This window comes from Lepidochelys kempii, chromosome 8, assembly GCF_965140265.1.
Source record: "Lepidochelys kempii isolate rLepKem1 chromosome 8, rLepKem1.hap2, whole genome shotgun sequence".
In the NCBI taxonomy this organism is placed as follows: Eukaryota; Metazoa; Chordata; order Testudines; family Cheloniidae; genus Lepidochelys; species Lepidochelys kempii.
Window position 1 is genome coordinate 92729230 of NC_133263.1, and position 288358 is coordinate 93017587.

At 42.0% G+C, this 288358-nt stretch overlaps 2 protein-coding genes and 1 long non-coding RNA gene across 9 annotated transcripts; 2 read left to right on the forward strand and 1 right to left on the reverse strand.

Annotated features, from left to right (window-relative positions):
* The first annotated feature begins 5400 nt into the window (after positions 1-5400).
* Positions 5401-28292, forward strand: LOC140916591 (E3 ubiquitin-protein ligase RNF170-like). Of its 4 annotated transcripts, XM_073358254.1 has the most exons (8): positions 5401-5458; positions 7753-7832; positions 18331-18512; positions 18878-18953; positions 20715-20823; positions 24646-24719; positions 25241-25351; positions 26764-28292. In XM_073358254.1, the coding sequence occupies exons 4-8, from the start codon at positions 18903-18905 to the stop codon at positions 27067-27069; spliced, it is 651 nt and encodes a 216-aa protein (XP_073214355.1). In that variant the 5' UTR covers positions 5401-5458; positions 7753-7832; positions 18331-18512; positions 18878-18902; the 3' UTR covers positions 27070-28292. The 4 variants fall into 4 exon arrangements, with proteins under 4 accessions (XP_073214355.1, XP_073214354.1, XP_073214353.1 ...); XM_073358255.1 differs by lacking the exons at positions 5401-5458; positions 7753-7832 and adding an exon at positions 12012-12099; XM_073358253.1 differs by lacking the exons at positions 7753-7832; positions 18331-18512.
* Positions 28293-30539: 2247 nt separating this feature from the next.
* On the reverse strand, positions 30540-222487 carry FGGY (FGGY carbohydrate kinase domain containing). 4 transcript variants are annotated; one of them, XM_073357530.1, is made up of 18 exons: positions 222369-222487; positions 205220-205431; positions 202518-202629; positions 198600-198751; positions 181218-181306; positions 143918-144033; positions 123889-124017; positions 111609-111712; positions 88874-88981; positions 85027-85088; positions 80930-81077; positions 78418-78492; positions 72648-72768; positions 68918-69025; positions 68604-68698; positions 42940-43025; positions 32041-32102; positions 30566-30683 (listed from the first exon to the last, which is right to left on the reverse strand). In XM_073357530.1, exons 2-18 carry the CDS (start codon positions 205418-205420, stop codon positions 30652-30654), a joined length of 1800 nt encoding a protein of 599 aa, XP_073213631.1. In that variant the 5' UTR covers positions 205421-205431; positions 222369-222487; the 3' UTR covers positions 30566-30651. The 4 variants fall into 4 exon arrangements, with proteins under 4 accessions (XP_073213632.1, XP_073213634.1, XP_073213631.1 ...); XM_073357531.1 differs by lacking the exon at positions 42940-43025 and having other exon boundaries at positions 30540-30683; XM_073357532.1 differs by lacking the exon at positions 68918-69025.
* Positions 176551-193875, forward strand: LOC140916227 (uncharacterized). The gene is made up of 3 exons (XR_012160470.1): positions 176551-176728; positions 190232-190613; positions 193519-193875. It is a non-coding gene; the product is annotated as an uncharacterized lncRNA (long non-coding RNA).
* Positions 222488-288358: the final 65871 nt, after the last annotated feature.

The following is a 288358-nucleotide window of genomic DNA, read 5'->3' on the forward strand; positions in this document are numbered from 1 at the left end:
ATTTCAAAACAACCTGGGATAGATAGACAACACACTTTTTGTGCACACTTAGATATATAAAATTTAGGAGCTATTGATTTTTTGTTTCAATGAACAGGTATAAGGAGGATGTATTCACTCCCCATGACCTTAGCTACGATTTTTTTTCCATAGGAATATAGGCATTGCCATCTCTAACAGTCTCTTATACTGTTTGATTTTTACTATTTAATTATGTCAGTTGGTTCTAGTGTATTACACATAGGTTCTTATAGTGCCCTCGTCATCATAGTATCTGAGTGCCTTCCAATAGCGCATTAAGGGTAAAGCTACACTCCAACCTCCCACCCCATGGTAGCAAGTCTCAGAGCCCGGGTTAACTGACTGAGGCTCATGCTATGGGTTAGCAGCGTAGCCATTCCCGCGCAGGCTGGAGCCCGGGTTCTAAAACCCGGCAAGGGAGGAGAATCTCAGAGTCTGGGCTTCAACCCGAGTGGGAATGTCCACACCGTTATTTTTAGCCCAGTAGGGCAGCCCTGTGAGCCTGAGGCAATTGGCCTAGGCTCTGAGTCTCACTTTTTTTTATGCAGTTTAGACATACCCTAAGTCAGGGGTCTCAAACGCGTGGCCTACGGGTCACATGCGGCCCGCGGGGTTATTTCCTGCAGCCCGCCAAGCTCCCCTCCCCCCTGCTCTCCGTCCCCCCAGCGCGCCGCGTCCCCGCTCCTCTGCCTAACTCCAGGTGCTTAGCGCTTTCCAGGAGGGAGAGGGGAGGAGCGGGGAGCCACGTGTTCAGGGGAGGAGGTGGAGAAGAAAGGGATGGGGATTTGGGGAAGAGGTTGGAATAGGGGCAGGGAGGGGGCGGAGTTGGGGTGGGGACTTTGGGGAAGGGGTTGGAATGGGGGCGGGGAAGGAGTGGGAATAGGTGGGCAGGGGTGGGGCCTCATGGAAGGGGTAGAGTGGGGCAGAGCCGGGGGCAGAGAGGGTGGAGGGTGTCGGTGATGTGGCCCTCAGGCCAATGTACTAGTCCTCATGTGGCCCTCCTGGTGATTCAGGTTTGAGATCCCTGCCCTAAATGATGTGACTAAGAGCTGTCACATGTGGTTTGTTCTTTCTTTCATCTGCAGTCAGGGGAGAATTGTGTGTAGTGCAGTGTTTTGGTTTTGTAATTTTTTAAGATGTATAAGCGTCTATGTGTTTATATTAGAGAAGGCAAAGTTGAAGAAGAGTGCCTTGCACTTGTCGGTGATGTTTGTGATGGAAGTTCGTTGGGCAGTCTCTGCATGATCCCTGAGGTAGCTTTATCTCCTGCCCAGACAAGCTTTACACTTACGATAGAACGTTCCATTGTACCTATAGAGCAGAGGTGTCAACCACAGTCCTAATCTTAGAGCTTTAAGCTATCAATTAGATATGCTAGACCTGGTCCATTGAGCACCTGGAAGATAAGGACTGAGACCTTAAACTTTACTCAGTATTCTGTAGGAAGCCAATCTAAGGAGGGGAGGACAGATCTGTTGTGCTCACTGTAGCGTGTGTTGCTGAGGAGATGTGCCGCAGCATTCTGTACTCGTTGAAGTTTCCTAAGGGTTGATGGCTTCATGCCCAGCTATGTTGCATTGCTGTAGTCCAGATGGGAGGGTGATGAAAGCGTCTATAATCAAGGACAGGTCATTGTCTGCCAGGCTAAAACAGAGGGTATGCCTGTACTAGAACTGAAGGTGTAATTTCTAGTTCAGATAGACAAATCCACAGTAGGGCGGATCAAGCTAGTGTGCTAAAAATAGACATGTAGTAGAAGCATTAGGACAGGCTAGCTGCCCCAAGTATGAGTCTTCATGAAACATTAAATATGTACATGGGAGGCTAGCCTGTCCCACTGCTCGCACCACCATGGTGACATGTCTATTTTTGGCATGCTAACTTTAGCGGAGCTAGTGCAGGTATGTCTACCTGAGGTGGAAATTATTAGAGCCCTGCACGGCTACACTATTTATATCTGTGGATGTGGATATCCAGAGATATAAAGCGGATATCTGCGGATTTTCAGGGCTCTCGCAACAATGAGCAAGACCAGCTGGGCCATGGTCAGCGACCAGCACAGGAACCGCAGTGGCAAAAGCAGCAGCTTGTCAGGCTGCTTGCTCGCAGGAGCCAGCGTCCAAACTGAGCAGCTCCTCCAGCGTGGCTGTACTGCCCCAGCCCTGCACACTGGGGCAGACACCAGGCTCACCAGCAGCTATCCCTAGGGGGTCATCTGTATATTGCTCATTCTGTCTAGTTCACCTATTGGTTGCATGTGAATATTGAATAGGACTGGACAGAGAATAGATTCTTGTGGGACTCCCCACATAAGAGGTTTTGTGGTGGAGGTGCAGTTTCCCATCACTACTCTTTTGGCATTTCCCTCCAGGAAGGACTCAAACACTTCAGCGCATTCCCTGGGATCCCTGTCATCTCTCACTGCCAGGACAGCAGTAGCTCATGGTCAACAGTGGTGACTGCTGCAGAGAGGTCCAGGAGGATGAGCATGGATGTCTGCCTTCCTTGCACTGACAGCAGGAAATCACCCATCAGAACCACTAAAACTGTTTCTGTCCAATGTCTTGGCCTGACTCCAGATTGTGTTGGGTTTAGGATATTAATTTTTAATTAGATGACATGGTTCATAGTTGTGGAGTTCCCAGTAGTGTTTGGTACCTGGTAATTTCCCTTCTTGGGGCAAAAGAGGGGCATCAATGGTTGCTATTATTAATTATTACTTTATAGAACACAAAGGAATGTCAGGCACTTTATAAAAGAAGACATAGTCCTTGCCCCAAATAACTTACATTTTAAACTATCCTTGATGCAATAACTGAGGAGGCCAGACTGTAGGCAGAGAATGGGATAGGGAAGGAAGAGGGTTACCGCAATATAATTACAAGATTACTCAGTTTAAGGCACTTTGATAATTTAAAAAAGTATACAAATAAAAGTTAAAATAATTAACTCACTTAAGGGAAGCATTGCAAAAGAAGGGAGTTTTCAAGAGCTACTTTTCAATGAAGAAAAGGCAGTAGCTTGTCATATCAGAATAGGGAGAGCTTTCCATGCACAGTAAAGCAGCATGAAGAAAGGCACAGAAGGGCTTGCGGTAGAAGGAGAGGAATGGGGCCTTGCTGGTGGAACAGAGGAGAAGGGGGAATAATGTGATGAGACAAGATCAGTTATGTAGAAAGGAACCTAGTTATGTAGGGTTTTGAAGGTGAGGACAAGTTTAAATTTGATCTGATCAATCCTGGAAAGGGGGAAGAAGTACTAGAATGCAGTTCTCAAGCTGTGGATAAGGACCCCAAAGTGGGTCGCAACCCCATTTTAATGGGGTCGCCAGGGCTGGCTAAGACTTGCTGGGGTTCAGGAGCTGAAGCTGAAGCCCAAGCTCCACTGTCCAGGGCCAAAGCTGAAGCCCAGGGCCAAAGCCAAAACTCGGGGGGGGGGGGCTCAGGTTATAGGCCCACTGCCTGGGCTGAATCCCTAGGGCTTTGGTGCCCCCACCCAAGGCGGTGGGACTTGGGCAGGTTCAGGGTTTGGTCCCCCTTCCAGGGGTCGTGTAGTCATATTTGTTGTCAGAAGGGGGTCACAGTGCAATGAAGTTTGAGAACCCCTGTACTAGAGCATAGAGGGAAAGCTGGAAATTACACCTCTTAACATTGTACCCAACCAGAGTGTCATAGTGTGTATATCAAGAGAGGGGGAGTAAATATGGGAGGGGGGGTGGCTGTTAGGAGGCGGGAGAAGAGGAAATGTGCAAATCATGAGACACAGCACTTTAACTTTTAAATATACATAAAATGATTTTGCCTTTCATGAACTATATTGAAAATGATTAACAGTAAAAGTAATGTTTAAATATGTTGGAACAGCTTAATCTCTCTCTGATTTTGTTGTCTTTTTTTCCTCCTCTTCCATTTTATACATACATTTTTCTTCAGTATTTTTTCTAAAATGCTTAGCTTTTCAATGTCTTTGTTTATTTTTCTTTAGTTCCCATCTTCTCTTCTCTTACTGATTATAGATTTGTTCTGTCTGTGATTCTGTTTTTCCCTTGTATTTATTTTGTTCCTCATCCTCCTCTGTCAGTGTCCTTAAGTATTTTTCCTTTAGCTCTTTTAAGATTTGTTCTCCTTTATAATTCTGTTCAGTCTTTTAGCTAATTTCGCCTCGTCCCCCTTTCAATATGCTCACCACTCTTTTCTTCTCTGTCATTCTACCTCCATTCATTTTCCCTTGCAATAAGTATAACTTGCTGGTATCTGTGTTTTCTTAACCACTTTTGCTCTTACTCAAACTTTCCTTCTACCCATCTCTCTTGCCAGCTTCCAGATTTTACCTTCCACTTTGCCCAGGTTCAGCCCCTAGTACACCTGCTTTCTCCAGCCAGCCAGGCCTGATGCCTCTACTGCTTCCTTGTGTTGTTTTCTCCTTCCTTGGGACTGTGCTGTATATGGGTCTTTCTGCAGGTCAGCTGTTCCCATGAATACAAAAGGCAGCCCTGCAGAGAGCTGTGTGGCATAGCAGAGCATGTGAAGAAGGTTGGGGTTAATCAGAAACAGCTAAGCACCAATTCCCCTGCTAAAGTTGAGGCTGAGGAAATGTCTGAAAGTCGGGCAATTAGTTGATTGGCTGTGATAGGTGAGGGCTATGCTGGAAAGCTGTTAAGGACTGTACTTTCCATGGGGAGACTGCGGGAGGCGCGTGGGACTGGAACTGAGTCAAAACGCTGTATAGGAGACAGGGCTGTATAGGACTGTCAGTCCTGTACTCCTAACCCTCCATTAGCTCACAGTCTCTCCTTCAGGATTATTAGGCACTCTGCACATATGATGCGTGAACTCGGTGGGTAGAAACAAGAGACAAAATTACAAATTCAAATGAGTTCCCTCTGCCTGGCAAACTATGCAGCTATGTTTTATCTCCCCAGTGGCTGTTACCCATGTATGCATTCGGGAGACAACAGTACTAGCAGGCTGTAGCTCCTGAAGGAATAGGGCAGTGGGACAAAAGTGATGATGGTAAAGAAAGTACTCTAATCTCTAAGAGAGAAGATACATCCCATTTTTCCTTGGCCATAGACATTGCTAGTAACCTTGGGTGCAGCTCGTGTGATAGTATATCAGCAGATTACGTTTTTTGTGCCAATCACAATTATAGGCACCTTGACCTACTTTAACACTCCAGCTAGGGGGAAGAGCAGTTTGGCACTGTCAGCCATTGCTGTGATTTAACCTTGTAATGGCTCACTTCTCGTGATACCGCTTTTGAAGTCAGCTTTAAAACAAACTAGATATTTCTAGCTATATGCACTTACTTATTTTTAAAAATATTCTTTGCTAATAGATATTTGACTCCCTCAATCTGTATTTTTTCTTTCATTGTAGGGTTCAAGTCTGTTTTAACACCAGCAAGCATCACTGACTTCAATGGGATTCTTGTCTGGGTAAGGATGCAAGATCAAGCTCTTCATGGATGTTTCACTTTTATCTAGTGAAACAGCCTGCATTGTTGCTCTTGATATTAGATTTGACTACAACTGTGCATTTTTTAGTTCATATTTTACCTGTTGGTTGATTGCACACTGACAAAAAACCTACATATTCCGACAATGACAACTTGCCCCGAATCAGGGTGGTATACAAATACGTTTGTTTTTTTTAATTTGAAGAATGTGTTTATTCTGTTTAGGATAGCTAATGTAGCTATATACAGGACTGGAGATACAATAAATTCGTCTGTACATTTATGTAGAAACAGAAAATGTAAAAGCCAAACAGTGACACTTGGTGGCCAGTTATGTAATTTACAGCCTCCTCTTCCCCCACCCCCACCAGAATATATTTGAAAAGGTTTAAAGACTAGATGAAAAATTATCTATTTCCCAGCCTTGCTATCACATTTGGTAACTTGGTTGATGTTAATTACAATGCTATGCACTTCTCTGGCATTTTTCCAAAAACTGAAAGCCACACTACATATATAATTAAGTAAGCCTCACAACATCATGTGAGGTAGATGTCATGGATGCACATGCTAGAGATTAACGAGTTGATTTACCTAAATTCAAGTAGTGAATCATTGGTAGAGTTGTGAATAGGTTAAGAATCCTGATTCCCAATACCTGCTTTAACCACTAGACAACATTGTCCCTCCTGGTCTTCCATATGTTCTCTGAATTTGCCCTGGCAGATAAAATCCAACTTCCCTTTGAACCAAACTCTGCCTAAATTGGAAGCTTTGATATTGTCATCATTAAAAAGGCAATGTCTTGTTTTGGCCCCAAATTTGACCTACTTTGAAGTTCTTATAATCAGATGAAGACTGTTTTGCATAGCTGAATTCTTTCTGTCTTTATTTCTACAAACTTATTCCACCACTGAAGACAAATATGTAATTATTCTAGTGTGAAGGCATGTCATTTGACTGGGGCCAGGAACTAATTTCCAGTCTTTTACCAGACATCCTACAGGGATCTCTTTCTTAGCTGTTTGGTGTGGCAGCAAGGGATCCCAGAATCTGCAGTCCGTTTGTACTCAGCATTGCCTTGTGTGTGTGTTGGGTAGCATGAGGAGTGGTCTTGTGATTAGGACTCTGCTTACTTGACTAAGACCAGACTCAGTGAGAGAAGCACCAAACACATCCACAGCAGCTGCAGGAGTTGCATATGTTGTCTGCCACTTGTTGAGTATCACTGTTCTAAACAGCAGCTGGAGAGTGGTTCATTTTATTTTTGCTTTCAAGCCATAGCTTGGCACTTTTTTGCTATAATATAGCAGTTCCCAAACTCTGGGCTGCTGGAGGTTCATGAAACATTTGGTGGTGATCTGAAGATAGCAGTTGGTCATGTGGTACTGGGTCTCCTACTTGCTTCCAGCTGAGAAAACAGATGGGAAAGATGAAATACAAATCAAGAGAAGATGGCCTAGATATCTTCACTTATGTGAACCCCACCTCCCCTCAACATAGTATAGTACCATCTTTAATGTATGTAGCTACACAACACCCCTGTGAGGTAGGGAAGTACAGTTAATACCATTTTACAGATGGGGGAATGAGATAAGACTAAGTGACTTGCCTGAGACAACAAAGGAAGTCTATGGCAGAGCAGGGAATTGAACACAGGTCTCTCAAGTCCTGGGCTAGTAGGCAAACCTGGAGACCATCCTTTCCCTCCCATTAACAACATCACAAACTTCTTTTTTTCAAAAAGAACACAACACATATTGCATTAAAGACAAGAATAAATGCATGAAATTCTTTCCCAATATTTCTCTCCCTCAGGTAAGCACCCAAGGGTGTATGTGATTTTGAATGGGAGTAGAGGTAATTTGTGAAATTGGAATAGAAGGGATGGTAGATAAAGTTACCATTACCTTACATGGGCATTCCTTGCAGATTGGGAAGGATAAATGTAGCAGACGAAACAGTTATCCCTTGCCCTCCTCCCTGTCTAACTCCCACAGGCCACTCAGGAAGGGGCTTCTACAATGTTGGGGAAAGGAAGAGATAATGCCACAGAGCCAAAATTCCCCCCATCCCTCTAGACCCCTAAGACAGATGTGCCAAATTTGTGTTCCCTCCACGGAGAGAGGTAAAGGGGAACAATCTGTCTCACACATAGGAACCTTACTAAATAAAAGGCTGCTTCCACCCAGAATGTTCCGACTACATCTTTGTGCTTGTACCTTTTTGGCCTGTGGGAGGTACAGCAGCAAAATAAATTATTAACTTTTTCAGGAAATGATCAACATGGATCAGCTGAATGAAGCACGGCCTGATCCAAACAAGTGTTAAGAGATCCATCTGGGAGCACTGCAGTAACTTTACAATTATAAAATATTTACACCTGTACCATATTTCAACATGCTATTTCCCCTTCCCCCCTTCACCCCCCCAACCCCCGGCCTTCTGACTGTAGCCTTCCCTTCTGTTCCTTCCCCTCTTTTGGTCTGCTTGTTCCCCTCAAATGGCTTGTCAATGCTCATATCTACGCTTTTCTATTTCTGGCTTTTTATTTACTTTCTTGTTGATATCTCTGCTTCTATTTTGGTGCTCATTCCTTCCGTATCTTTTTTTCTGTGTCTGAGGTCACGAATGAAAAAGAATTTGATAGTTTCAGCCTTGTCCCTAGCTGATGTTAGTTGACTTCACAGAACTGCTTACATAACGTAGGACTACAGTCACTATTTTTAATCTTTCCTATGCACTAAAATTTGATCATTTGCGTCAGTGACAAAAACCCCATCCTCTGGGCACCAGCCTGATCTGTGCAAGTGCTGGTAAATTATTCTGCATGACACACAATGGTCTTTTAGTGAGATTCAAAGGGGGCATAGAGACAAACAAACAAATCTAAGTTCCCAATTTCAAATCGAGACATGTTTATGTACTGGCAACAACATTCAGCACTTTGTCCCTGATCCTGCAAAAGTTTATGCACATTGTTAACTTTATGCACTGTGTAGAACCAATTTCCATTTAAATCAATGGGACTACTCAGTGCATAAAGTTAAGTCCAAGAGGGTTGATTCCAGTCTTTGGTGGAACAGAATAGATTCCAGAGCAACACACATTTCATAAAAATGGTTTTTACTTTGGCTCTAGAAAGTTTGGAGATATTCCTATTGTTGTATACCACCTTCCTACTTACTGGAAAAGAATAACTCTAAAAGGACAGACACTTCCTTTCAGGAAATGAAGTTTTGCAATGTTACCTTTTAACAAACTCATAGCTCATACTAGATTGGGACATAGAAGATGGCATCATTTACATAATGAATACATAAAATTGGCATATTTCTGCCAATTTGGGTTCAAGATTTCATCACTCTTGCACACCAATGTCTTCATCTTTTATTCTTTTTAAATATTGTGTCATGAGTTTCCTCAAGCATTTTGACCATATTTTTATCAATGCTTGAAGGTTCCCTTGATATAGCCTATTCCAGGGAGTGAAATAGCTAACTTACCAGCTGCAAGAGAGGTCGCTGTGGGGATCTATTCTAGTTATTTATTCAAATCTATTGTATCAATATTTCTAACAAAAAATGTTTGTGGAAATGTATTATTTTCATGGCAAAGGCTCCAGTTGCTTAGATTTTACCAGCAGGCTGGTATGTTGCAAATTAAATGGATACTTTTCTTGCTTGCAACATCCACTTCCACTGACAGCTGGTACGTCATGTTTTGCTCTTGCATGAAAACCAGGTTAATAGCTGCCCTAATAGCTAAGATTTTGCTTTCAAGCAAAATACTGTAAGGCCTGCCTGTGTACATAGCAGTCAGCACTCTCCACTCTCATTTCCCAGAATGGAACTAGGTCACATCTTGGACACATGAGAGGCTCTTTAATACAAAACTCCATCTCCAACATAAAACCTGTTGGTTGCCATTGCGCTGACCTCGACCCAAAGAATTACCAGGACAAGTTATTCCACATTATTACACTTTTTGACCCTAGTTTTGTTACCTAGGATCTTATTTAAAAACCCTGATGTAGAAAAGTAGGAACTAAGGTCTTGATATTGCCTGTGAGTGACTTTACTCATGTGAGCAGTCCTGTTTGTTTCAAGTGCCTTGGTTTACTCAAGTGAGTAAAATAACTCAGGCACATAGGTTTCTGTAGGCTCAAACCATAAGGTAAAAAACAAGAAGTCCATCACTGTTATCACTAGTTTCTTTTGTTTGTATCTTGGTGGTGCTTAGAGGCCCTAATCAAGCATCATCAGGACCTTTTTGTGCTGGCTGCTGTACAAACCTGTAATGAAAAAGGTAGACTGTGCCCTAAAGAGCTCACCATCTAGATTTGTGCCAAGACACACCAGGTTAACAAAATAAATAGGAGGGCTGGGAAACTGGAGGATGAAGCAATAATAAAACAAGCATGTTTTTGCATAATGTCCCCGCTTGCTACCCACCTAGTGGTTATCAGCTGGCAGTCATGTTTTAACTGTTGATTTGGTTTTAATATACATACCACTTTACAGGGTTTTCCTGTCCCTAATCTATGTATTCAGAGTACATTCTGTAGTAATGAGAATGAAGGTTTGCTTGCCTCTAACTATACCCTAGTGGAAGGATGGTATTTTATTCTAAACCGGCAGCTAAGCAATGAAGTGAAAATGTAAGAGGGAAAATTGAAACCAGGAATTCCATTCTAATATTATCAATTCCAAGTGTCTGCTGGGATCAAAAAAGGGGGAAAAGCAAATCTTTCTGCCCAAAGAAATAATGAGGAATTTATCATTCCTGTTCCTAAGCCTGTGAGGTGTTAGCTATGGCATTAGCAGTTACAAACCACTCACTCAGCCCTTGCAACTTTCAATTAATGTCGCTCGCAGAAAAGTCTGTTTTTTCTCACATACTCTCTTTTAAGATTTTTATTTTATTTTATTTTACATTTTGTTTGTTTAACGAGAGGCAGCCTTTCTTCTTTACGTTCAAATTAGTTCAGATCCAGCTCAGGTTACTGGCAATCAAATGTGACCACAGTTTGTGACCCAACTAAAATGGCTTTGATCGTTTTTGTCCAGTTCCCATGTGGATAGGCATCCACATCTCAGAAACACGATCACAACCAGTAACAACTGACAGCCTTGCTGCCAATCTTAGCACAGAGCCCACTGCTTGAGCAGACATTTGAGGGGCTGGGAGCATGAACTACGGGTGATGGGTGAACTGGGAGCATGATTCCTACGGGTGAACTGGGAGCATGATTCCTACGGGTGATGGTATCTTTATGTCAGAGTTGAGGCATATTGGGAGAGGAGCAGGGGGGAAGCTTGCATAGCCATTGTCTGTGCAGTGTCTGTTCCATAGATAAACAGACTTCAGCCTCCACAGCTGTCAGTCTGGCACCTTTCAAAAATAATTAACTCACATTATATATCTTATACACACAGCTATGAATAACAAACTATAGATATATACATTATACACAGACTGACACAGGTATGTGTAGATGTGCACAGCCACACACAGGTATGTAATTTGTCATCATTATATTTATAATGTTCAAAGTGGAGGGCATTCCTAGAGATTAATAACTAACAAGGAGTGCTGCGTATTGCACTAATCCCATCTGGTCATAGGGAAGTGCTTTGTTTGCCACATCAAAATTGTTGTAAGGAATGTCACTCACAAGAACAATTCAAAATACCATTTTTTGCTGTGAGTGCCATTATACTGTTACATTGCTGACATTTTTCCCCATAAGTGTCAGGGGGGCTACTCAAGGGCTGAAAAATCAAGCATGTGTTTAAATGCTTTGCTGGATTAACGCCAGAGGGCTCAGCACTATGCAGGATTGAGCCCTTAATAGAGCTTCTTATTAATTTTTCTGCTTTGCTCATTAAATTGTAAAAGAACCTTACAGGAATTAAAATGTACTCTTAGACTAGCTAGACCTTTTCCTGAGGGGCATGTACAAGAAAAAGGGACAAATCCCCTATGAAGATTACAGGTCTATCAGTTAAAATTCTTCGGGGTAATTATTTCTTCTGCTGTAGACCAAAAAAACCCAAATCACATGATTAATTGGACTGTGTGCTGCACAATCCATTTAAATAGTTATGCAATATTAAGCTATCACAAGTGTCTGGCAAGTATTAAGCCTGTTTCACCGCAGTACTCTAGCTAATCTCATATCTACACACTAGATAGGCTACTACTGTATCATATGATCATAATACTAGTGCATGACCTTGATCAAGTTAATATTTGAAGATAGTAATGCAATATTGCAGTTACATTTGTGTATCTTTTTAATCATGTTAAAAAAAACCGTTAAAATTCTAGGGGACCCTTGGGGGATTGAAAAAAGAGCTAAGTTGCTTTATTTGAAAAGAGGTTTCTTTCCTTAGTGGAATTTAGACAACCTAACACAACCTTGACATTAGGCAACCCAGTTAATAATTTACTAAGCTGAAGCCTGCCTTAATGAATTGTGTGTGATGACCCCACATCATAACACTTCTCTGTCAGCTGGCAGAAGAGAGAAGACGACTGACTAGCTATTAAAGCCCTTCACACAACTATAAAAGTAGGAATGCTAAGCCATACTTTATGCAGACCTTCGGAACCAAGGTAAGAAGAGTGCATAAGAATGATTATTGTGGTCTTTTATAGTAGAGTAAATGTTCCAGGTAAAAAAGATCCGTAGCATTTTAACTATCGGAAACCCAAACTTAAATCTGTTTTTGAAAAGGGGGAACTTTGGAACCAACCACCTCCTCCTTCCTTGCAGGATGTCGAATACTTTAATTTGCTTGTGGCCAGGTGTAATATGTACTGTGAAATAGTGATTGTGTCCAATTGCTGAAACTTATGGTTCTGTTTGCAGCACAGTACAATCAGCTTTTGCAGTGTATTATTTATGTGCATCCCTAGCTGCTGGTTTAAAAGCACTGTACTTTAAACACAGCCACAGCTCATGTATCACAGGGGTTTAACCCTGAGATAATGTGGTACCATAAATTTGAGCAAGTTTAAACTTCAGAGGTCTAATGTTAATTCTGAATAATGTCAGATGCTCCTAACAAAAAGCACTAATAACAGTTAACACTTTTCATCTACACAGTGCTTGTCAAACTTTAATTAATGCCTTTAAACACCCCTGTGAGTTGAACAAGTATTGCATGCTTCAAATTAAATAAAAATTGCATATGTGAAACTCAGAGGTTAAGTGACCTTCCCGAGAGCACTGAGGCAGAGAAAGGATTAGCTTTTTGGGCTCCCCATTCAATGCTCTAACAACTAGTTCACACAATTCCTGTGTGCACTCTTCTTAACCATATGCAAGGCACAATAACAGCTAAACGCTATGGGTCAGATTTTCAGAAATAGTTCAGCACACACAGTTAAGGCTAGTTTTTTTCCCCAAAGAGCTCTGCTTGCATTTAGACCCCAAAATATGAGGCCAGATTGTAAAATAGCTCAGCTCTCTCGAAAATCTGACCCTAAGTGTCCTATTGGGAGCTGCTGGGGACTGAACACCTTTGAAAATCTGGTCCTTATTTAGGTGCTTAAATGGGAGCAGAATTCGTTTGAAAATCTGGCCTTTAAGGACATGACATTGGTCTCTGAGAAAAGTATATAAACATAAGGATCTGATTTCAGAAAGGGAGACCTTCCAAACAATTTTTGAAAAGGAACAACTAAACCAACCCATATACACCTGTAGCAAATGTAAGATTTGACATCAAGCACTATATATCAACATCCAGTACAATTTTTGTATTTTTAATATAATAGTCTTCAAAGGCTGTCACAAGCACATGTAGCATAAAGAAGGAGTTCTAGCTCTTCTCCAGTTGGGAAAAGTTTTACTTAGATAGTGAGACTATCATCTCTTTTTCCCATTAAAAGGGATATGGTCTGATTAAGAATCATGGCCCAAATTTTCTCACTTAGGTTTGTAAAGTTCAGCACTTAAGTCTGTAGGTAGGTACCTAAACAGCTGTGGTCTGATTTGCAGTAATGCTGAGCACTCGCAATTCCCAGTGAAGTCAAGGTGAATTGTAGAACAACACTGAAAAATCAGACCATGCTTTTTAGGACCTGAATGCACATTCTGATGCCAAACTTTAGGCACATAGATTTGAAATTTTTGGCTGATATTTTTAAAGAATCAGATTTCATGTCCAGGCTGTAAATAACACTTGAAGTTAATAAAACTAACATTTTAACCCTCTAATTTATTGTCACACTGGTTATCTTGTTTCTGGTCAGATTATAGTCAATTTCGCTTTTAAATTCTACCATAAACTTGAAATACTTGGGCTGCAAACACTGCAGTGTAGGACAATATTTTAATTTAGTTAAAATTAATCTCTGATATGAAACTATGCTACCACCAAGAGGTGCTAAGAGTGGCACATCTTATTCTCTCTTCAGCAATAAGGATAAATTCTGCTCTCGGATCTTGACTCTAATAATCTCCTCTTTTACCATCCCCCTTTACCCCGCCCCACTAACACAATGGAACTTCTGGAGTTATAAGGTGGGCAGAATATTTGAGTTACCACCTTTGAGTTACTATGTAGTCTTGAGAATAGAATGCTTTCAGCCCTAACCAGGTGGGGTAACATGAAACATGAGAGCACTTTAGAACTTGGTTTCCATGTGTGACAGTTTGATACATTTAACTAGTGACAAGTCTAAGCCTTGAATATCTACAACCAAGGCAAATCCACAACTTCCTTTGCAAGCTTGTTCTCTTGCCAGACTATTCTTATAAAATGATTCCTAACCAACCTAAATTTTCCCATTTGCAGCTGGAAAATATAGATAGGAACCACGATAGTGTGCAAACTCACTTTACATAGCATCTGGACTAAGTAGGCTATCATTATGTGGTCTAAAATATCTGTTTTAAAATGCAGATACCTGTAATAAAGAGAACATTTTAAACAGGACACAAATAACTGAGAACACTTCAAGCCATTTAAAAATAATGGTGCTGACTATGGGATGTGATTAACTCTTTCAGAAATATTTTTCATCATGTGATGAGTCTAATTCTGATCTCATACCAGCATTATATCTATTGACATCAGTGGGGTTATTCCTGATTTATGACAGCATAAACGAGATCAGAATCAGGCCCAATGTATTAAATAAATGCACATATCAGATACATTTTCCCCACAGAATAATAAACTCTAAGAAAATAGTTTACTGTAAGACAGATCCTCAGCTGGTACAAACTGTCAAAGCTCTACTGATGCCCACATGGAGCTCTCCTATTCACACCAACTGAGGCTCTGTCACTGTATATTTGCCACTAATGGTCACTAAACAATTTACTGCTCTGCATCTTGTTCTACTGTGGTAGTTCTTCACAGAAGGCCATACAAAATATCCTGGGCCTGATTCTGATCTCAGATACACCAGTATAAATTAGGGAGTAACCCCTGTGAAGTTAATGAAGTTACACCAGAGTCAGAGGAGGATCAGGCCCTGTGTTTTGGCAATTTCTGGGAGAAGACTTAGCATTCATCTGCAACCCATATGAGAGGCCTTGGATTGTCTTGTTCCGCCTCTAATGTTTACCCCCAAATGGGTGGCTGACTCTGGTTTCCTGGTAATTTTCAGCAATGAAAAGACAATCATTACCAGTTTTTCACATGTTAAAAATAAATTAATCTTAGATTAAGAATATAATTATCATTTCCCCCTGATTTTTTTTTAAATTAAACTTTCTAGTGGGATAGAAATAATTAAATAGAATAAACATTTCAAGACCAAATGGGCCAGCAGCAATATGGGGTTAGCAAATAGAAGAATTAACCTGCAAGGTTTGGGCATTAACTGTTAATGGGTATATTACGATTCAGTTTGTAGATTAGTTTGATAAACCTGGGGGACTGCAGTAACAAGGACATGCGCATCTCAGTGACAGACTATTTCCCTTGCGGCATTCCAACTCTTTTCCCTTTGCTGGGATCTATTTTAGATGTTGGATTTAGTTCAAGTTAAACAGATGGCAGCTGTGTTTCTTTTTTTAAACCAATGGTTTAAATTACAAATGGGAGACTCAGGTCAGAGATAAGGATGCCTCTTATCTCCACTCACTTTTTATGGGAGTAGTCTGGCCCCATTATCCACAGCCCTTTGCACTGCTGAAACCTACCCAATTCTGGGATCACATTTCCATTTTGAAGAGAGATCACTACAGCAATCCAACCAGCTTCTAGAAGATGCTTCTCTTTAACCTGCTAAAACACTTAGACTAGAATTAAACCTCCAAGCGCAGAGCTCTAGTTACAGTACAATAATGTATTATCTTTATGGTGCCCCAGGCACTTCCACCAGCACAGCAGCTTGCAGACTCCACCTTAGCCCATGGCTGGCATAATCGACCCCTTAGTGAGTGGTTTCAAATATCACCCTGCATAAAGCCAGCCCAGATCCTGCAAACACATATGAGGTGCTTTTCTCACGTGAGCAGAGCCACTTCAGTGGGACAACTCACCTGAGTAAGGCTATCCATGCCCGTCAGTGTTTCCAGGAGCAGAGTCCAAACATCTCACAGGACCACTGAGGTGAGCAATAATAATCAACGTAAATTGACGTTTTTAAAATGACTTTTCACCTGGTTGCAGTTAATACCTCTACGATAAGGAAGCTATTTGATATTCTTGTATTGAATACTAATATTGAACCTTGCCTCTGCATCAAACATATTTTGCATCATTCACGGGGGCATAGTGGATTTTTGTGACGTTAATGAAAAAGAGCACATCTTGAATACTAAATACTGACTAAAGTCATCTTTCCATGCACTGCACACAAGTGACTTATCAAGACTGTCCCTGGTTTCCTTTGGGCTACAAAAGCAGCAGAAAATTATCTATTGATTAAAAAGGGTTCATTCTTAACTATGACAATGAAAGGTAACAAAAGAGGAAGAGGAGCCACCGGAAGGGTGAGATGAGTTAAGTTACTGATTTCCTTTCCCAGTGATGACAGTTTAATTTCTATATTAATGGGTAGTGCACTGGGCACAGATTCCTCCGTTTGGAAAGGGTGTGCTTTTAGTTGCCCTTGCATAAAGGCGGCGTACCTGAATGCTGCTCACATACTACACCATACCTGGGATATGTTCCTCCTTCCACTGAAGTCAACTGGAGTTTTGCTGACATTGACTTCAATGGGAGCAAGAACAGGCCTACGCCTGTCTATTTTTCAAAAAGGAATTTTGTTTCCCATTGGGGCAGATCAGTGAGCAGCCCATTGCTCAATGACAACAAAAATAGTTCTTCCTCCTTTCTCACAGTGATAGATATCCCCTTTGGTTTCTAAGATCCATTCTAGAAACCCCAGTCCATTTTTATATAAATAGAACTAGACTGAACATTGGAAGTTTGTAGAAATATCACTGCGAAAGGAACTGTGAAACGGCAGCAATCAGCCTCTTTTCTTACCTAGAATGTATTGTCTGAGGATGATCACAAGATCACAACGCTTAGAGGTAGATAAGTCTTATTAGATCACAGACTCCACTATTTTGAAAGGGAAGTATATAGTCTTACAATATCTCATGTAGACATATACGAGAAAATTTATATAGGAAAAAGTGCTTTTATACCCATGTATTAAATAGATTATTTTTTTTAAAAACCCATCTTTTGACTATAAGTGGTACTTTTCAGTCTGTCCCTGTCAGTATCTAGTCATCTTGTGTAAATAATTACGCCATGTACAACTCTGGCAGTACAGAACCCCAGTGTGACAAGATAAAATTCATTACCTGCTTGGCAATCAGGCTGAGACCTTTTTTTCCCACCTGCCTTAGGGATATGGGATGTATAATTGTAATTAATTGTAATGGGAACGAAGTGTCTAAATCTCTTACCCGGCTTTGGAACTCACCACTTTATCACTCAAAAATTACAAAATCTATCCCTCCTGGAGCACTTGTGGTACCTTGGAGAAAGCTTAGGCTCAAATAAAGTGGTTAGTCTCTGAGGTGCCACAAGTCCTCCTTTTCTTTTCGCGGATACAGACCAACACGGCTACTACTCTGAAACCTATCCCTCCTGGCTGACCCAAACACTTCTCTTTGTAGCCACTGAATAGGAGATTTCTCTTGTTTCACTCTCTAGAAAGCCCCCAGCCTTCTTTCCCAGAATGTAGGTGCAAACGTTTCTGTGGAGGATCAGAAATGCACCCTTTGGGGATGGATTCTGACATCTTTACACCAGTATAAACCTGGAGACGTTCCACTGGCAGCTTCAGAACCTGGCCCTCAGTCTTTGACTCTGCCAGGAAAAAGTCAAAGCCGTTGTAGCTGTGGTCAGAGTGGTCCTCCTCTGGGTAATTTTGTACAATCTGAAGAATTCCAAAAGGCAGGGCAGGGCAGGGAAGCAATGAAAGCTCTTCAGATGTACTTTTAGTTTATTTAAAATGTGCTAATTTCTATGGACCTAGTCCCCAAGTCAAAAGAAAAAGACAATCTAGGGGGTTGAATAAGCCACTCTAATAAGGATTACTAAAAGCCTACACATACCCACTTTCACCCACCTCCCCAAAGGGCATGGCTGGCCTTTTCTAAGATGCATATCCATGGAAAGATATTAGATTTTGTTTCTACTGCAGGAAAGCTGTTTTTATAGCTAATGGAGATTATTACAATATACGGCTAAATCTTGCAAGCCCTCCGCATTCTGAGTAACCAGTAATTTCAATTAGGACTTTTATCTCAGTAAAGCTACTGCCATTCTAGTCTGGCCTTTTCTTTTGATGTGAAATTTGTCATACTGGATGAAATACACAATGAAACAAAATAAGATCTTAATCTTGCAATTGTCCCAGTGTGGGTAGGTGCCTGAACCGTATGGAGCCGCTTTGAAATCAAGAGGCCTGTATAGGTGCAGGGATGTGCCTGTGAAGAACAACTTGCAGGCTCAGGACCAAGAAAGTTAACACATTAATCTTATTGTGGCGAGATCAGATTGCAGGAGTTAGAGAATTTTCCATCTCACTTCATTCAATAGGTAAATATCACAAGAAGATAAATAACTGCTTGCTTGGTAGCACTATATTTAAATTCCTTTGCTTTATTTGCATATTCTTGGGGTGTCATAATGAGGGGATCATTATCAGATTGTCATCTGACTTTCTGATTTTTAAAAAAATGTGATTCCCATGATGACTTGAGTACAGTGGCTAGTATTTTCAGTGTCTAAACATGATATTACACTTAATGGCAGCTCCTACTAGAAAAAAGCTTATCACTTGATGAGTTTATGCACCCATTTGTGCAATGACTCAACTCAGGAATCAGGACTAATATTGCATGACAACACAGTAATATCAACGTCGACCATTTTCTCAATGGCATAAACTCTGTTTTTCACAGGTTTGCTAATTTAAGTCAGCAGAAGATGAGTCATCTGGGAAAAGACTATAAACATTTGTCCCAGAGGAATCCTATCGTAAGTTCATTATTTTAAAACATATTTCAATATAAAATACCAAAGCAGTTTATACTTGTTGAGGTTCCAGAGGTCAGGTGAGCTTTTCAGAATTTCCATCAGTTACGGTCTGGGAATGCTGGGTTTCCCTTGACTCCATAGCTCAGTTACATAATTATAAACACATTTACTCTCTGTTTTTGTATGAGACAAAGCTTAAAAAAGTGAGTGCCCTATTACTTTTCAAACTGAAGGCTGATACATAATCCAATTAGGTAAAATATGCAACATGTGTAAACAAAGGCTATGGTCTCTGGGGCAGATCCTCAGCTGTCATCGTTCCATCAATGGAGCTGTGACAATTTACGTCAGCTGAGGATCTGCCCCTTTATGTCTAACTTTGATGAGATAAGAACTTACAAATATCCCCCATGAACCACGTTGGGAGCTGGGATATGTTAATGTGCTGTGCCACGTGTTTTTTAAGTCACATTGAGTTAAAATCTGTTTACCATGAGGTCATTTTTTCAGGGCTGCTGCAGTTGTTTGTCGTTCCATTTCCCCTACCTTAGGCTTCTGTGTTGTCAGTATCTCAGCAGCTAAGCAGGGTGCAACCTGGTCAGTGCTTCGATAGGAGATCTTTAAGGGAAACCCAGATTGCTCCATGAAGTGGGGATGGATTTTCATCAGGTGATAGTCTTCCTTCTAGATACTGCTGAACTAGCATCATTCCAGAACGTTAAGGTGGTCTATACTTCTGGAGAGGTCTGCTCTGATGAGAGGTGAAACTGAGAGCCTCACCACTTAAAACACCCATAGTAATTTTTTCAAGAGAACAGTTGTTCCCAGTGACTTGGACAAATTCCAGTGGGGTAATCAACATTCTATCTTAAATTATTTTGTCACTTAAATGACTGTGGTACATGAGACTTCGTTATGTTGCTGTGTGCGGTTATCCCTCTCCAGAGGTGGCTGCATTTCAGTGGTGGGTGCAGCAATTCATATCTCACACAAAGCATGTACAAGAAAGATGCTGTGCACATTTACAACAGCATGACTACAGAAGGAAGAGAATTTTGTCAATAGTTTTGTTATTTTATTTTTTTTAAATGTATTCTTCTTAGTTACAGATCTTTGTCATGCAAAGAAAAGAGTTAATTTAGATGGTGCTGATTTCAAACATATTAACTCAATGAACTGATAATTTTAGACTGTACTGTGGCATGAATACCTGGATTCATGCTCAGTTGTTTTGCAGATATACATGTTGGGCCTGGCTCTTTTTTCTTGGAAGAGATAAATTAATAAAAATTAACCCTATGCCTGATTTTTAGGTATGCATACACCCTAATCAGTTCATTCCAATATATTTAGGGCATTGCTGAGGAAGATGGAGGAGAATAATAGTGGCAGTGGAGGGCCAAAGAAATATTTGGACTACTGAGGCAGAATTTAGGGCTTTGAGTTGGCGATAATGATGAGCTACCAGGAAAGAGGCATGATCTGCTGGTCTGATCACATGACTGGAGGCCAGGAACCCCTGATTTCTAATTCTACCTCTGACACTGATCCCATCTCTGGCAGTGGACAAGTCACTTAACTTCTGCGTGCCTCATTTTCCCCATCTGTTGTGTGGAGATGATTCCTCACATGGCTTCTTGTGTAGTGAATGTTTATGAAGCTGTTTGAAGATGAAATGTGCTATTAATAATTATTAATAAACTGAATATGTCAATGAAAATATGCATCTACTAGAAATGTTTGATTTTTTTTCTCCTTTAGGAAGCTCTCAGACATTGGCAACCTCCTTATCACAGTGATTTAAGCTGCCCAATCTGCCTCCATACAGCTACTTTCCCAGTAGAAACCAATTGTGGACATATGTTTTGTGGTAAGTTTTCCAGATTAGCATGCACAGTGCTTGTGTAAATGAGTATGTACACCACAAACATTACTGAAATCTCAGGATGTGTGTGTACTTGTGGGCCCAAGCGTGAGCCCACTGAATCCATGGCAGTTCTGCCACTGGGAGTAGGATCATGCCCATCTTTGTTAATTTGAAATCACTAGAAAAATCAGCAATAACATTTGCCCACTGCCTTTACATGTATGAGGCGGTGAAAAGGTTTGAAATACCCATAAAGTCTTGAGGCAATAAACAGGCAACAGATACCTCTGTAGCCAGTCTTATATTGATCAGTTCCAGTGGAGTCCATGGGATGCACAAAAGGGTAGTAAATACAGATTGTAATATTTATGCAAAAACAAAGAGTACAAATACCGCATTCCTATAATGTTAAGGTTATGACTTTAAACATGAAGAAGCTAAGAAATGTAAAGATCAACTGATAATGTTAATTTATAATGTCACATACATTGCACATATGGGGTCCAATTTTGATCTCAGATCCATCTATACAGCTCCCATGGAAGTCAGCTTGAATTACACCCATATATCTAAGAGAACAATTGGTCTCTCTATGGGTATACTTTTAAAATCCACAAATCTCAATGGGATTGTTCTGGTCACATTTACACTGGTATAAAATTGGAGTAAGAGAGATCAGAATCCGGCCTAATATGTGCCATGAGGCGAGTTAAGATTACTAGGAGAGCCTTAACTTCTGGATGTCTTGACTTAGGAGTGTGTAAAATGGTAACCTTAATGTTACATAACTACAAGCTTTTATATTTTCCTATTTTTTTTTAAAGTAGAGGGGGAAAAAAGTTTAAATACCAGGGTAATTCCTCGGTGCTTAACTGAATTTTTATGCTGATGTAAAAATTGACATCAAAGGAGTGATGCTGGTATAAACTGGAACCATCTATGAACTGATTTCATGATGTACTTCCACTTTTGCACAGGCAAAAAACATTGTGCAACTATTCTGCTCTGGCTGTGTAAAAGGGTCTTAAAGCAGATGCAAAGTACATTTAAATTACAAGATTTAAGCTCCTTTGACAGTACCAGAACAGTATAGAGAGACTTTAGTGTAAATGAGAATAAAAGCATCAGACACTAATGCTTTGGCAGGGGTTTGGGGGGAGGAAGGACACACCATAAGCATATGCTGAAGAGACTTGTGGGACCATCTTCTCCTAGGACATCATCACATCCACTACTATGTGCTTAGGAAAGAAAACAGATCTCAGCAGTAGATGTGGGTAGGTGCATGGAAATGTGCTGGAAGATTTATTTTCTATTTGGTTATGGAACGTATCATTGTTCTATAGATCACCCTGCACAGCTTGTTCAAGAACACTACCTCCATCTTCACAATAAAAAGCACAGTGCAAAAAAATAATTTATAAAAATCAGGGAGCACTTCCTAGGAACCAGCCACTATACAAGAGTCTGCATGGGAATACTTCAGGAGTCTCCTTTTGTGGGTTGGGCTGGTGTACATGCATTGCTTTATAAAACGCACATGCACACAGAAAAAGATCTTGAATTTAATCCAAGCCAGAATAAATGTGAAGAAAATATATGGCCCCAAACCATGTTTCAAATAGTATCAGACAAGCTGCATTATACAGATTTTTCAAACGAGGAGAAAGACATAGCAATGAAGAATAATATTATCGTCTTTTCCTCTTCCCCAGACTTATTTCCCTTTCTTTCCTTAGACTTTGTTTTCCTCCAACTGTATAATCGTTTATTCTTCAAAACCATGATCCCACCCCAGTGTCATGCACATATTGTAAAATACCTGTATTTCTATAGAATCGGCCCCTGCACAATGTCTGCTTTTCATGTCTTAAATGAATACAACTTTAGGGTGGGACTATCAAAAAAGTGCATCATAGGCCTAAATCTGCCCTGACTGAAGTCAATGGTGAAATGCCTCGTGGTTTCCATCAGAACAGGATTAGGTCAATGCTGAGCACCTTTGATGAATCCCACTCTTACACAAAGTTTTATTTTTTTTTAAATATGGCCATCCCCTAGTTTTTCAAGCAGATTAACTGGAGATTTACAGAAAAGTCTGAATTTATTAGTATTGGTAATTCATACAGTTCGTCCCCAAGTTTTCATTTTGAACCATATGTTCAGGAAGTCAGGAGGAAACCTGATCTTGAACCAATATTTTTTTTTCTAATTACCAATAACCACAGAGTATTTCAATGAAGCCCCATGAACTCCCTCAAAAACAAGTGTAGCAAACTTGATTAAAACAGGATTTGCTCTAATTTATGAAAACACACGGACACACAAATACCTGAACTTCAGAGGGGTCTTTCCCTTCCTGAGATCCTTTACAAAGGGTTCAACAGGTAACATTTTTAATTGCCATGGGTTGCTTTTTTAAAAGCCATTGGAAAGCTAAGGTTTGATCATGCATTGAGATCCGATTGTCTTCAGGGGGGCTTGGCATGAGTAAAGCCATCTGCCCACCTAGATCCTAGTGCAGGGTAAGGGCCAAAGCAGCTTCTGCATCCAACATGAAGTTTTTTCTATCTGAGCTTTGCACACATGAAAGCTTGGAGCTGGGTGCCAGGCTGCCTATATATGTACAACATGGGGATTTAGCTATAGATGCTGTCCATTTTCAAAACTGAGCGTTTGCACAGGCCAACAAGAAATAAGGGCTGTAAGAAAACAAACTGCACTCAAACAAAAACAAATGTTAAACATTGCAGCCATTGTTTCAGAAATTGGGGTGAGGCTCCCTTACAAAAAACAAACAAACAAACCCCTAACTTTTGGGCCAAATTTAATATCCCTAATAGCATTTCTGTTATATAACATCCCTAATAGCTATAGACTTGATTTCATATGCACCACTTAAAACATTATTTCTCAGATAGCCACCCTTCTGAAGCATGATCCTAAAAAAGAAAGTATGATTACTGATTTTTCCTAAATTATGGGCTCCCAAAGACTTGATATTATAGGGTTGCTCATGAGTGCCCACCGGCTGGTACAGGTTATTTTTAAGAATAAAGAGAATGAAAGTGCAGTTCAGCTCTATAAAATGAGAATCAAAAATGGCATTTTGGGGTTCCACAGTTATTTTCACTGCTGTTCATATCAAATCTGATCAGTTTACAAGTTAAAAGATTTTTTTCTTACGGTCAGGCTGGCAAGCAGAGCCTGGGATCTGAAAGTCAAGCTGGGCTCTTTCTGGGTTTCGGGCTGTTATATCAAATACTGCCCTCGGCAGCGCTTGTGCAATTGCTCTATCATCAAACTGTGGCCTGAGTTATACCTGTGCAACCCTTTGTCTTCAGTGAAGTTGTGTAGGTGAAACTGAGGATATAGTATAAGGACAGAAGAGTTGCCTCGATGGGCATGCAATTGGAACTTACCCATTCTGTTGACGAAGAGGACAGAGACGAATCCAGCAGTTCCACAGAGATGACAGCAATAAAGAGTAGTAAAAAAAATTTTAGTCACTAAGAGGCAGTTTCTCATCCCCTTATTCACGGTGATGAGCACCTTATTCCAAACGTGGCCCTGTGGAGGTCAATGGGGCTCCTTTTGGAGTCAGGTCCTATTCTACTTCAGAGTCTCACCTGAAAGAAGCAGATATGTCTCTGAATACACAGAAGGAGCAGTGCCATTTCTACACCATCACTTTTCAGAGTGGCGTCTAGGCAGATATAATGGGAGGAAAAGGGGCTATTAACTTAGATGGCCTCCCTGTAAATCTGCTTTACCTAAATATTCTCCAGATCATGCGTCTTAATATAACAATTTTGCTTTTTGTAGGTTCCTGTCTAATTACATACTGGAAACATGGCTCCTGGTTAGGAGCAATAAACTGTCCTCTCTGCAGACAAAAAGTAAGAGTAATTTCTATTCGATACATCTGCTTTTTGACAGTTAGTGAATTAAGAGCAGAGATATCAAGGGTAATATTTGTACAGCCTCTTATTTTCTAGCATCTCAAAACCCATTTAGGCTGGAATAGCACTACAGTCATTTGCCTCTGTCATCTGAAGCCTGTCCGATCAGAGTACGCTGTAAAATATGAAATGTGCCTGCCTCCCACCCCCACATAGTTGTTGAATCTCTGGCATAAATATTTCATAAACCCAAGACAGAACTTCTTATCCTCATCTGACCCTTGCCAGAGGCTGCACATTAAATTGAGAGAACATACCCTCCTTTCAGAAGGAGAGGATTTGCATGTAGGAAATGGAGCCACTGACATGAAACTTGGAGCCAGGCAAAGGTCATTGTGACAGAAATATTGACAGGCATAATAAATTGCAGAAGAGTATTTTTCTTACTGCTCCAAGACCCGCATTGCTTTGCATTCAGCTGTATAGTTCTAACGCTCATTTTTGTTTTCCCTGGGAAGGTGATTCTTCTGTATAATGCCTCTGGTGAAAACCAACAAGATAACCCAAGCAAGTGCATTGTACGTGACATCAGAGATTACAACAAGCGTTTCTCGGGACAACCTCGACCTGTAAGTGCGGATATTTCTACATATGCTTAATTAGCCCCATACCAAGCTGCAGTGGGTTGAAAGAGACTGAGCAATGTGAAAAGAGACTGAGCAAACTAATTTGTCAGTATAGGAGTTCCATCTTTGGGTTTTCACACTGTTTGTAGCTTTGTAAGGAAGTAGTGCCAGTTACAGCAAGGCTCAACGTTCCCATTAGCCAGGTGCCCCGCGGCAGGTGCTTTTGACCAGCGTGCTTAGGTCCCTGCTCAGTCATTCTGGAAGGGAGGGGAAAACAAGTGGGGAGATTAGGCAAGGGAGAAGAAACTGAACTAGAGATGTGCCAGACTGGAATATGTGGCTCAACTTTGAACCCCAAGATCTTAGCTTGCCTATAGGGGTTCATTTCTAAGTCAGATCTAAACCAGAAAGGAGTTATCATCTTTCTGTTTGGATGTGGCCAAACTCTCAGGGGTGAAGCCAGCATGGCTGTTCACATCGCCTAGGGTGTAAACTATCCACTGAGCCCAAAATCCCAGCAGGTCTGGAGGCTCAATGCGCAATGGGACAGCTGGATAAGATGAAGGCTAGATGTACATGTATTCCATAAGTCATGCTCATTTCTTGCTAGACAACATATGTTGCCTGCCCTAGGCAGCTCTTCCTTTCCTCCTGGTGGAGGGCCTGCTAAGGGCTACAGATCCTACTTTAGCCTCTGGGCTGGAGGTTATTTCTTCAGGTTAATAGTTTTCCTTACTTTGTTAAACCATTCCAATGACCAAGGGAAAATCCAGATATTATATTTCCTCTTGTATATTTATTCCAGGCATGGATCAGTACATAGTTTATCAATTTAATATATTAAAAGGGCAACAGAGTGGAGCAGGAGCTAGCGGTTGCCTGTACCGTATGGAAAAACTGGTTATCTTAAAGGGTCACTGGGTATCTTGGTATCATAGTACCTGCTATTGCCAGTAGGGTCTCAGTCCTATGGTCCCTCTTTATATTTACCTCCCCATGCCTGGAGTTTTGCCTGAGAAAAGACTGCTGGATTGGGCTGCCAGGACCAGATTTTCAAAACAGCATACAGTCACATGTTGAAGCACTTAGCACCCACATTTTCAAAAGAGATCAGCAGTCAATACAGCAGTTATGGTTGGATTTTCAAAGGGCACAATACCACACATAATGCATTGTTTTGAAAGTCTAGTCTTTTATTTTGGTATCTGAGTGGGAGCTGAGCTCTTTTGAGAAGATCTGTCTCTGAATCCTGGAAAATAAGTGAATAATGTAGCTGGACTTGGACATTAGAGGTAAATCTTGCAATTAAGAAATTTTAGACTAAAAACATTGATTAGAAGCTTATCTGGTAACCAAAAAAGCTCCATGTAGAGAAAATAATATCACTTCATAACCTAATGCAACTGAATATTTAGTTTGCAGATTACCTTTATGACATGCCGCTACTCCTAAATCTTGCCTTAAGAGGAATCTTCACCCTGGGCGGTCTCGTTTGGATCTTCTTCCTAAGAATTGTTGTTTGCTCCTTTGGGACCATCATGTGCTTAACTTCCCGATTTGACGTGATGCATGAACCTCTTTGTGGAATCCTTGCAGCAGCTGATGACCTAGTTGTCATTTTCCTCCTTTTAATTTGCATGTTTAACATTTGCCAGCAAATGGAATCAGAAGGTATAAATATGGCAAGTTCTACAACTCAGAGCATGCTGTCGGAATCCTGATAAACTCAAACTTCTACTTCTTTGTGAGTGTTCATCATACTGCGTCAGGCTTCTCCATGACTCTGGGGGCAGCATGGGATGGATTGATTTTTGAAGAACATTCTAATGTTGACCTATAGTGGAGTAAGACTCAGTACACTTGCCATGGCCAAGTGATAAATTTGTGCAAATGCTCACAAGGCTGTTTTTAATACAGCTACGTATTTACTAGGTTCCTGCAAGGTGAAGCAGCCTTTTATGTGACTTCCCTTAACATACAAGACCTGAAATGACAGAGTCCAGGAGCTATGTGTAACCCACACACCTCCTGGGTGTGGTGTTCTGTCCTATGTAGTGGCACCAAGACCACTTAGAGAGAGATTAATGAGTTTGCTCTACAGCCTTAGCTAAGAGGCATATGGCTTTTAGCTCATACACTAGTGGCTCATGCACTAAGCTCCAGAGGTCCCAGGTTCGAGCGAGCCCACTGACGACTGGGGTTTGTTGGCATTACATATGCACAAAGCCTAAAATTGCACAGCCGGTCACTTTATACCTAAACATTTTTTAGGAAACCACTTTACATCTAAGGAGTTACATCTCAGTTCTGATTTACCAAATTTTATCTTGAGAACAAGATAGTCTTATTACTATAGAACTTGCTAAGATACCACGAGTGTAGCACGGGGAATAAAATGTCAACTACGTGGTTACTCTAAGAGGTTGTCTGTAGGTGTTTTGTGCCACCAGAGTTTATTACAATGAGCTCATCCATCAGATTACGAACTTTCCCAGGTACCTGTTTAATTGTAATCTTGATGTTAAAACAGACAATGTGAATAAGTTCATAATATTAGCTTGAGTCAAAATACAAAATGAAATAAAAGTACTCTGAGGAGAGTGAAATAAAAAGGGATTGGAAGGCTTATGCAAGGAATCTGAATAAATCTTTATCCAACTCTCAAATATATGACCACAAGGTACAATTTTTAGCCGCTTCCTTAAGCTCTGTGCACCTGAGTTTTAACAAAGTCAGCATTGTTACTCGTTTCCTGTGAACTTTGTATGCTCCCTGGAGTTTCCTTGTAAATCCCTGTACTAGTTCAGCAAAAACTATCAAGGCCAAATTGATGATGATATAAATAGTAGGAAGCCCATGACAGACTTGTTGGGGGGTTTTTTTGTGCAAGTAGTTAAAATGATTGGGATACTGCAAGAAAACACTGCATTCTGTCCATATATAATCTGTGATATGTATTGAAAGTAACAAACTACACTTCACATGTTACTTGTAGATAAATGTATATATAAAAATAAATATATGAATATTTATTGTTTACAATATACTGGTCTCGAACAGTCATGTTTGTGGGATTTTTTTGGGTGACATATTTTCAATTGACATAACTTTTAACATCCTCTTGAAGTTCATGCTATGATATACCAATATTGAACCCCACTTTTCCCCGTTATTTACTGTGTTATGTTCCCACACTTTATACCCTTCAACTCTCATTGTTTTTAATTATGAACTCAGAAAGCATATATAGAGAAATCTTTCCTCAGACTAGGTACTATATGGAGGGCAGCAATTGCTTTTCCATGAGCGCCAAGGCAGGAAATATATTGTGTCTTTTCTTTAAAAAAAAGTGGCCAGATGTTTTTGAGTACGGATTACGAACATTAATTTTTGTAAAGAAACTGGGTTTTATTTTTAAAAGTACCCTGAGTATAATTTTGTCATCACGTAACTCCTGTTTGCACTTAGCGTGGAGTTACGGTGTATGCTATCACTAAAGAATGGAATTTCTGTTAAGCCAAGGGCATAAAGTTGTACTCTTGTTATTGCGGTTGTATAGTAAGGGCTCAGTGTGAGAGTGGCCAAACAATAAGCTGTGAGTTTAGGCGTTGAAAATGTTGTCACTGGTGATCTAGAATAGGGTCACAATTAGTTTGCATGGTCTGTTGTGTGCTTTTTAAGGCTGCTAAGATACCTCTCTCTATAACTCCACCTTTGTTCCCCTTTCATGGTGAATGCTGTCTCCTTTGCTTTTTAAACAGGGTTAAAGCCCTAACTTGCTGGGCACTGGTGTTCAAATAATAACAAATACACTAATCACGGATAAGTAACAGGAGGTTTCTCCTGTGAGACTCTTAGTGAAGCCATTGGGGGTGCTCAGATTCTTGCAGGATTGGGCCCTCATATCTCACAAGGGAGCCCTGTTTATCTTTGGTTTGCAATACACAGCATGGGAAGTTTTTTGTGCAGGCATAAATGCAGGACTGGGGGAAGCTGACCTGTGCCTCTCCTGCACTTACGCTATATTGGAGCTCCACGCTCAACACTCTCAGTTTCATGCCTCCTGTGTCATCTGACACAGGCCCTGTCTGTGATGTGGGGATGGACACAGATTCACCTGGACAGCTTCACTGGTGGCTATATGAGAAGCAGCCAGCAGGACGTTTTATTAGCATCCATGAGTCACAGAAAGGCACCTGCATTATATCTCACAGCCAAGTGTCTGACGTGGCAAGGAGGGGGAAATCACCCAAATAAAAACGAAGGCCAATCACACTTTTTCCCCTGAAATTACTTTTGAAATTTGTGGTGTGTCAGAGAAAAAAAACACAAATTCCAGGTCACAAGCATGTTTCCAAAATATCAGCACCCAGGCAGAAATGCTATCATCAAATTTTACCCCCCAGACAGTAGGAGTTGACCATGAAAATTCAATGTCAATCTTAACTGTACCAGGTGAGTGGTACTAAAATGAAACGGAGCAGTAGGCCTGCATTGCTAGTCATCTTATGAAACAGTACAGCAGAATCCATGTTAAAAATGCATGCATTTCTATCCTAGCCATTAGCGGTTTGCCTTAGTGAGTTAATTAATTGACGCCTTCTGCTTTTCCAGCTCACGATCATTACCTGATTGTTGGCACTGGCAGCATGTCTGTTTTTTTAACTGGAGTCCATGATCAACTAGAGCAGTGGTTCTCAACCAGGGGCCCAGGGGACCCTGGCGGGCCATGGGCAGGTTTCAGGGGGTCCGCCAAGCATAGCTGCTATTGGACTCGCTAGGGCCCAGGGCAGAAAGTCAAAGCCTCGCCATGCAGGATTGCAGCCCAGGGCCCCAGACCCCATCACCCGGGGCTGAAGCCAAAGATTGAACAACTTAGCTTCGCAGTACCCCTTGTAGTGTGGGGCCCTGAACAATTGCCCTGCTTGTACCCTTCAATGCTGGCTCTGGCTTTTATATGCAGAAAAACAGTTGTGGCCCAGCTGGGCCATGGAGTTTTTATAGCATGTTAGCGGGGCCTCAGAAAGAAAAAAGTTGAGAACCCCAATCTATAGTTCAAAGGCGAGCAGTGGCTTGAAAGATTACTCAGTGCAGCAGCATGCAGTGAAAGTACTAGATTTTTAAATTAAAATTAGAAAGAACATTTTTGTTTTAAATTGAATGACACACTGAGACAAAATTCGTATGAATTTTTAATTGTAAACCTCTGGGAAATCTGCGCTCCCTGTAGATCCCAGACTATATGACTGTTGGTTATATGCCTTGCATGATGGCTTTATACTCTCTCTGATGTTCAACAAGTTTCAAAAACACTTCATACTTCTTGTCATAAAATCTGTGTAAAAAAAATTAAACAAATTTAAAGTTCCGAGGCAATTTAAACACCCCACAATAGGCATGTTTACTCTAGCCAGGGAAGCACCAGAAGTGGTTTTGACTCAGTTATAAATGACAATTTTATTGGCAGTAGAGTGCTGTGTTTTGCCAGAGCTGACTTTTTACCCAGACAAGTGATTTCAAGTTATAATTATACCTTTTGCTTACCCTAAACCTAGCTTTGATTTTCAGCCACCCTCTCCTATGCAGAATTCTCTGCTGGTGTAAAAGAAGGCAAGTCCATTGACTTTAATGGCATATTGCCCATTTACACCCACCAACAGAGAGAACTTAACCCCAAGGGCCTAATCCTTTTCAAATATGACTAATGCCTCCCCTACATTTAGTCAAATCCTCCCTGCTCTTTGTGCTGTCTCATGCTAAGAGATACTGGTAACTCCTTGTTCCCCAGCTGCCAATGAAGGTGAGAGAAAGCAAGATTTTCACCCTACAAGCCTGGAGAAAATGAAAGCAGTGGCTGCATCACATACAATAATTTATAATTTCCCTCTAACTGAAAAATGTTTTGCTCTCTCTGACTGTTCTTAAAATCTTGATCTGTGCTGCATTTTACCACAAACCTTTTCCGTTTCCCCTCAGCAACAGAGGGACATACACTTATTTCACTTGCTAAGCTGTATGAAAAATCAAACTTTGGATAGTACATGGACCCGAGTAGCTCCAAAGTGGGACAGTCTATTAATTTATTTGTAGATGTTCTAATTGGCCAGCAGGTGGTGCTCACACACTTCTACTGCACATTCATCGACTGCTCTACAGAATCTGCTGTCCAGTTTAAGGCTACTGCTACCACGGTTCAGATTTAACCAGAACACAGTTTTAAGGGTTAGGCATTTTTACTCAATGGAATAGGTCAGAGCCTTCATGCTATGGTGAGGGATGCCTTAGAAATACATAGCTGGAATGGAGCTATTCCGGTATAACATATACAGCACCATAATGCAGGTCCTTAACTAATTCAGCATCTCCAAAATGTGAGTGTCCTTGTCTTTCACCTCAAGACGGTTGTAGTATATGGAGATTATAATGCTAGTTTGTTAATCATGGGTAAAATTTTCAAGGAGCCTACATCAGTTCTGAAAATGGGGCCTAGACTCCTGAATCATTTAGGCACTTTTGAAAATTTTACCCCACGCCTTTTTACGCTTCGTTTGTGACATTTCCCTGCTAACATACAATGTAAATAGGGACACAGATGTTACTGCACTCAAACAGGGCTAGAAGCAGACAGGCATTTACTTTGGTTGAAGTGATTGCTTCACTCTCATAAATGGATACTTAAAAATCAAGATTACCTTTTATCCCTGTGGTTTGGTAGCACGATTTTCCCGATTTTTCCCATTCTCTCCATGGCCTCCTGTTAAAAGATAAATACAAGCTGGAAATGCCTCCTTTAATTTAAAATACTTTTTGACAAGAACAAAGTTTTTCAAAAAACCTATCAGAACATTATTAATGTATTTTGTTTCAGGTTAACAGAACAGATGTCTTAAAATATGTTCAATCCCATTATAAAGTAGTCATGCGAACAAAGTACAGTACTATAGACTCTTCAATGAGGCAAAAATCGGTTCTTTTTTCTTACTAAGAGTCTGGGGAAGAGCGGACTATCTTCTATTATTTATGGTAACTGGAGGAAATGATACACACATCCCTGGGGAGCTGATTTCTCTAATAAAGTGGTATTTTAGAAGAGATCTCTTAATCCCTTTTCCGAAGTATCAATTCCCTGAAGCGAGGCAGGCCAAAGTGTGCTCCAGAAGCCAAATGTAACTCGTGAAGTTCTGCAATGTAGCTCACGGCTGCCCTCATCTTCTCATACTGAGCGGCAGCAGGCAGAGCTCCATCCTGATCTGGGTGAGGTCAAAGCAAAGCCAGGTTTGGAGACTCCTGAGTTCCTGAAAAGGGATCCTTGTGCGCAGTCATACTGCAGTCAATAGGACTCCCTGCAGGTGTCAGGGTATGCATGGAAGAATCCAGTCAGTATTTTAAAAAAATATGGGTTGCTCCTCTGGAAATGATCCAAGCTTTACCGATAAATATTTATGTAGACGGGTTTTAGTTTTAAGCTGTTATTCACCTAGTTATGGAGCTTTTCTGGTTTATTGGAGAGAACACCCACCCATCCACAGAAACCATCGTGAATTAACAGGGTTTTTTAAACTTTGTACTGAGCTGCATCACTGCCTGTCACCTTCCTTTACTGTGTGTTGTTTGTTTGGGCCTAGACCCTACATGAGCACCCTTTCGTGTGACCCTATTTTAAATGGGACTCAGCACTGGCGCCAGGATCATGCTTGCAGATCCCAACACAGGATAGAGCTTTAGACTGTAAGCACTTTGCAGCAGGCATGGGTTTTCCCACCTCTGTAAAGAGCCCACGCACACTTTGAGGCAACATGGGCTCATTCCAGCTCTCACTGAAGTCAGGGGGAGTCTTTCCATCGAGTTCACTATGAGCTGGATTGGGCCCTGTGTGAGAAAGTAACTCATACTAATGTGCAAATCTCAGACAGATTGGGATAAACACCCTAAAGTTACAATCCTTCTCCAAAGTTTGAGGTCTCCCTTTTTCCTCAGAATTGAGTTTCCCTCTTCCCTTCCCATGACTTCCCCTATTTTTAAATATGCCAGTTTCAGCCTGAGGAGCGCTGGAAGCTTCTCCAAAGGGGCTGGAACAATTTGTATAGGGGGGGTGCTGAGAGCCATTGAATTAAACTGTAAACCCGGCATATAATGGAAACCACTTCAAGCCAGGGGGTGCGGGAGCACCACCAGTTCCAGCACCTATGGGCATCTCTGCTGCTTTCTGAGCATAAGTAGCTTTAAATGGAGCGTGTGGCTGTATGATCCCTTTGGGCTTGGGTGGGGAGGGTACGATTATAATGGGAGTCAGAGAGCAGGATGGAGTCCTTATTGAAGAAACCTGAAAACAGGCTCTGGCTGCAGTTTAGTTTTCTGAACTGATTCACCCACCCTGACAATACATTTCTTATGTTTTGAAAAACACAAAGGAAGCTGGCACCCAAGCTATCTTTTGAGTCTATCGGGCAAATACTTTTGTATTTTTAAATACATCAGAGTCACATTAACCAATATTTAGGTCTGTTAGAGATTTATATATAGCGTGAACTGATCATGGTCATTGTGACAACATAGCAAAGAGAGTTAAAAATGGGTCAGCAATTTTCAAATAACAATTTACCCATTTTAGGGTGCTCAAAATATCCCAAGTGATTACTTACTATAATTTCTTTTTCTCTCTCTCTTTTTGTATTTCAATGATTTTTTTGTTTAAAGTCAGCTTGGCCATTGTTAATTTGACAAAAAACTTTACTCCCAGAAGAGATGTAATTCAGCAATTTTGGAAAAAAAGAAAAAAAGAAAAAAAAAACACTGAAAATATGAATTTATAATGAAAACAGAAACAAAGGAAGATTAGAATTGCCCTACTGAATTAATTAAATGGTCAATCTAGTCCAGTATCCTGTCTCCAACACAGCCTTAAATATAGTAAATTCATAGTACTGCTGTTCAGAAATAGTTTATTTGAGGTTTACATCCAAATCCATAATGCCAGTCACCAAGAATTGTGCGTTCTTAATTTGAATGATGATATAACTTCTTTGTTTGCCAGTCTAGACTGTACAATGAATACAGTGATTTAAACACAATGAATTCTCTCTTAAAACAAAATATTTTGTAAAATTGCTTTTTAATCATTTCTTTCTTTCCATAAAAGCTACACTATAAATAAACCATGAAAGTTCACATTTGATCATTATTTCTAAAGGCTGGGCAAGAGGCAAGTGAAGGGTTTTTGCAGAAAAAAATAGAGGCACTGTGGTGCATAAATAAAAGAATGCATTCATGATTACTAACCTTTTGTTATAGTGTCAAAGCTGAGACAGATACAAGCCAGTAAACACCCTGCTTACCAATGAGAAATGTAGCAGAATGGGAATACCCACTTCTGTATGTGGATAGGAGATAAACAGGGCTAGTGAACACAATTCTCTAAACTCCAGTAATGTTTCACAGGAGGACACGGAACTACAGTTCTCACAGAGAACTGTTATTCCAAAAACAGGTAGTTTTAGGCACTGACTAGACAGCTGCCACCTAGGGCCCAACATTTCAGAGGGGGCACCCATGACCCTGGGAGAAGTTCCACTTCAAGAAGAAGTCATCTAGCTCAAAGATCCCAAACTCTGGGAGCTCATCCTCAGAGTACAGGATGCACAAGGAGGCTGCTGGGTAGGAAGACAAGTTTCCCTGTCCTGATGAGGGGAAGGGGAAAACAAGTTCCCCTTGGGGGAGGGATAGCTCAGTGGTTTGAGCATTGGCCTGCTAAACACAGGGTTGTGAGTTCAATCCTTGAGGGGGCCATTTAGGGATCTGGGGCAAAAATTGGGGATTGGTCCTGCTTTGAGCAGGGGGTTGGACTAGATGGTCTCCTGAGGTCCCTTCCAACCCTGATATTCTATGATCTACAGTGTTGTGTTGAATAATACCAGTAATGCCCATTTGTATTCAGCGGTCTAAAAGTGTATCTAGCAATACTATTTCTAGAGCAAACTCATTCTGTAGTGACTAATGATTGAGCTGAATTTCTTCTCTAAGCATGGTCCATCAGCAGAGTTATACATTTAGGACTACATACTGCCCTCAATACACAGCAGATCACCCCATAATGTCAATGTGAGGTTTGCTGGGTGCATGAAACCAGCCTTCTTCCAAATTATCCATCACTGAAGTATCTAAATGATAAACCATTTGTAGAAGTGATTTACACAAACAAGGGCATATATTATTCAAACTGCTTATTTTGAACCTGGCCAAGGACTTGAAAACCTACAGGTGGAGCAGAATTGTCCATTGGTCCCATAACACCAATTTCCAGAGAAAACACTATTTTAATATAATAGATAAAACATGAAGCAAATTCCAACCTCTGCCCATTTAAAAATGGAAGGAAAGCGAAAAAAAAAATCTTTTCAAATCTAAGATGTAATAGGATGTAACTCAGCAAGGCTCTATACACGCTGGGTAACATTTTGAAAAACACCTAAGTGAGTGAGGAGCCTAAGTCTAAATTTTCAAAGCTGACTTAGGTTACATCTAGACTGCGATAAAAGACCTACTGGTTTGGACCAGCTAACTCAGGTCAGCCACGGGACTTTTGCTGGAGTGTAGACATACCCTTAGGCACTATGGGCTAGATCCACAGAGGGATTTAACTGCCACTTTAAATGCCTAAGTCCAAAATTTAAAATGCTTGCTCAGCTGCTGCCTCACCTGGTAGGCACCTAAATTCCCATGGCGTCTAACTTTTCACTAGTAAAGTCCCCTACGTTTCTGCTACTGGGCATGCACAAGGCCACCTAAGTCCTGATGCTGCCAACCTTCTCAAAGTCTAAGCACCAGCAGGATCCACAAAGGTGGATTTCCCCTGCCTCTCTTGCCTGCTGGACCAGATCTGTTAGGTGTTCTCAGGGTTGACCTAAGAGTATACCTATCAGATCAGACTCCACATAAAGCAAGAGTGGTGGGTCGGCCCCCTTACACCCTACAGTCCAGTGTTTAGAGCACTCAGCCAGGATGTGGGGATACATCAGAGCAGGGACTGGAACATGGGTCTCCCAGGGGAGTGCCCTAATTGTTGAGCCGGAGAGTCATACGAACACAGCCACAATGGGTCTCCAACAGTGGCCTGTACCAGAGCTTCAGGGAGAGTCTACAGAACAGAGCAGTTTGAGGTACCCACCCCTGTCTTCTGGCAATTGGAGGTTTAGGGTCACCTCGAGAATGGGGTTGCATCTGTGACTATGTCGGCATCTGTGACTATGTTGGCTAACAGCCATTGGTGGACCTATCCTCCATGAACTTATCTAGCTCTTTTTTTAACTCAGTTATAATTTTGGCCTTCACAGCATGCCACAGCAATGAGTTCCACAGGTTGCCTGTGCATTGTGTGAATAAATACTTCCTGTTGTTTGTAATAAACCTGCACCATAGTCTCTGCACACACTCCCTGAAGAAACATTTATTGAGGGGAAAGAGTAATTTTGTAATGCTGATGGTTAGGAACTACTTTAAAATTGTCCTTGTAAGAATTCTAAGCAACCTGCTTTTGTTTAGGGATCAGTTTGTTTGACAGATTAGTGATCCAGACTGTATTATCTGTGCTTATAGGACTCAAATAAACTTATTTATGTAACACTTCCTTATCCGAGCATTGCTTCCTGGTGGCATATGACTACATAAAGAAAGTATGTGATGGACTGTCCACTATATCAGCGCTAGTCTCCTTTTTTCTCAAAGTTGTTTGGGTTATAGGGGCAGATCTTGCAGAGTATATAAAGCCTAAAGTCCAGAACTCAATTCCCTGTGGCATTTGGATTGTAGCAAGCCAAGTTTCAAATCATGTTGTGTATAAATATTAGAGCTACACCAAAATTTCAAACTTAAGACCAAAGTGTGAAATTTGGCTTTTTATTGGTTTAGTGGAAAGCTGGAAATTTTCACACAGTCCCCTTGTTCTATTGTGTGTTTGTAACCCTAAGACCTCAGGAATCTTTGGTTGTGAACGTGTGTGCTTGCAAGTAAGAGTCAGAGGAGGCAATGGGTAGATAGGGGAATAGATCTAAAGGATGGGTAGTTAAGTGGTTAAGGAACTAGCCTTCAGAGACTTTTCATGTCTCTGCTCTGCCACAGATTTCCTGTGTGAACTTGGGCAAGTCACTTAGCCTCTTTGTGCCTTGGTTCCCCAACCCCCAATGTGGACAATAGCACTTCCTTACCTCAGAGGGATATTGGGAGGAGAAATGCATTGAAAACTGTGAGACAAGGTGGGTGAGGTAATATCTCTTATTGGACCAACTTCTGTTGGTGAGAAAGACAAGCTTTCGAGCTGCACACAGCTCTTCTTCAGGTCTGGGAAAGGTATTCAGGGTGTCATAGCTAAATACGAGGTCGAACAGATACTTTGGTACAAGTAGTTAGCATATATTCTAAGGGACCATTCAAAGTGAAGTCCGGGACCGACACAGCTACAACAACGCTGCATACATCAATTAAAGATTGTGACACACTGTGGTGATGGGGGCCATATAATAGGTTAGATAGAGGAGTAAAAGATTTTCTCAGCTGTTAGGAAAGAAGGAAACATGAGCCAAAAAGTATTATACCATTAAAAAAACCAACCAAGTTTGCTTGGGAAGGGTGATATTAGGAGTTAAGTGGGGCCTGGTTCATAGACCTCATATGGGCCTGCCATACCAAGGAAGGATGGTTTTGTGCTTAAGACACTGGACTGGGATACATGAGAACTGCCATGGACTGCTTGTGTGACCTTCGGTATGTAATTTAATCTTTCTGTGCCTTAGTTGCCCATCTGTAAAATAGACAGCCGGGGCACAGAACCTTTTCTTTCCCCCTAACCCTCGTTTGTCTTGTCTAGGGCAGTGGCTCTCAACCTTTCCAGACGACTGTACCCCTTTCAGGAGTCTGATTTGTCTTGCGTACCCCCAAGTTTTACCTCACTTAAAAACTACTTGCTTACAAATCAGACATCAAAGTGTAACAACACGCTCTTACTGAAAAATTGCTGACTTTCTCATTTTTACCTTATAATTATAAAATAAATCAACTGGAATATAAACAGTGTACTTACATTTCCTTGTGTAGTATTCAGAGCAGTATAAGCAAGCCATTATCTGTATAGAATTTTAGTTTGTACTGACTTCACTGGTGCTTTTTATGTAGCCTGTTGTAAAACTAGCCAAATATCTAGATCAGTTGATGTACCCCTTGGAAGCCTTCTGCATACCTCCAGGGGTATGTGTACCCCTGATTGAGAATCACTAGTCTAGTGTATGTCTACACTGCAATTAAAAACCTGCGGTTGGCCCTTGCCAGCTGACTCGGGCTAAGGGGCTTTAGTTGTGGTGCAGATATTTGGGCTTGGGCTGGAGCCCAAGCTCTAGTAACCTGCAGGGTGGGAGGGTCCCAGAGCTCAGGCTGCAACCCAAGATGGAATGTCTACACTGCAACTAAATGGCCCCATATCCATAGATACCAATTCCATGGGTGCTCCAGGGCACCCATCGGTAGCCCCCTTATCAGCTTCCTCCCACCCCCCGGTAGCTCCCGCCCACCAGCAGGCCCGCGGATCAGTATCTCCCGCCTGCCGCAATCAGCTGTTTTGTGGCATGCAGGAGGCTGGGAGGGAGGAGTGAGGACATGGCACGCTAGGGGGAGAGGGGCAGAACTGGGTAGGAAGAGGTGGAGTGGGGGTGGAGCAGGGGCGGGAAGAGGTGGGGGGTGGGGCCTTGGGGAAAGGAGTGGAATGGGGGTGGGGCCTGGGGCAGAGCTGGGGGTTGAGCACCCCTCAGCATATTGGAAAGTCGGCGCCTGGGCCCATATCCTGAGCAACCACAAGCCTGAGTCAGCTGGCATGGGCCAGCCGTGGATTTTTAATTGTGGTGTAGACGTACACTTAGCCTGTAAACTCTTCAGGGCAGGGACTGTCTCTCCCTATGTGTTTGTACCAGGCCTGGCCCAATGAGGCCTCGATCTTAGCTGGAGCCTCAAAGCATTACAATAATACAAATAAATATTACACTATACGTGGGTGAATTTCACCCTAAACAAGAAGAGGCAAGAACAGATGTACAAATGGTACCGGGTAGCAGCAAAGGCAAATGCAGAAATGGCCATCGTACTAATCAACTCCTCTTCCTAAGCACTTCGCTACCCCCTGACTCAATGACTAGCACCAATGCGACCTACCCACCGTTGCGCAGCCTCCCAAGGAACCTGCTCTTTCCCCAGACGGGGCGAGTAGATGGACAAAGCCAGAAGAGGAGCAGCCATGGCAGTGCAGCTGTCTGATTTCGTGCAGGCTCTGATGTTAATCACTTATTCAGGAGGTCAAATTTAGAATGGGATTGAGGGTCGACACTCATTGTCACATCATCTATCAGCTGGGAAATACGTTAGGGTCTAAGTACTGGCCACACTGTTACTAATTTTAGGTTGTTTTCTTGTTGATTCAACTCTGTGCATTTCTGTGACCCCTTAAGTTGCCTGTGACTAAGAAATCATTAAGCAGCTGGCTTTGTGGGAGCTTTATAGCTGGCACCTCACCATGCCCACAGCAGGTCAGATGCCAGTTTGACCGTTTAGGGGTGGTTTCAGTTTACACAGGCAGTGGGAGCAGCCCAACAGTCAAGCTCTTGTTTCAGTTTCAAGGATTGTTGGCATTGGGTGCAGTGACTCAGTTGTCTGTGAGCAGTGCATCAGCAGTCCTTACCCCTACGCTAGGGTTCAGCAGTCCTTGCCCTGGCATGAGTGTGTATAGCTATCCATATACACATGCGTATGGAGTAATTGTGTCACCCACCGCTGAAATGTAGCTGCTTCTGGGGTGGAACAAAGCAGCTATGTAACAGCACACAACAGCACTACCGGAATATTTTAGGGGAGAAAGTGAAGAATACTGTATTTAACCAAAACCGCAGAGGAATATATGCGAACGTGTCCCAGACTTGAATGTCTTGTGTTGTTTGGCAATATAGTCGAATGGCAAGGGCACCAGCCTCGAAGTCAAGCAACCAAGTGCTAGTCCAGGCTCTGCCACTAACCAGTTGTGTGACCTTGGTCAATTCACTTAATCTCTGGGCTTCTCTCACCCAAAAAAGGTAGGCCCTGTGGAGCAGGTGTGTCGGATTGGGACCTCTGGATTCTAGACTAACATTTTGTATATATAGGAGGAACGAAGCTAAGGAGAGAGCAGCAGGCATCTTCTGGGGAAGACAGAATATGGGGTGGGAGAAAGAGATTAAGAAATTGGCACCACCTCACGTGGCTATGGATTTGATACAGTATTTTGCCACTGCAGGGAAGGTGCAGGATGCAGGTTTATTCAATTGATTTCTTGTCATGTTCATGCTGCGCATACAGCTTTCCTCACCTTTAGTTCAAACTTTTATTTGCCACCTGGCAACTGTAGTTTTTAATTTTATTTTTGCATCTGTATGTGCTTTATGAGCAGGACAGGGTTTGGTCAATTCATTCCATATGTTCGTTTACTCTTATAACATTTTTTGGCTCTAGCCAATCTATAGACATGCCTCCCTTAACTCAATCCCCACACAGTGTCTTCCAACCACGGTCCTGGGGTATCCAGCTGGGATTTAGTCACGAGAACAATTTCTGAAGCCACTTTGCTTCACCATTATTGCATTAAGAAAACTGTCACATTCTCAATAGTTCCTAGTTCTCTGTGTAAATGCAACCAATTATTCATTCACATCTTTCCAACACCAGCTCAGTGGACTTGACTTTACCTCCTCCCATTTCAAGTACATTCTTCACTATACTCCAGCGGCTACATGGAGGTTAATGTGTGAAATCCCAGTTGTAAGTTTTGATTTGTGATTTTTTCTTTTCTAGTTACAGTTGCTTGAGAAATGCCAGAAAGCACGTGAGAGTATCCAAGGAACAAGATCACCATCTATACAGACTGGGTTGTATTAAGGGAAGTAAGCTGGATAGTTGCTCATATAAAAACTAGAGGCTTTTAAAATGTCTTCTGTTATTATAAATAAGGATAAGAGTGAGAGGTCAAAACTGAGAGAGTAGGCCTGCATGAAAGTATCAACAGATCTCTGTGTGGCAATCCTACCGACATCTTTGTAAATGAAAAAAGTCAAAGCTCACTTAATATCAACTTTAGCTAGCATAGCGTCATCAGGTGAAGTGCGCTGCTTTTTGAGGGTGCTAGAGGTAGAACCCCGAAGAGTTATAGTCTGGAAAATCAGTTAGTTTGGAACTTAGACCTGGGATGCAGGACTATCTTATCCTTGTGAAGCGCAGCAGAAGGAAGTCAACCACCCAGGTCTGTAGCTCACTCAATTTTCTTGCTGATGTTATAATCACGATAAAGACAGTTCTTTGGGGATAGAAGGAGTACTCCCCCACTTCTGTAAACACTGAATTCTGGTTCCCAGATGGAGCCTATTCTCAAAATGAGGAACATACACAAGTAAGATATTTTAGAAACCTTTTGACTGCTGAATGACTGATGAAGCTTCAGCTGGCAGATGGAAGGGTGATACTGCTGCCCAAATGCACTCTGATGGAGGCAACAGAGAATCCTGTCCTTTTAAAGGTAAGTACAGAGACCAGAACATTGTGATTCATGTTGACCAAGGTGACAAATAAGTAGCCAGAGAGCACACTGACCTCTTCCACACAGAGTAACACTGCCTCTTTGACACCATGCAAAACTGCTACAGCATGTCCTTTGGAGAAAGGCTGCTCTATGCCTCGTGACCAAATAAGCCAGTGAATGGAGCCCTTGTGCCTGTTCACAAACTAGGGTCAAATAGATTTTGATTTTTGACAAGTTTATTCATTATTTGTAATTATCCAAATATCTAATACAACTATATTCAGCATACGCCTGTTTCACAGACTATCTTGCTTTGACTGTTAGTGTTATTAGTTAGACTGCATTGGGCCCAAAATGTGCTAGGTTCTTTCCAAACACAGAAAAAAAAAGAGCATACCATCTAACCTTACATTTAAGCTCATGGGTAGCCCCATTGACATAAGCACAAACTTAAATGCTTTGCTAACTTGGGGACTCATCCCGCAAGTGCAAGGGAGAGACTGTCTTCTCCAGCCCATCTCATCTGAGTGTCGTTACAACGCTCCCTGCTGGCATGCCACTCCCTCCCTTGACATAAATAGGTAGCTCACTCAGTAATTAAACCAATAACTGAAGGCGAGATTGGGACTTAATGATCCGCCTGCAGTAGGGGGCAGAATACTGATGTGCTGCCTCTGAAGCAGTCTGGGAGGGAGACTGTGCCTTGCAGTTGCAATCTCCCTTCTGGTCTCCCTGCTGCTACAGGGAAGGAGTAGACACTACACTAGGTCTGTACCGGGCACCGTGTTTGCTGTGATGCACTAGCACAGCTGTGTTGCTGGAGGGTTAGGTTGAAGCAAAGGCTGGGTGTGTGCACCACCCACTTGCCCAGGAAGGGACCATAGTGGCTTCGTGGAGCCTGTTCTCCCTCCTGTGTTGCTATGTAAAGTGGGCAGATGGAGCAGAGGTGTCGGGGGCATCCCCTTATGTCCCTGCACCAGCTACGTCACAATTTGTTAGTTTCTTGTAGACTTACTGGAAGATCTGGGTCTTCAGGAGGGAGGACATTGTCATAGCCAAGTGGACCACCGCAGGAAGGAGATTCCACTGCAGTGGGGGAGTCTGGGAAAAAAGCACATAATGCTTAAGGGAGATGCAGCCACAAAGCACCTCAAAGCTGGTGGTGCAAAGGGGAGCAAGTATGACACAGTCAGAGTTATGTAGAGCCTCTTCTGACCTCCTTCTCAGGCTTTTCTACTAAGGAAGCAGGTGCTCCTCAGTGGGATACACCCTTATTCCTACTGTTAATTCTCTTGCCACCTCCTTCCTCTCACTGACAAGGGCTCCTCGGAATCTGGAAGGCTGCAGGTTTGTGATGTGCCTTTGGGCTGTGACAAGGCTGTTGTCTCTCTGTTTCTGCATGTCACTGATCTGCTTCCCTTTCATCTTTGCTCACCCTGATTGTCTATTGGACAAGTTCCCCCTTGCTCACAGGGCAGCCCGCCATGCTGACCCGTTTATGTTATTTACATGGGGAAAGGCTCGGCTTGTATTCAGAAATGCAGCACGAGGAGCTTTGCAGGTGCTGCTGGGGTAAGGAGAATACATCATGCACATTCCAAAGATTGTCGAACTGAATCCAGCCATTCTGAAATGAGAATAAAATTTAAGGAAACTCCTTATGGTCTACTGCTCTTTCAAGATGTGAACGTGTCCAGTTCTGCTCCCCTGACTATTATAAATGCTGGCTTGTATCTCTTAGAGAGAGCCTGCCAAAGGGAAATATAGCTCTCTCTGTTATTAAAACCTCTGTGTAGCTTACAGTGTCTTTTTGTATTTCAATAGTCTTTCATGCTGCAGAAAAAGAATGTGGCAAGTCAACTTTTTGGATCATATTTGGAAGAAGCTAGCCATCCTTCTCAAAAAATGTCAAAACCTCCCATGCCCTTTACCTTAGCTGTCAATCAGGCTTGACATTTTCTTATATATGAAACAAAACTGATGACTATTAATCTCCACCTGTCCTAGAGCCACAAAAGAGTCTTTGATTTTGGTAATATTACATAACCTGTCTTACTAGCAAACTTAAACGTGCCGCATGGTTTTGCCCGTCAGAATTTTAAAAGGTATGAGGTATCTCCTTCCTAACGAGACCTTTAAGGGTATGTCTATATTGCAATAAAACAGCTGACCGTAGTGTGGGCCTGGGTCAGCTGACTAAGACTCACAGGGCTCGGGTTGCAGAGCTATAAAACTGCAGTGTAGATATTTGGGCTCAGGCTGAAGTGTGGCTGTGGGAGCCTCCCCCTGCTTGTAGGGTCTCAGACCCAGGCTCCAGCCTGAGCCCAAATGTTTACACTGAAATTTTATAACCCCTCCAGCCTGAGCACCATGAGTCTGAGTCAGTCTAGCCGGGCCAGCCGTGGGTGTAGATATGCCCTGAGAGCGCATTAGTTTTAATTTGGTAAAGAGAGAAAGAGCAGATTTTGTAACGGACTGTGTCCAAAACAATACACAGTTCTGTCTGAAAACATACACGTCAGAATTAAAAGTGCAGTTAGCGTGTAAGTGAGTCATCAAGTGGTTGCAGGATTTGGCTGGTTTGCGGCTGAGATCTAATATAGCACCATCCTGGCTCAGGGGTTATCTTTAAAGTTTAAACCCTGCAGAAGGAAGATCAGTAGGCAGGACCCTTCAATTCGGGCTGGGTTTGTATTTTTTGAAGTTGTTCCCTTAACGCTGGGCAGAGGTGAACCATTTCCTATCTCTCCCCAACCCCCAGATCTGTCCATAGAGGTAATTTCCTTCACTGAAAATCCAGGCTACTCTCCTTTCCTCTTTTTATAGGGTCCTTTACTGTCCCAGCCACTTCCTGTTTTGCTAAGGGCACATAATTAGCCTGGTCTCCATGCTGGCAGCTAGAGTATTACTTATGGGCTGAAGCCTATTCCATTCTTTCAATCTAGTAAAAAGAAAAGGAGTACTTGTGGCACCTTAGAGACTAACCAATTTATTTGAGCATAAACTTTCGTGAGCTACAGCTCACTTCATCGGATGAATCTAGTAAGGCATTTTAACCCTGTTCTGTCAAATCACAAGTCAGGCATATAAAACTCTTCATAGAGCAGTTCTAGTGAACTAAGGATGGGAGTAGGTGACACCAACTCCTGAGTTCTAATCCTGCCTGTGCTAGTTACACCCTTTGTGGCCCTGGATAAATCATTTCAGCTGTCTGTGCCTCGGTTTCCCCTTGTGTAAAAGGGGAATTAAAACACTCACCTCACTTTGGTATTAAGGGAATTAATTCCTTGTAGGGAGATTTGATGCTCAGTGAGAGTCAGCACAAATACAGCATCAGGCACAAAGCTAGAGCGACTGAAGAAAAAACAGATCCTGCCTTAAACTTCAACTGATTCTAAGAGGGGAATTACACTGCAGCTGAGTATGTTGTTCCTGGTCTGTGGATAAACAGTGTAATTCAGGCCCCAATCCTGCAAAGACTTGCACACGTACTTAACCATATATGTTAATGGACCATTGAAACCAAAAGAACTGCTCATGGGAGTAAAGATAAACATATGTGTAGATGATAGCAGGATCATAGTTCTCCTCTGTATGGAATTCACCTTTAGAAATGATTGAAAATGAACATCATCATCTTGCTGAGATATAAGCAGAGATTGGTGTAAAAATCCATATTGCTTACAGCAGTCCAAAGCGAGTGTTACTCAAAATGAGTCTAACAGGTGCCAAAGGTATGTCAATGCTTAGCACTTCAAGTACTAACATATTTACAGTTTTCAATCTCCTCCTTAATGCTTATTTGTCATTTCAGGATTAATACTTTTTTTATAAGACTAGTCAATTGAACAAATACTGCACTGGCTCTAAATCCCAGATTTGTTTCGATTTCCCATTAGCAGCTATTTTGTACTGTAGAAATTGTTTAATGCAGTGAATCTAAAAAAATAGCTAGCTTTAATTCAAAGATATTTCTGAGGCTCTGCCAAGATTGGAATGCGGGAGGGAAATTTACACAGCCCTCTTTGAGGAAAGCTTTCCTGCTTGATAATTTTTCCAAAAATATGTTCCTCTTATTCTAACTTTGTTCTTTTTTCTTGGTCTTTGCGTTATTTTGAGCAGATTTATATAAAAATTTGGTTAGATTAATAATTATTGCAACTAAGCTGTTCAATCTTTTCCCTTGTATGTCAAAAACATGGTAGAACCGCCCCTTCTTCCCCCTCCAGACACACACACACCCTACAACTGGAACTACTAGGGGCATGTGAACGTGAAAATTGTCAGTCGTTTCTTTTTACAGGAGTAGAAGGAATGCAGGCCCTTCGACAGTCTAGTAATTTAATTTAAACACAAATACAACCCAGACATGCAAGAGGAAGGATACAGTGAGAACAAGGCATTCTGGTCATCCAGCTGTACGTTTTATGGTTCTTTCATCTAGTTGCTGGGATGTCATAAAACAGCTTCAGATACGAACCCAAAAGGCTCAGTGCTTCTAGGTATAACTGCTGCAGCAGTGCTGGTTGTTCTGACTGTGCCAAATACTGGACCCATTGTAGTCAGTGGGAGGTTCTGATCTGATTTTCAGAGGTCACTTCTCAATGATGTCCAATGGAATTCTGAGTGCTCAGCACTTTGGAAAAATGAGGCCTCTTATTTTAGTGCCTAAATGTGGCTTTAGGTGCCTAATCTTAGGTACCCAAGTTTGAAAATCTTGGCTTAGGCATGGCCTTTGGAGTTCTGGGGAATGGCCAGTGCAGCCATCAGCTGGACACTCTGCTTTAAAGCTAAGGTTTGATGTCTCTATACTCTCCCCTAATCAACAGGGACACTGCATATTGTGCAAATATTTCACTATTACACTGTAGTCCATTTCACTGTAAATACATTCTGAAGTGTTTAAAAATGTTGTAAATATAAACATTAAAATATGCATAAACATCTGAGCCATGCTTGCACTGTTGATGTATGTGAGCCATCTTTCAGAGCTGCTTATAATGGAATCAAAATCAGCATGCACAGTAGATTGTATACAGTTTTAAAATTTGCTTGTTTTCACATGTTGGAAAACTGAGACTGTTGATTTTCCAAATATGCATAACCAGACTGCCTGTGAGTTCAGCTTATTGCCCCTGACTTCACCAGACAAATGTAATAAATAATACCGTACAATTACATAGCCCCTTTCATTTAATTGCCTTTAATTGTTAGATCTGTTTTACAAATGAGTTGGGTGAGGAATAGAGCAGTTGAATGACTACTCAAAGCCACGAAGAGAGTCAGTAGTAGAGCCGGGAACAGATCCCGAGAGCTCTAATGCCCCAAGTCCCCCAGGTAGCATATATCTTCTCAATGGCAAAATCCTGCCCTGTTTTTCTGGAGTAAATTCAGAATAACCTCATGGCTCGCAGTGGATTTATGCTGGATGTATAGAAGTGCCTTGCCTACACTTATGAGAGTGAGTAGCGTACAAGCACTACACACGTAGCTACACGCCACAGTGAAAGGCAAGCTGTGTTCACACTTGTCGCTGCAGTGTGTGGCTTCATGTGGCAGTGAAAGGCTCCAGTAGCGGAGAAAGCAGGGAGCTGCAGAAGCCTTTCCCGCTGCCTCCCTGTTGCCAGAGCTTTTCCCTGGTGCTAGGTCTGTAGAGAGCCAAATAGGGTATATACTTCAGGGGTTCAGGCAGGTAGGGCACTCTACTCTGCTTGCCTAAGGCGTGCCTGCCTGTCTACACGGATATTTATATGTCTGTACTCAGCATGCTGCCGTAAGTGTACACATACTTTACAACAATTGGGAGTAGAACCTGGTCCAGTATGTATGCACTATCTCCTATTACTATTCTGCTATTCTCTATTAGTCAGAGGAACACAGGCAAATATACCCCTATGTATCCTATTCCAGTGAAAGCTACCAATCCTTTGAACCACTACATTACAGGAGAGATTTTGGTTTTTTGTTCCTTAAAGCCGAAGTGCAAATCTGATCTCAGGGACATCCATGCAGCCTGACTGAGCAGAGGGCCCTTTCCATTTCGGGTGTTCATTTTTGTTCATATTTGATGAGAAGTTACAGTGAGAATGGAGACATTTATAAGCAAAATAAAACTTTGCTTTCTTACTGCTAAGGCCTCAGTAGAAATCAACTACACAGTTACAAAATATATGCAATTGTCTCTCCCATACCTGAAGTCCTACTGCATTGTACTTATGTAATCTCATTACAAAAATAAGTATATTCCTTAACAACTTTTTCTGCTTGTTGAAACTATAATCAAAACGATGGCAAATATCACAGGTTTAGAAGAAACTGAAAAAATACTATTATGAATTTGGATAGGGAAAAACTAGGCAGAAATGTTCAAATGCAGCCACATAAAATGTGCAGGTGAAATATGCACCTTGGAATTAACCACAAGGGGAGGACTAGAGTCATGCTGCATAATTAAGGGGAGATTGCTTTTAGCAGTGAGCTCTAAGACACAATCACTCTCTAACAGCAGCATGGCTTAGTGGAGAGGGCACCAGCTTAGGATTCATGAGTTTAGGGTTCTAGTCTCACTCCTAGCCTGCTGGGTGGCCTTTGACAAATAACTGCACCACTCTGTACCTCAGTTTCCCCATCTGAAAAATGGGGATCATGAGGTTGACCTCCATTGTAAAGCACACCAAAATCTACCGAAGAAAAGCGCTACCTAATAATAATATTATTATTATTATTATTAATGGAGCTGAATGCTGGACCTTTTGCTCTGTATGCTTTCAAATGGGATACTTTTTCTGACCGTAGGCAGTCGCACTTTTGCTTCTCCAATTTTTATAGCCCGTGGCCACAAGTAGTTAATTGGATTTGCAAATTATGCCTTTGGGTTTCTCCATATAGATTTTCCACATGCATGTACCCAGTTAGACCTTTAGGTGCCTGGTGAAAATCTGACAACTTTGAGGTGGGTGGACAGTAAGGAAAGGAAAATATAAATAGGCAGAAATTGTCTTACCTGTCAACAGCCATACAGGTCTGGATTGTGTCAGCCCCTACCTACGGCACAGTGGAGTAAGGCCCTTCACTCTTACTCGGACCTGCTGCAATTACAACTCCAGCTCCATGGGGGATATAGAAGCTGCTAGCCTGATATTCCCCTCTGCAAGTAGGGTGGGTAGGGAGGGGATGGAGAGGACCAGGGAGTGGAAGGAGCCCTAGCCACACCCACAGTTACTGACCAAAGCAGCTGGCCGAGTGCTGCTGCCTGGAACAGGGTGAAGTAACTTCCTCCTCCCTTAGAGTAAGTGGGTAGGAATTGTGACTCCTTCTCTGCTCTGGAAAAATGCAGCTCTGTGCTGCCCCATATACAGAGCACTGCGTAAAGTTACAATTTAGCCCATGAGGAGCAGTTCTATCAACAAACGTGAAACTTCCCTCCTTCTCCTGCTCCCTCACTCCATTCGGTTTTATGTTCTCCTTTTTCAAGGTGGCTGATGCTGCCTCAGCTGCTCAGAGGAATAATGGGTGCATAAAGTAGAGGTCTCTCACAGACCGGTCTCTCTGCTACTCATGGAGCTACTTGATGGCACGGCTGCGACTGAGTCACACACAAACAGAATCCTTTCCATCATCATAAAAACAACAAATAAATAATAGCTACAGCCTGTAAACACAACTCTCAAATTAAAGGGAGGTTGTGAGTGGTACATTGTATAATCCACTCAAATTAACATCAACCAAGCTAAAGAGTATCAGATGTTCTTCTGGCCTTAGAAGTTCTGAGACATAAACTGTGCATGCAGGAGAAAGAAGTCAAATGACTCATGACAAAGTTTGTTTTAACATAAATTACTTTTCCTGGCTCCTTGCTTTAGCAGACTGGCCCTTTTTGGAGCTCTCACAGCCACCCCAGGCAGTTGGTCTTGCTAGCCAATGTCCTACATTTTGCTTACAAAATGTTGGCCTCTACAAGCTTGCATTCATTAGATTAAGGACAGCCAATTTATTTTAGCATTGTGATCAACGCAAACATAAATCGCTCCTCTTCTCTGTAATGAATCCAGCGTCCAGGCGCCCTGACAGTACCCAGGCAGCAGCACTGTGGTGTGAATGCTTCATAATAACAATGTCACATCTAAAAAGAAGTCTATATGAGCATTGACCAAAGTGCTACAGCCCAGGGACTAGACCTGGCCTGTTAACATGGGGCCTGTACAATGAAGGGGCCACAAACGGAACCTTCATCTCCCTCTCTGTTGAGCTAGAGTACCTGGGGAAGGACAAGAGATAGGGAGAGAACAGATACTGTTTTGGGTTATGGTTCGAGATCTTCCAGGACCCAGACAGCAAGAAACACCAATGATCCTGATTCAACCATGAAGACTCACGGATTCCAACAAAGTCCAAAGCCTGCTAAAGAACAGCAGCACTGCACCCACAGGATAAGGAGTAGAGGACCTGGTGAATCATTATAATTGTACGTCAGCCCCTTCCTTCCCATCATGCACACAGATCTCCATAGTTTTCTGACACCCTGTGATGCATGAATAGAGAGGAGTGGATACACAAGGGCGAACTGTGGAAAAAAGAGGCTGATACAGACAGGATGAAACATAATGAATTCCCCCAAGCCTGTGTATTCTGTGAATTCCCCCAGAGAGTGTATTACAGGCCAAGAGGCCGTTCCTGTCAGACTCCATTGAGGCTGTCAAATTCTCCCCATTTGCTAACCAGGGTAGTAAACAGCTTCATCAAGCCTGAAAGCCTAAACCAGCACCAGAGCAGAGCCCCAAACACTGAGAGGAACTATCATCCTATTTTGCATATTCAGGATGCCTTCTCGAACAGCATGGATCTACTCTACCTGCACCCACCAACCAACAACCCACCTGCATTCCCCGAGTTCAGTACATTCACTCACCAAGAAGCTCTGTACACCCTAAAGGAGTTCTGACCCAAGACATGTGACTCCAAACCTTGCCCTATCTGGCTGGTGAAAGAGAGTCATAAGCAACTGGTGCCAGTCCTGAATGAAACAGCCAAAGCCTCATTCAGAGAGGGAATCTTCTTTTATTACTTCAACACATAGGGGTCTCACCAGCCATGAAGAAACTCATGGTAGATACATCAGGTTTAGCCAAACTACCACAAAGTATCAAACCTCTTAATCCTGAGCAAGCTCACACAATAGATAGCCAAAGGTCAACTACAAACTCATCTAACTGAAGTGAACATTCAAGACCTGGCACAATTTGGATTCAGGCCAGGACACAGAACTGAAACAGCTTTAATGGCACTGATCTGTGATTTCATCCTGTTAATGCAAGGAGGGCAGACATCCATTTACATTCTTCTGGACCTCTCTGCAGCATTCAACACTGTTGATCATAAGATACTGTTGTCTCACCTAAGAGAGATGGCAAGGCTCCATGATAATGTGCTAGGATGTTTTGACTCTTTTCTGAATAGCTGCACCTAATAAGTAATGATGGGAAACTGCACCTGCATCACAAAATCTCTCACTTAGGGAGTCCCACAGGGATCAATTCTCTCTCCAGTCCTTTTCAACATCGACATGCAGCCGCGAGGTGAACTGATCAGAAGACATGGACTCAAGTGCCAGCACTATGCAGATGATATGCAGCTCTACCTAACCTCCACCACATATTACCACACCTCTGTCACCAACACGGTCCAATGCTTAGACCAGGTCAGCTCAAGAACAACTGGCTGAAGCTGAAGTTGAACTTGAGCAAGACGGAGGAGACGCTGATGGGCAAAGAAAAGCATTTTGAAACTTTGCAGCTGCATGGCAGCCTCCTTTGGCTGGAGGCACACACCCACAAGTGGCCAAGTTGCCGCACAGTTTAGGAATACTCTTGGGTTCCCCACTGACACTAAGTGCTCATGTAGCAGCATCTACAAGGAATGCTTTCTGTCATCTTCAGTTGTGCAGGAGACTTTATCCCACCCTGATGGTTGATGAGCTGGACTCAGTTAATCTCACCTCTGTCACTTCTCAGTTCTCAGCAATGTGATACACATGGGCATAAAGCCTTCAGTACTTAGGAAACGCCAGCTAACACAAAATGCTGCAGCGGGTCACCTCAGTAGCATAGGCTACCATGAGCACATCAGACCTGCCCTCCATTCTGTATACTGGTTTCCAATAGAATATCAAATCAAGTTCAGTGTCTCAGTCCTTATTTTCAAGGTGCTCCATGGCCCAGATACCTAGAGGACAGCCTAAAGCTCTAGGATGAAGATCTTGGTGGATAATTCTGTTCCTCTGGCACAATGAAACTTTCTGCAATAAGGGTAAAGCTTTTGTGGGAGACAGAACTTTGTCAGGAGCTGGTCTCAAACTGTGGAATGAACTCCTCCAAGAACGAAGAACCATCACAAACCTCACCTCTTTGACCTTGCCTTATCTAACAATAGGGTTGCCAACCATCCAGGATTGTCCTGGAGTCTCCAGGAATTAAAGGTTGACCTTTAATTAAAGATTATTGCATGCGATGAAACCTCCAGGAATATATCCAACCAAAATTGGCAACCCCATCTAACAAATACATAGCATCATAAAAACACCACCAACAACAAAAAGCAAAGCAAGACACTTCCCAGCACACAATTCTCCCTCTGCTGACAAGATGATAGAACAGATGTTAGTCACAGTGGTTAATGCACTACTGGGAAGCACTCAGGTATTGATGATGATGAGTGCAGTATGAGAACCTATATAGATCAGCCCAGGAAGAGAAGAAAAGAGGAAGAGAAGGATCAAAGGGAGGGAGACAGAAAGGATAAATGAGACAGAAGAAAGGTGAGAGGAGGGTGATAGACTTAATGACAGAAGAAAATTAAAAAGCAAAAGTATATTAGAGAAATAGCCAGATGACACGGGGAAGATATTAGTGTCTGGAGTGGCGTTTCATGAAAAAGAAAAAGGGGACATTCTGGACAGCCTCTGTCATCCCTTTCTTCTTCTGTCTCATGCCTCTTGTATGCTCTTTCCACCTCCTCTCTGTCTCTCTTCAGAGGGAAATAGGATATGACCCTCCCCCACCCCCAGGAAGCAAATCCAAAAAGCCAAAATTCTGACAATGTTTTGCCTCTTGTGGGAAAAGTCTTGGCTGCTCCAAAACCTCTGCCTCCAAGGACACACAGACAAAAAAAGGAAGCAGAGAACATGAACGCTAACTGAGAAGAGCTAGCTTAGCCTCCTCTTGTTCAGCGCAGTACAAGAAATACCCCCTAGGTGGGACTATTGCAAAATTAAACAGACTGTGTTACTGCCATTACCAGCACATAATGAGTAATGGGCTGCTTCTACATACAAAGCTTTTATACAAAATATTAAAAAAGTGAGAACAGCTCATCCCCCAAAGACCCCATTTATTACAAGAGCTTCAAACAACTTAGCATCTATAAGGCAATTATTCATCTCTTTCACCTAAGCTATGAACCAGCTCCCAAACCAGAGGCGAACACACAACTAATTTATCAGCTGTAAGATGTTCAAACACAGCTTCCCTCCAGTCCAAAGATACAGGGTTCAATGTCTAATCTATGCAAAATGAATAGAGATAACACAGTATTTCATGCCAACATAAAGGAAGTAACTTGTCAGGGAAAACAAGTCCTGAAAGGTTAAATAAGAGCAAAGTGAGTGAAATGAGTTGGCTGGACACAGCAGCCACATGTTATAAATATCCTAGGTGCTTAGCTATGCACTGGGGAGGGGGTAGAAAGGTGGCCTGGGCAGGACAGAGGAAATGGGCATCATCCCCCAACCCCACACACATCCCAGTCCGACAGAAATCCCCCAGAGGAGACAATATGGCTCAGAACTGTTTCATCTTTTCTGACCCGTGGGGGTCAATTGGCAACAGTCTCTGGTAGTGAAGCTCCAATGGACCCCCACTGCTAGGCAGATGGGGATTCACCACCCCGCTGCCTATTTGGTGGCGCGGAGGAGCGGATACCCTCCCCATATCCTAGATGGGATGATGTGGAATGGAGGCCACATATCACCTCACAGGATTGCTCAGCATCTCGCAGATGGGTCAGTATGTATTATATATTGAAGGCTAATAACTGCAATAAATGCAGCCCATAAGAGGATTACACATTATTAATTTCATACCATTCTCAACTGAAAACAGTGCTGGTGAAAGGTGCCAGGACAACTTGCATTCTCTATCTATCCACAAATCAGGAACTGCACAAGTTAAGGGCAGTCCAAGCTTCTCTACCAATAGTCTCCCAGTGTGTCTCAATCCTGATCTAGAGGAACAACCCCAGGAATAAGGTAGTAGCCAAGTCTCGATGCCCACTGTGTCACTGGCCTTTCTGCTGAGTCTCCCCACAACAGTACCAGTTACTGTAGTGCCAATCATCATAAGGTTACCTGTCCATGTGAAAATGAATTGAAACCATCAGCCAGTTTCACACAGGCTCTCTTTATCCGCCACTGCCCTGCTTCTGAAGCCAAACCATGCATCACAACGCCAGCTCATTACATAGGTAACAACTCATGCAAGAGCAGTAAGGGAGCCAAGGACTTGGAATTTTGCGCTCCTGGAATTTTGGGTGATGACGACATAGCTGTGTCTGACAATTAGATACCAAGGAGGTGAAATACAAGAGGTAGATCAACAGGTAGGAGAGAAGGAGAAATGCATTTGAAGTCTGAGGATGAAGAAAATCAATATGCAAAATAAAATCAACTTTTTTTAAATGGTGATAAAAGTGTTAACGATTTTGGACTCTCCCTCTGTTATTTATAAAAGGTAACAAAGAAGTCTCCATTCATATTTAGCCATGCAAGGGAATCTAAAAAATGCCCAGGCACCATGGTGAATGGAGCTGTGTTAATTAGCCAGATATGGCAGAATTATCCTTGTTCCCATAAAATTAAATTCTATAGTTACCTTCGGGACAAAAGCCAAAAGACGTACATGCGAGGTAGCAATACTTCTTAAGATCTAGGGTGATGAAAGCATGTCCTGGTGTTTCAAACCACTGGTGTCAAATCCCCAGACTAAGTAATCAGAATGTCCTTTGAGAAATGCATTTTAAAACCCCCAGGCATTTCAGACAGCTAGCACTGTGACTTCACATGCCTGTGCTTCCTCACAGAACAGTCTGATCCTCTGTACTGACACAGCAAGAGTTCAAATCCCAGATGGAAAATTAATCTCACAATGTGGCCTGATTGAGTTTCAGTTCTCTAGTGCATAGCTTGAAGGTTGTTCTGCTTGGCTATGGAAGAGGCGAGGGCAGGGAGACTTAATTTGTCTGACATCCTGTACATCATTAAGCAAGGCACACGCTGAAAAGGACACCACTGGCTATTACAGCTATAAAGAATCTATAGTTCTCCCACATATTCATCTTTCCCTAAAAATGTTATCATTACACTTTTTTCCTACATAGCCCAAAGAGTCGGTCCAAGGACCACATGACTTCAGTGGGGTTGCACCTGTGTATCTGTGTGTAGAATTAGGTCCCAAAGTAGGAGGGAGATAGATAGTTCTTAAAATGTATAGCTATCTCAAAGCTATAAAGGCACATTTACAGTTTCCTTACAAATATATCAAGAGAAAACACTGCCATGGGTTATAATAAGCATAAGGTAGCCCTATTATTGCACAATTTATTGTAAAAGCTGGTATTGAATCTTAACCTGCTTACAAAAAATCGATTTACTCCAGCATGGGATCTTCCTGACTGATTTAATATACTTTTCCGCATGTATCCATTTTTTTACCAGTTGGCTGTATATGTCCCATTTGAACTCTACACTGGACAGTCAGACCTTTGGTTTGTCATGAAAAGACCCAGCAGTGGAGACTAAACTCTTCTAACCAGTGTATTTCCTCCTGCTTCCCACCTCTCAGACTTGCTGACAGATGACATAAATAATCTCACTTGGTTGATCCAACACAAATTGTATTCTATGCCAAGGTGTCAGCTGATAGGAGGTTTCTAAAAGTTATTAGGTGGAAAATCACAGTTTCTTACTATAGATCACCAGGATCACAAACATAGATATCAAACCTACTGACAACAGAGTTGTTACATGTTTACCAAAGGTTCCTTCTGAGAGTATCTATCTATGAAAGGGCCTGCTCAAAAGACCACTAAAGGTAATGGGAATCTTTCCATTGCCTGCAATGAGCTTTGGATAAGGTCCATGAAGAGAATATTAAAGTTCTCAAAATACTGTGGGCCAAATCTTGAGTGAGTGTAAAATGGCAGAGCTCAATTGAAGTCAATTGATTTATACCAGCTAAGGATTTGGCCCTCTCTAACTGGCCACATCTTCTACATGAAGACACAATAAAAGAGTAGGTTTCTTGGATCATTTTAGTGTTCCTGAAGGAATTAACTGCCTTTTCAATTCGCTCTCATAAATGTAAGTGATAAGTAATAAAATCTTTATCACTGCTCTCAGACAGATAATAAACAGATAAGTCAAGCTGATTTCCCAACAAACGGTAACACATATCCTTTCACTGACATCTAAATAGAACATAATGTTTCATTTCATTTTATGAGTGTGGTATTTTATTAATCATTTACTTTGAAGAACATAGTATGGCCATATTTTTAAGTATGGCTAAGACAGTGGCCTCCAGCTGTGAGAATTCTGGGCCAGACACCCAGACATTGTATATCGGCATGACTCCATGGCAGTCAATGGTGTTACACCAATTTATACCATCTGAGGATCTGGCTTTCTTTGTCTATTACATAACTACAGAGAAATTACAAATTTGAATCCCAATCTCATGCTGGATGACATTTAAAACAGAGTGCACTTAATTTCTGGATAGCAACAATAATAAAGAAATGCTATACCTTTGTATCCTATCACCTATCATATCCCACCACAGCTTGTTGAATGGGTATTATTGTGAGCCAACAGCAGAAGCCATAATAATCCTCATCACTTCAAGATGTATCATCTACAAGTGAATTAGGGGCCAGATCTTCAGCTGAGCCCTGATCCAGCAAAGCACTAATTTAGCATGTGGGTAGTCCCACTGTCTTTAATGGGACTTTTGCACACTTAAAGTTAAGCATGTGCTTAAGTGTTTGGATAGATCAAGGCTCTGATGTAAACTGGTGTCACTCTAATGAAATCAATAGAGCTATGGTGATTTACACTCGTTGGAAATCTAGCCCTGTATTGCAGTCCAGGATCATCTGTCACTTTAATAGTTAGGAACAATCTCTGACATTCTCTAAAACAAGTTTTTACCTGTAACAATTTCTAGTGATATGAAATTACTACAAATCTTCTAACGTGACAATGAATGAAACATGACTGTTCAACATGTACTGATCTGATAATACATCAAACAGATGACAGCATATAACATGAGACACAGCATGGCTGGAAATATTTAAGAGTGGTGGGGTTCTTAGATAGTTTTCTTTCAATATTCAGCTCTAAAGTAAAGATGTGTAGGCCAGATGATGATGCCAAGCCTAGCAAACGATGAGTGCTCTGCTTGTTATATAATGATTGTGGGGACTCTGAGGGGATTTTTGTATCAGTGAATTTCCGCAGCATGGCAACGTGAAAATATTAAAGTGAGCAAAGCAAGCTCTCATCAAGCAAGAAGGTGTCAACCGGTATCACATATCAATAAACAGTAATAGCGTAGGAGGCTACTGATCTTCGGGCTTTCATGAAAACATGCCGGTTATTGTTGACTGCCACATCCCAAGTGTTTGGATCTTTAAATGGTGGGGGTGATGGTTCCCCTGGATTAAACTACCATCAGGGGATGCGATTCAACCATATGTAAACATACATGTCACTTAAAATAAAAAGAGAACGCTTCTGCAGACCTAGTGCGGTTTTAAAAAAGTGAATTCAATGCTCATGAAAAGTACCGGGCTGACGGAAAACTCAATCCCTCTATTAAGTGGTACAGCAAGCTCCCCACACCTGTGTGCCTCAGTCTTAATCTAGAGTGATCATCTTTAGGGGGGAGAGAGTAGTTGTGTCTCCATTCAGTCCTCGTCCTCCCTGCTGAGAGTGCTGATGGGGTGCCAATATATTCAATGTGAACCAACATCAGTCCACAAGGAACTGGACGGAGGCCATCAAATCTTTGCCTTTTAATTTTTCTCCCTCATCTTTATTTCTCTAAAGAAATTTGGTACGTACAAAGGCTGGAGCCATGGCCAGTCTTTTGGTGGTTTCATACACGCCAAAGGGAACACATACTACAGCTAACTTCTTTATGCGCAATGGATTTTCGCATAGGCAGAGATTCATTTTCATTTCAGAAATGGGGACTAAGAAACTGGTAACAGGATACAAACCCTTTCATCACTAAGTCATTGCTTTGGATCCGGTCCTGGCAAACGGTTACTACCATTTGTTACCATCTGATACTTTATTAGCCTAGGCTAAGAACCGATTCCTGCAGGACTCCACTGGAAACACACACCTCAATGACAAATTCCCCACGTGCAGTTACTTTTTGAGATCTAGCAGTTAGCCAGTTTTTAATCTATTTAATGTGTGCCATGTTAATTTTATACAATTCTAGCTTTTGAATCAAAATCTTGTGTGGTACCAAGTGGGTGGAAGAGTCCTCATCATAAACTATCCATGACTCTACATACTATCTTTGTTGGCAGTCAAAGCAGAGAGGTTAAAAATTGAATGCGTTATGGAAATTCAAGTGTTTTCTCCTCTAACACGGTACACCCAGTGAAGGGTACATAATTTGCATACTGAAACTTGAACTAATTTTTCCTATACGATATCGGTCCTGTGGATAAATGGATGACTTCCACTTGTGGGGAGGCATCTTTCACAAGAACTAAATTTACGTAAGTAATACAAATCAGAAGCAGACCCTTTAAGAAAAAGCAATCACCTGCCCCTGTCCAGGAACCACATCAGATGATCTTCACTGAACTGTGAACTCAAATTTCAAGCATAAGAATTTATCGCAAATCCTTTGGAGTTGTTGAAGAACAAAACCACAAGATCAGACCACCCAAGCCCATTTCCTCCTGTACTTCTTAGTGTCTCAGAATAGCCACCTGAGCCTTCTTTTGCCTATCAAAAATGCTTTGATTAAAGGAGTAGAGAATAAAAAACATCCCGACACCACAGGAAGACCCTTAGTAAAAGGTACATTAATAGGGTAAAAGCAAGCCAAAAAATGATTAATTTGCTTCTCTGTTTCCATACTCTGTTTACACAAGTTGATTAGAGCACTTAATTACTAATTTACCCTGCTTAAAAACAAGAGTGCTTTTCATTTTTAATGAGATGAGGAAAGGAGACTTGCCTGACAACAAGGAGAAGTAATTTTATTTCCTCTGATGATTTTGTCTACCCAGTTATTAACGTTTCTAAAGGAAAGAATGATTGCTCCCCAATTTTCCTCTGGTTTCTCTCATTAAAGACATAGTCGCAGATACAGATTTCTTCTCACATCAGTCCTTCACCTAACTGGCAATGGTTGGAAGAGAAATATAGGATCAGATCTTCAGCTGGTGTAAATCAGTGTAGCTATACTGAAAAAAACCAGAGCTATGCCAAATTATACCAGCTGAAGATCTGGTCCAAAAACTCAAACAACATGATCTGTAGCTATGGTCCTTTCTGGGTGAACCAGTATGAACCTCCCAAGTCCAGGTAATAATCACTGGTACTCTTACAATACATGTTACATGATTCCACTATATTTAGAAGATCCAAGCAGTGCATAAATAAAAGAATTTAAAGTTCTTGTAACTGGGAGTTGTAAACTAATCATTTCAAACATGTCATCATCATTTCAAACCCTAGCATGAAGCACATCCCTTTAATACTTATGGACTTTACTCACATGTCCATCATTTTTAAAGGAATGTCAGGATGCCCTATGTCCATATGGCTAATGGTGCTGCTTCAGGGGATGTTCAACTGACGTCAACAGGTAGTTCAGCTGCTCAATTACACTGGCTGTTTAAATGAGGCAACCAATCCATCTTAGTTAATTACACAGTGCCAGTCACTACAGTATCTAGTTGTCTTTCTCCTTAGCTCTCATAGGCAATAGAGGGGGGGAAATTCCCAATGATTTCAGACATTATTTTCATACCTGGAAAATCTCACATACATCCTAGTTAAAAATGAAATCTATTCACTTTTCATGTGTTGTTAATGGGTTGGGGTTTTTTTGGTTCCTTTCATACAAATCAAAGATTTCTGCCCATATCTGTCTCATAATTGAACTGCAGACATCACAGTCATTTCCATGGCAACACACAGATGTCAAATACTAAACTATGATCTCACTACTGGATCAAACAGAATGTGAGGTTGAGAAGTGGGGGGCAAATGATCTCTGTCAGGCACACACAAAAAATGGATTGCAGATGTAAGCATAACTATGAGGGGAAATGAGCAGGGGACTTTCTCCCTCAAATTTGAGTGTGCGGTGGAGGAGAGGTGAAGGGGGGAGGGAAGTGCAGGCCATTTCCAGATCCGAAAGTGCTGCTGTGGGGCAGCAGGCTCAATGCTTCCTCTTCTGTGGGGACGCCCAGTAGCTGATAAGTAGAGATGAGAGCTCGGAGCACCATCTACTGGACAGAGGCAACATCAGACTCAGTCTGCAGGAGGAGCTAGAAGCAAGAGTCCAGATTCACTCTAGTAGCCCAACTCAGAGGAAGCGGGAAGCACATTCCCCTCCCCACAGACTTGGAGCAGGTTCAGGACACCCAATGTCCTCTTTCCAAAGTGGGGAGCAATGTACTACTGGGAGGGGGGACACTTAACTTATTGGGGGAGTCTGGCTCCAAGGGGTTGAGGACACAGAGGAAGTGGGGCACACAGAATACTGGGTGGAGGAGAGACGGAGATACAAAGCAAGAGAGAAATACAGGGAGAGAGAGAGAGACACACACACACACACACACACGGTCATACACCCACATGTGTAGATGCACATGTAACCCACTGGTCAAACTTGCTGTGATATTTATATCTTATTATTTCTTTGCAGTCACTCTCACTATGTGCTAGATGCTTTCCAAGCACTCCTGAGAGTTACAATGGTATAAATGTTCAACATGGGTCTGTGGAGATCAAGCCCAAACCAAACCTTTATCGCCCCCTCAATATTTATGTCAAAATGACTCCACTGGTTACAGAAAATTACTGGTCAAACACATTGCATTGCTCTGTATAAAGTTTCTTTTCTTTAATCTTTTCCTCATGGAGAAGATCCCACTTTAATTTGCCAGGTCCAAACGAAAACTGGTAATTAAGTTTCCTAAAGGTAATTTTATTAATTGCTTTAATGTGCAATTAAGGAATGATCAGTGGGATTTCTGGTTTTTACAGGTCAATAATCCTGTTCCTGACTGTATGTGCTATGTCTGAATGAGTAGGCTATCCTGAAGAAATAACTGGACAATTGCCCAATCAAACAGCCCCCACACCCACTTCCAATTTTTACTTACATACAACTGAAGCTGAGTAACAATATATTTGAAACTTTGACATATATTTATTGAACACTTTTACCTAGGAGGAGTTGTTGATGTAAACTGGAAACGATCATAGAAACGATCACAAAGAAATGTGCATAGACAGTGAACCAGGATCCTGGTGCTCAATAGATAAAGACTCTAAATTGACCCATCTTGGTCAGCAATGCTAAGGCTACTTCCTTCACTGGCATCTACATTTCAAAAATCCTTCACATCATGCAATTTTATATGGCAACGAACCGCCACAGATTGTCTCCCGTATGTCAGTGCTGAGCCAGGTGGGCTGTTTTATAGCTTATAGCTACAGAAACATTAAAGAGACACAACTAACCAGCTAAAAGAAAACAGTGTATGGCCGGGGCAAATTAAAAGACAAAACTAAATAGCAAAAAGGAAAACAGAAGGTTTTTTCCCTCAGGAGATTCTGGAGACTAAATAATCAAGGATGAAATGGGAGATTATTCTGATCACCCTGAGCATTCTTTTATTGGGTAGACCAATTGTTTTAATTCCTCTTTACCACATAGGAGAAAAAACGCAGAGGGGACACATGAAGAGGAAAATAAGGAACTCAACTTTCTTTGATGGAACAACATATGGTGACCAGGCACCAGAGATGGATGTTATAAATCTTTTCTTGGTAGAATTATCTAAAGATGAAATTGTAGTTTTGAATAAAGGCTTGGGCTTTTAAACCCGCACTGGAATCTGGCAAATTAGATTGTAACATAGACTGTTACAAATTTTGCAGTAACCTTCATTTCAAACATTTCTTTGCAAGATGTGCAGGATACTGAGAACTCAGTTGTTAGTACAGATGTGGTCAATAAAGATAATGAATAAAAGGGGAATATGATACTTTAAAAGAAATCCCCTTTAATCCATGAGTCACTAATGCATGCCTTTTGACTTTCTCTTGACTGAAAGATAAGGATTTGGATACTTTATTTGGAATATTCTATCAAGAGCAAAAATCTGAAAGATTTAGAAGTTGGAATCTGACTGCTTCGGGAAAAAACTATGTATTATACTCCTTAAAGAGCAATTAGAGTATTGTTATATAAGAGAGAAGAAAGTAAGGCGATAAATTGATGCTTAGTGCCTTGTGAGAAGAAACATGCTTAGGGTTACAGTATGACTTCTTCAGGTAAGAAACCATTATTGTTGCAGTAAATATAAACAATGGGTCTGATCAAAACCCCAGGAAGGTCAACTGAGAGATTCCCATTCATTTAAACAGGCTTGTGGGTAAAATATATTGATATACAGATAATTCATCACCCAATACTACGAGTGGTGTTCATTAGAGACCTTTCTAAATCAGTGGTCACCAACCCGTCGATTGCAATTGACGGGTCAATTCCGAAGCCTCGGCTGGTCAATCGCGATCTCCGGAGCTAAAAGCTGCCTGCCTGCCATGGCCCCATGCTGTTCCCGGAAATGGCTGGCTGCTTGCACGTCTCTGCAGCCCCTGGGGGAAAGAAGAGGGGGGGTGAGGCGGCTTTGCATGCTGCCCTCTCCCCAAGTACTGTCCCCGTAGCTCACATTGGCTGGGAACGGGTCAATGGGTGCTGTGGGGGCGGCGCTTGCAGGCATGGGCAGCGCATGTAGCCCTGAGCCCGCTGTGCTGCCGACCAGGAGCCACCTGTGGTAAGTACCTCCCAGCCAGAGCCTGCACCTTGTACCCCCCACTGCACCCAAACCCCCAGCCCAAAGCTGAAGATTTTTACAACCATGTTGTTCATTCTATTTATCCATTCACATTCCTATGCATGTATCTTATTTTCATGGTCGGACATGTCCAGTATTTTTAATTAGAATTTAACATTGAGTATAAACATTATATTTTGTAAGAAAAAAGGCAGAGAAATAGGCAAAAAAAGCCACCCAAACAATAAAACCAGTAAGTACACAGCTTTCATCTAATCCTGAAAACTGCACCCACCCTGCCAGTTTAATCCACAAAGCTTGCAGCTCATATGGAATTGCAATTTTTGTCATCTTCTCAAAAGCTAAGGTCCTCCAAATTAGCTTAAATATGCAATAAATACATAACCTTTTAGACGATAATTTTAAATTGTGTTCCTTAGATTGCATTGTAGTCCGAGGTGTGAGACACCTGTCCAATGCGGGCTCTTTTGATCAGTCAAGAATAGTATTAGGAATACTAAGAGTAGTCATAGTAGTAACTTCAGCCTCGTGCATGGAGGCAATGAGTTGTTTGTGTAACACTGCTAATACCTCCAGTAAGCTCCTGCCACTGACAAAACCACCTTGAATCTGCTGATTCAGTGTTTAACTTTGTTCTCTGATCTCTGCTAGTCATCAGTGTACTACAACCCTACCCCTGTGGCTATTTAAGGCTCACCATGTGTCTGGAGATGGCAACTTTCAGCGGAATCCCAGCCCTCCCCTTTAAACGCATCTGAAGGACCTGCGCCAGAGCTCCCTCCCAGACCCTGCACCCCCTCCTGTGCCCCAATCCCCTGCACCAGACTTTTCCCCAGAGCCCACACCCTCACTTTCTCCTGCACCCCAACACTCTGCACCAGCCTGGAGCCACCTCTTGCACCCAAAATCCCTCCCAGGGCTTGCATCCCTCACTCCTGTACCCCAACCCCCTGCCCCAGGCTCAGCCAATGCACACCCCACAGTTGAGAATGTTACATCGATTTGTGACAATCCCTGAAAGATTTTGGATCTATAAACCACAAATGACACTAATAAAAAGTAAAAATGATGAAATGTCCAGTGGATTCTATAGATTAGGTGCAGTGTGACCATATGATGCCTGCACCCAAACTCCCTCCCAGAGCTTGCACCTCTCACTCCTGCACCCCAACCCCCTGCCTCAGGCTCAGCCCAGAGCCCCCTCCAACACTCCAAACCCCTCGGCCCCAGCCCAGAGCCTGCACCCCGTCCCACACCCCAATCCCCTGCCCTAGCGCGGTGAAAATGAGTGAGGGTGGGGAGAGTGAATGATGGAGGGAGGGAGGAATGGAGTGAGCAGGGCAGGGCCTTGGGGAAGGGGCGGGGTACTGGGTTGATCTTAAATTCAAGAAGTGATCTTGTGAGTAAAAAGGCTGGAGACCACAGTTCTAAATGATATCACTACTGTACTTCTTTGTTCCCCCTCCCCTGGATCAAGGATCTCTCCAAGGCTGCGAGGTCTGTCTCTGCAGCACCATCCTCATGGAACGTAAAGAAGGTATGCCACATGACTGGGGATCTACACAGAGCAAGTTGTGGGCAAGAGAGGATGGCAAAGAGTCAAGTTCCAATGCCTCTCCCAGTCATGAATACAAATAGGCAAAGTTCAACTGTAATTACTATTGCTTATTACTATTATTTTATTTTAACTTTCTGCATTGCAATTCACACCTTGGTTGGCAGAGCACTACAGATCGAGGCCAAGATTTTCAAAAGTGACTAGTGATTTTGGATGGCCCAGTTTGAGAGTGACTAACTGGAGAGGCCTAATCTTCAGAGGATTGTGAGCACCCAACCTCAGAAAGTCAGACCACTTTAAGGTACCTAATGGTGGGCATTCAGAAACCAAGGCACCCAAAAATCACTTTTAAAAATGTTGCCACACTTACTGGGACAAATCCAATCAAAACTCCCACTTAAATGAATGGGCGTTCTGACTAGGTAAGGGTTGAGTAAATATCAAGCAAAGGCCTTATAACATGTTCCCTTATTGTTATACTGGACAAACAAAGAGCTCTGAACGATGCTACACTATATCACTAATAGAGTACAGTCAATAATAACATCTCCTATTGGCAAACATTATAATGAAGCTAACCATAATTTATGGGAGCAGCGCTAAGAATGGTATTGGTTGGGAAGAGTTCCGCAAGACAGTGTGCTAGAGAAAGGAGATCAATATAATGAAAATGAGATTACAACACTATAAGCTTTGCATGACGGCTATATCAGTAGTGGATATAAGCTTTGCATGACGGCTTTAACAAAGAGTATGGGCTTTACATGGCTTCTTATTTCTAATTGTAGTACAGTCAGTAGATGGATTCCTTGTTAAAAATTACTTTTAATTATTTCAATTGTCTACGGTGCTGTGTAACTGGTACCACTGTATGTTGCCGGTAGCCTATTTTAACCAGTGGTGTGTTCTGAAAATGTATTCAGTGGAAACACTTATGGTGTGATTTTTCCAAAGCTGCAGGAATATAACTGTGTGCTGTGACAAGATTCAAGCGCATGACCTGCTCCCCAGTGAACAGGAAGCTCAGATACCATGGTAATGAGCACGATATAAATACCTAGAGAGACAGATCAGTTTCCCCCTCTCCCATGAACAGAGGCAATAAAGAATGGCTATGGTGTTGATCCAAAGCTCATTAACGTCAATGGAAACAGTGCCATTGACTTGAACAGGCTCTGAATCAGACCCTATATGAGTGGCTGCTTGGAGGGAGGCTGCCTTTGGGAAGGTCAGGCCCCACAGCCAGGGGTCATAAGACTGGGCTGAACTTCAGACCAGGGAGGTTTCCCTTCATTCTTTTTTCTGTTATGGTTACTTATTTTGATTTCTTATACTAAACTTTTTTATTTGAAGAGGGGTAAAAAGCATTGCTGAATGTGGTTGTCTTTGTTTTTTCTGCTAAATCCTGCCACCCGTTTATATGGGCCAAATCTGTGCATAGTTACTGTGATTATTCATTCAAATCACTTGTTTTTATACTCAGAATGCCAGATATGCGTCTAATTGGCCACTGGTGTGTGAAATTGCCACGTTGCACATGCAAATGCATTAACAGCACATGTAAATTAGCAACATAATTGTGCCTAAGTCGTTTTGAACATCATACCTTTAAAGTTTAAATGAGAGCCATGCATCTTTGACTTTATAAGCTAATTCTTTTTTGCATGTGTATTTTGATCATGACGAGGTCTCCAGCCAAAAAGCATAGTTTCCAACTGATTGCTGGCCATGTGCCATCATGCAATGTCTTTATCAAAGGATCAAATGTATTATTTTGAATGTTATGCGGCAGTGAGCCACTGACTGATTCAGGAATGCAACAGCTGACTCAGATAGGCTGTCAAAATATATTGCACCAAATACTACAATACGGCACCTTCAGAAACATTTCTGAACATTTGAGGTTAATGGGAAATGTAGGTGTTCAGCACATCAGAAAAATCAGATCATTTTTATTTAGGTGTCTAAGAATGGATTAAGGTACCAAATATTTAGGTAGTCAACAATTTTAATCTCAAATTCTACAGACACTGATGGGGACAGCCCAAAAGTGCTGGTGCCTTGCCTCAAAATGTACTGTTTGAATAGTACTACCTAGGTATTAGCTTGTATACAGTGCTTTTCATCAGTAGATCTCAAAGTGCTTTACAAAGAAGGCCAGTATCAGCATGTTATATTAAATGGGGAAACAGAGGCACAGAGAGGTTAAGTGACTTGTCCAAGGTCATCCATCAGGGACTAGTGGTTTCCTAATTTAAAAGTATGTACTTAAACTTCTAGAATGAGGTCCCACTGAATCACATCATCACAATCTTTTCCTTCAAGGAAGCAAATATAATAGTTCTGTGATGTAATTGGCTGAAAGGGTCCGGTTGCAGTTTACATGAGAAAACTTTTTGAAGGAATATGCTGCATTGTAGCGTGAGACAGGGTATTTAGTCTGACTTTCTTGGATGGATTATACTTTTGAAACATTTTGGGTATGCCAGAGTGAGGAGAGATATTTAAAATAAAAAACACATAAGAGAAAAGGCAGCTGAGTCTGAGCAACTTCACAGCGTACGATTTTACTAACATTCACAAAACCAAACATAGTACTGTGAGTTTTGAAATATTAATTTACCAAGTATCAGTGTGGACAACAACTTAAACTTTAAACTAAGCACCCATGTATTTGAGGCCAGGCGGTAATCTTCAGAAGATTAATGGAATAGCAAGAATTAAATATGAAGCCCTGTCACAAGAAGCTTTTACTGAAATCAGTTGCATTTTTCAGAATGATTGAGTTCTAGCTGTAAGCACCACAATGATACAATACAGATACACTACATAACAAGATACTTAATTTGCTGCAATGGGATTCACTATACAGAGAGAAGTCTCATGAAAGGAAACTGCTATTCCCAGGTAATGCATATAATTCAGCAGAACCTTCACTCTTCCATTTCACATTTGGAAAAATTTGAAACACCGCGCCAAAGGCTCAACTAGTGTAAATCTGCGTATTGACTTCAATGGAACGATGGCAATTTATACCAGCTGAGGATCTGCCCCACTATTCCAAGGGACTGCTAGCTCAGTTTCAGTTCAAAATTTCATGTAACAATTTCTGTGCTTGCTTTAAAAAATGCAGGCCAAGGCTGTCCTGGTAAGAGAGTACGTGCACATGCATTCTAATATACAGTCTAGTGCCTATGTGTGCAACTGCAACATGAAAGCAGGCAACCCCTATTTAAATGTTTGTGACTATGTCACTCTCCAACAGCCGATCTACAAAAGATCCAAGTTCTAATACTACATCTACTACAGTGAATGAAGTTAAGGAGCTAGAGTCTGCATTTTTTGGAGCAGACATTCCTAAATTCCACCCTTAATGGAGACCCTAGAGTCACTGTGGTGGATGACGGCAATACCTACGTGGGCACGGAAGTTTTACAGTGTCGCCCATGTTTAAGATTCCCCAGTGCCAGGAAGCGGAAGCGGGGCTAACCATGAACGTGATAACTTGGGATGAAAGAGCGGATGTACTAGCAGTGGTCACAATCTTAGGGTCTGAGCCTGCATTGAACTCCATGTGGAGCTATATGCACCTAGAGCTCATTGCAGGATCAGGGCCTTACTGAACACCTTCCTTGTTCATCTGCCAAACTGCCTGGGTGAACTCTATAAGCAGTGTCTTGTGCTTGCCTCACCTCCTCACAGCGAAAAGACAAATTTCTCCAATACACAAGAGAAACACAGGTACAGCAATGGTAGGGCATGCTTCAATGGGAGGGGGGGGCGCGAGGAACCAGTAAATACATTTGAGATTGGAATCCTCCTTGCTGAGCAGAACCTACATTTTAATTCCACCTTAATTATTACCTGTGTGTGATGCCAGATATAAAAGTGCACATGAAAAGTGGAAACAGCAGGACTCGGGTTTCTCCATTAGTACATACCTGTACTGAAGCAAAATCTCCAGAAGCACAAGCTCCAAGAATAGCAGCACCAACTAAAACAGACTCCACCTCTTTGGACAGGACAATGGGCTTGCCTACACAAGAAAGTGACACCTCTGTTAGGGAGAATGAAATGGTGCAGCGCTAAAGACAGAACAAATAATTAAAGTGGGGGCGGGGGGAAGAGGTTTATTCTATTAGCCAACTACACAAACCCCATACATGGCTAAGCCATGGCACTTCTACAGTACCTATCCCAGGCTCTAGGCAAAATACAGAATTTATATAAAAATTTCAGTAAAATAGTAACACACACAGTATAGAGGACATCAGAACAAAAACCCAGACCTCTTCCCAATTGCAAGCATCTTTAAAACCAGCCATCCACACCCTCTTTATCAGTCCCCTGCTTAAAAGGTGACCTGTAGGGGGAAAATGAGATTGTGTCATATTTTTGCTTCTTTACTATGTGTTTAATAAAACAATGCTTGAGTTCTTTCCCTCCTCTCTCACAAATATGTCAGATCTCCTCTTCCCTCTTTTGTTTTCCTGGAAGACCCTAAGTGATAAACTGGGAGTTTTCCCATTCTTCAGTGAAGAGACTGAGTCCTAACAGAGAGTTTTTCTTCCAACAGGTTTCAGAGTAACAACCGTGTTAGTCTGTAGTCACAAAAAGAAAAGGAGTACTTGTGGCACCTTAGAGACTAACCAATTTATTTGAGCATAAGCTTTCGTGAGCTACAGCTCACTGCATCCGATGAAGTAAGCTGTAGCTCACAAAAGCTTATGCTCAAATAAATTGGTTAGTCTCTAAGGTGCCACAAGTACTCCTTTTCTTTCTTCCAACAGTTTGTAAGACATGTGAGTTGAACAGGCGATTTAACCCCCCCACATAATAAAATATAAAAACAAACAGCACCTTCCATCTACCTTCCTGGCACCTGTGATATCAGATACCTACTAGTTCTCTACCCTCTGCAGTCTTTTCCAGGGAAAACTAGGTAGAAAAGAGCTGAGTTTTCAGTGTTAAAAACAAGTAGAAAAAAAGTGAAAGAACAAACAAAATAAGAACCTTTCAACCTTCCTCACACCTCATAAAAAAGACAATCACCAGGTACAAATCCATGTCTTTTCCTAGCTGGAGGCTCTCTTAGTAACAGTCATTACCATTAGGCTAAACAATTATTTATTAGTCCTGCAGTACTTGGCATAGTTGTGAATTCCCTGATTATTATCGAGTTAGTTGCTTTCTGTGGCTGGATTTACATATTAAAGGCCCATACCGCAAACAATACTGGGAGAAGTGCTTCCTGCTGTGAACAGTTGCATTTAAGTCAATACAATTACTCCTGATAAGCACTACTCCTGATACTAAAATGCAGAGTTGGGTTCTAATTGCAAGGTGTTAAAGTAATCTAGGCTCTTGAACCCATTAGGTAACCTGTTACTCCTATGTAGGCCTTCCCTTGTAAGGGTGGCACAAAACTACTTATTTGCTCCTATGCCTTCTCCAATCTCTCCAGATAGCCTCTCTGTACCCCAGCAATCCTTCACTGCTGGAATGGCCTCTTTGGGCCACAGGCAGCCAGTGTTACTCAGAACATCCCTCAAGCTTCTATAAATTGTACCTAGAGGGGATCAGCCCACCATAGGTGGACGTAGGATTGGTAAGGTGATCCTATTTCCCAAAGGGAAAACGGGACACCACGTGGGGCTAGCCCTGGTCCCCCCCTTCACCACCACCCCCTGCGCAGGGCTGGCCTGAGCCACTTACCCGAGCCCTGCCCCCCCTCACCATGCACGGCTGGGGATCGCTGCTTGCCCACGCCCTACCTGCCCCCCCGCGCGAGTCTGGGGCTGATGTTGCTGCTTGCCCGAGCCCTGCCTGCCTCCCCATGGGAGGCTGGGTCTGGCATCGCTCCAGCCCTGCCTGAGCCCTGCCTTCCCCCACTACGCAGGGCTAGCATCACTGCCCTCCGACCCCCCACACGTTCCTCCACACCTGACTTTTTTTGACAAAAGCTGATAACTGATCAAGTTGGCAAGAGCAAACAGGACAAATGCCCACTTTTGTCAAAAAGTCAGGGCAGCCAGAATAAGGCTTAAAAAAGGGACTGTTCTAGCCAAAACGGGACGTACGATCACTCGAAGAATTGGTCACTTTATATTCCCCCTCCTGAGCTGCACCCACAGCTCAGAATCTGGGCCTGGACCTTTGAATACTTCCAGATACACTAGAAAGAAATGTTACTCCTAGTATTGGGGTTTGTAGAGCTTTGAAGCACTGGGCAACTTTCAGTGCGCTTTAAGACTTTACCGCATACTTTCTTAAAGTGCCCTCAGAATGAACATATTCATCTTACCAGCTGAACAACAAGAGTTTGACACTTTTTAAGCCGTCTATGAAATTATCAATTGGCAGTCTACAGGGCTGAGTAATGGCACTTGTCTCTAACAGTAACATATTCAGATTTTTTTTTTTCCTGAAAGAAAGGGGGATTGATCCAGGAATGTTAGTTATTTTATCTGATAGGCTCTAATGAGTTCAACAGAAGCAAGAGCATTTCAGTCAGATGAACTTTGACATCCCTTGTTAGTCACACATTTTACAAACGGGGGTATTCCAAGAGTGGAAAAAGGCCTTTTTGTCCTTAATTGTACTTAGCCATTAGTTATGGTCAAAGGACTCCAGTTTAAATTTTAACAAGAATACCTATTAATAGATCTTTTATTTCAGATATCAGAAAGCAGCTTTCTATTCAAAGTCTAGTTGCAGCAAAATTGACCTTTTTCTTTTGAATTAGATAAGGGAAGGTGTGGACTTGATAAAATCTTGTTTGACAAATAGAAAGCCAATGTGGCAATACCGTATATATCTAGACTAGGTCAACGACCATTGTGTCATCTGGTTCTCTGTTTCTGCTTTCATTTAATATAATTACATGATGCAGATTTTCATCTCTCTTCCTGCATCAAGGTAGGATGTCTGGTTTGATGTCAGAGTGATGCAAATCTATACACCAAATACCTCAAATCCGAGCTTTAAACTGGATCCAAAACATCTTGACCTTTCTTAATTTGAAATATGCCCTAAAATACACACAGTTCACAGATTTTCTGAAGTCTTTTCACTAAATGACCTTATTTTCCACATTTTTAAAGAAAACATATTGAACTAACTTACAGATGTTCAAAGACACCCAACCTATAAAGATGGAATGGGGATTACAAATAGACTACAAGCGTGGACTCTGCTCCTGCAAATATATCTACATATACAGGCCCTTACATCAATGTGAAACCATACCAATGTCAATGACACTCTGTGCAGGAGGCAAGCTCTGCAGGATTGGGTCCTAAATTATTTTAATAACTTGAGATACTGAAGGATTTCTGATTATGCGGGCTTTGTATAATCAAGAAAATGTTCAACGTAAGCAACAGAGGCCAGGGGAAAGTCCTATAGAATTCAAATGGGATGAACCCAACAGGGGTTTTTATAGAAACTGAAAAGGTTTTATCTAAAACTTATTCTAAAAACTTACAGGGGTAGATTTTCAGCTGAGGATCTGGTCCATTTAATTTAACAGAAGAATAATTTCTATAGAACACGTAAACCAATTTATAGAATTTTATAATAAACAAAATCCCTGCTATACAATTCTATAGGCTGGTTTAAAAAAAAAATCTACAGAAAGGTTATACTTCTCCATATTCTATAACATTGTCCTATAAGGATTTCAGAGAACAAGGTCTATGAATGGGAAATCACATAGACAGTTTCTCTATGTTCTCTGTTTGCTAATAATATGGATAAGGGACCTTTGTTTACACCATGTCTTTGTGTTATTCCAGTGTCTTTAAATTTCAGGAAACCCAGTCTTTCAGGAAGTAACATTTCATTACACAGGTTTTGGCCAACCAGCAAAATAGAGTTCCATATAAAGGGCATATTTATTTTTCTAAACACCACGTTTTTAGCTACCTAAAATAATAAAATTAGTTTACTGTCTTCTTTTTCCCTGCTTCCTCTGTCTAACTTACCAGTAATGTCAGCATGCATCTCCACAAAGAGGGGGTTCTTGCTCAACCCTCCACACAGAAACAGAGTGCTTATGTGATGCCCGGCAGACTGCATAGTTTCCAAAATATGTCTTGTTCCCAACTTGAAAGACAGAAAAGGTCTGATGAACATGGAAAACTTACTCAGAAAGAAACCAGCACTAAGTGACGGCAAGGGTTAGGCCTACAAGAGAAGGGACTTGGTTTATCATCAGGTCAGTAAGGTGCATTGTATGATCCATAGTGACCTGAAACATGAAAATTCATACTGCAAGCATTAGGGATGAGGAACTAGAAATGAAAGGAACATATGAGGCCAGCAGGCTGGAAACAGCACCTTGGGAGTTGGCTGTAGGAGGAGCAGGGCCTGATAGCTGTCTGTATGTATGCACAGCTGGAGAGAGTAGGGGCTGGACATGTAAAGGGCAAGGAAAGTGGTCCGAAGCTGGCACAGAACCAGGCTGCAAAGGATCAGGAGAAAGCAAGGGGAGACACTGAGGAGTGGCTGTTTGTGACCAACAGAGCAAGTGACAGGAGAAAGCAACTAAGTAGCAGCAAGGGCGCACAGGAGACACAAACAATGTCAGATGCAGCCCACCAGAGTTAAGACATCCCCACCATCCCCTCCCATTTGCTTAGCCCTCCTGCCTCTGACAAAGCCTCGCAGCACAGATGAGCCTTGCAGCATGACCTGAAGGTCAATAAAGTTGGGATCTGTCAAACTAAGCGGAAAGCACGTCAAGGAACCATCACTTAAAATGTTTGGCCTTCAGCACCTTCCCTTTTAAACCAGGGGGCTGTTATCTCAAATGCCAGCTTGAGTTTTGGGCTGCTTCTGAAAACTGAGACCAACTGAGTAACACCAGATTTGGGATGTTTACTGTGAAACTCTGGCACAACTTTGGATAAGGCTTGAAATGTAGTTTGGTTAAAGGCAAAGTAGTTATGATGAACTGAAACGGCCACAAGGCCAGCTGATTAAATCGGTCACTTCCTATTGACACAGAGGGCTAACTTTCCAAATCATACAGTTAAGATTTTAAATGACAGAAAAATAAAACTACTCTAAAAAGAGTGGTTTCAGAGTAACAGCCGTATTAGTCTGTATTCACAAAAAGAAAAGGAGTACTTGTGGCACCTTAGAGACTAACCAATTTATTTGAGCATAAGCTTTCGTGAGCTACAGCTCACTTCATCGGATGCATACTGTGGAAAGTGTAGAAGATCTTTTTATACACACAAAGCATGAAAAAATACCTCCCGCCACCCCACTCTCCTGCTGGTAATAGCTTATCTAAAGTGATCACTCTCCTTACAATGTGTATGATAATCAAGGTGGGCCATTTCCAGCACAAATCCAGGGTTTAACAAGAACATCTGGGGGGGGGGGGTAGGAAAAAACAAGGGGAAATAGGTTACCTTGCATAATGACTTAGCCACTCCCAGTCTCTATTCAAGCCTAAGTTAATTGTATCCAATTTGCAAATGAATTCCAATGCAACAGTCTCTTGCTGGAGTCTGGTTTTGAAGTTTTTTTGTTGTAATATCGCAACTTTCATGTCTGTAATCGCGTGTCCAGAGAGATTGAAGTGTTCTCCGACTGGTTTATGAATGTTATAATTCTTGACATCTTGATAGAGCTGTCAAGCATTCTTATAACTACAATACCCACCTGCAGAAGTGAAGAAACAGATTGATAGAGACAGAAGAGTTCCCAGAAGTCACCTACTACAGGACAGGCCTAACAAAGAAAATAACAGAACACCGCTAGCCGTCAACCTCAGCCCCCAACTAAAACCCCTCCAACGTATTATTAAGGATCTACAACCTATCCTGAAGGATGACCCAACACTCTCACAAATCTTGGGAGACAGGCCAGTCCTTGTCTACAGACAGCCCCTCAACCTGAAGCAAATACTCACCAGCAACCACATACCACACAACAGAACCATTAACCCAGGAACCTATCCTTGCAACAAAGCCCATTGCCAACTGTGCCCACATATCTATTCAGGGGACACCATCACAGGGCCTAATAACATCAGCCACACTATCAGAGGCTCATTCACCTGCACCTCCACCAATGTGATATATGCCGTCATGTGCCAGCAATGCCCCTCTGCCATGTACATTGGTCAAACTGGACAGTCTCTATGTAAAAGAATAAATGGACACAAGAATTATAACATTCATAAACCAGTCGGAGAACACTTCAATCTCTCCGGTCACGCGATTACAGACATGCAAGTTGCGATATTACAACAAAAAAACTTCAAATCCAGACTCCAGCGAGAGACTGTTGAATTGGAATTCATTTGCAAATCGGATACAATTAACTTAGGCTTGAATAGAGACTGGGAGTGGCTAAGTCATTATGCAAGGTAACCTATTTCCCCTTGTTTTTTCCTACTCCCCCCGCCTGACGTTCTTGTTAAACCCTGGATTTGTGCTGGAAATGGCCCACCTTGATTATCATACGCATTGTAAGGAGAGTGGTCACTTTAGATAAGCTATTACCAGCAGGAGAGTGAGGTGGGGGGAGGTATTTTTTCATGCTTTGTGTGTATAAAAAGATCTTCTACACTTTCCACAGTATGCATCCGATGAAGTGAGCTGTAGCTCACGAAAGCTTATGCTCAAATAAATTGGTTAGTCTCTAAGGTGCCACAAGTACTCCTTTTTTTTTTTCTAAAAAGAGTCTCTCCCCTAAGTACTGGCTTTGATGACGACAGTTATATTTCTGATTATGTTCACAATAGTCTCACTGTTGTACTGAATTTTGCCACATGAGCAGCCAGAGGACAGATACTCTCTTTCACAGCTGCTGATATTCAAATTTATTAGCAAATTCCCCCAACACACACACACACCAAATACTTTTAAAAAGAACATGCTGTGAAAATTATTTTGTGTTGACCTGCCTGGAAAATTTTATTCAGCGACATTTACATTAAAACTAGACATTCCACTCAGGGAGGTAAGGGTGGGGAGGGGTGGGAAGGACTAATGTAATCTTAAATTAGAGAATATGCAAATTGAGGGGCTTGAAATGCAAATTTTATTTTTTTAAAAAAATCTCCCATTGTAAAGAAAACTAGAGATTAACATTCTGTGGGTATGACTTGGATTTTGACAAGGTTTGCACATTTGCTAACGTTGGGTTTAATGTCTGATGTTGCTCCGATTGAAGTCAATGAGTGGAACAGGACTCTGGCTCTAGGAAACAGGACATTTTTCCTTGTAAGGTTACATAATAAACATAAAGCTAAAATTGGGGGGAGGGGAATTTTGAAAACTAATTTTGTATTTAATAAAGATAATCAGGAAGGGCAGGGATACATTTCCCTCAATCCATTTATTATGATTGCCTACTGTTTCAATAAAAAGAAAAGGAGTACTTGTGGCACCTTAGAGACTAACCAATTTATTTGAGCATAAGCTTTCGTGAGCTACAGCTCACTTCATCGGATGCAGTGAGCTGTAGCTCACGAAAGCTTATGCTCAAATAAATTGGTTAGTCTCTAAGGTGCCACAAGTACTCCTTTTCTTTTTGCGAATACAGACCAACACGGCTGTTACTCTGAATACTGTTTCAATGGAATTTCAAAAGCAAGTTTGCAGTAATTTACCATGAAAAGAAATTTAGTGCATACCTTATCTTGGTATTCTGTATCACGGACAAAAGAAATCATTATAAAAAGATGGCTATTATAAAAAGATGCTGAACTTAATGTTAAAATGCAGTATATGAAACAAAGCAATCAGACAATAGGTGGCTTTCCCAGGATGTCCAACAGAGAATGCATTCACCTCATTAGCGTGAAACAACAACAGGGCACGTGTTTGGTACTGAAATGTTTTTGTTTTCAGCCTCTTTCACGGAGCAATATCAGGAAAACACACACATTCTTGTATTTAAATCATAGGATTGTATTAAAGCACCAAGTATACCACTATTATGTTCGGCTGAAAGGGGTCAAAAATCAGCACTAATGAATTCCAGGCTCAGATTAAATGATCGGGATTTGCTGAAGGAGTGTTAACACATCAGATATGTCATTCACAGTAAATTTCCCACAACTGCCCATGCTGCTATCCCAGACGGTGTGGTGTGACACTGGGATATCGGTCCATGTTATCCATAAACCCTTGTCCCCATTAGAAAACAATGACCAGTGTTAACCCCCAGGATGGCAATGGCAGAAAAACATGGCCATATTATCTCATAACAGCTGGAAAGATAATTAATTTAATCACTGTACGAGTCCCAGTCTTATGCACAGTGCACCTGCAGGGATGTATGTTTACACTTACGCAGTATAGTTTTGTAATGAAATAGGCAGGAATCAGTAAAGAGTTTAGGTGTGAAGACACTACAGTAATAGGCACCAGTACAAAAGACAGACACACATATAGATACACACACATATAGATACACACACATATAGATAGGTGAACCACAGGGAGTATATATCTATAAATACAGGTTGACTGACCCACTCTTGCAAAGATTTTTTTGTTACTGTTTAATCAAACAAGTTACTTGGGAAAAGTGGGACTAAACTCTAAATTTAGTCCAATAAAATCACACCCACATACCCACACCCACACCTGCACCATATACATACATTAATGGACATCTGGGGCTGCTTGTTTAATGTGGAGGTATGGTGGTCTCTCCATCTACTTTAACATAAACTGGGGTGAGGGTTGAGAGGGGAAATAAATCATCCACATGGGTCAACATCATGCCTTCCAACGGAAAAAAGGCAGGAGGAGTGAAATGCCAGGAGAATAAGCCTGCAGAATAACTGTCTTCACACTACAGGGGTGAGGAGGGAGAGGTTTGTAGCCGCACAGGGCCCTGTCCCTACACAAGCTTCTTTTCCCACCCTAGCAGCACCACACCGTACAACCAACACCATCAGCACTGCCCCATGTTGCACAGTCTCTGACATGCACCTGGGGAAAGGATTTCCTCCACGACCCTGCAGGTTTGGTGGGGATAATATGGCATATGGCAACGACTCACACCCAGGCACATCTTCCGAACTGCACAGAGCTCCACCTTGCAGGTTTATGAAGAGTGTATCTCTAGGTTTGGGAGAGATTAAGGGCAAGTCTGCACTTCAAACGCTGCAGCTCGCCACTACAGCACTTCACTGAAGACGCTACTATACTGACAAGAGAGCTTCTACCACAAGAGGAGACAGTTATGCCGATGGGGGAAGCCCTCCTGTTTACATAGCACCGTCTACATCAGAGATTAGGTTGGTATAACTGCATTGCTCAGGGGCAGGATTCCTCTCTCCCGTCCCTTCAACCATGTAGTTATACTGATATAAATTTATAGTGTAGACCTTGCCTATGTCTCTCTCCTCCTTATAGACTTGCCATCTCCTTTTGGACTGTATTTATGCATCTTTCACCTCAGACAGAAGAGGAGGAGGCTCAATATTGGGCATACCCAGCATTCCTGCCTTGTCAGAACAATTTCAGGAAAACTCTTCTAGGGCATTTTCCTCCCTGCAAAGAGCGCCCCTCAGGGTATTTTTTCCATGGGAGGGGGCAATCCTCTCCATACATGTGATGTTTATCTTGCTCCTTTATGAACTCATTCGGTGAGTTCATTTGTAATTAGAAATCTATTTTACAGGAGGGCATGATCAATCTGCAATGTGACACAGAGTGCAACTCCTTTAAGTAAGTCTTTCATGCTTTTATAAAAAGCAGACTCTTTAAAATGGCTTACAGCAATGGCTTGAATTGTGGCCAAGTAGATAAGAGCGAGTTCATCAAGGCCCTGATACAATGTCAATCCAACAACCTGCATGGAACACAAAAAAAAAAAAAAAAAGTTCAAATCTAGCAGAGCTGGAATTTCATCATTTTCTGTGAAACACAAGGCATGTTTTCTTGTTGCTACATGTTTAAATGCAAATTCTAATCCTGTGAGCTGTACACATACTGTTATGTTAAACATATTTCTCCCGGTCTGGGTAAGAACCACAGAAACTTTGATTTTGCCCTTGGAAAGAAACAGTGAATAAAATATCATTTTGTATGGGATTTACGTGTTATGTTTTCACCAATACAGTTTTCCTAGGAGACCTGCATATTCCTTGGGAGTATTTAGTCTAGTACTATGAAACGAAACACAGTAAAAAAAAAATTCCCACATGCCCTTGCACTGAAAGACAATTAATAATTAGGGTTAGATTATGATTTCATTTACTCTGGCATAAATCCAAATTTCTTCTATTGAAGTCAGTGTAGTTACTCTGGACTTATATCAGAACAAGTGAGATCCTAATTTTGTCCCTAAATGTGGCAGAAAAGATGCACTATCATTGCTAGCATTTGCATAAGAGACTTAAACCAGGGGAATAAAGACTCTCCCGTAGAACATATTTCTTGTGGAAGGATCAAAATATTCATGGGTCACTCCCACAGCAAAAAATAATCAGGTGCACCTAAGAGCAGAATTTAGCCTTAATAGTTTTACTCAATTTGTGGTATAATTACAGCTCATAGCGATGCCCTTTAGAGGTATGACTTCTGAAAAACAATGTGAGTATTAGTGCCAATTGAAATGAAGTGCATATCTATATTCCTGGCACCAGTACTGAGGTGGGAACTTATTTTGTATATAACTTCACTTGCAATAAAGAAGTGTCTTAAAGTTTTTCACAGCTTTTGAAATAGGTAAATCCTTTTACGATAACAATATATTTCAGCATGTTGCTGCCTTCTCAGAACAGATGATTCAAGGTGAAATTCCTGTGTCATTAATCAGGATCAACAAATGCCATCCTTTTCAGTTCAATAGTTGAAAAAGAAAAAAGTTTTGAAACCACTAGAAAAGAACACTCAAATATTTAACCATCGCCACATTTCTCTGGTTATAAGACTTTTCACTGATATGACTGATATGACATTTAGAGATGGGCCTTACTCAACTTCCCCAGATCTTCATATCCCTGAATTTCAGGCAAGTTCGAACAGACATCCAAATTTCTGTGTCCTATTTCTAATTATTAGCTCCATCTTGCTGCGCAAGAATTTACACATCTATCCATTTGTCACCCGAATGCTCTCCAATCTCTCCCCCCAGTATACTGTATGAACCCTCCCATTTTAGTAGCAGTAATTATGGGTGAACTCCCTCCCCAAATGTTTGACGTTTCAGTTGCACGGATGCTGAGGACTGAGATGATCTGTTGGGGTTATTTGCCTTCTTTCAGGGACCATTTCAAGGTGTGTTATTACACAAACTGCCTGGAACACAAATCAGAACTATACATCATTATGATTCAAGAGATAACAGACCTTAAAGTTATAGGTAAATTATACCTTTATTCACCTGTTCAGTCATGGTTTTGTACAATAACATCCTGACATGGATCCAGCTAGCGTGCCTCCATCAGGTTCAGCTAGCAGAAGCATCCGAATGTGTGGATGTTTATGTGAGCCTCGTGAGTACACATGTGCTGAAAATCTCATCAGGAGAGGTTCTCTCATGAGCTTCCTAATTCTGCTGCTTCAGATTCTAGATTGAAATAGTGTGAAAACTGCTCTTCTCACAGTATTTCAGCCCTTCCAGAAGAAACATTTCACAACCTCAAATCAGGATCAAATTCAGCTCAGTTTTGGAAAATGAATAAAGATTCAGGAGCTATCTTGCTTATGTATTTATTTTTAAATCAGCACTTGCATGTCCATGGCTAATAATTACACAGGAGTTTTCCAGCTTCTGTTGAAAGTGGCCAATAAGCAACTGAAATAGTGTAACGCGCTATTTAGCAAAATGATTGAAAATTGGAAAATCATTCCTTGAAATATTTTATATCACTCTTAGTCTCTGAATACACCCTACCAGTTTTCGATTGAGACTCACCAATTCCACAAGGGGAATGCAAGATTAAGCAGACTGGTGAGTGCACAAAAACAATGAGTGGCGCTATTCAGTTCTCCAAAATATGATTGCCAGTAAAGATACCGGATGGAAGACATACCTCTTAGTATTTTCAGCAAGTAAATGAGGCACTAGTGATATTAGAAGTATCCTGATTGGTGGTGTACTGCAAAAACACTTACTAATTTCAACAACAACAACAAATATCAGCAAGAAATCCAAATCCTGTGGGATCGTCTGAACGACTAGGGAGGAGTATGTTTAAAATAAAAATGCTCCTTCCAATTTTTTATTAATTTTATCCCTTTGTTCTGTATTGACCTTTTTGCAAAGACAGGCTGTTTCTTACCATGCCCTTCAGTGTCAGATCTGCTAAGGGAGATCGGTTACCATGGAAATCTGGCCAAACGTGTAAATCAACAGTGAGGAAACCCACAGGCAAAGATTTCTTAATCAGATCCAGGTGACTGTTCAAATATGTATATATATTTTGAGCACTAGAAGAAAAACAAGTTGGGAAAGAACAGGGGAGGGAGGTTATTCAGTGAATGTAAAACATTTGCACTTCTAATGTCAAATACAAGAAAACCATCAAAAGGGGTCCAAAAGCCAAACTTAAAGTAAAAGAGAGAGAATCATTTCCTTGCCAGGCATATGGCAATGGAGAGTGGGGGTGGGGGTAATTAAAGCCCACTATCAGCCAGAAGAAGGTCTGAGTTCCTACACTGGGCAGGGAGGTGGGCAGACAGTGAAAGCTGAATGACCTTCAGAAGCAGTAACAGCTGCACTCCTTGTGCAATGCCTCCTGCTGGTCCGTCCTGAAACTGCAGCTGACTGGCATTATGGCGGCTTGTCCGCAACACTGAGAGGCGGGAAAGCAATGGCGCAATGGCGACCGAGAGAAATAAAAGCAGAGAGGGAGTGAAGAAATAAAAAAGACTCCCAAAGAGGAATGAAAATAAAATCCCTTTACAAATGTTAGTAATTTCTGTTGTTAATCAAGAGTTCCTCGTATTAAAGTTTTCAATTTTTGAGACCAATATTCAAATATACAGTATAATTAAAACTAAGCAGTAAGGGGAGAATGGGGACAGCGAGATGATGATATGCAGGGGAGGAGCTGACTAAGGTCCCTAAATTTAGTTTTCTCTAAGTTCTTATAATGCACCCATCTCCACATTATCCACGTGCCTTTTTCCTGAGCCAGCCATGGTTGTGGGATTAATGATGAACTCTTCTGTGTTCTGGCTTGCAATGGCCTTCGTGACATTCCAGTTAAAACATGTTGCAATTATGGTGAGAATCCTTCTTTAAAAAACTCTTGTATCATCATAAACAGATTTATAATTTTATTTTTGGTCTCAACTCCTAAGAAATCAGAGTAGGGCATTTAATTTCAGGCATCTTGATCAATAATACCATCTAGCCTTAATTACAATTGATTAGCCATTGTCTCACTTACTGTAGGTCCAAAACAGTGATATTCATTTAGCCTCTACATGTATATTCAATCGTGCACTAATGAGATCCCTAAGGGAATTTGGCACATGCTTTACCACACTGACTTCTGACCTCCTAGCAGCTGTATATTTATACTTTACATTCAACTATTCAGCAGCATGTTTTTTCAATTATACCTTTCCATGTGTGTGCTATCAGAGAATATCATTCAAAACGAAGTACACTTGGAAGACATTAAAATAACTAATTCACATCATTATTCACATTCTTTTAAATGTGCTTTCTATGCCTTCCTGGAACTGAATTATGATAATTTTGAAAGTTACGATTCTTTTTTTCATATAGTGGCCTTATTTTCTGCCTCCCTAAAGATCATATTATAAACAGTACCTGCTAATAACCAGTCACTGCATTTCCAGTAGAAGCCCGGCTTTTATGGGGTGAGAAGGAAAAAGGAAGAGGGCAACTTCATTAAACATGAGGCCTATCCTACTACCCAGCTTCCATCTGGCCCTCTTGTTACTTGGATTCCCAGGGGGAGAAGCTAGTCCAGAGCACAAACCCTGTGTAGCAGAGGTTGACATTTAACCATGCCTTCTCAAGCAAGCACATATCCCTAGCACTACATGTCTCCATCCTCCTTTTCTTATAGATCTAGGCCCTACAACTCTAGGTCTGGTTAGAATGAATGGCAGAGCTCCCTCAAACACCTCCCAGTGCTACTTGTCAACCAAGCCCATTGGACAGTGTTGGGCGACTAATTTTCTGAGCCAATCCAATTTCTATTTAAGACAAGGGAAAGACATCCATTAACTTCAGCAGCAGTTGGATCGGGCATCATGTCCTGGGACCTAGGGCTTTACAAAGCCAAAGGTTATGGCTGTCATCTAGCCAGCTGTTCTTTGACCATTTCAAAATTATACAGGAGTTACGCAAATAATAATAATAGTTTATATTTGTAATGTGGGCCAGATTTCAGAAATCAATGGGAATTAGGCGCCTAGTGGGATTTTCAGAAGTGTCTATCTGCATTTTTAGGCCCCTAAATACCTCTGAAAATCTGGCCCTAAGATCCACAGATGGAAAGAACTGCCAATTATTATTATTATACATTGCTTGAAAGATCCCAAAGCACTTTACAGATATACATCACTACTGAAAAGCAGTCATCTCTATGGTGGGGGAAGAGGAGTCAAAACAGCGCACTGCTCACTAATGGAAGACAGGGAAATTCTGTCCAAAGACACCAGGGCAAAACACTGCTCTTACAAAAATCTGCCATAGGATCTTTGATGTCAAGCAGAGAGGGTCTTGTTTTTCAAGGTCTCACCACAGAGGGACCCAAACAATGTAAACTACATGGAACTTCGTATGTCCTCCATGGAAAAATGACGGGGTGACCCAACCCCAGTCAGGGTTAGAACCTGTGATTCTAGGAAGATAGGGTATTTCAGCTCTGATGCTTAGACCACAAAGTCATCTTGAGTCCACACTCTAGCCAGCATAGGTGGAGTTTTACTATCTCAATAATGTCTATATGATATTATCATACAAAACAGACCTGATTCTTCATGGCCTTGCACCCTGTATAGTCATTTACACCTATGTGAAGTGGGTTTAAAATGCCACTAGACATGTGAGTGGAGAATTCTGATGTGTTGGCATTTTATACTAACTTTACTTGCTCTGGACCAGCATAATGACAACACAAGGTGAAGAATGAGGCCCAGTATATCAGAATAGTCCCCCTAAAATACTTAAAGGAGATCTGTAGGCAAATAACTCCCCATCCCCTCCTCATCAACAACCCCCAAAACCAAAACAAAACCCTACGTTAATATTAAGAATTTGACTTAATTTGAGAAAAGACAGGAACTTCAGACCAAAACTCTGCACTAAATAATCCCCTTCCATTTGGCTGGTTCAGCTGATATAGTGCTCTGTGACGACGCCTCAGAATAGCGGGTGAAGTTTTAGGCCACATGTGCTGTAATAGCTAGGTACAAGGTGATGCCTGAAGGGTGGAATTTCAAACTGAACTGCAAAGTTCCTGGCTTCTGTCAGTTTAAGTTAGTCCCTTAATGCTACCCTTTTTCGGGGAAATGGGGAGGAAGGTGAAGTTATAAGTGGCTTGTTTACTAAATTTATAGCTATGAAAACATATCATTAGAATGGCAGTGTCTGGAAAGCATTATAAAAATACCATTGGTATATTAACCATATAAAATATTATGACCCTCTTTATCAACACTCTCCTGCACAGTTTTACTAACTGCATGAGCCTCAAATAAGAATTAAAGATACAACACGGTATCACACAGGACGGTTATATCATCTTACATTCAGTAGTCAAGGATTTTGCACTGTGTAAACTGTGTTTTCTCATTCAAGAAACTCTAGAATCTCAGACGCCTCCTGCAGACACGCTGCACGCATGCAAAACATGGCTGGTACTGGGGTGATCCATCTCTTAGTTTTAACTATCCCTTTATTCTGGGTTTGCATTCCTCTCTACACCACTGTCCCAGTCTTTTTTTCATATACTAGCTATTCTTTCATAAAGCAGATTTCTCCTAATAGTGCAACGTAAGCTAAACCTCACCATCTCTGAGGTTTGAGACATGGCAAGCCCTAGGCACCCAGGTCTGCAGCATGGACAATATACTGTGCTACCAAGAGACATATTGGGATGGATACAAAGAAGACTTTGATGTGCAAAGCAGGCCAGCCATACCATTTGGGTAAGTATTTGAACCTAAGGGTGAATATTTTAGGTTTTTAAAGCTTTGAACCCTGAATTATCATTACAGAAGCCTTTGCAAATACTTCCAATCAGTTCAGACTCAGGGGACTGAGTTCACAGCCAGCTTGGCTGATCCCCACATCCTGAAATGGGAACGTTGCAGTATAGGGATGAAGGTACAATGTCATGTCAAAATGATCTTTGCAAGGTCGATGTTTTGATAAAGAAATAAGAGTGGTGACCTGGCTGCCGCTTTTGCTTGTAACTCTGGAAAGGCAACATGGCCTCGGACTACATGATCTATCTGAAAAAGATTAAAAAGAAAAACAACCAGCTTAAAATAAATTAAATTTTAAAATTAATTCCTGGTAAAATACATTGAAACTTTGTCATTCTACATTGACAAAAGAGCTTCCAGCTTACTCATGAAGTACTAAAACCTGGTCCTACTGAAACCAATAGCAAAACTCTCATTGATTTCAGTGGGATCAGGATTTGGCTTAAAAAGTTTAACAATGACATACCAAAAATGAGCAGAATGATGAGCTTATATCTTCTCAAATAATTGATTGCCCGTTAGCTTGAAGTAGCCAACACATTTGTAATGGCGAGTGTGGAGACTCCACAAGTGTTTATTCAAGTACAAGGACATTTGTTCTTCACCATGAAAATCCATTAACTCAAGGTTAAAAAAGACTTACCCTACACAGAGTTGACATGTGAATTGGACCCTCTAGGGAAAGGTGTCTAGCGTTATAACACAAACCAATGCCTTGTTTAGGACTGTGTGGAATTTCAAGATGGCAATTTAGCAGCTTTTGTAGCCAGTCCATAATGCCTGTCAATGGCATCCGTAAAGGTAATGAGGCAAAACTATGGCTACCCAGAGTAATGAATATATAGGTGAGTGATTTGGCAAGACCTGCTGGCAGCAAGTCAGGACAGGTGTTTAATTTTGATTAGTATTCATTAGTTTGGGTGCTGGGTGTTAACAGTATAATAACATTTATTTTAACTATGCACACACATCTGTATACAGGAAAAGAACTTCATACATCTTGATTCCCTCTGGACTTTGTGTAGGAGATGAAAGAAAGCCATTTATAAAAATATAAATGGTGTTAGAAACAAAGCTGTGGGCTGGACTGAGATTGGCTGATTGAAATCTTAACATCAGAACAAGTCAACTCAGGGCTGACCCTGGTCATTATGAACTGTGCAAGTTTGCCCAGAATATGTTTGATGGGATCTAAATAAATAAAATGTGATTATGTGCTTTGTGTGTGTGTGTGTAGGTGTATGAACACATTTTACTTACAAAAAATCTCTATTAATGCAATGATAAGGTTTGCATATTTAAAAGCTCAGAAATTAAGAAATGCCGAAGTTAAGGCTGGTTGTGTAAACTTACCCGTGCTCCCTTGTGGATATGCAAAATTATGTGATTGCATCTTATTTCTCGGTTAATGCAACAGAACATAATACAATATTTTCCCCTGTTTTTTCCCTATTTATTCTGAAAATGCAGTTCAAAGGCTTAGAAATTCCTTTTTAAAAACATATTTTTTCACCAGGACAAGCAGAGTCTCCAGGCCTATTTACAAACTTTGGCAGGTTTTATGGTAGCCTCATATAGAAAAGTGTTATTAGAACTTTTTAAAGGGAATGGGATCTTTATTTCACTTTGGCTTAACTCTCAATGGGTTCAAGTGACTCTGTTCAAACTTTGCAAAAAAAAAATTTCTTCTTCATCCAGAGATCAACTACTAAAAACATAATCCCAAAATATGATTTTTCCCTCAGAAAGTGAGAAGTGTGTGAAAGCAGGATGTTATGATGGCTACTGCTTTGCATAATTATAATGGACACAACCAAGCATCCACCCTTGTGTTTATTTTACATATATACTTCCTCTCCCTATATATACACAAAACACATGGACATATAATTTGAAAAAGACCACATGAAATATTTGATGAATATCTTGATAAAGATACATGTTCCCCAATATACCAAAGGTTACTGCTAATGTTTGCTATAGGCCCTACCTAAAATATCTGTTTCCAAAGTCCTCCAAGGACCCAATCCTCTGAAGTAGCAAGTGCCTACTAGGAGCTGAGAAAACTTGGAACTTTGCAAGATCAAGCCTTTTATCTATTAACAAATTAAACTGATACGTATTGTGACAGACCCAGACCAGTGGGGTACAGGAGTCTGGTAGAAGACACATATATTGGCCACTGGATAAATAGTTTTCTGTTCCCTGAGTGACCAGCGCAGGGGCTCTGCTAGAACCAATTAAGACAGGTAGGCTAATTAAGACACCTGGAGCCAATTAAGAACATACTAGAATCAATAATGGCAGGCAGACTTATCAGGACACCTGGTTTAAAAAGGACCTCCCCTCAGTTAGTGGGGGTGTATGCAAGGAACGAGAAGGCATGCTGCGGGAGGACTGAAGAGTACAAGCTTGATCAGGCTTCAGGAGGAATATCCTGTGGTGATGATAAAGAAGGTACTGGGGGGAGGTCATGGGGGAGAAGCCCTGGAAGTTGTAGCTCTAGCTGTCATGCAGCTGTTACAGGAGATGTAGACAGCTGTTATCCACTGGGCTGGAACCCAGTGTAGAGGATGGGTCTGGGTCCCCCCCATTCCCCCAAGTCCTGATTCAACACAGGAGGAGTTGACCTGGTCTGTGAGCAACACCAGAAGGGAAGGTCTAATTTGGAAAGGGATCTGGCTTGTCCCCAACCCATATGGGACAGCAGAGACAGTGCAGCTTGTTCTCCATTTCTCCTATGCTAGCCAGCGATGAGGTTAGCTGAGTCTAGGGCAAGTTTGAGTCTCTAGCACAAGAGTCTCAAACATGTGGCCCATGGGGTTATTTTCTGCGACCTGCCAGCTCCTTGTGGCCCTCCCGCCCCCCCTCAGTATTTACCTAGAGTGTCTCTGGCCCGGTGCACACAGGGGGCAGGGCAGAGCCTGCCCACCCTGTCCCCGTGCCGCTCTGGGAAGTGGCCGGGACCTGGGGGAGGAGGGGCATAGGGGGTCTGTGTGTTGCCCTGGCCATGCCTCCAGGTACCTCCCCCGAAGCTCCTATTGGCTGCGGTTCTCTCTTCACAGCCAATGAGAGCTGCGGGGGTGGTGCCTGGAGGCATGGCCAGGGCAACACACAGACCTCTGTGGCTCCCCCCCCCCAAGGTTCCGGCTGCTTCCTGGAGCAGTGGCGGGGGAGGCAGGGCAGGCAGGTAAGTAGCCTGCCCTGCCCCTGGTGTGCGCTGGACCAGAGCCAGCCCCCTCCTGCACCCAAACCCCCTCCTGCACCTGGACCCCCTGCCCTGAGCCCCCTGCTGCACCCTGAACCCCTCCTGCAGCCCCTGGGGGCAGAGTTGGGGTGGGGATTTTGGGGAAGGGGTTGGAATTGGGGCAGGGAAGGGGTGGAGTGGGGGTGGGGCCAGGGCAGCGGGGGAGAGGTCAGTGATGCGGCCCTTGGGCCAATGTACTAGTCCTCATGTGGCCCTTGTGGTCATTTGAGTTTAAGACCCCTGCTCTAGCAGAATCAGCCAAACTGAGGGCTGCCATGAACCTCTGAGGTGAGCAAATCCGCCATAAAGTGCAGGACCCAACAAGGTAGAGGAGGAACTTTATCACACTATGTATCTGTATATCTAGCCATACTCCTTGCACTCAAGGGAGAGATTTATATGACAATATAGCAGGGACGGGCAAACTGTGGCTTGTGAGCGGCATGTGGCTCTTTTACAGTTAAAGCACATCTCTTTAAGTCCTCCATGCCCTCCCCATTCTCTTCCTATCAGACTGTTTGGGGGAGCTTGGGGCTTCTGCCCTGCAGTGGGGTGGTGGGGCTAGGAGCTTCTTAACAGACTTTAGTTACCATTCCCAAGCAGCCAAGCATGTAGTGTTGTTTGCAGCACATTTGCTTCTATGATATTACAGTGTTTGGGACCCGCCTCTCAGGTGGTGTAAATTGGAAGAGGTCTGAGTTCAGTGGTGCTATGCTGATTGACACCAGCTGAGGAACTGTCACTATATTTTAGTAAGAAGCTATTTGTGCCTTTGCAGACTCACCAGTTTTCCTGTAGCACTTTGGCCTCCCTCGTTCAACCAGAATCCAGGCACCATGGCTGAGTAATAGGGACCCCAAACACCAGGCACAAAAATGGGAGCATCGCTTATCTGAAAAGACAACAGTAAATCTAGTTATTCTAGTTGCCTTCTGTTTGACACAGTATTTCAAGGGCTAACATTTAACAGCAATTAGGAGCTGATTCTGGAAACGCTCATGGAAGTCCTCTGAAATAGTGGTTAAAGCACAAAGGGACATAAGAATCTTTAGTGCACCTGGCACATAAATATCTTGCGACACCGGCTACAACAGTGCCATGCAAACACCTGTTATCACTTTCAGGCGATACTGTTAACAAGAAGCAGGCAGCATTATCTCCTGCAAATGTGAACACACTTGTTTGTCTGAGTGATTGGCTGAAGTAGAACTGAGTGGACTTTGTTTTATTTTTGAATGCAGTTTTTTTTACATAATTCTACATTTGTAAGTTCAACTTTCATGATAAAGAGATTGCACTACAAAACTTTTTTAGGTTATTGAAAAATACCATTACTTGTTTTTTTACAGTGCAAATATAATGTGAACACTGTGCACTTTGTATTCTGTGTTGCAACTGAAATCAATATATTTGAAAATGTAGAAAATATCTATTTAAATGAATGGTATTCCATTATTTAACAGTGCAATTAATTTTTTTAATCATGCAATTAATCACGATTAATTTTTTATTCGCTTGACAGCGCCCTAGTTTCAATGAACTTTTTAATTGGATGATGTTCCCTGTGCCAGATGGTGGTCAAACACTAATCGCTGATTAAACCCACTCTAAATTTTAGTCACCTATCTCACTGGCCCGTCCTAGCATGCGCATCCTGTAAATTTTCACAGTTGAGATTCAACGTGGAACTTCATGGTCCATAGGGAATGACCCTCCACTACTTACATGGTTCATACACACAATAAATAAAAGTCACAGTCCTGCTCCCAGTAAATGCAATGCAGAATTCCCATTGAATTCAATGGGAGTGGGCTCAAAACTTTAGTAGAAGAAGATTTTGGTAAAGTTTAGGCAGCGCCCACTAGAGTAAGCTTATTGGCATGTGCACATCACACGTTTAATAAATATACCAGCAGAAAGGTTTCTGCACAAACAATAGTCTGCTCACGCTGTCATCTTAAATTACAGATGATTCTCAAGAGTAACATGAAATTAAGTAAGAAAAACAAAGAAGAGAAATTGGCTTCCCAAATATTTCTCAGCAATCCCCAACCCTGATTTCTCTGGGGAATAACACAACTGTGCGTGAGAGAATCTTACTCAAGTGTACCCACACTATCTGCCTCGATGTTTTTAAATACTTTTGTTAAAGATCTTTTGTGCTGAATGACCTTTTTGCACAACTAACTGCAGCCACATCTCATTAAAAAAAGCATGAAGAATGACTGCCCTGCCCCTGAATTCAACAAGCCATGCAGGACATCAAGCAGATGTGTCCACCAAAAAGATTGCGAAGGGTGTATGTTTTTTTAAATTTTTTTAAATACTGCAACAGGCTTAAATTGCAGAAAGGGTGGTTTAGGCTGGACATTAGGAAAAACTTCCTATCAGTGTAGTTAAGCACTGGAGTCCTGACCCACAGTTCTCTACTCTAACTCAAGACATCACAGCATCTCTAAAGAGGAGAAGGACCATGCAGAGCAGACTGGACTTGGATTTTTAAAGTCTCATCCAAAATAGTCTCAACACACCAAACTTTGTGGTAGTCAATTTACCTATCTTGAAAGGATGAAGAACCTGCAATTCTAGAAAGGCTAGCTAATCTAAGTCAGAGGCTCAGACCACTGAGCTATACTCTCCCACACATTATGGATAAGAGTGACTGCACAGACTAAGTATGCTAAATTACAAGGCCCTCTGAAAATGAGACGTTTACAGACTTACAGGAAGGTTGGAACATTGTTTTTGCTCCATTGTTCTTTCTTTTCCATATTTCCTAAAGTACTACCCCAGTATTCCGAAAACTGTCCCATATTCTGTCAGCAGTGACTAGAAGAAGCAGATTGATTAAAAGACTGAACTGCCCTTGGAGCTGGTACTGCTGGGAAGCAGGGGATTCTGAGTGGCAGCAGCCAGGCTCTGTATTTTGGAAAATACCCACAGGAATTTGCCAGGACAGGATGTTTCTGTGCTGGCTCATATCTAGTTGCACTGAGACTTTCCTATCATCTTCCTACCAAAATACCATCTGTATACATTCCAGCAAACTTTCAACACATGTATGGCACAAAATGAGACAGTAACATATCTATGCATTAGTGAATAAAGCCAATGGGGCTTGACTCTTATTTCTTCTGCAGGGTAGGATGATCAGACAGCAAGTGTGAAAAATGGGGATGTGGGCAGGGTGGTAATAGGAGCCTATATAAGAAAAAGACCCCAAAATCAGGACTGTCCCTATGAAATCGGGACATCTGGTCGCCCTACTACAGGGAGAAGCTTTCTCCTTCCTCTCCCTTTTAATTACTCTGGGACAAGGAATGTTGTGTTATCATACAGAGGATTATCTGCCCTGTTCCCGGCATCATTAGATTTCTCTCTCTCTCCAGCTGCTTCCCCCACCTCAAACAACTTCATACACTTGCAGCTTTGGCAGGGTAGGCAGCTAAGGAGCATAACTGAAGATAGTGGTCTCTGTGAAAAAGGTGAGCTGAGAGGATTCCTCTCTCACTAGAACAGATTCAGAAAGTCTTTGAAGAGCAGTGGCATGAATCATCTTCCACACCTGTATGTAGAATATAAATAAAATAGCTTGGCATTTCCCTTCCCTGAATTAGATTTGGAGGATGTGTGACGCCTGCAGCTGCCATCTGTATTTTCATAATAAAAAGCCTAAACTCTGTCTCGATTTACGTCATATGCAATCCCACTGGAGTAAATGGGCCTACACAGTGGAAAGGGTGCAAAATTTGCTGCAGCTCCACCATATTTACAGTTTTTTATATTCAAATAGAGAATTTCCCCCTGCACTAATGTCATATCCTTTCCAAATTAACCTGTGTATTGACTTTCAACACACCCATGTGCTGGCATGGATAGATCATTACTAGTGCCATTACTTGTCTTGCTGAAGCTTGGGAAAATCATAGCCTTCACAGGGCAGAAACAGAAATTTTGGATTTATGAATAGGTGATTTTTATTTCTAATGTGAATAGGAGAGGTCACCATTCTGGTCTTGAAAGCTGAAATGGGTATGAGGAGGGAGACCCAGATTTTCTGCTTCATATCTAACCAAAATTGTTACTCTGTATAATAAGACTTAGCATTCAGATAGTGTTTTTTTGTCTTTAAGGCACTTTACAAACATTATTTGATTTATTACTTATAACACTGTCACCACCTCCTTTGGCCAGTTTTACCTCCCTGATGAGATAGGTTAATATAATTAATTAACCTCATTTTGGTAACCAAAGCATGAAACTGACACACATGGAAGTTAAATGACTTGCCCACAGTTACAGAGAGAATCCCTGTCAGAGCCACGATTAACACCCATGTGGTTCCTGGCTCCCAGGCCACTGCATGATATTTACTGCCACAAGTACTTGGGGGCGGGGGTGAGACACATTTGGACCTATTCACATGGTGAATTCTAATATGAGGAAGCACAGCCCAAATCTATACTCATTTAAGTGGATTAAACATATTTAGAGAAAATATTGCCCTCTCTCCGTGATGGTTACTTACAGACATTCTCTGCTGCTTTTAGAGAACAATTTCTGCCACATAGTATTTTAGTTGGGATAGCAGATTTTTTTTTATGGAGGAAGCTGCTGCCTTTTCCATGTCTTCCCAAAAAGCACATGCCCACCCATTTATCAAAAATGTTTTGGAACATTTAAAATAGCTCCTAGATTTTGATCTGGACAAACTGAAGAAATAGTCTGAAATACATAGGATGATATTCAATAAGGACAAATGCAAAGTACCCCCACTTAGGAAGGAACACTCAGTTGCATACCTACAAAATGGGAAATGTTTCAGAGTAACAGCTGTGTTAGTCTGTATTCGCAAAAAGAAAAGGAGTACTTGTGGCACCTTAGAGACTAACCAATTTATTTGAGCATAAGCTTTCATGAGCTACAGCTCACTTCATCGGATGCATACTGTGGAAAGTACAGAAGATCTTTTTATACACACAAACCATGAAAAAATGGGTGTTTACCACTACAAAAGATTTTCTCTCCCCCCACCCCACTCTCCTGCTGGTAATAGCTTATCTAGTGATCACTCTCCTTGCAATGTGTATGATAATCAAGGTGGGCCATTTCCAGCACAAATCCAGGGTTTAACAAGAACGTCTGGGGGGGGCAGGGGGGTAGGAAAAAACAAGGGGAAATAGGTTACCTTGCATAATGACTTAGCCACTCCCAGTCTCTATTCAAGCCTAAGTTAATTGTATCCAATTTTCAAATGAATTCCAATTCAACAGTCTCTCGCTGGAGTCTGGTTTTGAAGTTTTTCTGTTGTAATATCGCAACTTTCATGCCTGTGATCGCGTGACCAGAGAGATTGAAGTGTTCTCCGACTGGTTTATGAATGTTATAATTCTTGACATCTGATTTGTGTCCATTTATTCTTTTACGTAGAGACTGTCCAGTTTGAGCAATGTACATGGCAGAGGGGCATTGCTGGCACATGATGGCATATCACATTGGTGGATGTGCAGGTGAACGAGCCTCTGATAGTGTGGCTGATGTTATTAGGCCCTGTGATGGTGTCCCCTGAATATGGGAAATGACTGCCTAGGAAGGAGTACTGTAGAAAGGGATCAGTGGGGTGGGGTGGGGGGGGGAGGTTGGTCATAGTGGATCACAAGCTAAATATGAGTCAACAATATAACACTGTTACAAAAAACATCACCACCATTCTGGGAGTGTTGTAAGCAAGACATAAGAAGTAATTCTTCTGTTCTACTCCGCGCTGATTAGGCCTCAACTGGAGTATTGTGTCCAGTTCTAGGCGCCACATTTCAGGAAAGATTTGGAGAAAGTCCAGAGAAGAGCAACATAAATGATTAAAGGTCTAGAAAACATGATCTATGTGGGAAGACTTAAAAAATTGCATTTGTTTAGTCTGGACAAGAGAAGACAGAGGAAACATGATAACAATTTTCAAGTACATAAAAGGTTGTTACAAGGAGGAGTGAGAAAAATTGTTTCTCTTAACCTCTGAGGATAGGACATGAAGCAATGGGCTTAAATTGCAGCAAGGACAGTTTAGGCTGGACATGAGGAAAAACTTCCTGTCGGCATGGTTACGTACTGGAATAAATTGCCTAGGGATGTTGGGGAATCTCCGTCATTGAATATTTTTAAGAGCAGGTTAGACAAACACCTGTCAGGGATTGTCTAGATAATACTTAGTCCTTCCATGAGTGCACAGGACTGGACTAGATGACCTCTAGTCCTACACTTCTATGATTCTATATTTCTACTCTTCAGGTGAAAGAGAAGTTCTGCATTTTCTAGCAGAGAGGATAAAGAAAAAGAGTTTTGTCCGGGAAGGTTTAACCTCAGTTTGTACTCTATACAAGCTTATACTAATATGTAAGATATGTAAACATTATAGAGAAATCAGAAACAACTGAAATGATGAATTCAGTTTAACAGTATTCAGCTGTGGTACAACTGCCAGAAGGCACTTTTTGTTATGAATAGATCATTTGGATGAGATACAGACCTGATTTCAACCCTGACGTGCACTAGGAAAATCAATGTCAAACTATCTGGGATCAGAAGGCGTGAGGAGCACATCTGGCAATGCACAAAAATATAAAAAGGCTATAAAATATATGATGCTATGTAGAATTATGCTATGGTACCAAAGGACCAGTTTAAACAGCACTGGCATGAGATTTATAAAAAACATGGCTTAAAAAAATTCCAAAACTCAATTGCAAAAGTATATGTGGAAGAAACAAATTACTCACAATTATCGTTAAAAGCTAACTTGAAATAAATGTAAGTGAATCAGTGGCGTCATTGTCTTTAATCCAAATTAAGATCATGTAAGTTTTCAACACTGACATTTGGTCCAGACAATGAATGGAGCAGAACACAGACCTCTAGAGCATAGAATCATTTTAGCCTATACCCCATCCATAAAATGAAATCACAAGGTAAACTCAATCTATATTGCTTAACTGGTATTGTTTTGCCAGAACAGCCATAATTGACCAGGCATGCACAGATGTTTCCTCCTCAGTTTTATGTAAATGTCTCTGTAATTAGAGACATGATAAAATAAAACAGGTGAGAGCCGTTTTATAGAAGCATGAATTCCCGCAGAACTTTCCTTTTTAGTTGACTCCATGTGTTGATGGTATAACCTTACATGAATTCATTCCATGACTCTATCTGAGAAGTTGGCTATTGGCTGAGAAGTAAATCTTTGTATTAATAAGGTACACTGCAGTATGTGTATCCTTTTCCATTTTCACCACTCCATCCGAACGGGGCCTCTGTGACAAGCTGGCAGAGTTACAGTATCAGGGTCGGATTCTCCTCTCGTTCACAATAGTTTTACAATGGTGTAATGTCATTGATTTCCGTGGAACTACTCTTGATTTACATCAGTGTACATGACAGCAGAACTGAGCCCGCAATATACTGTCAGAGCATTTGGCGACATGAACACTTGTTAATGAGGAGCTAGGTCATAAAGCCTGTTTGAAATTTTTTCATCTATCAGCTTTTACAGATGGTGGTACAGAATAATAGCTGCTGTTGTTAGGGTAAGGTACATAAGGAACAAGATCCAAGATATTTAGTGAGAGTGGACAGAAAAAAACAGTGCTGTATCAATCACCAAGTAATATATGCTGTCTATACTTCTGGTCTTTGATCTTTGACAAGTCAGCTACATGCATTACCTAGTGTGTTGTCTTCTAACTTTCAAATCTATGCCTTACTATAGGTTGAGAATATTAATATTCATTCAACCCAAGGCTTTAATACTGATGGGTATGATCTTATTTTAGTAATCATTCTATTGTTTTGCTGCTCCTAGCCAAGTGAACACACCTCCATGACAGAGAATGAAGATCATTTTAAAAAAAAAAGTGTGAGAGAGAATTCAGAGGGAACACAGAACCTTTCATCTCTAGGTCTCTGGTTTGAATCCCACTCATGTTATTAGCTACTGAATATTACAATTTGGTGACTTTTCAATGGCCTGTATTAATTTTGGTGGACTCAGTCTAGTTCCCAGATGTCCACTCTGCAGTTGCCAAAGAGAGGCCAACAGCTAAATGGGCACAAAAACTGAACTACCTTTCAATCCTAGAGGCAATTCCCCAAGGCCAAGTTAAAGAAAACTAAACTAACCTTGTAAAAATTTTTTACATCACATCAATAATTTCTACAATAAAATGTAATGGAATTCAAGTTGCAGCCTGATGCAAAAGATTAAAAAAAAATCAATTAACATATGGCAGCTCAGACATGTACTCGAAAGAAAGGGAAAACGTTCACTGCAATCTTTGTTACAGGTGTGTATATTTTCAATATTGCAAATCCTGTGATGTGTACAGCACTTATATTTTTGTTTGATTATATTCTCCATAAAGCATAGGCTCTGTGGCAATCGTTGGTTTGTTACATAGCTGTACAGTTTTTGTGATGTGAAATCACACACCATTCTATGGCGATCCACAGCAACTGAGCTGCATTGTAATGATACTGGAACCAAGCCTGCAAACATTTGTGCTTGTGAGTAACTATAAACGAGTAGCCCCACTCAGGTCAAGGAAGTCAATGGGAACTGCTTGAATTAGGAAAGAGTAAAAATAGAGTAAGGACCTCAGGATTTGGCCTAAAGACATTTGTATGAAAACAGGAACTTTGACTGTTCCTCTGATGCTGTTATTATTCCCCAAATCCTCTGAGACAACAAAACTTGTTGCTATGGCAATTATAAGAATTGGGGATAGACTGGCCTCCTGACACTTGGATCAGGAGTAAGATGGGAATCTAAAGATTCTCCATATCTGAGGCTTGGATCTAGTGTTCCAATTCAGACTCTCCTCTAATTATAATCTCACAGAGAGAGAACTGTCAGGCACAAGTAGATGAGCTCTTAAAGGTTCCTGTTTGTAAATATCCTGAATGCCAGCACTTACAGGAACAGAAACAAAAAATAAATGACATGTATGCAGAACTATTTCTAATTTTCTAAGTTTGCCATGAAGCATTAACTGCTCTTCCAGCAATAATCCTAAACAGAGTGTATGATTAATGCCTAAGAAAGTAACAACATTCTTGATTGTCTCAGCTCTGCATGTGTTTCAGGTGAGTTATTATGAAATGGCATAATGTGCTGTACAGTTTGGCCTTATATCTAACGAGTTAATTCAAAGAAAAGTTAATCAAAATTATTAAACATTTCCACTATGTTCATTAAAAACAAAATAAGGAAAGGTATTTTAACACTGATTATATGATCATGATTAAAATATTAACAAAGCATAAGATTTACCTAATGGAAGGTATGTCTATCTTTACTTCGACTGTATTTTTAAGTGGGGGAAGGGATGCAGAGGAAAATCAGTCTAGGCCAATATTTTCAAACTTGGGAGCCAGAGTTTCAGCTGGCGTGTACATAAACTGATTGAAACCTGCCATGGATCTGGGCAGACTGCAGATCTACACACTTAAGTGATTGGTCTGATTTTCAGAGATGCCAAGAACCCCTAGTTACCATTAACGTCCAGGGTCAGCATTTCAGAACCCCAACCCAGCTACTCTGGAGCCCAAATATGGATTAAGGTGCCTAACTTTAGGAACCTGAGTCTGAAAATGTTGTCCCTACTGTTTGAGACTCTATAATTAGAAGTGCCACTGATTGTCTGTACAGCTGAAAAAGGCACCTTTTCAAGTCAGGAACAGACAGTGCCTGGACATAGAAAAAGGGTGGAATTTGTCTGCCTTGAATGCTTCTGTTCTTACATTCCTGAATGTAGAGGAGCAAGAGAATACTGGAGGACATGACTCCTGCAGTAGGAGTTTTGCCTAAATGAAGAGTGCAGCACCAGCCATTTAATCTAGGCTTTCAAAAATTAGGAAATTGTGAATCTACCAAAAGGATCCCTGAGTACACAGCTCCATGGTGTACAACCACTGCCACCCTGGGAACATTTCATTTAGCTGCAACCACAGTAAATATTTACTACATTAAATATGTAATCAAGGACTTAATAAGCCAGGTTTTGGGTTTTTTTTTTTTTAAAGGGAACCTAGCTGTTGACATTTTAAAAACAGCTCAACTACATCTTCATGCTGAACATTTTGAATACAGAAAAATAAAAGGATAAAGTTGAGCGGTAAAGCGCCCCCTTTATTTAATTTAAATTTAACTATATGATTCAATGCAAGATATATCAGGCCTGGTATTCCCCTGTACCAATAGAGGGCAATGTGGGAGGTGACAGGCAGTGTTTGTGCAGCCATCCAGCCAGGAGTTCTGCCAGGGAAAGACAGCTTTCAGTTGCAGTCAGGGGAGCTCATCTTGCAGAGGCTGCTTTGGGGATATAGTACATCACTGTATTCCTTGGTGACTTGGCCATGCCTCTCTTAGGCCAGCTCTGCCGACTTTTCAGACTACATTGGCCAACTCCAGTTTCTCCAGCAGAGTATGAGGCGTGGGTGCCCGGTGCCGCACAATATCACTCCTGGAGAGAGATTTTCTGTCACCTGAGATGGACAGCCCTGCATTATACTGGTGACCAGCGTGTCTCAAGAGTGAATTACTTGCTAATGATCTACCCATTATTTAAAAACTACACACAGTAATTTAAACAAGTCAGTGTTATTTAACAGAGTAATATATATAAATACTTTAATTGTATTTGCTTATTTTTCATTGTTACTCTGTAATAATAGCTTCCTGACTATTGCATTTTCCAACCTACATGTGAGAGACTTGTCAGATATTTAAAATATTACAACCAACTAACTTTTGCCTGGTTCCATTATGCCTGTTTCCTACACTTCTACTCTGGCCTCTTTTCAATGTTGCCTGAATGTTAAATCCATCTTGCGCATGGGTGTGGGCAGGAATACACCAGGTACACCATGGCATACAATTATTTTCTTTTTATTCCCAAAGGCCAAGGCTTCTTATGGCAATTGGCCAAAAAAAGAAAAAAGTTTTAATCTGTTAAATTGTTTTTTGAGTTAAAAAAATAGTAAATTCCTAATGGATTCAGAAGCTTTTTGCTAAGCACTTAAGCACCCGCAGTAGGGCATTGATTTATTTTATCGTTTTATTTAATGAAATGTCTGGATACAAATTAACCTTTTTTTTTATCATATTTACTGTGTCGCCTGCCTTGAAATGGGAACTACGAGTGCTTTGATAAATGGACTGAAAGGTTGTCTGGTTACATGATAGCTTCTAAGAGCCTAGTGGTGTCCTCAGCTGAAATGCTATTTCGTACCATTCTAAAGCAATACTGCTTAGTGACTCACAAGAGAACTCCCACCCCTGCCACCCATTGCAATAGCTCAGTGGGGATATTGGGCCTCAACAGAACTACACACCAATTTGTATCACCCCATTATTTTTACTCCTTTTCCACTGTCACAAAAATACTGTTCTTTATGAAGATTGTAACCCTTAGACAGACACTAATGTGTCCTGAAGTTAAAGTATAATCTTAAAAACGGCACATTTCATGGCTATGATCAGTTAAATTCCCGGGAGATCGTCATAAACATGGACGAATTCCTCTTAACATTTCCAACCAACTAAAAAAGGCAAAAAATTCAAACCTGAAAATCAGGTAGGGAATCTGAGTATCAGGAAAAAAGAATGAAACTTACTATAATACTGACTTAAATTCAAATGCAGAACAACGGCAGTGTCTCAAAAGAACATTGGGGTATGTACTTTTAACTCTAAACTTTTTACCTCAGATTGTAACTCCTAGAACCACACACAGGTTATGTCTACATTGGAAAAAAATAGGTATGTTCTTCATTCAGGTTAAAATAGCCATAACAACATGGTACCACGGCTTTTAAGTTGTTTGCAGCTCAAGTTAAAAGCTATATGGCATCCTGAGGTTGTATTTGAGCTGCTAACCCAAATTAAAAGCCATGATACTGTATCTTCACTGCTATTTTAAACAGAATTAACTAATGTAGTTTAGCTAAAGTGAGTTAAGATCACACTTTTTGTGTGCGCAATGTAGACACAACCAAAGAGCAGACTATCAGCAGCACCATACCCCTTCTAGACCTCACAGAAGCCTTTCTGTTGGTCTAGGGATAAGGGAGGAGTAGAGGCTGAATGGCTGGGCTTCAGTGTGTGTGTCTTGTACACATTGGGAAATCTGTGTGGCTGGAGTGAGGAACAAAGAAGTAAGCAGAACCCTAAGTTATCTCATCATTTCCACAGACCCCTCTCCATCTAGGGTTCTGGTGCAGCCCCAAATGGGAACAGTCCTGGTCAGCATGGCTGCAATGGAGATGTATTGCCTAAAAGCTGGGATGCGATGCCAGGGGCCAGAGCCAACACAGAGCCTCCATAGGTTCGTCTACCCAGCAAGTGGCAGCCTGCAGCTGCAAGAGTCAGAGCCCAGGTTGGCAGACTTGGGCTCACACTACAGCTGCGTAGACATTGCAGCTCAGGCTGGAGCTCGGCCTTTGAAGCCTAGGGGGCAGGATGGGCTTCAGAGCCCAAGCTCCAGCCTGAGCTGCAATGTCTATATCATTATTTCTAGTGCCACAGAGCAAGCCCTGTAAGCCCAAGTCTGTCAACGCAGGCTCTGAGCCTTGTTGGGCTATCCTGTTCCATATCCCTTCCTGAAGGTTATGCCATAGAAGCTGGCCTTCTGCTACCAAATGTCTTTATAGTTCCTCTAGTTAGGGCCAACACCTGAGGTCCTTACTCAGACAAATCGTCAGATCAGATAGACGCTCAAAGAGTGTTGAAACTCCTGCATGAACTGGAGTTTAGCTGCTGGATAAAGTGCCCTGAACATTTAGCTCCCAGAAGGAAAAAGAAATGCAAAAAGTTACAACAGTAAAATAAACACTTCCCTTGTCTCAACACTGTGACTCATGTGATTCTTTATAATGGCCTAATCCTGTGAGGGGCTGAGCACCCATAACTCTAACTGAAATCAATGGGAAACATATGAAGAAAATCTCTCAAAATTGGGGCTGGTTTATTTTCTTCAGCCTGCATGAACGTCCCAGTACAGTGGAGTACAGTTAAAAAGATTTATTTTCCCTTTTTACCAGTAGGAAAGGCGTCAGTGGTTTGAGCTGGAACTCCCTCTATCTGTAATGGGGAATGTCACTAGTACCAGCAATATCTCACCTACTGGTAACAGGAAACTTCAACTGCACTCCCTAGGTGTTACTGGAAGTCGATTTACAGTACATAGGATGTGCCATCTCACACTGTTTTAAACATGCTGTTATTTGAAAAATTAAATGGGCAAAATACTGAGTGCTTTATTCAGTGTTTACTTGCTCCTTACTTACTGATACAAACTCCTAGTGACTGCATAAACACAGAGAGGACCTCAGGATTATAACCCACAGTTATAAACAATGAGCTCAGAGTAAACTCTGATTCTCAGGCACACGGAGAGAAGGGCAGCAGCTAATGCGTCACTGTACTTTGCTCACACAACTATTGTACATTCTCCCTAATTAATTCTGTCCCAACTGGTGCTTCCCCCACCCCCGACTCGTAGTTGTAGAAGGAAGAAGAAACTCAGATAAACAACTGTTGCTTCATCAAGGGCTGCGTGAGACAGGATGAAGAACAAAAGTCCTTTGTGGTAAACCTGCTGCCCATGTGTCAATGGAGTTTTCCTGAATTTAGTGGTTTGCTGCTGTTTATAGAAATTAAAAATGTATCATTTGTATAGTACTGTGGCCCAGACAGTCCTTAATATTTTGCACTTACTGCATATAGTACCTTGCATTCCAGGATCTCAAACCACTTCGCAGACAATTAATTCAACTTCCCAGCATTCCTGAGACACGAGTATTGCCGGGGGGCTGGAACAATTTGTGTAGTGGGGGTGCTGAGAGCCACTGAACCAAACTGTAAACCCTGGATATGATGGAAACCACTTCAAGCCAGGGGGTGCAGTGGCAGCACCCCCAGCATCTCTAATTCCAGCACCTATGAGTATCGCTATACCTATTAGTGCTCAAATTGGAAATTATTTACTTGTATTACTGTAGTAAAGGCTGTCTTGAAATCCTCTTCAAATGCCTTCTCTTCACAACTCCAGAACCCTAACTGACTCCTCCCAAGCCTCTTATCTCCCCCTTTTCTGTTAGGAAAACAGGATTAGAGGGGCATTGATGCATTAAAGAAGATGCACTAATCTTACTGCTATGTATTCTCCTGCTTTTTGCTTTTTTCCATTTCTTTATTGTCATCACTCTTTCACCCCATATCCTACACTGCGATTCTTTCTTTATCTCCATACCATTTTCAGTTATTCATCTACTCTTGTTCTCTTTCTGTCTTATTCCATTCCCCCCCACCCTCTCTGCCGTATCTCTTTCCATTCTCCTCTCCCCCTACCAATGTGCCTCCCCTCAGTGTTGTGGCTGTCCTCTTCTTAATCTCCTTGGTCCTCGTCTTCACCAGGATGCTATGATTGCATACCCTGAGGGTGCAATCTGAGCTTTTGTTTCCATTTTCCAAGTGGGCAAATGGAGGTGCAGAAGAAGGATAAGTGATTTGACAAGATCATAGAGCAAGTTGGTGACATGGCCATAAACAAAACCCAGGAGTTCTGTCTGAAAGTTCTATATTGTAGCCACTATATCGTGCCACTTAGTTGAAAACATTGCAATTTTAAAGAGTTTAAATCCCACCAAACATTGTTATTTAATTGAAAATCAAAAAAAAATAATTTAAAAAGAATCCATTAGACTGTCTTGAGTCAAGAAGCCACCTTAGCAAAGTATGTTTCAGCTGCACACTAGCCACTCCATTACAGTTTAATTCAGGGTCAAAGGAGTTAATATTAGGGTCAGCATAACCTCTTCTCTTCTCTCCACCAGGAAGCCTAGCACATGGAAAAAAGTGAACTGTTTAATAATCTCCTGCCCAGTCACATGAACAGAGAAGGCCAGCAATGTGAAAGGACAGTCAAACACACACAAATCTGCTCGTGATCTGAAGGAAATCCTGTACCTAGTTTTATTAGGGGCAGATCATTCGGTTAAGAAGCTGGGGTTTTATCTACACCCTGGGTCTCAGGCTAATAGATTTTTCTAAAATCAGGAGAAGAATAACAAAACTGGATACTTTGAGTTTAGATGAAATTTTGTAGCTGTCAAATCTGATATATTTTTGAACTATTAAAAAGGAAACAAAGGAAAATCACCTTAAAACATTGAAAAGGAAGCTAAAATTCTGGCTTGTATCTACTAAAGAAAGGAATTTCATAGTGAATGGTTAGATCTTCAGTATATCGAGTTACAATGGGATACACTCATTAATTATGTGCTTTGGTGAACCTAGACAGGAGAAGTTTGATGTTTAAAGTGTGAATGTTCATTCTTTCGCTTTGGATTTAGGCCAGACCTAATGTTATTTTTATGTAATTTCTATATGGGATAATACAGTGATGCTGCAAGAAAATGCCAACAGAAACAGATTCTCAAAGCTCAAACACCCTTACAACACAGCCCAGCACAGAGCAGCAATCTGATTTACATTCTCCTCTCATCTCCTCCCTTCTCAAACACCTCCCCTCCACCGTTTGCTCCAAACCTAAGGAAATCATAGTTACAAAATGATGTCTCAAGGTGCTATCCTCTAGACTCTCAGTGGTCTCACCTTGGGAGGAAAAGAAGTGGAGTCTCTTTGTAAAGCAAGAGATGGGATATGGAGTGAGGGAGGAGTCTTGCAGGGGAAAACCCTAAGAACAGCTAGCTGGGTAGGAAGCTCAGCCTAAAGCATATGTTTGTAGCCCTGAAGTTAAAAAAGAAAGAAAACGCTCAGGAAAGAAATGAGTTTTGGACACAGAGTCAGAACTTGTCTGTATTTCATTGTGTGAGAAATTTAACACATGTGGTGTTCAATACAATTTGCCCTTAATGTGGACACGTATTGTCATGTTTAAACACATGCTTGCTGGTCACAGTTAACGGTGGGGCGTGGGGCGGAAGGCACATTTGTCATTTACATTTTATATAACCCTGGAGGGAATGGTAGGTAGAATTTGTAAATCTAAAGAGACAAACATTTAAAAAGTCACTAAATTCTTCTCTGCCTCAGTTTCCCACCTACAAAATTGGAATAAATCTCACCTCTCTTACATAGAAGAGCTATGAGGCTTAATTCATTCATCACTATAAAGTTCCTTGAGATACCTCAGATAGATGGTATTACAAAAGTACATAGTATTATATATCAAACATCCCAATATACAGCTTTATGTCACACAAGGGTAGCTTTCAGTCAATCAGAGAATGAAAACTACTGCGTTGATGGAATCTTCAAAGCAAAGCATTTTCACTGATATCAATGACACAGCTGCAGATTATTAGTCTTAGTCCAGTTTTAGAGAGGATTATTTTCCAAAGCATTTTCTCTGTCCATAGCTGTACCATGACACTCGCTTTGAATTCTAATGGCCCGTTCACAAAAGGGAAGCGGAGTTGACAGCAGAGTTTTCTGGAAATGTTATTAGGCATTATCTACTTATATACAATACAGTTATTATACTGCTTTCAATTGTATTCTCATGCATAGGTGGAGTTCTGGCCAAGCGTTGGGGAGTAAAACCTGGATTTCAGTGACAAATGAGCTAAATAGGACCTTTCCATTCTCTCAATCAAAGATGTACCTGAGTTGAATTATGCCTGGCCATGAGCAAAGGAACCTTGCTCCTAACAAAAACTTTAACAACTAATTTACGCAGAGAGCCTTCCTTTCATCTCTGCCAGGCTGTAGGAAAGGCTGGGAGGCAAGTTGAAGTAAACATTACACAGGCTCGGCACTGCTGGCTCTAAAGTAAACTCTTCGACTTCCTATTTACATTTCAGGATCTTAAGCTTTGCGGTTTTCTAGCTCTGCAAGTAAGTGCTTGGGGTTTGGGAGGCAGCCTGCATATGATCTCCAAACATCACCCATATCTTACTAGCCTTTATTAATAAAATAAAGTGAGGTAAAAAAACACAACCATCTTTTTATACAACCTTCTAGTGAAAATATTTCACTTCTCACAAAAAATATCAGACAAATTAATGCCAACAATGGGGAAGTGGAGAGGGATCCTCTTGCCAAGAGAGAGGGGGAAAAAGTTTCATGAAAGAAAATAAATAAGAGAAATATTTGAGGAGTTGTGCTCGCTCTCTCTTTCTCTCTTTTTAAAGTATGTAGAAATGTAACCCCTGTAAGACCACGTGCTGACAGGAATAGTACCATGGCATCCAAATACGCTGTGACCTTTTCTAGCTGCAGCGCCTGAGTCATGGGTACAGAAAGGATGGGCAGCCTCTAACAGGGTGGTAAAATAAATATGGTTTTCATTTCACACAGCCCTCCCTGAATGTAAAATGTCTTCATTAGCTGGGAAGTCAGCATTGTGACGGCTGCCCAGTGCAATATATAAAGCAGCAGAACTGAACTGAACGAGGACAGATTAAGGGAGAAGTTCCTGTCCTACTGATTTATTTCCCTCACTCAAAAGACACTAGCTTTATGATTCATATTCAGAGGAGAGGCCTTTTAGCAGAGAAGAATATTAAAAAGCAGGGAGGGCGGAGGTTTATTGGGTGGATGCTCTCAGTTTCACAGCTCCTTTCAAAACTTTTCCAAGCTGCTTCAGTTTCAATAGTTTTGCTTTTGTTTTTAATTTTTACTGCATTCTCCCGTCCCCTCCTCTCTCCATCTCAGCACCTCTCCTCTGGTTAGAAGGACAAATTGTTGCCTTCGCTAAATGCAGGACCCCAGCCAGCTGGCACCCAGATTCACTGCCCAAAGCTTCAGGCCCTGTCCCCTCAGAGACTGCACATTTCATCGCAGTGATATGCATGCAGCAGAGACTGAAGAGTGAAAGGTTGAAATCTGGCGCGCAGTCCACAGATCCACTTGCCAGAAAGGAATTGCCTAGTGCCACCCGGCTAGATTAATTAGAGCTGGCAAGTTGAGCGCAATGCTTTTTGATTCCTGCAAGTTTTCCTCTTGGAGACAGTTTCAAGCAGCTGAGGAGTCCCTCTGTAGTAACTATTCAAATGTCTGCTGCTTTAACAACGTGGCATGTTCTGAAGAGGAGGCTCTCGTATGAGAGCCAAAATATACTGAATCCACTTGCTGGTCTGGCTCCCACCGAGATTACAGAGATCAGGCTACAAGAACACTTTGAGCCAGCGTGTCTCTGCAGTCTCCACCCCAGGATGTACTGCAAAGGACACGTACTGTGCATGCTCTGGGGCTGGAAATGTGCTTTAGACTCTATTTGTGTGAACAAAGCTGGCAGCTTGAGTGGATATTGTGGAGCAAAGAAGCTCTATTGTGTTTCACAGTCGTCATGAGTATCAGATGAACAAATTTAGAATAAGCTAATCAGACTGAAGTTCCTTTAACAGAAGACAAAGAATAGCCCTGCTTGGTAAAAATAAGCATAGGAAATTACTTTAAAATAGTCCATAGTAAATGATGGGACAGCTTTGGATATCTCCCACTTTATTATGTACATAGCTGCTCAGTGACATCTCAAGAGAAATTGACTCTCAGATCCCTGATGGAAGATGGTCTCATAAGATAGAAAAGAGAATTCCCTAAGGGATAAATTATTGCAGATTATTCAGGACTAAAGTTGCCATATTATTGAAGTCAGATGTACACTGCACACACATACTACCCCTGCAAAATTGGTTCTTTCGGGTGTGCACAAGTCAGGTGACTCAGTACCTAACTACCCCCATGTGTGCGCACCATTTACTCACATTTACTTGTCCAAGCTGGTGGAGTCAAAACGGACATAGAAGTAACAGAGGGGCAAAAAGAGAGAAAAATCAATCTGATCCAGAAAGGAAACTTCTTGACTGCCACAAATCAGAAGCATTGTCTCCAGAGAAGCCAACACAAGTTGGACAGGAAGTTACAAAAACATCATGGGGGTCAAGTCACCTAAGGTAGGGAAATTAAAGAAAACCTGAATAGGAAAGGACACCATACCTTGTGCATTTGGGATTCAACCTGCCAGAAAATTCAGATCTCCCCTAACCCATATTAAGAAGAATTAGAGGCCAGAAAATGCCTCCCACTAAAAATGTCTCTGGAAACTCTCTTTGGCTGTGAATCCACAAAGATGTGCATAGTGGAATGGCTGTTTTGGGAAGTAGGGAAGGCAGAACACTGCTCTCTGGCCAAACTTAGCACGAAACAAAAGGCACAAATCGCCTATACATATTTTATGAGCAGGGCTGTTTTATGTAAATATCTCAAGACCTTCATTTAGTATGAATACATGGCGTACATTCTGTATTCATGGGACTTCTGGCCACATGCGAACACTGTTAAAAATGACAGTGAATAGTTTTGAAGATTTCAAGTTTGTAGCATTTTTTCTCTGAACAGCTTTTGAATACATTTGTCTGACTCTACACAGCACAACCAGTTCTATGTCAGTAATGAGATACTTTCCTCTGTAAATTATATTGAAAATAGGTGCCATTATTATTTATATAGCAGTGGTGACAGATGCCCCAACCAGGACTGGGGTCCCTTTGTGTTAGCACTGGAGAAACAGACATGAAGGTGTGTGCCTCTCTATCCCAAACAGCTTACCATCTAAGAAACATATTACTTCAAGGAGCAGGTTGTTTACTTATTTATGTTTTATTTAAATGAATTTGGGGCTCATGAAAAATGATAGCTGGACAGCTCTGGAGACTGCATGACTCTCATCCACTGGACAGAGGCAGCAGCGGTTCAAGCCTCCTCTCACAGCCCTGCTGTGAAGAACATGGGAAATATATTTATTTATTTTTATGACTATGTGTACCTCTGTTTATTTGTCTACCATTGCACTGATGGCCACCAAGGATCAAAGAGTTAATTCGGTCCTCGTTTTACATGTCTACTGGAAGGCAGCCAATGGCTTTAGATAACCCCAGTAACCAGTACTTAGGGGGACAATACAGGTATCAATCCCTACCAAGGCTACCCCTGACAATGTTGGGGCTTCAGGGGGAATGACTGCAACAAAGGACTTTTGGAACTGTTCAAAAGCTGAGCCCCAGATGACAAAGGGGAAGAGGCAGTGTCTGGAGGGAAGCCAACAATACTCCATTCCCACGTATGTGTAGTCTGTTGTTGTTTTAAACCTTTTCTTTCTGATTGCTATGTTCCTACATATAAATAAATAGTACTTTGATTTGAAGAAGCTGTCCTGAGACGTTGCAGTTGCTGAAGGGAAGTCTCTTGTGGGTGTCAAAACCTGTCAGGCCTGCTAAGAAAACATGATTGGAGAACAGGGGAGCTGTAGCCTGGGGACCTGGTCTGAAAGTGGGTGAATTGTGGGAATCCACCCTGAGAGAAGTGCAGGGACTCTGTCACTTGAAAGGGGTGGGGAGCCAATCAGGAGCCATGAGGCTGTTGCCTATCAGACCTTTTGGGGCAGGACTTTCTGTGGTCTATGTCTACAGCGGGTCATGGGTAGTGAGGTGCACGGTGGTTATAGCTGCCGCTGGGTGGCAACATGGAAGTGTCTCTACCTAGCAATTCTGAGTTGAACCCCTTACTGGTAGCCACAGAGACAGATTAAAAGTACAGCTAATCCTGTAACCGTGACACCTGGCAATGAGTGGCAACCCTGACACGAAGAAACCACCTCTGAAGATAAAAGGATAACTCATTTGCCATACCAACTGAGAATGGGCTTCTGCTTAGATTTACTTTCAGAGTAGGCAGCTGAGGGTTGTGTGATATGAATAATTGTCCAGACTGGCCAAATACTTCTTTTACAAAGGCCACGGACCAGACTTTAAATGATAGTGACTTTTGGTGACTACTAACCTAGAACTGGATTTGAACCAATCCACTAATTAGTTATGAAACTCTTTGGCCCATTGCTTGACCCATCCAAGTCTCTCAGTGGAAACAGTCTTACAAAGTGGCCTGGAAGTTTGAATGCTCAAGAAAGGCAGTAGTTAATTCCAAAAATATAACCTCATTTGAAGAAAAAAAAAAAGGGGGGGGGGGTATTTTACCACAAATGAAACTATTATATCCATCAGAAAAATTATGTTCAACATTTGTAACTTTTAAAATATCAAAGGGATGATTAGCAAAGTCTTTTGTTCAAATTCTTTTGATTCCTTGAGGTAATGAAAACAGGGTCATGGAGCTTCTCGGTAAGTTTAAAGTAAATGCCCTTCGCAAGCAATATCTAATTCTCTGATTCATGGAACATTCAGCCTAGGTAATGGCAATACTATATCCATACACATATACCACCAAAAGCACTCATACCAGTGCCAAAAGAAAAAATAATAATCCAGCAGATGATTTTGAACAGTTTCCTGTAAGAGCCCTGAAAGGAATCCACTGCCCAACTGCCACACTTTAACCCTGCTTTCTGTTTTCTGAATTCTTCCTGACCGTTGGCTCTTTCGTTCGCCAGAACCACAACAAAGGACGGTGTTGAGTTTCCACACAGACCATTTTCTCTCTCTCTCTTCTCTGATCATCTCACAAAGGTATTATTGTTGCTGGCTTACTTGGGCTCCATGCACCTGAGGCAGATCAAAGCCACTCTATAATGCCAGCCTGACCACACAGGTCTCTCTCCCACTGCATTAAATTAAACCTGATGATTAATCTCTATTGCCCTGCGGGTCCCTCGGTACAAAGAGAGAGAGAGAGAAAAAAAAAACATATTTCTAACCAAACATGAGTATAATAAACTTCCATATTATTGCCCTAATTAAAAAAAGGTACAGCTAATTTCAACCAACTGCAGCTGAATATACGTTTCATTAAAAATACACAGAATTGCCCCATGTGCTCTATATTCACTTGGTACCGTATAAGCAGATAGAGATAAAGGACACTTAAACCAAAGGCCTTCCATAGATTTGATCCAGAACAGCTTAGAATTTGCTTGTTGTCTGTTGATTGGAAATTGTGGTGCCTTTAACGTTGAAAAAAACAAAACACAAAAAACAAACAAACAAAAAAACCCCACATCAAAACCCTAAAACCAAAACAAACACCTGGGAGAAGGGGGGAAATAAATACTCTGTAAATGCTGAGTTCTTACATTTAAATGAAAACCAGCTTAAGTTTCTCCAAGAACCACAGAAAATGCCTATCCCCACGTTGGGTCTCAAGCCACTATCAATATCAATTGGGGCTTGTCTATACTAGAAAATTCTGCCCTTTAACTATACTGCTATGGTTAAAATGGCAAACTCGCTCCCCTGATTCCACCCCCAGTGTGGATGCAGTTATACCAGTATACAAGTTTGCGAAGCAAAATAAGCTTTATTTTGGCACCTGCATATCAGTATAACTGCATCTCCCAAGGCTTATAACTATATCAGTAAAAAAAAAAACCCCACACCCTTAACCAACACAGTCATCCCAGTATAGCTTTCTAGGTGTAGACCAGGGTTAAGGATGGTGGGATTTTAGCCCTAAAATCCTGATTTAACACGGAATTTAAACGTGCTTAAGTACATAATTAAATCCCATTGACTTCAAGTATTTGCTAAATGCCTTGGCTTAATAGGGACAAGATTACTGGCATGCTTAAAATTAAGCACATACTTAAGTCCTTTGCTGAACTGGGGCATAACTAACAAGGTCACTGCCTTATTAACATGCTGCTATCGTGCCCTATTCCATGAATACACAGCATAAGGACAAGATATAGGCACCTCTATTAAGTGTAGTAAAGACATTATTTAACAGTAGCTCCCTCTTTTCACAATATGAAATGCCTTTCCTTGACAGCAAAACCTCTACCCACCCCCACCCCAAGTTATAATCAGTCTAAATTTAAGATCATAATGAGTTTTAAATAAAAAATATGGCAGAAAAAGGTACTTATCTAAATGGAATAGCTTTCAGACTCATACATTTTAATTAGGTATAAATTTCCAAAGCAGACACTAAATTTTAATTGTAACCTAAGGAAAAGCTTTTTCGTTAATTCGCTGGGAAAAATTAACAAAGCAAAAATTGCTTATCGGGGTTTTTTGGAAGTCATCATACATATCATAATTCTATATAGATCACTGCAGCTCTCAGAAGGAGATGGATTTATATTGATTGAGTGAGGAGGTGGGGGAGAAGGGCTGCTAGAGAACACACACTACTTCTCTGAAGACGCTACTTCGGAACACATTAGTGACATGCTTGTCATGGATAACTCAAACTCAGAGTCTTCAGCTCCGATTTCACGCTGCTGTCTTTAAGCTTCTGCAGCATTGTGTTAGACTTTGCTTTTGCACTTCATGTCAGGGTTTTTTCCCCAGTATTGATTTCCACTACTATGAAAGCTCCTGGTTGCTAGCAAATGCATAATACGTAATTAAAATCTGAAAGTAAAGATAAAAACCACAACAGCATAACAAAAAAGGGGTATGTGTGTGTGACGGGAAAATAAAGTGTAATTTCTTTTCAGAGACATTAGCTACTATACAAAGCTATAACGGTGACTGTGTAGACAACCTACCCCCATGTGACAGGAAGATGTTCCACAGATCACAGCAAGCCGGGATGTAACTGGCTGATTTTCACAGGGCAGGTTATGTCCTTTCACATCTGCTCCAATCACTCCTATTAAAAAAAATCTTATCTTAAAAAACAACCCAACCTTCCATAAAATAGAGTTTTTTAGTATTTGAATGTTTGCATAGGATCCCACACTGCATATAGGTCAGACCAGTTTCACAATTAGAAAGGGCTATTCCTGTCTGGTGACTGTGGATACTGTTTTATTGACAAGATAAGGATGTTCCAAACGCATGGGGCATTACACAGATCAATTACTCTCCTCTATACCCATTATTATTATTTTATTTATATTCCAGCAGAGCCAGGAGGCCTCAACAGTAATCATGGCCCCATTGTACCAGGCATCATATAAATGTGTAGAAAAAGACAACCCCTGTACTGAAGAGTTTACTGTTTCAATAGCCTAAATAGAGAAAAGATGAAAAAATAAAAGAAAAATATCAGCATCATCCCTGTTTTACAGACGAAGAACTGAAATGCAAAGAGACTAAGGTCATACAGGAAGTTTGTGGAAAAGCTGGGAATTTAACCCTAATCTCCTGAATCACAGGCAAGTGCCTTAATGTTTTCTTGCTTTGTCCCACAACTATGGCATCTACTGTCCGACCGCCATGCAGGGTATTTGGGTGTGTACCTCCCAATAGCACTGATCAGAGCCTAGGCACATTTGAAAATCCTACTCGGTACCAATCTGCATCTTCAGGCACCTAAATACCTTTAAAAACCTGACCCTAAATCCCTGTGTACATATAGTGTAAATGCAGAATCCCATTTGAACCAAGAAATATACACGTGGCAGATGACGCCGAGATTATGTCTGTGGTATTCTGTACACATATGGGATTCATTTATTCGTACGGATAAACAGAATCCTCAAAGTGTTGGTGCTACCTATCATGCTTTATTATTTACCGGCCCAGACAGTGACATGCCACACTACACGTTAAGGATTTTGTGTAGTTTAGTCTAACAGGTAGTTTCCTGAAGTAAGAAGTACTATAGTTAGAACTATTAGAGGGCATTCAAAAGACTATCCATCCACTACAGCATACAAATCTAGTCAGGTGTGACTTGTCAGTGCAACAGGTAGAAATTTATTTGTATGTCTCCCATCATGTTACTAAGTCTCATGGTTCAATAACTGTTAAACATTAAGAAAATGTGTATCACTTCAGCAGAAATCTTGGCCCTATTGACGTCAGAAGGAATTTTCCCATCGATTTCAGTGGGGCCAGAACATTACTGTTAGTGTTTATGCCAAATTTACCATCAGTGAGGTCTTGAAAAGTCCTACTTGTGATTGACTGAAGTGAGATAACATTAATTATAGCATATTATAATTATAATGAATAAAAACATTAACTATATTAACATAAACTGGAGTCTCCAGGAATTAAATATTAATCTTTAATTAAGTATTACGTCATATAATGAAATCTCCAAGAATACATCCAACCAAAATTGGCAACCCTAATTATAACACAGAATTATAATGAAGATCAAGCCATTTAATTCAGTTCCTAGGACAATTTAAGTGCTGTTATGAATAGTTTTTATGTTTATTTTAGTCAGAATCTGTAGTATACTAGGACAGCCTCATGGGAGACACAATTTCTTTTGTGAAGGTCCCCAAAGGACAGACTTAAAACTGCAAACTTTAGTACCATACAAAACAATATGACACTCAGTATCAAATGGCAGGAAACACTTAGCAGTCATAATTTCAGTTCTTTTTCCACAGTAACAAAGTATTTAAGATATTGTACAATGAGAGATCTGCAATGCTGGAGCCTGTTTTAATGGAGCAGGTAGTTTATTCCAGCTTTTTGAGGTCACAGCCTCAAGAGCCAGACCTCCCATACTCAGTTTTAACTCTAGGCACTTTAAAATTAATAGACTAGGTCGAATGAAGGGCATATATCTATTCAGCTTCCAGTTTTCAGCTTTTTAGTAACAGATTTCAGATGCACTAGCTTGGAAGCTACTCAAGACCTCTGTAGCAGTAAATATCAAATAACTCTTCATCTCCTTCCTACCCCACTCTCAGACTTCAAAGCTGTCATAGATTCCAGGGCTCCAAACATCCAAAAATATTTTATACCTAGCCAAATGCAGAAATGGATGGTGTGTCAAAATTTACTAGCTACGAAAACTAAATGTCCACCATGTCACCAGGGTTCAGTCTGCATGCTGAGAAAGGGCTGTTTTTACCATTCTATCTTTGTGGACTATTTTTGATACACTCGGTAAGAATGTATTTCAGTGGAACAATTATGACATCCAATGGAAATTAATGTACAACTGGTTAATCTAAAGCAGTGGTTCTCAAACTTTTGTACTGGTGACCCCTTTCACATAGCAAGCCTCTGAGTATGACCACTCCCCCCTTATGAATTAAAAACTCTTTAAAATATATTTAACACCATCATAAATGCTGGAGGCAAAGCAGGGTTTGGGATAGAGGCTGGCAGCTCGCGACCCCCTGAGGGGTCCCAATTCCCAGTTTGAGAACCACTGATCTAGAGCATGCAGATGTTCTAGGGCATAGCCTCTATACACTCTGTACCTCTCAACAAGTCAGTGAATGACAAAAACAGGGGGGAAATGCCTCAAACGTGTGACATCACATTTTTAATACATGGCAACTTTTCATTAACTAGAGCAGTTAACTATTCTGAGTATTTCTTGGTTTAAATTTACCATATCGCAGATGTTTTCTCTCTTTTCCCTGCATTTTCTTTCCTCTGTATATTTTTCTTCAGTATTTTTCTACTTTTAAAATAACAGCTGCGTATTTTAATCTGACACCATCCTTTTTTCCCTCATTTTCATCAGAATTTATTTTCAGTGGAAACCTTCAATTTCCCCCTTGTTTTCTTATTTCCTCTCCTCTCCTTCCACCACCATTTTTCCTTAGGCTTTTATTTCCTGAACTTTATGATTAAAGAAGATGGAAAGAAGGGGTGGAAGGGAGGCAGGAGTTCTCACACCACCATGGAAAAAGGCGAGATCACCCTCTACTCTGGTTACCCTCTTCTCAAGTGCACTCTTATGCTCTCCCTCTCTTCCCTGTTCTCCCCTCTGCACGCTCTCTCTCTTCAATCCAAATCTTTCTTATTTCATCTTCTTCTCTACCAGCCCCCTTTTTGGCAACCCATCCCAGAGCAGATTTACAGCTCACAAGATTCTCTCCTCCTACAACCTCCTTTCAGCTCTCCTAGATTGGCACTCAATTTGTCCTAGGGTTGCAGTGACTCTCCCTGCTACTGCCATGCATCAGCCTCCCTCTACCATAGAGATACACCCCTTTTCCAAGACATCGCCTTTGTAACAGTGCTGCCTGTACAGCACCAACCAGGGAAAACATACAGAGAGATCCATGTGACTGGTTCTCCAGCATAAGCAGTCAAATGTCACCCACTAGATTTCCCTGTTCCTGCTCAATGTGCAAAGCCACAGCAGGGAATCTGTGACAGGTAGAGTTCCTTTGTGGGAATATGGAGGCATTGTGGAAAATGGTGCCTGAACCGAAAATTTTAAGATATGAAACGTTATTTCCCATCCACATTTATTCACTGATATGCCATGTGGCTGGCAGTGTCTATAACAAGAGCTGTTCATTCCTCTTTATATGAATTAGCACTATGTCATCAGGCCAGCTTTCAGTATAATTTTCCCCCACACATAATCAATATCTTGTTGATTTCAAAGGATCACTTAATACTGAAAAGGCTGGGCCTTTAGTGCCGTTTTGTTAAGATTCAAACTTCAAACTATAAAGAGGTTGTGTGCAGCAAATTATTCTCTATGTTTAAATAATGCATTAGTTTAACATATACAATATGAAGTATGAAGAGATGAAGAAGAGAAGGAGAAAGTCACTGGCTAAACGTTCATGATTTAAGCCTTACAAAGGCCTTCGGTGATACATGTTTACAGCATAAGATCAAAGTGTATATTTTATGTCCTAAAAGAAAGGATATTTTGTTACACAAATCTATATTTTATTTAGTGAATGGTATACATTTTAATAAACCTAAGCAAATGGAATGTAAAAAAAAATGAGATTACAGGCCTGACTTTGAAAAGTGGTCTCTAATTTTGCTGGCACAATTTTGCTTATATTTAGGGTGAAATTTTTGATCCACCCTAACCTGGGCCTCAATTTTCAAAAGCACAAAATTGCAAGGGCAAGTAACCATTCTGCACACAGTTTTGTGCACCCTTAATACATCTCACTTAGCCACTAAGACACTGATTTCCACAACCTTTGGACATTTAAGTGGCTTAAACTGTAGGTGCTAACGATTGTGGGGACAGAAAAATCACCTACATTTATTGCACTGACAACTTGAGCTTGCAAAAATGCCATCCACTTTCTGAAAATCTGACTCTTATTTGTTTTGTAGCATTGTATATGAAAACTGCAAGGGTAGAAGCATGTGTGTTTCCATGAAAATTAGGTCTGTTGGTGTGTTTTGAAGTGTTGAAATTTGTGTACCAAATATTCATCTACCTCCACAAAAATAAGTTGTGGAAATATTTCTCACAGTTCAATATCCATTTGTTTATAAGATAGTTCTTAGCAATGTGATTCAATGTGAGATTATACATTATCATGTATATTCTACAACATGAGTACATTAAGTCCTTCTACTGAAAAATATGCTGATTTTCCCTGACTTGTTTTAAAACACCCACCCACCCACACAGTGAGACCAACTGGTTTCCTAGCCAGAGTACAAATGCTCTGATTAAATGATTAAATATGTTCAATACAAACTATAATAATATGTACAGTATATGGATAATCTAGGAGAAACAACAAATTGAAAATCATAAGAAATGCTAAAATAGTACCTTCTGTTTACAAAATATTAATCTGGTACTTTTTAGTTTTGACCAGTGTGTTTAATAAACTATCAGGAAATGAGAGAAGTCCACAAACTAGAGAGGCAGTGTGGTTCACTGCATGGGGCACCAGACTAGGATTAGGTTTAGGACACCTAGATTCTGTTCCTAGCTCTGCCACTGATTTGCTGTGTGATCTTGGACAAGATGCTTCACCTCTCTGTGCCTCTGTTTCCCCAACCAACACTTTGTGCGTTTGTGTGTAGTTAGAATGCAAGTTCTTTGGAAGACTTTCTCTCTATGGGTCTTCACAGCACCTGGCATGTGGAGCCCCAATCTCCGTTAGATCTCTAGATGCTATGCTAGTACAAATAAATAACAACAAATTCTCTCCTATGGTTCAATCTACGGTAGTTCACTGATTTACAAGAATTCCCAGCATTTCTGACACCAGTGGGACAGCTAGGATCGGATCTACCTTCAGAATTTATTTACTGAATGACACAAAAGAATAACCAAGGGTTAACAGCATGCCAAGTTTAACAAGGAAAGAAGAAAACAGCTGAAAAGATTTCTAGTGCTCCCAGCATTTGGTCTGCCATCTCCACATCTCTGCAATAAACCTACACACAGGGATATCTCCATGCTTTAATACAGAAACAGGCTGACTTTAAAAACAGAATCTTGCTGGATTAATAATAAAACACATTAAAACAAACACATTGTACGTGTGTGAGAGAGACTTTCAAACCCTGAAGTTAGCTGTGGTTAGAATCCTGAAAACCGGGTGCCTAATTAAAAAAAACAACAATCTAAATTCATACCAAGATCTTAAGGGCCAGATTTACAAAGGTGTTTTACACACTAAAGATGCAGATAGACACCTACAGGAATATACAAAATTGCCTGTACAGATTAGGCACCTCTCTCTCATTGAAAGACAATGGGAGCTAGGCATTCTCTTAGGTACTCATCCTATTATGTGCCTATCTGCATCTTTAGGTGTCTAAATACTTTTGTAAATAACAATATCTGGCTCTTACATAGCACTTCTCAGTAGTTCCCAAAGGGCTTCACAATCTTTAATGTGTTTATCCTTGCAATACCCCTGTAAGTTATTAATATCCCCATTTTACAGATGGGGAACAGAGGCAGAGAGAGGTTAAATGAAATGCCCATGATTGCACAGGAAGTTTATGGTGGAGCAGGGAACTCAACCTGCATTTCCCAACTCCTAAGCTAGTGCCTAACCATCCTTCTGGCCCTATGTCAAAGAGGTTTAATTTTCAGAGGTGATAATGAACACCTCTGAGAACAGGTCTCCATGAACACCTCAGACATATCCTGTGTGACCTGCAGATGCAATGCTTGGCAGGAGAGTCCTCCACAAAATGATGCCTTCAAACTGATATTAATTTACAGCATGATGGTTAACAGGAAATTTAGTATTGTAGAGCTTTGGACGCTATCATTCTGGGAAAGTGTCAGTCCTGTGTCCCAGCCAGGACAAGAGATCAGTTTTGACTCCCCATCACCCGAGACCGGGGAAACATACCATTATGCTTTTGAATGGCTCAAAAAAGGAAATTCAGGTAACAGGAAATTTCCCCACCCGACTATCCAGCTCCAAGCTGATCATAACTGATTAAAATTAAAAGGATTAACCACTGGCTACCTGATTGGTCTCAAAATGTAACTCAAAACAGAGAATCATCGTTGAGTGGGTGTGTTTCTAGAGGGGTCCCAAATGGATTGGTTCTTGGCCCTATGCTACTTTAACATTTTTATCGATGATGTGGAAGAAAATGTAGTCATCACTGATACATTTTGCAGATGACAAAAACATTGGGGGAGTGGTAAATAATGAAAAGGACAAGTCACTGATTCAGAGTGATCTTGATCGCTTGGCCAGCTGGGCACAAGCAAATAAGATTTGTTTTAATACAGCTAAAAGTAAATGTCCACATCTAGGAACAAAGAATATAGGCCATACTTACAAGATGGGGGACTCTATCCTGGGAACTAGTGACTCTGAAAGGGATTCAGGGGTCATGGCGGATAATCAGTTGAACATGAGCTCCCAGTGTGATGCTGTGGCCAAAAGGACTAATGAGAGCCTTGGATGCATAAACAGGGGAACCTGAAGTAGGAATAGACAGGTTACTTTACCTCTCTATTTGGCAGTGATGTAAGAGCTGCTGGAATATTGTGTCCAGTTCTGGTATTCGCAGTTCATGAAGGATGTTGTTAAATTGGAGAGGGTTCAGAGAACAGCCACAAGAATAATTAAGATTGGAAAACATGCTTAATAGAGATAGACTCAAGGAATTCAATCTTTTTGAAAAACTTAACAAAGAGAAAGTTAAGGGATCACTTGATCACAGCCTATAAGGGCTTGTCTACGCAGACCAGCAATGCAGGGCTGTGATTTCTAAAGGGCACCGACATGTTGCATACTAACTGGCCTGTGTGCAAACTAAAAGTTCTCTAGTACAAATTAATGTAAAACAGTTTGAAAGAACATTTTTCCTGGGTTACAAGGATCCAAGATTAAGTACCCAGTTCGCAGGCGTGGAGCTAATCATGGGGGAGCTTACAATAGCTCCTCTCCCACACCCATCAAACTCTATTTTCATCCTGGTCCCTGCATCTACCTCCCACTGGGGCTGCACAGACTGCAGGAATTAGTCCATCCCTAGGGCTGCAGTAGCTCAAGCAGGGAAATAGAGAAAAGGATCAGGACCAGGTGGCTTTGTTTTAGTAAAAACAAGAAAGGAAAACCAGTTTCTCTAGGGTAGTGTCAGGATTGAGAGCCTCCAGCTGCACCTGCCCAGCCACCAGGCAGCCAATGAGAGTAGCTGGGCCACAGCAGAACCACCTGATTGGATAAGACAGAGAGGAAGCTTGCTCTTAAGCCAGGCAGCTGCACAGGCTTGGTGGCTACTCAATGCACACAGCTGTGGACGCTCTGCCTCCCTGTGCTTGCCTCACTCCAAGCCCTGCTCCAGCCTTGACCCTACCCTGTATCCAGCCTCATTCCAGTTTAGATCATGCCCCACACCCTGCATTATTCTAGTCCTGTTCCAATCCTGCCCCTACTTGTAACCAGCCCTGCTCCTGCCTTTCCATTTTCTAGGTAATCTGGTTCTGACTCTTGGCTCCAATTTCTGGATCTGACTCTGTTTTGAATCTTGGCTCTGACCTCCTGCTTTGACCACTAGACCTGATGCCTACTCCAACTACTAGGCATGACTGCCTATGACCAGTCTCTTGACAGGCAGGAGTCACTGAGAGGCTCTTTCTCCAAGCTCCACCACTCACCCACTTCACAAAGCGGATGGCAGTATCTCCAGACAGATGGGCCTCCATTCAACTCTATGAAAAAGCACCAAATTGTAGCTGTCGGCCAAGAACAATGCTCTTTGGGCTGCACAGTTCAGTTTTTCCTCAGCAGTTAACCCACTGGGACATCAAGGAAGCATTGGGCATGCTCATGCCTCCCCTGACATAGTCCACCAGACTCAATTGCTTTACTGGCAGTTGGACATAAGAAGTATAAAAACTGCTTCACAGAGGCATTTTTGTAAACGCTGGTAAATTCAAAGTTTGAAGAGCAAAACTGTCCTTTCAGAATGACAAGGTGGAGCAAGACACAGAGATCCTTTGTTTTCCCTACATGCTTGAAGCTCCCACTATAAACTCTATGTACGTAGGGAAGCACAGAAACTTGAAATCTTGTGCCATACGGTTCTCAGAGAACAATTTTTGCCCTAACGTCAGACGTTGCTGTCTTCCTTTTTCCTAATTCCAAAGGTCACAAATCTTTTTCAACAACCAGATGATGCTGGAGCTCTAAGTCTAAAAACTATTAGTGATAAAAAGCAGCTGGAAGGAAAATGATAAATAAAGCATAGTGGGCAAATTCATCCCTTGAGTAGTTCTGCTGAAGTCTGCGTGAGGGACGACCTATTGTTGGACAGGTAGGTAGTACACAGCAAATGGCATATGGATGACATTCATTAAAGGTGAAATGGAAAACTTTCAAAAGCAAAATAAAATACGCCTTTCCCCAAATCAGTACAAAAAAGTATGTGGGCTTCAAAATTTCAAATGCATTTCATTTTTAAAGATGTCTGAAAATAATTTCTACCAATACTTTCACTAAACTGCAAGCCCAGAATTAAGCATCCTGAACTTTCCTTGCAAGAGCTGAGTGGAGCTTTGTGAAGCTTGGTGGTTTCATTTCACAAGGGAGTATGCCAGCCTATTCCCTTTTCTTTCTGATGAGTTTCACATCAAAACCATGCAAAACTGAAGAGATTTAAACACCTCTGATGTGTAAACAGCAATCATTCCAGATTTGCTCTAAAGGTTTATAAGCCTTCTGGCAAATCTGGGCTAGATTTTTAAGTTTGTTTTCAAACTCAAAGCTAAAGACCAGTGAAAACCAAAATTCTAGATTCTAGATCTAGACTGAATCTAGATTTCATGTACTCTCAAAGTTCAGGAGTGCTCAACTGAAAGTCGATTATATGGGTAACGAATGACTGACACCAGATTAGATTTTTAATAGCTAGATTCCATTTTTGTAGGTACAAACTGTGGATGCTATTGCACCGTTATTTGGCAATGTAGGTAACACACACCTTACTTGTCGATAAAGTCTGTAGCATATCCACTGTAGGAGGAGATCTTTTGTGCTCATTTACTATCTTAATGGCCTGTGTTGATTTTAATTTCCCTTATCTATCTATGCTATTTATAAGGCACTTGCCATCACCCAACCTTACTGGTTTTATTTTATTTGGTTCATTTGCTTCCTCCCATCTCCATCTTATTCTCTGCTCTTCTGTAATTCATGGAGTTATATTTTTTGTTTGTTGGTGTCTCTTGACACCTCCTCTGTTGCACCCATTCCCTCTGGCACCTTGTGTGGAACATCAAAACAAAATATGAGATCTATTTAGATTTACTTTAAGAGGGGGGGAAAAGACAGAAAAGTACCTGATCCCATCAAAAGCAGTTATCAGAGACAGATAAAAATCAAACATTAAAAACGTAGCCCATCAAACGTTCAAAAGTTGTTACCCACAATCAGTGGAAAAATAAGCAAATGTAGAAAGTACCACAATGCAGCAATAGTGAAAACTGGTGCTTTTTTGGCTAACTTTATTCCAACTAGAACTGGTCAAAATTTTTCTGACAGAATACTTGTCTGTTGGAAAATGCTGATTCAACTAAATTTAATTTTTTTGAGAGAACATCTTGATTTCATCAAAATTTTCAACAGGAAAATATAGATTTGTTTTGATAAGGTCAAATGGTTTTGTTTCAACATATTATAAACTAAAAATACAATAAAAATTAGAATTGAAACAATATTTCAACCTGATCAAAACATTAATTTTGATGACATTAAAACAAAATATTTTTTGTTTTTCAAAAAAAGTCAAGATTTTAAACTCTTCGTCCTGACTTCTGAAAAAACCCAACATTGAAATCTTGGAATTTCCCACAGGATGGAAATTCCAGTTTTCAAACCATTCTAATTTTAACCTTTTGTCTGCTATTTTAAATCAATTACGCCCATATCCTAATATAGCAAGCAGTTTTAGTGCTACGTCCCACATTGGGTTAGTATAAAGGAAATGTACAAAGGTCTCTATTACATTATTTAAACAGAGGGAGATTACCCCTACCAATGGGGAGATATGGGGCTGAACCATTTTTAAGTCAACCTAAACGCAGCCAATGAAGTACGATAATGCACATCCAACAGCTCTATGGAGTCTCAAAGTAAAAGCTTTTTTAAAATGTACCCATAAAACCTTGAACCTTTTAACTATTTTAGCACCAAAACAGTTTGTTCCTCATTTATGCTTTATACAGGATATCTATTAACAGACCCAGCTTCCTTTGTTTTTAGGCTACTGTTTTTATCCTAAACTCTGTTAGTTTCATTGATACCTAATCCTCACAAGTTCCCCCTGCCCCTGCCTCCTTTCATCTGTCCCTTGTGTCCTATTGACACCTAAACAAGTCAACTGCCTGGGGCAGACTCTGTCTGCTTTGTTATTTGTCTGTACAGGGCGTAGCACAAGGGGGCCTCATCCCTGCATGGTAGTCAGAGGTGGTACGGTATGAACCATACTCACAATAATTCTAGTCTCAATTTCTCAGCATTTACAGATGAAGGAGATAGCCGTTTGTTTGCCAGAAGCTGGGAATGGGCTACAGGGGATGGATCACTTGATGACAAGGTGACCAGATGTCCCGGTTTTATAGCGACAGTCCTGATTTTGGGGCCTTTTTCTTATATAGGCTCCTATTACTCCCACCCCCGTCCCAATTTTTCACACTTGCTGTCTGGTCACCCTACTTGATGACTACCTGTTCTGTTCATTCCCTCTGGAGCACCTGGCATTGGCCACCCTCGGAAGACAGGATATTGGGCTAGATGGACCTTTGGTCTGACCCAGTATGGCCTCTTCCCCATTACTTCCCATTCACCCGCTGTGGAATGTGGTGGATATAACAGCTCTGTAAAGCCTGCTACCTCTCACTACCTGTGAGCAATGGTACAGGTAGTTGAAGCAAGGTAGTCAGTGGGGCCATTTTGCTGCAGGGAACAATCTGGATCCAAATGACATTGAACAAATTATTTAAGTCTCTTTTCCTCAGGATACTGGTCTATGAAATGGACATTATAATACTACATAGAGCTGAGTGAATACTATATAGTAATACTATCACAGAGCTGAGTGAACTATTTGTAGTTAAATGTTTTTCCTCAGAAATTTTACAACTTTTGAGTTTAAATATTTTTTGTTAAATTAGGGAAATATTAGCAAAATTTTTTGAAAAATTTCTATTTTCATAGATTTTAAGGCCAGAAGGAACCCTTATGGTCATCTAGTCTGAACTCCTGCATAGCACAGGCCTGAGAGATTCCTGCATCAGGCCCATGATTTTTGGCTGAGCACTTTACTTTGTACTTGGCATGTTTTTTTCCTAATGTGTTGAGAAATGGGAAGCTCAGTGGGAGTGCCAGACTCTCAGCCCCTGAGAATTAGGTCCTTTGTGTCTCAAATTGAGAATCTGAAAATGGAGGCAACAAAAATTAGTGGACATTTTTGAAAATTTAAAATTGATTTTAGTGATGTTTACACACACTCGTTTTTGTAAGTAATTTATGAAGTTTTTTTTAAGTGTGCTATTTGATAAGAATAGGTCTTTCAGCATAAGGCAACATGCTGCTTGGTTACCTGTGTTTGTAGAAAATGGGGCTCTGGGAGAAGGGTATTTCACATAAATATTTAATTTCAATAATATCCCTGTTTCCGAGAACAGTAAATATGTAAGAATACCTAGTCCTCCAGCATGTGCATCAATGAGAGATGCTGCTACTGCAGTTCCTTCAGCAAGACCGAGGTCTTTTGCAGCCTCTGGCGTTAGGCCATTTCCAACAGAAGCTCCAGGAGACAGGACTTGGTTTCCTGAGCAGACACAAATAAAACCAAACACCCATCAGTTTGATAAACAGAAAAGCAAACATGCATTTTCCTGAAAAAGCGCCTTTTCCCACCGCTGTTTAATGTAGTATCCATCAAAAAAGTGCATTAAAAACTCCATTTACTTACCAAATACCAATTGCACTGTATGTATATTAAACACACAACTGTGCTGTATCATGCTGCTCATAAGAGTTTAAAAACTGATAACTAGTCAATGCCCAGTATAGCGATGTAAAACAGCTTTTATTATAACCCATAAAAATTCCATTTAACATGGTGTGATCTTTTTACTAGGTACGTAAACAAACACCCAGGCTCACACTTTACTTTGTAGTCGCTGACTATATAGCTGCAGAAATAAAGGTATTTTAGAAATTAGATATCTTGGGGCAGATTCACTTGTTCTGTTGCAAACAAGTGAAAACTGCACCTCCTGCACCAGCTTGGCCCAGAGGTGTTTTCATCTCCACTCTCCTTCAGGAGTTCCATCAGACAAGTGGTGCCTTTAATGTGCATTAGCGCCTCTGTAGGAGCTAGCAGAAGCTGTTCAGGGGAACCATTAAATCAGTGAAACCCTGCCACTCTACCTACATTTCCTCCCTGGCTAAGACCACCCACTTCTGCAGTGGAGGGTACATTGAACCACCACAAACTACCCTCCCTGACCCGTCGAGCATTCTGCAACAGGGCCTTTCTGCCACGTTCTGTGCCACCCCACTGGAGGGAATCTGAGCTTTTTTCCCCAAACGGAAAGATTATTTTAACAACTAATCAACTATGATAAAGATAGGGATAGGCCCAAGCTATGAAGATGGGATCCAGGTCCAGACACTTTGGAGTTCAGGTGGTTTGGTTCAGGCCCATCTCCATATAAAAGGTTTTTCCCTGGAGTGGCGCTAGAGTATAGCTAGATACAAAGCAGTAAGACAGGACTGACAGCTCCTGGAATCCACACCTCTTTATTCATCCACAGGTTAGATGGATGAGGCACACAAAGTCACAGTGGGAGCTTCCACACACTTCCTTGCCAATGCCTTGGCTCTAACTCAGAAACTCCAAATTCATTCAATAGGGCTTATCTTTAAAACTTGCTTAGTTCAACAAATCTTTGGGGCAGAGTTGGCACAATTTCTGTTTAAAGTAAAAGATTGTTCTATTTTCACAGTGGGTTTTCATGAGAATGCATTATATTTCCAATTGATTCGGATGTGGTAAACTCCACTTGCTGCACAGTACATATTAGTGAACATGAATAGCCTATGATAAGAATGGTCAAGAACACAATATTGTTAATGATGATAACCTTAATGACAGAAGCTGTAGTCATTTGCTGTTGGATGAAAAGAAAGTGATGAAATTCACAAGCGGAGAATCATAGAAATGTCAGGCTAGACCATTCCTAACAGGTGAATGTCTAAACTGTTCTCAAAGACCTCCAATGATGGGGATTCCACAATCTCTCTTGGAAGACTATTTACTATGCATAGAGTTGGAAAGTTTTTCCTAATACCCAACCTAAATCTCCCTTGCTGCAGATTAAAACCATTACTTCTTGTCCTACAAATTCCAAAGACGTGGAGAACAACTGACCACAATCCTCTTTATAACAACTCTTAACGTATCTGAAGACTGTTATAAGGTCCCCGCATAGTCTTCTTTCCTCAAGACTAAAACTGTTTTTTTTAAATTTTTCCTCATAGGTCAGGTTTTCTAACCCTTTTATCATCCCTGTTGCACTTCTCTGGACTCTCTCAAATTTGTCCATATGTTTCCTAAAATGTGGCCTCCAGAACTGGGAACTGGTGCCAGGTAGAGTGGGACAATTATCTCGTATGTCATACATACAAGAGCCTGTTAATACACCCCAGTGTGATTAGTGTTTTTCACAATTGCATCGCATTATTGACTCATGTTCACTTTGTGGTGGGCCTTCAAATCTTAGTATATAGCAGTCATGAAAGACATCTGGCTTTGCTGCTGCTGCCTTTTTTTTTAAAAAACACGGTATCCAATTGCCTTATCAGAAATCACCTACAAATCAAATGTGTAATGTATTTTGAGATTAAACAGGCTTCCCTTGCCCCCAAACACATAGCTTCTGGGTGTTAAATCATCAGCCAGGCTGTGAAACACTCAGCGACATAGGTGCCCATGCTCTCCCCTTCAAAGTTTCATGCTTGAGTTAGTCTGCAGATCATATTGTGAATTTAAAATCCAAGTATATGGATCACCAAAAGGTTTCCAACTAACTCATTCAACTCATGATACTAGTAACCAAAAGTGACCATTTCCACCTCTTGGTGGCTTATATGAAATGAATTGCTGGTCTCCTCCAATTCCTAGAGGACAAGTGCCAATATTTTATTGCTTATAAGCTCAGAAAAATCATGCTCAACTTTCCAAGTATATCACGTGTTCACCTCTTTTAATAAGGTTAGACAGCAAGATGTTTCTATTTCAGAACAGTGTCATTAAAAAAATAAAGACATCGGAGAGCAAGACCAGAGCTACCTTGCAGCTAGGAGGAGGTTCAAGGAAGTTCATGCAGCTACAACCACAGCTTTTGCTTCAGAATCAGCTACACCTCCTTAATCTGCACAGCTAGCTCATTTTGTACATCCAGCCTTGGATGAAATTATTTTGATGGAAAATCTTTCACCACTCACTCCCACAGCAGATTTGTTTTTTCCAGTCTGAATGGTCAAGTATTGTAACATGTAATTATTAAGTGATTAGAGTCCATTCTAAAGACCAGGGCTACTATTAGACAATATCTTTTCTTACCAGTTATTCAATTACTGTATCTACAACTAATGAGCTTTTAGGGAACAATTTTAGAGATACAGATAATCCTCTTTCCTGATGTAAGCAGTAGAAAATGATCATGTGGATTTCTTTGAAACAGAAAGCTCATTAGAAGGGTCTACATTATGGTCTTCCCCTTTGGAATGGAGTGTGTGGAGGTGGGTTTGTTGTGAATTTCAGATACAGTCATTTTGTGTTTTAGAAAAAAGGCGCTAAACACACAGCATGCCCAGGTGGTTTTAGAAGTCAGAGTAAGCAAGAATAATTCTTCCCTAACTGAAGCCACTTTCTGACAGCATCAGAGATCTGCTCATATCACTCCCACATTGCCAGTTCTGCTGGAGTCTGATTTTAGGCATAGCCCGTGGCATGACCTAGGAAGAACAAGTGAAAGACCAACTTGAGAAGCAATCCCACTCTAAAATGCTGAGCAAGTGGATCCAGCAGTGCAGCTCCCACTGTCTCCCACTCTTGGGGGGAAGGGCAATAAGAAGCCATTCAGAAACACATGCCAAACACACGTTGGGGAATGAAGAGAACAGAGTGCTCTGGGGCTACAGGAATAAGATGAATGGAGACCCCTTTCCTCCTGCCAGCTAGGAGAGAGGTACGGGAGGCAACAATTTCCTTCCTCTCCATCAGCCACGAGAGGAGAGAGAGTCTTCTTCTCCTCATCAAGCAGTTAGGAGAAGAGAAAAATTCCTCTCTTCCACCCAGCAGCAAGAAGACAGAGGCAAGGATGAGATGAAAGAGGCTGGAGAGAAAATGTTCCTCCAGAACAGCAAGAAGGATGATGGGCCAAGAAAGAAAGCATCCCCCTGGTCATCCAGCAGCTGGGTGACAGACAGTGAGTGTGGTAATGAGGGAATGTTGCATTTTCCCCTCCACCTCAACCCCTAGGCCTTAGAGATCAGTGAAGCATAGTGAGCTACACCCACAGAGCCCTGTCTACATAGTGTGTCTGGGTGCAAGCGAAACAGGCTCCCTGTGGCCATGACTTTATCCCTCAAAGTGGAATTTACTCTCCCACCCATGCACCTGCAAGTGGGTGTGGAATGGGCAGAGCCTTGACTCTACCCCCAATATGCAGGGAGGTGAGATGGAATGGTGACCCATGTGCTCACAATAACTGAGAAGTTAGAAAAATCAGCTCAGCATCTATGTACATAGAATTTGGAATGGCAAGGATCCATAACTGTGAAGTAAAACACACAAGGAATAAGAGCACAATGGTCACAGTTAAGTAAACATTTACCAACAAATACCACCCAGTCACCATGCTTATCTCCCATTCTAAGCACAAGGTGTAAGGAGGTATCTCAAACACAACCAGTGTGGGGTAACCCCTGAAAATACTGATTTTTTTAAAGGTGGTAACTGTGTAAGGCACAGACAATAGGTGTGGGCTTTCCATTGAAATAAAGACACTAGCCACAAGGAGGAATGATGTTGACTCCTACAATACAGCAAGGTACACACTGGCTTAGGAAGCGAAGAAGTATCACCGCAAGAGTAAAAGTGCTAAACAACCACATATTTCTAATCCAACAACAGGTAAAACCTTTCAGCGAGGCAAAGGAAACAAATTGTCAGAGTGGAAGAGAGGGAGATGAGAACTCTGCAAACAGAGGTAGGCAGTGAGAGTACTGTGTCCTCTTTGAGTCTTTCCAAAGAGACTGCATACAGTCTTTGGTTTAAAGTAATCACTTCTGCAAATCATCTGCCTCTTGTAAAATTAAGCCTAACACAACAGACCCATAATTATTTGAAGGCAAAGAACTTTCTCTTTAACATTCATACAACTGTTCCACAAAGACACACAGAGCCCTTCTCAGTGCACTGCCTTGATTCACATTTTTATTTTGAACAAGATAGCTCATTTTTAGCAGGGTTTTTTTCCTCCTGTAGAGCAGCAAGTTTACAAAAGGAAAAAGCCGTTTGAAGCCTTTCCTCCTCTTTTATCCTTCCTTGAAGACTAACTCTGGAATTTGCTACGATCTAGTTTTGTTTAAAGAATTTATGTGGTACCAATGACCCACCACCTTTTTAGGCAGTTGCCACAGCAACTACTTATTTACCAGACGCAATACATGAAGCAGACAATACGTCTTCAGTCCACTTTAGTAAGCAAAATGTACATTGCGGAATCTTACTAATATTTAACAGAAACAGACTTTTTAGTGCTTACCAGTCTTTTGAAAAATAACAAAAGGAAAGCACAGCAGGGGACCTCAGCTAACTCAGCTCTTACACATTCACTCATTTAAGAGCAGCTTTTAACCTGCAGAACTCAGTTGTATTTTGTGTTTAATTGTATTTGGCTGCATAACTGTGAAAAAAAATACAAGCATAAAAAACCGAAAGGAGAAGTTTCCTTTCTCTATTAACTTTACACCTGAAGACTTAGAGAGCTACATTTCATCTGGTGTTAACTCCACTGACTTCGGAGATGAATCTGGCCAAAGGACTGTTCTGCCTCAACTTTGGACCCCAGTAGACTGGAATTTCCAAATGATGTTCATTGAAAAACAATCAGTAAAATGTAGTGATCTTTCCTTGAAATAATAATACATATCTCTTACCTAGCACTTTTCGTCAGTAGATCTCAAAGCACTTCACGCTCTTTAATGTATTTATTCTTACAACAACACTGTGAGGTAGGGAAGTGTTCTTATCCCCATTTTTATTTATTTTTACAGTGGGGAACTCAGGCAAAGAGACACTAAATGACTTGGGCAAGGTCACACAGGAAGACGGTGATGGAGCTGAGAATTGAACCTAGGTCTCCTAAGTGCTAGGCAGGAGCCCAAATGACTGATCAATCAGGCAAGTTACATGTTAAATAAAAGGGTGCACAAGCACAGTGTCAAAGGACATAGGACCTTCATAAAGAACGCTATCTTCTATTCACATAGATCCTACTACACTTAAACTATGGGCTTACTCCTGGCCCATGTTTGGTAGAGTATTACTCAGATTGCAGGCTCTTTGGGGCAAGGATTATCTTTTTTGTTCTGTGTTTGTACCAAAGGGGCACTCAGACAGCTAGGTAAACATCTGAATAAATAGTCTCAACTTTTTTGCAATACCCACCCACATTTACCTAATGCACAGTACGTACACCAGACTTCACCCTATTAATCCAGACGTAGAAAAGGTATATATATTAAGGTGACTGTTTAAGAATTGTTAAATGCAGCGGATGAGGACAAAAGGGAATAGGATGCAGTGGACTGGAGAAATGGATAATGCCAGAAAATACCACCTAATTTTCATGCTTATTTAGAAGCGAAGGGTCCATTAGTTAGCCTATGCCGACATTTAAAATTAATGTCTTTTACCATAAATGTTCTTAATGAGTGGACATCTATCTAGAGCTGGTTAGGAATTTTCCCTTCCAATTTTTTAAAATGGAAAATGCAGTTTCTGCAAAATTTAAGTTTTCTTTGGGAAGGTTCTAATTTTCAACTGTCCAGCAGGAAAACTGTCAATTCAGCATGAATCTGCGTCTGCCTGAGCTGCCCCGGTACCTTATGGAAGTTGTAGTTTGGGATGTCTCATGCCTCCATTCTCCCCTATGGGCCAGGTCTCTGGCTGGACTACATCTCAGCTCAGCTACTACAGTAATGGGAGCCATATAACTGCTAAAGGCCGACAAACATAGGGGTGGTGAGGTAGTCACGGGCATTGGCAAAGTCAGATGACCTACAGGGACACCAGACATTGATCCATTAAACTGAAAAATAAAGTAGGTCTACAGTTCGTGAGACTGAAAGACAGCTAATTTACATGTATGCCGCCTACATTCCTGGCAAAAGAAGAAGAGAAAAAACTAAAGTACTGCCTGTTATTTATTTATTAGGCATGCACAGGATCTATCCAAACCCTGAGGGAAACAACGGAGCTTTGGTTAACTGGATTTGGGTTAAATAGTGCAGCATAACCATCTTTTTATGGATGGAGCATTACTTAGACGTATGTGAGTTAGCCATGTGTAGATGGTTTAGTAAGTAAGTGTAGCCCATTCAGACATGAATTCAGCTTCCTGTCCCCATCCTTTCACCTGCAAATAACGAAGATACATTTTCACAGCATTTTAACAGAGTTTCCTGGCATCTTATAGTACATTATCATCATCAATGTTCTCTCTGAATATTATGGGTCAACAAATGGCATCAATACATTTGACTGGTGTTTGTTGAAATCATACATTATGTGACTTTGTTGGATATTGGGTAGTGCAAGTCTCTATTTGGGGTGCATTTATAATTTATCACATATTAATTATGGATTATTACTAAAACGATTGCTTTCTGTTATTGCTTTTTTATTAATAATGCAGGTGAGAGCAGCTCTCCTTTGAAGTATTATTTAATTACACTTTTTTCAAATCCAAAAGAAATAAACTTAATCAGCTATTGAAAGAACCTTTTGAAGCCTTCACCTAAGCTTCTGATGTCTGCACAACCTCATTTCCCACAAAAAGACTTCCAATTATTTTATGTATTTATGTGGCTCACAAAATGAGGAGAACTTAAAGAGGCTAGGACTTTTCAGCTTGGAAAAGAGGAGACTAAGGGGGGATATGATAGAGGTATATAAAATCATGAGTGGTGTGGAGGAAGTGAATAAGGAAAAGTTATTTACTTGTTCCCATAATATAAGAACTAGGGGCCACCAAATGAAATTAATGGGTAGCAGATTTAAAACAAATAAAAGGAAGTTCTTCTTCATTCAGCGCACAGTCAACCTGTGGAACTCCTTGCCTGAGGAGGTTGTGAAGGCTAGGACTATAATTAAGGTTTAAAAGAGAACTGGATAAATTCATGGAGGTTAAGTCCATTAATGGCTATTAGCCAGAATGGGTAACGAATGGTTACCCTATCCTATCCCTAGCCTCTGTTTGTCAGAGGGTGGGGATGGATGGCAAGAGAGAGATCACTTGATTATTACCTATTAGGTTCACTCCCTCTGGGGCACCTGGCATTGGCCACTGTTGGTAGACAGGATACTGGGCTGGATGGACCTTTGGTCTGACCCAGTATGGACATTCTTATGTTCTTATGTGAACAACTGATAACAGATAAGCTGACTGTTACATCCACATGGAGTCCCACTGAATTCATAAGGGCTCTGCCAGGGAGCAGCAATTGCAGGACTGGGTCTGATTTCTGACATGACAATGAAAGGAGAACAAAACCACGGAAAGGGGTTGAGGCAGGAAGATAAGGTGACCAGCTGTCCTGATTGTATAGGGACAGTCCAGACATTTGGGGCTTTGGCTTATTTAGGGTCCTATTACGCCCCCCCCATCCCGATTTTTCACACCTGCTGTCTGGTCAGCCTACAGGAAGGAGTAAGGTTGCAGCAAGAGATAAATGCCACCACTCAGTTATCTTTTTTCCTCAAAGAGGCATATTTCTCCAGAAACACTTTCCCCACTATTCTCTCACACTCTATTCCTTCCTTATATTGTTTAAAAGTTAAAATGCTACTGTGGTAATTGCCGTAGGCAAGGTTTTGCTAAGAGTGTTGATTTAAACTTTCACTGTCTACTAAATATGAAAATGAGAAGTATAGGAAGCTCCTGAATTTCATTTTTAACAGGAAGAGAAAGTTTAAGTTGGCATAATATGAACTAAAACACAACTTACAGTTACAGCATGAAGAAAGAAAGAAAGAAAGAAAGAAAGAAAGAAAGAAAGAAAGAAAGAAAGAAAGAAAGAAAGAAAGAAAGAAAGAAAGAAAGAAAGAAAGAAAGAAAGAAAGAAAGAAAGAAAGAAAGAAAAAGAAAGAAAGAATGTAATCATACCTGTCAGATATAGAAGGAACAAATACCCCCCCAAAAATAAAAAATGAAGACTACATCTATAGACAAACATTAGTTCCAAGAGAGTAGTTTAAATCCAGCCTGCTTTCTTATGAATTAAGTTGTTTGCTTGATCTACAGGGGAAAGTCTATTCAGCCTAGTTCCTGTTCATGACACCAAACAGTTAAGCAGAGCCTCCCTACTTTCAGCTGATGCAGGTTCATGAGAGCGTGACAGTAAGTTAAATCTTCCCTCTCCACTTCCAGTGTCTTTACCAGCATGACAGAGCCTACCAGGAGACAATCCCTCTGAAGAATTCTCTCTCAAACTTGTTCCTGCTGACTCACAGATTATAAAGCAGTGCCTGAGGTTTTCAGGGACGAGTCACCATAGAGTACCTCTTTGTATGGTGCCAACTTCATCCCCTTTCTAGTTGTTACAGCTCTGGGATGGACTGAAATTGCAGGAAGCCAAAGAAACGTTGGCATTTTTGGAGCACTACTCACTTGTAAATTCTGTGGATTTTGACAGTATAGAACTCTTGAGTATCCTGTGATTCAGGCCTTCAAAATGTTTTTGAAATTGCAGTTTATTGTAACTTATTTGTGCGGGGGAAGGGGGAGGGAACATGTAAATAGGATCACCTACTTTGAGAAAACTTTGTTTTTTACTCACTATTCTTTATCATGTGCAAAGCTCAGAATTTAAGGTTCTTGTGATTTTTTGGTTCTGTGATCAGATAGCAGAATCCAGTGGATTGGGATCAGAGATGCCTGGAATGAAGGAACGTGCTTCTCTTCCATTCACCTTCAAGGAAGCCCCTCAATGTGTTCTGTGGTGTTGGGCCTCCATAGCCTTAGAAAAGATGGGAAAGGGGCCGGGCCGGTGGAATGGCAACTCCCTGGAGCACCAGTTATTACTAGTTCAATTCACCCAACCTAGAATGGAAACTCCATCTCCAGAGGAAAAGAAGGTCAGGTTACCTGACAGCAGAGGAACCTGGGAAAACTCAATTCCTGAACAATAGCTCCTATGGAATGGGAGGCTCAGAGTGGTGATGTGGTCAGGAAGCAGTATGAAGACAAATATCAGAGGGGTAGCCGTGTTAGTCTGTATCCACAAAAATAACAAGAAGTCCGGTGGCACCTTAAAGACTAACAGATTTATTTGGGCATAACCTTTCGTGGGTTAAAAAACAATTCTTTAGATGCATGGCATGAAAATTACAGATGCAGGCATTATTATACTGACTCATGAAGAGAAGGGAGTTACCTTACAAGTGGAGAACCGGTGTTGACAGGGCCAATTCAGTCAGGCTGGATGTGGTCCACTTTCAATAATTGATGAGATGTCAATACCAAGAGAGGGAAAATTGTTTTTGTAGTGAGCCAGCCATTCCCAGTCCCTATTCAAGCCCAAATTAATGGTGTTAAATTTGCAAATGAATTGTAGCTCTGCAGTTTCTCTGCAGGGTCTGAGGAGAGAATCCATATAGCCAGATAATCCTGCTCTAAGACTGCCAATGCCTGAGATGATGGGGCATCCAGGGTTTGCAGGTTTATGGATCTTGGGTAGCAGATAGAATACCCCTGGACTCGGTTCTAGGAATGTGTCTGTGTAGATTCCTGTGCTATAGCAGGGAGTTTCTTGAGCAGATGGTGTAGTTCCTTGAGCAGATGGTGTAGACCCTACGCTACCAGCACTCCTAGCTATCTTTGAGACACCACCGACTTCCTGAGGAAACTACAATGCATTGGTGATCTTCCTGAAAACACCATCCTGACCACCATGGACGTAGAAGCTCTTTACACCAATATTCCACACGAAGATGGACCACAAGCTGTCAGGAACAGTATCTCTGATGAGGCCATGGCACACCTGGTGGCTGAGCTTTGTGGCTTTGTCCTCACCCACAACCATTTCAGTTTTGGGGATAATTTATACCTTCAAGTCAGCGGCACTGCTATGGGTCCCCGCATGGCCCCACAGTATGCCAACATTTTTATGTCTGACTTAGAACAACACTTCCTCAGCTCTCGTCCCCTAGAGCCCCTCCTCTACTTGCACTACATTGATAACATCTTCATCATATGGACCCATGGGAAGGAGGCCCTTGAAGAATTTCACCTGAATTTCACCAATTTCCACCTCACCATCAACCTCAGCCTGGACCAGTCCACACAAGAGATCCACTTCTTGGACACTACAGTGCAAATAAGTGATGGTCACATAAACATCACCCTATACCGGAAACCTACTGACCACTATACTTACCTCCACGCCTCCAGCTTCCATCCAGGACACATCACACGATCCATTGTCTACAGCCAAGCCCTAAGATACAACCGAATTTGCTCCAATCCCTCAGACAGAGACAAACACCTACAAGATCTTTATCAAGCATTCTTAAAACTACAATACCCACCTGGGGAAGTGAGGAAACAGACTGACAGAGTGAGACAGGTACCCAGAAGTCACTTACTACAGGAGAGGCCCAACAAAGAAAATAAAAGAACACCACTGACCATCAGTTCAGCCCCCAGCTAAAACCTCTCCAGCACATCATCAGTGGTCTACAACCTATCCTGGAAAATGATCCCTCATTCTCACAGATTTTGGGAGGCAGGCCAGTCCTCGCTTACAGAGAGCCCCCCACCCTGAAGCAAATACTCAGCAGCAACTACACACCACACCACAGAAACACTAACCCAGGAACCAATCCCTGTAACAAACCCCGTTGTCTACTTTGACCCATATCTACTCTAGCAACACCATCAGAGGACCCAACCACATCAGCCACACCATCAGGGGCTCATTCACCTCCACATCTACTAATGTGATATATGCCAGCAATGCCCCTCTGCCATGTAAACGGCCCAAACCGGACAGTTTCTACATAAAAGAATAAATGGACACAAATCAGACATCAGAAATGGTAACATACAAAAGCCAGTAGGAGAACACTTCAATCTCCCTGGACATTCTATAATAGATTTAAAAGTAGCCATACTTCAACAAAAAAACTTCAAAAACAGACTTCAAAGAGAAACTGCAGAGCTACAATTCATTTGCAAATTTAACACCATTAATTTGGGCTTGAATAGGGACTGGGAGTGGCTGGCTCACTACAAAAGCAATTTTCCCTCTCTTGGTATTGACACCTCCTCCTCAATTATTGGGGGTGGACCACATCCAGCCTGACGGAACTGGCCCTGTCAACACCAGTTCTCCACTTGTAAGGTAACTCCCTTCTCTTCATGAGTCAGTATAATAATGCCTGCATCTGTAAGTTTTACTCCATGCATCTGAAGAAGTCAGTTTTTTACCCACGAACACTTATGCCCAAATAAATCTGTTAGTCTTTAAGGTGCCACCGGACTCCTTGTTGTTTTTATGAAGAGGCTCTGTATAGTGGCCCTGTCCTCGACTGAATCTGGGGTGGGGGGAATTTTCTTCCCTTTTTGAGAATGGGAGGCATAAGAACAGAACTTCTCCTCCACCAGGTATAAGAATGAAGAGGAAACTCCATGAATGTGAACTGATAGTGTCCTTGCCCTTGTGTAAAAAAAAACAATGCAAGGAAGAATGCAGCTCTCCATCTTTATTCAGCAGTACGGGTCTCTTCCCTATTTATGGTTCTTTTGTTAAGGTACCATTGCTGGTAGTGTGTCAGCTGTGTATTCCTTCCTATATGTCCACAAGCAAACTGAAAATCCAAAGGGTCCCCTTTTCAAACAAAGGCATGTAAGCTGCACCCAACAAAATACAGGTAATAGCGAACAAACAATTATATGTCTGGTCATGCAATTACCCATTTGGCATACATAAATGAATATTGCTTCTCCTTTTTCTGACACCAGTGTCCCATTCTAATGTAAGTGTCATCCCTCTGTCAAGTGGCAGCTGATGGCTCGGTTGGCTTCCCAGTGGAGGAAAGATCAGTGATGCAGAGTCTGGCTATCCTCAGTGTAACTTGCTTTGTTTACACATATACAACAGTCCTGAAATGAGGTGCTCAACCAACAAGCAGGGCAAAACCTTCTTTCAGGAATCTCAGCCCAACACCAATGCCCAGTTTCCAGGAGCAACTCTGCCTCAAGAATTAACTCTAATCAGAGACTATGGAAGAGAACAAGTTCTCCTGACACTCCCTCTGCATAACCCAAACAAAAACAGCAGCATTTCTTTCCAAGAGACAAACTTGGTTGCAAGAATTTAGAACAAGAATTTAGAAGAATACGTGTAACAGCACCACCTGGAGATGCGTGCAATAACCATATTTCTGCATATGGAAGTAGGTGCTTGAAAAGCAATGACACATTTATCCACCTACCATTTTCACGCTCAAATAACCAGTAGAAAATCTCTGTTACTCACTTGAATGCGTGAAGGCGCACAACTTAGGATTTGTCTACATGGCGCCGGCATAGCACAGTCAAGGGGTGTAAAATACTCTAATGCACTGCACTGTAACTGCCCCACATAGACCCTGCTTGTGTGCGCTAAGAAGGTACATTAATGCAAATTGGGTACCTTTTAGAGCGCACCAGGATGGGACAGTTAGCATGTAAGCAAGCTTTACAAATCAAACCCCTCTGGTGCCCTTTGCCACATGGTGTAGATAAGCCCTTAGGCACCTGTGGTTGAAAATTTAGCTCCAAGCTTTTTTAACTTGTACACAGTGAGAAAACAGCTTCAGTCACTGAGGGTGCGAGCTCTCTTGTGTATGCCCAAAGCTGTATTTATTCTCAGTCTAAGAGCAAGTGCTGCAAATGAAATAACTTTGGATGGCATGACTTTTAGAAAAACACCTACCCTGCTTTGCTCTTCTGTGGATCCTTCTATTCAAGGATCCCAAAGGCAGTGTGCCAAAGCAGTGAGCCAAAGTGTCCAAGGCTATGCATCAAAGCACTGAGGTTAAAAAACTCCAAAGCTCTGAAGTTGAGTGCCAAAATGCCAAGGAAGGGCTGCAGTGTGCCAGGCTTTGCACTGAAACACAGAGGCATAGTTTCACACTGATGAGCCCAAGCACCGCAGCACTTAAAAAATAGGCAGGGAGCACCGGGGGAAAAAAAAAAAAAAGCTTTCGCGTCAACTCAAAAACCATCTGAGAATCAGCTGGACATGGTTAAAAATGACAGAAAGTGACCGTGGAGACAGGCTGATGCAGTGCTGAAATCGTGGAGGACTGGGCATTCCTCTGCTGACCACAGTCACAAAGGAATTGGGTGGAGCATTTGGAGGATGGGATTTATATACAGGAAAGCATAATGGTCAGTAGGGATCCTGGCTCACACTATACCCTGCAGGGTCAAAAATCTAAGAGATGAATGAATTCTCCCACTCTCAGTCTAGGCTGGTGAAACCCAGGATGATCCCTTCGAAGAAGTATTACTATTGTATTTACAGATGAGGAAACAGAGGCCGAGATAAGTTAAGTAACCTGCCCAAGGGAAGCTTGGAGTAATGTCAAGGATAAAACTAAAATCTCCAGGTTTCCCAGTCCTATGTTTTAACCACAAGACCCCATTCCTTTCCTAATATCCTACGTAGATGATGACATTGGTGTTATGCAACAATCATCTTTATAAACATGTTAATTTCAGGACTTAAAGTCTATGGATACTATCTGTGATAAATAGGTTACATACAAAAGATGCTGGTCTTTATTTCATGGACCCAGTTACCTGACATGGGTCCAGATTACAAAGGATTAATATCTCTCTTACGTTTCATGGTTCAGTATCCCTTGATTCCAGGAGCTACTGTTAAGTATCCCTCTCTAAGCATTCTTTTCCCCCAGTGGTCTAGTTTATCTGGGAGAAGTCAGCTCTCTTGGAAAATCTGGTTTTCAGTGAAGTCCTGCTCTTCATGCTATTCTATAGCTGGGCTGAAAAGCGGACGAGTGACTTGCGCAAGGTCCAGATTTTCAGAGGTATTTAAGCACCTAGCAGGATTTTCTAAAGCACCTGACCAGGTTAGGCACCTCACACTGAAATCAATAAGACTTAGGACCCTAACCAGCTTACATGCTTTTGAAAATCCCACTAAGTGCTTATGTGCATCTTTAGGTACCTAAACACCTTTGAATATCTGACCACAGGTTTCTATTTACAGCTGGTTCTTAAAATATTGGGAAATAGGATTGTATAATCTTTCAGCAGACAGAAGGACTATGTTTCAGAGTGTTAAGTTTGGTTTGAAGATAAATATAGTAAAATCAGCGTGTAGCTCTATCACAGATGAAGAGACAAACTTCTATTTATAAAGTATCATTACAATATGTCAACATCAAAACACAAGTTACTACACCAACAGACATAACTATTCTACAATATCGACAATATTTTCTTCTCTGAGACAAATGCACCATCCTCTGGGGGGTAAGAGGTGGATGGGAAAGGTTAGGCATAAATTATTACGATACAATACAAAATTATTTGGTCCCTTAAGTAGCCCCTGAAGTAGGAGATGGTGGTGAAAATTTATCAAGCTTCCCTGTCCTCCCACCCCCCACCAATAGATTGTACAATTCAATACCTAAATTTTCATGTACTACAGTCCTTTTAATAGAATTGCTAATGTCTTTCTAGGTTTTATAATGTCACAAAAAGATGCTCATCATGCAATCTCACCACAGCAGATAAGTGCTAGTGCCTTTGGGGGGTTTTGATGCAAGCTGTCTTCTACTGTTCGTTTACAGTGGGCACATTAATGGGGTCAATAAAGTTTGCAGCAACTCTATGTACGAATCTACACCTTCAACAATGTGATCAGTAAATTCTAGACATGCAGAAGTGATCACAGGAGCCTATTGTGTGGATTCCCTGCAAAGTCAAACTGCTCTAGGTAATGTAAAAGGTCAGAAAGCTGGTACTTTCACAGCAGAAACCACCACTTGATGTGGGAAAGATTCACAGGAGATCCTAAAGCCCAGCAGTGAAGGGTCTCTTTTCAACAAGGTCGCATGTCAAGCTAGAAGGAAACTAAAAGGAGCGTATTACATGAAACCACCAGCAACACTGTGGATACATTAAATATCTTGCCCTTTAAAAATACATTTTATAATATGCGCTAGTTCAGAACATACAGTAATTTCCACAAATTCTTTTCAATGTCCTGAAAGTTAAGGGCACTTGAAAAAAACTTTTATATTCCAGTCATAACTATCCAGCTATAGTTTCCTCTCATTGGATGTAATATTGTTCTCATCAGAGATTAGAAAAACATGTTGTGTTTGCCTATTCTACATTCAGTAGCAACAATTCGCTTCTGTAAACAATAAAAGAAGGCTCCGCTAATTTTCCTCTGTTTTTTGTTTTGTTTGACAACAAAATGACTATTACCGTTTAGTGCTGATAAGATTTTAAGCAAATCGCATTAAAGGTGTTTAAGTAAAATGCCAGTCTCTCTCTTTCCGTGGGATTGGGGTGGCATTAAACTACAGTAAGTTCACATAAGAATTTAGGATAAACAAACCTTGAATAGAGGTCTGGAGTTCTGGCTACATTTTGCGCTAGAGCAAATGGGAAATTCTATTAGGGGAATTTGATTTATTTAAGAAGAACTTGACAGTGTCCCATTTCTCGTCTCCTCCTTATTGCTTTCTAGGTTGGTTTTACGATCTCCAGAGCTCCTGGGTTTGCACTGATACCTTGACCTACTGCCTGTTCCCCTACTTGGGTCAAGCATAACTTTTACTGTATGCATATAAGTAAGGCCCTACTTAACTTGCGATACCGCGGAAATGTCAGATTCCGCCATATTAGGCTTCCGCTGCAATTTTGACTGTGAGAACCCCTGCTCTCAGCCCCAGGTTGCCATCACACAAAAGTAACAATGGACTTTACTACCGCAAATGATAAGGTCCATTATTAGTTCCCCACAATTTTCCATGCCTTGTCCGCAACTCAGCTGCAAGTTTTTGACCATCACCCTGCAATTCAAAGAGGGCCTTACATACGGGAGAGAGAAGGTGGGTGAGGTAATATCTTTTATTGGGCCAAGGCCTATGGGTTGACGAGACTCTTCTACCAACAGAACTTGGTCCAATAAAAGATATTACCTCACCCACCTGTATCTCATACCCTAGGACCAACACGACTACAACAACACTGCAAACTATATGCATGCAGGATCTTTGGCAAACACCTGCTCAGGAATTTATTCCGTTTGTTGAAGTCGATGGGAGCTGAGGACGTTCAGCACCTTGCAGCAGGATTGTGTCCTGCAGAAATAGCATAAATGCAGACAGAATTAAAGGGCACATAGGGCCTGATCGTGTTCACATTGCACTCAATGGCAGAACTTCCATTTACTTCTATGGGACCAAGTCTATATACAGTAGATTCTATTTCCCTACTTAAAATCAATACGGGCACCAACAAAGTAACCAAGAGTCTTGCACACTACAAGATAGTGCTATTATTGGGGGTTCGCAGTCCTACAGTCCAGCTGAAGTTTGCGGCAGGGAGGCAAAGTGTCAACTGAGGGGTAGCTAGATCCAGGCAGTGCTGAAGGCCTTAAATAACTGAAATAAAGAAAGGGACAGCTGAGGTCATCCCAACTGCTTTATCCAACCTTCTCCCCAGCCAAACAATGCAATCAGCCTGTGTGCTCAGCCTGCACACCCTCTGAGAAAAAATAGCTCATGAACTGTGATGCCATTCCAGAGAATTGAAGTTTCTGGCTCAGTAACCCAATTCCTGGAAGTACGTTGTCCAGGAGCAGCACTTCTGGGAATGACAGTAATAAAAATGGGAAGGCCAGGAAAGAATTTCTCCCCAGAGCATATCACATGGACCTTAGAATGGCTGTTTCTGAAGCACTGAGCTGAAACCATCCATTAAGATCTAATGGGCATAGCCCACAAGATCAATTTCCTTCAGTTGCAGAGGAGCAGTCATTGGTGGACTTCCTCTCCTTCCTCCATGTTTCTGTTAACACAGAGGGCTCCTTACTCCCTCTTCCTTCTTTCATGCATCCACACAGGGACAGCCAGTATATAACCCTGAGACCTTAACACAGGGCTAAATTCAATAAGCTCAACAGTTTTGGGGTTCTTTTTGTTTAAAAGCTCATTTAGATAAAACTTGTAGGAGTGGCCATAGCTTCCCGATCACTTCGGCAAGGATCTGATACCATTACTCATACTGAATAACATTTTATTCCTCGGATAGCCCCACTAAAAGGAAGGTAACTGCATAAGGAGCAAAATACTATGCATTGTGAGCAAAGGTGTCAGAATTTGGCTCTAAGTAACTCTTACACTCGCACCCGATATGTGGCGTGTATGAGCATTTTATCCGTATGTGCTGCTTTTATGGGAAGCGTTGAGGTTCCATCACACAATTTCTTTTAAATACTCTGGGCCAGGTTCTGTCTCTCCCTCCTAGGGAGTAGCACACTACTCCAGCAGTAGTCCTACTGAAGTCAATGGAACCACTTACAGAGCACTGTGTTCCTCTGTTTGAATGAGAAAAACAGATTCCAATTTCCTCTGTAGTTCATCCGTGAACGCCCGGTTTCAAAGCAAAGAGAAATGTAAACATTATTATATTTGAAATTTAAGATTTTAGCCCTTCTAAGTTCTGATACTTGTGTTGCTCATTTTTATGTGGTTTCCATCATTACAACCATGCCCTTTTTATTGAAGGTTACTTTATCATTTGAAACATGCATGTTTAGTTACTTAAAATGGTAAATTGCTTTGCACTGTCCTTGAAATGCACCATATAAATATTGTATTCGATCCTTAGCTTACACTTCATAAATAATTTATTTAAAAAATATTCTTCCATGAGACCATCAGCTGCTGAGGTGTTCAGTTTTTCTGGTCAAACATTTATTTACAGCATGTGTTCTTTTAGCTTAGTAACGATCTGCTAAAAGCTACATCTGGTCGGAGTTATAGGAATTGTATTTATGCTAAAAATCTCAAAATACTAAATGCTCAAATCTGTTAACAGGGTTTATACCATAGTATAAATGTTTTAATGAGCAGTGGAGATGTTGAAAGCTATACAGGGGAGGCTTTCATAGAGGCCTGAATGTTACTTAAAGCATCCATTTGTGACTACTGGAAAGATTTACAGATTGCATTGCTGCTATCAAGTCATTCCTAAATTATTTCTATTTCATGTTACTACACTGCAACTGTTGTAGAAACTTGTTCAAAGTGCCAGACATTTAAAAAAAATCTAGAGGAAATTTCAGATGATTAACTTTGATGAATGGACATATTTTAATTCGTGTACCATAATATTCTTGTTAATGACATGTCTGCTTAGGACATCCATTAAAAGTCCATTAACTTAACAGAGAAAGTCTAATAAAGTTACCCTGTAAATTTTCTGGTAAATTAACATTATGGATTTTTAATGAATATTTGCTGTAGATATTGTTACAAGGCTAACATTCTAATTAAACTTAGGCCCTGAGCAAGTAAAACAGCCCCATGAAGACACTACAAAGCAGAGAAAGGTCTTTCTCAAAAGCTTTCATAAGCATGGTTGGTGCTGGTCACAAAATATGGTAACAATAGCTTAAGCCATTATCATTATCTTCACTGGCACAGTGGCTGGTGCCCCAGTGTCAGAAGCTTACTGAACAAATTCAAGAGCTAAGGTTCCCATATTCTTCTGTGCCTGCTATAGAAATAGCTCAATTTTAGGATGGACATTTTGAAACCATTTGGCCCTGATTTTCAGGAGTGCGGCCACAACTCCAGGTGAAGTTGATGGGAGAGGTCAGTAGGTATCATCTTTGAAAAAATCAAGACCTGCCACTATGTCTCTCAAGATCGGAATAGTTTAGTGGAAATTAGTGAACGTTTGAACATTTTGACCTACATGATTTTGTTAAAGCCACAAGGAAAGTTGGTATTAGTCCTGGAATTTTCAGGAGTGAGCAATTCCTGTGCTCATGCTTCTCCTCATCTCAAGTACATCAAGTACATCAGCAAATGATATCAAACCATCAAACAATGCTGACTGGCCAATGTGATGATGTCATGCTTTTCAGAATAGCTTTCCCAAAGTGATTCTTCCAGCAACATTAATAATTCTGTATCACAAGACATCCACCACTACATTTCATGACATCCACAGGTAGAGAGTGTATTTGGGAGATATACCAGCGGGCACCCAATCTTATAGTTTTTTGCCCATTCATCTCTAATTTCAGTAAGGCCTGATACTTTTCTGCTGACAAAACAAATAAACAATAATACAGGATATGGATTTAATTTTTAAAATAACTTCATTTACCAATTTTTTCATACTTATCTGCCACCAAATCTTCTAAACCAATCACCTTCCAGAAGCTATCATCCCAGCCCTTGTCTGGGGAATATGTCCACTTGCACACCAATGGACAGAGAGACCTAATGAGAAAAGACATAAATCCAGAGTCAGGACACTTATTACACTAGCTCATGAAACTTAGGATGTTTGCAGGGGACGACACGGTAGCGGATTAGCTACAGGGAACATTGGGCCAAAACTTTCAAAAGTGACTATTGATTTTGGGGGCCTAATTTAAGACACCTTAAAAAGGACCTATTTTTAAAGGTGTTTCCCCACTAATAGGAACTCTACACACGACTACCCCTCTCCTCCGCATACACCAGCCAAGTGAACAGGCCATGCACACCAGGCACATTCCAAAAGGTCAGTGCAGCCTGAACACCATATATGCATAGCAGGGAGTTTAGAGAAGTTCCCAGTGAACGGAATGGGACTTGTACCAGGACTGAATTTGGCCCATAAAGTTTTGTGGCCTGGTGTGTAAAAGTAAAACAGAGTCAAACTGGTAGTGCTTCTGTAGAGTGTATTCAAGTTTCAGTGCCACTGGCTCTGTATTTCATCAGAACTTGATGACAGTTCAGTGACATACTTAAATAACATAAGCTGTGATGCAACCCAGTGCAATGGGAAGTTACTGTTTCAATTAACATGGATGACAAAACTGTTTGAGCCCCACTGTGTTGATAGTGTCATAAGGACACAGAATAAAGGCACAGGGCAGAATTAACTATCTACTATAAAATGGATTTTTCCCCTCCCCAAACTTTCCTTAGAGCAAAGAAAAAACAAATAACTAAGAGTGACAAGATACCATGCAACAAACAGACCATTGTCTTACTGAAGATCAAGGCATCCTCGGAGATAATTTTTAATTGTGCTCTGTAAAGTCAGTTAACCAAAAGGCGTTAATAATTTTAATCGCTACTGAAAAAGTCAACTACCTGTAGACTTGGAGGAGCCATTGTGGTCTATATGCAAGCTGGCTGTGTCTCGGTGAACTGTTACATGCTTGCTGTGATTGGTTTCAAGAGATGCGTACTTGGGTATTACATTTCTTTTAGATCTTATTTTATGAATTATGTATTACTTGTGTTTTAGCTTACATTTACTTCTGTTGAAAGATTACTATTATTCAGATGTTATGATTTAAAGAAATGTTAAAAATACAAGTGCTTCTTTGCTATTCTATACAACTTTTTTTATGGCATTGTGTGCTATATCTCCTTGCGAATAACAAAAATGTTATAAATGTTATATATGTCTTCTCTCCCTGACCCCTTCCTCCCAAAAACTTCCTATAGGCCTAACAAGGGGAATTAAACTAAAAGTTCATTACACACACACCCCAAACAGAAGGTCCCTAGCCCTAAAAGCTTAAAATCTAAGTCTAAACCAAGAAACAGCTATATAGTAGCATCAATATATTTTACATTCATTCATCTCAAGTATTCTTGTCAGCAAGTTAAAGAAGTATGGGCTGGATGAATGCACTATAAGGTGATAGAAAGTTGGCTAGATTGTCGGGCTCAACGGGTAGTGATCAATGGCTCCATGTCTAGTTGGCAGCCGGTGTCAAGTGGAGTGCCCCAGGGGTCGGTCCTGGGGCCGGTTTTGTTCAATATCTTCATAAATGATCTGGAGGATGGTGTGGATTGCATTCTCAGCAAATTTGTGGATGATACTAAACTAGGAGGAGTGGTAGATACACTGGAGGGCAGGGATAGGATACAGAGGGATCTAGACAAATTGGAGGATTGGGCCAAAAGAAATCTGATGAGGTTCAATAAGGATAAGTGCAGGGTCCTGCACGTAGGACAGAAGAACCCAATGCACAGCTACAGACTAGGGACCGAATGGCTAGGCAGCAGTTCTGCGGAAAAGGACCTAGGGGTGACAGTGGACGAGAAGCTGGATATGAGTCAGCAGTGTGCCCTTGTTGCCAAGAAGGCCAATGGCATTTTGGGATGTATAAGTAGGGGCATAGCCAGCAGATCGAGGGATGTGATCGTCCCCCTCTATTTGACATTGGTGAGGCATCATCTGGAGTACTGTGTCCAGTTTTGGGCCCCACACTACAAGAAGATAAATAAGATAAACAAGAAGATAAGTGGATAAATTGGAGAGAGTCCAGCGAAGGGCAACAAAAATGATTAGAGGTCTGGAACACATGACTTATGAGGAGAGGCTGAGGGAACTGGGATTGTTTAGTCTGCAGAAGAGAAGAATGAGGGGGGATTTGATAGCTGCTTTCAACTACCTGAGAGGTGGTTCCAGAGAGGATGGTTCTAGACTATTCTCAGTGGTAGAAGAGGACAGGACAAGGAGTAATGGTCTCAAGTTGCAGTGGGGGAGGTTTAGGTTGGAGATTAGAAAAAACTTTTTCACTAGGAGGGTGGTGAAACACTGGAATGCGTTACCTAGGGAGGTGGTAGAATCTCCTTCCTTAGAAGTTTTTAAGGTCAGGCTTGACAAAGCCCTGGCTGGGATGATTTAATTGGGGATTGGTCCTGCTTTGAGCAGGGGGTTGGACTAGATGACCTCCTGAGGTCCCTTCCAACCCTGATATTCTATGATTCTATGATCCTGAAGTATCCCACTGTTGCAAACCTCAATAGATACAAATAGCACCAATAAAATGCACTTGAGTCTGGGTTGGAGGACAGCAAACAATTGCTTACACATCATACCTTGCACAACAGTGCATGAGTGGTTGGTGGGAGGATTTTAGCTTAGGGCACCAAGTCAAACATTTACTCTTATGAAAACTGCCATGGGATCTTTACTGTCCATGCAGAGTATAGAGAATCTCTTACTTCACAGTTTTGTCCACAAAAAGACCCCCCTCCCTCCATAGTAAGCTATATGGGATTTAGTCTATCTGACCTGATCCTACCATGCTTAGTTCCTAAAATAAGTGTCGCCATTTCAAACCTCAGAGTTGGACTTAACCATAATCTCTGGCTATTTAATAGGACCCTGCATTGTACTAGACCCAAATGCAATGGAACGGAGAGTTCTTCTCTCCTCAAAAACATTCATGGAAACAAATACTGAGGCTACTTTGTATTCAGTCCCAAATACAAATCAAATTCCAGTTTTCCAGATGCTGCTATAATATAAATGATTAAGACAAAAAAGAACTTGAAAAGTTCCTTTCCGCTTCTGCTGCAAAACTACATGGTGTTCAGTCCTGGTACGGTTTCTGATGCAGAGGGCCAAAGTACATTTGAAGAGGACCATGTTACATTTTATTCCATTTCTTTAGCGTTCCCATATGTTTTTATAAGTGGATGACTCTTGATGCTTATTTACAAAACTGATCTTTAAAAAAAAGATACATCATCCTAATTATAGTGACATTTCCCATATATGGTTTCTATTCTATTTTTATACAGTAGTTTGCAACAAACAAATGACATGATGCGTATTAGTCATTTGGAGAAATTGAAATGGGAATGACTAGTTACATGCTCATAAACATGGAGAGACACAGATCACTTTGGGATTAAAGTTCTCAAGCTTCCCACAAACTACCTGGAGCACAAGCTAGTTCAAACAGGGTTCTGCCTGTACACCTGAGTTTCGAATCTGCCCTGTTCTACAGTTAAAGAATGGATTGATCATTTATCATTCTCTCTGACCTGAAAACAAACATACCCCAAAATAGGAAGTATGTGACATGTAACTACAGCTATGACACTGCTGGTATAAGAAACTCCAGTTTCCAGGTGCTTAAAAGACGGACATTAAAGTTTAATTAGGATCCTTGACAGAAATTGTATAAATAAAAAAATTCTCAGCAGAGGAGCATAGTGAAAAAAGCCAAACATTTTCCCCAAATTAACCTGCTCCTTTCAATTATAAACAAATAAGCAAAAGACTTTCATCATTCTGGAAGATTTTACATAAAAAGTAAACAAATAATTATAGATACTACAGGGCTTTCCAAAATATGGTAATTACCAAATCATAGCAAACTATAATCATAAATAACTATTTATTTAACTAGTTCTCTGTGCTATGAATTATTATGACACTTCTTTATTTAGGTGCTAGCTTGACAAATGCTTTGAGATCTATATGCTGCTGCTAATGTATTGGGGCCACTGCCTATCATGCTGACCAATATTGTTTCATTGTTGACTTGTATTCCTTCATCTGTGTCTGTCTGTATCCATCTATTGTTTTTAGTATTGTATTTAGATTGTAAGCTCTTTCGGGCAGGGACTGTCATTTTGTTCTAAGTTTGTACAGCACCTAGCACAATGTGGTCCTGGTCCATAACGGGCTCATAGGCAGAACAATAATACAAATGCATAAATAATAATATGGGTGAGAGGGCTATATAGGAGCTAAGTAATAAGGCTGCGAACTCTCTAGGAGCCCAATGCAGCTCCCACTGAGTCTCTGTATTTAATGGGAGTTTGTAAGGTGCTAGCTTTTCCCAAGCTGGTGAAGCACCCACTGCCACATGCAGTCTCTCTTTTCAGGCAGTTTTATTTTCCAAACATAAGCAGAAGCCACAGAAGAGTTCCTCAGACCACCCTGTGCTATAGTGTCCATGAGATTTTTCCCCTTTGCCTTTCATTTACCCATATTTCAGGGTCAATGGCAGGATTCTTTTGTGCTCTTTTAACAGAGCACTGCCTCCCAGAGGCCCTTTCCCCAGTAGGTTTCCACTGCCTCCTCTCCCAGGGGATTCTGGCAGCCACTTCAGAGTCCAGCTGCTCCAGTTCCCTGAGCATCCCCCTTCCTAAGGCCATGTCTACAGTACCACTTATGTCAGCAAAACTTATGTCGCTCAGGGGTGTGAAAAAACACACCCCAATCCCCTCCCGAGTGACATAAGTTTAGCCGGCATAAGTTGTGGTATGCACAGTGCTATGTCAGCGGGAGAGCTTCTCCTGCTGACATAGCTACCACCACTCATGGAGGTGGTGTCTAACAGGTCAAGTCTGGCCCACTATGGACAATGATCGAGGGCTTGATCCCACAGGTCATCCATGTGTGGCGTTCTTGAGCTTGAGGACTTGCAGGATCAGGCCTCTACTGTACTTCACATTCATCCCCAGCTCTAGATGAAATGTTAACATTTTGGATTGGAGAGAAAACTAGCATGCACGGAAAATTATCTGTCAGCTTTAAATCCTGGCCCCCATGAAGTCAGTGCAAGTTTTGCCACTGATTTTAACTGGATAAGGATCTCATTCAATGGTCCTAACTGGTCAGAAATAAACTTAAAATGTATCCAAAAACGTAGGCATCAATTTCAGAGTAAGTATATCACAACTGACAAGGCTGATGTATGTTCAATATGCTCCCAAGGTCACAGTGGACATTTTAATTAAAAAATACTGATAATTCTTTGTCAACTCTAACAATTTATATAAGGATGGCCCTTTGGATTCACTGAAGCCTGGGTTCTATGCTGACATACAGAGCCAGACCCTAAGCTGATATAAATGGGCATACCTCCACTGAAGTAACTGTAGCTACACTCATTTACACCTGCTGAGGATTTCATCCACAGTTCAATTGCTAGACTAGTTAGGGCAGGCTGCAGTTTGGTACCAAATAGGTAGCGTGCAGTTGCACAAAGTAGCTTTCTGTGGTTTGTAGGCCAGAGTCTTTTAAAGCCACAAATCATCAAGAACAAAGAAAGCTGTGTGAGTTTCTGAAAGCAAAGAGAAAACCGGTGACAGTGAAGCATGACTGACAACATCAAAAAATGTTTTCCCATAAATTTTGCAAACTTGAAAATTAAATAGATTCATTCAAATTAAAATCCAGAGCTTAGGCTCTGCTCAGCTGAACTTCTCCATGGTCCAACACCTGTAAAAGTTACGAGTATCCCCCCAAATTATGCGACCCATAGTCTTAGTGCTTTCTACAGAAACAAGAACGTTACTGCTCTGATGCAGTCTTAAAACTGATCGTGGTTTTTACAGAAATGTCCCAGACAGAACATTGAGATACAGCACACGTATCCCCTCCAGCAATACTTTGTATCCAAAAGTAGTGAGCGTTGGTGTGGTGGAAGCCTGAAGAGCAGCACAGGTTATCACAGGGCAATAAGAGAACACACAATTACATGCTTCCCTTTATGGCTATGGCTGTACATGTTAATTCATGACCTTTTTGAAATGGAACCATATTATCAGTGCTATGCATACTGACTTTGTTTATACTTGACACAACAATGTCTTTGCCTACACTACATATTATCCTCTTTGTGGGGAGTGGGTAAAGGCGGTAAGTTTATACTGAGGTGACATTTCTCAGTCAGAAGGAGAGAAAATCTGGCACCTCATCATTTAGCCTTGAAACAGTATCATACTGCTATAAAATTTATGAGATGCTGCCCATGCGGGATGTTTGGTGAAGAGAATCAAAGAAAGGAGTGGTGGGTTAAGTTCACAGCAGTGTAAGAAGAGCTGCACCTGTTGTCACTCTGTTGTTACTCTAGATCTCCCAGGCAGATTAGTTTTAAACCACAGGACCACACAAGCCTGGGTCCAATACATTTCACATGAGGCTATCTGCATTTTACTCATTTCACCTATTCAACAGCTCTTTAATTGCATTTATACAAACTGTAAATACCATCAGCTCCATCCACTAAATTGTAAAAAAAAATTCTAATATTTAAAATATGTTATCAGGGGGTTTGTTTTTTTAAAATTACCTTTGACCAAAAAAAAATAAATAAAAAAAAAAATAAAAAAAGAAACCCCTGCCTGTCAGAACTCATTGTTTTAGCACAAATGTGACTTTAACCTGAAATGTGTTTTTTTTCCCCTTTTGATATACACTAAATATATCAAACAAAAAAGACAGGTAGGGAAGACTGTTTGGGACAAATAGCAGACACATTTCAATTGCACTCTGGGGCCCCTGTTCAAATCTTTGTAGCTCTAAGGATTTAAACCTAGCCAATGAAAGGCAACACAGAAATTATTGTAATCAGTATTGGCAAGCCACTAGTTTCATGAATTCTCCTCATCATCAGTTTTTATTTGCCAGCCCTGTGTAACCTTTATATTTGCAGGAACAAAAAAATCACCCTAAGGTTTAGATTTTTTTAAAAGTTAACTGTGTAATAGCAAAGCAACGTCAAAGTTTGCTCCCCTATTATAAGAATCCTTAGAAACTCTGGATGGCAAAAATGTAAGTATACTGTGGATTTCCTTCCATTTGCATATGGTGATTAACAGCTCTATTTCTGTTTACATTGAGGTCAATGTGAGTTTTGTGACAGACATCAGCTGCAGTAGGATTCGGCCACAAGACTCAAACTATTTCAAATGAACAGCTCTGGATTAAAGATGTGAGAATCTGGCGAAAGCTGCCAGTCCAGCTAGCTCACTAATATGCACAGTTTGTGAGCTATAGTTCAGATAAATAAAATGTAATGAAGATTAATTAAATTTAAAATCAGACAATACAAGGCAACAATCTCTTACCCTTTCAGACAAATATGTCTTTTTCTTTCTCCATGTTCTGTTTTTCTCTGTGATATGTTGGCAAATCAAAAACATGATGAAGTGCTGCATTTGACAGAGATTTCGCAACCCTTCAGGCAACTATATTTTAAATATAGCTATAGCTATTCCTACCTCTGTGCCTCCAACTTCCATCCAGGACACACCACACGATCCATTGTCTACAGCCAAGCTCTACGATACAACTGCATTTGCTCCAACCCCTCAGACAGAGACAAACACCAACAGGATCTCTATCAAGCATTCTTAAAACTACAATACCCACCTGCTGAAGTGAAAAAACAGATTGACAGAGCCAGAAGAGTACCCAGAAGTCACCTACTACAGGACAGGCCCAACAAAGAAAATAACAGAACACCACTAGCCGTCACCTTCAGCCCCCAACTAAAACCTCTCCAGCGCATCATCAAGGATCTACAACCTATCCTGAAAAATGATCCCTCACTCTCACAGATCTTGGGAGATAGACCAGTCCTCGTTTACAGACAGCCCCAAAATACTCACCAGCAACCACACACCACACAACAAAAACACTAACCCAGGAACCTATCCATGCAACAAAGCCCGATGCCAACTCTGTCCAAATATTTATTCAAGTGACACCATCATAGGACCTATTCACTTTAGCCACGCCATCAGAGGCTCGTTCACCTGCACATCTACCAATGTGATATATGCCATCATGTGCCAGCAATGCCCCTCTGCCATGTACATTGGTCAAACTGGACAGTCTCTACGCAAAAGAATAAAGGGACACAAATCTGACATCAGGAATCATAACATTCAAAAACCGGTAGGAGAACACTTCAACCCCTGTGGCCACTCAGTAAAAGATTTAAGGGTGGCAATTTTGCTACAGAAAAGCTTCAAAAACAGACTCCAATGAGAAACTATTGAGCTTGAATTAATATGCAAATTAGATACCATTAACTTGGGTTTGAATAGAGACTGAGAGTGACTGGGTCATTACACATACTGAATCTATTTCCTTAAGTTAAGTATCCTCACACCTTCTTGTCAACTGTCTAAATGAGCCAGCTAGATCATCACTACAAAAGTTTTTTTCTCCTGCTGCTAATAGCTCATCTTAGCTAATTAAAAAGAAAAGAAGGACTTGTGGCACCTTAGAGATTAACAAATTTATTTGAGCATAAGCTTTCGTGAGTTACAGCTCACTTCATACTCTCACAGTTTGTATGGTAACTTCCAACTTATCTGTATGTGTGTATGTATATATATATCTTACTATATGTTCCATTCTATGCATCCGATGAAGTGAGCTGTAGCTCACGAAAGCTTATGCTCTAATAAATTTGTTAGTCTCTAAGGTGCCACAAGTACTCCTGTTCTTTTTGCGGATACAGACTAACATGGCTTCTACTCTGAAATCTATATTTTAAATGTTGGTTTGAGTTTCTACCATGCTTCTTTTTTCTCTACTTCTCTCTAATCTTGCTGATTCAGTAGACTTGGCAGGCCCTGAGAGATCACTTCACACTCAACAAAACTAAATCTTGATGGGAATTGTGAACTTTTGTTTCACCAGCTGTGTTCGCCCCACATCTGGAAAAGTCTGAAATCCCCCATTGAATTGGTGGCATGGCTTTTATTTAAAAATGTAAAACAGCTTTTCCCCCTCATCCCCATTAGAGTGCATTCAAGTTCATAAAGAGTTAAAGCCTATTGGAGGCATAGCAACTACGGAACAATTCTTGAGGGGTTTACTTCACCACAACTCTGGTTTTGACTAACAGAGGCACTCCATTAGTGTTTCCAAATGTCAGTTATCAAAGAAGTCAATGCCTGGGCCCATATTCATTAAGGGCCGAGTCCAATTTCCACTGGAATAAATGTGGACTTTTTCTGTTGACTTCAATGGACACTGAATCAAGCCCTGTGGCTGTTCAGGAAGGTACACATTTCAACTCTCTGCACCACACAGCCCTGACATGTAACAGGAATCAGAAAATGAAACTTGTTTTAATGACCTAGAAATAGAACCTTTTAGTTACAAGATTCAAACAGTACGTTAGTTCTGTGAAGAGGGAAAAAATAACTAACTCTAAACTGGGTGGCACTATTTACTTTTGATACTGCAGCTCTTGGGGAGTTTGTTTCTCTTTTATTTATTTATTTTTTAAACTGACAATTTGCTAAGCAAATGTGCTGTTTACTTAAAAGGAAAGGATTTTATTGTCTGAATAAGTTCCATCTGCAATTTTCTACACCCACACATATAATTAATCTTCTCTGATTGCAGCCACTCCCTGGCAAAGATCCATGTTATATTTAACACTGGACACCACTTCAAAAACGGAAAGAGAACAACAGGATTGTTTTCAAAGACTACATAACAAGATAAGGTTTAGAAAGCAACACAATCCTTTGATCTTTGGTACCTTTCTAGTAGCCATCACCCCAAAGTTGGAAGTGACCTTTAATTACCATCACACCTGCCATACAACTCTATTAAAAATATAATTTAGAAGCAACATACAATTTCCAGAAACCCATTTACTAAATATCTCAATAGCATATTTATTATACCTTGTGCTTCAGGGTACAAGATGATCTCTAACTATTAGAGATCAGGATGATACTTCAGCATGGCGGGGCAGATTATCTCACATTTGCATACTGTGGGGGGTTCTTATACCTCCCTCTGAAGCATCTGGTGCTGGCCACTTTCAGGGACAGGATGCTAGACTAGATGGACCATGGGTATGGCAAATCCTATGTTTCTACCTTAGAAATTAGATAAGATTTTATGTTAAAGCAAGGAGGGCCCTGAGCCCGCTATTGGATTTGCACGGATGTACCCTGACTTCAATAAGACTTCATGCAAGAGAACTTCAATGAGACTCCAAGGGCTGTAATGGTCCCACCCACATCAATCCAATTGCAGGCTTGGGATTGGGGTGGGGGGTGTCTCGATATTTGTAATCTTCTATACACCTCACAGTACACATCTAACTTACAGTATTGTGGGAGAAGGGGTGCATCTTTGATAGATGATATATAAGGAGGAATGGCACTGTTGCTGGTTAAAAGCTGTCAAAATCTGTCTTTTTAAAAAATAAAAAGTTGAACAGGGCAAATGTCAAACTACTCATACAACAAGAAAATAAGCCACACTTTCATTGAGCCAAGAAGCTGTTTCCTTTGTCAGTTATAGCGATGTCTAATAAAATGTGTTTCTCTATAGGGATAAGCTTTCAAAAAACCAAAAACAAAACAGACAATTCTTCAGAGTTTTCCTAGAAAAAATTATGTCAACAGTCCTGAAGGGAAACACCCATCTCAAGTGCCAGATAACAAGTCAAATTAACCCCTTGTGGATCTTCACTGATTTCAGTGCCATTATACCCATGATGCATTTGGCTAAACACATTTAGTCAGAACAGAAAATACAAAATAAAATAATAATATTTAATAATAATCTTTATACACCTCCACAGCATGTCATGAAGAAACGGGAAGCAGACATTAGTCTGACTGCTTGTTACTTACTATCGATATTGCAGTACTTTATTATAGACAACCAGACAAGATTGCAGCCCCATTGTTCTAGGCACTGTCCAAACACATAATAAAAGTAGTCCCTGCAATGAAGAATTTACAGACGAGACAGAAAAAGCAGACAAAGCATGGAAGACAGGAAATACTATTGTCATTGAAAAGATGGGGAAACCGAGACACAGAGAACTTAAGAAACTTGCCCGAAATCAAAGAGGAGGCCATCAGCAGGGTCCTGAACCGAACCTGGAGCTCCTGAGTCCCAGTCCACTGCCTTAACCACAAGATCATTCTCATGAGTTTATAAATCCAATGATAGCACCATGATGCTGAACATATTAAAAATGTCTATGTAGGCAGATCAGGTTTCAACTTTGAAAGTTTTAAAAAAGTTAGTGAAACCTTTGAAAGGTCAAATATAATACTAAGCATTTATACATAAAATTACAGCACTTTTCCACTGTAGATTTTAAAAATGCCTTCCTAGGGTAGTTAAGTACTATCATTTTACAAAAGGGGAACCGGAAGCATAGAGAGGTTAAGGATCTTGCCTAACATTACCCAGCAAACCAATGAAACAGCTGGGAACAAAGTCCAGGTAGCAAGATTTCCATTCCAGTATCCTGTACACTGGACACTATCTTTCAGACTGCAGCTTCAGCAGCACTTCAGCTCAATTAATTCAGAAAAATGCACTCTTTCAAGCTCAATATTTCATCTGTACCAGACTGGGCTAAAAAGCCCAATATGCATTTTAATGAAAAGGTTCATTTAAAAAATATATTCCACTTGTCATCATCTTTAGCCAGCTAAAACTATTAAACAATTAAAGCTGAAATGTAGCCTCAGTCTACTATAAAACTTCAATAAAGCTTAATTACTGGGCCAAATCCATCGCTCCTGTAACTACATTCATTTAAACGGAGGTCCCCCAAGGATGCATTTGGCTCTTCATTTGGGGTCATTGCTTAACTTGATTTTGTCATTTATAACTCAGTGAAGACAGTCTATTGTGTAAAGCTGTACACCAGAGCAACAGCAGCAATGTTCCCTCCTCATAGCAAATGCTGAGAGGGGTCACTATAAGAAGCCGGGCAAATCTTTGGTTAGAAGACCACAGACCTGAGCAAAATTACCTGGGTTTACATTTCATTACACACTTAGTCCATGTTTGTTAAAAGAGTCACAGAGGATTGAAAGCCTGTTGAGAGAAACTAAGGCAAGTTTTGAGCAAAATCCTCCTCTCCTCATGAATTTATGTTGGTCAATCAGCTACTGTCATATGACAGCATGCAGTTTATCCAATACATTGATGCCAGCATGTCACTTCAAACATCGACCCAAGTACAGCATAGAATGACCTGTGGATGTTTGACTGCTGGTCCACGCATGGTCAGATGTATCCTTCCAACAGTTAGATATGCTGTAATGAAGCTTTCACTGTTCCAAGAAGATCTGACACAGCCTACTGGGAGGTGGGGGAAGGTGAGAGGGAACCACAATGACTTGAGCACAGCCAGTAGAGTGGCCGCGGCCAGTAGCTCCTTAAAACCTTTCACCCTCCACATAGAAGGGGACCGGAGTAAGTACCATCACCTTTGCACAGGCACAATTTCTTAACAGAGCCTTGGAGTCATTTTTAGACCCCCCCTCACAGTCGTGGCAGGGGTGACTTTCTAATGGACCACTGTGGGTGTGCTCTTGGTGCCGGTGGTGTCTCCCCACCAGTGTCAGTGCTTGCTCTGACAGACACACTGCATGCCGAGGAGCAAGATTCCCCTCCACGTGAGCCATGCTACTTCTCACCATGTGGTTCTCGCTTGAAGAGAAAAACAATTAAACCTTTATCTGATTGGGCTTGACATGGTTCTTCCATGGCCAACGCACCACTGGAGAACAAGTCTGTGCTGCCTCATCTGCCAGCGTTACAGCCATACAGAACTGCAGGTATTTTCTTACTCCCCGGAGCCATGACCTGAAGGCTACTATGTGGTGGCCAATATTTTAGATGTTGATCCTTTTAGAGCACTCTTAATAAAAAAAAAAAAGCGATTGGTTCATTTGCATTGTTGAATTTGATAAACAAATATATAACCTTATTTTGAAAGAGAGTTTTGCTCAATATACATTAAAACCAAAAAAGGGAGCAGCCCTCAGCACTTAATAAACAAGAAAACTGACATTCTTCAGGATGTTGCAACACGCACAAGCTTGGCCGAGACATTGAAATAAACAGACATAGGCGGTAGGTTTCCTCATCTGATTGCCTTGAGGTAATACATACTAAGAGCTCGTAAGTTAAATGTTGACTGTAGCATTAGGTAAAGACATCGCAACCCCAACTCCATTACCACCATTCTAGAAGAAAGAAAAATTACTTATCTATTAATTAGAGTTCTCTGAATCCATTCTCCACATAAGTACATAACAAGTGCTACCAAGACTGAGGGAATCTAAGGTCACAATATTCAAAGAAGAACAGTGCATATGTTCCAGAACAGTGAATTTATTCAGGCCCTGACTCAGCAAGGTAGTTGAGTACATACCTAACTTTAAGCACATGGAGAAATCCCATTCAAGTCAATGGGACTACTCACGTGCTTAGCCTTAGACATATGCTCAGTTGCCTTGCTGAATCAGAGCCTAGCTATCATGTAGTGGTAGCCAAACAAAGCCTGAATTTATCCCGAACAGAAGCAGAGAAATTGCCATCAGCAGTGCATACATTTTAGAGAAAACAAGAGAACAGAAAGTTTTAATAGCTCTATATATATTGTTGCAGATTGGCCCAATCCTGCATTCTTTATGCATGCTAAAACATCAGAAAAGAAGGCTCAGTCCTTACTCAGGCAAAACATATGTCTCTTGTGAAGTCAGTGGAGTTTTATTTGAGTTAGGATGACACGGTTTGGCCAACAAGAGCTGTCAAAGGTGTGTATCAAAGGTTCCTGGAACATGAAGTGAGGGAGGTATTTTGTCTCTTCCTTTTGGAAACAACTAATTCAGTTGATGAATGTTCTTAAAAATCATAAGTGCTCCTAAAACCCTCAAGATGCACTTGATAAGAACATCAAATGTTATACTCATCCTTAGCAATTTTAAACAGCACTTTGGAATTTGAATGTAAGACGGGAGGGAAAAAACAGTTTAAAAGTTCCAAGAAAAAAAATCTGTGCATAACTTTTTTCATTTTCAAGAAGTTGCATTGAATTGCTTTAGCTTCTCCTCCCTTTTGTTATCTCAAAGAATGCCTAGTCTAAGAATCTGAAAATGCAGGCCTTTGTCAGATTTCAGCCCTGGGAATCTGTTGCCTGTTTTAAAATTCTGATGTAAACATCTGAGGCTGTATAAACCAGTTTCCGGAACTACAGACTTGAAAAAACTTGCTTACATCAGAAAAAAATTCTTCCAAGGACCACTTGCATTAATGTGCTGAAGGCTTGTGTGAAAATCTCCTTTTGTACACTAAGCATGGCTCACTATCTCCATTACCTCCCATTAGCAATGATCCTGTGGGCCATTGAGAAGTACTGAATTTGGGGTAAAATCTGCCTCTGTTCAGAGGGCCAGCACAAGCCTATGTACCCTTTAAGTCCCTCTTAAGCCCTCTTTTGAGGAATTAAAATGAGCTTGATGCACCTGGTTCTGGACTGAATTTTACACTTTATGAAATATGAGTACATGAACAAACAATAAATTAAAAGAAATATCAAGGCCCCAGTCTCATAGAAATCACATAATGTATTGTGTTCAACATGTGTAGGTTAGTTTAATGTATAAATAATCCATAACAGATAGGTCAATGCTGTATAGTGTATTTTGTAATACTAGTATAGTCTAGTTTATAGCCCCTTGGTATTACATTTATGCTAAGAAGAGAGGAGAGACCACACCTTTTGGGTGAATTATAAAGTGTGTGGATTAGTAAGGTCCTACTATACTATTTATAAAGTCATTATGTAAAACAATAGTATGCCCCTACTTGGGTTGCTGGATTCATTTCTCACCACTCAATCAAAATATAAATGAAACAAAACACAGCAGCAAAAGAAGGGGTACAGAAATGAGTGACAAAAGCCATTAGAGACACAGAGAGACTTCCATATGATTCCATCACAGGAGAGATAATAAGAGCTGTACAAAACAATGAAAGGTATCAAGAAGGCAAAATCAGGTGCTCAAGTTTACCTTCTCTCATAATACAGGAACAGGGGTACATTCAATGGAGCTCAAAGGCAATACATTTAGAATTGAGAAAAGGAAATAATCAATTTGTGGACCTCTCTGCCACAAAGTATCATTGAGGCGATGACCTTAGCAGAAACCAAAGAAGGATTAGAACATGTGAACATCCCCACTCTAATGAGGCTATGTCTACATTACCACTTTTGTCAGAATAACTTATGTCGCTCAGGAGTGTGAAAAAGCCCCACCGCTCTGAGCGACATAAGTTACACCGACAGAAGCGCCGGAGTGGACAGTGCTATGTCGGCAGCAGACGCTCTCCCGTCAACATAGCTATTGCCGTTTGTTGGCGATGGTTTAATTATATTGACGGGAGAGCTCTCTCCCTTCGTCACAGAGAGGCTACCCGAGCGATCTCACAGCCACATAGCTGCATCGGTACAGCTGTGCCTCTGTAAGCTCGCTAGTGTAGACATGGCCTAAAGAGGCTATAGAATTCAAACAGCTACAAACCAACCCTTAGCTGACTGGGGTTAGAAAGAAACATCTGCTATGAGAAGGTTAATTCACCATTGTACATAATAGGGTTTTTATGCCTTCCTCTGGAGCAACCAGTACTGCTGCTGTCAGGGAAAAGATACTGGATTGGTGGGCCACTGGCTGCTCTGCTTTAATAATCCCATGCATCTACCCATGGGTTCTCTGAAGAGTGGACATGTGGAAGACACATTGTGGAATTACTTGTGTGTTTGGAGCTTGGTTAATGAGCAACATAATTACCAGGGTTTTTAATTCTAATGTTGAAAACAATTTAGGGACCATGGGGAGTGAGCATACACTGTGCTCTCTGGCCTAAGCCTCCCAGGTGAGTTAAGTAATGCCTGGACTTGTCTCACACTAAATGCTGTCAGAGGCATGGTTGAACCGGAAGGGTGGAGTTCACCATTATTCTAACCTCTGGTGAACTCTTTAATGCAGCTCTAATAACATCACTTAAGGCTTTTTCTTTCCACTTCTTGAAACCTTAATTAAAATCAAGTCGTGAAAGAGCAAAGGAATGTGGCACTAACACTGATTTTAAATACCCTTTTCTCCTATTTAGCAAAGGAAAAGAAGAGCCTTTAAATAAAAAATGTACAACATGAGAATTTCCACATATGCATTTCCAGTGAAGTGAGGGCATTTAAAAATACCACAAATACTGTGTATTTTTAAAATCAGAGAAATTCAGAACTTGGTTCAAGTTTGCCTTTAATCGTGCAAGGTACTATGTAAGGGCTCCGTCTTACAAACACGTACGCACATGAGTAACTTCAACTGAGTAGTAGTCCCTTGACGTCAATAGACTCATTTATGTAAGGAATAGTGCGAGTAAGCAATTGCAGGGTTGGGCCTAGTCTTGCTAACCTAGGTCTTGCTCACCCCAATAATCGAAGTCGAAGCCGATACTTCAATGTTTTACATACTTAAGCCATTTTCTTGAGTCTAATGTGAAAAGGGAGACTAGCATATAAAGAAAGTTAGCAAAACGATGTTCTAATATGGCTCTGGAGATTAATGGCCCATGCCCACTGCAGCAAAATGGAGACAGAAATCCTACAATCCTACTTTTATTGAATGAGTTTTCATTTCCTGACTTACTGTGGGTAGTGGGAGGGCAAGGAGGAGGGGCAGGCAGAAGGTTCATAACACTACAGTGATCAGAAGTAGGCAACTCTGGGTTACAATAACTAAAAATAAATAAATAAATGAAAAGCCAAACCTAAAGCCAAAAATCAGAACTATGCAGTACAAACATTCAAATTAACATCAAGCTGACTGAGTCCCTGTTAAAAAGAAATACTGTGTAGTTGGATTATTTTTATTTACCTTCTTATCTTTAAGGCTTTAGGGTTCACACGGGCAGGGGTGACACACCCACCCCTACCCCGCCCATGCACACACAGGCAGGGGTGAGACACACAGACTCCCGTACACCTCTCTCACATCGTAGGGACAGGGTTTGACCAACCGACCTGACCCAACCCTCCCTGCCTGGTACTCTCCACCCTCCATGCCTAGCTGGCCCCCGCATCTTCCCGAGGCAAGAAGTATGTGTGGGGGGCAACACAGGGTCACATGCCCCCCCGCCCCGCCCCAGATTTCTGCAAGGGTTCACAACAGAATGTGGCCAGCAGCAGCCTTGAGGGAGGGAAGGGATGGGAGCTGCTTCCAGCCACAGGGGACGAGAGGGGCAAGGAAGAAAGGCCTGGCTGTGTCTTTGCAGAGCTCATCTCTTCTCCCCCTCCCGCCCCCCACCCCGTATGTGGCTGGAAGCAGCTTCTCCCTTCCTGCCCGCACAGTATCAAAAGCCAGCTAACACCTCCAGGCTGCTGCTGGCCACCGACATAACCCAGCTGCTTCCAGATAGAGTGCGGGCAGGAAGGGGTTAAGCCCTAAGGATGCATTGTGCACCAGGGCCCAGGGAACCTGACTGCAGGGGTTTCAGCGAACCCATCCAGAGATACAAACTCAGAGACAAAATAAAGGCTGTAAACCAGCAAAGCACTTATGCGCATGCTTTAATTTTAACAGCGAGGCGGCTCAGCAGGAGAGGATACCTGGGGGCAGGAGCGGGAACAGGCTGGAAATCGCTTCCCCCACACCTCTAGAGCTTACCTGAAGGGCGGAGAGCCTTCCCTGTGCCAGCCCTGTGTGGGGCTTTGGCACACGCAGGGCTCGGCTCCTCCTGAACAGCGCCCCGGGCTTCCAGGGGCGCCAGCCCAGCCAGAGGCAGTGGGGGAAATAAGGAAGGAGCCTGCCGGCCAGGCTGTTGGTGATCTGAGTGCTCTGCTCAGGGGCTTGTTCTCCGCACAGTGCCAGGAGTGGGATTTGCCCTGCCGGGGGGATATGCAGGAGCAGCGGGACTGGGGAGGGTGAAGGGGCAAAGCAGTGAAAGACCAGCGAGAGGGGGAGCACATAAAAGGCCGATGGGTGGGCAGCAGAGGTGACACATAATCGTCCGCCGCCTGGTGCCTGCCCACACTCACCAGCTACTGCAGCTCACAGCCGGCGCCGGCAGGAAACAGGGTAGGGGATGGGACCCTGCTGGCCGAGAGCCGGCACACAGCAGGGTCTGCACTGACGGACCAGCCTGGGGAGTGACCGGCCCCGTGCACTGCATGTTCGCCCTATCACCAGCCTTGCACACCCACCCCCATTGTTGGCCACCAGGCCTCCACCCCACTCTCCGCTGGTGGCTCAGCAGGACCTGCCAGTACTGATGTGGGAAAGACACAAAATATGGGACAATTTGCCTGTTTTTAAGAAAAAGTCAGGACACCTGCAGGAGGGATTAAATATGGAACTGTCCCTTTAAAAATGGGACATCTGGTCACCCTAAATTTGGTTGAACAATTTGCAGCCTACAGGTTGTTTGCAAACTTTTCCACTTTAACTACTCACTATTTATTATTTGTATCGTGTAAGTGGCTACCTAAGTCACCTGGTACCATTTCTGCTGTGACTGGATGACAAACTTAAAGAAGAAAAAACGAATAATGTACATAGCAAAGCACAGTGAATACTTTTGTTTCCATGCAGGTAAACATAAAATGAGCAACAGATCCCCACACATTCAAACAACCAAAAGGCTGTTTTCACCAATGAACTTAGATACAAAATAAAGGCTGCAAACCAGCAATGCACTTGTGCACATGCTTTAACTTTAAGCATGTGCTTCAATGCTTTGTTGGATAAGGTTTGAAAGAGAGGCATGAACATACTCAAACTGAACAGCAAGTCTAAACTAGGTTGACTGCCTTGTTTTTACATCAATTCTGGATGCTAGTGAGCACACTTTTATCTCAGTTTGTTGCCCATAAGACTGTTACCCACATCACAAACATACCAAGTAATTTGGTATAACTGTGTTCTTTGCTCAGGAAAGTCCCAAGAATGAAAGTCAAGGTGCTGCTGGCCAGGTTTGAGGTAGATGGGGCAGAATAACAAACTGATGTTGTTACCCCGCGCGTTGGACTGGATCCCCCTGCCCCCATGAGAAAACCCACAGAAGGGGACTAAACCCTTTACAGATCCCTTTGCTGAGTTCCTCCCACATAAGTCTGCCTAGTTCTTGCTTCCGCCTCCTCTTGGAGCACAGCTCCATTGACCATAGTTTGCATGGTCTCAGGAAGGGGCCAGGGTGCGATGCCACAGAGTTGCCTGACCCTCCCACTTTTCCATACGAGAGACCCAAGTATGGTCGAGATCCTCGGCATGTGGATTTAGGAGTGCAATCTGGCCCTGTGAATGGCTCTAACCTGGTCCACAACTACCTTATTTCATGAGCACCTAATTTACCCTAAAAACTAAAAAGGAAGAACTTAATCAAGGAATGGGGTCACATTATCTGACATCAAAATGTTGAACTTGTAAAAAGACTGGGGAAAAGGCACCAAAATGGAAATAATAAGACTGGGGGAGGTGGGTGGAGTTAAAAATAATAAAATCTCCCAAGAGCACATCATATATTCATAGTTCTTGAATCATTAAAGTTCTGCATGACAGCTGCCACCAGCACTGGAATGGCAAACTACCTCATTTTTAAGCAGGAGTCAAAGTGGTTAAGCCCTAGGACAAATAACTTGAAAATCAGGCATAAGTCTGATCTCAGAAAGTTTAAAGGAATGCAGACTGCCCAAAAACACAGCAGCTGTTTGTTTTTTCTGCTACCTTTCCAAGGTTCATGTCTGGAGTGAGGATAAACAGTTCTGAAAAAAAAAGTTATGTGGAGTTCAGACTTTAAGAAAATAAAACATCAGACTAGCATTTCTTACAGAGATATTTAAAAAAAACCCCTAAATTATTCAACTGTGTAAAATTTTTAGGTATGGCACTGAGGAACTGAGAGATGGATGGCTTAAGGCTTCGACATATTAAATACTTTCTGAATTAGTTTGCATTTTCAAAAGGTTGGCCCACTGAGGTTTCCTTGAGCAATATTCCTCCAAGAAGGATTTCAGATGTATTTAATAATGCGAAATTACACTACTGACAAGATAAAGAGCTGAAGATGATGCCTTACAGACCTGCTTACAGTAGTTTCTATCAATTTTGTGAATATTATATTCATAGGTTAATTTGTGTTGTGTCTACCTATGCTTTCACTTCTCCCTCTCTCTCTCGCCTCACCCCTCAACAATTCAGTATGAGTTAAACCAAATAAGCAAACTACTTCAGGTAGGAGAACAACAGGAAATTAACATCACTTGATAATGTTCTTCAAAGTTTGCTTTTTCATATGAAGAGCTTTACTTTGATCCACATTTACGGGGAAAAACCTTGAATAAAGAAAACATTTTAAAGAGGTATGAAGAGATCAGCTTTGCAAACCCTTACTTACTGTTGTCAGTGAGACTCTTGCATTGATTAAAGGTTGGCAGTATTGGGGCCTATGCTATTACAGATGGCTCAGAAATAACACTGCACTTCAAGACTCTCTGTGAATTTCTAGGCCTGGATAGATCAACTGTCCCAGCATTCAAAAGAAAGAGTTCCCTGTCGAACTTAGTGTGGAAAGCACCGCAAGAACAGTGGCCTGAACTAAGTGGATTCTTATCTAGAGAGGTTTACAGTTGTACCCAAATCTGCTGTTATCAGTTCAGTATGTAAAGTGGAGAATGATAAAGAACACCACTGTGCCTTTAAGGCCCAGTCCTGTGCTGAGGATATGGTGTATAAACACACCCCAGTAAGACCCCAGAAAGGCATCATATTTTAAAGAGGGCATAGCAGCTACTCCATTCTGCACCCTGCCAGTGCTGCTCTGTCCTGTGTGTGTGCTTACAGGGATGTCAGGTGGAAGGGTGGTCACTAGCATGCCCATGCCCCCATCACACCCTTCCTTGCCCACTGTGGAGAGGCTAGTACTGGCAGAATGAGGCCAGTGCTGACAGAATCCCTACCCTGGTACAATCCTTGTGTTGAGGACAGTGCAAAGACCACAATATGCCCAATCTCTCCAGGGGGACTCCTGCCACCTTACAAAGACAGGAAATGCTCACACCAAGTTTTTCGTTAAAGTAAGATCATATCACAGTGTTGCTTTCCCAAGAATCACTCACTAAATTAATTAAATACTAGCAACCAGAGACAAATCAACTTCAAAAAGCCAGAGTTCAAGTTCAGGTTTATATAAAGGAACACAAAGTTTGGAATCTCAACCAATTACTTGTTCCTGCAAGAGTGGGATGGAAGTCACATGAGAACAGGCTCCCTCTCATGAGATTTCTGCTACTTCCTCACCCTTCTCATCACTTTTCATGTGGCATTACAGTAGTACTTCTTACAGACCCAGCCTCAACCTGTAAAAGCAGAAAGTACACTGTGAAAGTGAAAATATGATGAGAAAAAAAAGTTCTCAATTTTTTCAAACCTCTAAAGAAGTTCAGATCAGCTCTGGTTAAAGTTTTGAGAGAAGGCTGGAGTTAGTTCTTGCTTCATCTGAATATGTTCACCCATTCCTTCTATAAAACCTATTTCCTGATGATAAGTATGTGTGACTTTGTACAGTGACTGGGCTATGGTCAAAGCTGAAGTCAGAGCTGGAGTCACAGACCAGATGCCAGAGCCCAGGGTCAGAGCTGAAGTTAGAGATCAGGAATTGGAGCCAAGGGTCAGAACAGGCTGGGGCCAAGACAGGCTGGGAACAAGCAGGCATAGGAGTTATCACAGCCACTGAACTGCTGCTGGCCTTAAGAGCGGATCAGCTGACTCCTTCCACCAATCAGGCAGCCTTCCACAGGCCAGCTGTGCTTGCTAGGTTGCCCAGAGACTAGCTCTGCTGCAGGCCCTCCTCTCTGACACCTTTACACCATGCAGAAGCGCCCCAAAAGCCCCATCTTGGGGAGGGCTCCTCACACACAGGCAACGCGTACACGGCTGTAAGGCTGCCTCCCCCGGACACCATCACAGACAGGGACATAGCGGGCATGGCAGAGATAAGAGGGGTATGTCAGGGGCAGAGCCACAGCATGCAGCACCACAGAGATTCCAAGCAACTCTGCAGCCTGTAGGCAGTCTGGGGTCTCGTGCCCTCCCCTTCAGGGGCAAAGGGTGGCTTTAAAGCCTCAGAGACACAGCACGGAAACTCACCCCTTATCTTTAACAGGAAACTAAAACCCACGGTGATAAGCTGAGCCTTTGAACATCTCGCACCCAGCAGAATGTAGTTCCTTGGGTAGACAGTGCATGTGACACTAATGAACACAACTTTTATTCTTTCCTGCCTTGTCCTCCTGCCTTCACCATTCCTTCGGGGCTGACTTAAGAGAAGCAGATGGACCTTACGGTTAAAACGTAATTGCATGCAGCAGATAATAAAAATAAACACTCTCGGAACTTCTTTGATTCCACAAGCGCAAATAAACTTCACCTGCTAGAAAATGAATTACAGCCTTTCATCTAACGAGCAGCTTAATGGGATGGCATAGGAATAAAGGAGGAAAAAAGCCAATCCTCAATGACTTCACAGAACACATTATATACTTATATAATGCTGGTCTCACTATCTAGGAGCATCAATTTGCAACATACAGTAAAAGCGTACAGAATCATAATGTAAGTAGAGGCTACAGTCAGGCACTTACATCAAATCAATAACCATATTTTACTTAGACTTCAGGTGGCAGATGGTCTATCACAATCAAAAAATGACAGAACATATAAGTTGAAATGTCTATGTTCGTTAGATGCATTCTTGAAAGCATTGTGCCCTTGATCTATGATGACTTTTACAGGCAGGTGACAGGTCAACCATAAAAATATGTTATTTTAAAGGTCACAGCACTGGCAAAACTGCTATCACGATTGTGGGCAAGGAGGAATCTGCCTTTGAAGTTTGAGCTGTTAAGATACTTACTCGTTAAGAGGCTCCTGTATGGACAACGTGAATGCAAAAATAAATAAGCAAAAAAGTAATGCGACTTTAAAGGAATAGCATAAGTTAACCCCTACGTTCTCAATGTAGTCAAAGGTATGATCAGAATTTCCAGTGAAAGTTACTAAAATTAACAGATTTGGACAGCTAGCCACTGAAAATAACACAAAGCATTTTTTCTCCTGCATCCTATGTGACAGGGTCGGGCCAGATGGCTATAGGAGAGTAATAGAAGGCAGATATATTAGCCCCAGGCTAAGTAGGTCCCTTTTCCCTGGGTAAGATAACAGGGAAGGTTCCAGAACAATCAGAAACCTTCTCGAGACAATTAAGACAGGCTGATTAGAACACCTGCAGCCAATCGAGAAGCTGCTAGAATCAAGTAAGGCAGGCTAATCAGGGCACCTGGGTTTTAAGAAGGAGCTCACTTCAGTTTGTGGTGTGCGTGTGAGGAGCTGGGAGCAAGAGGCGCTAGGAGCTGAGAGTGAGAACGCAGACTGTTGGAGGACTGTTCAAGTTGCAGTGGGGGAGGTTTAGATTGGATATTAGGAAAAACTTTTTCACTAAGAGGGTGGTGAAACACTGGAATGCGTTACCTAGGGAGGTGGTAGAATCTCCTTCCTTAGAGGTTTTTAAGGTCAGGCTTGACAAAGCCCTGGCTGGGATGATTTAACTGGGAATTGGTCCTGCTTTGAGCAGGGGGTTGGACTAGATGACCTTCTGGGGTCCCTTCCAACCCTGATATTCTATGATTCTATGAGGACTGAGGTGTACAAGCATTATCAGACACCAGGAGGAAGGTCCTATGTGAGGCTAAAGAAGGTGTTGGGAGGAGGCCATGGGGAAGTAGCCCAGGGAGTTGTAGCTGTCACACAGCTGTTCCAGGAGGCACTCTAGACAGCTGCATTCCACAGAGCCCTGGGCTGGAACCCGGAGTAGAGGGCGGGCCCGGGTTCCCCCCAAATCCTCCCAACTCCTGGTCAGATACAGGAGGAGTCGACTGTGAATTCAGAAAAACGGCCAAGCTGAGGGCTGCCATGAAGCTCCAAGGTGAGCAAATCCGCCAATAAGCACAAGACCCACCAAGGTAGAGCAGGAACTTTGTCACACATAGGACAAGACTATTATTACAACCACGCCATGTTACAATAAAAAAAAAAAAGGATGGAAAATTTGTAGTGAAAGCATCCGTTTGGGAGTCAGGAGGACTAGGCCAGAATCCAGGCTCTGACACAGCTTTGCTTCATGAAGTAGGACAAGCCACATAGGCTGGGATTTTCAAAAATACCTACCCGAGCTAGGTATCCAATTCCCACTGGAAGTCAATGAGACTTAGATGCCCAACTCCTTTAGGCACTTTTGAAAATCTTACCCTTAAAACACTGTGCCTTGGTTTACCCACAAGTACTCCTTTCCTTTTTGTAAAATCAGGGTAATTCCTCTGTACTCAGACAGATATTTTAAGGCCTCATTCACTGAGACTTCCTCATATGCAAGGTACTATATAGAAGGGCACAGTTTAAAAACAACAACAACAAAAGGAATCTCCCACTTTTCGATTTATTTGGAACTTGTGGCCATGTGGTAATTAATGTAAGCATGCTGTAATCCTTTAAGCATTGTGTCCAAGCACACACACATGAATATTTTTATTTAGATCGATTGATCGATAGATAGATATTCATACACACACACAAATTGCATACTTTACAGTATCTTTTTGTTTTATTGATGGGAACTCTTTTGGCATGTGGATTATCATACTTAGAAACCTGTGTTGAGGAGTTTACTGAGTATTTGCATTATATACATATACATACAATAAACGTACTATTATTGCTGAAAAGGCCCTAAGAGAAATATAAACAAAGTTGCTTTCTATTCTATTTTAAATCTAGACAAGAACAGCTGCCATAACACCAGTTACTTGTGCTCTTGTTGAATGGAGAGGAGACCTCATAAATGGAGATGGGCTTGTGCAGATTACCCACCCACAGTATTTTACACATACAGGAGTTCAGAGAAGATGCCATGGAAATGTGATGACCAAGGGCTTTGTACAGTGCCTAGGACAGCGAGCATGTGAGCCCCGATGGAGTTCAGGTGATACTGCAATAGAAATCAGTAACAGATATAATAGCTATGCGATCTCCGCACCCTGCCCCATGTCCTAAAGGAGCCATGGTGCCGGGGAGAGCGCTGCGAAAACACAATTCCTTGACTGGGTTGGGTTGCCATTCCCTGCCAGTTCCCAGGATCTGTGGGGTTTGGCAACCACCCACCCCTTCAAGTTCCTTAATAGAACCCCAATCCCACTGGTTAGAAACTCAGTAAAGTGAATATCAGAGTTTCCTGATCACCCTTCTGCAGATACTAAGAGAAAGGGGTTATTATCTGAACCTTAATAGAGAAGCTAGTAATTAAGATTTTCATATATATGAATATATATTGCTCCAGCACATGATAAACAAGGAAAGGGTTGTTTAAATACAGGCTCCTTTTCCTTGAAGGAAAACTATCTTCTACTCACCCGAAATAAATGCAAATGACAATTATGGGAAAACGAAAGGTATAGAATAATTTTCTGTGGTGCAGTAATTTGTTTCTTCAGATCTTTCCTATGATGTAGGAGGTTGCATTTCGAACATGAAGGAATACAATGATTAACAAGAAGTGAATACATGAATTCTGATAGAAAGTGCTTAGGAACTTCTTACCCATCATTATAAAGAAAGAACGAACCACTATCACACTGGGCGAGATCAGAGCTTAACAGCCAACAGAACACACATTCAATCCCTGAGATCATTTTCCTGAAATAGAAAACTACATATGTTTCTCAAATTTCACATCAAGCCACTGCACAGCCCAAACTGCAGTGAACAGCCGAGCCAAGCCTGCCTTCGGCCTTGTGGGAGTAAGCACCAGAAAACAAGATGATTCTTTCACATCACCACATTCCTCATTTGCTATCTAAACTTACAAACACCCCTGTTGAACAGAATTTGTAGCAGGGTTGCTTATCAAGCAGTCTTTACTTTGTCAAATTAAGACACATTGCCTCGGATTAGTGAGACTCCTTGAGTTCAAAATGACTTCATGCTTGGCTCAGAGTTCAATGTCTCTGTGGCAAGCTGCCAGTTAATACATCTACTACAGCTCCTGCCCCCACTCCTTTTCTATACTGACCTAGCTGACTTTTTCCTAAAGGCAAACAAGCACAATACAAAATTAAGGACCTGGCTCTGTCCCTGTTAATTAAGAGCCCAAACACCTTTTTAAAAAAATCTTTATAGAAGTAACCATTTACATAAGGTGTGAATGTAAACCCTTGAACCATATTGAAGGAGTGTATTTAAGGTGTTAAAAACTTGGAATGCAATTTCATTCCACTGTACAGCTATAGCTAGACATTACTAAGGCCCTACTAAGAGGAAAGATCTGAAGATCATTTGGAAAACACATCGGTTTATCTTGCTAATGTTTTGTAAAGGACATTTGTACAATAACAATAGCTAGCATTTTCTATTTGCCTGTATGCTTCCTAGCAAACATTCGCAATACATGATAACAATTTTTATAACCAAGACACAAAACAAAACTCCGGCAAACTACTTAGTAACTGAAGACCCATAGGACACAATCTTTTAAAGAGACATGTCAACTTGAAATCTAGTCAATTTCTAAAAATGAGTTAAGTCATGTCCTGTACTGCACCTGTCCTTGAGGCCCCTGCCTATGTTTGTGTGTATACAATATTTTCCTATTTTAAAGCATGTTTCTCTCCCCTCTTGCTGTGCATACAAAAAGAAGTGGAAAGTAACTGCCTATAAAAGCAGAAAACAGTGAAACTGGTTATATACAAATTGGTATCAAATGCACAAAGTAAACAAGCTGAATAACTAGTATTAACTATTCCTCTTTCATTTCTTTCAGTTATAGACATCTTAGATGCTAGTTGTAATAGTAATAGGTGCAAACTTTCAGACACAGTATGATTTTTAAGTTGACAGTTTCCCTTTAAAGTTTTGGTTCTTTCTTCAAACAGCCATAATACTGGCATAGAAAGAAACAGGAATAAAATGAACTTAAAATAAACTTTTTAAAAGATGGTGGGGGAAGTGTGGAACATGGAGAGAGAGACAAAACCTCTTTGCAGGGAGGTCTCAATTCTGCTCCCCCTGAAACCAATGACAAAAATCTCAAATGATGTTGAAGGTAACTGGATTGTGACCATAAAACAGACATTCACTGCTAGGGTAGTAAGTGCCTTGAAATACAAAAGGTCGATACCTTTAGAACTAACACTACTCAAGTAACTGGAGTCTTGTTACTTTATGTCTAATTTTCTTATTTTAAAATAGAATTTTCTGGTCCAGTTTGCCAGTAAAACAGATTTTGGTTAATACTAATGAGACATTGTGGTGATTATTTTGACCAATCAGGAGAGGGGACTACATTATTTCAGAAATACAAAAGAAGCAAAGAATTACAGGGATGCATCCAATTCACTAACTCATCCAAAACTACTGCGAAAGACTTCTTGAATATGGACAGGCCAAGGACAGAATGGACATGAAGACTGAGCTCCCCTCCCAATACTACTAATAATAAAAAATAATAATAGCTAGGTATTATACATGCTTTTCGTCAACAGATCACAATGCTCTTTAAAAAGGAGGTCAATGTCATTATCCTGGTTACACATATGGGAAAACTGAGGCACAGAGAAGGGAAGTATCTTGCCCGAACTCACCCAGCAGCCTAGTAGCAGAGCTGGGAGTAAAAACAGAGATCTCCCGAGTCCCAGTCTATCCACCAGTCCACACTGCTTCCACTAGGCCACACAACAGATGCACAATTCCAGTAGGTCACACTACAAGCACAGTTATATAATGGACACAATTATCTCACACACTGCCACAAAAAAAAACAAATTAAAAAATGGAGGGCTCATGAAAAGAAAAAGAAATGCCAGCTTCCCCACAAAACAGGAGTCATCAAAATCCCTCTCCTCAATAATGAGGGCACTCCCACTCTTTCAGGCATGATACTTTTCTACCTTAGGTCCTTACCATATGAAACATGTCACTGTTTCCACACTGGTGAACGGAGCAACTGAGCTAGTCTCAGATGACCACGTTCTGAATTCACTAAAAGCATGGAGAACTGGGACAATCACGAAAGGGAGTGCGTCTCTCTCTTGGCTTAGAAAAGGTTCAGTCAGAGGGCAGTACACGGTCAGCTCTGGCACAGGAAGTTCACAGACACTTTGTCCGTCCTGCTTAAGAAATTAAAATATCATCCCTTGTTCCCTAAGATAAATTCCCCTTTTCCCCAAATGGTCTGTGTTTGAAGTCTTAGGTTTTATTTTATAACCAGAACCCCAAACCCCAGCACAATGCAGGATATTGCCTCTGCCACATGGGCCACAATGCTAATTAGTGCAGCCTTGTAAAAGATGCCCAGGCTCTTTTCTTTTCAGAGAGAAGCCTGATTTTTAGACCAGGCATCTTTTGAAGTTGGCACAGAATGTAAACAAGGAGAAGCCAAACACCGGAATCCCAGCCAAGGAGCATTCATTAGTCATCATGGGAGTGCTGGGAAGGAGGGGGAGAGCAGTTGACCACAAGTCTCTGAACTGATCCAGTTACTGCATCTTATTAAACCCCTTAAAAAGGCACACAGTCCTCTCAGAGAATCATTTCACTTTCACCTGTTCCTTCTAATAAATTCTCTAACAAGCACCAGTTTCCCTCCACAAACACTCTCTCAAGTTTTCAGCACTGAACTATCTACCTACCTACATGTGGTACTCAGTATTGCCCCCCACTAACTTGCCTGGAACGGATTTATATCCTCACAACATCTCTGTGAGGCAGGGAAGTGCAATTATTCCCATTTTACAGGGGAGGAACTGAGGCGCAGAGACTAAGTGACTTGCCCAAGGTCACATGACAAGACTGTGGCAGAGCAGGGGCTTGAACCCAGCTCTTAAAAGTCACTGACTAGTACCATAACCACTGAATCATCCACTCTCCTTTTTACTAATAGCTTCCATTGTTCCAAATAAATGAGGGGACAGATGCTGCATTCTGTTACACTGGTGCACATCAGAATTAACTCCAGTGAATCCAAAGGAGTTATTTTGGAGTTAATGCTGTGTAACAGAGCAGAATCTGACCCTAATGTTGTGCAAATGTTATAAAAAGGCCAGATCCTCAGCTGGTGTAAACTGGCAACTATTCCAATTTACACCAGATGAGGAACTGAACTCAGGTGTTCAATAGCATGATCATAAGAAAAAGAAAATCTCTCTCCTTTCAGTCTGGTCTGTTTACAGGAATTTCTGTTTTTTTTAATATATTATATACATAGTAAATCTAATATTAGTTAACCATGTCTCACCAATGTTTCTTAAAGACCATAAACATCTGCCTTTGGGTCTGTGTAATGTAGACAAAGCCCATAAATGTATGAATCAGCTTCTTATAGAAATTATTTTATTTGGGCCAGGTTTGGACACTGAGATCCCTGTAAGGAAGCCATCCGCAGATAATCTCTCATACCCCACACAGAAGGAGAAGTATCAACTGCCTGCATGGCAACATCTTCTCTTCCAGAGACTCCAAGGGGCCAGAAGATAGAGAGTAATTAAGCAGGGTATCTCTACAGGACTTTTTTTTTCCTTTTTTTTTAAAAGGCTGATCAAATTTCATGTAAATCATTTTCTTTGAGTGAACCATGCAGACTTTCAAATGGGATCTGAACCTTAGGTCTGTTCATCCCATTCTAGACTTCTCAAGTTCTTATTTTTATTTTCCCAGGATTTCTACCTTCCTATGTACAGTAGGTAACAGTATTCTTTCTTTTACAAGCACACCCAGTGCCATGTTCAACATACTCCACCTCTGTTATGGATCAATTGACATTCTTAACTATGATTCCAAATCCTGTTCCACAGTTTTAATTTTTTTTAATGGTTCATCTTAATCCAAATAAACCCACTGGAGCCTCTACCTTTCCAATGAGTGAACTGCTTGTAATTAGAGATGTCCCCGAAGCAAAATCCTAGATCAGAACACTCCTGATGTGAAAATTTGGATGTGGATCTGACTTTGCAGCCCAGCCCCATTCTTGTTTGTTTTGCAGTCCTTAACGAGATTTCAGAAGCATGCAGAAGAGGGGTGTATTTCTGACAAGAGTTCTCCATCCATAATACAGTCACCTGTAGCTGGACCAATTGTGCCTGGAAGATTATTTTTAAGCTACCTTTACTCAAAACACCATATAAAGAAAAAAGTTAGAGGTAATAGGTGGAGGAGGGTGGTGAGTCACACTCACCATGAGTAAAAGTGCTGAGCCTTTGAAGAGCATTACTAACACATCTGAGAAAAACAACTCTCTCCTCCTCTCCTCTTCTCCCTCTCCCCCCCCCCCCCCCCCCCCATAGCTTTGTTGAAACAAGCCAGGTGAAAATCTAAATGTCAAGACTGGTGCCCATCCTTTCTATATTAAAAAAGTATCCATACAATTTTTTAAGGTAGAACCCAGCTGGGCAAACACATCAATCCTAAGAAAAGCAGTACTGCATATCATTTAGAACAAAGGCCTTATTTTTCATTGTTCCTAAGTAGGAATCTTAGAAATGAATACATTTTTGTATAAGGAAGATCTCAGACAATAATCCTCTGTGAACAGCTGGAGTTTACTAGAAACCTCTAAAAATACAGCAATTTTGAACTAGTTCTATGCAGCTACTGGATGCATGGTGTCTATCATCAAGACAACTAGTGACAAAAGGTAGTTGTTCGAATCTCAGAATATGTTTGAGCTGCCTGCCTTCAGGTATGAAGCATATAAGGACATTTCTGTGGATTTTATGTAGATCCATAGTACAACTCGTAGATATGCAGTGAGGGGGTTCAAGCCATTAAGGATACTCAAAGGCCAAAGATATACAAATTTAAGCTTACAAACACAATAAGAACTGTTTAAGTACACAGTTCCCTGATCCTGCAAAGATTTATACATGTGATTAACTCTTACCGAGTAGTCCCATGGAAGCCAAAGGGGCTACTCACAGTATGTAACGTACTTGTGAAAGTCTTTGAAGAATCAGGGCCTCAGACCTGTACAAATGCTCCTGCTTCCTGATCAATGGGGTGCATAGAAATGGAAACATTTTGCAACAAAAATCCCTTCAGGATCACAGTTACTCTACCAAGGTATCCATCAGCAAAAACTTACAAGATTCCTTCTTTATTGCGACTGAGTTCTGCCACTTTTACTCACGCTGACTAGTACTGTGCCTCACTCTTAGTAGTCCCACTGAGAAAGGGTGCACGAATCTGGCCCTTGATTTGTTCACACTTGCACAGCACTTTGAACATATGAAGTACACAGTCTATTTGGAGTATACACCAGTATTCTACAGTATCTTTCATAACAATTGGTGAGATTCTGTGCTGGGCCTTTAAGAGGCCCAGCCCAGAATTCACAACCCAGCAGAAGATGGGGCCAAGATGGCATTAAGCCACCTCTGTGCCCTCCCAAGTCTGTAGCAGAACCGAGTATAACTCAGACAACCCTGGAGCTCCAGCTAACTTATGGCAGCCTGTCGCCAGCTGATTAGGGACAGCATCATTGCTGAGAAACTCCCTAGCATTACCTCTGACATAACATTCCCACTCAAGCCCTGTCCCTAGTATGCCTTTTATGACCAGGTTTATAAATGGAACCTTGATGACAACCTGATGTTGTCCTCTTTAATTCTTGCACCTGGAGAATTCTCTTATCTGGAGCTGGGGGGTTTAGACTCCTTTTCTGCCTCATCCAGCCTCTTTACCTTGTGCACAAGGGCTGGAGAGGAGGCTGCAAATTTCACGCACTAAGCTTTCAAAAGTGCTTGGACCATTGTAGTAGAACATTGTGGTTTATTTATAAGATCTCTCTACCCTTGCATTATTGTTATTTGTATTGCAGTCATGTCTAGGGGGCCCAGTAAGCGATTGGAAGCCCATTGTGCTAGACACTGATCACAGAAAGACTGTCCCAGCTACAAAGAACTCTCAATTTCTTATCCAACAAAAGACAACAGCCAGATGTAACAAAGAGATGGGAGAGCACCAGGTAACAGTAAGAGGACTATGGTTAGTGTAGTAAGCAGTGATCACAGCAAACCACCAGCCTACCTACAGTCTAGTGTTTTGTGGAAAATCACAGCAGAGGTGAGTTTTAAGGAGTGATTTGAAGGAAGACACAATAAGAGGCTTTCACACATAAGGGCAGCTTTGTCATCTTGTTATCCTGGTTTCCATCAGTCCTCCTCACTACTGCAGCAGCAGTTATTACCAAACACTTGGATCCATCAGGTATTACAAGCGGGATGGCTGCAGACACAGTGTAACCTTTACAATTTAATCGGATCATTTGTTTCCCCAAGAGACTTAAGGATTAGTCAGCATGACAGTGAAGTTTTCCTTTTAAGTCTGGTGGAAGACTGTGCTGTTCTTTCCAATCTGCTCTCCCAAGCTGCAGAAGGCTGGAGGTTAAGCGATCGCATTACAAAAAAGAAAGAAAAAAACGGGGGGGCGCTGTGACAGAAATATTTTCTTTAAAAACTTTCTGCCAACACTATCTGAGAAGAAGGTGAGTGGCCCAACTCTTGTATCCCCTAAACTAGCGACATGACTGTCATTAAGAGATATGACCGCTGGCTCAACATACTAAATGTCGGTGACTTGATCCTCCTACTTTCAAAACTGTGAGTCTGTATCCTAGTGGGGTCAGGTTAAGATTGAATTACAGCACAAGCAGCTAGTTTCTGGGTCTGAATGTGCCAGACAGGGAGGACTGTTGCTCCTCAGAGGAAGAGAACATTTAAAAAAAAAAAAAAAAAAAAAGAGGATCTCTTTTAGACAGAGTGTGGCTGCCAACACTGAAAGCGGGAGGGAGTAACTTGATGCATCACTGCTATGGATTTCTCTCCTCTAACAAGGTAAAAAATAGCTTTTTTAACACACTCCCATTTGAAACCATCTCCCTCCTTTAACAATGATCTGGAAATGCTGTGTTTCAAGAATTTCCCTGTGTTAGAGTTATACACAATGTTCAGATAATACACGGAGTGCACGCTCTTTAGCTTCCCAAGTCTTTACCACACTAAGAACATTTCACGTTTTATTCATGTATTATTTTGAAGTATTAACCATCTGGCCCCGTGGCCGCGTTGTAGAGCCCAGTGTGTCTGGAGAAAAGGGGGGTTGATTCCTACTCCGCTGCCTTACTCACCAGCTTCTCAGGGGGTAAAGTACTACAGAGAGTACTCATAGCCCAATAAAAAATAGCTCAAATCTATCCTCTCCAGCTTGCTAGATGGAATCACTGGAAGACTGCAAGGACTTCTAGCCAGATAAGGGGGTGGCAACAGGCACATATCCTCTGTGCACCCAGGAGCTCTAGGAGGAAGCCCGTCTCACAGTGCTGTCTATGGGGTGGTGGGTCCTGCCCTATGCCACACTCACTGACAGGGACGACCTTAGGGAGGGGCAGGAATGGTCACATGCCCCTCCCCAGATGCCTGGGGGGGGGAACATTCCAGAGGGGGGTGGGGAGTTACAGCTGTGCTCAGGTATGTGCCTCAGGTCAGGAGGAGAGTGCCTTGCCTGAGCTCTGCGGCTGCTTGCCCTGCCCTGGTGAGCTTCTTTCTTGCATCGAGGGGGCAAAATGGGAGGGCTCAGGGGAGGGAAGAAGGGAGGGAGCAGATAGGTAGGTGGGGCTGCTGGCGACACTGAGAATGATCGTGGGGGATCATGGGAGGATGGGGGGGCAGCATAGGCCAGGACTCTGCGGGGAGTGGCAGCAGCAAGGAAACAGCCATGCGGCCTGGATGGATGGGCAACTGGTATTTTTTAAAGACTGAAACAAAGGGAAGCACCGAGTACCTCTCTGGCTTGTAGGAAAAGAGTGGGGTATTGTCTGTGTATGTAGTGGTGGCAGCCCAGGGGTGAATGCTCGCTCACTCACTCCATTGCCCTCCCAGAATCCCAGTCAGAATTAAAACGCCCTGGATTTCCTCCATCACATGATGAATCCCTTAGGATTAATTATGGTAGGACCCCAATTCCCAGGGAATTTTCTGTTCATGACATCCTGCCTGCAGACAAGTGAATTTCACCTTGCTAAAGCCCCTACTATTGGGGTTGACAAGAGCAGCTCAAGGCCATAGGCCAGCTGAGTTCTCTGGGCTGGGGTGTAACTGCTTGAGCTCTCTGGTTGGATGCTCAAGTGGTTTGAACTGGGACTTTCTAACATGCCCAGTGCCCCTTCCTTGTTTCCTTGCCCCTCTTCTGAATGGGCAGGTCTAAACTGGGAAAATAGGTGGTGTTTAAAAACGTGTTTGCTAAAATGCTTGAACTATCACATTTTTCAACACAACCTATTTCCGAGTCTAGACAGGGTGGGCCAATGTCATATCCCCACATTCCATTCTTCCCTCAGGTATAGGCTTTAAAGAGGGAAATTGCTCTATTGCAGGGGTTTTCAAACTGGGGGTCGGGACCCCTGAGGGGGTCGCGAGGTTATTACACGGGGGGGCCGCGAGATGTCAGCCTCCACCCCAAACGCTGCTTTGCCTCCAGCATTTATAATGGTGTTAAATATATTTAAAAGTGTTTTTAATTTATAAGGGGGGGTCGTACTCAGAGGCTTGGTATGTGAAAGGGGTCACCAGGACAAAAGTTTGAGAACCACTGCTCTATTGTATAGTAAGCAGGGCTGTGGGTATGTTTTCCAGCAATGTGTCTTTTGGTTTTCATTATTCCCCCTCTCTTGGAGCCTTGAGACAGAAGCAGTTACTGACTCTCGGGTCCTCTGAGAGCCACAAAACCCTCTCCTGGTTTCGCTGGGCCTGTGATTTGTAGCGAATGCAGGAAGAGCTGTACAGCATGCTTAGCTGATGGCCTCTTTTCACGCGATACCCTTAGCAGCACATTCCGAGGTGGCACCTCTTTTCATACGTAAAGTCTTTTGACTGAGGAAGTTTGGACAGGTCAGGTGGTGGGTTTGCATTAGCACTCAGGTTTCTGTAAGTCTACAGCGTGTGCCCTATTCCCAGGGTAGCATTGTGGTAGTCTTGCTAGGTAACAAGAGAGCCACTTCCAGCTCACACTGGAAATACAGAAAGTAGCACTGATGGCAACGGTTTCACTGCAAAGAGTTTCCAGAGAAAGGATAAGGACAAAGTGTCATTAGCTGCTCTCTCCCACAGATGCAAAGTACACAACAGGTATGCAGCGATCCTGAGCGTCACCTTACTGTACCCATCCCTGCATGGCTAAATGTTACATGGATCCATACTTCAATATTATTTCTATTACAATACGTGGATACCTAATAGGGGTTTATAAAGTTACAAGCTGTGAAAATACTGTATACACAGAGTGGGGTATTAGAAGGTATGCTGTATTGTATACATTGGTGGGTTGGAAGGTATGGCATACCGTGTAGAGTGGGGTATTGGAAAGTATGCTATACTGTGTTGCAGAGGTGGGCAAACTACGGCCACATCCGGCCCGCGGGACCCGGGGGGGGGGGAAAGGGGGCTGTTAGGGGCAGGGGGTCCCGGGAGGGGGCATTCAGGGGACAAGGAGCAGGGGGGTTGGATGGGTCAGGGGTTCTGAGGAGGGGCAGTTTGGACCCTTAGGATTCAAGCTCTTGACACTAGAACAGGTCTGACATGCTGTGGGGCGGCTGAGAGGGATACTTCAGACTACCAGCTCTTTGGGGCAGGGACAGTCTTTTTGTTGTGTGTTTGTGTAGCAAAATGGGGTCCTAGTCAATGACTGGAGCTCATGGGAGCTACCACATTACAAGTAACAACGATACTAAGTACATTCTTACAAGAAATAACACTCTTTGCCAGGGGTTGGTTGGTTCGTTTGGTTTGTTTTAAAACAAACCCAGTACTAGTCCACTCATGGAAGCGAGATTCTTGACAACTGGTGGCTGTTCTTAAGTAAATGGATAGACAGAAAGTCTAACCTGAACGCAAAAGGGTTGGGGGCAAGGGAGACCTGTCCTATACTCCTGGGGAGGCTCAGGGTACATCGATGCTGCAAAAAAAAAAAAAAAAAAAAGACCGGGGGCAGTAAGTCTCAGAGCCTGGATCAACTGACTCGGGTTCGCACTATGGAGATAAAAATGTTCTGGCTTGGGCTGGAACCTGGGCTCAGACTCTTCCCCCAAACCGGGTTTCAGAGCCCAGAGTACAGCCTGAGTCAGAACATTTACACTGGTATTTTTGGCCCTATAGCACGAGCCCGAGTCAGTTAACCCAGGCTCCGAGACTCACTGTTGTGGGTCTTCTTTTGCAGTCTAGACATACCCTTAAACTATGCCGGGCCTGATTCTCCTCTTACACTAGTTTTACACAGTTATAACTCCACTGGAGATATTCTTGACTTATACCACCCTGAAAGTAGAATCACGCCTTATGTATTTTTTAAATAGCTGGTACTGGTATCTTACTAAACTTTTAAAAGTATTTGTACATCTGCAGTGTAATTCTCTCATATTCCAGTCTCTTTAATCAGGATTTTAAATAATTTTCTCAAGGCAACACTATTAATCGCTCCCTAGGATACACCTAACACACACTGATATTTGACGTTAAAGTAATAAAATATGTGCTTTGCTGGGATGTTTTGAGGGAGTGATTTTATACCCATTGTTCATTTTTAACAAGATATATTAGATCTCACACAGACTGAAAAAAAAATGTTTTGTTTGGGGGTTTTGGGGTCAAAAACTGCAGCATTTTCATTTGTCAGTGAAAACAAATTTCAGTAGACTACAACTAGAAATAGGTAACGCAATCCTACTTATGTTCCAAAAATGGAGCACAAGATCAATTAACTGATGGTTGTAGCAACATACTGTATCTGAGAATTACAGCGCTCACAGGAACAATTGTGTTCAGGAATGTACACTGGAAGTAGGAGATAGGTTCAAGATGTTTTTGAATAGGCTAAATCACATACAGATGTACATACAGCATATCCAGTCAATATGATTTAAGGCAGAAACATGCACAGGAAAAATAGAAGAAAAACAAATCATGCAGTTGTAATTAACATACCTGGCAGTGACACCTGTTGCTTTCCATGATAAGAAATCTGGAAGATCAAAGAAGTAGCCTGCCTTTTCCCAGCAAGACTCTCTCAAGTTCTGAAAAAATTTAAAAAGAGATAGACGTGAATTGCAATCATGGTCTGCCTTTATTTTTAAAAACAAATTCTAAGTCAGCTGCCAGTTACCTAAAAAAAAAACCAATATTTTTTCCTATTGTAAAACTCTGATAATGCTGTTCTTCAACCTGTGACTACTCCACTGACTTTAAAATGATTTTCTGGCTACAGTACTGGGTCTTTCCACTTGCTGGAGGGTGCTAATGAAAATGCAGTTTTCCCAAATTTGGGTTTACAGAGGCATCCTTTTCAAAATGACAGTGTGAAGCCTTCACCTGCTAAAATTAACTGCAATTTCCACTTTGGAGCTCCACTATATCAGTCTCCTTTTAAGTTCAAAATGCAAGAAGAAAATAAAATAAATCAAGTGCAATAACCAAGGCAAGTTCTAGCAGAAGTGTGGTCCCTGCTCACCCAGGACTGTAGCATGGCATTGCCAAATTACTAAAGACCTCTCCACCAGGATCGATAGTCTACAGAGAGCCCCAAACTGTAGTCTGTGGAGCACTAGTGGACCACAGATCACTTGCTGGTGATCTGCAGAGAGGCTGCTGTTCTCTGTGTTACCAGCTTCTAAATTTAAGAAGATGACTTCTAAAATTAACAAAATATTTTCTCAATATTACTTTTCCATGTAAGCAATCGTACTTGCCATCAAGATGTCAAACGATAAAGAATGGGAGAGGATGTGGTCTGGACAATTGTGAGTGGGAAGGGATTTTCCCAAGAGTTGTTCTCTATTAAGATGTGGTATATTACTATGAAAAAAGTGCAAGAATCACTGGCCTACAATACATAATGGCCCTGACAAGCGGCCACTTATCAATCTATCAAATTCTAAGTAACACAGTAACAAAACCATTACCAGGTTTCAGAGTAGCAGCCGTGTTAGTCTGTATCTGCAAAAAGAAAAGGAGTACTTGTGGCACCTTAGAGATCAACAAATTTAATTTGAGCATAAGCTTTCGTGAGCTACATCCGATGAAGTGAGCTGTAGCTCACGAACGCTTATGCTCAAATAAAATTGGTTAGTCTCTAAGGTGCCACAAGTCCTCCTTTTCTTTTTGCAAAACCATTACCATAACTTACTGCTGCCAAACCTAAGTGTTCAAAAATCATGAGTCAGGCCTTCAAAAATCGTGAGTTGGCTTTAAACAACAAAATCCCACAAGTTTTTTTTTAAAAAAATTAAATTGTGGGTCTTTTTGTTTGCTTCTTTCTTTTTGAGCCTTTTTGTCTAAAAACAGGAGGACTTGAAAATTACTTTTTTTTTTAAATGACAGCTGAGATTCTCATGTAATTACATGACTCCAGGAACTGGGACTGTATGTAAAACATTAATTATTAGGAGACTCACAATAAAATCATGAGAGCGGTAGAAAGTGATAATGCTGAAGAAATAGTCATATGCAGGTAGACTTAGAGGCTTAGGGTGCTGCAGGATGGCCAGAGGTGCTTTGACAGAGCTTCATGGAGATGTTTCAATAACCGTACCTTCACTATGCTTAACTTTTAGGAGTCCCATGCACCTTCAAAAATGTAGTAAAGCATAAATACCAATAGTAATAAATATAATTACCATTTTATTATTTGTATTACAGTAGCTTCCAGCTTCCCCAAACAGGATCGGGACCCAACTGTACTAGGCATGTACAAATATAGTAAAAGATAGTCCCTGTTCCAGAGAGCTTATACTCTAAATAAATATAAAAAGTACTTCCAATTTAACTAACTGTGTGTTCAGCACAGTACAGTACTATAAACTTTTGACTCTGTTTGTTATGTGATTGCAAATTTTAAGTCCCAAAAAGTTATTGGGTGGAGTCTGTAAGGCCAATAGTTTAGGAAAATGTCATTTCAGAAACTAAGATGTAGCCAGGTAAACAATGAAAACAAGACCATCATTTTGGTTCTGGATCATCCAAAGAATCCATCTCCATGTTCTCGGAGGTTTCAACTCTTTAGAAGTCACAGAAAGTACTGTACTCCTATTGAGGCCTGAAAACAAAAGCTTCAATCACTGCCTTTACTTATAAAAAGCACTAGTGTTGGATGCCTATTTCAGACCACTTTCCACCCGGACATGTATGGCTGCTAGTCATTAACTGTGCATTTGCCTCCACGGCAATTTGGCCCTTTATATTTTAATTCAAAAGGCTAGTCAGCCTGGCTGTTTTGACAGTATAAACCCTGAGCTACTGGTAAAAGTAGGATTTCTATCTGGTAATCTTGGGTTTATGAAAACAGACACCAGGCTAGGATTAATCATGTAACTCGAACAAACCCAGCTATTCAGCAAAGATAGTCAGTGAACCATGATTTCATTATTTCATGAATCTCCAAAAAGTTACAAGTTAGCAACCCTATGGTATGGTGTTTCATGAGTGTCCAAATGATTCATCCTTTGTCATGCTGATGCTATATCATTACTAGCTAGCACAGACAAAAATCAAATCATGCCCCGATGCATTTTTTAAATGAGTATAAACATCTCCATATTCTCTACACTTGTTGAAATTCACTATTTGATTTTCACTCCCAGTCAAGGAATCCACCACCACATTAAAAGCAGCATGGAAAAGTCCCAAGCACATTCTCAATGCCATATTCATATCCTGCGACTCATCCTCTAAACTCACGTTTAAAGAAAATAAATTCAGTCTCTGTGTTTTCCTGGGGCCTCTCTAAAGTCTCCTCCACTCATTTTACCTTTCTTCATGCCAAAACCATAAACTACAGTTAATCCTCTTTCTGAGACTGTCACCGAGGAGCCTATAGACACCATTCCTGAAACAGCTTGCGGGGACACATTTGAACAATATGAAGTTAGCTCCTCCCTCGAGTGTTTACCTTGCCGCCTCTGAAGCATTCTTAACACTCTGTGGGAAGCAGAGTGAGAGAGAGATTGGGAAAACAGATCAAACCTAGCTCTTTGGTACAGCAATAGCGCACTGCCGCTGTGTCTACACACCAGCTTCCATCTTTGAAACAAGAGTCCCATGTCTCTTTCTTTAAAAAACAGTTTTTCAAATGGAAAATGATGGACTGATATCCATGGCAATAAAGACTAGAGTCTACTATTTATCCACAGAACAAATGCAGTAGTCAAAGCTTCCTCACACTGCCTTGCCAGCGTGCTTCAGCCTTGACTTGGAGGGTTTGCTTGTCAAGGTGTGTGGATAGTTCTGAATTGAGTTAATTTGTCCCTGGTGAATGTTTGCTTTTTAATGCTGACGAGTATGTTATGTTTAAGTATCAAGTGAACATCAGGGGACCTAGAGCTCTTGCACAGGGGCATCGTTTTTACTATTACTTAAGCATAAAATCAATAAAATAGGCTACCAAATACTGGATGGCACTGACTCTGAGCCATTACCAATATGGCTAGCATTTGAAACAGTGATCTAATGGTGAAAGGCTTTGTATCTCATATCCCATTACCACCCACCTGTGTCATTAGAACTCCAATGGCCCCGGGACTGATTAGAGGTGGGCCAGAAGCAAAAATCCCAGGTTCAAACCAGGATATCGATCTAAATTCCTTGGCAGCCCACCATCTCTCAAAGTGGGCTGTATCAAAGGCCCAATAACGCTTCCTCAGCTCTCATCCCCTAATGCCCCTACTCTACTTGTGCTACACTGATGACATCTTCATCATATGGACCCATGGAAAAGAAGCCCTTGAGGAATTCCACCATGATTTCAACAATTTTCATCCCACCATCAACCTCAGCCTGGACCAGTCCACACAAGAGATCCACTTCTTGGACACTACAGTGCAAATAAACGATGGTCACATAAACATCACCCTATACCAGAAACCTACTGACCGCTATTCCTACCTATATGCCTCCAGCTTTCATCCAGACCCCACCACACGATCCATTGTCTACAGCCAAGCTCTACGATACAACTGCATTTGCTCCAACCCCTCAGACAGAGACAAACACCGACAAGATCTCTATCAAGCATTCTTACAACTGCAATACCCACCTACGGAAGTGAAGAAACAGATTGACAGAGCCAGAAGAGTACCCAGAAGTCACTTACTACAGGACAGGCCCAACAAAGAAAATAACAGAACTCCACTAGCCGTCACCTTCAGCCCCCAACTAAAATCTCTCCAATGCATCATCAAGGATCTACAACCTATCCTGAAGAAGGACGACCCATCACTCTCACAGATCTTGAGAGACAGGCCAGTCCTCGCTTACAGACAGCCCCCAAACCTGAAGCAAATACTCACCAGCAACCACACACCACACAACAGAACCACTAACCCAGGAACCTATCCTTGCAACAAAGCCCAATGCCAACTGTGTCCACATATCTATTCAGGGGACACCATCACAGGGCCTAATCACATCAGCCACACTATCAGAGGTTCGTTCACCTGCACATTTACCAATGTGATATATGCCATCATGTGCCAGCAATGCCCCTCTGCCATGTATATTGGTCAAACTCTCTCTACGTAAAAGAATAAATGGACACAAATCAGAAGTCAAGAATTATAACATTCAAAAACCAGTCGGAGAACACTTCAATCTCTCTGGTCACGCGATTACACACCTAAAAGTTGCAATTCTTCAACAAAAAACTTCAAAAACAGACTCCAATGAAAGACTGCTGAATTGGAATTCATTTGCAAACTGGATACTATTAACTTAGGCTTGAATAAAGACTGGGAGTGGATGGGTCATTACACAGAGTAAAACTATTTCCCCATGTTTATTCCCCCCTCCACCCTCCACTGTTCCTCAGACATTCTTGCCCACCTTGATTATCACCACAAAAGGTTCTCCCCACCCCCCGCTCTCCTGCTGGTAATAGCTCACCTTAAGTGATCACTCTCTTTACAGTGCGTACGGTAACACCCATTGTTTCCTGTTCTCTATGTATATAAATCTCCCCACTGTATTTTCCACTGAATGCATCCGATGAAGTGAGCTGTAGCTCACGAAAGCTTATGCTCAAATAAATTTGTTCGTCTAAGGTGCCACAAGTCCTCCTTTTCTTTTTGCGGATACAGACTAACAAGGCTGCTACTCTGAAAGGTTTGAATGGTTCACTGCTGTGTGTTCCCTTCTCCATTTAGCTAGTTATTGCAAGCCAAGGGTGAACAGAGGGAATAATAGGTCAAAAAGGAAGAACTGAACAGTAACATATAGTGAGCTCCTTGGGCAATCAGCCAGAAAAAGTAAAAGAAGAATGATTCAACCATCAGCCTTTGGTCATTAATTGCAAAGGAATTATACCCTGGCAGTTTGCTCTATGAGGTGATTCTTGTTAAAGGGAAGATCTTCTTTGCCTGTATTCCCCATACAATAAATGAGGTGTGAAAGAGACAACTTAGACTAGATGCGTTTCATTTGGACATAATTACAAAAGAAACACCTCCTCCCAATCCACCCCTACTCTGAACCAGAATGTGCTACAGCACCACTGATTAAATGGGGTGAATATTTTTTAGAAATAATCGAAATGAAATGTTATTAATCTAACGAAAAACATAACAACCGTCCTTTTGGTTTTTGGCACAATCCACAGCAAAATATTCCATCCAGAAATTAATGAATATGGAATTTTCTTCTGCTACCTCTGAAAAGAATAAATGCATAACACAAAAATTCTGGAGCCGGCCAAACACTGCAAACAAGTTTCACTCCAACTTTTACATTAATTTGTTTTGTTCACTTCCACAAACATTTATTCTGTTGAGTTTTGCTGACATAAATATTTGCAGCAAGCGAAATTCAAAGTTGCAAACATAAGTATTCATAGAAACCAAATTTTAAATTTGCATGCATGCATATCCATCCCAGAAGAACTTGTGCACTCATCCAATCAGGGAACAGAAACAATACCATGCAATTTAGCTGACGAAGCACAACTAACCGACACAGCTTGAATAGTGAAACCTCACAGAGTAGTAAAAAAGAAAAAGAAGTACCTGTTGCACCTTAGAGACTAACCAATTTATTTGAGCATAAGCTTTCGTGAGCTACAGCTCACTTCATAGGATGCATTCAGTGGAAAGTATAAAAGATCTTTTTATACACACAAAGCATGAAAAAATGGGTGTTTACCACTATAAAAGGTTTTCTCTCCCCCCACCCCACTCTTCTGTTGGTAATAGTTTATCTAAAGAGATCACTCTCCTTACAATGTGTATGATAATCAAGGTGGGTCATTTCCAGCACAAATCCAGGGTTTAACAAGAACATCTGGCGGGGGAGGGGGCTAGGAAAAAACAAGGGGAAATAGGTTACCTTGCATAATGACTTAGCCACTCCCAGTCTCTATTCAAGCCTAAGTTAATTGTATCCAATTTGCAAATGAATTCCAATTCAACAGTCCCTCACTGTAGTCTGGTTTTGAAGTTTTTCTGTTGTAATATCGCAACTTTCATATCTGTAATCGCGTGACCAGAGAGATTGAAGTGTTCTCTGACTGGTTTATGAATATTATAATTCTTGACATCTGATTTGTGTCCATTTATTCTTTTACGTAGAGACTGTCCAGTTTGACCAATGTACATGGCAGAGGGGCATTGCTGGCACATGATGGCATACATCACATTGGTGGATGTGCAGGTGAACGAGCCTCTGATAGTGTGGCTTATGTTATTAGGCCCTGTGATGGTGTCCCCTGAATAGCTATGTGAGCACAGTTGGCAACGGACTTTGTTGCAAGGATAGGTTCCTGGGTTAGTGGTTCTGTTGTGTGGTATGTGGTTGCTGGTGAGTATTTACTTCAGGTTGGGGGGCTGTCTGTAGGCAAGGACTGGCCTGTCTCCCAAGATTTGTGAGAGTGTTGGATCATCCTTCAGGATAGGTTGTAGATCATTAGTAATGCGTTGGAGGGGTTTTAGTTGGGGGCTGAAGGTGACTGCTAGTGGCGTTCTGTTATTTTCTTTGTTAGGCCTGTCCTGTAGTAGGTGACTTCTGGGAACTCTTCTGGCTCTATCAATCTGTTTCTTCACTTCTGCAGGTGGGTATTGCATCAATATAGCGCAAGTAGAGTAGGGGCGTTAGGGGACGAGAGCTGAGGTAGCATTGTTCTAAGTCAGCCATAAAAATGTTGCCATACTATGGGGCCATGCGGGTACCCATAGCAGTGCCGCTGATTTGAAGGTATACATTGTCCCCAAATGTAAAACAGTTATGGGTAAGGACAAGGTCACAAAGTTCAGCCACCAGGTTAGCTGTGACATTATCGGGGATAGTGTTCTTGACAGTTTGTAGTCCATCTTTGTGTGGAATGTTGGTGTAGAGGGCTTCTACATCCATAGTGGCCAGGATGGTGTTTTCAGGAAGATCACCGATGGAGTGTAGTTTCCTCAGGAAGTCAGTGGTGTCTCAAAGGTAGCTGGGAGTGCTGGTAGCATAGGGCCTGAGGAGGGAGTCTACATAGCCAGACAATCCTACTGTCAGGGTGCCAATGCCTGAGATGATGGGGCACCCAGGATTTCCAGGTTTATGGATCTTGGGTAGTAGATAGAATATCCCAGGTTGGGGTTCCAGGGGTGTGTCTGTGCGGATTTGATCTTGTGCTTTTTCAGGGAGTTTCTTGAGCAAATTCTGTAGTTTCTTTTGGTAACTCTCAGTGGGATCAGAGGGTAATGGCTTGTAGAAAGTGGTGTTGGAGAGGTGCCGAGCAGCCTCTTGTTCATATTCCGACCTATTCATGCTGACAACAGCACCTCCTTTGTCAGCCTTTTTGATTATGATGTCAGAGTTGTTTCTGAGGCTGTGGATGGCATTGTGTTCTGTACGGCTGAGGTTATGGGGCAAGTGATGCTGCTTTTCCACAATTTTAGCCCGTGTACGTTGGCGGAAGCACTCTATGTAGAAGTCCAATCTGCTGTCTCGACCTTCAGGAGGAGTCCACCTAGAATCCTTCTTTTTGTAGTGTTGGTAGGGAGGTCTCTGTGGATTAGTATGTTGTTCAGAGGTGTGTTGGAAATATTCCTTGAGTCGGAGACGTCAAAAATAGGATTCTAGGTCACCACAGAACTGTATCATGTTCGTGGGGGTGGAGGGGCAGAAGGAGAGGTTGTTTGTGACCACTGCAGAGTTAAATAATGCAAGAACATTTGTCAAATACTTTTGAATAACGAGTAAATCTGAGGAAAGAGTCTGTTTTCAGACTGTCTGTAAGAAGAAGAAGAGGCTGATTTTAACCTTTAATGTGAATTAGGAATATAATCCAGGAATATTTATAGTACTTCCAATGAGATTTACATTTAGCGTTATCTCACTGACCTAATCAGAAGTTGTTTTGTCTTGTTTATCCATCATCTAAAAAAGCATTCTTGTATATTTCTGAAAGAAAATTACTCCTCTTTCTTCCCATTACTGTCTCATCCCTAATGCTCACAGCAAGCAAATTTCAAAGTCAAATGTGCAATTATTTATGGAAACCACATTTTAAAAATCACATGGCAACCCTAGAGATTGAACTCTTGTTTACAACAGAACAGGTGCTGCATAGGCAAGAGACAAGTGAAGTGCCCCACAATCCCCTACAAATTTGTTTACACCATGTTCTACCAAGGCCACTCTATGGGTTTGGAGTAGTTCAGTCTGATTGCCCATTCATTCCGTGGCCAGGCAGCTGAGACTCAAACAAAGGTTTCATTTCATCCCTTATGTGGTCTTGGTTTTGTGACATGGACACCTGCTTGCTGGGAACTTGGTCAAGACCCCCCACAAATAATTCCACACAGACTACCAGCCATCAGATGGTGAAGTCATTCAGTTGCTACTAAAATAGACTGCATTTGAACCTGCGATCTAGAAGTGAGAGGTCCTATACTGCATTACCAGACTCACCCAGAGCCTCAGTGATTCAACTTCTTGTTAATTCTTTTTCTTGTTTCCCCCTTTTTCTTTGTTCCAAGTGAAAGCATGGACTACAGTAGGAGGGAGAGCATGGGCTATGAAGATCTCTGAATATGAAAATGGAAGTTTGAGAGGAAAACAAAACCCACAAAATAAAAGAAAGCAAAAGAAGAGAGAGTAAAAAGGAGATGAACCAATTACGATTTGGAAGGAAGAATACAAGATAACCCTAGAAACAGCAACCCTAAACGTAATAGGAAACCAGCAAGAAGTAAGGATCATCAACTACTTCCCAAACTATGAAGTCATCTCATTCCTCTGGGTGAATGAGGTCATCTTCCACTTCTCCTCTTCTGAGTCAGAGACTGGATGTAGAAAAGTTCCATTAGATCATCTTATCCCACCCCCCACCACCAACCAATGCAGGATAAATTTACTAAGGTATATTCTTGAGTGGTGCTTTTTCTTGTTTAGTTTTAAATTACTCAAGGGATGGGACTTCCGCCCCTTCCTTTGGGAGATATCATAACCACCTGAAAGCTAGTAATATTCAAAATTACTTGCTTTGAACTCTTCCTATCCAGGGACGTTATTTTTTTTTAATTCTACAATTAGGAGGGTGCAGGCCAAGCAACAATAAAGAAGTTTGCCACAGATTCCTCTGGAGTCTGCAGACAGGATCTGCTTGTATGGTTTCCTAAGGTAGCAGATGGTCAGATTAACATAACAGAAAGGAAAAGGTGAATAATTTGGATTCTTTTATAATATACACAAGGAATCTGCAGTTCATATGCAGTAAGAAGATGATGGCCCACAACATCAAGCTTTTAATCCAACTCTACTCAAACAGTATCTCATGTAAACCAATCTCCTAATTTATCATCTAAACAAAATAACTATGCTGACAATTGTGTCCAACTAATTATTCTTTCTGGTACTGGCAAATATTTCTCGCCCAGTGGTAGAGCAAAAGCTTTGGAATGCAGAGTGTCATGTGTTATATCAGAGCTGAATTAGCATCTCCACATGGAACTAGGGAAAAATCAATCTTGAATGTCAATCAATTCAGCGAATCTTTGTAGTTCTTCCAATACTTCATATTTTTGAGCAGCGGATATACAGTACCTTTCTCTATATCTTCTTAGAGCTTCCTTTTATACTGCCATAATATACAAGATGTACTTTGCCATTGAGTTTATGCTCCTCTGATTCATTCTTGAGCCAAAGGAGGTCTGACAGAATTGTAAATGGCATAAGAGGTCTGATAAAATGGAAAAATAGTATAGGAGGACAGAATACTATACTGGCTTTAGAGCCCTAATCCTAAACAGACAACTCTTTGGGAAATACATACTATTATAAAGACATCACCTCTTGCACTGCTAAGTACCAGTGCTTTTGCAGCCTCAGAAAATGTTCCAGTTAAAGCCAAGATTGGTATGTTGCCCAGAGGATGGTGGTATAGCATTCCAGTACACTACCAAACATCACAGACTTGTACAGGCATGGAAGATGTACATGCTAGGACCAGTGAGTTAGTGTTTTGCTACAGGAATCAGTATTTAGGGCACAGACATTAACAAATGTAACAAAAGAAATGTTGATCTGAACCCGTGATATAACAAAGCAGCCTTCCAAGGTATTCATTGTCTTAGTGCTCTTGAGAGAAAACTTTTGATATATTAACCTTCTTTTTGGAGTTAAAGGATGAATACAAAATAATTTCACTGATTCACCGCACCTTTTAAATACTCTTGCTGTCCTGGATACGAATGGGACAGCCTGCATCTCAACCACAGAAAAGTTTGCTTTCCTTTGATGTGTTCGGTATTCCCATTCCCAAGCATTCAAAAATCATGAGTCAGGCTCACACAATCATGAGAATGGTTATAAAAATCATGAGGTTTGGTTTTTGTTGGTTTTTTTTATTATTATTTTTTGTTTTTAAAGAAAAATAACTTTTGGCTTCTTTTATTCGTCTTCAGAAGCTGGAGTGTTTAGGTGTCAGGATTTCAAGATTTTACTCCACAACCATAACGGCTAGAAACTTACTTTATTTTTAAAAATGAAAGATGACATTCTCATGAATCACAAATTCAGGATTTGGCACTTTATGAAAAGCAATAACTATTGGGAGAGTTGGCAACGCTGTTAATGTTCCTAAATACTATCTTAATAGCATGTGAGGGGTGGGGTGGGGCCCATGGGACAACATTAATAGAAAAAACAGAATATATGCCATTGCAGTATTTTTCAAAGACAACTATTTATACCTAGGCCAGCCAGAATAGATCATTTCCCTTAATCTCACTTAAACCACAAAATAGAATATGTTTTACTTTTTGATTCTGGAGAGTTGTCCAAGTCTGACCCTATTCCAGGACAAAAAGAAATTAGGGGTGACATGGGAATGCGCTGGCATCAGTAACAGAAAACACAACCAAAATGCAACCTGCAATGGAGCATGAGCTACAGAAATTAGAAGTCGTAAAGAAAATGTTTCCTTATGCTGAAAGTGCAGCCAATGGAAACTTTTCACCAATGACTAACCTTATGGATCGCCAGTATGTGTTCTTTGCAATGCTATGCCAATATTGCAAGAAAATTTCTGCAGTGCAACAAGAGATTTGGTGCAAAGAGTAGCAAATCCTTGTCCCACTCACGTGGATGTGAACTTTGCCATTCACACAATGGGAATAGAGATTTGGTCCCTCTATTAGGCTCATATTATACTTGACCTGTTCCAGGATATAAGGTGTCCCTCGAATGCAGCACCCAAGTAAACGCCAGGCAGATTTGCGGACCCTCTGCTCTGAGGAGCACAGGGACTGCTCCTTCCCATCCTTCTGGGGATGCACAACATGCACCACAAAGGGCAGAGATGGACAAGGAGAAGGAGGCAGGCACATCTCTGCCTCCTTATGCACTTCCCAGTGGCCACCACGTGGGGGAATAATTAGCAGCATCTCATAAAGAGATGTAGCAACATGTGAGCAGCATTTGAATGTCCTGCCATTCAAGTAGGCATTCATTCTGCAGAATCCCCAGGGCTGCATGGCTTCACATGGCCCTTATTATTAGGTGGACTGGATGGAACTTCCCAGCCCTTTGTGAATAATGAACAGAGTTCCACCTTACAAAGATATCCATCTTCTAATACATCAGCTGAAGGAGCCCTGCAGTTGTAAAGAACTTCAGAGATTTGTTCATCTTGCCACCACATGAAGAGAAAGTCCTGTGTTACCGCACTCCAGTGAAGATCATCCACAAGATTTTAGCATCTAATTTTTTCAATAGGGGTCTGACAAAGTCATGTGCTAATTATATTCTGTTCCTTCATTGTTAGTGACTGGGTTGTGCCCCAGATGATGTTACACAGAGACAGCATCATCTGCACTGATGTACAGCACCTTGTTTATCCAGCAAATATTCTGAAGACATACACTTGCTGAGAGAAGACACTGAGGGAGGACAAAGAATGAGCAGCTAAGCACAGGCCATAAACAGCAGACGTTAGCACTGTCACAAGGAAACCCAAAGTGGAGAATAAGCCCAGAGAAGGAACAGCAGCGGCCTGAAGTAGAGATGTTTTTTGGTGCTTGAATCAAGAGGACAGTTGATATATTTTATCATTTTAAAGTAAAAAAAATCCCTATAAATCCCATTTTACAGAACTAGCCCAAGAACATAGGCTGGACTGCAGGAAGACTTAGAAAAAAGTAAGTACAGTACTGTGCTTTCATGTTACTCTTGTCTTTATTTATTTATTTCCCTCTTCCCACTCCTATTTTCTCTCTCTCTCTAACAACAACTTAATTCCATTATTTCGAAAGCATCTGAGATAACCAGAGCTGGAGATGGGACACTAAATGGAGTGGGCTGGTCTTCCTTTTCTCTCAGTGCTTGGCTGACTGGTTCTCACTCACATGGTCAGGGTTTGATTGCCATATGTGGGGTTGGGAAGGAATATTCCTCTAGGTCAGATTGGCAGTGACCTTGGAGTTTTTTTGCCTGCCTCTACAGAGTGGGACACGGGTTTCTTGCCAGGATCATCTGGGTATAGCTCACTTAATCAATTCCCTGCCATTGCACGGCCCTCGGGCACTGGTGTGCCTTGGTCCCTCTTGTTCTCCACTAGTGGCACACAATAATTTTGTCTCCTAAGGGCTGTAATACTTTGGTCTACTTCTGGCTGTTGGGTTTAGTGTGCAGGGGGCTGGGTGGTGCTGGTGGCCTGTGATATACAGAAGGTCAGACTAAATAATCTGGTAGTCTCTTCTGGCCTTAAACTCTATGACTGTGACTCACTTCTTTATTCATTCTCTCTAACAACAACTTCATTCTCACCTCTCTGTTATTGATCCTTTCTATGACGTCTCCCCCCACCGCCACCACATTGCTCTTGTCCACAGTAGCTCCTGTCTGGTCCCATTTCACCTGTAGGGCTGCTCCTCCTTGCTGCCCTTCGTAATGGTGCTCCAGGAGGATTCAGGCTTTTGGAGTGGGGAGGGGGAATTTCTCTACTTTTTGGAAGTGACTGTTCCTCTTCCTCAGGGATCTTGGAGGACTCCTCCATGGCAGGGCAGTGCTGAGTGGCTCCTTTCTTCCTGCGGCAATCTTCTACTAACAGCTCCTTTGTTCACCAGCTGCTGGACCAGGGTGCCCATCTCGTCCTCCACCACTCTTCCTGAAGACTCAGATGCCAGCTGCTTCTCTGAGATTCTCACTGCTCCTCCCTCTGGCCTTCTCCTCTGAGGGTCCAGCAGGGTGTGCTGCTTCTCCTTGCAGCTTCCTCAGCCAGCAACTGTTAAATTCAAGGACCCTCCTCTCTGCCCTTTCAGTGAGCTCTGCCAGTCTGCTATTCCCCTGAGCACTTTCTAGCAACAGCCTATTGTGCAGTTGCTGGAGGTACTGTCTGTCTTTTTTAATTGCATGGCGGCTCCATTTGGGTTACATATACCAAGTGTCAGGGTGTATGTAGCAGGGCAGCTGCCCCACTCTAGTAGGCAGGGGTTAAAAGCAGCCCTGGAGAGGGCTGTGGTTGGGAAAAGCAGTGAGAGCAGTTGAGTGAGTAGCTGACCTCAGCTGTGGCCAGCTCAATCAGAGCACAGTTGGCCCTGATAAGAGGGCTGTGGGCCAGGAGCTGAAGGAGTCTCACTCTAGTCCTGGAGTAGGAAGGGCTAGCTGCCTGAGAGCAAGGTAACTGAAGTAGAACAGTACTGGGGAAGGGCAAGAGGAGCTGGGGAGCTCCAGCCTGGTAAAACCCCAGGCTGCAGGCCTCGTGGAAGGCCTACAAAGCTACTGGGGCTACAGAGGTGCAACCTGGGAATAGGCAGAGGCAGCTGGACCTAACCCCTTGCCAATGATGAGTGGTCATTACAGACTGCAGTTTGCCCCAGTGAGCGGGGGCTAGATGATGACTGGCAGTAGCCACTGACGCAAGATGGGCTTAGAGGGTTGGGGGTTCTCCTGGGGAGGGGAGACCCAGAGTGTGAGGGTATTTCTGGGGCAGAACCCAGAGGTAAAGGGGCACTGGGGTCCAGGAAGGACATGGGGCCTGAGGCAGGCAAGACACAGGTCAGCAGAGGGCACTCTGGAGCTGGAGTTGAGCTAGGTCCAAAGACGACCAACAGGAGGCACCGCACCAGTCAGTCGTCACTTTGCTGCAGTGTAGCACACACAGCTAAACACCTAGTATGTGCCTGGAGGGGAGGAGTATCCATAGTCCGATAGAGACAGATCATGGGTCCCTGCCAGGATTGGTAGAAATCTTAAAGTGCTGAGAAATGGCTACACAACAGGGGAACAGACAGTCAAGATAATTTTAAGGCAATCAACGCAGCTACTTAACAGGCCTATGCCTGAAGCTGCTCTTGAGGCAGAACCATTTACCGGAGCAAGTGGTAACTTGTAAGGAAAGATTATTTCAGACTTCATGGAAGAAAAATAAGCAGCAATGGGGATTTAAAGAAGAAAAATAAACTACTTACAGCTGCAAGATACTTTAAAGAAATCTTGTTAGTAGTGTATTTGGTGCCAGTTAGTACTCATGAAAGTTGGAGACTAAAGGCACTGATCACAGCCATGCACACAAAGGGGGGCAGACTCTGTGTAAACTTCCTCACACAGTTCTGCCAATACATCTCACTCCTACAGTGCCACACCCAGAACAATCCCTTCTGGTCCTCTTCTTAGCAAGGCTTAGGACCATCTTTTTAAAAAGAGACTCTAATTTTGTGCTCATAAAGTTCCCGGCTAGGCTACTGACCTTCTGTGTGTCCTGTGTGAATTTCTTACAGCACAGTTGTACTCTGAAAAGTGTTGCTAAAAAAATGCACGCTGGGGATTCCAAGGCAGGCTGGCCCTCATACGATATTTTCTGAGTTAGGAAGAAAACAAATGCTTTTTCCTAACTGCTAGTCTTGCAGACTCACCCTAGGATCTGAAAGCCAAGCTTTGTTCTTTTTGGCTTGTGCATCAGTCCCAGTAAAAAACAAAAGCAAAACAAACAAAAAAAACCCTGCAATCAGAACTTAATTCTGTTCATGATGCATAAGCTCCATTAGAATCTAACTCTGCCATACCTGTGTCCGTTCTGCAGTGCTAACTGAAGTAAAAAAAATAAACCCTTATCTTTAATCAGAAAAGTCGATATGACTTTGAAACATGCAGAGAGAAGGTTAAGTCAAGTCCAATAGAGTCAGAAAACTACCTGTAAAATCTGCATTTTACTTTCTTTGTGCCACACTTTACTCATCTATAAAATATTAATTCTTACCTCACTCTGAAGAATATTGTGAGGCTCAATTGATGTTTGTAAAGCACTTGAAGATATTTCAATCAATGGCACCATATACGGTTATGTGCAAATTATTATTATTCTAGTTTAGTGGTTTTGCAAAGTTAGGATATAATTCAATCCAATGCAACAGACCTGCACAAAGGCTGTACCGCACTCTTATAAGGACTACAGTGGGTCTTCAGTGGTGCAGAGGATTGCTACTGGCCCACTGAACAGGGGTGAATTTCACTTTTACTGAGGGCTAGAATGAGCCTTTGTTTTTAGCCCCAAACATGCAGCAGTATGTAGCTGTACCACTGCAAACAGCCCTGTGACAGAATTGTGATTCAGTTACAATTTCTTCCATGCTCCCACATTGTGTGTATGCGTGCACACATATGTGTATGTGTTAATTTGCATCACCCTTTTACTACATGCAAAATAGTCCTCAGCGGCTGGTGTGCTGGGCTGCTTCAAGACTTTCCTAAAGAATAATGCAAATATCAAACTATAAAATGACCAGCTATATGTTACTCATGGCTCAGAAATGGGAAGTATTTAATAGGTGGATATTCATGTTTCACCTCAGCATCCACAAACATTAATTATCTTCTATTAACATTAATCTGTCAGTATCTGCTTCTGCCAGTTAGCTCCCTTGACCTTCCCCAGTCTGCACCTTGTTACTATATGATGTTTCATGTTTTTAAAGAGAAGAAACATCAGCTGTTCGAAGCTGACAGAACATAATTTACATTTGGCCTTCATTAAGACTACAGTAAGCATCATTGAGACCAAATGTAAAAAGCCAGATTGGTGAAGGTTATGAAAAATTCAGGTGGGAAGCATTTTTTCTTTTATCTGACAGTTATTATTAAGAAGCCATATGTCAACCTACAACACATAAAATTTAAGCATAAGAGACAGCATTAGAATTCTGCATTATGAATAGAGTGTCTTCCTCCTACAGATGGGCTACTTACTACAGATGGGACTGAACTGGTTAGGGGCTTTTTTGGAGGCCTGAAAGCGTGTTAAGGATTTTGACTGAGTTCTGTACTCGTGACCAAAGCCGTCTTGAATCATTTCACTCCTGAAATGATTTCATTTCACATCCTTGTGGCTAGGCAGTTCCATTTTGAGACAATGCTGATTGCAGATCCCTCTCAGAAATATCACAGACACCACTTGAGAGTAAATACAACCATGGCATCTGGAGTAGGCAGGGTACCCAAGTAATTAAAGCCTCATCTATTTCCAATCCCTATTAATCCGTAAGCCAACTACATACGCCTGTCTTCCTTTTACAAAATGGATAGCCAAAACATCTTACCCCAAAACAGCATAACAGAGCCATATGACAGGTTCTAAACTGAAAATATCGAATTACCTCACACAAACAAAAATTTAGAAGCAGTCCATGAAAAAAGGGAAGCTCTTAAGGTGGGATTTTCAAAAGCACTCGAAGTTTGCCTCCCTCAGTTCCCACCACACTCAATGATGAAACACTCATTGCCTTCAGCAGGAGCAATGTTCGGCCAACACTGAGTGTTGTTGTTTTTTTTAAATCTCATTCTTAAAATGTTAACAGTGTCAAAGACTTCAACCATCAGCCAGAAATCTGTCACAATCTAAAACATACTCACTTCTTTCATCCACAGCAATTTAGGTGGCTGCATTTCTACAGACATCACTCCCCCAACATAGCTCAAAACACTGTGTTGAGTTCCATTGATTCTGTCCACTTGACTGGCTGCACGATGGTCCATCCACAGAATGATGTTTCTTTTACATTCTCCTTACCAAAAATAAAAACAAAGACAGACAAATATTTTCGTCTTGGTTAAATCCTTCCTTAATATTATACGTTCCCAGGTGCCAAGCCACTTGGCAATATCACTTAAGAGCATAGAATTTGAGTACCGCTCTCTGAAATAATACCAGGTGATATTCATTTAGGATGAATTCTTGGCTCCACTGAAGCCAATTTTCAGACATGCTGAGAAACCACAACCCAAATTGAAGTAAATGGGAGTAACAGGTGCTCAGGACCTCTGGAAAATCAGCCTGTAATAATAGGACCTTTCACCCCAAGAACCAAAATCACATGACAAAGTGTATTATTTTATTTATTTACATATAAAAATATACAAAGATGCCTACATTCCCTAACATTATTAAAATCCCAGCAACACTAAAGTAGTCATTTCACAAGAACTCATGTTTAGAATTCAAAATGACCCTGACAAATTAGAGAATTGGTCAGAAAGCAACAAGATAAAATTCAATAAAGACACAAGTGCAAAGTACTTCACTTAGGAAGGGAAACTCAAACGCATAACTACAAAATGGTGAATAGCAGGCAGGTATTCGTATTGCTGAAAAGGATCTGGGAGGTATAGTGGATCACAAATGAAATATGAGTCAACAACATGATGCAGCCGCGAAAAAGGCTAATCGCATTCTGGGTTTTATTAGTAGGAGTGTCATATGTGAGCCACGGGGGATAACTGTCCCACTGTACTCTGCACAGGTCAGTCGTCAGATGGAGTACTCGGTCTCATTCTGGATGCCACATGTTAGGAAAGTTGTGGACAAATCAGAGAGAGTCCAGAAAAGAGAAAAAACATGATAAAAGGTTTAGAAAACCTGACCTATGAGGAAAGGTTACAAAAACTGAGCATGTTAGTCTTGAGAAAAGAAAAGCTGATAGTAGTCTTCAAATCTGTCGAGAGAGGTTATAAAGAGGACTGTGATAATTGTTCTCCATATCCATTGAAGGTAGGACAAGTAGTACTGAGCTTAATCTGCAGCATGGGAGATTTAGGTTAGATGTTAAGAAAATCTTTCTAACTATAAGGATAGTTAAGGATTGCAATAGGCTTCCAACTGAGATTGCAGAATCCCAGTCGTTAGAGATTTATAAGAACAGGTTAGACAAACACTTGTCAGGGATGGTTCAAGTATACTCTTTCCTGCCTCAGTGCTGGGGGCTGGGCTAGATGACCTCTCAAGATCCCTTCCAGCCCTACATTTCTATGATTCTATAACTCAGCTAGACACTGACAAAGACTCTTTCCCAATGCTTCATTATTGGGAGAAGGCTACTCAAAAAAAATATGAGAGATAATTTGCTGAAATGCATTCACTTTGGAGATGGATAGTAACACCTGTGGCAAGACTACAAACACTTTAGAACAAGAAGTGAAGAATACCTTATCTAAATCAACCTACTGAGGGCACGTTAGATGAGCAAAAGGTAATAATCCAACACTCCCAGCTTCTATCAGTTGCTGATACCATTATATGTTCGGGTGCGTGGCCACTGATCTGTACTTGATCCCCAAAGTGCAGTCTAAGGAGAGCCACAAATGTGATGCACATTAATATTCCTGACATAAATTCAAATGAACGTTAAAACTGTGAGACTGGCTGAAAAATGCCCTGGAGCCCCACAGGCAGGTACAAACATTAGAGAATTCCATGAATTATATACTTTTTATTTGAGGACAAAATTCTGTGCAGTCACAAAACCTATTTTGCTTTTGCCCCCCTCCTGGAAACTCAAAGTGAATAACAAGTGGGAATCAAATTTGAGTTAGGGATGGTGTGACGAAGTGGGACTCTTCTTAATGTTTCCTCTGAATAGTGTGGGGGTGCCTCAGTTTCCCCTAGGCAGTTCTTAAGTATCTAGGTGGTGGGGTAAGGGTGTATGATCATTGCAGAGCCCTAGAGGGCCCGTGTGTGCAGGAGTCTGGACACAGAGAATGGCCGACACCCTGTTTCCTGGCAACTGATGGCCTGGGTCCTTCCCTTTTGCGAGGTGAGAGCTAAAGGGTTGGAGAACAAAGGAATCAGGTGACCACCTGGCCCGGGAAAGGAACAAAGCCCAGAGGAGGAGGGGCTGGAGGGAGTTTCAGTTGGGGGCTGGCTGGGACATGGAGTGAAGTGCAGACGGGGTTGTCTGGCTCACTGCCCCCCAGAATGGACCCAGCTGAGGGGTCCCGTTCTCTGCACCTGCAAGCTCTGTTTTAGACCATGTTCCTGTCGTCTAATAAACCTTCTGTTTTACTGGCTGGCTGAGAGTCACGTCTGACTGCGAAGTTGGGATGCAGGACCCTCTGGCTTCCCCAGGAGCCCTGCCTGAGCGGACTCGCTGGGGGGAAGCACACGGAGGGGCAGAGGATGCTGAATGCTCCGAGGTCAGACCCAGGAAGGTGGAAGCTGTGTGAGCTGTGTGTCCTGAAGACAGGCTGCTCACAGAAAGGCGACTACCCCAGAGTCCTGACTGGCTTCATGGGGAGCAGTTCCAGAGCATCGCCCAGGGACTCCGTGACAGATGGCCAAAAAAGAGCTGAGATACAGGCTGGAACAGCCACAAATGATCTGGGACACACGCACAACTAGGCTAAAATTTAGCAGCAGAGATTTTAGGGCAAAGGAGCTATTTTGACAAAGGTAAAAGGGGTGACTAATAGGTCTTAGAGTAGAAAGGGACTATTGTGGCTGTGACTATACTTATTGATTGATGTACACATCAAATCTTAATTAAGAATTCACGAACTACCTTCATTACCCAGATCTGCTTGTGCTGATTCTTCTGAAACAATTTATTCAGAAATGAGTGGAAAATTAAAATTCTAAAAAGGAGGGTGCTGACCGTTAGCTGTGGTGGCATAGGGGCTCAACATACTACTTCGCTAATCTAACAGGCACTTTACTCCTAAAACGTTTGACATTGAATTAGCCAGAAATAGTATCTCCGCCTCACAAGTGCGGAAGATGCCCAGGCAAAGCCTTCTGCTTCCTACACCACCGTGGCGGGCCCCGACAGTAACTCCTAACCTAAACAGCTAAAATGTGTTAGTAGTACATACTCGGTTCTCCTTGAAAGCCGTCATTTACGTGTATTTAAAAATCAGTGGTTAGTTCAGTTGCAGGGGGGAGGGGAGGGGAACTTGTTTAGAACAAAGAAGTTGTTTAGAACCTAGCTTTCTCTTAGGAATAAATCGTATATCAGAGGAGAGCTGTGTGAATGCTATATCAGGATGCCTGGTATTGATCCAAACCCTAAGGGTATGTTTAAACAGCAACTAGACTCCCGTGGCTGGCCCGTGCTAGCCAACTTGGGCTCGGGCTTCGGGGCTGTTTCATTGCTCTGTAGGCTTCTGGGCTGGCTCCTGAGCTCTAGGGGACGCTGCAGCGAGGGAAGGAACCGGAGCCCTGGCACTAGCCAGAGCCAAGAAGTCTACACTGCAATGAAAGAGCCCCGCAGCCCGAACCCTGCGAGCCCAAGTCAGCTGGCACAGGCCAGCTGTGAGTTCTTCTTTGCTGTCTAGGCATACCCAAAGTGGTTCTGATCTCAGTTTGTATCTGGCATTACAACTGAAATCTAGAGAGAACTAATGTTCTTAAGAGATCTGTGTAACTCAAGGGGCTTCTCATGTAGATCCACGTCTACAGGATTCGGCCCTTAAACAGGACATTATGGCAAAATCCTGGCTCCACTAAAGGCAGTAGCAAAACACCTATGCCAAACTTGGTTTCTGTGATGGGAGTCTTACCTTCATAATTAACTGCCAAGGGCTGAAACTGCTTATCCACAACAACAAGTGAACACGTAGCATCAAAACCGAGCCCTCGAATCCAGGCAACATCTACTCCTTGGATGATTTTCTGTGAACATACACAAGAAGTTCTTAGATACAAAGATGCCCAGATGCACGCACATGCTAATGCTTTACAGACAAGAGGTTATAAACTGGAATTATAAACAATGATGAGTCAAGCTCAAAAGCTTCTGAGATTCAGTTTGCTTAAGCACCTAAAAATCTGGATGCTAAACCAAAATGTATACAAATTATGCAAGCCTCTTTGGTCTGAAAAACTGGGACTCAGTCTCATGAAAACCTCTCTTGCAGGCTCTCAGTCCAGGTTCGTACAGTCCTGATTGGAAGCAGGACGCACAGGGATGCACAAAAAGGGAAAACAGTGGGAAACACATTACGTTAATTTTATCTTCTTTCTGAAAGGTTTGGGTTGCACTGGGTGTGCGGCTCAGGCACAGGGTTGGGGGTTAGTATTTCATCTAAACTAGGGCCTCTGAAGCTCTGATTCTCTGCACCACTTCTGGGTCAAAACATGTCAGGGAGTTTTTGTTTTTAACCTCACTTAGCATCTTATCGCAATTAAATATCCTAGCAGAAGGCTGCCTGTAAAATTGGTCTTAAGTGTATACTAGGACTAATATCACTGCTCTGCACATCGCCTTCGCAAGGCTACCCAGCACAGATAGGCCTCAGTTAAAACCCTGGAACTCACTGATCCCAGACCTTATGGAAGCTCTGAACTTTGTGGCTTGCTTGTGGTATTGCAAAGAGAGAGAGGAAAAAAAGGTACCCACAAGGACTAAATTGCAAGTGAGGTTGCTAAGCCTCCTAGGAGGTAATTATGGGTATGTCTACATAGAAATTAAACACCTTCGGCTGGCCCAGCTCAGCTGACTTGGGCTCACAAGGCTTGGGCTGTGAAGCTGTAAGACTGCTGTGTGGACATTGGGGCTCAGGCTCTGGGACGACGCAAGCGGGGAGGATCTCAGACCCCAGGCTCTAAGCCTAGCCTGAACATCCACACAGCAATTTTACAAGCCCACAGCCCTAGCTCGGGTCAAGGATCCTGACCTGGATCAGCTGTGGGTGTTGAAATGCTGTGTAGACATACCCAAAGTGATACATGGCTACTGCTTGGTGACAATAACCCCCCTTCCCCGCCCCCCACTGTTTAGTTAGCACTGTATTGAGAAATATTTTCTTCAGAGCTGTTTGGTAGTAAGGAATCACACCCACTCCCCTTTAAATGGGAACTGCAAGGTCTTTAGTACTACGAGAAGATATTTTAGGGGTAAAAGGATGCCCAAGGGCAACAGCAAAGCAATTTATAAAGACAGAGAAAATTAAACAGGCAGAGTAAAAGGGCTGCTTTGCTTATCCAGCTAGTCACTCTTCCCTCTCCCCCTCCATCTTATTGATATCAGGGCACTTGCTGCAGAGCCAGGCTCATTAATGTTTGAAAAGGCTGATCAATAACAAGAGAATGGTGAACTGTCCATCTGCAAATTACCAGGCATCTTATGAATATTTAAAGAGCCAACCTCGGAACACAGAGAAGCCTAAGATTGTGGCATTTTTAAGAAGGACAAAAGTGCCTTTTTACATTCACTGCCAATCAAGGTCACCGTACACTTTTACTAAGGGGATGTATAAATTAAGATTCCTGCCCAATAGATACAAGAGAGAGAGGGAGAGGTGATCCCTTATATATTCAGCATAGTAGGGTTTATTCAGTTTCACAATATGTAAACCAATGACCCGTATGCCAGTATTTTTGTCCCTGTATTTCTTCACATTTGTATTATAGTCGTGCCCAGAGCCCTCAGTCAGGATCAGGAGCTCACTGTACTAAGCACCTTCCCTGCCCAAAAGAGCTTACAGTGTCTCACCTCTCCCTCAACAGCTGAATAATGAGCCCCCTTTTTGGCCCCAGTGCAGTCCAGTTGCTCACCATCAAGTCAGTTGTACATGCCAGTAGGTTTTGAGCATCCTTGACTCCCAAAAGGGAGGATGGTCTTGTGCATAAGGGAGAGACAAGGGGGGGTGAGGTAATATCTTTTATTGGACCAGCTTCTGTTGGTGAAAGACACAAGCTTTCAAGCTCCACAGGACCTGAAGAAGGGCTCTGTGAAGCCTGGAAGTTTGTCTTTCACCAACAGAGTCCGATAAAAGATCTTACCACGTCAACCTTGTCTCTCTCATATCCTGGGACCAACACGGTTACAACAACACTGCAAACAATTGTGGATAAGGCTCAGACCAATGAATCAGGAAACCTGGGACCAAATCCTATGCTCACTGAAGTCAGTGATGAAGCTCCCACTGATCTTAATACCCTGGCTTCTATTTCCAGTTGTTTCACAGATTCAACTGTGACCTTGGACAAGTCACGCGACCTCTCTGGTCCTCCAGTTCCCCACCTATAAAATGAGGATAGTGTCTGAGAAGCTACCATCATCTGTATCTAGAAAGTACTTTGGTGCAAAAAAAAAATTTATGATCAATCAACTGTACTGTATAAATTAAGATTCTGCATAATATACTGCACAACGGAATGGGAGGTGGAAGGCACTGACTGCTAGCCTGCGTCCCATTATAGGAGTTAAGTACTACCTGAAGCATACATTCCTTCCATTTTTTTAGTCCCCTACATATACCTTTGTGACTGTGCAACAAGCAGCCCAGATGTCATCCGAGGATTGCTCATAGTGGTCTGGTTTGGGTTCCCAAATTTGGATTGACTGATCCGCATGTGCCACTATTGTCCCAAATTGGTCTACCAAAGCCGCACGAACACTTGCTGTTCCAACATCAATCCCAACATAGTAATTTACTGGATCCTGCTTCTCACTCTGCATTTTAAATAAGCCTGTAAAAGCACAACAAGTAAAAAGAAATCTGGTTTGAAACACATTAGCATTTTACCGATAAATAATTATGGTGATGATGTTGATAGTAATGACGAAAAGTTGTACCACATAAAACAAAGTGCAGATCCTATGCAGCCATTTTGACTGTTTGGTAGCAGAGCAGAACAATTTTTGCAAGTCTTCACTATAATTTTTAAATTAATTGCTTCTTCAGTCCTCCTACGGCTTGTGTTCTTTTTCTGCAAACATTCCTGTACTTGAGCTTTAGTGACATAAATGTTTCTGGAAAGCAAACATCAAATTTGCAAACAAGATTATGCATGATAGAAACGTGACCATTCATCCAATCAGGTGAGCATTTATATCTCAGTCAAGCTGAGAGAATTGCAAATTATAGTTGAAACTAATAGTTTGAAGGTTCAGATAAGCACCTAAAAGTCCAGCTGCCTTTATGAATAATAAATCACACCAGAGAAACCTGCACAATTAGACTAAAACTTTCATTTTGCAGAAATCAAAAACTACTAGTCAATCATAGTCTCTGGGCACATGTGAAGTCACTATAAAATACCAAAGAATTACACACACATCCCAAAAAGAAAATCAGCTCAAAAAACTCTCTCCAGATGTCAAACAAAACAGTTCACACAAGTTACCAGCCATATTTTAACAATCATGATTTTGTTGTTTGTTCATTTTTTTACATTTTCCCCACAACGACATGTCTTGCCTGCGATTCCAGCTCATATTCATCCAGCTCCACCCCCTTTTACAAATGCCTCACCATTATTTATTAATTTTGATTATTAGACTGATAAAAAACGCTCCTACTCAACAGCTCCAGTTACCCTGCTGTCACTTAAGTGGGGGGCAGGGATAGCTCAGTGGTTTAAGCATTGGCCTGCTAAACCCAGGGTTGTGAGTTCAATTCTTGAGGGGACCATTTAGGGATCTGGGGCAAAAATTGGGGATTGGTCCTGCTTTGAAAAGGGGATTGGACTAGATGACCTCCTGAGGTCCCTTCCAACCCTGATATTCTAGGATTCTAAGTACACCGCCAGTTTTATAAACATAGACAGACAGACTCCTTTAAAACAATCCAGCCAGAAAGTACCAGCTCAATCCACCCGATCCTTCACCATTATACCCCTACTCTCCCCAAATGCCCACAGAAACAGATCAACCTTGCAACATACCCAGAAAGTCAATGTGTGGGGAAAGCAACCTTAAAAAGTCATGGTTCCCTCCTGGAGGTCACTCTACCAGAAGCTTCATCTCTTGCCACATCAAGAGGATTCCAGTTTGACCACCTCTGCTAACTCAGATGGGGCAGTATGGCACAAAGAGAGAGGCAACCTGCAGGTCCCAGGCATTTAGGGCTATATCAGTTAAAATCAACATCTTAAAATCTATCCAGAAGCAAAGTGGAACACAGCATAGATGACTGGTTTTATTTGCTCTCAATAAAATTCTCTGCTTACCAAGGGCCTGGAGTCAATGGAAGTAGAATCAGATGCTAAGCCCTGATTCTGCAAAGACCTGCACACGTGCTCAACTTTAAGCATGTGAGTAGCCCCCATGGACTCAGCAGGACTACTCAAATGTTTAAAATTAAGTGTAGGTATAACTCTTTGGAGGAATAGGACTTCAGTGGCCAGGTGCCTTCTGAACCAGTTCCAAAAAAACAGTGATATACTGAAAACAGTGAGAGCCCTCTCCTTTAAGACCACAACAGCCTACTGGATGTTTATGACATTCCAGGATGCAATCCAGACCACTGAGAGGTTGTATCACCCCTGTCCTGCAAGCTTGGGTGTTCTCAACACTTTGCTGCTGTAGCTCCCACCTGGGCTGCTCACAAACAGCCTGCCTGCATCCAAGTAACACCCTGAATGTCTGTTATAGCAGCAGCCACAAATCTGTCAAACTCTGGCTTCCATCAGCCTTGGTTATCATTTGCAGGGTGACCCCAACACACTCCCAGTCTCAAATTTTCCCCCAAAAATGTGTGTTCTGCCCACAGTCCAGATATATTAGGTCCATTGCCCCTTTAAGGGGCTCAATGTACAACCATCTACTACATCTAAATTGAGTTATTCAAACAATTCACAACACCGGACTAGTTTTAATTAAAGAATAAAACAAGTTTATTTAACTACAAAGAGACAGATTTTAAGTGAGTACAAGTATAACACATTAAAATCAGAAATGGTTACAAGAGAAATAAAGATAAAGTGGTTTCTAAACTTAAACTAGACTTGGTTCAAGGTGAAGTTCTTACCACAAAAACTTGGGGTGTTTTTGCCTCTTACTTTTATAGTTCAGTCACCCTTTGAAATGCATTTTCCTGAGTGTTACCCTTGGATAAAATTCCTTCCCTCAAAGGATGGAGACATGGGGTCTTGTCATGGAGGAGGCTTCATGCTGTTGTTTGCTAAAATGCAAATTTGCCTAGTCTCCCTCTTGCTGTTTCAAAGGCCTTGTTTATTACATATATGTAAACTGAGTTTAAACATAAATTCCCTTCTTTAACACCTGCTTGACCAGTCCTGCCTAATCAGGGCTATGTGGGTTTGAACATGTGCTTCCAACATTATTCCAGGGGATTTCATAACTTTACACATGATGTTGCTACATACATTTCACCATGATATTACTGACCAGCAAATTACTAGTTTTCAAATGATACCTCACAAGACATAGTTTGAACAAAGATTATTACAGTGGTGTACAGGGTGTGGATACAGAGGTGTATTTGGTTACAAAGTTCAAATAAAGAATACTACAGTTTAGAATTTTTTACAAGTTCTTCTATGCTTTTTTTTCCTGAAACCACAACTTTTCTTCTAAAATTAAATATCTTTAAAGCTATGATTATCTGTCCAGGATGGTCTATCACCAAGAATGAGTTTCAACACAGTACTGTTGTGCTTGAAAAAGCACCTGTTTATGTTGTGTGGCTGGTGAGGTCAGCATCATACTGAATTAGCAGCAAGATATGATGTAGTCACCATTATTACTGATCACTTCAGTTGTGGGAGCCCCCTACCGAGATCATAAGGGACATATGAAATTTAAAAAAAAATTGCCCGTGCCCCAAAGAGCTCACAATCTCAGCATTTGGCAAGGCAACTGCCAAACGAGGAGGAAAGGGTCACAAAGAAGTGACTGAATTAGGAACAACAAGTAGAAGTAGATAGTTTTGAGTCTTTTCTAGGTATCAGAGCAGAGGCAACTTTGAAGGAGATGTTAAAAGAAGAGCAATGTTGCGGCTGTACATATCTGTCCCATCTTATTCAACACTCCAGAAACTGGTTAGGCAGGGATTGACAACAGGTTGTAGTGTTGGTGCCAAGTTGCAAGTTTCCTCTCAATTTCAGATAGTTTATATTTAGGTAGGAGTTTACCAACAAATCTCACCACCACTTCTTCTCTGACCTGCTTTTGTGACCTTCTAAGTAGGAGTTACATCATGGGATACCTCTACAATAACCCAAGAGTTTTGGATCTGCCATTACTAGCAACTTAAGAACATTCAACATTGCCCAATCAGGAATTTCTTGATTAGAAACTCCCGGGGTGAGGGAGTGCGGGGGGAAGGTCACAGGATCATGAGTCCAGTGAGAGGGTACTAGTGAGATGTTCAAAAGCCCAGATGTGGGTGGGATGGACAGCCAATAAGTAGGGCCCTACCAAATTCACGGCCATGAAAAACACATCATGGACTGTGAAATCTGGTCTCCCGATGTGAAAAATGGTCTTTTGTGTGCTTTTACCTTATACGATACAGATTTCACGGGGGAAACCAGTGTTTCTCAAATTTGGGGTCCTGACCCCAAAGGGAGTTGCAGGGGGGTCGTAAGGTTATTTTAAGGAGGTTGCCGTATTTCCACCCTTACTTCTGCACTGCCTTCGGAGCTGGGCGGCCGGAGAGTGGTGGTTGCTGGCCGGGCACCCAGCTCTGAAGACAGCACCCCGCCAGCAGCAGTGCAGAAGTAAGAGTGACAATACCATACCATGCCATCCTTACTTCTGCGCTGCTGCTGGTGGCAGCTCTGCCTTCAGAGCTGGGATCCCGGCCAGCAGCCGCCGCTCTCCAGATGCCCAGCTCTGAAGGCAGAGCGGCCGCCAGCAACAGCACAGAAGTAAGGGTAGCAGTACCGCAAACCTCCCTACAATAACTTTGCAACCCCCCACAACTCCTTTTTGGGTCAGTACCCTCAATTTGGGTCAGGATCCCCTACAATTACAACACTGTGAAATTTCAGATTTAAATAGCTGAAATCATGAAATTTATTTTTCAAATCCCATGACTGTGAAATTGACCAAAATGGACCATGAATTTGGTAGGGTCCTACTAATAAGTGTGCTTGTTTTCTAAGAAAACTCACTAAGACATGAAATAAGTGACTGGGGACTATCTGCCCCACTATCTGCTACCTGCGGCTGGTTTTTGAGTTCCACTGGGCAGGAGGAGCACAGGCTCTACTGAACAGTGGTCTTATTACGCAAGATCAGTTGTTCAGGTAAAGACTGGTAAAAGGTAATAATGGTAACTATATGCCTTTAGTCTGCTCTAACAACAGTCTGATACTTAAGAGTACTGGTAAGAAACTTGACATTATTTCCTGGCCCTAGCCACATGACCTGGTCAGGGTGACACAGATTAATATCTCTGTCAGATTACAGAGGTCACATTCACTGACTCCAGTAATTATTACTACATCTATCCCAGTTTGGGGATGCCCATTACAACAATCTGCATCCTGCTCTGCAACTTATTTTTTGACTGTTGATTGGATTGCTAGGCATCATCTGAAAAAGATAATGTTCCCATTGTAATTTCACACTGGCTTTCCTAAAACAAAGTTTAGAAAGTTGGCTGCAAATGTTGATAACTACTTGTTAGAAATATCACTAACTATACTGTTCTTGATATTATCTCATGCATTTCCCTCTGTTTCTCTTTATTTTGGCACTGCCTCTGACTGCTGACTCATTTTAAAAAAAGAAAGAACCATGAGAAAAGTAACTAACTGGATTTCATTTTTAAAATAGAAAAATGGTGTTTAAGGTCTTTCACAGAATATGGAAATCAAAAAGAATACTTTACAGAGAGAGAGAGAGAGAGAGAGTACTACTTCTAATTTTTTATTCCTCTTCCATATATGGCAGCCTTGATTTTAGATCCTTAATGTTTTTTCGCTACACAGAGGGCAACTTTAACAGATGTTAGAGAATTAAACTATATAGTACATCGCTACTCAGCACTTAAAATTATGGCTTTGCAATGGATTCTCACCACAAGCATTTGAAAACTAGAACCCAGTCAACCCATATAATGTTTACTTTCCTTTTTCCCTTACTAAGCAACCAAGGCAATGTGCGTGCATGTGGCCATGTGAACAACAGATTATTTATGTACCTATACTGTATATATTACAGTCTATGAACAAACACTATTTGACTTCTGCAATTTGATTGACAGTCACCAAGAGTAAGTCAATTAGCAAACTCCTGAAAGACAAATTCCTCATCTCTTTTTACTAGTCTCTCTCTGAGTAATGACTCTTGATTAAACTTTTAGAAGCAGTAACTTAATATTTTACAATAAAAATAAACTAACATAAACATTAACCTTTTTTTCAAACCTATCACTTGCAACAAGGTCATTCTGAGCCACTGAGCTTGTTCAAAGGACGTCTCTGCAACATGATCTAGTGCACCTACAGGTCATCTGGATCCACAAGAAAGCACTGTTATCTCTTCATCACAAATGTCACTGACTGGGCTCTCTGGTGAACAGCCCAAATCCCTGCAAAACTAAAACCTGAACAGAGAGGTTGGTAGAAAGGACTTGGCCCACGTGTTTGATCATAAATTTAAAGAGAGAGCATGTGTTCAATTTTGTTTACAAAATAATCCCTTGGTCACAGAAAGGATTCTGAACTAGGACTCATAACACTAGATCCAAGTAAGTTAAGAGCCAGAGGTGGATCCCAATCCAAACTTCATGGCTTGGAACCTGAAACGGAAGTTCTCTATGTAATTTATGCAACAAATACTTTCTTCCCTCTTTTCTATTAATCAGGTTGCTATTGTAGAATTGTTGCAGTTAATATGATTCTGAGCAGGGTGGACTGATTTAAACCAAAGCAATTTATTTCACCTATTTTGATCATGATTTAAATTGGCAAGCAGTAAACCTTGCCTCGATTTTACTCATGTTTTGCATTTGTACTTTTTAGTTGTTTGGCTAAAGAAAGGTTGATTGTCATTGGTTGGTAACCATTAACACATGCTGATTTGCAACAAAATATAGCCTTTACACTAAATTTGATAAAAGGAGGACTTGTGGCACCTTAGAGACTAACAAATTTATTTGAGCATAAGCTTTCATGAGCTACAGCTCACTTCATCGGATGCATCCACGATATGCATCCGATGAAGAGAGCTGTAGCTCACGAAAGCTCATGCTCAAATAAATTGGTTAGTCTCTAAGGTGCCACAAGTCCTACTTTTCTTTTTGCGAATACAGACTAACACGGCTGCTACTCAGAAACCTGTCACTAAATTTGATGTTTCTTTTTGCTACCCAGGAATATATAATGTATCTATATATGTTTATTTATTCAATTATATAGCTTAATTTACTTTATTCAGATTTTTTATTTTTACATTTTGTATTACATTAGAAAATGGTAAATGATGCATTTCTTATTTATTAGATTATTAATTTTTTACTTGTGATTTGTGTCAAGCTCTATTTGGATGGAAATTCAAATCAATTAAAATGCACAAAAACAGAATTTTACATTTGTTTTTGATCAGTTAAATAAAAATACCTTAAATGTGCTCAATACATAGGGGAAAAAAGTTTATCAAAATATTTTGTATTTAAAACTAACTGATTTATTAAACAAGGGAAATATTAGTTATAGCTAGTTAATTGAACTGATTGTTTCTGGACATCATGTCCTTCAAGATTTTCAAACTCGTCCTCTCATAGCTAGTTTTTATTCATTGATTGGAAGAGGAACACAAGCTTTCCTGCTTTTTCAACTGCCAAGTGGTTTCTTATTTTTGAATAAACTAGTTATTGAACTGAACTATTTGAACAAACCGAAATGAAGAAAATATTCTCTCTCCATCTGCAGAAGAGGCTACTGCTGTCCAAAGCTGGTTTAGCTCTTCAGCAAGCTCTGGTTCAAGGCCTTTAGCCAGTGACTTCCACCAGTTCAGTGGTTTGACTTTCTTTAAAAGGTGGCAGCAAACATGTGCGGCTTATTACTGTTTTGTATTTAATTTAAATGACAACTCTATTATAAGTAGTTTAGATCTGAACATGGTTGTCAATTTAAAATTTAATTTGAAGAAGGTTTATTTTTAACAAATAAATCTGTATTTAATTTAATTTTTTTAAAAAACCTCATGTAAAATAAAAGTCCAATTTTCGTATTAAAAAAAATCAATTTTTATCCACCCTGATTCTGAGGAAAACAGGGTAAGTGGGAGCAGAATACAGCAGAAAAAACACTGATACAGTCAATAAGGTCTTTGCCTCAGGAATAATGTTAATAATAAGAAGCAAAATAAAATAAAGGAAGCTGAAAAGGAAACAAAACTCCTCATCTTGGTGTTCAACCCACTGCTACGAATCCTGGTGGTGGAGCCTAGCTTTCCGCCACAGGCCATTCGACTCACTGTTTCTCACAAACCCAATTTGCAGTTCTTTGCCTGAGCACATGTGCAAGGAGGGAGAAGCTGACCTGTGATTAACCCCTGGTTCACTCTGAGCAGAGGATGCCTCTGCCCCTTGTGGCACAAGAACATAGAGATATTTAGCCCGCATCCTGCAATGGGCTCCAAGTAAGTAGCTTTCTGCTGCTGTGTGGAACAGCCTCAACTTCAATGGAGCTCTGCCCACGCAGCATTCAAGCCTTTGATTTTTTAATGTTATTATTTGGACTTTGCAAACAGAAAAATAGGAACACCAGATATGACGGGAAAAGGAGCTACCAAACTCAAACAGGCCATTGAGCCAACATCCTTTCAGAGTAATAAGGCACCAATCACCTCCTCCTTCATGAGTTGCAGGAGGGACAGGACAGCTTTTGAAACAAGTACTTATGATCAAAGGGCTGCAGCATATGATAAATATTTATAAGTGCTATTAAATAATAGTCTGTATAAATATTACACAAAATGTGCATGCTGAAAACCACAGACTTCCCAGTTTATCCTTAAACAAATGTGCTCGTTTTCCCACATAGGCAGTAAAAAAAAAAACAAACTAACTGCCCTCTGCAAAAACATTTCATTCAAGAAAAAGAAAATCCTGAACATGGTTTGTTTAAATTTAAAAGGAATGACTGAGAAACCAGACAAATATTTCATTACAATTAAGTATTGAGCTCTGTTTGTCTTACCTTACTTTATGGTTATCAAACTGCCTTGAGTTAAAGCTATAGTACCAGGAGACACTACACCCACACACGCAGCAGACTGGTGCTCAGCAGAAATATTTATCAGCTGTAAGTACAGATTTTGTGGTATCGTACACTTAAACTCAGGGAATTATAAAGGATTGACACTTTTTTTTTTAAACTTTGATCTTTGGAACTTTGCAGGCTGCCCGGGCCAACAGATCATGTGTAAATAGCATGGTTTTGGTAGTGCAGCTGTTCTTTTTCTAGGGATTATAGGGGGAAAGATTAGCAAATTAGGCTTCATAATCTTAATATGAACATTTCTAAACAGTACGTTAAACAAAAGTTGCATGCCAATGTCACAGTCTTTATGAAAGGGAGATAAAATGGAAGGGGTATCTTTGACAACACTGTGCCTAGTAGAAAGTTCAACACTATCTTGGCCTTTTAATGATACAAAAAGCAAACAACAAAACAATTTATGGCGGCAGTGTAATCAAGATCTCTTCTTAAAGGCAAAGTACTCCAGTCCTCTTGCCAGGACAGCATAAAAGTCACCTATGGGGTAGGGAAAGGGTAAACCACAGGACACTAGTGTTGTTTTCTCACCATGTGACCCTCCAATGCTCTGAATGCCCATGGGACAGCACTATCACCCTATCAACAATGGCTTACTTCCCACTTAGGCAGTGCCAAAAGAAAGATTACATGCACAATAGCTCTGTGGTTCTGGAGTTTGTATGCATGCTAACAATAAAAACAACTGGAACAGATAACATACTTACTCTAAGGTTGCTCTTTATCACTGTATTGTTAATTTTTTAAAATCAAATCTTCCTCCTTGACCCAACTTTTTTCTTTCATTAATAAATACTTATCCATGTGAAAAGCTCCATTGGCATGCCATGAACTTTACAAGGACAGGGAAACTGAGGCACAAAGAGGGAGCGTGATTTGCTCAAGACCTGTGGCACAGTTGCGTATAACATAACATAAGAATGGCCCTACTGGGTCAGACCAAAAGTCCATCTATCCCAGTATCCTGTCTTCTGACAGTGGCCAGTTCCAGATGCCCCAGAGGGAATGAACAGAACAGGTAATCAAGTGATCCATCCCCTGTTGGTCATTCCCAGCTCCTGGTAAACAGAGGCTAGGACACCATTCCTGCCCATCCTGGCTAATAACCATTGATGGACACATCCTCCATGAATTTATCTAGTTCTTTTTTGAACCCTGTTATGGTCTTGGCCTTCACAACATTCTCTGGCAAGGAGTTCCACAGGTTGACTGTGCGCTGTGTAAAGAAATACTTCCTTTTATTTGTTTTAAACCTGCTGCCCATTAATTTCATTTGGTGACCCCCCTAGTTCTTGTGTTATGAGAAATAGTAAACAATACTTCCTTATCTACTTCCTCTACACTGGTCATGATTTTATAGACCTCAATCATATCTCCCCTTAGTTGTCTCTTTTCTAAGCTGAAAAGTCCCAGTCTTACTAATCTCTCCTCATATGGAAGCAGTTCCATACCCCTGATCATTTTTGTTGCCCTTTTCTGAACCTTTTCCAATTCCAATACATCTTTTTTGAGATGGTGCGACCACATCTACACACAGTATTCAAGATGTGGGCGTACCGTGGATTTATATAGACGCAACATGATATTTTATGTCCTATTATCTATTCCTTTATTAATTATTTCCAGCATTCTGTTCGCTTTTTTGACTGCCACTGTACATTGACTGGATGTTTTCAGAAAACTATCCACAATGACTCCAAGATCTTTTTCTTGAGTGGTAACAGCTAATTTAGACCCCATTGTTTTATATGTATAGTTGGGATTATGCTTTCCAATGTGCATTACTTTGTATTTATCAACATTAAATTTCATCTGCCATTTTGTTGCCCAGTTTTGAGAGATCCTTTTTGCAGCTCTTCGCAGTCTGCCTGGGTCTTAACTGGGTATAGGACCCAGGCCTCCGAACTCTCAGTCTCATAGTCTATCCACTAGACTGTGCTGCGTCAACATTTCTAATCTGACCATCAGGCATTAAAATATTTTCCTTCAATAAACTACACTGCAGGTCTGAAACCTAGTATGATCAGCCTCAACTTCTTATCCCATCCTTTCCTCCACACAAATAACCCTCCAAACTCCTCCTAACTGCTGATCTCCCAGGGCCTGCCCACCATGTTTTCCTTCTCTAACTCCCCAAGATGTCGTTGAGGATAGAACTGCAACACATTCTTTTTATTCTTTCATGTCTATATTTTTTAATTTTTTAAGTACTTATAGACCAAACCTCTGGTCTCACCTACGCTGGTGTAAGTCTGGGGCACTACTGATTTATACCAGAGTAAGTAAATGCAAAATTTGGCCCACAGAACCATTCTGAAATAGACAACATCCAGGTAAGTCACTGAAACAACAGAAAAGCAACATAGTTGCAAATAATGAAAATGCACAAGAATTCCCAACACTGATCAAAGCTGACATTAAAAAAAAAACACCACAATTAAGAAAATTATCAGAACAAGAGGGATCCTGTAATTGACTTTTTTCAAACTCCATTGGCTACAGAGAAATCTCACTCAAGAAGCTGAGAGATGTCGGCATGACAGATGTCAACAAAAATCAGACTCTGCCAAATGAACAATAAAGCTGCTAATATCTAAATAATTAAACCAATCTGTAGTGAAACAGAACGCTGATGCTCTCCTCCTTAGAGCTCTCCTCTTGAGTTTGTATGCAAAGAAAAGGCCCTTGATCAAATTATTAGAACAAGAGAGTCCTGGCCCATCACTAAGGCGCTAGGCATTTCCACAGTACAAATAATAATAATGATGACAGGTGCAAATTTTGCCCTTCTTTTCTGTGCAGGGCTCAATCAGGAGCACACTCTGATCTCTACTAATCGATTTGCTACTTGCAACAATTCAATGATCAGTTCAGATGAACAAATCTCAGCCTATAAGGTGTCTCAAAACAGTTCACCTCAAAGATCTGCAATTCGTTGGTCATGAGCTGTGACTGGGCAGGTGGCAGTATTTCTGCTGCCTGACTGAAGACTTTTTATAAACAAGGGAACAATAAATAATGACTATTAGACAGCTGGCAGGCAGGAGAACAGCAACAGTGCCACCCACCAACCTCAACAGGTGGAAAACTTGATGGGGCCGTTGGTGATGGGGCCACTGGTAAGGGTAGGAGAACACACACTCCCCCCCTCGAGTCTCCAGCCACTCATTGACCATTCTGATGATGAAGGGAACTGAATGGTCCCTCACTCTCCCCTTTCATTAATTTAAACCCTAGCCTGGGTCAAGTGGAGTCTTCTTTTGTTCCATTTAAGCAGCCCCCTTTCCCGTACTGGTAGCTTCGGGACTGTGTTTGCAGATGCTGAAGGTCTAACCGATTGCCTGTTTTGGAGTCAGGAAGGAATCTTTTCATCCTGTAGGGGGCAAATTGGCATAGGCCTGGTAGGTTTGTTCACCTTCCTCACAGCATTCTGGAGGCAAAGTTGAGTTAACTAGGAATGGGATTTAGTAATTAATGGGAGTACTTGGTAAGGATATTAGTTCAGCACAACTTGTGCCGGTTTCCAGCACAGTTTAGTTCCCAGAACTAAAAGACCAGGAATTTTGTTGATCTGCGATGGGGGAGACATTGTGGCTTTTGCAGGCCAAGGTCCCCCACTTTTGTACCTTCTGTGGTAGGGGTGGGGTAGCACTCAAAAAAGTGAGCTGAGCCTTGGGGGTACCTAAGGAGGGTCCACCCCAAGTTATAGGTTGTATGGTAGGGGCCCTGTAACACCACAATTGGAACTACTTAGAATGCCTGATATGTGAGAGTCTGGGTGACAGGGTAGGTAACGCCCCTCCTCGTGTTCCATTTAATAAAGTTGTGGCCTGCTGCTTAAAATCCACCCCCTGTGTTTGTTCTCCTTGGCCACTGTGTCCAGATCAATGAGAGGAGTCAGGTGGGCAAGATGACTCTTTGTAGTGGCTGCCTGGCTAACCAGTCAGCTATCATGTACAGCAGCCACAGCTCTGGTGGCTGGCCCAAGAAAGGAGCTACTGCTCTGTCCCATATGCTCCCAGTGGAGAAGTGGTGTGCCCGTGAGAAATCGCAAGAAAGAAGAGCTTGTGGGTGGAGTAGGAACTACAGAGCTGGCTAAGGATAGCTCTGGGAAAAGACAGGGATTTGCAACCTTTGATCCCTGGGCAGCACCAGTGCTTTGAGACTAAAAGATGAAGACCAGAGAGAGGACACTTAAATTTTTGGGCTATGAATGTGTATTGTATTGATCTGGCCTTGTTTGCTCCATGTTTCCTGGTCCCTTCTCCATCACACTCTGCCTGCTCCCCATCTCCATCTCCATCCCCATCCCCCTCTCCCATGCAAGAAATAACACACTGGGCCTTGCCCTACCCCACTGGCTGCTGTGTAAAGTGCATCTCTTTACCTGTTCTTTAACCTTAAAAACAGCAGGAAGCTGCTATCTAAGGAGCTGCGGACAGGGGCCAGCAGGACGAGAGAAGGCAAAGAACACTCCATGCCAGGACCCAGCCTTTGCTTAGGGAAGCTGTTGCAGCGTGGCTGGCAATCAAACCAGTGCGCTTGGAACCAAGATCGGAGATGCTGGTTTGACTGTTATTGTGTCAAAGAAGAAATGTTACAATCTGAATGTTCCATGAGACTTGTGTGACCAGCCAACAGGAGACAAGAAACCCTAAGTAACGCATCGATCCACGTGGGGCAGCCTACTGCTAATAAGTACCAGTACTGAGAAGGGCCTTTCTTTGCGATCATTGTAACCTACTCTATGCAGGAGGAGGGATAAAACAATGTCAATGAGGCAGTTACAAGATAGCCAGATTGCTGAATTTTAATACGTGTTCATTGTTTTTATTCCCTTCTCTGTTATAATAGGAGTGAAAAAGAAGAAGAATCATAGGCTAAATTCATTCTTAGCATAACTCTGGTGGAAATAACTTAGTTACATCAGGGATGAATTTGCCCTATAAGTTTAATTACATCAGCAAATCATTATAAAATGATTTGCTCTGAGTTCACAATTCTATAAAATGCTAAAATATCAAAATTAGCATATTGGCTGAAATCCATTGTATTTCCCAGCAAGCTTCCACCACTTAAACAACATCTGAATGAATTGTCTATAATAACCCATGGCAGATACTGGAAAGCCTGGGCCAGTAATAGATGTAACACTTAAATCAATTTTTAAAGACATGCTGTAAACCGTTTCTGTTAAGACACTTTCAGCCCAGGAGCAAGTATATTTCTGTAGTCAAATCCAAAATTTACTATACAGTACTCATTCAGTCTTGCATAGTAATTGGAAAGAGTGACAGCCTTAAGTAATTTGTCATATTAAGATTAAACATTTATTTGGGTTGTCAGACAATCTGCAATTCTAAACACTCTGGCCCTGAAGTTCCTGTCACAACTACTTAGGAAGAAGCAAGGTTGCACATTAGGCTAATTTAAGAGAAACACGTACTCAGAACATAAATCAAATAACAGGACACACTGTACATACGTAATGTGTCAGCATACCTCTCTCTGTATGCTAGAATCCCTAACAGTGATGGACGAACCGCAAATGCTTATCTGAACTGAATAAGGTTTTTTCCTTGTCTTCCCCCACTATTCTATAAAGCCTGAGATTTCCCTCCTTAGTAATCCTCTAGCTTTCTGTGTGAAAAATCCCGCGAACACAAGTACAGCACCCAAAAGATATCAGCCACTTGCCCCTTTACAAGTTGCGTGCTCTGTGGCTTCCCATAGAGCAAAGAACACCTCAGACAGGAAAGCCCAAAGCTTGTAAGTTTGTGCACCGCAGAGATTTTCAGGGACCTGCATGCAGCCTTCTCTTTCTCGGTGAGGAGCTGCGGGAGATGTGGGTCAGACCACTAGAGGTCTGCTTCCTCTTTCAAAGTCCTCAGGGAGGGAGACAGAACTGTTTGTGATCACCCTGGGCTCTCTCCCCACTTCAGCAGATGAAACCTGAGAGAAAACTTCTGGTACCACAAAGCCCAGAACAATCGTCAAGGGAGCTGGAGACAAAAGAATGAAAACACTGACTCCCCCCTCGTAATGCTTAACCCTACAGAAAAAGACCCCTAAAGATCAAAGACATAAACCTTACCCCAAGCAGAGTTTGGATTCTGAAAAAGGAGAAGTGCCAGAAACTCCAAGAGGGACTGCACTATTGCTATTAATTTCACACGGAAGGGCCTGCTTCTCTCTGCATTTACACCTGGCTAACTTATGCGGCTCCCGGCTGAGCTTGCTGGCTTCTGAGAATCCTTTAAATTATTTGGCACCTATCTCTCCCAAACAATGCATTGGAGCCTAGGTGCCTAACTTGGGGCTGAGAATTCCACTAGGCAACTGTGCATTGCAATGCTTAAATACTCAGTAGTATATTACCCTAAGATAGATAGAGGGCTCAAGTTGTAAAATGAGGATCCATAGTATAATCATTCTCTTCTTGTTCCATAAAGTTTCGGGGTGCTCAGAAATAGGTCAGAATCAGAACTTCAGCTCTAACACAGAGAAAACATGGGTCCAACAGTAGTAGGTTTGCGAGGAAGGAGCTGTTAAGAAGGATGAGGAAGCAAAGAGATTATAGAGAAGTCACAAGGAGAGGAATGGATGAGGAACTGTCACTCATTTGGGGAAAGGATAGTTATTTGTCCAAAATGATCATAATTTTCTAAAAGATCATCTCTTCAAAAACATTCTGGCATTTCTCCTCTCACCTGGTTGTAGCACAGGACAGAACACAGACAAGGACTGCAAAAGCAACTGAGGCTCCATATCCAAAGTCATGGTGTAGCTGTAGTTCCCTCTCCTTTGACCCTGTCAACAAATTTCTGCTCCAATTCTTAGATCCCCAAATAGTGGCAGCTGTCCTATAGAGGGGTACCCCCCCCCAGGCTGTGGAAAAAGAGAAGGGCCATGTCCCAACACTCCAGAGTGTGTTCATGTAGGAGAGGAAACTAGTAAGTTCTAGAAAAACCCTTTTTAAAAATTATGTTTTAATACTATATTTTCCTAAATTAGAAGGATTGGTCTTACAGGACAGGGTGTGCAGGAGGATGGAAAATTGAAGTATGATGGAACAACTAACCTCCTTTAGGAGTCTGGGAGAAATTTTGTGTCCTAGCCCTTTCTAAGTTCTTCAGCAGGGTGTCTCTCTCATCCCACTCCCTTATATTTTCTTTCTCCTAAACTGTTTCTGGCCACTGACTTCTCAGGTTAATTTTATTAAATAGCCTTCAGCTCCTACGCCTATAACCAGGTGTCTCAGACTGTTTCCACTTTTCAGAAGAAAGAGAAAATCCCACTACATCCAATATGCAAGCAGCATATCGTTGGGAGCTTCCCCAAAGATCAGGATGATCCACTAAGCAAAACCTCAAAGTGCGTATCTCTTGTGCATGTCTGCTGAAAACTCGCTGCCGCCATTTACACACCAGGAACAAGTTGAGGGTAACTCAGTATGAAGCACGACTCTAATATTGGATTTGGTTAATAAAAATAATTATGAAGGTTAAAGACATGCTGAGCCAAATCCTGGAAGGTGTGAAGCACCTCCTGAGGGGTTCCAAGCACTCTTGATTGTGACTAAAATCAATCAATGGGAGTTGAGGGCAGTCAATAAATCTCAGAATCAGACCCACTGTCAATTAGCTTACGCCCAATAAGGAGGCTGTGTTTTAAGAAAATGTCAAGAAAAACAATTTTTGGGGAACTGACAACCTGAATCATCTTGTACCATCTCACTAGGTACCTGGACATCAGGATGCTGAAGCTGGCTAAGAACAAACCAGTTTAATTTTACTCTCTAACCTGAGTAACATACATGCAAGAAATAAACAGATCACACACACGATTCCAAAAATCTTTTCACTTTGAACAATTTCCAGTGGTTATTCACACAGACAAGCAACCTTCCCGCTACCCTTGCTAGTATTTGAACTTTATACCTTTTAAAACTGAAACATCTTACATGAGGAACAGACAATTTTCTAAATAAAACCTGCTTACAGTCCATGGAATCATTCACTAAAACAGAGACTGTCACACTGGGGTCCGAGGACACTACGTGGTGCCCGATATGACCATGAAGGGTTTGCTAAAAGAGTGCAGAGTAGATACACAGACCAGGTAGAAAACATTATCAGAGTTTGCAGAGTAATTGGATTTTCTATCTAATCATCACAACATTAACATTTTGACTTTCTTGAAAACAAAAAATTATCACCACATTTTTAAAGGGAAGCCTCCAAAAGTAGCAAAGGGGCCCTCAGCTTGGGAGAGCTGAAGAATCACTGCTCTGAACTAAGAGCAGAGCAACAGTAAAAGGCCTACCGTACATTGTTGCCTAAAGAAAACCCTGAGTTGTATGCATTAGTGATCTATGACTTTGCTACACAGCTAATTACTGTTTGGATTGGAGAACAGTGGTCACTTACGTGTCCAAACTGAAATATTATATTAGCTAGCAGTGGGTATGCAGACAGCAGTTTAAAGAAACCACAATTTTCCTCACAGGGCAATTTCCTGACTGCTAGCAGTTGCCGGAAAGCCTCATGTTCCTCTCTTGGCTGGAGCACATTTGTAATGCATTTTCTGATTGGTTAATTGAACCTAAGCCACAACTGGTTGAAATTCTCCCCTCTGCTTTCTTTGAATCTGCTTGAGCACTCAGCAAGATCTGTACTGACTGGTACAGCTGTATGTTTTTCATTCTGGACCTGGTTATAGTACTTCATTTTGAACTCTTTTACAAAGATCTGCTGACTGTTGGTTATAGCTGTCAAGCTGCACTGCTTTGTAAAACAGAAGTGTGTGTTATACCTTGTCAAGAATTCAAATTTTTTGCCTCCATAGGAGACTTATTTCTCTTTTATTCAAAAAAAATCAAAGAGGAGAAATAGGTTTTAAAGTACTACTGATAAAATTATAATGCAACCCAAATTCTGCCAGCCACTATAATCCTGTAACCTTGTGAGACTGCAGAAATCCAGGGGGATTTATGGGCGTAGCTTGGACAGTATTTCCCATCTGTAGTGAACACAGAAGCCACACAGCAACCCAAAGAAAGAGCAACACAAGGAAACAATATACAAGCCTAGTTCTGAACCAGGGAACAGGCATTGAAATGGGCATTGTCAGCATTGGGCCAAAAATGTATAACAGTAGCCAAAATCAACAAACCATGACTGTGAGCTGTGGTTTGGTGCTCGTATTTAGGGCTACCACCTTTGAGACTTTTGCCCTGAGGGTCAAAAGTTGCAGTCCAATGTCATGAGAGGTCAATCCCAAGTACATGTAAGAGTTGTTTAAATGACCCTAAGAGATGGGAATAGGATAGTACTATCCAAATGGGGAGAGTTTCCTGAAAAAAGGAACAAAGGGCAGCTGTAGCCATAGTACATGTATTCTAAACTGCGGATAGGGTTAGACTGTGCCAGGTCTCTGCACAAGTAATGGGCTCAAGAGTGTTTGAAAAGTTTATGGAGGAGATGATATGATGAGACTAACTACAATGGGTGATCTGTGACTGCTGCTAATAGCAAATATCTCCAACAGCCAGCGATGAAACACTAGATGGGGAGGGCTCTGAGTTACTACAGAGAATTCTTTCCGACGTGTCTGGTTGGTGGGTCTTGCCCACATGCTCAGGGTCTAACTGATCACTATATTTAGAGTCAGGAGGGAATTTTCCCCTGGGGTCAGATTCTCAGAGACCCTGGGCCAGGGGGTGGGGGGGGGTGTTCGCTTTCCTCTGCAGCATGGCATACATGCAGGTAGCGTAAATAGTGGATTCTCTATCATTTGAAGTCTTTAGATCAAGATTTGAGGACTTCAGTTACTCAGCCAGAGATTATGGGTCTGTTACAGGAGTGGGTGGGTGAAGTTCTGTGACCTGCAACATGCAGGAGGTTAGACTAGATGATCATGATGGTTCCTTTTGGCCTTAAAGTCTATGAGTCTAAGGCGATGTGTACACTACAGCCAGGATCGACGCTCTGAGATCGATCCACCGGCGGTCAATTTAGCCGGTCTTGTGAAGACTCGCCATATCAACAGCAGATTGCTCTCCAGTCGACCCCTGTACTCTATCCCCAACGAGAAGAGAAAGGTAAGTCGATGGGAGAGTTTCTCCTGTCGACCGCCCATGGTGTAGACCCCGCAGTAACTCAACCTAAGGTACGTCAACTCCAGTTACGTTATTCACATAGCTGGAGTTGCGCAGCGTAGGTCGACTTGTCATGTAGACATAGCCTAAGTCTGGTGCTTGGGAGTGCCTGGAGAGTAAGGGTATGTCTACGCTGCAATTAAAAACCCATAGCTGGCCCATGCCTGCTGATTCAGGCTAAGGGGCAGTTTAATTGTGGTATAGATATTTGGGCTCAGGCTGGAGCCTCGGTTTGAGGCCTCTGCGAGGGTCCCAGAACTCAGGCTGCATGTTCACACTGCAATTAAACAGCACCTTAGCCCGAGCCCTGTCAGCCCAAGTCAGCTGGCATGGGCTAGCCGCAGGTGTCTAACTGAGGTGTAGAAATACCCCTAAGAGGCTCCTGGGAGCCCTGGTTTACTTGTCCCTGTTACTATCTGAATATTCTTTGGAAAGAAGTCTTGTAATAGGAAGCATTCTTACAAAATTCCTAGAATTTTCTCATTTTCGCAGAGACACAAATACTGCAAGAATTACCCTGCTCATGGAAAGATGAGTGTTATCATGTGGTTAGAGCCCATAGTGGTCAGGAGCTGTGCGTTCTATTCCCAGCCTTGCCACTGAATCACTTTGTGACCTTTGCTAATCATTTAATGTTCGAACTGGGCAGGAATTTTCCATTAGAATGATTTTCTGTCAGAAAATCAGTTTCCACAAAATCATAATTTTCAATGGGAAAGTTTGCCCCAAAAATTCAATTTTTTATTGGAAAAATCTAAATGAATTATTGCATTTTGGATCATTTTGACTCAAACTGAAATATTTAGTTCTGTTGAACTGGCCCAAAACATTTTGTTTTGATAAAGTTAAATAAAATGTCGAACTGTAGTTCCTTATCAGCACATTGCCCTATGGGAATTGTAGTTTTTATCCCCATTGTTGCCTACAGGCTGTGCTCTCTAGAGGACATTATCTCCAATAATGCAATGCAGATTTCCCTCTGATCAAGTTCTATATGCTGCTCATGGGAGATGTAGTCCAGCCATGGCATCTACCCCATAGGGGACAGGCTTCTAAAATGAGGCAATGTGCCACAATGGGAAAATTCAGTTTAATACTAAATTGATTTGAAACAAATCAGGTCAGTCTGACAAACAAAAACTAAACATTTTGATTTTGGTAATGTCAAAATATTTTGTTTCAATCAAAAATCTTGAAAAAAAACATTTCAACATTTCTATATCTCAATTTTTTGGAATTTCCATTCCATGAATGAGAACAAATGTGGGAACTGTCCACAGGAAGGGAATTTTTAATTTCATTCAGCCCTATTTAATGTTGTAAGGTAAGTGAGACTGGAGAGAGGTGGTTTCAGGAGGGACTGAGTTTAGGGTTGCCAACTTTCTAATCCCACAAAACTGAACACCCTAGCCCTGCCCCATCCCCGAGGCCCCACTCCCATGCTCACTACATTCCCCCTCCCTCCGTGACTCGCTCTCCCCCATCCTCACTTTCACTGGGCTGGGCAGGGGTGCAGGAGTGGATGAGGGCTCTAACTGGGGGTGCAGGCTCCAGGGTGGGGCCAGAAATGACGGATTCAGGATGAGGGAGTGGACTCCAGGTTGGGGCAGGGAGTTGGGGTGTAGGAGGGAGTGAGGGCTCTGGCTGGGAATGCGGGCTCTGGAGTGGGGCTGGGGATAAGGGGTTTGGGGTGCAGGAGGGGGCTCCAGGCTGGGGGGGTGGGACCGAGGGATTCGGAGTGTGGGAGGGGGCTGTGGGTTGAGGCAGGAGCTTGGGGTACAGGAGGGGGTATGGGCTCTGGGCAGGGGCTAGGGATGAGGGGTTCAGGGTGTGGGAGGGGGCTCTGGGTTAGGGCAGGGGGTTGGGGTGCAGGAGCGGTGAGGGCTCTCTATGGGCGGTAAGGACTCTGGGGTGGGGCCAGGGATGAGGGGTTTGGCATGCAAGAGGGGGCTCTGGGTTTGGGATGGGGGGGCTCAGGGCTGGGGCAGGGGGTTGGGTCTCGGGCTTGGGGCACGGGCTGACCTCAGGTGGCTCCTGGTCAATGGCACAGTGGGGCTAAGGCAGGCTCCCTACCTGTCCTGGCTTTGCGATGCGCCCCGGAAGCAGTCAGGAAAGTCCATCTCCTAGGTGAGGGGGCCAGGAGGCTCTGCGCGCTGCTCTCATCCGCAGACATCGCCCCCCCGGCCAATGGAAATGTAGAGCCGGTGCTCAGGGTGGGGGCAGCATGCGGAGCCCCGTGGCCCCCCACGTAGCTCTCCGGACCTGCTGGCCACTTTCAGGGCACAGTGCAGTGCCAGGACAGGTAGGGCCTAGCCTGCCTTAGCCCCACAGCACTGACAACCGGACTTTTAACAGCTGTGCTGACCAGAGCCACCAGGGTCCCTTTTCGACCGGGCGTTCCTGTCGAAAACTGGACTCCTGGCAACCCTAACTGAGTTTGATGTGCCACCAGGGTCCCAAGAGTAAAGCTGAGGTCATGCCGCTAACATACACACACACACAAGGTCAGGCTGCTCACACACACACACACCATTAGCATGGAATACTGTCTTCTTAGTGTCGTTAATAAAGATCTCTTTCCTCCAACTCTGACTACTGAATCACTCATTGCTAATGAAACAAAGACTTAGACTAATATTTTCAAGAGCCGCCACTGATTCTCGGTCTCTCCATTTGTTGGGTGCCCAATTTCAGACATCCAGTTATCTCTAGTTGAGCACCCAAAAAAATGGAGGCACCCAGAATTGCGACCACTTTTGAAAGTTTGGCTGCTAGCCAGTATATAAAATAGAGATAACAATATCTTCACCTCTGGAGTGCAATATTGCCAACATCAAGCATTCAACCTCAAGAGTCGAGCCTAAAAATGTCATGAGATTGGCTAATAAATCATGTGATTTTTATAAAACAAATTCTGGGTTTATTTGTCTTCTTATTTCCATGCCTTTAGGGTATATTTGAGTCACATTTTCAAGCTTTTCTCCAAAATCAGGAGGGCTAAAAACATACTATTTTAAAATGAAAGCTGAGGTTCTCCATAGTTATATAACTCCAGGTTCTGCAGCTTTAAGTAAAACACCAAATATTGTGAGGCTCACAATAAAATCACAAGAGGTGACAACACTGAGGGTATTATGAGGCTTAAGGAATTACTGTTTTAAACATACCTTGAGATCCGAGGTTGGGAGGTGTTATATCAGTGCAGAATATTATTATATTTTTGTTTCATGTCAAATCCAGCAAGCGCAGTTGCATGTGCACTGAACCTTCTAGAATCTCAAAACGTAAATATATAGTCATAAAATATACTGTAGATATTTGCCTCTTTGTTATGTAAGGTACCATCTAGTATATTGCAAGGAATGCAAGACAACTGAATTTTCCTTTGTTTTATTTCAAATGTTACCACCTGGTTTAACTCAGGAAAACTTCAGTAACAAGAAGATCTGTTTTACCTTTTGCTTTTCAAAATCTTCCCAACGTCCATGGATTATGGATAGGCACTTCCAAGCATATGTGCAATGTACCTTAGGTGGCACATGACCAGGATTCATCACCAAATTTGGTCTGCTGGTTAGATCATTAGCTTTCCCAGCCTGGGCCAGGTACTGACGAGGAGTGCGACATGAACGCTGATCCATGCCCCTACGGATAGGCACTCTTAAAATACATCACTTTTCCTTTTAATTACATGGTAACTAGTGGAAGCTCTTCTTTCTAATGTCGAAGAAAAGTTCTGTTTTCTTTGTTTCCTTATTAAAAAAATACTATTGTAAGCAGTAGGGTCAGATCCTTAGATGGTGTAAATCAGCCTTGCTGTGATCTGGTCCACAGTCTTTTTAACCAGTGCTGTAGAACAATTTAGTGTTTTTCAATGGCAGTTGACATCTTTGAAATATTCTTTTTTACAGAACTAGACTAGATGTGACATTTGCTGGAGAAGAAACTCTTTGCATAAATCTGTCTAAAAAGACTCACTTAATCATATTACTTCACTAGCAGTGGTAACCTTTGGAGGCCAAAGTCCAGACAGGTTGAGAAATGGAACATGAGTACATAAAGGTGACAGTTCCATTAACTGCAATCAAAGAGGGAGGTCAGAAGTAGGATAGAGATAAATGATTTATTCTAGAAGGAAAAGCGGGAATGAAAACTCTGCAGTGTGCTTGAGAAAAAGTTGGGGTTTAAGGGTCCAATCCTGGTCTTACTGAAATCAGTACTAAAACTCCCATTGACTATATGCAAGATCATGCCCATAGTTCTGCTGTTCCTTGTCAGTGGACTGTCATTGCAGGAGTACATATGTGCATACATGTATGTGTTTTTATGTATCAGTAATAAAATCATATGCAGAATGGCTGAGCAAATTTCCCACAGAAGCTCTGATGGAAAGACTGACTTTGGACCTGACTTAGGAGTCAATGGGAGTTCCATAAGAGGGAGTACTTTCAGGATCTGAGCCTTTATCAGAAACGAATAACTGGAAAAGAATGTCAACACTTAGGCAAAGATGAAGGAAGTACACCTTCTAGCTATCTAGCCATTCAAGTCCACAATTCTCAAATACACACACTAGGCAAGATCATCCAGTCTGACCAGACTGTGCTCAGTACAAGACCAGAGGATAGGTGGGGGATGTGCAAGGAGGCTTTAAGACACTTTTATGGCCCTGTAGCAGGCTTCACTCTGGGGCCAGAGTCCTCCAGGATCTCTCAGATAGCTAGGGGGACTAGGGAAGGGTAGGAGGACGTGGGCCCTCCTTCTTCACTGGGTCCCGGCCCAGGACCAAGGGGAGAGAGGCAAGGAGTGGCTCAGACCCCTCTGGCTGATACTCCAGATCAGCCTCTCCGGGCCTCTTCCTACCTTCCCTGTTTCCCTTCATCTTGGAGATGTGGCCCCACCCTTCTTCTACAGTCTCAGTAATTTGGAGCCCCAGCAGGTTGGGCGGGAGGGAGAAGGTAGCTTCCAAGCTCACTCCCAGAGTCCAGTTGTTCCCCCTAGTAAAAGAAGAGGGAAAAGGGACAAGATCAGTACCCCACTCTCCCAGATGAGTCTTACTCAGTCCTGGTCTTCCCCCTCTAGATTGCTCTGCTTCAGCAACTACCACCTGCCTGCCTTCTTTCAGCCAGTCTCTCCCTTACTCTTTCCCCCACCTGACTGCCAGAGCTCCCCTTTTAAGCAGATCCTCCATAAAGAACATGCCTGGCAGCTGCAGAGCCTTCTTGGCCCAATACCATTCCACCACTCCTTTTATCTTAGTGAGGGGTCTGTAAACCGCACCATAGGCCCCCAGGTCCTAGAACTAATCTCCATTTGTCAGGACCCCAACACAGATTAAAGCAGTTTGAGAGCTGTTCTGACAAGCGGACTCCCAAGGCACACAGACTACCACCTGAGCATGCTCATTTCCCTCAGCCACACCCCTGCACCAGGGGCTAAGGATGGTGAAGGCAGTTCCACTAACACAACTCTACACTAACCACATATTCCTCAATAGAGGTGGAGTCTTCAAGGGGCTGGTGAAACTGGCTATAGAATTGCTTTGCACCACTGGAAGTAGGTAGAGTGGTGCTAAGGATCTGGCCCATTGTCTCAAGAGTCTTTTCAGATCTAGCAGGGAAGTGAATAATCCAAGGTCAGTATATATTGAAAATAAATGTCTTGTATGCTCTATGTAATTTTTGCTGATTGGTTTTGTGTACATAATTATCTACAACCTTGCTTTGTCTTCTTATGTACATGTACAACTGACATAAAACCTATGCAATTACAAAAAGAAGGAAAGCAGATAAGAAAATTGTTTTACTGATAAGTTATGCCTGTAAAAAGACTAGGTCCTTGATCATGAAGAATTTCAATTACTTAGCTATTGATTGGGATAACAATCAGGCAAAAATTAAAGAGAAGAAAGGATTTATAAAGGGTCATGGAGAATTGCTTACTTAGGCAGTTTGTGAAACAACCTGCAGAGTCTGGGGTTATTATGGACCTAATCTTAGGAGGTGGGCTAGTCCTAGCATCAGACACCTCCTGTATCATTAGGCTTGAACTATTCATACAAACAGGCAAAAAAGGTGGAAGTAATAACTGATGGCTTTAATAAAGACAACTAAGGGAATTTTGAGTGGAATTGTAAACTATGAGGAATGCACCACCAGGGAAAAAAGGCATTTCCTATAGGGATTTTTCAGAGATGTATTAAACTTGCTCTCAGATACTAAAGGTACAAAGAAGGGAAACCCCAAAGCTTTATGCAGCTTTAACTGTATCTGTGGAAATAATGATTAAGTACCTACACTTGTGATACACCTGCTCAGTTTTCTCAGGATACAAGTTTGAATACAAAGACAACAAGCTGATCTAAACAGGGGACTGATCCAACAAATTTCTAGATCCTCCAAAATATTGAGATCTTGCACATGATCTGCCCCTGCCTGTCTACTTGGATGGACACTTGATTTCATCTTATTCCACATCCTCAAATAGGGTTGCCAATTCTGGTTGGACCTATTCCTGGAGATTTCATCACATGACAGAATATTTAACTGAATAATAATCTTTGATTCCTGGAGACTCCAGGACAATCCTGAAGGGTTGGCAACCCTACCTCATGAGAGGCTGCTTAATAAGTGGCCAGCTGGCACATTAATTAGCGATGCATGGGCCTGATGACACCCTCTGTATTCAGGCCTCCTCTGACCATGGAGCCCAGAACCTAAGAATTCTAGGGCACATATTTTTTATTGTGCTGAAGTCACAGTACAAAGACTATAAGAATCAGTGGCCCTGATAGCAAACAGGCTGGCTTATTTTCTGCCACACTATAAAAACCAATGAAAAACAACCACCACTGTTGCTTCATCCTCAAGCTCACAGCCTTTACTCTGAGTGCTCAAAATTGCTAGAAATTTTTCCTCCACTGGCTCCCCTCTTGGAAACCTGCCACATCTTCATGCACTGTGGAAAGGGAAGAAGAGGTCACAGTGCAGGACCAGAGAAGGAGCCCACTGACAGCAATGTACTAGAAGTAATGCCTTGTTTGACTGTCACCCCATGCATGGTCACCTAACCAACTGTATTCACCTTTTGCTGCACAGAGGTGAAATGGCCCATCATCTCTTGCTGAGTAAACAGGGCCTACTGAAGGTCCTCCAGTGCCCAGTAAGGTCTCCAGTGCCCAGGGCCTACTGAAGGTCCTCCAGTGCCCAGCATACCCAAAAGAAAACTGAGCTCATGTGGGTCCCCACCTGCTCCTGCTCAATGGAAAGATCTAGCATCTGCTGTCCACCTAGTGCCATCAGCACCTTGGTGTCTCAGCTTGTCTCTCAGTGCTAGATGAATCATGGGTTGGTGGATCTACAGATTCCCATGCAACTTCTGGATGTCAAACCAGTGTGCATAAGTCTCTTGCCATTTCATTCCCAAGTCACCTGGTTGGTGTAAATTATAAATTTACACTTGACTCTGATTTCACAATTTTGCAAGCTGTTGAGCTGGAAATTGATTTCACAAACCAAGCTGTGAAAATCTATTGAGCTCTTTACATTTCACAATACGCTAAAAACCACAAAAGATGGTAAATACTTTCATCCAACATTTTGCAAGGACTATACCACAAATTGTGTCCAGCTCATGCCAGTACTTTCACTGGGGGACATGGATCAGCGTTCCCCTCAGTACCTGGCCTGGGCCAGGGAAGCTAATGATCCAAACAGTGGACCAAATTCGGTGGTGAATCCTGGTCACGTGCCACCTGAGGCACATTGTGCATATGCGAAGAAGGAGTATATTCTTTTTGTTTTGATCTACCATGCAATGTACTAACAAACTGTCAGTAATGAAAAAGTATCCAAAGATCTTGTCATCTCCCTCAAACACATCCTCTACGAATGATATATATGGACCAGATTTCTCCATTTCCTAATTTTTTTGGAGGAAGTTTCCTACCTCACAGCTATGCTACACATTTTTCCCAAAACTGGCCCATTGTTTGATTTCAAAATCTGATCAACATGAAAAGAGGTTGAAGATGGCTTTAACCCATTTCAAGCAGTGTTTTAACTGGTTCAATGACTGTGGGACCTTTTCCCCCCTTAAGGCAGATCATGCCTTTCCTGCGATGCCTTTTTGTATTCAGGCACTTGTGAACAGAGTCTCAAGTCAGAGTTTCAACAACATCTGTTAGCTTGCAAAACAGAAAAAATTCTTCCAGTGATTAGGTGGTTAACTGAAATATACAGCATCCTTGCAAACAATAAACTGCTATTCTGCTAAATTGATTGCAAGATGTATAACAAAAGGCTTCAGCCAGCACTATAATTTTGTGTAATCTTAAATACAACTGGGGCTCATTCAGACATTGAAGAAAAAAAAAAAAGATTGTAAGGTCATTTAGCCACCTGCAAAACCTGGACAACTAAACTAAAGAGCACTGGAGACACAGGGATAATATCACCATATATGTAGTTAGTGCCCATAGCAGTTACATTTTCATGCTCTGTATTCAATCCAAAACAAATTGTCTGTTTATAATTAAAATACAGTCCTGCTTCCAAGAGTCCTGCCTCCAGGGGACTAGTTGTAAACCACAGGCCAGATACATTTGTGGTGTAACATCACTGAAGCTGATGGAGTTACACCAATGCAGAATTTGGCCTTGTGTCTTATCTACACTGACGCAATTCAAATTTTAAGGGACAATTGTGGGGTTTCCTCCTAAGTTTAGGCCAAGTTTTCTCCAAAACATGTTAAGGAAAAGGCTATAAGAGAAAGAATCAGAGGCTCTGTTTTTTATTTTGCTTTATTGTTGCATTTAAGAATATTCAGATATTACAAAATTTCATTGGATCTGTTTCATATGTATTAAATTTTACAACCTGTTGCTATTTCTCTCTTATTTAGAAATACATTATAGGTAAGAGGTCACAGCAAAATACTACAATCCCAAGGACATTAAATACTACAATTACAGAAAGCCTAGGAGGAAGCAATTTGTGCTTAATCTGAGATGAATTTAACAAAACCTATTTTCCAGCTTGACTGTATAGCTTAGGAGCCTGGAGGCAAATATGGGATGTTAATGCTAGGGCATTTTAAAAGCAGTTTTAAATGCTATAAGCTCAATTCTGATCTCACTTATGTTGATGAAATTTCATTGGATTTACACTGTTGTATAAGAGATAGGAATCAGAATGTATATATGGGAAAGGGACTAAGAACACAGGGCTAGATCCTCTGGTCTTTATGCAAGACCAGGGGAAAGGAGGACACACTTGCAGTTGTAAGTTATCATAACACTCACCTAATCCTAGGGCTCGGCTGGTCTCTGGTGTAAATAAGAGCAACCTTATGGTTATTCTAACATTCAGACGCCTTCTTGGCCCAATACCATTCCACCACTCCTTTGCAGCCTATGGCTGCAAGGGCCTGATCCAGAAACCAGGGATTGTAATGGAATTGGAAGGAACCCCCTGGCTACGCCTGCTTTCACCAGAGAATGTTCCCTGACCTCGGCACTGGGAAGAGGTGGTTGCACACCATGGTACTTATACACCAGCAGAGGATTCAGTGAGCTGATTCTGCTAGCTTTACAGTTGCCAGAGCAGTACAAAGCAGCTGAAGTGGGGTCCAGGATGTGGCATCCTGGAAAGGGTGGTGGGGAGAATATTAAGGAGAAGAAGTTAAATGGTGAATGTTACATCTGCTCAAGCTCATTGCTGAGCTTCATTATAAGAACTGTAATGCTGAGTGGATCTTTTTTAGCTTCTTGACTTTGTGTTAACATCGGGAACATTTATTGATCAGGACAATTATGGTAATCGAGCACAAACTGACCAACCTATATACAATTTATTCTTTCCCACTCGCATTCTTGCTTTGAGTTGACAAGCAAACAGTCTTTTTACAAATCAATGCAGAGCAAATGCTATTGACTATTTAAAATATTTTTAGTTATGAAAAATAAACTACATCATCTGTGCAAAAGTTAAAGGCATTTTGACATACAAGGCAACACAGATTCAGAGCTTCCTCCAGCATCAGGCACAAGCAGCAGAAGAAAAATGCTTTAAGCATTCTTCAGAATCACATTTCAGAAGCTAATCTTTGGATCATACAGCTTTTCTTTCTGAAGCAATGATAAAACCATACTGGCTTTACTCAGCCTCTTAATAAAATGATCAGTCTGAAAAAATGAAAGTGAAATAAATTGTGCAGATCAAAATTTCATAAATACAGCAAACATTTTTCTTGGTGTTTTTGTTTTAAGCAAAGCCAGGAAGTGTGGTAATGAAGCAGGGGAAAATGTTGAGGAAGGAAATAAATTGCAGCTATTCTTATTTTAAGGATATTTTAAATCTGATTAATTTCAAAAGTAGGGAGAATGGCAAGGCTGGTTAGGCAACTCCATCATTGCTGTTTATACGAATAAGTGTTTAAGCATTTTCATTGCTTACAGTGCTTGTCGGGCATCAAAATAACATGGGAATTATTCGACCTACAAATATCCTTCCCCATCAATAGATAAATAATATGGAGTACAAAATATATTAGTGTATATAAGAGTTCAGGATCAGAAATAGAAAATAATGGCCCTATAATTTGCAAAAATGTCCAACAGTGGAACATAATGCACAAAGTCACAGGCTCACAGCATTCTTTATTTTCCACTAGAGCTTCCTTTTGTAAGCCAAGGGAAAATGGATTTCTTTAAAAACTCCAGTTAACATAGGATATAAATTATTATTTATCACTTGTTTTGCAGTAGTAAGTGGCATCCCCAATCATTGACCAGGACCCCATTGTGGTAGGTGCCGTACACATCCAGAACAAAGATGATCGCTGACCCTAAAGAGCTATCAGTCTATGTTGCTTAATAAATGAAAGGAAAGAACTAACTTCTACTCTCACAACTGCCACTGATCAGCACGTCCTTCACTGTTCTCATCTCTAGTTTTAAAGGGGATGATGTTCCCTTCCACACATCACCTCGTCTGTTGCTTTTCCCCGGTTTACCATCTCTCAGCAGCAGCAAGGGGGTTGGGGTTTTTCCTAAGCAGCCACAGCCAGCAACTTTGGGACTCAAATGAACTCCACTGTCCTTTCTATCAGCTTCAGCAGCTCTTCAAAGGATGCAGCAAAGAATTATGTGGAATATCGGAGATCCAAATGCAGACTACAGACATCAGTAAATTTGATATATAAAGGAAGGGAGAAAACATCACCTTAGAAACCTGAAGTAGCAAAGGAAGGATTGAAAACACCACCACAACTGTCATATTCAGCAATAGTTTAAAAGCCCAAAACAACAATAATGGTGCGTTGCTTAGCAATGCAATGGAGTGCTAATCTATTTTAGGTCATGTAATCTTGTTGGACTGTATCTGGAAATCCAGAACATGATCTATTACATACCTGGATTGTGTTGAAGTGATTTATTGACCCAAGAAAGAAAGAGTGAGGTAAAGCAATAGAGGAGAGAGTTTCTCTCTCCCCCCATCAAACCAAGATGTCTGTTTCCCTCTTAGTCTGATGTATAACCTGGTACTATAATATTCCTGTTCCCATAAATCCTTCAAGAAACCCCCACTGATGTATTTAATATGTATTTGGGGGGTTCTGAAAAGACATTTTCATTGAACTACATGAGTTTCATAAAATACAACCTCAACCTCTTCCAGCAGGTATTAGAGTCTATCTAACTGGATGAGGCCATGGCTGGGGATTGCTCAGTTTCTCCTCTCCTGTGTAGCTTATCATTTGGCTCTTAAATCAACTGTGGGATAACAATTTTGACTAACGCTATTTCCCCCAAACAATGAACATCCAAGAAGCATTTGGTTAACACTAAGCTTCACAGAAAGACCACCTTACACTTCACTGAGAAGGAGCTGTTACCCTAGTTTTGGTATAATATGTGGATGAAGGGAAAGAGCTCCATCCAAAATCCTCCTTTACAGACCTGCTGGCATTATTTTGTATGTATTACTTCTTGTAAAAAACATTTACCAAATCACCAGGCAGAACTTGTGCCAGTAAGTTTCAAGCAAGCATAACAACCAGATCTGATTGGAATATTTTACATTTTGAAATTTGAACAAAATTTCAAATTTCAGAATTTTGAAATCCAGAAAAAATGTTCCCCCCTTAAAGGGCTTAACCCAGGGCATCCGGAGCTAAAGTTTTAGCCTCTGCACCTTGGGCTAAACAACTAAGTCTCATAAGTGGCAGCTGTAGCAAATTTATAATCACTTTGGATTAGGCAGAGTGGGGGAAGCATAACACACACTGAACAGCAGGTTATATATAGATATTTGTCTAGAACAAGTACCACAGACTACAAGAAAAAAACAACACCACAAATATAAAAAATGTCAAGTATTTTCCTTCACACAACAAGGTTACTTTATCTTAGAGGAATTTCTCTTGGACATTGCCCGATGGATGTGTTATTGCTATAGAACTGATCCTCGACCCTGGGAAAAATAGAAGTCTTGCTAATGGCTGGAGGTCGCCATTATGAGATTGCTTTCTCTGTCATCATGCTCCTGCTTATTGAGAGAACCCATTCAGAGGCAGCAAGTGAAGGATCTTGGTGGTACTTTTAATCTTTTAATGACAGCCTTTCCAGGGAAATCCATGTATCAGTTGTGGCACAAAGTGTTATTTTCAGTTGGAGGTTGTTGTCATATTTATTCTGTAATGACCTTGCAACAACAACAAATAGCCTTGTGACCATGAGGCCTCCATTACTGTAATTCCCCCCAGCAGGACTTCCAGTACGCCATCTCAGTCACTTGCTGCTTATGTAGAATGCAGAAAAGCGCATTTGCTCCTCGGCTTGAGCAACCACTTTCACATATGCCCACCCTGTGTTCTTCAGCCTGGGTGAGAGGAAAGTGGCAGATTGGCCATTCTGACCAGATGGCTCTTGGTTTTTAAGGTCCTTAACTGTGTAGACCCTGGCCTTGTACCAGGGGTGAAAGTAAGTCAAGTGACTTACCGGTACGCTGGGGCCCTCTCTGGCCCCTGGGTGGAAGGGGCGGTGCTGAGGGGGTCAGAGCCAGCCCCAGCCCACCCTGTAAGGTAAGTGCTCCCCTCTTCTTCTCCTCCTCCTCCTCCCCCACTGGGGTAGCAGCAGCAGCCCGGGGCTCCAGGGGCTATTTAAAGAGTGTGGGGCTCCCCTGCTTCTACCGCCCCGTCCTTTAAATAGACATTGGAGCCCCATAGCCGCTGCCCCAGGGCTCCAGCAGCTTTGGAGGCAATTTAAAAGGCCTGGGGCTCCAGCCACTGCAAAAGGCCCCCTAGGCCTGCCCCAGCATGGTGCACCAGCTCTTGCCGGTATGCCGTACTGGGGCGTACTGGCTTCCTTTCACCTCTGCCTTGTACATATGGGCATCTCCTCTTTGACACCTCCTGCCGAATGAGGATCCCACCTACTCTAACTCAGACAGGAAGATGGTTGTGTATAGCAAGTCTTTCACTGAACCAGAGCCAAGTTTTGGAGCAAAGCTGGGCCAGTTTATGGCCTTCGGTGAAAACCATGTTTGTTCTGGGGCAAAAAAAATTGGGGATTGGTCCTGCTTTGAGCAGGGGTTTGGACTAGATGACCTCCTGAGGTCCCTTCCAACCGTGATATTCTATGATTCTATGATTCATGAATTTGACATGAAAAGCAAGAAGATCTTGGCTGACTTTTGCTTTGAGTCTCCAAACCAGGCACGAAACCTAGGGAAGCGAAGCCCAGGAGGGCCTGAACTCCAGGTGAGACAAGACTAAGAAGAAAAAAGTTCATACAATCCCCCCAAAATCAAAACTACCACATTTCGCTCAGCACTGAATTATTTATGAACTAGTTCGTTAATGTTTGTAGAATGCATTGCATATGTAAATTTCTACATAGATGGTAAATTGCTGTAAAAATGCTAAGAATTATTAGTTTCCCCGCAGTCCCAAATGGAATGAACTTTCGTTCAGAAACCATTTAAATCCATAACAGCTCATTACAACAGTTCTATAACCAGGCTGTCCCACACTGCTTGGTGTTTTGCAGAAATTTGATCATATCACTATTAAACTGCTGGTTAGCTGATGGACCCCAGTCAGACCCAGACTGCATCATTGCATTTCTCCACAGAAACCTTTGCTCTGGATCATGCTTGTTTTAATTCCTTCACAGATCACATTCTGTTTAATGGTAATTTGATTTTGCATTGCAAGACCCAGCTGTACATTAGGAGGTCGCAACCTTCCCATTTATCACTTAAAGTAACTATTTTTTCCCCAAGTTCCATCAGGTTAAAAGAGTTAGCAATTTTTCTCCTTGAAGTGTCCCTTCAGCATGACCGAGATGTATAACAGATCAGTGTAGCTATGAATGCATTACAACATTAGTCATCAATTAGTTTTAAACCACCACTACAATATATCATTTATCTAGCCGGCTGTAGCACTATTGTGAACATTTAATTTTTTAAGGCATCTTGATTTTTAACCTGGCTGCTGCATCCCTCTTTTGTCTCCTATACAGACATCTCCTTAAGGAACAATAAAAATTAGATTTGTTTGACCTGCACTCAGGGTTCGTTTAAGCAAGATGGATTTTAATTGCACAGCTTGGTCTACCAGACAGCTTTTATGTAATATTCCAGACATTTACGCACTGTCTTTTGCCTTTCTGTAAGCAGATGTGCGCGCCCACCTTTGCCTGTAAAGCAGCTCTTACCATTCATTTCACATCTCTCCAGTAATCCGCTGGGAAATTGCTTACTCTGAGATACCATTGACATCTAATTAAGGGCTCAAGTCATTGCCATATTTCCTAATAACATCTTCTTTCCTCTTCAGTGTTCAACTTTTACTGTAAGGGTAACTCTCAAAGGACGTTGCTACACACTGAACCCCCCATGTTATCATGATACAATATTTAATGCTCATCTCTGTTTTGTTTGCTGTTGGGAATGCATATGATACGGAGATTTATTTCTTTAGCGGTTTGCCCACTCTGCCACCCCACCACTGCACGTTATACACGCAATGTCTTTGTAACATTCTCAGGACACGTTACTGCATTTATGATTTGAAGGGACCTAGGGTGCAAGAGGTAGTGGGGAAAACTGGCATGTGAGCTGCCTCTCCATTTGGTCCAGCTGTTGGGGTGGAGGACTCTAATGGAGAGTCTTCTCTCCATTCTGATTCTATTCTTGATGGGGGTTGGGAGAGGATGATCTGGGGATGACATCCTCCCCTTCCCTTTTCTTCCAGCTTCCGAAGGGTAAGATTTCTCTGGCCTGTAAATTGCCAAATCAGCACAGAGCTGCAAGACTCCTAAGTAGTTTCTTGTGCCTATGTTTGGTTCTGATCTACTCTCTGCTTGATTCCCATTCACATAATTCCCATTAGCATTGGATGCCTAATGAAAGAACAAGTCTGTGAGTGAGAAGAGTCTCTCCTATTCATGCCAATGGATTTAAATGCATAAATTCTTGGCATGCTGGTGGGAGAATGTACCCTTAAAATCCTCAGGAGAGCAGAAATATAAAAGTAAGAGATTTGTTATGCTGCAGTGTCACTGATCCAACATGTCAGATGTGTGGGTGCTCTAGGGTGCACATTACTCTAAACAACATGTAAATAGGGACAAATCCGGCTCTTTTCTCCCCAGCCTTGGAAGACTCACAACAGCAGAACCAGTGTGGTTCCACGACAGAAGACAAGGACTGGATGGGTGAGACCATTTCCATAGAGGATCCTTGTGCAGTGGATGGGGATGGGGATACTAGAAAGTGAGGAGAGGGGCAGGGGACAGTGCTGAGGGAGCCACCGGTCTTTCCTACATGCAGGGGACATGCTAGAAGCTGGAAAACCTGCCATGGAGTAGCCGCTTGTCTACTTCCCCTCACACAGCATATCTCCCTAGTACCCACTCCAGTCAGTCAGGCTGGGCACTGGGGAATGAGGTCGGCCCATAGTGATAGGTAACCACAAAACATTTACATTAAAATAATATTAAAGGACTGGGTTTGGAATATAGATATTGACGAATTAAAGCAGACTAATGATCCATCTCTGTCTCAAGACTGTTTCTCTGACAATAGCTTATGCAAGCTACTTCGACAAAAGCATGGAACTCCTTTATTACATTTAATTGTTCAATATTTTATGATGGTGCAAAACTTCTTTCTGATCTCAGCTGGTTTTTGGTTTATGCACTTAAATCCTAAATGGGGGAGACTGATAGGTCCTGTAACTTTCTTTACATTAAACTGTAACCTTAACTTGCTATTCTTGTTAATTTAAATATTAGATAGTGGACCAAGCTGCAGAGTTTGGATGCCAATCTGAACTCTTCCAAAGTTTGAGAGCTGTATCATCTAGGGTTTTGATTCAGGCCCATGTCTAACAGATATCTCTTTTTACATCATAAGGTGTTTGACATAATAATATCCTGTCTATTCTACCACCCAGAGATGGAAATTTCTTCAAGGTGCTCAATGGTCTGAGCCCAGGATATCTAAAAGATCATTGAACACTGCAAGATGAAGACTGTGGTCAACAATTCCACTTCTGAGACATACCACAGGCTAAAGCTCATCTGTGCAAGAGATTTCTCAAGGGGTTGTCAGAGACTGTGAAACAATCTCCCACAGGAATGAAGGTCCGTTGCAAACCTCCCCAGGAACGTCCCCATTGGTGCTGCTAGTCCATCAATAACTACACAGCAAGGTCATGTAACAATACTGTTCTCTTATCTCCTCTGACAAAAGCCATGACATTCAGAGACCATTCATTTAGAACATTAAGCAAAAGCAAATTAAAGATGGGCCTAAGCTACAAAATTTGGATCCAGAATTCTAACGCCCTAATGCCAGATGAGTTCAGATCTAGGGTTCTGGATTGGCTCATTATAGAGAAACAGGCTGTAATGCTTAACACTTGAGGAGTCAGGTTTGCTGGAAAGAAGGCACAATGCTCATATTAAATGTACAAACATCCAGCTCACACTGAGTTTGCTCAGGCTTCTGGCAACATCTAACACACACTGCACAAGCTCAGAGGCTTAACACATTTGTTAGTATAAGTTACTCCTAAATCATAGAATCATAGAATGTCAGGGTTGGAAGGAACCTCAAGAGGTCATCTAGTCCAACCCCCTGCTCAAAGCAGGACCAATCCCCAACTAACTAACCAATCCCCAACTAACTAAACTAGCATTATGTCCTTTCATTTGCACAGTTACTCCCACACTTGCAACATGAGACCACTTCTTACAAGGGCCAGCTGAGGAATTTGGATTCAGATCTGAGTTGGGATTCCAAAAGCCCCTAGTTCGGGGGTGTTTGGATCCAGGGGGGTTGGCTCAGGAACATCTACGAAGCCAAGGGAAAATTAAATGCACATCAGCCCTGCTGCGCATTTGTTCCTTTAATAACATTTTCTGCATGTTTGCAGAGCAGCAGCATGAACTGATGCAGTTGCTCCCAATGAGATTTACAGAATGTATACACTGAGCAATGTTGAGGTAAACCACTGAGGAAAGGCCAAGTACATCAATTAATCCTGTCCCCTTCATAGGCTGTATTTACACAAACTGAAGGTTTGGAATATTGGTGAACTTTTCGCTTTGTGAACAGGATTAGGAAGCATCCGCGTGCAAGGGAGTGAATACAAGAGGAGTTGTTACAGTGTGTGTCACACACATGCGGCTGCCTGTCACATGTTCCCTGATATAGGACTTTGTTGCAGTGGATTTGTTGTACCTCACCTTTTTCCCCATCCTCACCAGATACTACTTTAAACAGACAGGAAAATATAGCATTGACACTTTTTCATATTGGACTTTTTCAGTAGAAATTGTATCAGTTGTATATTGGTTTGTTTAAATTATTCAGGTCAAGTCCATCCGAATAAAAAGTGCTGCTCTGACATCCCTAGAGACGAAGCCCTCTCTTTATTCCCAGAACAAGGCCAGCTCAGGCAGTGACCATTAGCGCTTCCCACACACTGCCTGTTCCTCATCCCGGACCTACTTGGAGGGACCACTGCAAGGAATGAGAAGATACTTCAATCCCCAGGCTGACTCATTCTTTGTGGCCTCTGTGGAGGCTTCCATACAGGGAACAGTTAGTGCCAGTTGGGATGGTGGTAGGAAGGGGGCTTGTTGAAATGCTGCTGAACGTTTTACAGACTGCATATCTGAAGCAATCCACGAAGCTGAGAAATATGTAAATCACTGTCTTCCAGGTGAGTCAAAGTTGAACTATTTCCTCCTCATTCCCTCCTCCTCCCACAGATGCACCAAACTTTGGGTAAAATGCAAGGCCTGTCTGACTGGTTTCTTGTGATGTCTAAAACACAGAACATGGTGAGCACCAGCAGAGGGCCCACAAACTATTTAAAGAGATACTGCCTGCCTTCTAAGATCTAAGCCAGTGGTTCTCAAACTTATTTGATCGGGTCCCCCTTCTTTGTCTGTAGTCATTTAACACGCCTCGCCCCAAGTACACATCCCACCCTCCAGCTCCGAAGGCAGCACATGCCAGCTGCAGCACAGACGTAAGGGTGGCAATATGAAAAGTGGTATTCATCAATATCACTTTTCACAGCAGACGTAGGCTTTGTCTTCATGAACACTGGTGTCGGTAAAACTTTTGTCGGTCAGGGTGTGAAAAAACAAACCCCTGACTGACACAAGCTTCGGTGACAAAAGTGCTGGTACGGACAGGGCTCTGTCGGTGAGAGGCTCTCCTGCCGACATAGGTAATGCCGCCCGTTGGGGGTGGTTTAATTATGCAGTCAGGAGAACTCTTTCCTGCTGGCAAAGTGATGGCACGGGAGACCTTACAGTGGCAGAGCTGTGCCGCTGTAAGGTCCATAGCGCAGACACTGCCTTAGAAGTAAGGGTGCGGCAGCGCAGAAGTAAGGGAGGCAAAGTGAAAAGCGACATTTGTCACTATCACTTTTGACAGCCGACTTAGCACCCCATTGCCACTCTTACTTCTGCACTGCTGCTGTCACCCCAGGGCTGAGAGCCAGAGCCCCGCCGCCTCGAGGTGGGGGATTGCAGGGAGCGGGGGAAGTACAGCCCAAGCCCAGGCTGCCTCCCCAGGAGGGATTGAGGGAGGAAGGGAAGGGACAGCCCGAGCCTGGATGGCAGGGCTCCGGCTAGGCCATTTATTCCCGCCTGCTGGGTGTGCATGGTCCTTCTGCATGAGCCCCAGCTACCCGTGGCTGACAGCCAGAACTTTTCAATTAAAAAAAAAAAAAAAGCACACAGCTCACACCTCCCTTGACACATTCCCGTGCCCGCCTTGGGAGGCCCGCCCCATAGTTTGAGAATGCGGATCTAAAAAATTAAGATGGACATAGGTCACTATTTTCAAGCTTTTCTCTGCAACCATGAGACTAGAAACTTATTTTTTTAAAAAATGAGGGCTAAGATTCTCATGTAATCACAAGACTCCAGGAGCAGAGGCTTTAGGAAGAACACCAAAGGCTCAGGGACAAAATCATGAGTGTTAACAGCATTGTGTTCACTCCTCCTTCCAAATTTCCAGGTACTCCTCCCTGTCCCACCAAACCCCTCTCCCTCAAAACATCCGTCTCCTTTCCTCCCTGAAACCTGTCTCTCTCCCCAGTTTCCAGCCACAAGGGCACTCTCTGGGTCTGCATCCCTCCTTAGCGCCCCTGTCCACCCTGCCTCAAGCCTGTGCCCTGTTGGGTCCCTTCCCATCTCATGTCCCCCATAATGCCCTCCCCTACCATGTTTCCACCCTGCTCCGCCCACACACCTGACTCTTTTATGGTGGGGGAAGAAGGCGGCGGCGATGGTGCCACAGTGGGCACTGGGCAGGGAGCCAAAGTTCAGTCTCTCCTCTGGCCCATTAGGTCTGCTCAGCCCCCGTGCTCTGTACTCAGGCAGGCAGCCCGTAGTTGCTCCAGAACGGGGGCCAGAGCGGCCCCTAGAGGCAGGGGACTGCCACTGTAGCTGCCCCTTCCCTGGCCCTGGTCAGTGGGTGAGGTGGGGATAGAGTGTGAGCGGAGCCTGAGCCCTCCTCCTCCATCCCCTGCTGCCTTTCTTCTGCCCCTCCAAGAGTGGGGCAGGGGATGAAAGTGGAGGGAGGAAAAACACAGTGTTGTCCTCCTCAAGCTGAAAGTTGAGAGGTGGGGGGGAAAGATGGCTCCCTCCCATTCTTCCTAAAATTACACCAATGGGGTCAAAAGGAGCTTTTTTTGGCCATTTTTGTGAGGCATAGACCAATAAAAGGCCAGGGCTGGTGCTGCTGGGTGGCGACAGGTACGAAGGAGGTGTTTGTGATCTCTCCTGTGTCTCCCCGCAAGGCTGCCTCTGTGCTCTCCCCCTCACAAGAGTATGTTTACACCTCTGGATTAGAAGGGGCTGATGGGTACACTCTCTTCCTGCCCACTTGGTCCATGAATGTTCTGGGAGCCAGCACTTTCAGGTGGCAAACTGGCCTTTTGCCTTTGTCTTCCCCTGAGGGCTGAGTCTGATGCTGTCTCTGTACTGCTGAGCGGAGCCCCATAGAGGAGGTGGGGAGAGGAAGGGGGGCAGAACTTGAGAGTGCTGCAGGAACATATCACAACTCTCCTGAGCCTGGCTTGCTTCTCCTGCACTCTGGCCACGGGAGAAGTCTGTCCATGACCCTACTGAAGCCATCCCGGTAGCCCATAGCCACCTTGGGGGTCAGAACTACACACCCTTGAAAGTCCTCTTGAAACAGGTTTGAGTGGAATCACCATGGGGTAGGGGTATTGGACATTTTTCATAGCACGGACCATAGCATGGATTCTCTCCTGGCCCACCTCCCCTTCTAATTCTAATAGCAAAACAGCCCTATGGCAACTACAGCAAATTTGCTGACAGGAAAAGTAACATTAGGAAAATATTTAATGTATATTTAGCTTTCTTTTAATGCAATTTAGCAGGGGGAGAACCAGCACCAGCTCCCAGTAAATAAACACTGGTCCACAGACCACAGTAGGGAAACCTCTGCCATAGGTATAAAAACCCAAGAAGTGCAACTGCCCTAAAAAGAGCTTTGTGGGAAAGCCCTCACAGAGGGCAGCCATATGCTCTGTTTGGAACATGGCACTAGGAAACCTGGGTTCTAGTTCCAGGTGTGCTGCCATCTTGCTGTTTAAGAGTGGGCAGATTCTTAAACTTCTCTCTGCTTCAGCTTCTCCATTTGTAAAGTGGCATAATAGATGCTCCAATAATAAACCACTTTTGAGTTCTTCTGATGAAAGATGCTTTTATTATTATTTAATATTTGTTTGTCTTAGGGGCCAGGATAAGCTGGGAGCTTTCCAAATATTCAGGAAAGGACAATTCCTGAGCTCACAATCTAAAGACAGGTAGAAAAATAGACAAAGGGTAGGGAACAATAGACAATTTACCTAAGAATGAACCAGGCATAGGGGCTAGGTGGGAGAAGGCCTGGAGGAGATTGTGAAGGAAGCTGACAAATGAGGGAATCTGGCTGGGAAAAATGGAGGCACGGAGAGGGTAGGGAGGCAATATGAAGTATTATTAGGATTAATAAATTCTCAGTTTGGGAGGTGATGAAGCCTGAGTTCTGTTGCCAAAGAGTGAAACAGCAACAGACAGTTATTGGATCCTGTTACTTACAGAACTCTAAGAGAAACACAGATGGGGCACATGAGAGGAATTTACCATTGCAGCTAAATCAAGGCATCTCCCTAGAAATAATGCAGGCTCAGTGCATTATCTATAGATCTCAACTGCTTCTAAAAGCAGTGTTCAGAGCCAAGTACCAACTTCAGGCAAAAGAATAAGTGAGAGAGTTATCGTTGTTCTGTGAACGCATTTAATGGTAGCGTATTAGCCAAGATGCTCTACCAGTCCTTCCTTTAAAAATAAAATCAAGTAAATAAGACAAATTCGATCCCAGTATAACTGTGCTTCATTCCTTTATCTTCAGTGGAGTGGCACTCATTTACCTCTTTTTGAATTTAGCTCATTAAGTCCATTCTAGTTCTACTGGCTTCCAGTCAGGGTTTGCATAGATTAAGTTCTCCTGCTGAAATAAAAAGCCCTAGATAATCTGTGTCTAACTGATCGCTTTGATCTATGGACCCCCTTTATCTGCAGAGGGCAGTTGAGGGTTCATGAAACACTCAGACCTCCATGGAGACAGCAATATTGACAAGAGTCAGTATAGAGATAGGTCACCTTGGGAAGTCTCAGTCCACTGTCCCCATCTCCCCCGACTACATGTTCTGGCAGCTATTATCTAAAGCTGAGTGTACCATTTGTTATGCTATAAGAAGAACATGCCGATTTGAGCACACAAAGAATGGAACCCAAGAGGTCTGTGAGTATGGGTCTTTCACACTCATTAAAGTAATATAATAATCACCTTTCATGACGGAGACATATGATATATGCCTCGAGCTATAAAATTCTTAAGAGCATCATGAGCTGCAGATTATTAGAAGAACAAATAGACCCAACCATGCAAGAAAGAAAAGAAAACCAGCTGGTTTAAATATTCAGATTGACAAAAATCTGGCCAACTGCCAAATATATCCTTCCCACCCAGAAACCATTTGGATTTTATGGGAGCATAAACAGTCCTTAAACTTCTCTATCATTAACTGATTATCCTATTTGGTGTCTAGAACCTAGAATGTCAGCATCTGAATTTGAACTTGATACGGCTCTGATCATTAACAAGAAACTACACCCTTTGTTTTTCAGCACACTCCAAAAAGTTCACACGGGGAGAAGCATTTCTTGCCATATGGAAACTATCAGTTGTATGTTTTTATTTTACAGTAAGAGTCACTTGGAATCTTCTATTGGTGACTGTCATACTACAGAAAAGGGGGATCATTTTGCTTTGTCCAATCTCAGAGGCTGCAAATCAGTTTCCATCTAGTTTCAAGGTAGTTTAACAATCCCAACAAATAATTTTGCTGTTATAGCAGATTGGTAGCAATTTGATACATGCGAACATGCATTGCCACAGGGTAGTATTTCTTAACTCAGCCTGCATCTCCAGCAGACAAAGGATTTCAGGGCTGATTTTACAGAAAGGGGGCTGTGATATCAAAGAAGGACACATGAGCAGAAGGTGCTCTATTACCAATATTCTATTAAAGGTCAGTGAGAGTCCTTACATTAGTGCTATAATGTGATCAGAAACTTAATTGAAAGTATTCAAAGAGGTTAGTAATAAAGAGGTGAAGGCAACATGAATTTATTACAGATCACTGAAGGACTTTGGCTAGAAAGAGAAGAAAATAAATATATATCTATTAGAGAGAGAGAGAGAGATCATTCATTAAAACATATTGCTGGGTTAAGTGTGAATTTTCCAAGCAAGATTGGGGACAGAGAATTGTAATTGCTTCCAATTCATATTATAACAAATCAAGCATATTCATTTCACTTCCTTTGACATCCATACTCAGTACTTATTCAAAGTTCCATTGACTTAGCTGGAAGGAGGGTTCTTTGAGTAATGGCATCAGGAATTAGAACTAAATCATAGAAAAAAGAAAGGGAGGGTGAACCCGCACAAAAAGCAGATTGCGGGGAACTATCAAGATTCTCACACACAGTAACATCTCAGAAGACTCATGCTTGCTTTTTTTCAGGGCCGGATAGTAATGAAAGCTGGTAAAAAAAAATAATCAAAAATTTAAATGAAGAAAAAATCATGAAGATTCTTGCAAACAGATTGGATACCGCAACACTATTTATTTTTTATTACTATTATCATTCTGCCACATCTCAAAGTTAGAGTAGCCTGAATACCCATAAAACACTGAATATTTCTGTTAACCGGATGATTTGCAACAATGGCGAGAAACAATGGCCAAATATTGCAAAAAACTAAACATCTGAATAGAAATTGCAGTTGCTTCAAACATATTCACAGCCTCTTCTATTAGTTTACAGTGAATATTTATAAGAATTAATATTTGTTCACAAGAATGTTGCAAATACTCATCCAACTCTAGTTGTATAAGTATATATTTCAGCAATGCTTATATGGTCATTCTGATTGTTCATTGTAGGTTTGGGAATTATCCAATCAGTAATCAGGAAACAATACCCTGTGACTTAAGACAAACTGTGATCTATGAAGAACAAATAACAGTCATGGAGAATAATTTGCAAGCAACCCTTAGGCTGAAATGTTTGCTAAACCATTCACTGATTAGTTTTGAATAGCAAACAAATCTAAGTCTGTTTGTAGATAATTTGCATTAAGAAACAGGGACTAAATTCACTGAATAAATTGTTCATTGTAAATAGTTCTCCAGTTCTCCTAACAAGTTAAATAACTGCTTGCCAAAAAAAAAAAGGTCTACCCAAAGAAAGGTTTTTAAAAGCATAGGAACTATAATCCTCTAGTGATAGTCAACCAATGTCCACTGGATTTCAAGTCTCTGATTGTATAAATCAGATTAAGTGTACCATAAATACTTTTGTAGCATCTATGGTAGGTTCTACTAGGGTCAACTGCATAAATCATAAAAAGAAAAGGAGTTCTTGTGGCACCTTAGAGACTAACAAATTTATTAGAGCATAAGCTTTTGTGAGCTACAGCTCACTTCATCGGATGCATACAGTGGAAAATATGTTAAGAACAAGTCTTGTATAATTCTGTTTAACAAACCACTTGAAATGGAATGGTCACAGCAAGAGGACAGTCAAAATGGGGGAAATTGAGGTACAGAGATTAGTAGTGCAGAGTTAAATTCATCCCTGGCAGAACTCCCCAATGAAGTTACTCCAGGGATGATTTTGGCTATTGTTTTTGGTTTCTGAAGGGACGCGAGGAACGGTAGGGTTACATCACGGGAGATAAATAAAAAGGTCAAAAGTAGTCTAATCCTAAAATAACCTGAGTTCAGAAATAATAAAATAAAACAACAATATGTGAATTTATATAACATTTTACATCTTCAAAGTGCTAAATAAACATTAACTAATTAAGCAACAAGTCAAAGTAATTAGAAGTGCAGGCTTAAGGCTGCTGCTGTGAATAGGGGTTAACTGGTTGAGTGTATGATCTTTAGACAATGTAAGCGTAAAAACAAACAAACAAACAAACAAACAAACAAACAAACATCTACAAACATGAAAGAAGAGATGCAGAGTACATTATGTAGAGCACATTAAAGCTGCTAGCAATAAATTTGTATCTGTCAGTGGAAGGCAAAGATAAAACTCCAGAAATCTCCAAGAGGATTAGGGAAAACAGTAAACAATGGACAGTGAAACACAGACAAAGCTGGGAATGTAACTATAAAGTGTTCAAGGAAATCCCTTGGTGTTAAAGCTTTAACAATGACATTTAAAAGTTGGGCCCCATCCTGCTCCCATAGGAATTCTGTCATTGATGTAAATGAGAGCAGGATCAGGATCTAACATTTAAATGTCACAGCAAGACCACTGCCTCAACGGGGCTTGAAGCTTCTCAGCAAGACAGACCAATTGTGATCTCATTAGAAATATATAGACAACTAGGTAATACCAACTCTTGTGAGAGCAAGCGAATCAGTTTGACGCTAGAAAGTGTGTTCTGATAAATATCCTCGCTAAGAAGCAAGCCTTGGTATAGGGAATGGAGCAAGCACTGGCAAGTGTTATACAGAGATAAATGGCACAGAAAGAGGGGTGAAATTCCCATTGATTTCAGGTTTCAGAGTAACAGCCATGTTAGTCTGTATTCGCAAAAAGAAAAGGAGTACTTGTGGCACCTTAGAGACTAACCAATTTATTAGAGCATAAGCTTTCGTGAGCTACAGCTCACTTCATCAGATGCATATCGTGGAAACTGCAGCAGACTTTATATATACACAGAGAATATGAAACAATACCTCCTCCCACCCCACTGTCCTGCTGGTAATAGCTTATCTAAAGTGATCATCAGGTGGGCCATTTCCAGCACAAATCCAGGTTTTCTCACCCTCCACCCCCCCACACAAATTCACTCTCCTGCTGGTGATAGCCCATCCAAAGTGACAACTCTTTACACAATGTGCATGACAATCAAGTTGGGCTATTTCCTGCACAAATCCAGGTTTTCTCACATCCCCCCACCCCCATACACACACCATTGATTTCAGTAGCAGCAGGACCTGGCCAAGATGTTAGGAAAAGGGAAAGGTGACTGAACTATTTTGTGGGAAGCAAATCCAAGGTACTTGCACAAGAGAACAGGTCAAGCTAGTTTTACTGGCAGATCTCCAGCAGCCCATTTCACATTCTGTACCAGCTCCTACTCTACCGACTGCTCCTGTCAACACTACAGTACTGGGGTTCTCATGTTACAGCTTTACAGTATGAGGGCCTTAAAAGGATATAGCATATGTCCAAAAATGCTGTTGCTAAGATCATCTTCCTTACTCCTTGTTCTGGACGTGACAGCCCTCCTGCTTTGTCCTTTTGCTGGTTCTCACATTCTGAATCAAATTCAAGCTCCCCATCCTGACTTCCAACAAGGCTCTGTGAAACCTGCCCCCAGCCTACACATCCAATTACCAACCCTCAATAATCCTTCCGGACTCTGCTTACCACCAACTCACAGCTTCACCAGGGCTCTTTCCTTTGTGCCCTTTTCCCACTCGTAGGCCTGTACCTTTTCCCACCAGAAATGCCCTCATCGGTGGCACTTTTCCTCCTACAAATCCCTCTTCAGAACATGCTTCTCCCACAAGGCAGAAGTTGTGGTGAATCCCCTGATCCTGAACTTCTTTTTAGAGTAACTTCGACACTTTTTTTTGTAAATAACCTGAGCAGCACTTCAGCCTTTGTCACTGATTGTCTTCATTGAAAACGATGTTGCTTTGAAACAGCTGAGTGTTTCCAAGGTAATTCGTTTTATGCATTCTTTCTTCACCTAATAACCATAACTAGATAAAAAGGCAAATGTACCAAATCAAATGACCAAGTCAACCTATTACTTAAGAGACGGCATATCCTACTGTGAGCCTGATTCTCCCTCTAAACCAGACTTCCAGATATCTTTTTACTGGATTACCCAATGGTTTGCGTTGGTTGGTCAATAAGAATTTTTCCAAGAGGAAATGACAGTGTGATATATGTGCAGTGTATCAATCCCAGCATACCAAAGACTTTCAAGTGTCTTCTTGTCCTAACGTAGCACAAAAAATAATAGTTTCTAAAGCCAAGTATTACTCAACAATAAACCAATAATGTGAGACATATTTGTAATACAACACTAAACAGAGCATAAAAATCTGTTCACTGGGGCCTGATCCAAAGCCTTCTGAAGTCAGCAAAAAGATTCCTAATGGCTTCAATCAGCTTTGGATCAGGCCCTTGGTGAACTCAGCTATTAGCTCACACTGAAGCTGTGATTGAAATAACTTTGGGGTTTATTTAGTCTCCTCTTTGTGCAAACTTGTGTAATTAACAGCAATGGAAATTATGCATGTGCATGGAAGAATAGACTGAGCCCTGGTCTACACTAGGACTTTAGGTCGAATTTAGCAGCATTAAATCGATGTAAAGCTGCACCCGTCCACACGATGAAGCCCTTTATTTCGACTTAAAGGGCTCTTAAAATCGATTTCCTTACTCCACCCCTGACAAGTGACTGCTAGCCATCCTCATCTCTTGCCTGCCTGGCAGAAGATGGTACAGTATGACTGCTAGCAATCCGTATCGCCTGCCTGCTCACCATAAGACGGTTCAATAGGACTGACTGCAGGACTAAAGAGAATGACCTGGTCAAGTCACTCCAAATTTAGTCCCTCCGCCCATGTCTGCCCAGGCGCTCCCAGCCGACGTGGCCAGGAGCACCTCGGACACGACAAGGACGGCTACTAGTCGTACTGCACCGTCTGCTGCCAGAAGGCAATGGGTTGCTGCTACTGTGTAGCAATGCCGTACCGCATCTGCCAGCACCCAGGAGACATACGGTGACGGTTACCTGAGCGGGCTCCATGCTTGCCGTGGTATGGCGTCTGCACAGGTAACTCAGGAAAAAAGGCGCGAAACGATTGTCTGCCCTTGCTTTCACGGAGGTAGGGAGGGAAGGGCGGCCTGACGATATGTACCCAGAGCCACCCGCGACAATGTTTTAGCCCCATCAGGCATTGGGATCTCAACCCAGAATTCCAATGGGCAGCGGAGACTGCGGGAACTGTGGGATAGCTACCCACAGTGCAACACTCCAGAAGTCGACTCTAGCCTCGGTACTGTGGAAGCGCTCCGCCGAGTTAATGCACTTAATGCACTTAGAGCATTTTCTGTGGGGACACACACACTCGAATATATAAAACCGATTTCTAAAAAACCGACTTCTATAAATTCGACCTTATTCCATAGTGTAGACATACCCTGAGCCATAAAGCAGAGAATTCACTTTTATTCAAGTGCAGAAGAATAAAATAGTTTGGCTGACTAAAACAAAGTACCATCAGTTAGGAAGGGTAAAAGCCTGTAGAGTTGTACACTGTTCACTAATAGACTCATAGGGGATGTCTACACTGTAATTAAATACCTGTGGCTGGCCAGTATCAGCTGACTCAGGCTTATGGGGCTTGAGCTATGAGATCATTTAATTGTGATGTAGACATTGAGGCTCAGGCTGGAGCCAGGGCTCTGGGACCTCACGCCATAAGGCCCATTCCACCAACGGGGAGTTATCCAGAGTGCAGTAGTGCTCCAGCCACACCCGCTTTTTCTAGCCACACCCCCACAGTGTGAACTGATAGGGGGATGGTGGAGAGCCAACACAGTTGTAGAAATACGCAAGGGGTCTGATGCACCAAGTTTTCAGGTCGTTTTTGCCACCAGAGGGCTGCAGAGGATCTACCTCCCACTCCCCTCCTGGGGGTGTCAAAACTCATTTATACATAGTCATTAAATTCTGAAGTCCCCCAACCACTACATATGTTGAAATTGCTCAGACACTGTGTCAAGGTTCCTTCCCCACTCTAGGGTACAGATGTGGGGACCTGCATAAAAACCTCCTAAACTTACTTTTACCAGCTTAGGTTAAAACTTCCCCAAGGTACAAACTATTTTACCTTTTGCCCTTGGACTTTCGCTGCCACCACCAAACGTCTAACCGGTATTATTATTATTAGGAAAGAGTCCGTTTGGAAACGTCTTTCCCCCCAAAATCCTCCCAAATCTTACACCCCCTTTCCTGGGGAAGGTTTGATAAAAATAGTCACCAATTTGCATAGATGACCACAGACCCAAACCCTTGGATCTTAAGAACAATGAAAAAGCATTCAGTTTCTTAAAAGAAGAATTTTCATAGAAGAAAAAGTAAAAAGAATCACCTCTGTAAAATCAGGATGGTAAATACCTTACAGGGTAATTAGATTCAAAACATAGAGAATCCCTCTAGGCAAAACCTTAAGTTACAAAAAGACACAAAACCAGGAATATCCATTCCATTCAGCTTATTTTCTCAGCCATTCAAAGAAACCAGAATCTAACGCATCTCTAGCTAGATTACTTACTAAGTTCTAAGACGCCATTCCTGTTCTGTCCCCGGCAAAAGCAACACACAGACAGACCTAGACCCTTTGTTTCTGCCCCCCTCCAGCTTTGAAAGTATCTTGTCTCCTCATTATGACACACTGGACTATAGCTAGAGGCTGAACAGGGCCGGCTCCAAGCACCAGCTTTCCAAGCAGGTGCTTGGGGCGGCATTCAGAATGGGGCAGCAGTCCGTGTGCTGAGGCTGTAATTCGGCGGCGGCTTTTGGGCTCTTCCGGGTGCAGTGGCAATTCGGTGCTGGCGGCAATTCAGCAGCGACTGCTTTGGGTGGCAAAATTGGTAGAGCCGCCCCTGGGGCTGAAGGAAATCATTTAAAACTCTGTCACCTCAACCATCAGACAGGCACATCAAGGCTATAGTGCTATCAAGTAGTTCTGGAGACTCAGTACACCAAGAAACTAGAAGGGTTGAGTGTCACCACAACACCAAAAGACACACTAAGTGAGTGGTGTTGTTCTCTGATGGACAGACCACAAGGCTGGAATCCAGAAACTCCTGAGCTCTACTGTTTACTCTTCCACTGACTCACATTTTAGCCTTGGAGAAGTCATTGAGGGCTTGGATCCTGCATCCACTGAAGTCAGTGACAAAGCTCCCCTTGACTTCAGTGAGGCAGGATCACTCTGCGGCCATCTTATTTTTCAGGGATGATGCACAGATTAATATTTGAACAGTGTTTTGAAGATTTAAAGCACTATGGTTATCATCCTACAGCCCTTACTCATGCTAGGTAATTTTTCTCATGGGACTCGTGCCACTGGCTCTATCGTCATTATTATTCATAACACAACCAGTATTATTCATAATATATCCAGTTTTCTGACACATATTCTTATGACTTCAAAATTGGGACAATGTTGTCAACACATTTTACATACTGAATACAAAGGCAATAGGTTTAACCAAAGAGGTGCCGTAACAAATGTATGGGAAATATTTTTCTCATAGATGCACACTTACATCAAATGCTTTGCAGGTATTAGTCATATTTAGCATTTGACTCCCCACCGTTACGCTCAGCTCAAATCATCCACTGTTCTAAGTGCATTATCACAGGTAAGAAAATAATTGAGGTTCTGTCAGACACAGTTGCTTTTTTAAAATAATATTTCACTGCTTCATCGAGTTGTTTCCAACTGAGGAAGCATAATCATACCTTTCTATCTGGGGGTGACAGACTGAGAATGACACGTTAAGACCAATGATTGCCACTATTTCCCACGTCATACGTCAGTTCTGTTCTGTCCTAAACAAGCACCCAGCACTTTCAATTAGAAAATGTGTGGCAAAGACTTCTGTGAAAACAACGTTTTATGAGCAATGGCAAATAAAAACTTTCAGCTGCTCTGTAGTTGTTCGAATGTTTATATGTGTCTGCAACACCTCGGCCATCCTCAATCCCTTTTTGTAAATGCAGCGGAACCCCTTGCAGCAAGCCTTTTACTCCACAAGACAGCTTCACAATAGGCTAAATCCTGGCCATAGCAGCATCTGCAGCAAGGAGTGCTCAGCAGCTCTTTAGTGCTGCTGGACTTTGCAGCCAGAAATACCTCCCTGAATCCTGAAAGGGAAGCGCCCCTGAAGCAGACATAGAGTACCTATGTTGCTGCCCAGTGCCACCACATCCTCAAGGGAGGAGTCTATGACTCTGACCAGCCTGACTTCCTATATATTGCAGCGCCTCTCCTCCAACTTCCCAATGGTTGGGTGGGAAGGGTTCGTCCCTTGCTGATTGATAAGTGGGGAAAGACTGAATGGGCCAAACACCCCAATAAAGATGTCCTTGGTTTATGTTTCCAAAACTCAAATTCAGTGTCACAACTTGGATGCAACCCCCATCACCCTTCTCCCCCTGCTTCCATTCTCAAAGGAGTTGTGCTGAGGCAAAGGCTGAAATTAGCACCAACAATAAAGGGAGAGAAGGTTGAGCACCATCTAGAGTGGTTTGGGATGATGTCAGTTGTAAATTTCCAGCCGTCAGCCATTTCCACATGCCCCACGCACACAGCAGGTGCAGATGCCTTCCAACCCCCGAGACGTGATTATCCCCAGGATTAGACACCTTGTTTATTCAGCTCTATGGGGCTTACCTCACCTGCATGACTGTTTAAGTGTGGGTCAGGACTGGCCTTATAAGTAGGGGGTCATTGAAACACTAAGGTTATGTCTGCACTACCGCGGTAAGTCGACCTATGCTACACAACTCCAATTATGTGAATAACGTAGCTGGAGTTGACGCACCTTAGGTTGAGTTACCATGGGGTCTACATCACGGGGGGCCAACAGGAGAAAATCTCCCTTAGACTTACCTTACTCTTCTCGTCAGGGGTAGAGTACGGGGTTGACTGGAGAGTGATCTGCAGTCGATTTGGCGGGTCTTTACTAGACCCGCTAAATCGACCGCTGGTGGATGGATCTCAGCACGTCGATCCCCGTGGTAGTATAGACCTGCTGTAAGGGTATGTCTACACTGCCAATTGGTGAGTGCGATTGCAGGTCACTAGACATACCAGAGCTAGCTTTAAACTAGCTAGCTCGAGGTACTGAAGTAGTGAAGCCACTTCAGCCCAAGTTATTAGCCAGGGTTCCAGGTGGGTTTGTACATCCTGTGCTGCCACTAAGAGAATTATACTTTATGTCTCTATCAGAAAGTTCTCCTGTGTATCACAGTCTGAGTGCAGTCCTGAACTGCTTACTGCCTTGCTCACAACCTTTCAAATACGTTTTTACTTGTTGATCTTTGCACTAACATTTTCTGTCCTACAGACAGGAAGAAAAACACTGCCTCCCTTTGTAAGTCTGCTGCTGCGAGCCAAGTGCTTTCTGCATTCTCGCGAGGTGTGGGGGCGGTGAACTCCCTGTTGGTAACAGATGTCAATGGAGTTGAAGCCAGCAAGGAGGAGACAATTTTCAAAGGCTGCCTGTGAGCAGTTGGTTGACCTGCTGTTGGGAGAATTCAGAAACTGGCCAGCTCTGGGTCAGCTGAGAGAACAGCACACTAGAAAGCTTGGGATAGGATTTTCCAAAGAACATAGGAGAATTAGGTGCCCAGATGCCATGGACATTCAATGGAAGTTGGGTGACTAATTCCTTTAAGATCCTCTGAAAATCCCAGCCTTGGATGTTACATATCTAATTAAACTATTTGGAGTGCACACGTCAAGTTTGTAACAGAAATCAAAATAGCTTTCGAGTCTTCTGTGCTTCCAATACTGTACAGCCAAATCTTGACATCCTTATGCAGCTGCTACACTGGCTTTCTCAATCCTTACTCAAGCAAACTTGTAATGGGAATTTACCCAAGTAATAAATGAATGAGGATCTCAATATTTGGCCCATCAAAACTTTCATATGAAAATTTCAAAGGTCACCACAAACATTCAGTGAACCGAGAAGGGGGATAGTGCAGTGGTTAGATTGCTGGCCTGGGATTCAGGAGACCTGGAGTCAATTCTCTGCTCTACCACAGGCTTCCTGTGTGACCCTTGAGCAAGTCACTTAGTCTCTTTGTGACTCAGTTCTCCCTTTGTACTGAGTTCTCCCTTTCTCTCTCCCTTCCCTTTGGGAAGAATAGCACTTCCCCTACCTCACAGGGGAGTTGTGAGGTTAAATGCATTAAAGATTGTGAGGTGCTCAGATAATCCATGCTGGAGCATCCTTGACATTGATTTTAAAATACTATCAAAAGGACATTTCACTGTCTCCTAAATTCTAAAAGACTTTCCCATGAGGCACACCTATCCTACTCCATTTCCCAGTATAAATAAATAGAGCTTTTATTTGCATACTTACACCTGACTCCTCTTCCTGAGCACTTTGGCAGTTCCTGAAGGAAGGTAGGTGGGTTAGGCTAATTCAGTCTCTGTCCAGTTCTAATTAGAGACCCCCAAATCCACATTTTATAATTTTGCCATAATCCTCTTGTCTGCTTCAATTATCTTTGGATTAGGCCCTATCACCAGAATTTTTGACAGCCTATTATTTAACAAAGCATGTTATTGCACAATAAGATGTTGGGCATCAAATTCATGTGATAATACACTGTATGTCCTGTGCCCTGTTTTGGTGAGGAATACAACTTGTTATTACTGTTATGCGATACAGAGGGACACCATGTCCTCTTGATCAATTATAGCATGCAAATAGAGTGTAGGAGATTTGGTTTTCGCATAAAGTAGTATGCCAGCCTTGTCCATGCTGGAAAGCATACCAAATATTATTATTGTTTTACGGTAGCACCTAGGAGCCCCAGTCGTGGGCCAAGACTCTATTATGCTAGATACTGAACACACACAACAAACATCTTCAAAACTGCCCAGCATATGTGCCTTACCGTACTGTTGCACTCATTTGAATGGAGCTTCCATAGTAATCTGGTTGTTGGAGCACTGGAATAGGAAACAGTAATAGGATTATATCAGAGACTATAAGCAGTTATATTGACTTCCTGGTATCAGTCTAGTTCCTGGTCAGCTGGTGTCCATATCACACAAGCCAACAACACAACTGGCATTAATTACATCTTTGTCTGCAGCCTCTGCAGAGAGGCTGAGGATTGAATGGCCACTGACTGAGCCACCTCCTCACCCCTAAAGCTGGCCACTCTGGAATTGCTTGAAGGCACTTTGGTGAGATCGTGCACATTTGGGTTTTAGGCCATGGTTCCCCTGTCCTGTGGCTAAGCCGAGGGCCTCTGTTTCCTGGGCTGCCAATCTGGCTTCATTCACCAGCACTGAATTCACTAAAAATGTGGAAAGAAAGAAACAGGAAAAAACGGTATGTGGTTTCCATGGCCACTTGACTGTTTATTCTGTTTCTGACCAATATGACAAATTTAAACCCTCGCCAATTTGCCATCCAAACAAGCAGCAAATGTCAGGTCTGAAATAATAACTGTTGTTAGTGAGTGTTCATTTTGGATACATCACCGTGAAAGATGTTGCCTTTAAGCCCAGTCAAGTGGCACGGTTTCATTAGCCGGCAGAACACAAAATTTAAACACCCAAGTTTGAAAATGTTGGCAATAGTTCAGACCTGGGTTGCTTTTACTTCTATTCAATATTTCCCAATTACATTGAACTTTTGTCATTTGTGTTCCTGTATTGTCACCGGCTTTTTAAGACTGATGGCCATTAACACCCGTTTGATTAACAACTGAGTTGTTTCTCCTGAGGGACAAATAGATAGTAAAAATATGATATAGAAGAACCCCTATTCTACAAACTCACTGGGAATTGAGGAGTTCATAAAATCCAGAAGTTATTAAAACTAAACATCTCAACATGGCTGTAGGTACAGTGAATAAGTTGCATTATCTGCAGGACAGATTAATGCAGGGGCTTTAGGAGCTGTAGCCTGAGGCCTTGGATTTTGAGGGCCCTCAGAAAATATATATCATTTATTGGATTCTTCTTCTGGCCAGATCTATCCACTGAGGACCTTCCCTGCGTTGCCCCCAGCTGTTCCTTCACCTCTCCTGGGAAGCGGCAGCCAATCAGAGATGCTAGCCTATTCTCATAGGAGGGGAGGGAGGAGGAGAAAGTAGCTCAGGGTGGCTCCACTCCATCTTCCCTCCTCCCCTCCCGTAAGCAGGGATGGCGCCTCCACTCACCCCTCCCTTCCTTTGCCTGGAAAGGGGGTGAAGACCCGCAGGAGCTGCCCCCTCTCCCTGCCTGGAAGGGGGAGGGAGGACCCTGCCCCCATTGCAGCCCCTGCCCTGGCCCTGGGAGAGGGGTTGAAGAACCCTAATAGGAGCAGAGGAGAGGCTGGGGGTGGCATAGCTGATGAGGGGCTGGAAACTGGATGAGCTGGGCAGATGGGGGGGGCCTCTAGAGGGCAGAAGTGTTGGGACCTGGGGGGCTGAATTGATGGGGGCTAGTAAGATGCACTTCAGTTCATTTTCCTTCTGTTTACCATCATGCCCTGTATTTAATTTAGAAACTTTTCATTTACCTTAACACACTGGAGCTAGGCTGCGTTGATATATTTTGATTTACAATAGTACACTTTTAATCACGTGCTTAATCAGATACTTGTGCAGCATAAATGAATCAGTAATTGATGTGCTTTCGATAGTTATCTTGATTGCACACTGAGCAAGGCTTTTCCAGGGACAAAGAAAAAAGATGGTGCGAGCACATGTGAAAATTTCAGGCAATAAGAAAAGGGTAATTAGACGTCTGTTCATTTCTCATGTGTTTAACTTCTAATTTTAATTTCATAGTTTCAATTGAATTAATATTAACAACATGCTGTTTTAATAGCATTACTGTGTATAATTATAATTAATTGTTTGCTGGAATATTGTCTACCAGAACGCTTAACCTTTCATTTTGAGATTAATAAATAAAATCCAGCATACCGCTCCTGAAAGGGTCTGATCCATGGCTGGTGGCAGGCTCACTAGAGAGCAAACACCTGAAGAACCCTTTGACCTTAGAAAGAGAGTGTGTGCCTCTTGGCCCACTGAGATTTGGACATTGCCTTAACTGGCCCACCAATAATGTAACTGAATACTACGGTTAGGGGTAATTAGCGGGGCTTAAATTCAGCCAGAGCTATCTGGAGTGGAGCTCCAGTAAATATTTTCAAACCCATGGGAGCCCCAGCACCTCACACGGGGCTGAAAACCCGAGCCCCAGCACACCCTATGGGGCAGAAGCCCCAAGCCCCGATGCCCCTCCCCCAATGGGGCTGAAGCCCTGAGACCCCCCCTGCCCTGCAGCTGAAGCTTGGATCCCTGAATCTGGGCGTTGAGGTGAATGGGGGGCTCTGGGAAATCATCTCTGAGACTTTAAGCCCTAGTAAGTAGGTAATCAAAGTCATAACATCTGTGTTTCCATGTAAGACAGGCAGCATCAAGGTTACTTGCAGCAAGTATTTGGGGGAGAGATTGCATTAGTCATATCTATTAATGCTCTGAGTCATAGGGCCAGGGTAGAAATAGAGGCCATGTGAATGACTCTTCTATCAGTTGTTTCTGGATCATATTCCTGCTCAATTCCTGCATTAACTTACAATATATTCAAGAGTAACAGGTAGAAGTACTAGCATCCTTGCCATCCTGTTCTCCTGTGTGTCTCAGTGGCCATCTGATCTATATTCTCCAGCCAAAAACCCTGCAACTAACCTTCCGCTTTGTTTTCCTAGCCTCTTATGTACTCTCCCTGTGTAGCCTATATTTCAGCTATTAGAGCCCACTTTCAATTACCCTAGGAGGTGCAGTACCTATATTGAGCCTGTAGCGGGGCAGTCACCCTGCTCCGGTTTGGAAAGGGTTAAAAACAGCCCTGGGAAAGGGCTGCCCAAGGGAGCCAATTACGAGCGGGCTTGAGGCAGCCAATCAGGGCCTGGCTAGGCCAGTATAAGAAGGGCTGGGGGGCAGGGGGGAAGGAAGTCAGTTTTGCTCCAGCAGTGGAGCAAGAAGGCCCTAGCTGCCTAGTAGAGAAAGGGGTACCTTGGACAGAGCAGTACTAGGAAAGAGTAGGCTGAGCTGGGGAGCTCTGGCCTGGTGACCTCCCAGGCTGAGGCCTTGCTAAAGGCCAGGGGAGGTACTAGGCCTGCAGAGAGGCAGCCAGGGCAAGAAAAGGCAGCAGGTCCAAACCCCTTGCCAGTGATGAGTGGCCATTTCAGGCTACAGTTTGCCCCTGAGAGAGAAGGGGCTAGATGATGATTGGCAGCAGCCACTGAGGTAAGGTGGGTATAGGTGATTGGGGTTCCCCTGGGAGGGGAGACCCAGAGTGTGGGGGCAATGCTGTGGGGCAGCACCCTGAGAGAAGGGGCACCAGGGTCCTGGAAGGACATGGGGCCAGAGGTGGTGGAGACAACAGGCCAGGTAATAGTGGGCAAGAAACTGGCCAGAGCAGGGCGCTCCTGAGCTGGATCTGCTAATTCCTGGACTGACCAGCAAGAGGTGCCATGCTGGTGAGCCCCACCTTGCTACAGAGTGTCTTATATTATTTCCCTTTTCTGAGCAAATCCATCTCTTCTGACATACATGCAGACTTTATGAGTCTCTGGATTAAAAACTTGCATTTAGGATCAAATCCCTCTACTTCACTCTCACGCATACTAGGAAGTCTGGGCTGCTTTACTACAGTTTTCCTTGCTGCTATTTTATTTCTATAGCACCCGAAGTATAACAGATGCTTTAGAAAAATTGCAAGCAGTCTTATTTGCTATCCTTTGTGGCTAACCACCCTCTGTGAACCACCAGTTCTTCCAGGGTTAACTGAATAATGACAAGATTCTTAACATTTGGTTTGAAAGCTCCACAATCTCTGAGTCATTGTAGTAGATTTGAGCTTAACCCTAAAGCCTTGTCATGCCGTGGCTTATTCTTAAAGCTCCTTGGAGGCAGGAAAAAATCAACAATAAACCCATAAGGTTTAAGACTGTAACAGCAGGTAAGCTGGTTTATCACAATTTAAAATATCAGTTGTGTCCTTTCCACTAAATCATAAAGCTGTAAGGTACTGCTGTAGGTAAAGCACATGCCTGCTGGTATATGCCTGAAGAGGTTCTAGGAATTAATTCTGCTCTAAAGAACAATTCCAGTTATTCATGTGACTCAGCGCTAAAACTGGGATCTTCCTGCAGTCACATGATGACATGCTGATTCAGAGTGCTTAAGCAGTAGGGGACACGAGACACCTTGTCAAAAGAAAAGCCCCTATTCAGGGACACACTCTACTAGCTGCTCAAAGGGAAAGTTACACTGTGTTATTTGTACTTGTCCAGCTAGGTCAAAGGATCGAGTCGCTAACAGATCTCACTTTTATTTTATTTTCATTCCTCCTTGTTTGGGGTAAAAGGAGGACAAATATTTTCAACCATTAATTTTTCTTTTTAGAATAATTACATATTTCTTCAGCTTCTCAGTATTAGCCCCCCAGTGACACAGACAGGAGCTCAGGACTGAATGCTTTGCAAAGGTTGGAGAACATTATCTAGGTCACTTTATAGTCAAGTTTTATTTATAAATTGTTTACAAAGGGCTAATAAATGGTTAATATTTGTTATAAGCATGTTACAGACATGAGCAGTACGTGTTATAGATCTTTATAAGAAACCTTTTTGACCTGTTGGATTTTATAACAAATCTACAAGAACTGACTAACCCTATCTTAAAGCACTTATTTATTAACCCTTTACCAAATATTACAAATGGCACCTTAATACATGTGACCACCATCTGTAATATACAGATGGAGATACTGAGGCATGGAGAGTTTAAGAAACTTGCCTAAGTTCACACAACTAGTCAGTGGCAGAGCAAAGAATGAGAATCCAGCACTCCTGACTCCTATCCCAATTCTCAGTCCATTAGCACACAGTTGCCCTATATACACACAGTGATATATTCTTGTCTTCCTTCAGATAACTATTTAATAGATGCCATTTAAGGTTCTTAACTTTTCCTATTCCACCTGCCTTTAGGAAAAAACAAACCACTTTTAGTGTTCTACACAGAAACATTTTCAGAACACTGAGCCAGCATCATCCACCTAGTCTATTGAGGCATCTCTCCAGGCATATTCACTGTAGTATTTGTGTGTATAAAAAGATCTTCTGTACTTTCCACAGTATGCATCCGATGAAGTGAGCTGTAGCTCATGAAAGCTTATGCTCAAATAAATTGGTTAGTCTCTAAGGTGCCACAAGTACTCCTTTTCTTTTTGCGAATACAGACTAACACGGCTGTTACTCTGAAACCTGTAGTATTTGAGTTTCAGAGTGAGTGACCAGTCTCATGTTGAGAATTATTACTTCAGTTCAGGCTGATGTTAGAAATAACAATGCCTTATTAAAATACCAAAGTATTGTTTCCTGTACTTAAAATTTCCCCTCCCATTCCCTCACCCCCAGTGGATTTTCTCTTCCAGGCCAGATTATTTTCCATCTGCTTGGTGGTTCATTTCCCCCAAAACAAATGGCAGGTTCGAACAAGAGAGGAAACAACATTTTTAACCCCTTCGCTGTCTGCCAGCATAATCAGAGGGGCATCTACCCAGGGACAAAATAAAATAAAATAAATACAATAAATAATGCTGTCAATTTGCCCAGCCCTTGCGAAGTACCAATGCATGGCAGTGAATAGGGCTCCTACTTAGATGTTTTGCATTTGTGTGTCTTTAAACTATGAGAACAAGACTGTTCAGAAGAAGAGCGAAAGAAAAACGCATCGAAGAAGGCATCTCTGAGCATTCTCCCCACCAGCCCTGAAACTCTGGTACACTTCTTAATTACTTTTCAGAGTCAAGCAGCTCCATGTACAGCCCCTCACTAGTCCCTCCAGCCCTTATTGGTCCAGGTATATTATTCGTATGAAAACCAGCACTCAATTTTCATTATTATTTTTATTCTTTACATGGAGAAATAATGTGAAACATCAGGCACTCTGAAACATAAAAGCCACAAGGTATCTGAGGGTTAAAAAACAGAGGAAAACTCTAGCCTGGGAAAACTAGGGGCTTTCCATTCCCGCTGCAATGTAATGACAGATTTAAACTTCAGAGTGAAAAAGTCCTTGAAAGGAATTAGATTTCGAGCTTCCTGAGTCATATGAGCTTTATTTTTCAAGGCTATTGATAAATCTATCCCTCCAAAAAACTATGGAAATGGATTCTGTTGTCTTAATTGAAAGGAAAGAGGTTTAAAGAATATCCACTCTAAGGTCTCTCTTAAGAAGGAAAGTCCCTGGAGGCAAAACAATAATTGGTTTTGACCTTCCGCAGTTAAGGAGGCGTTGGTAAAGACTGGACTTAAACACAGCCTGACAACTGTGAGTTCCAATCAAATTCAGAAAGAGACGGAAATTGGATAAGCAAATTCCTTTTTGTTCATGACCCCGGTCCTACTTTCTTTTCCCCCTACAGCATGACACATCAGAACCTTTCCTGTGTACCGTAAATCACTCGCAAGACAGCCCTAGCCTTTGAATAGCTGTCTTATATTACATTCATATCTTCCAGACAAGCAGCATTAGGAGTGCCTCTGTCTGCTTTGGAACAGCTACAACATTAAAAAGAGCACAAACAGACCAGCGACGGTAGTGAAGGAAGAAGCGTGATTTCAGTGTGGCATAAGTTCTCCTTTCTTGGAATTTGGAAGAACCCTTCACATTAGCAGGAGTAACTGCTTGTCCACAGAATGAAATTCAGTTTGATTTTTGAATGCAGAAACTAGCAAGTGTCCCTGTGTGTCAGATGCTGCAAAAAGATCAAATGTTTATCTTCTTTAAATATGCTCTTGTTAATGACATTCTACCCCTTCCATTCTTGTGGGTAACGTAACATTTCCTACATTGTGTTCCTTATGACATGAATGTCCTGAACCAGTGTCCATGGAAACTCCTGATGGCAGCTGGAGGGTACCTACATGCTTCCCACAGCTTGTGTCTGTCAGGACTCACCCATCGTCATTGCTCAGCAGTATCATGCTGGCCCATGGCCACTCTGTTTGCCAGCCCGCGCTCAAAGACCTCTCATTACTTGTACAAATGAAATCCCCACCTTTCCCTTTAACTGGTTTAGGTTTATCAAAAATCCTGAAACTAAGTTGTTGCCAGAACATTTTTACAGTTAATAATCCTACAAGCAAAATCCAGGAGAGCAAAGGTTTTGCTCACATTACTAGGGCCACCATAGTGAATATGGGGATGTCCTGAAACTATCAAAAGGGGGGAGAGGGAAAGAATCGCGCACACAGCGTGTACCAAGTGAAAAAAGCACTAGCTAATGGTAAATTTTTCCACCTTAAATGAAAAATCAATTTCAAATGGTCACCACTGAAATCCAACTCATATAATTTGCACTTATGACTCACAAGGTTGGAGATCCAAAAGCAATACAGCACAGTCTGGAGACATTTCTAGTTTCAAACCTTTGGAAACACAAATTGGTTATTTTAGGGTCTCATGAGAAACAGAGTTTAAAAAGTGGGAAAACGGAAGGTAAGTGTGGTATCCATGTAGTATGTCAAGATTTATGTGGTTTCTCTTTCTCCTGGTGGTGGACTGAAAGCTGGAAAGTAGCTAATAGAGGTAAAGCTGCACCTTTACTTGAGATGAAACTGACCCAGAACATCAGCTCCAAACTCCCTTCCCCTCCCACAGAATTTGGGGAAGTTGGACTCTGGGTCTGAACATCACAAATCAAGCTACTCATGAGCTATAGGGATACCAAACCTGAGCACCTGTTCAGATGAGGCCTCAGAAATAAGTGTTTTTAAATCAGAACTCTTGTGGATAAATTCAAATGGCTGGCAAGTACTGTATATCACTAAACTGACCCTTTTACAACCTGTGGAATGATGCCAAACTTCACCTCATTGTTCCTGGGGTGATAACATGATTGCAGACAGTGCCAGAGCAGGAGGGCACATGTCTTCTTTGTTTTCTTTATCCTCCCGCCCCCTCAGGTGCATAGGGCATCCATCAGTTTCCACCATTTATTTCATATGCTGGTCTGTTCATCAACATGACACTCAGAAGCCTGAATCTAGCTTCTTTATTGTTCTGTGTAATGATTCTCTAGTTTGCCTTCTTTTTCTCTTTCCAAGTGGTGGCCATATTATTACTTGCTGTAGAAGTCATGTAGGGGCCAGCCATAAAGCACATGCTAAATATGTGCATTCCCATCGTACCATTTTTGATGCTTTAGATTGATTTCCTCTACTTAGAATTTCTGGAGTGGCAAGAAACACTTTCCAATAGCCTCTGAAGATTTTCCACAGGCATTGACTTTGGAATGAATTGTTCTTCTCAATTCAGTTATAGATTTCCATGACTGCTCTATAAAGGAGGATGGACTTGATGCCAGTGTTAAAAATTCATATTTTTGTCAGTGACAATTTTGTGTCACCCAAATGTAACCGCTTGAAAAAAAACCACACAGACACACATTCTGTCCCGCTTTCTGAGACACCTCTGCTAAGTTTCCCACATCCCCCGCTCCCCCCCCCGCCACCCCAAAAGAGCTGAATAACCTCTCTTCCCCGCCCAGACAGCCATGCTGTGAGAGTGACACACCACTCATCGCACTGGCAATGTTCATGTTCACACCAACTGTGGAAGTAAACTTTGTTTCAACTTTGACATTCAGTTCCTGTACAGTGAATCATGACCGTCTATTATGCTCCTGCTAGGGATGCAAGAAACAACAGCCAGTGCAGAAGAAATGAGTGAGGCACAGGCATAGTTGAGAGGCATCTGGTGGAAAGGGGGTGCCTTATTTTGGGGCATAGCAGCAGAAGATAATTAGGGCTGAGTTCCAGCTTCTGTGTACTTGTGCAGAGGGAGGCTTGTAATTTATTTTATCATTTTAATACCACGGGCAGTTTTTAAAATAAATATGACAACTGTTGGTGTAACCACAAGTATTTGGCAGAGTGGAAATGACAAGTTTTTGCCAATTCCAGTGTTTTAATGACTCCAACAAGGGGGGTTGTACACTGTTTTGGAAGCAGGGGCACCTGAACAGGGAGGACAGGGGGCCATGCCCCTCTCCACTTTTTACCAGCCATAAGGATGAGCAACAGGGGGAAGGGTCTTTGTGGGGGAAGAGGTAGTATGGGAGTGGGGCCTCGGGGGAAGGGGCGGGGCGAGGGTGTGGGTCCAGGGTTCAGGTGCCAAGAGGGAGGGGGAGGTGGCCCTGTTAGAAAGCTTACGCTGCCCCTGGTTGGAAGGTGATGAATAAAACTATCAGGGATATCACAGGCATAGAACAAAGTGTTTCTCACTGTTTCCTAAACTCCCTCCCACCCATCCTATTGTAGGGAAGATTCTTCATTCGTTTAGCTATGGCTCCCAGGAAAAAACAATGCCTGTCAATGGAAACTTGCACTCCTCCCCTCTAACTCTGTGCTTTCTCCACAGATCATAGAATCATAGAATATCAGGGTTGGAAGGGACCTCAGGAGGTCATCTAGTCCAACCCCCTGATATGGGAAGGTATAGCAATGCAGAAGTTCCGTGCCTGACAAAACAATGAAATAACCAAAATACATTCCTATCAACTGTATGGACCCCTTCCGATCAACTTTCTGAGCAGGAAACCTCTCTGATGGACAAGCCAGCACAGTGGAACAATTCCTTCCACATGTGGCCCAGCTCCAACAGATTTACCCCATGCTCCAAATCTCAATTTACTAGCAGCTCTCTGAGGCTGACTTTTATAACTGTTGCTGGTGGGAAAATTAATCATAACGTTATAATTGTTTCTATTTAATTAATTACCAGTCACCTCGGTTTTTGTTTTGCCAATAGCCAGGCTGCCCAAGGAGCCAGTAGCCTGTGTGAGTGGAGCCAAACATGCTTATAACCAAAGATCTTCACAGTTTAACACTAGTTTTCAGAGTGTAGATGCAGTCTAAGTGAAACCTCTCTGAGCAAAAAGCAGCAAGTGCATTTCAGCAATTATCATTTAAATACATGATAATTGTATAGGAAGGGAACTTACAAGGATGAGTGCTTCCACCCCATGGGGTTGAAAGATGCTCCTATAAAAGTTTTACCTAATCACAATAGAATATAAAAGTCACACCTTGAAAGGCACATCCGATAATAATGGATCTCACATTATGGGCCAAACTGAGCCCTGTAGTGTAAGAGCTGCAGCTCCACAGAAGTCACAAGGACAAATCCTCAGCTTGTGTGAATTGCCATAGCTCTTGACTGCAAGGGACCTGTGCCATATTGCACCATAGATCTGGCCCAAAGTGCCCAATTTAGCCATAAGGTTCCATTGACAAGCACTGAATGAATTTCATGTGTACAAAACATTTGTAAGTGAAAATTTGTGAACATGTTACTGAATGTGTATGTGTATTTGCTGCTTGGAAAATATCCAGGTTAACCTATTTAATGTAGTTAAGAAACATGTCCCCTTTCTCCCACTTTGCATAACAGAATGATTTATTTAGAGCTTCCTGAGCTTATCTGAGGCAAATAGTAATTCAGAGTTTGGTTTTAGAATAATTGTTGATGGTGTTATAAGAAAGAACATTATTTCATTGATCTGCTCTTTCCATTTCTTTATTCCTCGCAGCGTGGCATGGTTCCAGAACCCCACTTCCTTGATGGATGTCAGCTCCACGTTAGAGCGGTCTGCTGGACCATGGGAGGAGGAGATTATACCTATTTGTCACTCACTCTTGAAAAAACCCTCCCCACAGGCAATCTTTCCCATCAGCCCCTCAAGTTCCACCAACCCATTGCAATATGCAGAAGTGTGTTTGTTTTATGGTGACTAGGAAGCCACAGAAAAGCACCCAGTGAGTGACTGCTAGGCAGGCCTCTCTCCTCTGGACTGGAACAGCATTCCACAGGTGAAGCGCCTGACCAGCTAGCTTGGTGACGACCAGGGCTCAGTACCCACAGAGCAGTAGAGGCAGAATCTGAGCCCTTAAGAACATTAGAACAGCCATACTGGATCAGACCAAAAGTCCATCTAGCCCAGTATCCTGTCTTCTGACAGTGGCCAATGCCAGGTGCCCCAGAGGGAACGAACAGAACAGGTAATCATCAAGTGATCCACCCCCTGTAGCCAATTCCCAGCTTCTGGCAGAGGGTAGGGACACCATTCTTGCCCATGTTAGCTAATACTCATTGATGGACCTATCCTCCATGAAATTATCTAGTTCTTTTTTTAACCCTGTTATACTCTTGGCCTTCATAACATCCCCTGGTAAGGAGTTCCACATGTTGACCATGCAGTATGTGAAGTAGTATTTCCTTTTGTTTGTTTTAAACATGCTGCCTATTAATTTCATTTGGTGACCCCAAGTTCTTGTGTTATGAGAAGGAGTAAATAACACTTCCTTATTTACAGGTTTCAAAGTAGCAGCCATGTTAGTCTGTATCTGCAAAAAGAACAGGAGTACTTGTGGCACCTTAGAGACTAACAGATGTATTTCAGCATAAGCTTTCTCCACACCAGTCATGATTGTATAGACCTCTATCATATCCACCCTTAGTCATCTCTTTTCCAAGCTGAAAAGTCCCAGTCTTATTAATCTCACCTCATATGGAAGCCATTCCATACTGTAATAATTTTTGTTGTCCTTTTCTGAACCTTTTCCAATTCCAATACTTCTTTTTTGAGATGGGGCAACCACATCTGCATGCACTATTCAAGATATGGGTGTACCATGGAGTTATATAGAGGCAATAGGATATTTTCTGTCTTGTTATCTATCCCTTTCTTAATGATTCCCAAGATTTTGTTTGCTTTTTTGACTGCCGCTGCACATTAAGTGGACGTTTTCAGAGAACTATCCACAATGACTCCCAAGATCACTTTCTTGAGTGGGAACAGCTAATTTAGACCTTATCATTTTATATGTATAGTTGGGATTATGTTTTCCAACGTGCATTACTTTGCATTTATCAACATTGAATTTCATCTGCCATTTTGTTGCCCAGTCACCCAGCCCTTGTTTTTTTCAGCATGGATTTTTTTTTTTTTTTGCAAGCAGACAGTGTATGAAGTAGCCTCGCAATTTTGTTATCTTCTAAACCCTACAGAGGGTCCTGAACTTACAACAGTGCAGCTACATGTTAATAAATAAATAAATAAATGCATACATACATTTCAGAAGGAGTCATTCTACAGAGAACAGTTGTCTTAATTAAGTCATCATCTGGTAGGACATGGGCAATGGTGATACCCATGGTAGAACAAGAAACAGCTGTGACAAGTATAAGAAAACTACTGTGATATCTCTGGTATCATTGCATGGTAACCACTGGCAGATGGTGACTTTCTACTGGTGACCAGTGAACAGAGTCACAAAAGGCTTATTAATCAGATAGACAATATAATACCCATTGCTGCACATATTACGTTACAAGTGCTACACAATACCCACTTATTTGCTACCTAATGCTGGTTATTACAACGTTGCCTAATTACATATTACATGATAGCTTGGCATTCTCCCAGGCACACTGAAATGATACAGGATGTAAAGAAACAAGTTAATTACATATTTACCTCAGAGACCAGAATGACTCTCTGGTACATAATACAATCCCAGACATGTTTCTTGGAAGGAACATGTGGGGGCTGGGGAAAGCGAAGAGTTTGACCAACACCTGTATCATAAAGGAATGAGCGGTGGAGAGTTTAAAATACAATAGGAAAGGCAGTAAACAAATGGAAGAGGCAAATGAAACAGGTGAGACCAGAAGTAGGTTATGAACAGACACCCTCTATGTGACACAGGGCTAGTCTACACCAGAAGAGCTGCTTTGCGGCAGCTGTGCTTCCGTAGCACGTCTGGTGAAGACACTCCATGCCAACAGGAGAGCTCTCCCGTCAGCATAATGAATGTCGCTACCCCAACTCCATGGCATTCTTCACACGGGCACTTCGTTTGGTGTAACTTACGTTGCTCAGGGTGGGAGGTGGCTTATTCGCACCCCTGAGTGTTGTAAGTTATACCGAAGTAAGTGGTAGCGTTGACCTGGCCCCAGTTCCAATTGTCCCTTCCTTATAGTTACACTCACAGCTAGCCTTGGGGAATACAGTGGGAGATGCAAAAGGTAACTTCTACCGACTGACGCGCTAGTGCAGACATGGCCTAACTCAGAGTGTCACTGCTAAATACAAAGTGGTACAGATTGTTTAGCAGAAGTAGCTAACACATTTCGAGGGCCCATTCAAGGTGTCGTGGCCCATTAATACCCCTCCAGTCACAGGGAGAAAAGGAAGGGAGAGGAAAGCAGCTAGGGGCGTTGTTAGTGGGTTACAGATTGTTGTAATAAGCCATAAATCCAGGGTCTCTATTCAGTCCATGATCGTTAGTATCTAGCAAAGTTATGAATTTAAGCTCCCAGGCTCGTCTTTTGAAAGCGTTGGACGGGTTTCCTTTGAGGATGAGGACGGAGAGGTCAGATATAGAGTGATCGCTTTGTGAGAAGTGTTCACCCACACATAATGTGGTGCTTTTGAATTTTATAATTTTCCTGTGAGAGTTCATTCAAGAGATTTGGCTGGTTTCACCCACATAGTTGCTATTGGGGTAATTTAGTGCTGGATGAGGTACACCACACATTGTGACAGGCATGCATAGGAACCATGGATCTTGAAAGGTGTTCTCTCTCTCTGTCTCTCTGTGCGTGTGTATGAGTGTGAGAGAGAGAGAAGTGTTGATCATTATAGCAGTAGAGATATGGCTGCAGGTTTTGCACCTGTTGTGCTGGCAGGGTCTGGTGCCGCTTTGAGTTGGTGTGTCGTGGTCATGGGCTGTGGAAGCACGGGCTCAGGGAGACTAGCCCCAGTCTGGCCCACCCCTTCCACCTGAGGCCATGCCCCTCCCGCCCCCTCCCTCTACTGAATTCCAGAGGCTTCCCACCCCTACAGCCACCTGAGCACCTCCAGCCCTGCTGCGCATCCCCCCCCCAGCCCCGGAGCACTGGCCGGGCGGGCAGCATGAGCCCCCCCCCCCGCCCCAAAGCACCAGGCGGGTGGCAGGCAGCCCCCCACCCCCGAGCCCTGAAGCACCAGGCAGGCAGCCTCCCCAGCAGGGCAGCCCCAGAGCTCTGGGTGGCCCCAGCCACCCCAAGTCCCAGCCACCCTCTAGCCCCACCTGCACCCCCAGCAGGCTTCCCAGAAATGGAGCAGCCTGCCTGGGCTGGGGCCAAGTGGCAGCAAGCAGGAGGCGGGGTCTCAGGGTAGAGCAAGGGCGGGGTCACACAGGGCTGTTTGAGGAGGCACAGCCTTCCCCAGCCTATTATATGTGCCGCCCAAGCTCTGTGGGGAGCTTGCTTCTGATGATGAGATTGAAGAGGGTGGGGAGTTATTTGAAGACCAGACAAGGGGATTTAGGAAAGATTTCTTTCAGGATAGCATCCCCATTGAGTATGGGTTGTAGTAGTTTGATGACACGCGGCATGGGTTCTAGGGTAAGGTGGTAGGTAACAACTAGAGGTGTGTGGTCAGAACGGGTTTTATTTTTGTATGGAAGCAGGTTCTCTTGGGGTATCTAATGGGCCTGTTCCATGATGCAATCTACTTCTCTGGTGGAGTGTTCTTGTTTGGTGAAGGCGGTTTTGAGTGTGTTAAGGTATATATCCTGGGGTAACATCTAATGCCAAATCCTGCAAAGATATAGGCACCTGCTTAACTTTACATAGGTGAGTACTTTCATGGGAGTTTAAGATAAGCAGGGTGAATAAATCTTTGCAAGATCAGAATCTGGAATGCCACACTTGAACCAGAGACAGAGTGAAATCCTGATTCCTTTAAAGAAATGGCAGAACTTCCATTGACTTCAAACAGGGCAAGGATTTCACCCTCAATACTATAAAACTCCTTATTCTGCCATTACCAATCCCTTGAGTTGTCCAATTTGCAATTCATTCCCTTTAAAACTCTTTGAGATACCTTACAAGAGTACCAAAAGCTACATTTCTCTTCTCCCTTGAATTGGATCATAAAATGTTATGAATGGGAGGTTCAGAGCCTTGTCAGGGTGTATTTAAGAAAGTTTTTCTGAACATGTATGAACAATGCACATAATATCTATGAAGAGATAATCAACTCTAAAGGGAAGAAAAAAAATAACTGATGTCAGATTGTCTTGACTGACTGTCAAGATGGTTAGTGTGACACAAGAACTTGAAACATGAACATAAAATGAAAACACTTTGGAAGTGGCAAAAGTTCTGGATGGCAGATTAACAACATACGACTTCAGTAAAGGATTTTAAAGACTAACCTGTTGGAAATTAATTTTATATAAAGCACTGCAAGCTAAGTCTTCAAAGTGTTTGAACGGGGTCTTCAGATCTCTCAGGTTATATGCAGTTCGGTGAGTTTCCTCATCTAACATCCCTTGCATCATTTAAAAAGAATTAGCCCTTGAGCAGTGTGTAACTCACAGGGTTGGTTGGTTTTTTAAAAGGAATTTCACACAAACATTGTAACAGTTTCACATCCCCCAAATTTTGCTTTACTTACCTTTTCAACCAAACAGCTATTTTTGTAGAGAAAGTTTCCATTTTGAACTAGAAATGGGCCTTTGCTTAAAAATGGTTAATATTTTACCAAAAACTAGGCCCATTATTGCTTTTTTAAATTGAAGAACTAAGCAGTTTCACACTGAAACAAACCTGCCCTGCTCCACTTACTCATGTTCGCACAGACTCTCTCCTGTTACCTACATTTTCCCTGCATATTGGTCTGCAGCCCTAGGAAAGCATTAGACCTGCATCAAGAGGGATAACACTGCTCTAATGCAGTGTCTCTACAGCTTAGTTGTTCTTTGGACCATTGAATTAGATTCACATCTTGTTATTCTGTGGACTCCCATCCCATCCCACCCCATCGAAACATCTCAATGCTCTAACACTGGGTTCTCAAAAGTCTTCAGTCTTGGACCACCATGAAAGGCTGGTGGACCAGGAACCACTGCTTGTCTATAGAAGCTTCAGGTCCTTGTCTAGGTATGGTATTGTGCCTTTAAAGCAGGCACAGCATCATATACTGCTCTCGATATGACACCACTTCCCATCCTGTGTCATGGAGACAATGGACAATAAAGGAGACAGAGATGAATCTGGAGTGCAGTGAGAATCTAGTACCTGCCATCCGGTTGCTTTATTCAGTCCTGGGCTACCGTTGCATATGGCTCTAGGGGCACTGTACTCTTTCTGTTCTACTGATCTTAAATGAGTCCTTTCTTTTCGTTTTGCATTTTGGCTTCCTTTTGACTTTGATTCTTCTAAACATCCCACCCACTAAGCTTCAGCTAAAATTGAAAGATTAGATAGTCGTAAAGCAATCAGTAAAAGAGAACAACAAATTTTACTGGGGGGCGGGGGGGGTCTCATTTAAACTGGACAAATTAAAGATGAGTTAGTATTGGCAAAGGCCTCTCTTGATCTGTTAATGTCAAAGAAGACAAAATTATCCATGTTCTTTGTGAAACAGCAGTTGTTTCAGTGGGGAAGAAAGCCAAGCCAGCTGTTAGTATTTTACATTGAGCTAGCTAACACACTAACAACAATACTAGGAGTTAGGGATTTGGCTGAGCTGCCAAGTCACCAAATATTATTAATACTGTTTTAAAGAGTTTGACAAAACAGCAATAATCTCATTGCTTCATAGGAGTAAAATATTTCATTTCAACTCATCTTCGTCTACTGTGTTTTAACAGATGTAGTGGCACAGGCAACATAACTCTTCAGTTGGAAAGCAGACCTTCTCTGAGGCAATTAACTTTTAACATGGATCTGATGATCCTGGTCAGTGTTTAAGATTTAGTGGAGGAGAATCTGGCCATGTTTAGTTTGGATGCCATATCTCCCTCACTGATGAAGGAAGAGCCAGAAGATTTCAACAACTTTTTAAGGGGCCTCAATTTAAGCTACTTAAACGAATGTTTTTGCTCACAAGACCTGTAGCATCCCCAGACCCATGAACAGAGATGATGATACCGTTTCTTGCTCTTCTTTCAGACAGGATGAAAGGCAGCTTAGTAGTTAGATCAGGGGAACATATCAGATTCCTGACTTGGACACCGATCTGACCATGTGCTCTTGGTCAAGACGCTTGACGTCACTTGTATCTCATTTTCCCCATCTATACTTGCTTTCCTCACATAAAGATTAATTGATGGACAGCCTTTTGAAATTTGCAGATGAAAGCAACATATAAGTACAAAGGACTGCATTCTGCTCTCATTTGTACCTGTGCAAGTGAACCCACTGAAGTAAAAGGGGCTGTGTTTGTGCAATTACCACCAAGCTTCTCAAAAAACAAAAGCTGCTATACGTGTTGAACTCTGGTTCTGTGATGTGGACATGTGTCAGAGACAGACTTGGACCACAGAGGATCTTGATGAATTAGCCAAGATCACTGAACTCCCTTCACTAGTGAACTAAAAGACTTTTTTTTAAAAAAAATCCTGGCCTTCAGAAGCATTTATTTCCCCTGTTGTTTCAAGATATTTAACCTACTATATCAATCAGATTCAGACTCACAGTTAACTTTAATGCTCTTATATTTTGAAGGATAAAGTTCTGTGTTGAATTAGTCTGTATTTTAAGTGTTGTCTTTTCTTGTTGCACATCTGATACAACGAAGTGACTTTATTCCTGTGGCATTGAGAAACAGAAACTAATAATTTTTGTATGCCAAATTGTGCTTTTGGCAGAGTGCTTTAAAAAAAAAACTTGCTCAAAACTGCTGATGCAGCAATGGATTTTACGTACTTAAAAATCTCACAGTTTGGAAAAGCAAGAAAATTCTTGTAAGTAGCAGATTCTCTACACCTTCCCTCAACCTTAACTCCAGGAAAAGGATGAGATTTTATCTAATACATTACTTTGGAGGATGGGGGGAAGGGTCAGAACCTCAGCAGATGTAAATGAGGACAATTCAAGCGACTTCAATGGGTAATAGCAGTCAGTACACCTGGAGATTCATAACCTCTTACTAAAAACACAGATACAAATTGGCCATACAAAGCCTGCTTCTAATGAGTTGGGCAAAGCTTCCAGTGGGAACAGCATCGAGCCCTGATAGCTGACCCATAGTAGTTACAAGTCTCTTCTTGCCTGAGCCACACAGAATTTGACAGCTGCAATTACAGAAAAGATTGCTAGAAGAATCAACCCAGAGAACATTTGCATGGTGATGTCTCCCTTTAGGCCAAGTTGCTTCTGGAACATTTAGAGGTTGGATTAATGTAAATATATTCCCTGCCCTCCCCTACTAGCTGGGAGAGGTGTTTATGAAATGTCCTGCCGTTCCCACATTGGAACTGTGCTCACCCAGTTCATGAAGAACTCCACTTTCCAAGAGAGGATTGTTAGGGGAAGGAGAACCCAAGACAGAAATGAATCTACATTTGCAGGGCTGGCTAGGGAATTCAAATGAGAATGTGGTGAGGTAAATGCAATAGGTAAAACCTGTTCCAGAGATATGGTAATAATGAAGTAGGCTTCTTTCTTTCTTCTTCTGTGGAAGGCAAAGTGTTTGGGGCTGAGAATCACACAGTTATCACCACAATATGAAATTAACAGTTTTTACTCCACCAGCATTGGTGGTGAAATAATCATATTCCACCAATAGTTGTCAAAGGGGAATCATAACTGAGTAGGGGTGTTTCCAGGGGGTTGTGCAGGGGTCAGCTCTAGCCCCATTCCTACTTAATACTTTTTATCAATGATCTGGACATAAATATAAAAATCACTGCTGATACAATTTGCAGATTGTACAAAGATTGGCAGAGTGGTGAATAACGATAAGGAAAAGAATCAGGCAGAAGGATCTGGATGTCTTGGTGAGAGGGGTCCACTCAAACAAAAGGTTTGTTTAATACCTCTATCTTTGGCACTGGTGTGACCACTGCTGGAATACTGTGTTCAGTTCTGGTGCCCACAATTCAAGAAGGATGTTGATAAATTGGAGAAGGTTCAGAGAAGAGCCACAAGAGAATGATTAAAGGATTAGAAAAAAGTCTTAGAGATTGAGCTCTTTTGAATCTCTCTATCTGTTTAGAGTAGCAGCCATGTTAGTCTGTATTTGCAAAAAGAAAAGGAGTACTTGTGGCACCTTAGAGACTAACCAATTTATTTGAGCATAAACTTTCGTCATCGAAGTGGGCTGTAGCTCACTAAAGCTTATGCTCAAATAAATGTGTTAGTCTCTAAGGTGCCACAAGTACTCCTTTTCTATCTGTTTAGCTTAACAAAGAGAAAATTAAGAGGGTGACCTGATTACAGTCTATAAGTACCTACATGGGGAACAAATATTTAATAGCAGGCTCTTCAGGCTAGCAGAGAAATGTATAAAACACAACTGAATGGCTGAAAGTTGAAGCTAGATAAATTCAGGCTGGAAATAATTACTCTCACTATGCCTTAACCATTGGAATGATTTACCAACCATTGCGGTGTATTCGCCATCATGAACAATTTTTAAATCAAGACTGGATGCTTTTCTAAAAGATCTGCTCTAGAAATTATTTTGGGGAAGTTCTACGGCCTGTGTTATAAAGAAGCTCAGACTGGATGATCACTATGGTCCCTCTGGCCTTGGAATCTATTAATACCATACTTCAAATGCAAACTTATGTATCTAACAACAAGCAATGCAGGCCATACCTACTAAATGGCCTACCTGTATCCTGGAAAGCAGTGACTCTGAATAGGGGTCATAGTGGACAAGCAACTCAACATGAACTCCCAGTGTGATGCTGTGGCAAAAAGGGCTAATGCGATCCTTGGATATATACATAGACTCCAAGGCCAGAATGGACCATTGTGATAGTCTAGTGTGTCCTCCTGTATAACACAAATATTAAAGTGCTCTTTAATCTAGCTGGGAAAGGTATAATAAAAGCCAATGGCTGGAAGCTGAAGCCAGACAGAATCAAATGAGAAATAAGGCACCATTTTTTTTAAACAGTGATGGTGATTAACCACTGGAGCAAACTTCCAAGGGAAGTGATGGATTCTCCAGTGCTTACTGTCTTCACATCAAAGGCTGTGCTTTGACCAAATCATTCTCGTCTTAATCCCTCCACCATTTCCCCTGCTTCACCTCATTACGTTCATAGCTTCTCATCCTCACCTTTTATGCCTTTTGCCACTTTAGTCCTTCCTACTGGAATTTTTTCTGATTGGGTCAAGCTCCACCTCTTCTGTTCTGCCTACAATACCAGTCTTGTCCACCAGTTTCTCCCACAGTTCCATCCCTATCTTCTTCCATGTTGCCCCTTATTGTGGGGCTCCTCCCCTCCCTCAAAGGGCTACTACTAAGAAGAAAATCTTCAAGCCTCAGAAAGAGATGGAGGGCCAGTAAGCTGCAGCCCCAGTTAGAGAAGAAAGGGTCTGGGAGCATAGAAATACCTTAGTGTCAATGAGACAGAGAAAATTGAAGGTAGTGTCTGCTAAACAGCCAATAAATCTGTATACAGTAGAACTTCAGAGTTACGAATACCTCGGGAATTGAGGTTGTTCATAACTCTGAATTTTTCGTAACTCTGAACAGAACATTATGGTTGTTCTTTCAAAAATTTACAACTGAACGCTGACTTAATACAGTGTTTAAACTTTACTATGCAGAAGAAAAATGCGGCTTAACATCCCAATTTAAATGAAACAAGAACAAAAACAGTTTCCTTACCTTGTAAAATCTTTTTTTACACTTTCCCTTTTTTTAGTAGTTTACGTTTCACACAGTACTGTACTGTATTTGCTCTTTTTTGTCTCTGCTACCTGATTGCGTACTTGCAGTTCCAAAAGAGGTGTATGGTTCATCAGTCAGTTCATAACACTGGTGTTCGTAACTTTGAGGTTCTACTGTATCAGTCTTCCTCAGCATGAAAGAGCCCAGACATTTTTATATCTAGTGTCCCCCTACCCTGGCAAGTATAATACTTTTTCTTGTTCAAAAAGAGGGACAGAATAGGATATAAAAGATCCCAAAATTCACTCGACCAGTTGACTCCCTGTAAAGTTCTCCTTCCCTAAAAGATTCAGCATTCCAATGATTTTTTCAAGTAGGTCTCCTCTTTGGAAAAATTAGATAACCCAATCAATGAAGAGAAACAATACCATGTGATTTAGGCAACCATTCAGAAGTGAGTGTGCACGGCTGTCCACATGGTTATTCAGTGGGCTGTTATGGATAGCAGAAACCTGCGGCTAGTTCAGAAACAAAGAAAAAATGGACTACGTTTGTCAAATGAATTGTTCATTGCAAATGGTTTGCCCATTCCAACACTGCGAGAAGGCTGCTGGATGTGACTGCTTCAGAATTACTCCTGTGCAGTCCTCCTCTTTCTGCCACAGGTACTGGCCCTGGACTGCTGTAGGATTCCACAGCTTCCTGTTGTGATTTACAAACAGATCTAAGAAACACTAATGACCGTGTCTCTCACCGCTAATTACCACTTAATTGGATGCTAATGGACCTCATCTGCAGGTGCAAGGCTTACTGTAAAAGCCTTGGCAATTTAAAAGGAACCATTTTATTTATGAAACCGTCACTTAATGTTAAACCATTGTGGATCAGAGGCACCAATAATGGAGAAAACACTCATTTTTCCAATTACAAGGAAGAGTTCACAACAACATCACCTGCAGCATCAGGCTACTTAGGTCTGGTCTACAATTAAAATTTACTGATATAAACTATGTGGGTATGGAATGTATGGGGATAGCTATAATGGGATATGGCATCTTTATACCTGTAGGATTGTATCTACTCTAGAGGGGCTGTACCACTTGAACTATAGTGGGCTAGTTAAAGTGGTACGATTTTTATGTGTAGACAAGCCCTTAAAGAGGTATGGCTGGATGTCAGCTTGCACCCATACTGGTAATAGGAAATATCCTGATACGGAGAGCTAAATCTACCCTTGGGTCTACAGTTATTCAAGTATAAAAAGAACCAAATCCTTCTGTGGGTCCATTAATGAAGTCAAAACCATCTTTGCAATAGCTGTCTCTCCCTCATTTGCTGCATGCCACCCAACACACCAGTTTTTGCTAGTTACAAGGAACGTGAAGCCACATGATTCCACGGATGGCTACTTACTGTGATACAGAGGCACTGGAGATTGATCAGCTTCCCCAGCAGCTAATAATTTTCTTCAAGATCTGAACCTGCATTCTACCAGTATCAAACTTGATGTTCTATTTCTTCCCACATTAAAGCAACTGCTCAAAGGGAAGGAAAGGGCTGGGGACATGAGCCAAAAAATCCATTTCCAAATAGTGACATATTTAACAGAAATCATAAATGTAGGGCTGGAAAGGACCTCAAGAGGTCACTTAGTCCATCTCCCCATGCTGAGGCATGATAAAGAACACCAAGTTGCAGAGTGCAATAATCATGGCCCTACCAAATTCATGGCCCATTTTTGTAAATTTCATGGTCATTGCATTTTTAACATCTTGAATTTCAGTTTCAGATATTTAAATCTTAAATTTCACAGTGTGATAACAAAGTATGAATATGTGTTTAAAAACAGCAAAATATAAACCTGTAAAGCCCAGGACTACACTCCGCCCCCCACCCGTACCATGCCACCCTTACTTCTGTGCTGCAGCAGGTGGCGTTGCTACCTTCAGACTGGGCGCCTGCATGGCAGCTGCCGCTCTCGGGCCGCCCAGTTCTGAAGGGAGCAGAAGTAAGAGTGGCAATACTGCGACTCTCCTACAATAGCCATGCGACCCCCTTTTGGGTTGGGACCCCCGGTTTGAGATATGCTGCTATACGTTAGAAGTACACACACACAAAAACTAGATTTCCCGGGGCAGACCAGATTTCACGGTCTGTGATGTGTTTTTCATGGGCGTGAATTTGGCAGGGCCCTAGCAATAATACTCTACCCAAACCCTCTACAAACAATGCTAAACACAGTATTCTTTTTTTTTTTAATCTAGGGCCCTGACTCTGCAAGTCCTCTGCATGTGGACCTCCCGTGGAAGGAATCTGGAATTCCATGCAAAGCAGATTTAAGGATCAGGCATTAAGCAGGCAGTAGAAGGAGACACAGACAGCACTACAATCACCTATAACCTTCCTCAGGCCACAAATGGTTGAAATATTGTCTGTGTGCCCTTATTCCAACATTGCATTTCCCTCTTGCTCACCATTGGGAATACTATTGTTGCCACAGACATCTGGTTTACTGGAATTTAACAGGAACCTGGCAGCCCTAAAGGACAAACCCAGCCAGTTCTAACTCAGCCTTTCGTAAACCACCTCAGGAGACAAAATTTGAAAGTTAGGGTGAAAATCTGGGCTCTGAGAGCAGATCTGTGAAGCAAGGGAGATCCCACAGGTTGTCCAGATATAACTAGACCAAGTCTGCAAATCATACCGGATATGGCCACACTGGGACCAGTTATTATTGCCTTCAGCTTATTTTTCTCTGTGTGAGTGTGTGTGTGTGTGGGGGGGGGGTGTTTTTTTGTTTTTTAAAGAAGGGTCTGTTAAAAGTGTAGAGATGGTTCTAGTGGAAGATGCAAGATAAACCCAGTCTTCAGTGGATGGAAAAGATGTCAGTAAAGGCTACAGCTTTCCCCTCCTAATTGGTTGGCTTAAGAGAGTGATAAAGCAATACAGAGCCATTCATTCGAAAGTTCAAATTCAACCACATTGGTATCCATCTAAGCCATTATTAGAACTGGTCAGAAAATGGAATTTCTGTCCCGTGGGAAATTTCAACACTGAATTTTTTTTGACCCCAACGGGAATGAAAAGTCAAAAAACTCTCAGTATGAAGCTGGATATGAGTCAACAGTGTGCCCTTGTTGCCAATAAGGCCAATGGCATTTTGGGATGTATAAGTAGGGGTATAGCCAGCAGATCGAGGGACGTGATCGTTCCCCTCTATTCGACATTGGTGAGGCCTCATCTGGAGTACTGTGTCCAGTTTTGGGCCCCACACTACAAGAAGGATGTGGATAAATTGGAGAGAGTCCAGCGAAGGGCAACAAAAATGATTAGGGGTCTGGAACACATGACTTATGAGGAGAGACTGAGGGAACTGGGATTGTTTAGTCTGCAGAAGAGAAGAATGAGGCGGGATTTGATAGCTGCTTTCAACTACCTGAGAGGTGGTTCCAAAGAGGATGGTTCTAGACTATTCTCAGTGGTAGAAGATGACAGGACAAGGAGTAATGGTCTCAAGTTGCAGTGGGGGAGGTTTAGGTTGGATATTAGGAAAAACTTTTTCACTAGGGGGGTGGTGAAACACTGGAATGTGTTACCTAGATAGAATCTCCTTCCTTAGAAGTTTTTAAGGTCAGGCTTGACAAAGCCCTGGCTGGGATGATTTAATTGGGGATTGGTCCTACTTTGAGCAGGGGGTTGGACTAGATGACCTCCTGAGGTCCCTTCCAACCCTGATATTCTATGATTCTATGAATGGAAATTCTGAAATATTTTGATTCAGAAACATTAAAGTGACCCCACTGAAATATTACTCTACACAAAACAGATGAGCCTGGATAGCTAACTTCTATGCTATATTCATGCTTGTATTTTTCAGGACTTGTGCAGCACATAAATCAAACTATGGTGAATCTGGCCCATGATATACTGGATGGAGCTCAGATGATACAGCAGACGTTGATCCAAATCTGCTCATGGGGAAAAAAAATCACTAATCAGGTTATTTTGCTTATAAATAACTGCAATATTTTGCACTTGTACATCCCTTTCTTTCTTCAAAAGTACTTTACACACTAATTCTTATAACACTTCTCCAAGTACATGAGCAAAACTATACTTATGAACCTGAGAAAGAAATGAATATAGAGATGTTAACAACATTTTCACAAGTAGCCACTTTAAGTGTCTTAGGCTAGGAATCTAAAAACCGAGGCATCTAAAATTCAGCGGCAGCTTTGTAAAATGTTGGTCTTGAAGTTACAGGATGAATCTGTGACAGAGTTGGGATTAGATCTCGGGGGGGAGATTCCCAGTCCTGGGCTCATACCACTAGACCACACCTCTTTGCTAGCAGGATATTTAACTGAAAATCCCTATCACCAATGTTGCCAGCTCTCACAAGTTTATTGCAAGTATCATGTGTGCTATTTCTCTTAAAGTCCCGTGTCCTTGAGTCACTTTGATTATGTGCAAATGTCATGGCTTGTCTACACTTAAAAGGGTTTGCCAGCATAGAGATATTGGTAGAGCTGTACTGGTGAACCTCACTAGCGAAGAAACATATAATACTTGCCAATGAATTCTTTCAGTGGTGCATCTTAAGTCAGTTGCTCAAGAGGAACCAAAGAATTCATTTGCTGGTATAACTGTATCGACACTAAAGCTTTTGGCAGCATAGCTATGTCAGTTAGGGATGTGTTGGGTCCCCCCACCCCCAACACACTCTTAAGTAAGTAAAACTGTCTAATGTACACCAGGCTTCAAGTTGTATTTATTTAGATACATTTCCAGCCCTAATCATGGAGAAAAACTGGAAAACTTGAATCATAAAGACTGATACACCAAAAGGCAAAAAGAGAGAACCCTACAATTATTTTTTCAAATCTTGTGACTTCTTTTTAAGCTTATCATGATTATTTTGGGGTTTGACACAATGTTTTAATTCTCAGGTCTGACAATATTAAAAGAGAACAGGAGGACTTGTGGCACCTTAGAGACTAACAAATTTATAGGTTTCAGAGTAACAGCCGTGTTAGTCTGTATTCGCAAAAAGAAAAGGAGTACTTGTGGCACCTTAGAGACTAACAAATTTATTTGAGCATAGTCTCTAAGGTGCCACAAGTACTCCTTTTCTTTTTGCGAATACAGACTAACTCGGCTGCTACTCTGAAACCTATGAAAAGAGAGATTCTGTATCTGCTCACGTGAAAAAGGAGAATGCTATATGCTAACAAGTTTAAAGTTAGCTTTGGAACCATTTAATAATATGTATTTCACTCTTCAACTTCGTATTTTCCTCAAATTATTTTTATACACTCCATTTTGCAATTTTAGAAACCCAGGGCCTGATTCTCCACTTCCTTATGCTTCGTCTAGTTATTTACACCAGTGCAAAATGTTGACTTGGTCACATTTCACACCCATTTTGCCTTTACTTCTCACTTTCAATGACTCTGCAAGGGGTCGACCAATGGAGATTCAAGGACATGGCTAGGTTAGAACATAGGCACAGGGAGGAAGTGGGGAGAATACATTGTTATTATCCAACTCCTATACTTCTGCATGAGCATTAGAAACCACATCAAGAACATAGGAGATCGTCTGATCAAATCAGAAGAAATGGGTAACCATAGGGTTGACAAGGAAGGAGTTTCCTGGTCATCTAAAACTCCCAAATTGATCAGAGGTATTCCCCAACTTTCTTTTCCACTGCAGAGAGTAAAACCTGCCCTAGTGATGCCAGCCAGGCTGTTTGGTTTTGTTGTGTACGTTGCTAAGTAACAAGGCTGGTTTTGCTTATTTGCCTCCCTCAGGCTGTTTCCCAACACTTTGCAATACACATTGCTCTTTTTGGTTGCACATCTGGTTTGGATTTTAGATTTCAGAACCCCACTCTGCAAACTGAGATATTAGTTTTCATATCTATTATCTAGGCAATCCTCATCAAATATGACCCACCTCAGCATCAGCCATCCAAAGGAGTTGCACCAGTGAAACATTTAACCCTCTCAAGCATTTATTACATTAATCAGGAAAGCTCTTCTTCTATTGCTGCTGAATTTTGGAAGTAGAGAATGTGTAAACCCCTATATCTAGTTTAGGGTAGGAAATTAGCAGCCCATATCACTAACTTCAAGAAATGGGTAATCTTTGTTCCAGACTTAAAGATGTTAAAACTTGATGGGAACCTGTTATGCTAGCAAAGAAAGAGCAATCTGATGTGTTAACTGACCATCTTCCCAGCAGATGTTCGGCAATTTCTTTCAAGACTGCTGGGCTTTGTTTCCATGATAAGCAACTCCTCAAAGGAAAGCAAACGAGCATCACAGTCCTGTCTCTCTGAAAATTGGTGCTGCAGGACACCAGTTTCAGAGCAGCAGCCGTGTTAGTCTGTATCCGCAAAAAGAAAAGGAGTACTTGTGGCACCTCAGAGGCTAACAAATTTATTTGAGCATAAGCTTTCGTGAGAGGAGGACACCAGGACTCCTTTTCTTTTTGCAAAAAGAAAAGGAGTACTTGTGGCACCTTAGAGACTAACCAATTTATTTGAGCATGAGCTTTCGTGAGCTACAGCTCACTTCATCGGATGCATACCGTGGAAACTGCAGCAGACTTTATATATACACAGAGAATATGAAACAATACCTCCTCCCACCCCACTGTCCTGCTGGTAATAGCTTATCTAAAGTGATCATCAGGTTGGGCCATTTCCAGCACAAATCCAGGTTTTCTCACCCTCCACCCCCCCATCCAAAGAGTTGTCACTTTGGATGGGCTATCACCAGCAGGAGAGTGAATTTGTGTGGGGGGGGTGGAGGGGGTGGAGGGTGAGAAAACCTGGATTTGTGCTGGAAATGGCCCAACCTGATGATCACTTTAGATAAGCTATTACCAGCAGGACAGTGGGGTGGGAGGAGGTATTGTTTCATGATCTCTGTATATATATAAAGTCTGCTGCAGTTTCCACGGTATGCATCCGATGAAGTGAGCTGTAGCTCACGAAAGCTCATGCTCAAATAAATTGGTTAGTCTCTAAGGTGCCACAAGTACTCCTTTTCTTTTTGCGAATACAGACTAACACGGCTGTTACTCTGAAACCTTTCTTTTTGCAGGACACCAGGATTCCCCAAAACATATTCTGGAGCAGGTGTGGGGCCTGAGATAAACCCTAAGATCCCTGTGCAGCGGCTAGTCAATGTTCCAGCTCAGAACACTCCTGAACTTTGTGCTAGGTCAGATCCAGAACTGAATTCTGCTGCTCAGGCCTTGTATCTGTTTCAATGGCATTGTGTTGCAAAAGTAGATCACGAAGAGTTTGTCCCGCAGCACAAACCTTTCCCATAAGCATGAGATAGCAGGTAACACACTACCATCCATCCAACAATTATCACCACTCCGCTGATACTTGTTCATCAAATGATAATTACCAGATCCTCACAGGAGACGCTTTTTAATTTCCCACTTTTGGGGGCAGACACACACACACACACTTTGGAGGGTGCAAGGAGCAAATTGTGGCAAACAACTGGCCCCAGCATAAGCTGCCAGGGAGCAACTCAAACTTACATCACTGGTGGAAGGCCTCACATGGACCTTCTACTAGTGCAGACCTGGAGGGAAAAGAGCTTCAACCTGTCCCTGGAATGCCTTCACACACCTCTAGCTCCCCTTACGCCATTGTAAGGGTGGCTAGTGCAGCACACAGTGAAGTTGCCACTGCCAGCTTTTTTACTGGTGGACAGTTCCTCAGCCCATGAAGAATTCTTCACTTCCCTTCTCCAGCTGCCTTAAGCCACTTGATGGCTCTAGAGAGTCTGCAGCTGTAGATGAAGGCCATGACTACACTAGCAAGCTTACAGCGGCACAGCTGTGTTGCTGTAAGATCGCTCGTGTAGCTGCGTTATGACGACGGGAGAGAGCTCTCCCATTGATATAATAAAACCACCTAAAAGAGCAGCAGTAGCTATGTTGGCGGGAGAGTGTCTCCTGCCCACATAGCACCATGCCCGTGAGCGCTTATGCTGGTCAAACCTAAGTCACGCAGGGGGGTGTTTTCTTCACACTCCTGGTCGACATAAGTTTTGTTGGCATGAGTGGAAGTGTAGACATGGCCTTAGTAACTTCTTAAGTCTCATTATCTTAGAGCTAGGGAAAGCCCATTCTAAACAAGTATCAAGTCAAGCTGAGCATCAGCCTATCTTCCTTACCAACCCATTAAGGTTCAGAAAAGAAGACTGGGGCAGGTCCTTGGGGCAGGAATAAGGTCTTCTCCATGCTTTATATTAGCATTGACTACATGCTCAACATTTAAACAACAATATTTTAAAGCCCAGCCCCCTACTTCCCTGCATATCCAGCTCCAGCCCCCTCTCCCAGCAACCCCTTAACCAATTCCCAACCCTCTCTCTGTGACTGCCTCACAGGGCCATCACCTACTTCTGGCTACAAATATTTTGGAGGATTCCATTGTGGGGTCCAACAATGTTGAGCAGCTGCTCTACAAGGACTGGACAGTTCACTCTTCCAGTCTTACAAAAGTGTTACAAAATGCCCTGTCCCCGTCACTACATAGTGGGGCATTGCAGCAGCTTGGCCTCAGTTTCCCCTGGTTTTCCAAACTTCACTCAGCTGTCAATGCCTTCCGGGCAGCTTCAGTTACCTAGTGCTCTAGCTAAGTCACAGTTAGTCCCACCCATTCCAGGGTAACAATGTCCACAGGCCTTACACTTTGGCCTATAAATAGTATTTCCTCTCCCATAACAGAACATACTATGCTTTTCTTCCCCTGGACTCCAGAGATCCTCTGTAGCTCTCTCACTAGGGTCTTTGAAAAGCCCTCTGCACTCCCCACCTTAGTAGTTCCAAAGGTTCACAGTAATTCCAGGCATACACTGTCCCTCTCACTGGCCTCTGGCCCTAGGCTCACTTGGGCTTCTTTCCTGGTCCTTGCCAAAAGAGACCTAATACCTGTTTTCTGTACCTATTTTCGGACAGGTCTTCCAGTGGAGAGACTCCCTGCTGTCCCTTGGGTCTCTTCCTCAAACAGGTCTTCTCTTCCTCAAACAGGCCTAGTCTTTAGGAAAGAGTGGTCAATCCAGTTAGCCTCCTCCCCAGTTCCCTTCCTTCCCATCCGCTGGATTTTCTTCCTTTTAAGTTCCACACCTTGCCCAGTGTGGTGGGGCAGGTGCTAATTGAAAGGGCTGGCGAGGCCCAGGCCTTAAAGGGGCAGTATGCCCAGTCACACAATTCTAACATGCAATTCTATGGTAACTCTGACCAGAAAGACTGGAAGTGCAGGAAATGTGAAGAGAGCTAGGTCCGTGATCAGCAAAGAGCCAGCCAGATGGAAAAGGCAGATTCAGGATCTGCCTGGTGATAGGGAGCTTAGAGACACGTATTGTTCAGAAAGATAGATGTAGGCCCGCTGTGGGGGAGCTGTGCCCTCTCTGAAGTTGTGCTAAATAGCTCCAACAGGCATTTCATTTAAGCACGTGAGTTCTAAATTCTCAACCAGTCCTTCAAACACTTTTGAGTTTCGCCCATCACTAGTTCTGTATAGACCTAAAGCAGTAGGCTAGG

Bases quoted from the DNA above. Each gene is read 5' to 3' on its own strand.
- LOC140916591 (XM_073358252.1), top strand. From the start codon at position 12,062: ATGCTAAGCCATACTTTATGCAGACCTTCGGAACCAAG. The intron at 12,100-18,877 runs GTAAGAAGAGTG...TGTTTTTCACAG, and splicing joins TGCAGACCTTCGGAACCAAG to GTTTGCTAATTTAAGTCAGC. The intron at 18,954-20,714 runs GTAAGTTCATTA...TTTCTCCTTTAG, and splicing joins TGTCCCAGAGGAATCCTATC to GAAGCTCTCAGACATTGGCA.
- FGGY (XM_073357530.1), bottom strand. From the start codon at position 205,420: ATGCAGAGTGAGAAGCAGGATCCAGTAAATTACTATGTTGGGATTGAT. The intron at 85,089-88,873 runs GTGAGTCTGCAA...AATCTTTTTCAG, and splicing joins AAAGTGCTACAGGAAAACTG to ATAGATCATGTAGTCCGAGG. The intron at 81,078-85,026 runs GTCACCACTCTT...TTTTTCTTCTAG, and splicing joins CAAGCAAAAGCGGCAGCCAG to TGCTCAAAATATATATACAT.